The sequence below is a fragment of the Lissotriton vulgaris genome, chromosome 5 (assembly GCF_964263255.1).
Source record: "Lissotriton vulgaris chromosome 5, aLisVul1.2, whole genome shotgun sequence".
Lineage (NCBI taxonomy): Eukaryota > Metazoa > Chordata > Amphibia > Caudata > Salamandridae > Lissotriton > Lissotriton vulgaris.
Window position 1 is genome coordinate 57,579,662 of NC_141693.1, and position 288,358 is coordinate 57,868,019.

A 288,358-nucleotide genomic window follows, 5' to 3' on the forward strand; every position below is an offset into this window, starting at 1 on the left:
TGGAGTGCCTGGGACCCACGTCTGAGCATCCCCAGCGCACTTATGGCGGAATTTGCAAACAAAACAGGTGATGGACAGAATGTGGATCAATGTCACACATTCACCCCAGTCAAAAGACCTGGCCCAAATCCATCGTTTTTTTGCACTCCACACCACCCTGGGTTAGACAATGGCGATATGCAAATCAGCTCTGACCCTGTGCCCCATGGGAACAGTCCAGTCCGAACTACAAAAGCCATGTCCTTCCCAGAACGGAATCAAGCATCCGAGGACCGGACCGGTTTCGAGGTAACACCTCTCATCAGCCCGGCTAGCTTGACTCCAGTGGTGTGGAGTGCCTGGGACCCACGTCTGAGCATCCCCAGCGCACTTATGGCGGAATTTGCAAACAAAACAGGTGATGGACAGAATGTGGATCAATGTCACACATTCACCCCAGTCAAAAGATCTGGGCCCAAATCCATCATTTTTTTGCACTCCACACCACCCTGGGTTAGACAATGGCGATATGCAAATCAGCTCTGACCCTGTGCCCCATGGGAACAGTCCAGTCCGAACTACAAAAGCCATGTCCTTCCCAGAACGGAATCAAGCATCCGAGGACCGGACCGGTTTCGAGGTAACACCTCTCATCAGCCTGGCTAGCTTGACTCCAGTGGTGTGGAGTGCCTGGGACCCACGTCTGAGCATCCCCAGCGCACTTATGGCGGAATTTGCAAACAAAACAGGTGATGGACAGAATGTGGATCAATGTCACACATTCACTCCAGTCAAAAGATCTGGGCCCAAATCCATCGTTTTTTTGCACTCCACACCACCCTGGGTTAGACAATGGCGATATGCAAATCAGCTCTGACCCTGTGCCCCATGGGAACAGTCCAGTCCGAACTACAAAAGCCATGTCCTTCCCAGAACGGAATCAAGCATCCGAGGACCGGACCGGTTTCGAGGTAACACCTCTCATCAGCCCGGCTAGCTTGACTCCAGTGGTGTGGAGTGCCTGGGACCCACGTCTGAGCATCCCCAGCGCACTTATGGCGGAATTTGCAAACAAAACAGGTGATGGACAGAATGTGGATCAATGTCACACATTCACCCCAGTCAAAAGATCTGGGCCCAAATCCATCGTTTTTTTGCACTCCACACCACCCTGGGTTAGACAATGGCGATATGCAAATCAGCTCTGACCCTGTGCCCCATGGGAACAGTCCAGTCCGAACTACAAAAGCCATGTCCTTCCCAGAACGGAATCAAGCATCCGAGGACCGGACCGGTTTCGAGGTAACACCTCTCATCAGCCCGGCTAGCTTGACTCCAGTGGTGTGGAGTGCCTGGGACCCACGTCTGAGCATCCCCAGCGCACTTATGGCGGAATTTGCAAACAAAACAGGTGATGGACAGAATGTGGATCAATGTCACACATTCACCCCAGTCAAAAGATCTGGGCCCAAATCCATCGTTTTTTTGCACTCCACACCACCCTGGGTTAGACAATGGCGATATGCAAATCAGCTCTGACCCTGTGCCCCATGGGAACAGTCCAGTCCGAACTACAAAAGCCATGTCCTTCCCAGAACGGAATCAAGCATCCGAGGACCGGACCGGTTTCGAGGTAACACCTCTCATCAGCCCGGCTAGCTTGACTCCAGTGGTGTGGAGTGCCTGGGACCCACGTCTGAGCATCCCCAGCGCACTTATGCCCATGGGGCAACAGGGTCAGAGCTGATTTGCATATCGCCATTGTCTAACCCAGGGTGGTGTGGAGTGCAAAAAAACGATGGATTTGGGCCCAGATCTTTTGACTGGGGGAGTGTGTGACATTGATCCACATTCAGTCCATCACTTGTTGTTTTTGCAATTGCCGCCCTAAGTGCGCTGGGGATGCCCAGACGTGGGTCCCAGGCACTCCACACCACTTGGAGTCAAGCTAGCCGGGCTGATGAGAGGTGTTACCTCGAAACCGGTCCGGTCCTCGGATGCTTGATTCCGTTCTGAGAAGGACATGGCTTTTGTAGTTCGGACTGGACTGTTCCCATGGGGCAACAGGGTCAGAGCTGATTTGCATATCGCCATTGTCTAACCCAGGGTGGTGTGGAGTGCAAAAAAACGATGGATTTGGGCCCAGATCTTTTGACTGGGGGAGTGTGTGACATTGATCCACATTCAGTCCATCACTTGTTGTTTTTGCAATTGCCGCCCTAAGTGCGCTGGGGATGCCCAGACGTGGGTCCCAGGCACTCCACACCACTTGGAGTCAAGCTAGCCGGGCTGATGAGAGGTGTTACCTCGAAACCGGTCCGGTCCTCGGATGCTTGATTCCGTTCTGAGAAGGACATGGCTTTTGTAGTTCGGACTGGACTGTTCCCATGGGGCAACAGGGTCAGAGCTGATTTGCATATCGCCATTGTCTAACCCAGGGTGGTGTGGAGTGCAAAAAAACGATGGATTTGGGCCCAGATCTTTTGACTGGGGGAGTGTGTGACATTGATCCACATTCAGTCCATCACTTGTTCTTTTTGAATAAGAAGGTGTGTCACAGTGCAGTAGAAATCAGGGCTGTGAGCACTCCGGACGGAGACATGACTATTATATGCACCGCAAACTGCCTTTTAGCTCGTGAAATAAACTCCCCGAGCGCACTCTGGCAGCAGGATGTGACGTCTCCTCCTAATGGCGTCATGCTGGTAGTGAGAGCCGCACAGATTGGAAGCACACAATACATTTTAGCAGTTCAGTAAGCCTGTCAGCAAACATAGCTCTACTGCAAGCCCTTGCCTGCTGCAGCAAGGGGAAGCCACGGGCGGCACGCTGCCACAGACACAGTTTTATCTGCGATTTTAGTGACAGCTGACACAATTTTAGTGACAGCTGACACACAGAGATATGCGTGACAATGCATTTCAGTGCGGTAATGCGGATTACCACACTGAAATGCACTAGTGTCCACCCAGACATAACTCTTGGACACTGACAACAGTGTACTGAGTGGCGCCACACACACCTATTATTTGCCAGGTCCGTTCACGGCAGTCAGCACATTCTGGGAAACAAGCAGAAAGACATATGTCGAAAGGTAATAGGATATCGTGCTAAGCGGAGTTGACTGCTCTAGAGGGCGGTACCCTGCCTATGGCACAAATACCAGCTGCTACATACAGATCATTCTCAACATCCTAAACATGCACATATTAGAGAAATTACAAGTGACGCAGCTTACCAATAAAGCAAGCATTTTGCTAGTGATACATGCAATGGCGTGTGATAGTGCATAGGCCCTAATTCAAGAAAGGTGAATGAGTTTAGTGCACCCCTGCTGGTAAACAAGAGAGCTATGTTCGACACCCCATTGGGCACTGAGGCCACTGCACATTTCTTACTACCTTTCAGGCACAAACACGTATTTATAAAAAATGCGCACTCTCTTCCAGTCTGGTGATCTCACTATGTGCTGCTTGGTGTCAACAATGAGACAGCATACATTCTCTCTCTCGCCAATAATGTACTGTAATTGCTCTTGTTCACTATAACAATCCCATCCAGGCCCTTACATGACCATGATAACATTAAACTTTAACCAAACAAATATACAATATTTACATATTTATTTACAAACAACAAAATAGGCACTTGCAAATCATCCTCATGCGCCAATACAGAGTGTGTAAAAAAATTAATGCAACACATTGTCATATACAATGCCAATAACTCAAACTTGAATGCTGCGAGACCTATTGCATTGCAAATGCTTGTTTTTCTTTCTTCATGACACATGTCTGTCACAGCAGGCAAGACTTTGAAGTTGATTGTCCCACAACACCACTCATGGGAGTGACCAGAGTTCACACCTGGATGTCACCCACAGTGATATGTGCATCGAAAGGTTCATCCCAAACCCCCAGCCCTCCTCTTTATGACTCCCTTTTCAGCCCCAACTCTCTTCCTGGGATGTGTCCGGGTCCCTTCCATCTCATCTCTCACTGGATCAAAGCGCATCTTTTGAAGTGTAAAGGGAGTCGCTTCCTTTTCCCTTCCAGTGTGTGTCTCACCCACCTCACAGGAATGCAGCAATACACACATCTGTCTGGGGGGATTCCTCTCCTTGTGTCTTCTCCAGGCAGGCCTGCGCTTCCAAAATGGAACCCAAGGTCCTCCATATAATGTACCACTTCAGGCACACTTACGTAGTGTACATTCACAGCACACTTGCTGCCCAGCATTAGTACCTCCATGCATTGTACCACTACACATACACATGCATTCAGTACACACATTCAGTCTACGAGCACCTGTTCAATACTGCAGCTTTTCTATCTTTAACAAGGGTGTGCTATTTACAAACACACACACACCAGCAGCACACATACTTATCGCAAGGAGGGGGAGTGGAAAGGAAGCTCTCTAAGGGTTTAACACTGACCCAAAAAAATATTTACAGGACAACTCCCTCCAGACGTGTATAAGCAATAAACTGAGCACAGACTGTATTTGAGGTCAAACTAATTGCTCAATACTAACCTTAATAATCAAGAAATCTTGAGAAGTGAAAGCAAAGTTTTTGTTTTTTAATTTCTGAGAAATGTATTTCATACGCCAAGATGTGTTTCACGACACCTGTCGCTTCTTCAGGGCCAAAATATTAACATTACAAAATGCAATATATAATTCTCTGGTTGTGGAAAAGATATTTTAGGTGCACTGATGATCAGAATGAAGATTCCCCTGAGTATTGAACAGTATATTCATGTATATCGAAAACTCATATACGGAGCGCAGAGGAATTTCACTTCACTCACGGTACGACGGCCGTATGTAATGGTAAGGGGGGTCTGTGAACCAGCCCCTCGTTACCATTGCATATGGCCATCGTACCGTGAGTGAAGTGAAATTCCTCTGTGCTCCTTATGTGAGTTTTTGTGAAACACGTGTTGGCCTATGAAAAACAATTCTCAAAAATTAAAAAACGAAACTTTTATTTTTTCTTTCTCTTCTCAAGATTTCTTGAATATTAAGATTTGTATTGAACAATTAGATTGACCTCAAATCCAGTCTGTGTTCAGTTTGCTGCCAGCACACACACTTACCACATGTGCAAGCTGCACAGCACTTCATGTATTGCACTTCCTGCACGCACCCATACAACTAGTACAAGCTTTCACACCGCGCACACTGCGCAGCGTTACATCTTTCTTGTCATGTCATGTATTCCTCACAGGCATGCATACACTCGAGACATGCACTAATCTCACATGTCCTACACAGTACTGCTCTATGCCTGTAAAGTACCCATACCAGGCACACATACAACAAATGCAGTCACACTCCGGCACCATGCAGAACTCCATATCTACCTGATTTAGGAAAAGGATGAGTTAAGAACACAGCAGCAGTACTTTTAAACAGGTGATTGAGCCTGCAGGCCTCACTCCAGACACACAGGGTAAAAGGTCCTGTTCACTACTACTGATCACTACACTGTATGCTTCAACCACTGCGCTTGTGCTGCTTCACTCCTGGTGAAGGCGGTAACCTTCCACCACTATGCAGGTAGCACTTGGCTGCCGCGGGCACAGGGCATTTCCCTGGTGGGCAGCCGGGACCGGGGCCGTTTTGGGCCCCTGGGGGGCCGTTTTTGCCACATAGCTGCAATATCGGCTGCTGTAACGAAATCGGCCGAAACCATACATGGCAAACTGCTCAGCCGCACCCAAAACCCCCCCAGGGGCCGGCCAAGCACTTTGCCAGGGCCAGTTTTGGTTCCCAGTCCGGCCCTGCCATCCCGGGTTGATGCGATGTGTTTTATGGCACCCAGTCGGCGCTGTAGCAGTAGCCCCACCTCCCAGCAGACAGGAGTCCAAAGCGGGCATCTAAAATGTGAAGGCAACACAATCTCCTACCTTGTCCTTTTGACCAGTTCAATGATATTTCATCAAGGGATAATGCTGGAAAATCCACCTACATGTTTCTTCCTCATCGCAGGACTTCAGCAGGTGCTTTCATCCAATAACACATTTAAATCAGATTCCTAAATCTTCATTAGAAGTCTTCCCGGCGGTCCCTGTTGTCTTTAAGACCACCACTGCTGCGAACCAGCAGGGCTTGTTTTAACATGGCCACTGGCCACAAAGGCTCACAATTTGATCAAACAGTGTGGATGATGTTCGGACTTTCAGTAGCAATCATTTTTTCTTTATTTTCGTATTTTAACACATATTAGTATGATATCAGCAAAGATTTTACCGTTTTAGTAATTGCTTAACTCTGTAAAACAGCAAGCAGTGACTGAAAAGTGCACAACCAAGTGACCTGTGCAAAGGATCTACCACTACCGGGCACCACTTTTGAAGAGTTTAAAAAAAGTAAAATGAAAATAAAAAGATGGAAAATGTGTTAAAAACTGCAAATTATAATGCAGCAGATGCAAATGTATCTGACAAATGCCGTTTGTTAATTAGGTGAAAACCGGCGCAGCAGCAGGGTCACATATTTACAGGGTCCCCCACACTCAAGTCCGATTTCTGACATGGGGCTTTTATTTGCATCATCTGAAAGGCACGAAGGGCCTCATTTAAGAAGTCCACACAGGGGCGGCCCTTGCTCGAATCGCCCCCTTGGCGGGGGAAAACATGCTGCCCTTGCTGATGAAAATGCGGCAGCACGTCCTAATCACCGGTCAGCTGCGGCAGAGGGTGAGGGGTTACTGGGAATAGTGCCAACATCTGCCCATACCCTAGCCCGCTCACAACAATTTCCCCAATAACCGACACCACACAATGTTTTGTTGGAGAAAGTTGTTGCAGCTTTATTTGCATAAATATTTTGCCAACATATTGGGTTATCTTACGGGTGATCCAGGGTCAGGCCGCCCCTCGCAACCTGCCCACCTGATGAGCCATAAACCCCCTGTGGTGTTAACCGCGGGGATGTTGTCAATATTGGGGGAAGGGCTATCCTCTCCCCCTGGCGGACCTCCAGTCCACCCCTTACTCACGCCCCTCCCCACTACGGGGGGGGGGCGGAGCATTGCAGGCAAACCCCGGTTGCTCGGGCCCACAACCGCCCGAAGGACTAACGGGGCGCCGTCGCTGCTCCAGGATCCCACCGAGGATCTCCATGGGGATAATTGGCTTTCGCACCCTTACTGTGCTCCTGTAGAGGGTACCCTTCTGTACCTTCCATCGTTGGATCGCCCTGTAACTCCGCCATGGCTCTGGATGTGGCCCCCGCAGCCCCAGAGCCCCCCCCACCTTCTATAGTTCTTTTATTTACCCCCTGCTGCTACCAACACTTCCTCTAAATCCAGAAGGAAGAGGTCCAACCCCACTTAGGATAGGTGTATGCCATCTTCTTCAAAGCACCCTGTGCATTTTGCATGTAGCAACCCATGCCTGACAAAACCAAATCCTCTTTGCCCCGTGAATCTGCGCATTGCGCTGTTCACACGCCTGCACGAGGTCACCATAGCATCCCCTGAACGTGTGCCCCGCCAAAACAGCCTTGGCGTAATTTCAGACCAACATATCTCACAGGCCCCCAGCATGCTGGTCAATTCGCACAATTTGGGAATCATCATGTGCAACAGGTCCCTGCGCCCTAGGTGCACCAAATCTTCACCACCTAAGTGTATTACTAAAGAATCGGAAGGTGAAACCCCCCCGCCCAGTCTCTGAAGGATCTTTTTCCTCAAGCTATTCCAATGCATGTCAGTTGTTCACAACCAAATTATCCTGTTGCTGTGAACCCGTGCTTCCATTTTCCGCATCAGCCCACTGAGATACCCTCAGGATTCCCGAATCTCCCGTCACCCAGACCGTTTTACCTGGTAAATACAGAAGCAGAAACCAAAATTCCTCTATCAGTTCTGCCGCTCCACAGGACTGTGAACTGTATCAGTAATGTCCCTGAACCTCTCATCATTACTGCAAACTATGCTTAGGAGATGTCCCTATTAGTGCTCCATCCCCTCAATTTCAGCACTGTCAAGGCCAATCGCACCCTCCTGGGAATGGCTCACTCGCGCCCCCCTGCACCCAGAAAGGCCTAATTTATGCGTAACCCATAGCCTTGCATTTATTCCCGAGAGTGTATCAGGGTTCTGTTGAAACATAGTTTGCTTGACTGCCGAGTGCACATTGCTCCGTCCCGGATATGATTATTCTCTACTCCGTTTCCGGTTGCCAAGCTGCTGACCTAGCCCGCCCCAACCCTGGGGGAACTAAAAGAGGCTATACTGCCATATATATAAGCAGCTGCTGTTGCTAATGATGATCCCATACAGAACTGGTAAACTAGATGCTGTACTATATCATTTCCACCTGGTGCAGCACCCCTTGGCCCAACACATCAACTTTACACACCCAGGAGCAAGCCTGAGCGGGCTACCCCGGGTCCATGCTGCACACGCCTTAATCGTAGGAGCTCTACCCAATGCAGCATACGTCCCAACAGAAATGACACATTTGTATCCCACAGCAGTGTTTCAAACAAAGCGAACCAGGCCTCCTTACGGCTAAAAGGATGCCCTGGACCGAAGGCAATTGTCCCTCATGATCCTGGCGGGCCCTAGCTGCGCTTTCGAAAGTCCAGACTTGACAATACCGTTGCCCCATACCATTTGGACAGGCCCTCTCCCCTGCTGTGTGCAAACCCTATGGTGTGACACAAGTACTGACCTTCAGAAAAGTTCTGGAGAAGACCCCTGGGCACCCCCCTAATGAAAACCATACTAGTCTTCTGCCCATCTACCCTTGTGGTTACCCCTCCTGTCACCTATGAGCTGTAGCCAGTAGTTGCATAAGGTACTTGAGCACAACTGGGGCTGATGTGTAAGGATGTCATGGTAATTGCACAACCACTACACTTAACACTGCTTCTACTCTCCCCTACAAGAAGTCAGAACCGGGTGGTCACCTTGCCCCCCAAGAGCACTTAATCAGGAACAGCATTCAGACTCCGAGCCCGGAGCACCCCTGGCCATTCCTGCTTCCGTACCCACCAGTCCTTCTCAGCGTGGTGCCTGTGTACTTGATCCGATTGTCCTGCTCCGAGCCCAGGCAAGCCAGCCTGCTAGGAGTGGTTTGACCATTATAGAACGAAGCCCGTGCGTTTCTGGAAAAAATAACAAATCCATGAAAACAGCCCCTAACCCGCATTGACAGGTAAGCCTATTGCTCCCTCGATTGCCAGGATCAGAGCCCCTTACTTGCGCATCAGTTGCTGAACAAAAGAACACATTCCGTTATTGCACACGGGATGCATGATATGCCCAGAAACACCAGTTGTTTAAAAGGAAACCCATTTCTTTTTGTCACTGGGAATGCATGATTTGCCCACACTCTGCCACTGCTTACAGAGAGAACACCCCAATTATTGCCCAGTAAAACAACAAATTGCCCAGACTCAACAGTTGTTTTACAAGAGAGAACATCCAATTATTGCACAGGGGCTGCCAACTATGCACAAACTCACCAGTTAACTGCCAATGTATTACTTCCATGGGGTGTAACCTGCGCGCCCCACAACAGGGACAGTAATGACATCTGGGGAGAACCTGGATATCCCAGACCCTAGCACACTGCCACCAGTGTGCTATGACCCTTCTACCTGTTGATAGTTCAGGTGGCCCCCCTTGTGAGTAGGGCGGTTCTCCAGCGCCGTTCCTGCATTTGAGACATAAAACATCAAGCCAGCTGGCCAGGGAGGGGCTGAATGGTTGCGAAAAATACATCGATGGCAGCACGTTAAGAACGATTGAAAGCACTTTAAACAAAACCGCTCAAGACAACGGTTGAAAGCACTTTAAACAAAACCATTCAAGCTAAGGAGGGGCAGAGTGGGTGCTAAAAATACATCGATGGCAGCACGTTAAGAACGGTTGAAAGCACTTTAAACAAGACCGCTCAAGACAACGGTTGAAAGCACTTTAAACAAAACCATTTGAGCTAAGGAGGGGCTGAGTGGGTGCTAAAAATACATCGATGGCAGCATGTTAAGAACAAATGAAAACCCTTTAAACAAAGCCGCTCGAGCCAAGGGAGGGGCTGAATGGGTGCTAAAAATACATCGACTGTAGTACGTTAAGAGTGGTCGAAAGCACTTTAAACAAAACCGCTCAAGCCACGGTAAAGGGCGGCATCAGCACTTCCACCAGGAAAGACTCCAAGCCCAGAGAACGCTATGGCCCAGAGGGCTTGTCGCAGCGCCACAAAAATAACAATTGGGCCAGCTGGGAACCGAGACATAAGAGATTTTATGTGCCTCACTGCACCCACACCAATTGACCTTAGTGGGGCTTCGGGTCCTCTACCCACTCCATGCTCGGGAAAACCCCCTAGATCCACCGACACGTTAATAGAGGTTGGAAAAAAATTAAGCTCCACACTACCTTGGCGGTAAGTCATTCCACTTTCACCTAAAATAATCACCCTCCAAGGGGGCAGACCATCTGAAACACTGACATCAAACATGGATTCAATAAGGCCTACTCACATAAGTTCAACCAGCACGGCCCCTCAACAGCTGGAGGATTCTAAACTACGCCTTCCAACAAATGGAACGATTGGGGCCTACGAAGCCAACTGAGCCAATGGAGCTAAAACACCTATAATCAGTGATACATCACAAACCCAGCCCATGAATCCGTCACAATCCTGCTACCCGGAACAAGACAAAGACGCACAGCTTTTATGACCCGGGAGTAGAGGAGTGGACAAGGACGAGAAGCCACCATTAATTGCAAACCATTTAACATTGATTAACGAGGCCCTCATCTCAATGGCAAATGTGGCAATAATGCATGCAGACAAGCTTGATGCTCAAATTACCATTCTACAAGCAGTTGCGGGGCTGATCTCTGGGATAGATTCCAAACTGGACCACCTGAACTCACTAATACACAGAGCACAGGATAACACAACCTTAATGGCAAAACCAGAGACCTGTGGTTGCAGCCCCATACTGCTTAATTTAGAAAAATTACCAGATATATGGAACACGCTAATTGAAGACCTTAAGAACGAATTCAGTAGGCATCAGAACAACTCACCTGCACAGCAAAACACCAACGTGCCCTGTAACATAAAAGACCCACAAATCAGTGACACAGATTCTCCCCAAGATGAGAAGAGCTCGGGCACTGAGGCTCCAGCGATGGTCGGTGAGACCGGAAGAAAACCGAGCTCCATCCGTGACAATAATCTCGAACACCATCACTCTCCAAAGCCCGTAAGCCCAGAAACTCATCATCTTTCTAGAAAAAACAAGAAAAAACTAAAAAAAGTTTAACAAGCAGAAAAAACCCAAATCTCTTACCAACGGATCGATCCGGCAATGGGGGCTGCCCGAAAACCAGATGACCACCGCTCATATCGACATCCAACACGTGACCTGTCATCTAAGCACCACTAAAACAACAGGAAAAAATCCGGCATACCCAGAAGTCTCACATGCAACCAACCCTGACATTAACCTGAGCATAGCGGACCACCTGGCACCCCGCCAGCTAGCCTCGCCGACCACGAATGAACAAAAACATGCACTGGATCCACATGGCAACAAGTTGGGGAGGAACCCAGGTCCCACTAAAAGACCACGAAGTACATCTAAAAAGCCCTCAACTTTGCGAACAATTGAACATAAGAACGAGAGGAATGACCCAAGACATCCAAAAAACAATCATTCCGCTAACAATGTCAGCACAAGCCCATAGGGTACCTCAAGGCAACTTCGAGCCTAACCTGGAGCCTACTGGGAATCGGGAGTCGAACATCAGGCCATCCAGACCACCTCCGGAGACGACAGCACAGCAGACAACAGCCTTATTAAATCAGGGACGAGTTTGCCCGGTCACCACTTCACAGGCAACTTCGATCCTCTCCCAGGCCAATGACCCGAAGGATGTACATTCCGTTCACAATCCGACCCTTATAAACCATCAGGATCAAAAAATACTGCTGTATCCTGAATACGTCTCACAGGGCAAGTGGGACATTCTTAACCGCAGCAATCTTTTAAAACTCTGTGTAAATATCACTGGGCTAGAAAGGATAAAAACAACGGACATCGAGAGCGTTTCCTTTCTCACTCCAGACTTCAATGAGCTAAATGAGACCACAGAGCTAACCTTTACCAGCCCATCCATGGCAGAGGCCCTGATGAGAAACTATACGCTACTGGAAAGCAGGGGCATAAAAATAAAGATTCAGCCTGTACCAAAATATCCATCGTTTTAAAAAATCCACTACCCGAAGAATTGCCCAGACATCCAGGAACAGACCACTGGGAGGAACTCAGGCTGGAACGCTCCGCTCGACCGAGCACTACATGTGGTGTCCATCTTCCAGGGGACCAAAGGCGGCACGAGCATAGGTCTCACTAATGAAACCCCTATTAAAATAACAACAAACTTGGGTCAGGGCAAACGCTTCTGCTCAATCAGGGGAAGCGCCAGCAAAGACTGGTCCTGGCTGCCGCAAGCTTTAAATCCCAGCTCCTAACATCCATCTTCCCAAAACCAAGGACCGCAACCAGCATCGGTCGACAAATGGCTCAGGAAATCACACAAATCGAACAACGACCACCAGCAGATTGAACATCATGACTTGGAACGTTGCAGGCATTATAAAGCTCCTTCAAAATCAAGCCGCAGTGGCATTCTTGGAAGAGGCGGATATAAATTTGTACCCAAGAAACTTGGGCAACAAAATCTATATCAATAAGAGGGTACGCAGAATACAGCAAACCAGCCATCAAGAATAACATATTTGGAAGACTCTCAGGTGGGATATCCATCTACATTAAGCACTCGCTGAACCTCAAATTCATGGAAATAAAAAGCCTATCAAACATGTTCTTGGCGGGCATTTTGAAAGGACCCCACTCGACCAATGGGCCATTTTCAATATTGCTAATTAACGTTTACCACAATCTTCACGGGCCGGGGTTAAGGATAATTTGATCCTGTTAACAAGTCAGCTAGAAGCTCTGCTACTACAACATCCTTTATTGGACTGTATTATCCTTGGCGACCTCAATATACACAACATAGGGGTCATGACCACACAAAGCCACCACCCTGGGGCCAGCAACGCATTGGACGCTTTAATAAAAACCTACAATCTGGCAACAGCCCACTCTGTCCTTTTAAAGAACAACCCTGGGGCCTTTGTTGCCCCCACTTACAACAATCAAACAACGATTGATTACATCATATTAAGCGAAAAATTACAACTTTCGATGTCAAATTACACAGTGCATCCAAGAAATGAAAGCGACCACGCTGCCCTAACACTTTCACTGAACCTCACAGTAGAAACTCGACACAGGATAAACTGCATCGGGGCTCCAAATGGTGAAGAACTGTACAAACTACCTAGAAGAATCAAATGGGCGCCGGTACCGATCATTAAGTTCAACAAATTGATAAATACATGGGCAGACTGGCCATCGAGCGCCCATAACACGGGCGCAATAAAAGAATGGGACAGACTCGCCTGGAACTTAGCGTCCTTGCTTCGAGGAGACACAGCAAGCACAATCCGATGGCATCCACCATCCACCATATAAACTTGGATTTATTCCGGCAATCAAAGAAAGCGCCAGACAATTAAATGCTAAACGCAAAGCATATTGGAAAAACGGCACAGCATCGGACAAAACGCTACTAAAAGAAGCAGCAAAAAGCCATTCAAAGAAGTTGTGGGCCGCGAAACGTGAATATTCCGGGGGACAATGGCTGAAAATCTTTGACTTGCTGAGACCCTGTAAATCCTAAGAGTTTTGGAGCTATTTAAACACCTTAACCCAAGGAAAAAATCACAGAGAGAACTTCCTCGATGCACATACCTGCGTCGCTCATGTTTAAACCTTATACAAAGACGATCGAAGCAGACCTTACTTAAACAAAGCCCTCGTAGGGAGTGAAGAAATAGACATTACTGCCCACACAACGGCCGCTCCAGAAAAACCTTTAGTCTCTAAGATTCTAAAAAAATCAGACAAAACTGGGCACCGGGCCCCAACGGCCTTCCTGGCTCCCTGTTTAAGGCGAACATAGAATTCTGGTCTGAGAATCTGACCCAACTGTACACAGAATGTTGGTTCCTGGGGGAAGTTCCAGACTCCTGGAGAGGGTCACTTCTGCACCCAATATACAAGAAAGGGCCTAAATCTGACCCGACCAACTATCACATGATCGCCCTGTTGGATATCGAGGGCAAGGCCTACGCGAGTACCATTCTGGCGGAATTAGCAAGCTGGGCGAGCACAGAAGGACTCCTGCCCCTCTTCCAAACAGGGTTCAGACCCGGGGCATCAACCGTGGATAACATAACAGCCCTCTCATACCTAGTCCATCAAGTACTGTCGCGGAAAAGCCTCCCTCTCTTCGCTTGCTTCATTGACTACTCTGCAGCGTTTGACGGGGTAGACCGCGCAATTCTTTGGAAGAAGCTGGCACTTTGGAACATCAACCCAGCCCGGTTGAAAGCAATTCAATCTCTGTACCAAAGAACGTGGGTCAGAATTAAACTTTCAAGTGACTCTCCTTCAGAGTAAATTGAAACGGACCGCGGCCTAAAGCAAGGGTGCATCCTAGCACCGCTGCTGTTTAATCTATACACAGCAGATATGGACCTAGCCCTGATCGGAGCCGCTCTAGCTACACCAAGGATTGGGGGCACAAAAATACACTTCATGCAATACGCCGACGACTTGGTACTTTTGGATCACACCAAAATAGGCCTACAAAAGGCACTGTCGGCCCTGGCAATCTATAATGATAAAAACAGGTTGGTGGCCAATCCGTCTAAATCTAAAATTGTAATCTTTGGGCATTATCATTAAAAAAAACTAGCAAAATGGCGTCTCGGCCGGTTGACTCTGGTATGGACGCAGCAATATAACTACTTGGGCGTCTGGTTCCACGAATCGGGGCGCCCTGTAGTTTATTTAAGGAAAATTCAAAGGGAAAACCATCATCTACGCCCTCTGCAAACTACAAGCCACCTTACACAGCCCCACAACGATGGCCATCCAAAGAGTTTTAAGGGCAAAACTAATGCCAGCCCGTAACTGCGCCCAACAAGCGTTTCCTGGAAAACTAATCAAGGACCTGGAAAAAATCCATTGTAGCGCATATAAGAGATTATTCCACCTACCCGCGTGCACCAGACATACTCTTGTGCGAACAGAATTTTCTTTGAATCAACAAAAGCTGGAAGAGATGGCTGCCCTTAGTAAATACTTTTACCTCACCACAGCGGCACAAGAGAAAACAATGAAGGCAGTTCTAAAAAACATCTTTCTGGAACCAGGGAACCCTTGGTCAGCGACCCTTGCCGCGGCCACTGATCTCCTTAATTTAGCCATAGAGAACTGGGACCCTGAGTTAATTAACTATTCTGGCATCAAAAGCACAATCAAAAAACAAGTCCGTATTTGCTCTCGTGCTCGGACTTTGAATCGCTGGCAAAAAGAGGCCTCCACGAGTCCCAAAGTCTCCCACATACAGTGTATAACTCCAAACACCATCTTACGCAGGCTGTGGGCCGCACAGCTTTACATAGGATCTTAGCATACAGATTACATCCCCTGCCACTCAACGAATTATATACCACCGAGCCGACAGGAACAGCGATCAAGGAATGTCGGCTCTGCTAATACAAACGCGAGTCTTTGGCTCACCTCCTATTTTGCTGCCCGGCCCTGCGCGCAGCTCGCAGCCTCTATCTCAGGCCCATCATTCTACAACTGGGGACGCGCACTGCAAAGGAGGCAGTCCATCTACTCTACACACTGAACACAGTAAAACAGATGGCCAAGTTTGGTAAATTCATCCAACAGACTCGCATGAAGCTGATGGCCACCTTGGGCTAAAAGACCAGAGACTTAGACAACGCACGTTGGGCTGTAAGGCTGCGGACATTACTCCTCTCAGCCCCCAAGCATTCTGATCTTAATCATACAGACTTTCTTTTAATATGACGATCTTTTTAACTTTTGTATTTTGTTTTTAATGTAATGGTTTTGAGTAACCAAGCAATAAAATTCATTCATTCGGTAAAGGGCGTTGCTGGACTTTATGCAAATAGTTCTGTTTGCCCCTCTAAAGATGGGCGCCTCGGCCCAGCTCGCCCATGCCATGCCAAGAGCCAGCCCTGGGTCCAAATGGGAAGAATTGTACAGAGATTATTTCTGTGCCCATCTTTTCACTTTGTGCATCATTGTCCTAAGAGGTAAAAAAACGTGCTTCTCTTAAAAAGATAAAGCAAGGCCTTTTGTGCTTTAGGAAAGTTCAGAAACTTGGTCTCATGCCAGTGGGTGATTGCCATCACCGAGAAGGCCCAGCCACCTAGCACGGCTAACCTCACCTTTGAGATATGAAGGATACAGGGATTTTATGACTTGAGAGCTTGAGGGTGTTGGTACCTGGTTACCCGCAATCTGAGGGAAGCATGAAAATAAACATTTAAGGTTTTATGTACCAAGAATAAGGGGTTTGAGAATCACTCATTGCTTAACAGGGAGCTAGTGGAGTGAAGATAAGGCAGGAGTCGCATATTCCTGTCTGGCCGAACCTAACTCCATTCTGGCCCCAGAGTTTTGGACCAGCTGCACAGAATGAAGGCAACAATCTTTAAGACCGAGATACCGAGCCCCTGCAGTGGCCCAGCTGCGAAGAGATAAAAGGGTTCATGATCTGAACTTAATGAAAGGAGAAGAGCAAAGAATTAAAAAAAGAGCTGGCTACTACTTTCATTTGTGTTCGGGCTGTTAAAGCGTTGCCCGTCTCAAGTGCCAATGTTCAGAGGGCCTTTTCACACATAAAGGTTTACATGGGAAGGAAAGAGCGAGCACGCATGACCAAAGACTCACTGAAGAAGTATTGTATGGTGCACTACATTAAGTGTGATTTGTAAAACTGCATTTTGACCTCATATACACAGTACATTCATTGTCTATGTACCATGCACTATCAGTGCAGAAATCCAGGAATAATAAAAACAAAACATTCCATAAACACTGGAAAAACACTGTTTCGGTTCTTTTTAATGGTGCGACAATTGGTAACCACAGATAACCACTGTTTTTTATGGTATTAAAATCACTGGAAACACTGAAAAAACCCCACCAGAATTTACCAAAAATAGAAACTGAAAACAGGAAATCCTAGATATATAAGGCAATCTGAAAATGTAATGCAATAACACTCACCCCCCCTCTGGGAAAAATGGGAGACTGAGCTTCAGAGGCCACTCCATGACAAGGAATGGGAACAGGTTTTAGAGCATCCCAAAAGAGTATCCCGAAATTACAGATTCAAAAATAAATATACAATACTTTATTTTACATCGGGCGTATCTGACGCCAGAAAATCTCCAGCTATATTGTCCAAACACACTATACTTATGCCCGAGATGCCAAGAACCTAGCGCAACCTTTCTCCACAAAGTAGAAACGCGATTTGCGGCTCTGGCTATCCTGCTAGCCCTAACAGAGCGTCGCCATGCACTGGAGAACTGGAGCGGGACCTTCTCTGGCTGCCAGGAGTGGAGCAGTTATAAAGGTGGGAGCATCGAAGGAAGATGCGTTACGATGTGAGGAAGTCCGAGGCATTCGGAAACGCCACATCTCCATGCAGTGGACAACACTGTTACACACCTTCAAGCATACCGCACCACACTCTGAGTCCCCTCAGTTAACACCAAACTCCCCGCAAACCCCTTGGGAGGAATCTCATGCAGGGTGCGAGCAGGATGGCCATCACATCACGCATAGCACGCAGGGCGCGATACAGGGCATATATGAGCATCAGGGCTAAAACCTTACCAATGCACACACTATTGAGGCCTGTTTCATAGTAACATTAAACTAAAACTCTAAGCAATGCTCGTCTACATCTAGAACCACACATTTCTTCATACACAGTGTAACCCCAGTTTTGTTCCACTCCCCAGTTTTGTTATACACCCCATTGCAGAATTGAGTCTTACCCTCATCAATGTCAAATACTGCTGTAATATTTACGGTGAAGCGACATCCTTTATCATAGACCAAAACAAGATCAACTTTTTGGAGCAATATGGAAGACTAGAACAATGTCCACGGCTGACATGATGTATCCAAATGCATGTACAAGCTTCTATGTAAATTTCAATTGGTAACGATGTTGTCCTATCACATGTATGCAATAAAAACCAAATTTAAAGAATATATTAAAAAAAGAGCGTCAGTTTGTGTCACCATTCCTGTGACACTTTATGATGGGCCCTCAGCATGGATCTTAGGAATTGTCTGGTCTGTCCGCTCCTTGTCTGGTGTGTTGTGCAGCTCCTCTGGTGACATATGATCATCAATTTCTGGTACCTTCATCTCAGGCATTGTTGGTGCAGCTCTGCATGTTGTTTCATTGATACATTCAGGGCATCCGGTCACTGTCTGTGGTCCAGTCCACTTAGAAGTAAGAGAAACATCTTTTATTTTTTCTCACCATGACCATGATTCCAGAGTTTCTTTTGCAGTTCTTCCTCTCCCCCAGGCCTGAACCTTGGGGGTGGTATGGGGCATGCAGTTTCCACTCTGTTCCCAAACAGTCACACATCTTTTGCATAACTGCAGCCAGAAAGTCTCCCCTCTATTGCTATTTATGCCCTAGTGTACCCCAAACCTTAGAGTGATGGCTATCATGAAGTGTACCACGATCGTGGCTGGTTCTCTTCCTTGTGGGAACTCCCCCACGTATTTCGGAAACACATCCACACACAACAGCAAAACTCAAAGTCATTCAATGGGAAGCAAAATGTATCTGCACCTTCACCCCACTCCCCCGTGTGCAATAATCAGTGTGTCTATGCTCAAGTCTTGTAAAGGAAGGGTACATAATGCCTGGGGCTAAAGGCCTCTCATCACGGTATACCCACAATCCCTCATCATTCTGCTCACATCCAGCATCCATCCACGCTCTCTGCTCTTCTGCTGTAGCAGACCATTGTGCTTCCTTCACATCAGCTAGCAACAATTGTCTCTCAATGAGCTGAATTTTTGGAATGTTTTTATTCATTGAAGGAACCATCTGTACTGTTTGTAACATGCCCTCTCTTGCTGCAGTGTCAGCAATGGCGCCACCTCTGGCTATCATGGTATTAACTCCTGTGTGGGCTTCACATTTTCATTACTGCTATCCTGTTGGGTAGTAGTATCGCTTATAACAAGTGCTTTATTAAAGGGCCATTTTTAATTAAATGCCCGGCTGCTGTTATGAAACCCCGATACTGCTACAGCTGGCCAAATTCATCGACAATTCCAAAGGCGTAGCGTGGGTCAGTGTACATGTTAACAGTTTCCCCTCAGCTAGTATGCATGCTCTTGTTACCGCATACAGCTCAGCTTACTGGGCAGATGTACTAGATGGCAGAGCTGCACTTTCAACTATGGTGTCAACTGTTGTAATAAACACTAATTACGGAGCAGGGGTTGCTATCAGTCTGCTGGAGAAACCATCAGTGTGCGTCTCATCGTCTGCCTTTTCTAATGCTGTCTGCTGTAAATCTGGTCTTGGTGTGATGCAGTTTTCTACAATCTCAACACAGACATGATTAGGGGTCTCATCAGAATAACCTATTGCAGGTAGCACTGTTGCCAAATTAACAGATGTGTAACTTTTAAAGATGATCTTAGCTTTAACAAATTAAGTTGACCTCATAACCTGTGTGCCTGCCAGCAGAAAAATGCTGTGTTGCTCCAGATGACAACCACGGTACCTAATATGGCACCTACACAATACAAGTATAGGCCGAAACAATAGTAGCCGTCTTCGCCCCCATCACAGCTGCCGACGCCCAGTCACTGCTGAAGGCAAAAGTCACATAGTAGTATCGAGCAGGTTTTTAAGAGCTGTGCCAGCAGACCTCTTGCAATGCCATTTTACTCTGACACAGAGATGGAAGGATAGTTTGTAGTCAGGCAGCCCCTATGCTGGTACAGTACACAATGTCTCTTTCAGTTTCTTGAACAGTTTGCAAGTTCATTAGTCCATACAATGTTGTTGGATGCATCTTTTAGCATACTCTGTCTCAAGATGGCATCATAGCATCTGCATTCAGGATCCACTGGCGGCAGTAGTTCACGATCCCCATTGAAGGAAGTGACCTGCTTAGGGCCACCGTGGTCACCACAGACCACCTCTCAGCCTTCCATACCAAATGAAGAGTCGGCGAAACAGTGGAGAATATCCACCAATAACCATTTATTTGTATACGCTCAGAGCGGGGCTCCGTCTGCACTGTCTCGTACGAATACTACAGAGTGAACTGAAGAACAGTAATCATAAAGATACATTATGTACACTGCATGGTTAGTTAAGAACACGCCCACCATGGAATTTTCCAAGCAGATGTGGCTGGACAGCGAAAAACGAAAAAAAAGGTTTCTTCTCTCGTATCTTGCACAACACAGAACATATCAAGGCCGTTTCACCTCGGGCTGAGATCAAACTGCTAGACAGGTGGGAGAGGCCTTTATCTAGTGAGAAAGCTATGCACTGACACTAACATTTCTTTGTTGCAGAAATGAAACTGAGCAAAGGGTATTTCTCTGAACTGGAAAAGATTAGTTTCATTATACATGGCATTACGTGAGCATCAACAAGCCTCATCTAACACCATGAAGGACATCAATCCTTTCTTGGTGGACGATGAGAGATGGGAGTGAGAGGGACGATGAGAGATGGGAGGGAGAGAGACGGTGAGAGATGGGAGGGAGAGGGACGATGAGAGGGAGAGGGACAATGAAAGATGAGAGGGAGAGGGATGATGAGAGGGACAAAGTGAGATGGAAGGGAGAGGGACGAAGAGAGATGGAGGGAGAGGGACGGTGAGAGATGGGAGGGAGAGAGACGATGAGAGATGGGAGGGAGAGGGACTGTGAGGGTGGGAGAGGGAGAGGGACGGTGAGAGATGGGAGGCAGAGGGACGATGAGGGACGGGAGGGAGAGGGACTGTTGGAGATGGGCGGGAGAGGGACAGTATGAGAGATGGGAGGGAGAGGCAAGTTGTAAGAAAAAGTCGTTATTCCATTCAAAATAGCTGTGGTACAGGGTATAGTGAAGTAATTCTAGAAGATTTGTAGCTCTTGCTTAATGTTATGGTTGATTAAAAATGATTCTATTGCTTTTATACCTCTGTTGTGTGGAATTGATGTGTAAAGGGCACATACACGTCGATGGTACAATGCCGTACACAATGCCGAACTATACATGAAAATACCTCAGGACCCAACAGGAGAGTTTGCTAAATCGTGTCAACAAAGGGATCCATTCATGAACCAACGGGAAAGTATATAGACGCTGTTGCTCTCTTTGTTTTGCGCGCTGTCTCTCTTTGTGTTCCTCTCGCTCTCTCTTTGTGTCGCTCCCTCTTTGTGTCGCTCTTGCTCTAGCACTCTCGCTCTCTCGTTGTGTCACTCTCGCTCTCTCTTTGTGTTGCTCTTGCTCTCTCTGTGTTGCTCTCGCTCTCTCTCTGTGTATCTCTCCTTGCCGCTCCAGCTCTTTGTGTTGCTTTCGCTCTCTCTTTGTGTTGCTCTCATTCTCTCTTTGTGTTGCTCTCTCTGTGTTGCTCTCCCTATCTGTGTCGCTCTTGTTCTTTGTGTTGCTCTCGCTCTCTCTTTGTGTCGCTCTCGCTCTGTTGCTCTCGCTCTCTCTGTGTTGCTCTCGCTCTCTTTATTTGGCTCTCGCTCTCTTTCTGTTGCTCTCTCTCTCTCTTTGTATTGTTCTCTCTTTGTTTTTCTCCCTCTCTCTCTTTGTGTTGCTCTCGCTCTCTCTTCCTTTCCTCCTCCACATTTCCCTTTTGATAGACAGCCGCGTCTGCACAGTTGCCCCCCCCTACCCCCCCCCACCTCCGGGTGAGCGCCTGCACTTCTTTATCCCCATTTAAAGTGCTGAAACCTTTATTTGACAGATATAGTGACCCTCTTTACAGTAAAAGTAAACGTGCTCATGCAGGATGATTCCTTGTGTGTGCACCTGACACATGTCACAAAGATGCATTTTCATACTTCCCCTCAGTGTGAGGCGAGGGTACAAATCCTGTGAGTTTACATTTCCTCCTGAGGGCTGGGACCGTAGACAGACGGTTGAGGGGCTCTGTCTGGAGGTTTGGCATCAGCTGTGCAGATGTTTACGGCTGCATTTATTTTACTTTCATCCTGGGAATCTGTACACAGTTTATGGATATCACTGACATCATGGGATGTGGATAATGGTGGCAAGACACATTTTTGCCCCTCCTCCTTCAGTTGTGACTGATATGTTCATATGACCCATGCCTTAAAAAACAGATAGCCCTACTCCCTCGTATGTACCTCTCACAATGCCTGGACCGGCATCTCTCAACCCTCTTTATGTCCTCAGTCTGAAGTCCTAACCTCGTATGTACCTCTCACGACACCTGGACCGTCGTCTCTCAATCCTCTTTATGTGCTCAGTCTGAAGTCCTAACCTCGTATGTACCTCTCACGACGCCTGGACCGTCGTCTCTCAATCCTCTTTATGTGCTCAGTCTGATTTCCTAACCTCGTATGTACCTCTCACGACGCCTGGATCGTCATCTCTCAACCCTCTTTATGTCCTCAGTCTGAAGTCCTAACCTCGTATGTACCTCTCACGACGCCTGGACCGTCGTCTCTCAATCCTCTTTAGGTGCTCAGTCTGAAGTCCTAACCTCGTATGTACCTCTCAATACGCCTGGACCGTCATCTCTTAACCCTCTTTATGTCCTCAGTCCGAAGTCCTAACCTCGTATTTACCTCTCACGACGCCTGGATCGTCGTCTCTCAACCCTCTTTATGTCCTCAGTCTGAAGTCCTAACCTCGTATGTACCTCTCACGACGCCTGGACCGTCGTCTCTCAATCCTCTTTATGTCCTCTGTCTGAAGTCCTAACCTCGTATGTACGTCTCACGACGCCTGGACCGTCATCACTCAACCCTCTTTATGTCCTCAGTCGGAAGTCCTAACCTCGTATGTACCTCTCATGACGCCTGGACCATCATCTCTCAACCCTCTTTATGTCCTCAGTCTGAAGTCCTAACCTCGTATGTACCTCTCACGACGCCTGGACCGTCATCTCTCAATCCTCTTTATGTGCTCAGTCTGATGTTCTAACCTCGTATGTACCTCTCATGACGCCTGGACCATCGTCTCTCAATCCTCTTTATGTCCTCAGTCTGAAGACCTTGCTGCCTCAGATGCAGCATCAGAAGGGTAAACAGCCCACTCCAAAGTCCTTCGCGTTCAATCCCAAGTAAACCAATGATTTTCTCAATATTCCCAAAAGATTGGCCGCAGTCACTCTCTCACTGTCAGTAGGGTAAACAACCTCATCTCCTAAACACACCTGGGAACTGTAAAGTTTGTCAAAAGTCCACCTGCCTCTGTCACAAGCCCAGTCTTCAACACACCCCATCTCCTGAGCCCTCTCTAATCTGTTTTGCAACGCCTCAGCCATATTTTCAGAAACATATCTTCCACCCCCACCTCTTGTCTTTTTACACCTGGGCTATTCCTTGAGCCCACAATTCAGACACCATAAAAATATCCATAACAGGTAAAGGCTAAAAGATTTCAACTTCAAAATTGTTATAACAGCAAAACCCCAACACCCAGAGTAACCTCGTCAACAAGTGAAATGGAATCGATTCCATGGAATGGATTTCCTTTCATTCACTTTTGACTAACCCGCTAGTACTCATCTCACCAGTTCCCCAGCCGCCGGGTCATATCCCTAAAATAACTTCACATATAATGACAAACCTCCCTGGTTCCCAGCAATGGTAACAGCTGATACGCTCCTGTCAATCAAAGATAATCAAAAATGCATGATGTCCTCGTTACTCAGTTCCAACCCGTCTTTATCACCCCCTTTTTTTCCTACCTCAACCATATTTAAACTCCCACCAAGCCTGTCATTAGGTTCATTAAGTAGTTACTGATGCAGAATGTTCAGCAAGTACCAGCATGCTCATTGCCCCAGTGACCAGATGTCCTGTGACAACTTGGTTGTCCTCTCTTCCGTTTCTAGGGCAAAACCTCGAAAACTCTTCCACCGCGAACAAGATGAAGTATCAGCAATGTCATTGCTTGTTCCAGGAATATGATTTGCTCTAAAAGCAATATCGAAATGCAGACAACCCTACAACCCTTCCACAAGAGCCGCGAAACGCTCAAGTCCTTGCCTTCTGTTAAACAACTCAACCCCTGATATGTTATCCACGTTGAACGTTCCTCTTCTGTTCATCAGTTTCACACAACACACCACCAAAGCAACCGCCAGTGAAAAAAAGTCATTGTTCTGAAACCACCATCCATCCCAGAACAAGCCACAACCAGGGGCCTCTTGCTCAGACAAAATCTGCACATGTCAATGTGTCTGGTCCTCTGCAAAAACATGCTTACTCTGTTTAAATTCTCAATGACATGCTAGCATACATGTAGATATGACTGAGGAGCAACTGCCATTCACCCTCTATGGTGCAGTAAATCCACCCCTGACATGGCAAAGCCCAACCTTGTGTAAAACATTCTGCCAGCCCTGACCAATCTGCATGGAAAATTGAGAGGCACCGACAAACATTTAACCTAATGGAGCGCAAACTTCCACTCTTTGCACGCCTCTTCTACCAATAAAACAACCTCTTGCACTTTGTCTCCAGGCAACCTCGCCTGCATCTTCTTTGTGACAATTCTGGGAAAAATCAATACAGTACTCAGTCTCTCTGTCTTTTCCGGTGCTAGGGGCACCCCAAAATCCTCTGCCAAGTCCAGAAAAATGCCCAACACTTCTCGGTAATTAAATGAACCTCCTTCTCAACAAACAAGAAATCATCCATGAAAATTAGCCGATGACCTGTTCTTGTTGACAAACCACATTATAAGAAGGTGCTGAAAAATTCAAAAAGAGGACAAGAATTTGCACAAGCCCTGGACAAAACTCAGTCTACATATATTGTCCCTTCAAATGACATTCCCAGCGAAGAAATCTCCACTATAGGAACTGGCATTATGTAAAATGCCGACTTAAGGTAACATTTTACCTGTTTTTCCCAAAACTAATAGTATCAACTGATGCATCACACTGCTCTGTTGCATCTTCCTGAGTCTTGCATCCATTCACTTACGCCCCCTCCGGCCACGATAAATGGTGAATTAAACAATATTCCCCTGGGGTTTTCTTAGGAACGACCCCCAAAAGAGGAGGCATCAAATCTGGCAATGACCACTCAAACCTGGACCTGCAATCCTTTCTTCCTCCACTTCTTTCTTTGGTTTCTCCTTCATCACTGACTGAAGCTGACCAGCACTGTTGTCCTAAACATTGTGTAAGCGGCGTCTCCACACCCAGCCACAACATTCATACCAACAGCAGCAAAACTGGTGGAAACACATTCCACAGTTAAATGCGTAACATGGCACTTTTGGGACCCCGGCTGTCCTATTCCATTGCTTCCCACCACCCACAGATGGGACGAGCCAGCAAGGGCTGGTATTGAATCGGCATACCACTTGATGTAAGTGCAGCTGGCACCGGTCGTGGTAAAGACGTGTAACACCCCATTGGCAGCTTTTGTGATGGAGTGATCACGTGTTTAGGCGTGTTACTCCATGTCAGGATTCTAATACACTGGTAGAGCGGCCAGGGCTGGTTTTACAGAGGTCTCTGCAAGGTGGAATTGAGGGGATTGGCAGAGTTATGTGCAGACCCCTAGTTCCGAAGGGCAAAAGTGTTGCGGGTCAGTTGTGAAGGAAGTTGCGTGATGTGTGTACCTAATAATTTTAAAATGACAAGATGCTACGACAGGAATGCCCCCCGATAGTCACTGATGGTTTTTTGACTCACTGTCAGCCTTTCGTGCATTGACATGACACACAGATCGTTAAGGTCCAGGGGGGGGAGGGGGCATCCAAAGTGCAACCCTCCTGGATAAAACTATCACCATCCTCTCACTCTGCTGCGAGAGACTGGCCCTGGTGGCAGCATCTCTGCTTGTGCCCCTTGTTAACTTTTCATTACTGCAGTAGGGTGGGGTAGAGTTCCTACACCAGCCTCGGCTTTGCTGCTGTGTCCTTGGGCTGTGTGTGGTATGGGGGTGGGGGGTGTGGAGGGGACAGCTACTCTCATCTGGTGCATTTTAACTGGGCTGCCATGATCCTGAGGCCGGGGCACCTTGGCGCTAGATGACACACCTGTTCTTCCATAGGGTCCAGCTGGGCAGGTCAGAAGCATGGTGTCCTCTTAATGCAGATCCCAAGGGCCCGGGTCACTTCAGTCCATCACAGGTGGTGGGAGCCGGACAACCCTCAGACGTGCAGCTCCTTCATCTGAGCAGACACTCGTCCTGTAGACTGACTGCGGGCAGTCTCTCTCTGTTTCCCACCACCCACCCTCTTTCTCTATCTCATTCTTTCTCCACTCTCTACCTCCTCCTCCTCCTGACTCTCTTACACTCCTCGATCTCTCGCTTTCTCACTCCTCTTCCTTCCTATCTCCCCCTTTCTTTCTCTCCACATCAGTGTATCTCACTCCCTTCTCTCTCTCTCTCTCCCTCTCCTTTCACTTCTACCACTTTCTCTCTTCTCTCCTATTCCCCTCCAATGTCACCACTCTCTCGCTCCCTCTCTACCCATCACTTCCACCACTCTCTCTCTCTCTCTCTCACCCTCACCTGGACTGGAGACATGCCCCTGGGCACCAACGGGAATAAGTGCTCAAGGTAGGGCCAAGGTAGAGTCAGCCTGGCTGCCCCAGGAGCTCTGTGTGAGCGCGTGCACTATTGGAGTGGCGCCCCCTGACGAGCAAAGTGAGAACGCCCTCTAGTCAACTAGAATTAAGGTACAGTGTGAACTGAGACCTTGTAAGAAGGAACCACCACAGACATTGGCACCATTACAGTCCATAACTGGCACAGCCCATTCCAGAAGGAAAGGGGGGGTTAACTACAGACCCAGAGAGAGCGGTGAGAGCCTGAGGACCAAGTCCTAGTCAACCTTCTGTCCTATTGTATAACTGTCCTACTGCATAACTGTCCTCATTCACAACTGTCCTACAGCACCTTCAATGCGCAAGCACAATACTGTTATATGCCTGGATGAGGCCTATGTAGCAAAGCTGCTCGTTTCTTACATTGTCCTTTTTTTCACAAACATTTCTGCCTGATCTTCTGCACATATCTGCGTGCACGGCAATGTTGGACTAGTTTCTCTGAAACTGCTTTTTTTACACATCTAGCTTCACACAACATTAACACAATGCCTCGAACTTCATGTACAAGGCCCTTCTACGCACTAAGTACAAATGTTGTTCTATCTTCATACACTGGGGGACAGGACTGTCTACATGAGCGTCCCTATGGACCACCCCCAACCTCCAGAGTATCACTAGATGCATCTGTCTGACCCCTCTATTTTTTGTGTACAGTCCTGAGTTGTGTGTTGGTGATTAAAGCACCCTTCATTTTTCGAGTAAAAGCGCTGGCTGGACAATCATTGAACTGTATTCTGCTTTAGAGAGTTCTTGGTTTCTAACCCGCACCTTCTCCTTGAGTAAGCCTTGGACTGCTCGACTTCACTACTCTGAGAGTCAAGGGGTGAGGGGTTCACTTGGTGCTCAGTCTTGGACCCCACAGTAAGGTGAAGCCCCAGGACACCAGTGGAAACAGGTTCTCTTTGTTATAGTTTGAGTCCAGTTACCCCAGATTGACACAGAGCTCCTGAAGAAAAGTTCGATAATCGCAAGTATCGGAAATTGATCTGTTTAGCATGTTTTTGTAAATGTTTTGCTGGTAATATTAATTTATCACCAGTAAAAAATATTTTTAATCTGATAATGTTAATATTTGTACTGAAGTAAACCAAAACTACAACCCCAGAATTCATAAGGATCTTAAATGAATGTCTAGGGCTTGGAGGTCCATTTCTCAGTGACGTCAGCTGCAGCCATTGGTAACAGCAGGAAGGTTTATATAAATGATACAATGCAGTGCAATCATTGAAAAGTCAGAGAAGCCCCTGCCAGGAGTCTAACCTGTGACGTCTAGATCATGGGTCCGCAGATGTGCCTCAACCTACTGAGCTACCTCACAAAAGGACGTCATGACACTAACGCTGAAATAGAACATACTCAGCCCATGTCTTACTCAAGAGACAAGAATTACATCCAATCTCCATGAAGCAAAGACGAGGATATTAAGAAGCAGAAACCCCTAAAAGGATGAAGAGGTGACGGGTATTACACATCATTCCTGCCGTCCAGGAAGCATTTAAAACTCAGCAAAATAATTTTGCTTTGCTTGACCAGGTGTCAAAATCTCACTCTAAGTGACCCCTCCAACCTCTGACATTTTGTATCAACAGCACTTTGCATTTTGGGACTTGTAGTTTGATGCTTTCTATTAAGTACCTTGTTATCTCAGTCCCAGCATTCACTGGCGTCGGCTTGAAAGGCAGATTTACTTCTCAGTGTCACACATCTAGCTGATATTCTTTAAGTTTCATGACAAAAATAGATTCTACTTTTAATACAGGATGGGCTGTAAATACACAATAACATCTGGAAAAAATGTTGCAGACAAGTTAATTCTACAGAATATGTTTGCAGGACCTAGAAAATTTTGTGGAGTCATGAAAGCCCTGCAGGAGGCTATTGTGTTGTATTTGTGCTGCTGGAATATAACATTATTGCACATTGTTCACAGAATCTGCATAACTTTGCACAATACACATTTCATAAATTATAATAGTGGCTCGTGTAGCAGGGCAGATGTTTCACAAGAAAACAACTTATACATGATGGTCTGTAAATGTGATGGAATCTTTGCAGTTTAGGAACTGCAATATTTTAAAATAGTTCTGTATTGTGATATATCTTCACTGGCCTCGTCATGCTCACGTTACAAAAACACTGTCATCGGAAAGAAGTTTTAAACCCTTGCAAAGAAATATCAGCTTAATTCACAGGTGATGGATCATAAAAGCATTAACATTTAAGGTAAAAAGGAGAGACAAATGGATACCCATTTAGTAGGTAATTTGTCCGAAGGGAAACTAGAACACCTGGATTAATTGCGGCTTCACAGCGTAACCAAATTTTGTGATCCTAGAAAAATATTTGATTTCACTGATGGTCCATTTTCTTTCTTATCCCATATGAAAGCACCTTCAAAACCGTGAGTTTAGAATACCAGCGCTACAAAAACGATTGCGTTTGAATTAATGGATCTAAAATAATCTGGGCAGAGCCGGCTTTAGAATTAGAGGCGTCAGGTGCAACAATATTTATTTGCGCCCCTCCGCCCATGACACCATTATTAAATATTCCTACACTCCCACCTTCCAACAGTGGCACCCATCTCAGTACAGTCCCTCTCTCATACGCATGTCTTCTGTTTTATAGCGCTACTCATGCCAACTCGTAGGTGTCAGAGCACTTTACAACAAACACACATTAACAGAGGCAATGAATCTTATATGTGTAAATCAGTCTATAGGAAATGTTGCACAAACCAATGAGGATTAACGTTCTGTGTTCTGCATGTACATGTTCTTTGCAGCCGGCATATTAACCCTCTGCGCTACTTAAGGATGAGTTGAAACTGTGACAAGACCAAACTTCGATCTCTCTCCAGCAGAAACATTATTCACCTGTGTCATCTTGACATTTTTATTGTTGCCTGAAACCTGCTAGACACACAAGGAAGCAGCAGGTGCTTTTAAAACCCAAAGTTATTTCTGCACACAGAGCCTCTCCCAGGTCAGCCCAGGTGCATCTGCACCGGTCGCACTGTCCTAAAGCCGCCCTGAATCTGAGTTACATACAGGGTTCACGTGACAACTGTCTTGCGTCTGAGGTCATTAATAATATCCCTGTTGTTGGGCGGGGCAGGACTGGTTTCTAGGGTCATGTTTAAAAACAATCACTTTCAATAAGTACTTCTCAGCGCAGCGCTATAATGTGCATATTAATGTCAAAGCTCCACGTGTGAAAGAAATACACATTTTTGAAGTTTAAAGAGACTTTATCATATGTTACATGATGTCTGGTGCATGATTCACACAGCAAACATTTCCTGCCCTTGTTTTAAAAAATGTACAAGGAAAGAGATATGTAGCAGTCAGTTTCAGGTGAGGCTTCTGGGTGACATGGCAACACGTGGGAGGGTCGTTGTGAAGAAGATTCTTTGGAATGTTGGTGTTTGAAGATTCTTTGAACTGTAGATGACAGTTGGGGGGTCGGAGGGGGGGGGGGGTCACTCTCACACCAGCCTCATCTCCGCTCCGTCCCAGAGCAGGAAGTACGGGAAGAGCCTCTGTGTGAAGGGGGTCTGCGGGAAGGAGTAGAGAAGCTCCATGGAGACAGCATTGTACAGGGACAGCCGCCCCCCCTCGTAGTCCAGATACACCCCCAGCTTCAGGGGCTCGTCACGAGGGGACAGAGGGGTCTGAGGGGAGGTGAGAGCCGTGTACCAACACCCACACCCATGCATAGCCCAGACTCCCCCCTCAGGGCACCATGGGAAGAAGCCCTTCCTGTTCACAGACTCCGCTGCGACCCCCACATGCCACCACCCCCCCTCCTGCAGCAGCTGCACCTCCCAGTAATGTCTGCCAGAGGTGAACCCCTCGCTCCCCAGCACACAGGGCCAGGAGGTGGTGAATCTCTTGGGGGTGTCCGGCAGGGGCTGCCATGTGTCTGTCTGTCTCACTCGTCTCCCCCCCTCAGACAGGAGGATCCCAGGATGAGCCGTGTCAAGATCCAGAGTCACCATCACTGCAGAGAAGAGATTCAGAATTAGAGATTTAAAGACACCAAGAAAGGCTGTAATTACTGCTTCTGTTGTACATATGATTGATTTACACCACATCCGGAAGGAGCACACAGCGCTAGAGAGAAAAAATGAAACCCACGCAAGCAGAGGCTACAACAAAACAAGAAGGGGGGTACCTTTTATAGTTTACTTTTGTGAAACAGAATAAAGTTTATTTGATTGATTGATTGATTGATTGATTGAACAAGAAGGGGATTTCCTTCAATTATAGCAGAGGTTCAAACTACCAGCAAAATAGTAAAGGGGGAAATCGAGACGAAATTTGTTTTTTTTAAAGAATCCAGTGACTGCTTTACTTACATATCACAACGAGGCAAGTGGATTACAAGCCTGCTACGTGCATTTTAACCTGGTTTTTCCGAAATAACACCCAAAACTCTTTAAATATCTTTAAAATCTGTTACCTACGCAGAAATTAAAACTAAAAAACCTGCCTTCCCGTGGGAGGACTGGGCGAAAAGGAGCTTCCGAGCCATGGAGGGAAGGTAAACTCAGGTGTTCAGCTCATTGAAGTCAGAATGACTCAGGGATTTTGCAGTCTGAGCTGGATAAAGTTCCTGAGGGACTGTATCTTAATTACAATGGGCCACTGGTGGCTAAATGTGTAATAGAGCCAAACACTGTCCTGACAAAGGTCAAGGTTAGGCAAGTGATAGTTGAGGTGCACCAACCATTTAATTCCAACGATAACAGCTTTAAACCTCAACTTTCAGGCTTGGACGGCAAGGATCCTGTCCAAGGAACAAAACAGTCAATTACTAATGGCATTTCTCTAATAGGGCTCTCGAATTCCATTCGAGTTCTGGAGGAAGACTCAATTGGATGAGACCTTTCCACTCACAGGTGGAGCCACAGGCAAAGCCTGTGTTGATACAGGGAGAAGGAATACCTCTGGCCTGCCCCCCCCCCCTTATCACCGTCTCCAGACATCTCCCGGCAAGCTGAAGTACTGGACCGCCACTTCCCTTGACGGGGAGGAAACGACAACAATACGTGGGATATTTTGCTTAGTTCCTTTCAAACTGTCATCGAAGCCTTACCGTACCAGTCTAGTAAGTCAGACATCTAGGTGGACTTATTCAATACAAAAGCTCTCTATATTCCAGAGGGCACAAGTTGACACACAATATGTTCCTGCTTGTGTCTGCAGTCCAGTTTTAGATAAACTGGCATCCAGCAGCGGTGCGTCCATTGGGGATTAGGGGCTTAGCCCCACCAGCCACCATGGACCCGCATCGCGGCCGCTGGCCGCAATCCTAGTAACTATCTTCTAAATAAAATACAGCCGCCGGCGGGAATTGCGCAGGCGGGGTGGCCTGCTGCAGCTTGAGTGACAGTCCACACTCATGCTGCAGCAGACCGTAGTGCGCAGTGACAGTCCCGCGGCGCTGGGGAACTTACAGCGCATGCTTGAGAAAGCTGGCAACTTTCTCAAGCATGCGCACTGTAAGTTCCCCAGCGGGACCCAGGGGTGCTTGTTTGCTGCCACAGCCCGGGTTTCCAAAGGGCGACAGGGTGAGCAGCAAATGTACCCCCCAGCCAATCCTGGCACTGCATGCAGCGCCAGGATTGGCTGGTCCACTGTGCAGCATCCATCATTGGATGCCGCGCGTGGTGGGGGTGGGACATTCTGTCAAGGAAGAGGCTCAGAGCTCTGCCTCTCGCGAAAGATCCATGCCAAATCGAATGTATGGCCTGCGACGGACTCACAGTGCTATTATCACAACAGTAAGGGCAATGGCACACGCACACGTCCATCTCTGCACACACAAGGACAGACCCACACATCCACCAACGGACAGACAGCGCCTACCCGACAAAGTAGGCGATGATGAGGAGCTGCACAGCCCGGTTGATGACGCCAATGGTCCAGCTCTTCACCACCACAGACTTGGTGGTCTCGTAGGTGAAGAAATCCGCGATGCAGGTCATGGTGAGGAGGGGTGTCCGGGGGGGCTGGCAGCCTGGGGGTCTCTGTACCTCACCGGGGAGGGGTCCGGGGGGAGGAGGCAGCCTGGGGTCTTTGTACCTCACCGAGTGGGTGTCCCGGGGAACAGGCACAGGGGGGTCTCTGTACCTCTCCGATGGGGTGTCCGGGGGGGGAGAACAGGCGCACGAGGGTCTCTGTACCTCTCCGATGAAGTGTCCGGGGGCGCAGGCAGACTGGGATCTTTATACCTCACTGAGATGTGTCGGGAGATAGGAGGCACCTGGGGGTCTTTGTACCTCCCTGGGGTCCACCCTTGGCGAGGAGGCAGCCTGGGGTCTTTGTACCTCACCGAGGCGGGTATACGGGGGGGGGCAGGCAGCCTGGGGTCTCTGTACCTCACTGAGGTCCACTCGTGGTCAGGAGGCAGTCTGAAACTTCTGTTCTTCACCCAGGGGTGTCAGGGAGAGCAGACAACCCGGGGTCTTTCTACCTCTCTCAGATGCGTTCGGGTTGAAAGTGCAGCCTGAGTTTTCTACCTGACGGAGGTGCTGTCAGGGCCAAGGGGTTAAGAGTTTTTAATGGGACAGCGAGGAGCTATCTGTGGCGAGGCAGGAGGGGTCCGAGGTGAGGAGGCAGGAGGGGTCCGAAGAGAGAGGCAGGAGAGGTCCGGGAGAGGAGGCAGGTGAACCTCTCTACCTCACCGAAGAGGAGTCCGGGCTTGTGATGCAAGAGATGTCCCCGGCGAGGAGGGAGGAGGTATCCTGGGAGAGGAGGCAGGTGGTGTCCGAGATGAGGAGGCAGATGGAGCTCTCTACCTCAGAGTGAGTGAGTTGGCAGGAGGTATCCCGGGTGAGGAGGCAGGAGTTATCCCGGGTGAGGAGGCAGGAGGTATCCTGGGAGAGGAGGAAGTACCTCCGCGAGGTGTTCGGGGTGAGAGCGCTCCTCTCTCACGCGCTGTCTTTATTCTGCCCAAGCCCTCTGTCTGCCCCTCCGCTCTCAGTACCTCCCCCTGTCTCTTCTTCTGCCCCATCTTTGTCATTCTCCCCTTCTTGGTCTTTGCCCAGTTATGTCCTCCGCTCTCTCTTCATCTATATTGAAGGATGTCTCTGCGCCTGCCCGAGGCCACGCAGTGGCCATTAGGAGGGCGGGCTCCTAGTCATGGAGGGCTGTCCCGCCCCCACATGACATAGCAGTTCCTCACCCATGGCAGTCTCCCCTGGTTGGTGGAGACTGTGTAGGTGATGCACGTCCGGGGCGGCTGGGAGGAGCCGGCGAGAGTATTTCTGACCTCTACCCCGCTGGGGAGGCCTCTTTGCCGCTCCGGACGTTGTAGTTCCTTGTTGGGACACTCTTTTGTCCTCGTCTTTCTGCTTGGGTCGCGTCGAGGAGTTGCCGGGATTTTAAGACGTCGGGTCTGTCTCGTACACGTGGTGAGTGGCGGGGCATCTCGGCCTCCTTCCGTCGTCCCCCGTCTTGGTGGGGGGGCGGGCCGGGCCGGTGTTGGACGGTCTTTGGTTAAATTTGGGCCTTTCTTGTGCTTTTTGGCATTTGGGTGCCCGTCCGGTTCCTCGCAGGTTCTTGGGCAATAGAGAGGGTTTTCCAGAAGGAACGGAGCGGTTTGGTAGGTGCATTGTGCCCTCGGCGGTGGCGGGGAGAAGTGTAGCTCACGGGTTAGAGCGGCTGACTCGGAAACAGTGAATGGGCCTGGGACCAAGGTTCGAGTCTCGGCGCGGCAGGGATGATACTCGCCTCGGCGATTGATCCGCAAGACTGGCTGATTAATTGTTTAAATGGCATATAAGACGAACATTTTAGGTGTTCGCTAGTTGGAATTTATATCAATAGCATTTATGGGTGAATGTTTTAGAGGCACTAGGCAGTTATATGCATTGCTGGATGTTTACTGCGGATCAGTGAGCGTTGTTTTCTTTCAGTATTGCCCGCCTTGCACACAGCTCACAGAAAAGTGACCTCCGGGTGTATCCCCACGTGTCTAATCCTTACGTGCATGATTTTATAGGGGGATCTTGGAGAACCTGGGAGGCCTGCCGGGTGCGGAACTTTGTGGTTTCCAGCCTGCATCTGGTCGGGCTTGGAAAGCTATCCCCTGGTGTTTCTTCTATTGTTGGCGCGAGGAGGTGGCTGCACTTGTAAGCTGGCGTCTTTAGTGCAGGGAAACAGGGTTCTAGCCATCCTGGAAGACTGCAATAATTTTCGTCTTTGAGGGATTTCTTTTCATTCTTTGATAGGTATCATGTACTGTTCACGCGTTTAGTATTTTGCATCACTGGTACAGCTGCCTTCATCACATGGCCTGGGCGATGCTTCGGTTTTCCCCTCTTGCAAGCTTGACTTATAGGACATGTTTTCAATTTTAGCTATATGACCGGTGTCACCGTTACATTAACATCTTGTATGTATGATCTCATGTGTATGGGCCGTAGTTTATTTCGGGTGGGTCCACACTTCGAGGGGGAGACGCCAGAGTTCGACTTCCCCCGAGCCTTATCTGCATTTTGTAGGCATTTCTGTAGATAACTCAGCGTGTTTTATTTTCGCCTTATCTCAGTCTGGAAACCGAAAGTCACATTTCTTTATCGGGTCCAGGTAGTGGCATTTGGTGAGCTTCGGTTTGGCACGAACACTCACAGCTATTTTAATTGACTATGAGTTCTCTTCACGCATCGGTGTAGTAGCTGCCCGCTACATGTTTCAATTTGTTTTTGGGGGTCGCAGGGTGTCCTCCGCTGACGCGATGTTTAACGGACGGCTCTAATTCCTGGTGCCCGGGGATCTGGGTAGTTTATCCCCTCTCGTGCCCGCGCCCCCCGTCGGGGGGGGCTAGAGTAGGCGGGGTCGAGTATCGAGTAATGTTTATGCATGTCTGCTGTGCATCACTGTCGGGCTGGGGACAGGCTTTGCAAAAGGGGTTTTTCCGGGCAGTAATCAGTGAGCGCCCGTCGGCATTCACTGGCTTCTCACTTCCGTTCTCTGCATTTCTTTGTGTTGTGTTGTTACAAATGCGAGTTTAGTATCGTGGGGCCATGTTACTTCGAGGCCCATTCGTGTGACATATTTATTTACGCGTTGCATGGTAATTTCTGTGCGAGGGTAGGCCTATCCCATGCACAGTTTAGTTGATGGTGGTCGGTATTACAAGGGAGCATTGGGGCCATCGCACCTCGAGGCCCAATCGCGGAACGGATTTAATTTGCGCGCGGCATCTCTTAAATTGTGTTATTCCCTCCCGCTGCAGGTCCGGCCGGCACGCCGAGCACCCCCCCCCCCCCCTCTTCCTCGCACTCCTCGGGCTGCGCGGTGGTCCCCTGTTTCAGCCTTTGTTGCGAGGTATGTATCAACTATGCATCGGGGGTTGGCTCAAGATGGAGTCGAGTGTGTGCGAGGGATTTGGCGTAATGCACGAGGCCTTTCGTAGGCCGGGCTGGGGGTCTGGGTTGCATGCGACGGTACTCCTATTCCTGGCAGTATTTTGGCCCTCTGAATACCAGTGGCAGCTCAAACGGGTGTTATGACGATGGGGACGCTTCGGCCTGCTAGTCCGCAGCGAATCAATGTAGCTATGCATTCCTTCTGTGCCAAATTGTACGCGGTATGTTATCCAAAGTGGAACTGGGTATTGCGCCGCGTTGTCTTACCCGCGTCTCGCCCGGGCCATAAAATACCGGATAATAATTTCGATTCTGGCTACTTGGATAAGCTCAGTGGTTTCCGCTTTTGCAACGGACACTTTTGTTCTTCTTTGATAAGTTACAATCCTAATACAGTACTGCGAGCCTTTAACTGTCATCAAAGAGTTGCCTGCGAACTGCAAGTACAGGATTGGAGCCTTATGTTTCCACCAGTCTCATGACCCTAATGTGCCAAAAAAGGTTTGTTTGGTTAGGAATGCACTACTATTAGTAACGCCAATCCCAACCATGGTACAGAGTCTGGAGTTTGTGCTTTCCATAAACACTCGTATAATATACTGTTTACTGTTATTGGATGCATGGCATTATTACCACACCTCCTTCCTGTTTGTCTTCTGTGCTACGACGGAGCTATCCTGCCAATGCAATAAGTATGACACTGCTTACATAGGACCGGTCTTTGCTGAGAAGTTTCTGAGGTTTATGCACTTCGATGGTCCTTGATTGGACTCCTGCAGAATAACGCAGGGGTCTCCTTCTCTGCAGCCTGGCAATCTAACCACGGGAATTCTAGGGACTAAATGAATAGGATTTCGTAAAGGGGTTAACTGATAGGATAATAACTTCTTACTGTTGTGCGCTGACGAGTCAAGATGCATCTAGAAACGGGTGCCCCCCCCCCCCCAGATTGGGAAGTCTATGCTGTGTATTCCTCTTATGTGCGAGGGGATACTCTGAAGTATCATACAGTGGTTTGTTCTTGTATTAGCAAGATTGGGGGGAACCCGGTTCTTGAGTAACTCCTTTCCAAAGTAGGGCATTGTATCAAGACTCTATCGCTGGTGGGTCAAGATTTTGAGGATGCATCGTCGGTTTTCAGAAGCCCTAAATTAGTCATTGGTTTGTAGCAGTAACTGCGGGGTCCACGTGTTGGGTAATACATTTAATGCAGATTGCCTGGCTTTGTCGTCTGCCCGGTAGCTATATCTGTGTTCACGTTGTGTCTTCCTTGTAGGTCTTTATCCTAGGTAAAGGTGCATTACCAAGGTAATGGTTAGGCATAAACCTGCTTTCGTGCGATTAAGTAAGTGTCGCGCAGGCATGGAGCAGGGTAACTTCCCCCTTACACGAAGGCTCCGTGCCGTCCGCTGCAATGAGGAGCACGGTACTTTATGTGGTTAGCTGGTGTCCTGCCTCATCCAACATTTCTTCCTTGTGATTGCATCCATCTTCGTCCGGTAGCTCTCTTCGCCACTCCAGTATAGACGCTCCTATATGTGCAGTATTCTAGTCTCGTCTTCTCTGGGGAATAGCCCAGCCCTCCCTGCCAATCCTGGCCCTCCCTGGTTTGGATACAAGCATCCTGGTTCCCGGTGTTGGGGCTTTCGCCCTCACCATCCAGACCCCCTGGTCAGGCTTATTGAGCGACACGTATTTTATGCGCTGGCTTGGCTGGCCTGACAATAGCCACCCCCCCCCCCCCCCCCCCCCTTCAACAGAGGTACCCCCCCTCTTGAGACCAGCTACTTTTCTTCCTATACATTCCGTTGCGAAATTGAGTACATTCAATCTTCAGATGATCAGATGTCGGTCGCATGCTTTATACCTGTTGGGTTTAGGACTTGATGCATGTTGTTTTAGCCCAGGCGCGGCCTGGTTAGGTTTCGAGTGGCAGGCACGATTAGGACATGATGCCCCGCCCGTTTGCTACCCATCCGCTTTATCTGTTTTTTCGTCCAGGGTTTTAGCATGAGTTGCCATTGAGATCCTAGTATGACCGGCTCATTCGGGCTAAGAAATAGAGGCTCTATGACTGATTTGCCCCTTGTAAAGTCTGGAAGTGGTAGGGACACTGGTCATCAGGTCTGATATGTTCGGTTTACTCTATAGCTTAATACTATAGCTTATAACTTTACCCTTATGTAGCCCTGGTACTCCCTCATCTATCTATAGGCCGGCTTTACAAGTTCTGCAATGGTGTGGGTGGGAGGATGTCAGCAGCTTAGCATGTGATAGAACTGGCATGATAATATTTTAGCTGTATGCAGGACAAGAAGTGATGTATAAGACCCTACACCTGTTCTTATATGACCAGACCTGTTTGGCAAGACCAGTTTCCCTGAGTTACGTTACGTGTTAGCTTGTGGGGCGTTACAAGTGGAAAAGGGTCCGGTAGGCATGCTGCAAGAGTATATTATATGCAGATGGTGGGGTGTTTAAAGGGTCTAGTGCGCACTTTTAGTGGTGGCCCAAGCCAGTGAGCAGGCAACTGGCTGTGTATATGGGGTGGGGGCGGTCTTTTACCCCATCTGTACTCCTTGGAAGGAACCCCGGAGCCGGGGGAAATTTACCCTACAATGTGGCTCATTCTGTTCCACGGTAGGGGCTTGTATTTCAGGGTAAAGTGACATTACTCTAGTGATCATGGCTGCAATTTCGTCACCCTTTCTCCTTCCTGGGGCCCATTTTCTTCCTCTTAACAGTGCCAATGTCACACTCATTGCCCTATTAGACAGGCACCGCGCACCCAAACCTTGCGATTCATGCTTAAAGTAAACAAGGCAAAACACAGCTATAGATAGCGCTGCACTTCGGCCCTGTTAAGTAAGTAACCTGTTGTCCGGGCAACGCACGACTACTTTAATTTGATAGTTCTGCCATGTATCTGACGCGCAGGTATTCTCCAAAGAAAATCCAGTATCTTTTATGTATTGTTATTTTCAAAGCGCTGACGTTACCTTGCCCCCAGTTACCACAAAGAGGTCTTCATCCTATTAGTTAGGCACAACGGCCGATCTCTTTTAGTCCTTTTCTAACATGCGGTGAAGTGCTGGACATAGACATTCTTATGTCACGTCATAAACAAAATGACTGGATGGGCCACCTACATATTCCCAGACGTTGTCAGCTATGTATGGGTCCTCGTAATTACTCCAGTAGGTTAAACAGGTGGCTTGCTATTATTTGAAATACTGGGGGTGTAATTGCTTGACAGCCCAGGCTAAGTATTTAGTTACACCTGGGAAGTCTGTATGAATCTACATGTGCTGGATTACTAACTAGGGTAATCATATATATGCTTAGAACTCTAGGAGTTGTTAGTACCCCCCTATTATTTAGGGCAGGCGAAGGGGGTGCAGCACAAGTGATTGGGCCAGGCCGTCGGCAAACTTGCCACCCGGTGTGGGGTGCAATGGGTTTAGCACGCAGTGCACACCAGACACCCAAGTACAAGATCAAACGTTACGTAGGCTATGTTTGCACCGGTACAAGTGTTAAGATAAGCACGTGAAAAATAGCAAACAGTGCGGCAAGAGAAGTGGTGTGGTGTGCAACAAAGAGTATCAACACAGGTACATAGAGCACTGCAATAATGGCAACCACTTTAAACTGAGAAATTCTACCTGTGCACCCTTGATAACGGCACATGTGTTGCTCTCCCATGTTGGTAGGGTCTTACGTCATAGTCATTCCCCCCCCTTCCTTGGTTCTCCTGCCCTATTTAGGAATTAATGCATTACCTGGGGGGGCAAGTGTTTTTCAGCTGCCCCCGTGGTTTTCAGTTTATCTCTTGCAAGACCACTTCGCTAGTCACTCCAATATATGCATGTGAGTGCTGCAATAGATTTCTGTATCCTGGGGGATTAGTTGCTGACGCGGAATCGGGCAGTTGATTGGTTTTGTGACAGCGCTTGTTCATTCGGGAGGGATTCTCTGCTGGGGGGGCCCTTCCCATCACCTGGTCTCTTGCCTGGGGTAGTCTTCCCTACTGGGGTAGTGGGATTGTTCCCGGGTGGATGGCTATTGGTGTCGGAGTGGCTGGCATTTATCCATGCATGCCCTTGCGCAGGTCAGCCGAGGGGCCTCTCGGTTGCAGGCGCTGCGGTCCCCGGGAAGTGGTCGTAGTCGGCCTTCAGTCTAGCTACTTTACTGTACTATGTCTGTAGCCGCTTCCAGCCAAAAAACCTAAGAGGACAGGGGATGCCGGCTGTGCGGCCTGTGGACCCGGATTATCGCTTAACTGGGACTCGTCCTAGTTCTATAGTATGTCTGGTGCCCTCCTATTCCCTAGTGTCAGTGAGCACAATTATTCTCCCTGCTGGATTTGTAGACAGTAATTCAGATGTATCAGTGACTCCATGGCGCAGTTTCCTGACGCTCTGTGGGAAGGGATATGGGGGTGGCCCAGCGGCTCGCGCTGGACAGCCTATTTCATGTTACTGAGGGCCTCTGTAGTAGGGGCCCCTTCCTACCCCCTTTAGTTTCCCTGAGGGGTTGTAGGACAGGTTTATTGGTGCCTGATGGTAGCACCCCATGCCTATGGGCGTTGCCCTGTTCCTCCTCTGCCTGGAGGTAGCAATTCTAGGTGTAGGTTGCAGGTAAAGAGCAGTAATAATGGTGGGGGGCCCGTGCGGCAGCGGGAACCACCGCACTGGGCTGTGGCGGAGTTACTGGGCGATCCGGAAGAAGAGAGGTGCAAACGCTGGACGTCAGCGGGCACATAGGGGTGCCAGAGCATAACCTCAGAGCCTAACCTGTAACCTCATGGGAGGTGCAGGAATCCGTGTCGGCACCCCAGTAGTCCTTCGGGCGGTTGTTGGCCTGTGCAACCGGGGGTTTGCCTAGTCACGCCCAGCAAATGGGCGTGTCAGTATAATTATGGTATTTGTACAACAGTTGGGTGGTTCGCCACTGTGTTGTTTGGCTCAACAGGCGGGCAGGTGGCGAGAATGCGGCCTGCCCTAGGATCGCCCGTAAGTTAACCCACCGTCATTACATATGTTGTATGTAATAAACCTGCAGCAATTTTTCCCAAACCTAATACTTGTGTCTTTGTGTTATTTGCGGGTTTGGGCATGTGGGGCGGGTGTTCATGTGGCCCTGATGTGACTATGCGCCTGCCCGAGGCCACGCAGTGGCCATTAGGAGGGCGGGCTCCTAGTCATGGAGGGCTGTCCCGCCCCCACATGACATAGCAGTTCCTCACCCATGGCAGTCTCCCCTGGTTGGTGGAGACTGTGTAGGTGATGCACGTCCGGGGCGGCTGGGAGGAGCCGGCGAGAGTATTTCTGACCTCTACCCCGCTGGGGAGGCCTCTTTGCCGCTCCGGACGTTGTAGTTCCTTGTTGGGACACTCTTTTCCCGCCCTTCCTCTAACCCAGAGTGTCTGCTTGAGGGGGCGCAGGGGGGAGCATTTAATGTGTTCCTTTTTTCGTTGCAGGCGGAGTTACTGGGCGATCCGGAAGAAGAGAGGTGCAAACGCTGGACGTCAGCGGGCACATAGGGGTGCCAGAGCATAACCTCAGAGCCTAACCTGTAACCTCATGGGAGGTGCAGGAATCCGTGTCGGCACCCCAGTAGTCCTTCGGGCGGTTGTTGGCCTGTGCAACCGGGGGTTTGCCTAGTCACGCCCAGCAAATGGGCGTGTCAGTATAATTATGGTATTTGTACAACAGTTGGGTGGTTCGCCACTGTGTTGTTTGGCTCAACAGGCGGGCAGGTGGCGAGAATGCGGCCTGCCCTAGGATCGCCCGTAAGTTAACCCACCGTCATTACATATGTTGTATGTAATAAACCTGCAGCAATTTTTCCCAAACCTAATACTTGTGTCTTTGTGTTATTTGCGGGTTTGGGCATGTGGGGCGGGTGTTCATGTGGCCCTGATGTGACTATGTGCACGTGCGCCCTGCTCCTCCTTGTGCCTCGTGCTCTCTGTGTCTCCTTGGTGCCAGCTGCCCTCTCTCTCTCTCTCTCTGTCTCTGCTCTGCACTCTCTCTGTCTCTGACTCTAGTCAGCCCCTCGTCCTTTGCTTCTGGCGGGGTCCGCGCTCAGCCCCCCTCCTCTTCACTCCCTCTCTCCGGGACACGCTCACTCGGCTCTCCTCCCCTCTTCTCACACTCACCAGGGCTCCCCTGACTCCTCTCCCCCTCCCTTTTTCTCCTCCCTCCCCAGGATGTCCTACCGACCTTGGAGCTGGGGAATCAGGTTTGGGTCTCGGCTTCGGCTCAACAACCTGTGATTTTGGGCAAATTACTTAATCTCCCCATGTTTATCGAAAATGATGTGTATTGTGATTGGTGTTCATGTAAAGCGCTGCAATACCTTGTGGTCGAGTTCGCGCTATATAAAAACTGCAACAACAAAAAAAAGCGGATGAAGTATGGGGTTACAAGTACAAACCGAGTGGTATGCGCATGGGGGAGTGTGACGCAGTGGTAGACGGTGCACAGGGCATGGGTGCCATAGAGTGCAGGAGGGCAGAGAGTCCATCATAGCTCAGTGAAAGTGGGAAACGTCGCAGAGTGGGCGTTTTGTTTTGTTCTGCTTTAGAATATGCTGTGGAACCTTGCATGGTCATTGTGTGATTATACTGAATAAGCAGCTACCTATGTTATGCCATCTATTAATGTAATAACTGCACTTTCACAATTGCTTTATTAACCTTCCTGCTTTCTCAAATTTGCTTGAAAATGCACGATTTTTCTTCTTTTTAAAAAATATTTGGGGTTCGGGCTCGCTCGCTCGCTACGGTGCTGTATGCAAATCACTTTGCGCCCCACCACTTTGCAATGTCACCCACCGCCCCTGCTGGCATCCCTTCCAAGATTTGTAGACTCTGTTTTGGACGACATTAAGCTGCAGTTAAAGACAACTTCAAAAACAGTGGACATTACCACACCAACAAATTCTGACAATTGTGCTTCAAATAATAAAGTTCCTTGCCAAAAAAACAACACAATTAGGAAAGGTTACAGTGGAGTCGAGTGAAGTAATTTCGGAACAGCGGCGTTGTGGAGCCCAAAGGTCGTTAACTAGCAGGTGCCACAGGAGAAATGAAAGCTGTGGTGTCTCTCTGCTTTGTCCACCTCGCAAAACTAGTATAGATCTGGGAGAACCAGTAACCCATATTACCCATACTTTGTTAAGGTGCGACCCACTTGAAGACATCACACAGCCGACTAAAAGACAGCGTCAGAGGCTTAGGAAAGAACATTACAAAAAGTCACATTTTGGGAAAGAGTGGATCGCATGCTAGTCAGTCTGGTCAAGTCTACCCAATTTTAAAAACAAGCATTGGAATAGTCAATAGGTCTCACCTTTGGGACCTTATAAGTGTTTAGCGATCGCTATTGCCATTTCTGTTACCTTATATATAATTAGTATTATGTATAATTGAACACCTGTATTAAAAAAAGAAATGACATAAAAAATGCTGCAACACATATCTACCATGAAGACGAACCTTGTGGGATGTTTCCGGGTTATGTGTACTTTTGTCAGTGCTGGGGCACCTTGAAATCAATCAGAGTACTTGTAGAGCGCGCTACTTACCCGTGAGGGTCTCAAGGCGCTGAGGGGGAGGGGGGCTCCTCCTGCTCGAAGAGCCAGGTCTTGAGGAGTCTTCTGAAGGCGAGTAGGTCTTGGGTCTGCCGTATGTGGGTAGGGAGGGTGTCCCAGGTCTTGGCGGCGAGGTAGGAGAAGAATCTGCCGCCGGAGGTCATTCGTTGGATGTGGGGGATAGCGGCGAGGGCGAGGCTGGCGGAACTGAGCTGGCGGGTGGGGGTGTAGAAGTTGAGTCTGCTGTTAAGGTAGGCTGGTCCGGCGTTGTGGAGTGCTTTGTGTGCGTGAAAGCAAATGGCAGTGATGATATACTCAAGCTTTAAGTCCCTTACATGTGAATAACAAAGAAGCTCCCATTAGGAGAATATACCATGCGCTATCGAGAAACAGAAAAGGGCCTTGTGTGACATCGTGTCACTGCTGTTATATTATTTATATGAAATACTGATAGAGATATCAAAATAAAAAAGATTACTGTTTGAGCCTTTAAATTCACGATGGGTAAACCCGCATTACAAGCCGAGCTGTCACTGAATTAGTAAATGTCTTTAGGGATCCATCCCAAACTGAATTTGTTTTAGCATCGACCGCAAAGGGGTTCATTTTTGCACAAATATTATGAGCATTAATGATCTAAAAAAAACAAAGCTGCTCTTGTTATGTAGCTGTACATTCATTCATTCATCTTACAGCGAAAATCAAATACAAGCATTGGAAATGCAATAGGTCTCACATTTGTTTGGGTTAGAGCTAGTGGCATTGTAAATGGCAATGTGCTTTACCTGTGTAAAACACATTTTGTGTGTGTATGAATGTGCTGTGTAGTGGAATAATGTGGGTTGGATTGTAATTTTTAGTTGCGGAATTGTGTCGAGTGGATTTGTGTAGTGGAATTATGTGGCATGGTGTGAAGTGGAATTATACAGATAGTAATTATGTGGTATTGAGTGTACTGGAACTATGTGGAGTGAGATTGTGTGTTATGTGTGTAATTATGTGGAATGATATTTTGTGTTGAATGATGGGATATTTACTTTTATTTTAATATCTTTTCTTTCAAACACAAATACAGTGATGAACAGTAAAAACTGTACCTCAACAGAAAATGTTCCTTTCAGAGTTGTTAAACATGGGGCAGTAGTGTGAAAACACGATCGGTAGCAAGTCTTAGGCTGACTAGAAAATGCCCTGTTTATTCCCTTATTCAAGATCAGTGTTTAAGGCAGCTTGGGAAACAATCAAAACAATGTATTGCTGCAGTCAACAATAAAGCCTGAGCAAAAAAGTCTGTTTTGCACTCGTCAATTAAAGTCACTCATAACCAATATCTTGACTGATTAAAGATAATGCTTGATGTCTTTGAAACTCCACCAATACACATAATCAGACATTAAAATGAGCGAGAAGGTTGCACTACCACAACATGTAGATGTCCCTGCAATGGTCACTCAATTAAACAGCAATATTCCCACTGTCAGCAAACATGATTTTAGTGATATTATCAAGAATGTTAATAGTGATGTAATATCACCATTAAGATCATCTGTGACCATGCGCGAGGCCTTGAGCAGGGCTCTGGGCCCAGGGTCACCGCTCAGTAGATCTCTCTTCCAAGTGACCGACTCCACGCGTTTTCTTGTGCAAGAGATCCGGGTAACAAGTCTCCTGATGGGTGCTGTAAATGATTCGGAAGGTGGCTCACTGATAGAGGACTAGACTTTGATGTGTGGTAGGAACACAGCCCCATGAATCGGCCAAGACAGCGACTAGTAGCAGCTGATCAAACCATGTAGAGAACGATTACCAGCTTTTCCTGTGTAAATCTATGTGGTTTATCATGGCTAGCCTAACTAGTACCAAATGTATGTGTGAGTAGATCTTAATTAAATGATGGGAGGGGCACACCCACGTTGGGAGGAGTCCTGTATTTATTTAGACCCTACAGTTATCAGCAGGGTTTACTAGTAGTCAGAACTGATATCCGTCCTTTTCCTACCTGTTTCCTCTACTGCTCTCCTATCTCTCATCCTCCCTCCCTCCAGAAACCAATGGAACGCCAAGCGTATGCATCTTGTGTGAAATCACCTATACTTCCATGGAGCAGGAAATCTGGAGTACAACTTCGTTTGACTAAGCCACTTTCTGAAGAATGAAGAATTGTGGACATTGGCATGATCAGAGTTGCACACCCACACATAGAGATGGGCTGCATGTCAATTTCCTGCATTATGTACTGCATGAACAAAGGAACCAAGTTCCTTGAAAGAGTACTCTGTGTTTTTTTTGTCCTTTCACCATTTTCGTGTTCTCAATTATCACAGCTGGAGACTGCCACATCACTGTTTCCCTGGACATGATGCTGAATTAGCATGGAGGACCATGCCTTGGAGTCAGTAGTAGTCATATGCGTCCCCATACATGATGTCATTAAGGTCAAAGGATGTGTGATGTCACTTCCGGTACACCTGCCATTTTGGTGTATTGATGTCTATGATTCTGCCCATAGCCGAATCTGTGCACAGCAACAGGTCAGTAAGAGCTTGCATAACTTGCAAAAGGTGCCAATGCCTGGTAGTCAAATCGTTGCAATCAGAGCTATTGATCAACAGAAAGGACTGCAGGGATTCGAACCTTTACCCCTTCTGAACAAGTCTTTCATTATGATCCCTAAACCAACTTTCGCAGGCACTCAGGGGTCACTTGTGTGTGGTAAAATGAATCAGTCTATCTTGGCAACTAATAAAGCTGTGGAAATTGCTGCAAAGTGACTTCCGCACTTAAGGGAGTACCACGTCATCTGTCCATTCAGAACAACCATCTTGTCAAGAAGCTCCCGACTTTGATGCTAAAGTGTCCCAGAAACGGAGACAATAAACAAGCAGCTGTGCATCACCTACAGTGACTCTCTGTCTTGACCTCGGTCTGGTACATGGACATAATAAACGTTTAATACCTTGCGCCGTGACACAAGCAAAAAGAAAATCACATATATAAATATTGCCTGAAGTCCACAGCACTACCACTGCATATGCCAATCAGTCACAATTAGAGAATCCTAATCAAGTTAATGGACATCTCGTGTCTTGGTCGGTGCGTCTGCGGGGTATGAGGAACGTGTATATTGTATTCAACTTGAAAATGCCTCCCTGACCGGGCCCACACAGGGAACAGGGGCGGCAATAATGGAGCCAGCAATGGGAGGGGTGTTGTAGGGGAAAGAAGCTGCAGTCACCAAGAGATTATAAAAGAAGTAATATATATTTATTGTTGTAAGCTACAGAGATCATCTGGTGTCCCTCTCCAGGCTAGCAGACAACTGCCCCACCAAGCCAATAGAAAAAACACTTCATCAAAGAAGAATCTAAAAGGAACACACAAGTTAAAGAGACAGTGCAAAGGATAAATACAAATGTAAAACAAGATACAACATGGGGCTGCTTAGCAGATCCGCTACGGCCACAGGAGAGGGCAAGGTATGCTAATGGCAGAAGGGATGAACAACATAAGAGGAGCTACGGGCAGTCTCATGGCGGAGCAAAAAGCGGGGGCGGTAATTAGACGAAGGGACACGTAGCACAAGAGAAGGGAGGAAAGGTGCAGAGCGGCATGAACAAAAAGTGGGCGGGCGCACAGTAGTGGTTGTGAAAAGTGACTTTGCGATAAACAGTTGCGCTTGTGAAAAGCGCTCGTAAATAAATTCCAAAATAGTCCCAAACTCTGCCAAAGTAGTACAACGCCATTGTATACTTGGTCAAGGTGCTGTGGGACAGCACTGCTACTCTTCGGATGCTCACACACAACACAAGCAAGGGTGCAAATGTTTCACCTGGGAGTGTAGGCGGTGTACTCGGTTGCCCAGCAACACGCCGTTAGAGGCTGGAGGTGATCGGGTATGCTGCCTCATGTTTCCAAGCCGCTCTCCACTTGCTCACGCTGCCTTGTGGCAAATCTATATACACACTTCTCTCTGCTTATAGAGAGAGCAACTAACAGAACAAGCCTGGGAATAGTGCGTGCTCGCGCAGTCTTCACTTTTCAGGCACTGCACTTGTACTTGTGGCACGCCGCTGCTCGATCTCGCAAGTTGGATGCCGCCACAAGCACGAGTGCAGCGCTTGAAAAGTGAAGACGGATGACTAAAGGCCCTCCTAGAGCAGGGCATGCTCGCTGCATAGGCGAGACCTAAAAAATAACCGCTCACAGAACAGAATCAGTTAACACACTGGGAGAGGAGCTGGACCGAATTTAGGCGGCAGATACTCACAGTGATTGTTAGACGGAGACCCGGAGGGTCGGCCGAGTACAGGGGGAGAGGCCTCCGATGAGGGCCGTCTCCGGTGATCGTACAGACAAGCAACTTCCCCCCCACAGATGGACACCACACAAGGATGAGATCAACACACTTTATATAAGATTCTTGAGGCAAGATGGTACGATACAATGGGGTCAGGACACGAGGATCCTCCCAATTCTAGTCTCCGTAGGGGAAAGGGTAGCGGGACAGTCTTGGTACCGGTCCGGTACAGGTGCGGCAAGAGGGAAGCTCCCAATCCTCGAGCTCGGGGATCTGCAAGAATGAGCCGCGGCAGCGCCAGCAGGCTAGGACGAATGCTTACAACGAGGAGGGCCGCGGCAGCGCCAGCAGGCTAGAATGATAGTTCTCCGCAAGGTGGGCCGCGGCAGCGCCAGCAGGCTAGGACGAATGCTTACAACGAGGAGGGCCGCGGCAGCGCCAGCAGGCTAGGTTGATGTTTCACAGCAAGGAGGGCTGCGGCAGCGCCAGCAGGCTAGGATGGTAGTTCACGACAAGAAAGGCCGCTGCAGCGCCAGCAGGCCAAGACGATGGTTCACGTTGAAGAGGGCCACGGCAGCGCCTGCAGGCTTCGGAGATGGATCACAAGGAAGGGCCGCGGCAGCGCCAGTAGGCCGTCAAGGATGAGTTCTTCACGGTGTCTCTCGACTCCAAGATACAACTGCCTTCCTGCTCTGGGGCTGCCCCAGTTATAGGTCTGGTCTCCTTTGATGTCCGGACCCTCGCACTTGGAGGTCGGGAGGTCCGGGATGAGGGAGTCCAGCCACCCAGCAGGGGGGTGGAGCCAGCGCCTGGGGAGGCCGGGGGCGATCGACACCTGGCGGAGGGGAGCCATTGACACTCCTTCTCCCATTGACCTGCCAAGTGGTCTCTTCACCTCCTGGGTGGATGGTGGTGCCTCGATGTCGGGGCCTGGCCAGGCCCAGGGTTGGGGTCGAGCCGAGGCCACGCGGCCTTGTTACGTAGTGTCCAAATATGGCGGCGGGGCCGGGGCAGTGGTGCTGACGGGGGCCCGGCCCAGCCGTTGCTGGGGTGTTCGGGGGCTGGAGTTCCGTTGGGGACGGGTCGTAGGTTGATCCAGTGGGTTGCCGGGATGGTTCTGGTCGGGGATACAGGACGAGCAAGGGTCCGGTACCCGTCATGCGGGGAGGGAGCGGGCCTTCCACGAGGCCTGTCCAACAGTGATCAACAAGCATTTACAATGCAATGGTTTCGCCTTTGGAAAAGTTAGAGCTATTGGCATTGTAAATGACAAAATGTGTATTTATGTGTTGGTTTTGAAAACAGATAAATAAATGGCATTGTCATTTACATTGCCATTAGCTTAATCTCTCGCAAATGTAAGACCTATTGTACCCTACGGACGAGCTCAGCAGACAGCAATTACTACCACACACACACACCCAGAGCCACACACACACACCCAGAGCCACACACACACACACACCCAGAGCCACACACACACACAAACACCCAGAGCCACACACAGACACACACACACACAGAGCCACACACACACACACACAGCCACACACACACACACCCAGAGCCCCACACACACACACACCTACCCAGAGCCACACACACCCACCCAGAGCCACACACACCCACCCAGAGCCACACACACACTCAGGGGGCAGGGAAGCAAGCACAGCGAGGGGGCAGGGAAGCAAGCAATTGAGTAGAGAAAGTGGTGCAGATGTACTTCCATAAGGAAATGGGTGCAGTTATGAAAATGTGGGACAGCAATTGGTACAATATTCAAAGTGAGGTTGACGCTGCTCCTAATGGACAGGGAACAGAGGCACAAGCAGGGAACAGAGGCACGAAAACCGGATCACAAGCAGGGAACAGAGGCATGAAAACCGGGTCGCAAGCAGGGAACAGAGGCACAAGCAGGGAACAGAGGCACGAACACCGGATCACAAGCAGGGAACAGAGGCACGAAAACCGGGTCACAAGCAGGGAACAGAGGCACGAAAACCGGATCACAAGCAGGGAACAGAGGCACAAGCAGGGAACAGAGGCACGAAAACCGGGTCACAAGCTGTTAAAAGCTCCTAGTGTTTAGAACCAAGACGGCGAGGAGATATGCAAACAGCCGGAAAAATCTATATAATTAAAATCAAAGAGTCAGAATTGAGGGAGCGCTGGAAAACCGGCGGACAAGATGGGAACACCTTAGAGAGGCTCTGTGCAGCAGCAGCCTGCACTTACTGCTGTCAGAGGTGTGACACGGCGAGTGTAGGCTGCACTTACTCCTGTCTGCGGGCATGGCGAGGCTGCATTTACACCTGTCTGAGGAGTGAGACGGGCGCGCAGCAGCAGGGTGCACTTACTTCTGTGTGGGGAGTGAGACGGGCATGCACTTGCTCCTCTTTGAGGGGGTGAGACAGACGTGCACTTACTCCTATCTGAGGGGATGAGACGTAGCAGGCGCACACTTACTCCTCTCTGAGGGGATGAGGCGGGCGTAAAGTTACTCCTTCTCTGTGGGGATGACACGGGCGTGCACTTTATTTACTCCTGCCTCCGAGGATGAGCAGGGCACGCGCAGGCTAGGGGCGTCTCCTGAGTAACTTCGCCCCATTTGAATGAATGATTAAAAACCAGAGGGACGTTGTACTGACTGCCGACGCTGTATCTGGTAAGGTCGCCTACATATTGTGATATTTTAAAAAACTATTTTTCCGTATGGGATGACCTAGAACATGATAATCCTCATCCCTGGCGCATCCAGTGGCAATGCTGGGTGCCTGCAAGATCGGTCCACTATACAAACATACTTCACAAACGCTGCATGCCACGGACGTGAAGTCATCCACACTGCTGGGGTAGGCATAGTTGGCACGACGTGCCATCCCTCCATTTGGGAATGGGAACATTCCAACGTTATGATGGATTTCCACTGCGGCACACTGCTGCATTTAATTCCAGTTCAAATGCATATTCTGTGCTTAATTTGTGTCCGTGGTTGTAGGAGGTGAGCACCGGTTCTTATTGTTGTGAACTGGAGCTGACTTGTCATCAGACATTGATCCAGAGCAACAAAGAAAGGCAGAAAAGAAAGAAAGAAAGACAGCAGAAAGGTCTCAAAGGAAAAAGCAAGGATGGCAAAGAATCCAGAAGAGTAAGATTGAGAGACAGGAAGTGCAGGGTGGTGAAAGAAAGAGGCATGAGGTGGGATGAAGGCTAGGAAGCCAAAGTCTGGCATCCTCAGCAATGGGTAGAGCCAGCAGCAGGCTCCAAAAAACGGTGCCCGGCCAGCGATTAATTTCTTAAAAATGAAGCACTGCACGTGCTGGCCAATGTGGGGAGAGCTCTAAGCATTGAACGACTGTGTCTACCACTTATAGGAGCGGCAGAGCCTTTGAGGCGCAAGGTCAATGTGACAGTCTTGAACGACCTTCACTCATTCTAAAGGTTCTGTGCTGCCCATCACCTCCCTTCTCCTGGGATTTTCCCAAACGGAAACTTTTCTTTTCCTTAATAAAAACACGAGGAAGGGTCTTCTGTGCCTTGCAGGCCACCATCCCAGTGGTAGTAGCCAATCACAGGGTGCTGCAAACAGCGACCTGCCTAATTAATGTTCGTTAGGCAGGTTGTCTTGCGACCTCCGGACACTGGACACTTTTCGACGCAATTATTTGTATATAGGTTCGCAGAATTGTGAAGAAGTAGCACAAACTCAGCGTGCAGTTGGTGATCCCTTTTTCGCAACCTGTCTCTTAGTACATCAGGCCCCCGTCCCCAGTGACTGCATTCTCTTCAGCATCCCTTTTCTATGCCTCTAAATCCGACATCATCAACCTGCAGTGGTGTCTGTCCACGCGCTGCACGTGGGAAGATAAGCCAGTGGAAGAAAGCGGCAAACCCTCTTCACGCTAAAATAAGATGTTAGCCATAAAGTAATGTGTGTCCTGCCGCGCGCAGCTCTCCTTTAGAGCACATTAATTAATGCATAACACGGACAGTTAGAGTTCTGGTATCCATGTTGGACTGGTGACTATGTGCGTTTGTATGGCCTTTGCATTTAAGCTTGTGCTGTTACTGTAGCTTTCAACCTTAGATGGGGACGTATCTTGGAGGCACCTGATCTGAAGTGTCCCATCCTAGTTAAAGTGACCGTGGCACAGCACAGGGTCGCCGCGTCTCTGGAGAGAAAACGCGGGGGGTGGTTGCACGCTGCTGCTGCCCGGAAGTTAATGCCAGAGTTCAACAAACCCCGCTAGGAATGTCCCAATCCAGATTCCTGCGTCCATCTTTGCTGTCACGGCTGCATGATATGTGTGCGCGACGTGTAATCCTCCAAAGAGGGATGACATGCAACAACTGGCTGTTGTAAAATCCATTATCAGCTCTCGGAGCCAATAGAATGCCGGATGGAAAATAACAGGCGAGGGTGACCTTGCCACCCCCCTCGCGTGCAGTGAACTTTCCTAGTTAATGGCCCTAGATAGGTAGATGGTATCACGGGATCCGCTCCTGAGGTCCTCGGCAGGAGGCATTGAAATCGGAAAGGCTGGTAGTGGAGGAGATTGGGAATAGTCAGACGCAGCCTCTTACACTGAAAACAAGCCGAGGTGCCGTGACAGCGGGAGGGGGGGCGGGAACGGGCACACGGAGAGCGGGAGGGGGGGCGGGAACGGGCACCCGGACAGCGGAAGGGGGGGGGGGGACGGGGCGAAAACGGGATAAAAAAATATTTAAAAATGCCGCTTACCTGCAAGGAAAGAAATCGCGCAGCCCACCGCATCCTGGCAACTTCAATCTCGCAGCCCACTCCTGCGAAGGACACTTTGAAACTGACCAAAACAGGACGAGAAAAAAAAAAAGATCCGCCCACCGCCGCATGACGTGAGCAGAAAGCCTAAAATTCTCGGGAACGCCCCCGAATCTGCTCCGCAAATGACGGACAGATCTCTGTTCCAATGGCTAGCTTCCATTTATGGAGCTAGCCAATAGAACAGAGGGCGGATTCCCAAGCCACATACTGTAAACATTAGATTTCGCCTGCGCCGGAAAGCTGCGCGGCAGCTTTCGGCGAGGCGAAACCTAAAAAGGACACCAGTCGAATAAATAGTGACATGATAAGCAAACCCTTATTACAATTAGATCCAACCTTACTACTGGAAGTTTCCCCACTACTGGAAAATAAGAGTCTTAAAGCAGCAAAGTTAGAGCAGAAGCAAGAACTAGGAGGAAAGAAAAGGCGGTGAAGCGGCTTCTCAAAAATAAACTAGGCTTCGACAGCTGTCCTTCAGGTAGAAAAGGATGAGAAATCTTGGGGTAAATGTTCTGCAACTGGGGTGCATCTCAGAGGTGCTAGAAGGTGATCTGTACTAGTCAGTACACTCTATTAGAAGTCACAGAGTGACAAAGCTACTTCAAATACTTCAAAGGTATACAGTAGTAATCAGTACACCGCAATGGATGCTGCAGGGAAGGAAAGCTACTAGAGCATGGGTACTCACAAACGTTCTCTCAGGGGCCAAATTTACAGTGGGGTTTGTGTTTGAGGGCCACACCGGTGGGGGCGGGGTCAGTGGGGAAGGGGGCGGGGCTAGACCAAAAATAACTGTGACCATGAGGTTGATCACAGGTCCCTGCAGTGGACGTCTTCGTCCACTGAGCCACCAGACCCGGCATACGCACATCTATCTATCTCTCACTCTCTCTCTCTCTCTCTCTCTCCCCCTCTCCCTCCCTCCCTCTGTCTCACTCACTCTGGCTCTCTCACTCCCTCTCTCCATCTGTCTCATTCATTCAGACTGTCACTCTCCCTCTCTTCCTCTGTCTCACTCACACTGTCTCACTCTCTCTGTCTCCCTCTCTCTCGGTTTCATTCTCCCTCACTCTATTTCCCTCTCCCTGACTCTATTCCCCTCTCCCTCACTCTATTTCCCTCTCTCTCCTTCCCTCTCTTTCCTCCCCTCTGTCTCCCTCTCTCTCCATCCCTCTCCCTCATTCCCTCTGTCTCCCTCTCTCTCTGTTTCCTTCTCCCTCACTCTATTTCCCTCTCCCTCTCCCTCCTTCCCTCTGTCTCCCTCTCTCTCCTTCCCTCTCTCTCATTCCCTCTGCCTCCCTCTCTCTACTTCCCTCTCCCTCACTTTGAGGTCTCCCTCACTCTGAGGTCTCTCTCTCTCCTTCCCTCTCCCTGACTCTGAGTTCTCCCTCTCTCTCCTTCCCTCCCCCTCACTCTGAGCTCTCCCTCTTGAGGTCTCCCTCTCTCTCCTTCCCTCTCTCTCACTCTGAGGTCTCCCTCACTTTGAGGTCTCCCTCACTCTGAGGTCTCCCTCTCTCTCCTTCCCTCTCCCTCACTCTGAGTTCTCCCTCTCCTTCCCTCCCCCTCACTCTGAGCTCTCCCTCTTGAGGTCTCCCTCTCTCTCATTCCCTCCCCCTCACTCTGAGGTCTCCCTCCCTCTGAGGTCTCCCTCTCTCTCCTTCTGTCTCCCTCCCTCTGTCTCCCTTGCTCTCCCTCCCTCGCTCTCCTTCGCTCTCCCTCCCTCGCTCTCCCTCCTTCCCTCTCTCTCGCTCTCCCTCGCTTGCTCTTCCTCCCTCGATACCCCTCGCTCTCCCTCCCTCCCTCGCTCTCCCACCCTCCCTCTCCCTCCCTCGCTCTCCCTCCCTCGCTCTCCCTCCCTCGTGCTCCCTCCCTCGCGCTCCCTCTCCCTCCCTCCGTCGCTTCGCTCCCTCTCTCTCTCTCACTCTCCCTTGCTCCCTCACTTGCTCTCCCTCCCTCGCTCCCCCTCCCTCCCTCGCTCTCCCTCCCTCGCTCTCTCTCCCTCGCTCTCCCTCCCTTGCTCCCTCTCTCTCGCTCTCCCTCGCTCCCTCGCTTGCTATCCCTCCCTCCCTCGCTCTCCCTCCCTCGCTCTCCCTCCCTCGCTCTTCCTCCCTCACGCTCCCTCTCCCTCGCTCTCCCTCCCTCGCTTGCTCTCCCTCCCTCCCTCGCTCTCCCTCCCTCTCCCTCGCTTGCTCTGCCTCCCTCGCTTGCTCTCCCTCGCTTGCTCTCCCTCCCTTGCTCCCTCACTTGCTCTCCCTCCCTTGCTCTCACTCGCTCTCCCTCCCTCGCTCCCTCACTTGCTCTCCCTCCCTCGCTCTCCCTCGCTCTCCCTCCCTCACTCTCCCTCCCTCACTCTCCCTCCGTCACTCTCCCTCCCTCCCTCACTCTCCCTCCCTCGCTCTCCCTCACTTGCTCTCCCTCACTTGCTCTCCCTCCCTCCCTCGCTCTCCCTCCTCACCCTGTCTGTGTGTGCCTGGGCTGTGACAGCTTCCAGGCACACACACACAGCCACACACAGCCGCACCCAAGCACTTCACAGGTCTTTAAAAGACCATTGGCATGTTAATGAGGCTTTGTTCACCTCTCAGCGCCCCTGCAGCCCCACTCTGACTATGGTGAGAATCGCCCGGCCCCCACAGAGCTGCAGAGTCTGAGTCGCACCCTGGTTGCAGACACTCTTAAAAAAAAAGAAAAAATCTCGGGTACGATGGCTGGAAGGACCGCGGGCCGCCAGGGAAGGCTTGCCGGGCCACCAGGGAAGGCTTGCCGGGCCGCCACTGGCCCACGGGCCGTACTAGGAGTACCCCTGTACTAGAGGTATATAGTACTAGTCAGTACACTGCGTTAGATGGTACAGAGTAAGAGAGTTATTAGAAGGTATACAGTACTAGTCAGTACACTGTGTTACATGGTACAGAGTTATTAGAAGGTATACAGTACTAGTCAGTACACTGCATTGGATGGCACAGAGTAAGATAACTACTAATAGGTATACTGTACTAGTCACAACACTGCATTAGATGGTGAAGAGTCACAGAGCTACTCCAAAGGCATACAGTAGAAGGAGTAGTTTCTGTCCTGTAACTCCAGTTCTGTAGTAGGGGTATCTCTGTTGTAGTCATAATCTAGTGAATAGTCCCGCCCATGTGCGTGGACCCCGGCAATCAAAAATAATCTCTTAAGTTGTCAAAAAATGCAGAAACTGCAAAGACACTTAAGAGAGAATTTAAAGACAAATAATGCAGCCTATATCCACAGGCTACACTGTCCAGTACTTCAACTCGAAATTCCACCAAAAACACCACACATACAACACATCCAGCCCAGTTTCTTCACAGAGAAACTTGCCTCTACCAGTAAAAAGCCTCTGGAATGATAGAGAGGAGGGCATGGACAGACAAGCCCCATAGGCTGCCATTATGTGGCTTAAATAGGATACTGTGCCTTTAAGAGAACTTTCCAGAACTTTCTCCCAGTATCCCAGAATGCGTAGCAGGTCCCTCTTACTTTCAGTTCTTTTTGAAGGCGAAGCGCGCCAGACCTGTAGCATTCCCATTGAATACTTATCTCCACCGGGGAGGAGGGCGAGCGCTTATGACTATAACAGAGATACCCCTACTACAGAACTGGAGTTACAGGACAGAAACTTCTCCTTCTGTAGTAGGGGATCTCTGTGTATAGTCATAATCTAGTGAATAGAATGGCAAGCCCATCCCCACACCTAAGCGGCGGTGGAGAAAAAAGATTAACGCCACTATTGTGCGAACAAATTCCGCAGTGAAGCCTGCCCAACCTGAGCATCTGCCCTGGCATCAGTGTCCAGACAGTAATGCTTAGCAAAGGTATGAACCGACTTCCAAGTGGCTGCCTTGCAGATTTCAGCAATCGGCACATTACGAAGCAAAGCCGTCGTGGCAGCCTTGCCCCTGGTGGAATGAGCCTTAGGCTTACCTCCTAAGGTCTTGTTAGCTTTCTGGTAACATAATTGTATGCAGGACACAATCCACCTAGAAATGGACTGCTTAGAGGTAGCAAGACCTGTCCTGACGGAGCAATAATTGATAAACAATTGGTCAGACCTACGAATATCTTTAGTTTTATCCAGATAAAATTTCAACACCCTCCGAACATCCAGTGAATGGAGAGACCGTTCCGCTGGAGATGAAGCATTCTGAAAAAACGTAGGCAAAGTTATGGTCTGGTTGACATGAAAATCAGAAATAACATTGGGAAGAAATTTAGGGTGAGTACGCAGAACAACCTTAGCAGCATGAAATACAGTTTAAGGTTCTTGGCAACACAACGCCTGAATTTCACTCACCCTGCGGGCCGATGTAATGGCTCCGAGGAACGCCGCCTTCCAGGACAGGTGCTGCAACGAAGCCTTATGAATAGGTTCAAAAGGCTCCTTCATCAACCTGGACAGCACCACATTCAGTTCCCATGAAGGCGAAGGAAGCCTGACAGGAGGGAATACTTTCTTCAAGCCTTCCAGAAAATCTTTGATCACAGGGATCTGGAAGAAGGAAGTCTGTGAAGGGCATTTCCTGTATGCAGTCAATGCAGCGAGATGAACCTTAATGGAATGAACATTAAGTCCAGACTGCGCCAAATGTAGAAGGTAAGGAAAGATGACATCTTCCTTGCATGTCGTCGGGTCATGGTTCTTAGACTGGCACCAGATACAGAACCTCTTCCACTTGTAGGCATAGGAAGTCCGAGTGGAAGGTCTCTTAGACTCCTTCAGTATGTCCATACAATCCTCGGGCAGATTCAGATGGCCATATTGCACTATCTCAGGAGCCATGCCGCCAAACTCAAAGACGAGAGGTTGGGGTGCAACATCTGTCCCCCGAACTTCGTGAGAAGGTCCGGCCTGCACGGCAGCCAAATGTGAGGAAGGAGAGACCGGTGAAGCAGGTCCGTGAACCACCACTGTCTGGGCCACTCCGGGGCAATGAGTATCATCCGAGCCCTGGACCGGGCCAGCTTGATGAGCACCGCCGGAATCAGGGGAATGGGTGGAAAAGCGTACAGAATGCTGTTCGACCAGTTGATCCATAACGCATTCCCCAGCGTCCCCTGCTGGTAGTACCTGGAGGCGAAGTCTCGGCATTTGCTGTTTTCGGTGGTGGTGAACAGATCTACGTCTGGAGTTCCCCACCGTGCGAAGACTTCTCCTAGTACTTCGTTGTTTATGACCCATTTGTGGTTTTCCTGAATCAGTCTGCTCAGTGTGTCTGCCTGAACATTCTGCACACCTGGCAGATGAGTAGCTGTTATCGTCATTCCTCTGGCCAGAAGCCAGTGCCAGATCGCCTGCGCCTCCTGAGACAGAGTGCGCGATCTCGAGCCCCCCTGCTTGTTGAGGTAATACATCGTAGTGGTATTGTCCGTCTGTACAAGCAGAGAGTTGGTCTGAAAGGACGGAAGAAAGGCCTTCGGTGCCAAATGAACAGCTCTGAGTTCCAGGAAATTGATGTGATACATGGCCTCCATCGGGGACCACGTTCCTTGAATCTGTAGATGTCCGGAGTGCGCTCCCCACCCCTGGAGAGAAGCATACGTCACAACAGTCTGCGTGGGAATGTCCTTGTGGAAGGGAACTCCTCTGAGGAGATTCTCCGCTGAACACCACCACTTTAGAGACTGAAGAGCATGCAGAGACAGTCGTATCTTGTCGTCCCAAGATCCTTTCCTCTGATCCCACTGGTCCTCCAAGCACTCCTGCAGCGGTCTCATGTGCAGCTGTGCGTGTGGCATCAGGAAGATACAAGAGGCCATTGATCCCAGTAGAGAAGACACCGTCCTCACTGTTGGAGATGGATTGGTCATAAGAGCCTGAGCCTTCCCAAGGAGATAATCGTCGCTCTTCCGAAGGAGACACGCTTGCTGACAGCGTATTGATGGAGGCTCCCAAGTACTGTATGCATTGGACCAGAGTCTGGAAGACTTGGACATGTTGATGTGCAACCCCAGCTTGTTCAAGAGAACGCACGTCTTCTGGAAGTGTGCTCGCGCTTCCGAGAAAGAGGATGCCTTGATCAACCAATCGTCCAGGTACGGGTAGACAAACACCTTGTTTTTCCTTAGGTGTGCTGCTACCACTGCCATGCACTTCGAGAACGTTCTCGGCGCAGACTTTAGTCCGAATGGGAGTACTGTGTATTGATAATGATTGGCGCCGACTTGGAACCACAGGAACTTCCTGTGTTTGTGTGCAATGGGCACATGGAAGTACGCATCCTGTAGGTCTATAGCACATAGCCAGTCCCCCTGTTGCAACTGAGGATAAATCTGATGCAACGACAGCATGCGAAACTTTTCCCTGCGAATCCATCTGTTTGCCTGTCGCAAGTCCAGAATGGGCCTGAACTCGTTCTTGTCCTTCTTGCGAACCAGGAAGAACCGGGAGTACAGACCTCTTCCTCTCTGAGACAGAGGTACGTCTTCTATCGCCCTTTTCCTTAACAGGATATCCGCTTCCGCCTGAAGTTCGCGCAGCTGAAACTGCGAGCCGATTGGCGGAATCGCTGGAGGAGGGCTGATGAACCGAAGACTGTATCCATTGCAAACAATATTCAGCACCCACTTGTCCTGAGTAATTTTTCTCCACTCTGCCAGAAAAAATGGAATGCTACCCCCTACCGGAGTGGGTAACAGATCCGGGGGAAGTAAGTGCTCAGGGCCTGGACCCGGCCGGGCCTTTGGTCGCTGGAGCCGACTGTTGGCCTCCTCTGCCCTTCGGGCGTTTCTGGAACGGCTTACGGAACTGTTGATGTTGCTGCGACTGTCCCGCAGTCTGGCCACGTCCTCTGCCTTGCCCACCGAACCGCCGTTGGAACGGGCGGTCCGATTTCTTCGTTTCTTTGGGCTTTTCCAGGCCCACAGCCGTGAGCGTCTCGGCCTCCGCCTTCATGCGGGCCATTTCGTCATCCGCATTCTTCCCAAAAAGGGTCTCGCCAGAGAATGGAAGGTTGGCTACCCTGTGCTGTGCGTCCGGTTTAAGTGACGTAAGGCGGAGCCAGGCGTGGCGTCGCTGGTTAACCCCATGGCAAAAACCATGTGCCGCTAATAGGGATGAGTCCGCTGCAGCGCTGATAATCTGATTCGCTTCCAGCATCCCTTCGTTGAGCACCTCCTGGAAGTCTTCCCGCTTATCACGAGGCTAGTGTTCCGCAAACTGTTGGAGGGAGTCCCAGAGGGCGCGGTCGTAGCGGCCCAACAAAGCTGTGGCACTCGCAGTCTTCATAGAGGTCGCCGATGTTCCACATACTTTCCTCCCAGCCGAATCCATCCACCTAGACTCTTTATCAGGAGGAACCGTGGATGACGGGGTGGTGGCATGTTGTTTGCGGGCCGCCGTCACAATCACAGAGTTCGGAGGAGGTTCCGTCCTCAGAAAAGCCAGGTCCGAATCGGGAGCCCGGTATTTCTTCAGCAATCTCGATGGAGCCGCCCTAGTCACTGCAGGGGGGAGGAAAAGGTCCATGGCCGGTTCCTCCAGGCCCGGCACCAGAGGTTGCACCAGAAACACCTGTCTCGTCCACTGCTGTGTCTCGAAAATAACTGATGTCTTAGGCGTGGGCACCGTCAGAGATATGCCCAATTTGGCAGCGCCTCTCAAAAGGACATCATGGAAGGCCACCAGGTCATCAATTGGCGACACCCTCGTGTCCGGTGAACCCGACAGGGTCGGAGAGAAGTCCCTGGTTCCTGAGGACCTCGTGCGTGAGCAAGATCTGTGCCTCCTATGGCGGTGTCTCGACCGCGTGGACGACCTGTGGCGCGAACGCTCCCTCCTCCTAGAGCGAGAGCGGGATCTCCCGGTCCGTGGACGCTCCGCAGGTTTACTTGGAGGCGTCTTCCTCGGTTCCTCCTGGGGCCTCGGTCGAGGGGTCCTCTTGGGAGGCGTCGGCAGGAGAGGCTGTGACGTGTACCTCGGCGGGGGGACCGGGGGTATCACCGACTGAGGGGCAGGCCCATGCGGTGGAATCGGTGGCAGTGGTCGTCCTGGTGGAAGTGGAGGGTTGGTGGGAGGGTCCTCCTTAGGTACCGGAGGAGGGGGCGACTTAGGCCGCATAGGCGTGTACACCACCGAGTACACCGAGCCCGGTGACTCCTTCGGCGAAGGGGACCGTGACCGAGCCCCTTCAGCCGGCGATCGCTTCCTCTTGCGTCCTCCACTAGATCCAACCTGATTTTGGGCGCCAGAACTCCTCTTGCGCCGTTTAGGAGAGATGGAGCGACTCCTAGACGCTGATCTCATTCTTCTCGGCGTCGAACGTCGCCTCCGCCACTCCGGCGTCGAACGCCGCCTCCGCGACGTCGACCTCTTCATCCTCGACGCTGAACGCCGCCTCCGCGACGTCGACCTCTTCTGTCTCGACGCCGAACGCCACCTCCGCGACGTCGACCACTTCTGTCTCGACGCACAATGTCGCCTCCGCGACGTCGACCGTTCCCGTCTCGACGACGAGCGTCGGCTCCTCTTTCTCGAGGTCCTCGACGCCGACCGGCGGTGTCGCCTCGACGCCAAGCGCCGACGCCTGTCGTCCCTTCTTCGACGTCGGTAGGTCGACGATGACGATGAAGATGCAGTAGACGGTGGTCTCGACGGCGGCCGAACCAGGCCCCTCGACGTCGAATCCTCACGCCGTCTCGACCCGGAGCCCCGGGGAGATGGGGAACACACCGTCGTCATCCCTCTCGACGCCGTCGTCGAAGCAATCGACGCCGACGGAGACCGGGACCGTTTGCTGGGCTTCCTGCCTCTGGGGAGCCCCCCAGAGGCCTCAGCAGAGGCAGAGGGAACCTTCCCAGCCTGCCCAGACCCACCTGCAGCCTGCAGTCATCTCTCCTCAAGGCCTTGAAGCCTAATCTTCAGCCTGTCCCTCAGGGTCCTTGCTGAAAGTTGCTGGCAGATGGCACAGTCTTCAGGGACATGTGTTTCAGGGAGACAGACGATGCAGACGTCGTGTGGATCACTCTTGGCCTTCTTCCTTATACATGCTGGGCATTTGTCGAATAGACCAGGCCTTTTAGAGCCCTAAAAAGCCTGAACAAACACACAGGGAGAACAAAAGCACCAAGAACAAGATAAACGCAAACACTTTTATCCAAAAAGTGACAAAAATCCAATAAACCCTTGAAAAAGGGGAGAGCTCAATGCCAGGGTCCTGTTAGCAGGAGCCGGAAAAAAGAACTGAAAGTAAGAGGGACCTGCTATGCATTCTGGGAGAAAGTTCTGGAAAGTTCTCTTAAAGGCACAGTATCCTATTTAAGCCACATAATGGCAGCCTATGGGCTTGTCTGTCCATGCCCTCCTCTCTATCATTCCAGAGGCTTTTTACTGGTAGAGGCAAGTTTCTCAGTGAAGAAACTGGGCTGGATGTGTTGTATGTGTGGTGTTTTTGGTGGAATTTCTAGTTGAAGTACTGGACAGTGTAGCCTGTGGATATAGGCTGCATTATTTGTCTTTAAATTCTCTCTTAAGTGTCTTTGCAGTTCCTGCATTTTTTGACAACTTAAGAGATTATTTTTGATTGCCGGGGTCCACGCACATGGGCGGGACTATTCACTAGATTATGATTATACACAGCGATCCCCTACTACAGAAGCCAGTAATCCGCATTAGATGGCAAACTACTCCAAGGTATACAGTACAACTCAGTATACTGCATTAGACGTTACAGAGTGAGAGAGCCACTCCAAGGAGTACAGTACTAGTCAGTACACTTCATTAGATGGTACAGAGCTACAGAGCTACTCCAAGCTATAATGTAATAGCCAGTACAGTGCATTAGATTGTACAGAAAACAGAATTGATCCAAGATATACTGTATTACTAAGTAATCTATATTAGACTAGCAGCCCGTCCTGACGTTGTCCGGGTATGAATTGCTGCCGGCCAGTAGTATATTGTTTTGTAGGATTTCGTTTTGATAGCATTTCTTATCTGTGACAGACCTGTGAAACGCTTCAGTAGAGTGCGCGTTCAGTAGTGTGTGAACTCGAGTTTCCCTACTTTATTTTTCCTTGCAATATTATATAGCGCGAACTCGACAACATGGCATGAGCACAATTTACATTACAGAAGAACACATTAATTTGTGGTAGGCACGGGGAGACAAAGCGATTTGCCTGGAATCACAGGATGTTGAGCTGATGCCAAGATTCGAACGTAGCTCCCCAGCTCTAAAGTTTGCAATTCTAGAACTTGTGGTGGGAGGTGTGTCTAAAAGTGTATGTCGGTGCTGGCCATCAATGAAAGAGACCTGTGCATTTTTCAAATCGGTGGTGAAAAAGTATGAGTATGTTGCTGGAGATGTGGGCCGCCGTGCCACCAATGTACTTACTGGGGGAGGGTAAACACCCATTATTAAGCAACTTTCTTTCCGCATACCATACTTTGACTCCGCAATGCCATTATAAGGCATGGCATTATATTTTATATGCTTTTACCACGCATACATTTACAACGAAATTCGTTGTAAATGCATGAATGGTAAAAGCATGTTTTTTTTTAATGTTTGGATAAGGTAAGTATGGGTATATGTTTTGAGGTACTGAGGTATATGTTTTGGGGTGTTTGGGTATTTTAAGGTTCAGATATACTTTTGGGTTATGGGTTACAGGGGTAGTTTTAGGGTTTAGGGATAGGTATGGGTTTTGGGGTACAGGGGTGTTTTTAGGGTTCAGGGCTAGGTTTGGGTTTTGGGGTAAAGGGGTATTTTTAGGGTTCAGGGGTAGGTTTGGGTTTTGGGGTACAGGGGTATTTTAAGGGTTCAGGGCTAGGTTTGGGTTTTGGGGCACAGGGGTATTTTTAGGGTTCAGGGCTAGGTTTGGGTTTTTGGGTACGGGGTATTTTAGGGTTCAGGGGTAGGTTTGGGTTTTGGGGTACAGGGTTATTTTTATGGTTCAGGGGTAGGTTTGGGTTTTGGGGCACAGGGGTATTTTTAGGGTTCAGGGCTAGGTTTGGGTTTTGGGGTACAGGGGTATTTTAACGGTTCAGGGCTAGGTTTGGGTTTTGGGGTACAGGGGTATTTTTAGGGTTCAGGGGTAGGTTTGGGTTTTGAGGTACAGGGGTATTTATAGGGTTCAGGGCTAGGTTTGGGTTTTGGGGTACAGGAGTATTTTTAGGGTTTAGGGATAGGTTTGGGTTTTGGGGTACAGGGTATATTTATAGGGTTAAAATGGGTTAGTGTTTTAGGGGGTTGGGGTATTTTAAGGAGTAAGGGTGGGTTATGATTATAGGGTGCAGGGGTATTTAAAGGGAGCAAGGTGGACACCCGGAGCTGGAATGTACAGAACCTGGGAAGAAAAAACAAGGAAATATTGGGCACAACGCTCGCTTTTTTTTCCCGTAATCCCGCACACGCCCACGCCCCCAGCACACGCCCACAGCACACGATATGAGACATGGCATGAAGGGCGGAACGTACCAAACGCCCCCAGCGTTTGTCACGCCCCCAGCACACGCCAACAGCACTACGCAGACACGCCCACAAGGGACTACTTTGCTGGCACGGTTCTTTTACCTTTTAAATGTATATGGTGGGCGTCTGCATAGCCTATGTTCTTCTGCTGCAACTGCCCTTTCCAACGCTGTATTGGATGTTGTGATTGGTGCTGTGGTTCCTGAGATTACCAGCCTCAAAGGTTTGGGCTCTCTCTTTATTATATTACTAGCAGCCCGCCCCAGCGTTGCCTGGGGCAGAAGGGGGGTGGGGGCTGGGGGCAGCATTTCAGGCTTACGTGCACTCATGGCTCCTGCCCGTCCCTCCGCCCGTCCCTCTGTGCGCGCCCGCGGCTCTTGGCTGCTTCACTTACCTCACCCGCCGGCGTTGCCCGGGGCAGAAGGGGGCTGGTGGCAGCATTTTGGGCTTGTGTGCACACATGGCTCCCGCCCGTCCCTCGATGTGCACCCGCGGCTCTTGGCTGCTTCACTTACCTCACCCGCAGCTCCTCCCCGCGCTGCTGATTTTACCGCTCAACTGCTCCTCCGCTTCTCGCTGCTCCTCACCGCTTGACCGCCGCTCGCCGCTCCTCCCCGCGCTCATGTCCTCCGCTCTTCCTGTTGCTCCTGAACGCCGCTCCTCCCCGCGCTTCCAATGTCATCACGCAGACGTCGCGGCCGGCGCTACTTGCAAGGCACTACTTTCTTTTTATTTCAAAATTTTTTAAACAACGTATACTTTTTATTTTTATATAGCCTATGTCCTTCTGCTTGCCCAGAGGTTTTCAAATATGTCTTGGGTGTTTGGATTGGTGGTGTACTTTTCGAGTTTACCTGGCTCAAAGAACACAGTTCTCTCTTTATAATAATAGTATAGATAGCGATATTTATCGCTAAGTATGGTTAGAGACAATTTTTTTATCGCTAAGCATCGCCTATTTTTATCGCTTAGGAACCTTGCTATTATCAAGGTTTATCTCCTAAGCGATAAAAATCGGCCGAAATGCATGAATATCGCTGAAAAGTCAGCGATATTCATGCATTATCGAGCTAATGCTCTTAGCCATGTTATCCACCTCCCATTGGATAACATGGCTTAGAACTGCTCCTGGGCAGGTGTTAGCTTTTGGAGATATTCGCGCTTAGCGCGAAAATCTCCAAAAGTTGATAATAGGAGATAGCGATGTTAGCGACTGTTTCCAGTCTCTAACATCTTGGCACGCCCACTTTGCATGCCATTAGTGATAAATATCACTGACATGCAAAGCGGGGCCCAAGATGGTCGCTATCTCCTATTAGCTGTCGCTAACTGGTGTTAGCGACAGCTTGGTAATAGGGAGATAATTTTATCTCCGCTTTCTTGGTTTTTAAAGCCAAAAAGCGGAGATAATCCCCCTTGTACATATAACCCACAGTTCTCTCTTTATAATAGTAGTATAGATAGATCTACGCATGCACGAATATGTATGCATGTATGTATGTATGTAAAAACACATTTGCAAGGCTGCGCATAAACCGGGACAGGCCAGGCCAGACCAGACATAGAAGTAAGACTAAAAAACTTTAGTTCTACTTTTATTTCTAGCCTGTCCCGGTTTTTTATTTTTATATAGCCTATGTCCTTCTGCTTGCCCTGAGGTTTTCAAAGATGTCTTGGGGGTTTGGGTTGGTGGTGTACTTTTCGAGTTTACCTAGCTCAAAGGACACAGTTCTCTCTTTATAATAGTAGTATAGATATGGATGATCCAGAGCAAGAGAGCTACTAGAGGGTATACAGTACTAGTCATATACTAACCTGCATTGTAGATGGATGCACTACATCAGTGTAGATATATGCTCTAGGTTAGTGTAGGTGCATGTGCTAGGTCAGTGTAGGTTCATACACTACGTCACTTTAGGTGCACTGCATACGTTAGGTCAAAGTAGAAGTATGCGCTGGGTCAGTGTAGGTGCATGGGGTAGCTCAGGGTAGATGCACGAACTACGACAGAGTAGGTACATGAGCTAGGTCAGTATGTGCTGGGTCATTGTAGAATTATTCCATACCATACCGCCTTAAGATACCATTCCATAAAACTCCAATCCACACCATCCAATTGCATCTAATCCCTTCCTACCCCATACCATACCACCATAACATTCCATGCCATACCGTTCCATAGCACACCACACCATCCCATCATACCATATCACACCATGATACCAACCCATAGCACACCACACCATCCCATCCAATCATAACGTTCCAAACCATACAATACCATACCATACACAATCTCATCCCTTCCTATCCCATACCATACGCCCTGTTGGCCCCATCCTTATGGAATTCTCTTCCTCAATCTCTGCGCACAGAATCGTGCTTTCTGAAATTCCGTAAGGGAATAAAAACCTGGCTCTTCAACAACTAATGTCCTTTCCTCCTTTTCACCGTTCAGTTTGCCCTAGTGCCGGGAAACCTCCGGGTAGCTGCGCGCTCAATAAATGTAATAATAAATAAATAAATAAATAAACATAACATAACATTCCATACCATACCACACAAAACCATACCATACCACATCATTTTCATGAACCATAACATACAGAGCTAATCGTCACAATGATATTTACCTTTATAACTCTTCACCACCATCTCTGGGCTCTGAATCTTCACATTATTACACCTGTAATGAATAACACACACATCATCTTTGTATTAAAGAGCAATGACGGCAACAGGAACAAAGGACGAACATCACATAAGACCTGTATTTGAAATAAGATTCAGTATAAAGAGCAGCGCCTGCGGACTAGAGCTCAGTGTGAGTTACTGTTCATACACAACAGTCAAAGCTCTAATGATATCCAAAAGTACCTTTAACATCTTATGACAGGATGTGGGTGTTCTAAGGCAGATAGCTCAGTGAGACCAGTGTGCTTCATGTGAGTCCACGGAGTGCTTTAGATTGGGTCGTCTATGAGCGGTGGTCAGTTCAGTGAGAGGGGGGCTGACTAACAGGTTACATCTGCTTCTGGTGGAGTCTTGTGTATATAAAGTACGCACAGCCGGAGATTGGCCCCAATAATGCACGCATGGCTGGAGGGGTTACGTGTGCTCCTAAAACACTACAAATTCAGATGCCACATTAGTTAGGAACATATAGCCAATCAGGTAATGAACAAGTGGTCCGTGACTGCTTTAGAGAAGAGTAATTTATAGCTTATCATGTGTGTGTTGCTTAATTAAGTCTAACACTGGTCAGACATACCAACAATGAACACAACAACATACCCTGCTATCTAAGATAGATTTATTCAAAACGTACAGTCAATGTAAAACACAAAAGCGTCAAAGAATTGTTTAAGTCCAGTATATTTAATTTTATATACTTGAAACAGATCAAAAGTTAATTTAGACAAAAGGAAGGTACAAAGATTGCTCAAGGGATGGGAGAAGAAGGGTGTGCTCGTGATGGGTAGGAAAAGGTGAATAGTCACTAATATTCAGAGTTTATACATTTCTAATACTAGGCAATGGACTGGTAAAGAGACCAGTACAGAAAGGCCTGTCCCAAACAGATTATTTATAAAAATGTTTACAGTTTTTTGTAAATGCATAAATGCAACATCAAGCGAAGGGGATGGGATGAGATTCAGGCCGTCGATGGGTGGGGTGCGTTGACGTTTCGACTCGGCTTGTGCATAGAGGGTGACTTATACCTCCTGATGGAGGGTCCCGTTCTACCATCTAACATCACCAGAAAGGAGAGTTCTGACAGCCTTGGTAACATGAAGGTCTGATATGGGCCCTGCGTGATAAAAATCTGAAAACATGCTAAAATAACTAGCTTTCTCCATTAGTAAACAAAGGCCCCAGGGTCCACTATGCATGCAGGCTTACAAACACACGTTTCTGTGCACAAAAATAAACAAGGTGAAAATAGGCCTTCAAAAGAGTGTTTAGCTTCACTGTCAGCTCCCAGACCAACACCCACACACACACACACTTACCCTGGTACACGTGGTACAGCTTCCTGAAACCTCTGCTAACGTTATATTTTGAAACATAGCTTGCACAAGTATAAGCAGCAATTTCTAGCAATAAACAGCATCTATCATGGGAATTCACACTTTCAAATATGTAGAAATGTGCGTGACAGAAAAATGTCCTTTTTTAGTAATGTACAACATGTAACCATTGTGTTTAGAAAGAAGTGATGAAAATGTTCTCTTTCAAAAGTACAAAATGTTCTCTTTCAAAAGTACAAAATGTTCTCTTTCAAAAGTACAAAATGTTCTCTTTCAAAAGTACAAAATGTTCTCTTTCAAAAGTACAAAATGTTCTCTTTCAAAGGTACAAGACGTTCTGTCCTAAAAATGTACGGAACATAATGTACTGAAAACATTTCCTTCCGGTGTCCAAAACACTTGTGGTTAAACCACCTGCACCGAAAGGCCAGGGGCCAGCGTCATCATAGAACCCTAGTTCCTCAATTTTGGGTATATCAGGCCCAACTGTCAAATCTGAAATGGGACCTTTCCTGCGGATGCCCTGCTGCATGAGCGTGGAAGGATCTCTCGGCTAGCCGAAGACTATCTGACTTGGGACGTCGACGCCTCACTCAGGTTGTGGATCTCCCAGGGCAGATAGCCCATCTCTATCTCTCTCTAGATCTCTGACCCTTCAACTATCTCTCTTCATGGATATATTCCTGTATGGTAGGCTCTTTTAACATAGGTGACTGGGCTCACTCTCAGCCGTTTCCAGACACTGAATTAGTAGCAAAATGTTGTATCTTAGCTAAATCTACTTGCGCCTTCTTTGCCCTGCCCTCATAATTCAGGGCTCTGATAGAGATGTGCAATCTATGACAATGGACCTGTCTCAGATGGTTGGCCCATAGACAGCTGGGTTCTATATTCTTGTACTCAGTAGTGTAGAATCTTTGATCATCTGTGTTAGTGTTCTCTTTAAATACATTTCATTCCAGCATTTCCTTGAGATATTTTGAGCATTAGTCATCCAGCATTCTTACCAGACAGAGCGAAGTCTGGGTCATATTTAGAAAATTACATTGTTGCTTGAACTGATATGCATTTAGCTCTTTGTTTGTTAATTGAAAAATAAAGTGCCACTCCAATTTGAACGTCTGGTATTTTACATTTGTATTCCTTCTCTTACTCAGTGGAGTGCTGTGTTGGTGATGTGCGAATCTTAGCCACACCTAAAAGTGGTGACCACTGACCGAAGGGGTCAAGACCTTCCCCTTCACACGTGGCGCCCAACTTCATCGTACCTGCCTGATCCATTCTGAGGAGGAATTCGGTGGTCTTCCACGAGCCGCATTGGGTGTCCCCGCCGCAGCCTCTTGCCTACCATTGGTGAGTCAAGGAACGTTTTATTTTTTTCCCCTTGAGTCCCGGTGTTGGCTACTTGGCTGTGTGCGGGCCCCGTGTGCCTGGTTCTGGGCTAGACTCCTGACCCCCCCCACAGAATTGCACATGGTCACGATCCAAGAACCCTCTGTGCCCCTCAGTGGTCACATTTTCTAACTTGTCATTACGATTTTCATGTCAATGGTTCTGCGCCTCATTTTTGCACATATCTGTTCTTAACAATTGCTGTTGTGGTTTGTGGTTTGTCGGTGTCAGACAAGTCTCTCTCTGTCGGTTCCAGGCCGAGGAGAGCGCCTCTGTGGTTACTTCTTTCCTGTCAACTACCCCCAGGTTTCTGATCCCTCTCGACAGTTTGAGTCTGTGAGCTGGGTGTGGTCCGGACATTACAGGTCCTGACTCGGGTTTGAGACCCACCCTGCCCCTTTTCTGTGGGCAGGTTCCTGATCCCTCTTCCAAGTCGAGTCTTGGGAGCTGGGTGTCCCCTGGGATTATCCAGGGTCGGAGGTTCTAGGTTCTCCACTGGGGGTCGTTTGACTCTGACTTTCACACTCTGGCATCCTTGCCACCTACCTTTACCACTGGCTGCTTCCCTTCAATCCTTTACTAAAATACTACACTGTCTTCTTTCTTTTTTCATCGTCATGCCATAAATACATTTCTCTTTTCTCCTATTCAATTCACTACATACCGTGCCCATTCTACTTCTGCTTTTTTTTCACCGCCTTCTACTCCCCCACCCACCCCTCCCTTCACTCCACTTCTCAGCTTTACTGTCCACCCCTCTTCAATGAGGGCTCTGCCTTCGCTTTACTTTCCTCCAGACCTATTTTTACACGGTCTGGCTGTATTATTGTACATTTCCCTGCCGCTCCTACGGCCACCCAGCCAGCGCCCCAGCCAACGCCCACGGACTTCCTGCCTTTCACACCAGCGGCAAGAGGAACTGCTCTGTGCCATCTGTGGTTCATTCCGCTCATCGCGGACTCACTTCCTCCCCTGGCGCAGCAGCGCCACTCTGCCTCACAGCTCCCCCGAGCCCCCACCCGTCTATAACATTTAAACTCTACACACGTTCTACACACGTTCTCTCGCTCATCTTTTCTCCTCTTCCATGCTCTTCCTTCATTCTTTTTCTCACTACCACTGCTACACTCCTCTCTCTCCCTATCCATACCTACCTCTTTCATTCACTCCACCCTGTTTTTCCCTCCCTCCTCGTCACATTTATCACACCCTTGCACCTGCCTGTGCTTACATTGCTGCTGACATTATTTTACACTGTCTCTCTCTCCTCCTGCTATTACATCTCTACATTGGTAACGTTCATTATTTCGCTCACTAAATACTCCACTTCTTCCTTTGCCACCTTTGCTACTTCTGACATCTCTGTTCTCTGTTCTTCCATTACTGGAATTTCATACCCAGCCCGTGGATATCTTCAGGTCATTGATCACATTGGCAAAAAGTGACATTTCATATCTTGATAATTGTTCTGGTCCTCAAGTACTGAAATGTATTTTCTACATCGTTCTTTTATTTCATATATTGGTCATTGATCTGATCTTCAAGTAGTGAGATTTAATATCTAGATCGTTCTTTTATATCTTGGTGATTCATCTGCTCTTCTACATCGTTTTACTTCAGGATGCATCCTCTGTATGTCATCAGTATTTATTGTTCTGTCATCATGTTGTTGATTATGTACTATGTTGATTATTGACCTTCTCAATTTCATGTTTTGTTCATTTGCCCTGCTCTATGTCACATGTGCTCTTGCATTCATGTGCTTTGTGTAAGTAGCAGCTGTGCTTTGTGACTACGACACCAATTCCCTTCCCTGTGACCCATTGTTCCCTTACTCATCTCTCTGCCTTGCCCCTCACCTAGGTACAGTGTACCACACGCCTTATAAATACCCCATTCCTCGCACGCCTCATTGGTCGCATTGCCTTTCCCACATTACCCTTCCTTTCTCCACACATAGCACGCCCATTTTGTGCCAATCATTTGCTTCACAATTGATTGCCAAGAGGAGGGAAGAAGTCATTCATCCTCTCCTGCCTCCCTACATCCCTTGCCTATACGTGTTATGCCTTACACCCGCCTATTTCCGTAATGTCCACTAGCCCCCCACACATTCACCAGTGTACCATTCAGTTCCTTCACGGCATACCTGACCTACTTCACAATTCCGCAACCAACGAATTCACATCCCTTACCGACAAACACCGCACCATACTCACAGACGCCTGGACACTTTTAGGAGCTAACCTTACACCAGGCACCCAACTTAACATCTCCACCCAAGCTCTTGATAATCTTCCAGACATATCTCTTACCCCACCATCCCCAGACACCGCTGCCCCTCAGCAGTTATATACAGAGGACACCTCTAGTTCTGGCTCTTCCACCCTATCTGTTCCCCACTCACTCCCCCCTGAATGCCCAGAGTACCCATATCACCCTGCTACCTCACCCATTCTCATCACTGACGACGAGTCTTCACGAGATTCAATTCTCACCATTAACGACGATTTTTCACTGGAATCAATACTGTCAAGTACCACATTTGAAATAGTATACATCCCACCGCCAGAGGGAAGAGGACCAAACTCTCCTCAACCATCCAGCCCCAACGAAGATACATTACCCCTTTTGAGAGCACTTCTGTCTGATCCCTCATAAAATCCTGGCCCCAGCATTCTGCCACACCTGCAGAGTCCATCACACTGCTCCAACTTTCACATAAGGGAATGTGCGATCATACCACTGATCATATCACCATATTCCTGATAAACAATAACGTTGTAGGCATTTCTGACGGCCACCCCTCTTGTTTTGTCCACGTCACACCCCTCAGTAGCACTGTTCTTCTCTCAATATTTCGGGCACTCAATATCGATTACGCCTACCCTCGTCAAGTCACTCTATCTCTCGCACCAGCATTTTCACGCCCCGCCGAGCCTGTAGTAAAGGCTCTCCCACACAAACAGTTCCACGCACCACCGCCCCCATAGTAAAGGATCACAGCAGCACTCACTACACCTCTGCATCACCTGCCTATCAAATCACAGGAAACAAACCCCATGCAGGCTCTTCAGGCAGTTTACGATAAACGAATATTTGGCACGTCAGTGCATAGAACTCCAGAGTGGATCTATATAAGGATCCGCCTATTATCCCCAGGCCTAGAACTTCCCACTGTATTCGAGTCCTCCTGGCCACGGAACCCACTGCAAAGCAAAATTCGCGACGCCTTTGCCCGTCACAATCTCGAATTCCCTGACTTCTCCCCAGAGGGAAAATACAGGGGACCTGACGAAATAGATTTAAGATTCATACTCTACCACATTGTCTGTACTGAAGTAGGAGAAGAGCTCATCAGAGACCTGCCTCCTCACGACTATAGCCCTGCACAAACTTCACAGCCCACAGACCCCAGCCCTCACAACAACTAGGCGAAAACACAACCAGGCAGGGTTGCTCAGTCTCTCATACATACATCAGACAGTATCCTACACAGGTTTGCAGCGACCATATAGGCACTAAGTAACCTCATGAATAGGATACAGAATCCCACCGTGTATAAAACACCGTACGGCTATCATATATATTTTATTGTGCATCTTGCAAATTTGGGAGGACCAGCAATCCTGTCAGGATTCTTCCCCAGACACCCACTCCAGTCTCAGATAGCAGACGCCTGCTTTGGCGGCCAACTCCAGTTCCCTGGGTGCACCCCCACACAAAATAGGCAGTTGCAAAAGGAGGTTTATGACCACGCCCTAGCAGGAGTAGCAGAAGAACTCGTGCCCAATCTCTAGAGAAGCGTGGCCAATACCCCGCATTAAAACCCCTGCCTTGCCGGCCCACAAATATCTTGTCATGGCAACACCACTCCAACATGTCCTGAAAACTTTCAGTGCCCAAGAAAAACGCATACTCAAACACTGTAGGGAGCTTCACAAATTAACAAAGAATATGGATTATCCGTGGCCCTCTGAAGGTTCTTTTGACGTAAATACTCTCGAGCACGCCACCACGTTCCTAAACACCAAATATTCTGGAGCCAGATTACAAAAAAGGAAAGAACCCTTAGCTCTCTGGCGTATTTTTAAAGAAAACACGCAAGAGCATCCTGCCACCCTGCCCACTGCACCTTCTGCGCCCCCACCATATCAGGCCAATGGCATGTACCCTGCCCTAGGATCAGCAAAGAACAAAGAACTAGATTTGCAGAGCACAACTAACTCCTTACCCACTGTCGGATAGGATCAACTCCCAAGTGACCTCTTTTCCACACCCGAACACCCTCCACCAGGTGGTGACGGTAGTACTGCCTCATCGCCGCCACCCGGCATCAGCAGTGGCCCACTGCTCCCCGCCACAGGTCCAACCACCACACCCGTCACAATGCAAGCCCCAGTCAGTCCCCTCCACGTAACACCTGCCGCCGGTGGCAGTCCAACACTGCACGCCACAGTCCCAGGGTTGCCAGGACAAATAAGTGCGCAGTTTTCACTGCAACTGAACCCCACCTCCGTTCCAGCCCTACCGGGTGAGGAGGAGGACGAAAATGCGGACTGTAGGTCCATCGCCTCATCAAATAATTCACACGCATCATCACACCACTCCTCTCGCCATGCACCCCCGCACTACCATGATCTCAACAACGTCCGCGAGACCATTGCTCCATCACCCCAGGAACAAGGGCCCACCTCACGAGACAGCATACCATTCGGCGGTACAAGCACAGGCGAATCACTAATGACATTTTCCTCAATTCACCAACAGAATAAGGAAAGGGAGACACAGGGCCCGCCGGCACCTGAGTTGGTCCATTATGACAACTGGAGACCGGCCATAGAACTCAATAAAAGCCTAGAGTGCAGTCCCAACGGGGATACCCGAGCAGACATGATCAGCAGTGAAGCACCACACGACCCTGACCATGACGACCTAATGCGGGTAATCCGACGTGCGTCATGTAAGTTAGAACACATAAGTGACAGGATGTCTGAGATTGTCAGAATCACTCACCCCGACACGTCACCCACCCAGCAAACATCACAGGCAGATCCCTTTGGAGGTGCTGAAGGGACTAGGGACCTAGGCAACGGTCAACCACAGACATCACTTTTCCCGTCCACATCTATGCAAAAAGCGGGCCCCTCTCGGGACATGGGAAACTATGGAAGACTACCCGGAGTACAGTACCATGGGTCCCCCTCCCAGAGCCACCAGACTACTGCACCTGACCATACACGCACTCCCACTGGGCCGGCACTGGTCCATTTCACATTCCCTGACAGACCATCTCGGCATCTCACGCCCGTGGCGGATCCGTTTGCTCCACTATCCGCCACAGCCATGAGAGACTCCCTCAGCCCGTCACGCGCCCCAAGCTTGACAGAAAAACCAACAAACTCATTCTTTGACAATCAGACAGAACGCCCAATAAACACATTCTTTGATAACCAGGAATTATCGAACACAGGGGACCCAGTGAAGAAAAAGAAGAAAAGGACAACAGAGGTAGAAAGACTAGCTGTGTTAGGAACACACGGACGCCCAGAGGACATCGCATACGATGCCCCCGGCAATGACGCTCCCATCAAATACCAAGTCACTGGCACTGCCTCCATGCGAAACACTCGAGCTAGAACAGGCAATGGCATGTTCCTTAGCAGGCCTTGTGCCCTGCGGGACAAGGACCTTACCCCCAACCAAATAGTGGAGATAGGCGAGAATTCAGATTTCGCTGTCATCCCCTTCACAGACAATCTGGCCGGATGGACAGAGTCCCTAGCCCCACAGATGATCCCATGGCCAAGGGAAGGGTCTTTCGAACCGCAGCATATGGCCACAGCTGTAGAATGTATCCTAGAGGGTGTAGGGGATGAAGACTGGGACTACGACTATATGCGAGCCAGTCTTGAAATTTGGCAGAAATATGCAATAAGATATGACACCACAAGACCAAAGTATCCAGGTGTAGGGATTAGTCGCCAGATGCCGCTAATATACAAAACACCAGGGGCCCCCGCGATATACAACTGCTGGTCCTATGCAGAGAAGGAAGCCATTAAAAAGAACCTCCCACCCCTCACAGAGGGTGCCAGCAAATGGATAGTGGCCCTAGAGAAGAATACCACAGGCACCAAACCAGGGATTGGAGACATGAAAAGTTTGCTTATATCCATCATGGGAGGGGAAGCAGAAGAAATTTTCACAAGTATTAGTAGAGGATTAATAACAATGAACGAGACAAAATATGATGGGGAACCATTTGATAAAATAAGGGCGGCAGTCTGGACTAAGTTGAAATTAAAATACCCCGATGTTCCCGATATCGGGTCTCTCATGTCTCTGACCATGCAAACAAATGAGGACCCTATTAATTTCATTTCTAGAATGAAAGAAAAATGGCATCAAGAGCTAGGTGACTCCTGGAATACAACAGGAGGGAACAGCAGGCTCTTTTACCACATGGTGAAGAGGGGACTGCCAGACGACGTGCAGGAGAAATTAGATGGGGTGGTAGCCATGGAAGCAAAACCATGGCCCGAGATACAGGACCACATCATACATTTCTGCAAAAAGAAAATAGAACAGGAAAAAAGTAGACAACTAGCCATTGAAAATGCAGCTGCAAAGCTAGTACAGCAGAAGCTTAATAGGAAAAAGGATACAGTGGACAATCTCATGCTGGCGGCACCAGTCAGCCAAATGACAGCTGTCACCACCTTTCCACAGGACGCTCGAAATGTCCTCGCCAACAATCCCCAGCCCACTCCGCAGCAAGTGCAGCAGCCTGCCGTGCAATATGCGCAAGCACAGCCGCCACAAACACAACCAGCCATACAGTATGTACAGACTTCACCACAGCCAGCCATACAGTATGTGCAGACTCCGCCACAACAGACAGTACAGTATGTGCAAGCCCAGCAGCAGCCCACAGTGCAGTACATCCAACAACAGCCCCCAGTGCAGTATCTGGCACCACAACCGGCCTACAGTAATGACCAACATCAGTATTACAACAACAATAGAAATACCGGGATGCAGGGAAGGGGCAACGGACAGCAAAGGGCCCAACTACAGCCAGGCCAACGTACATGCTTCTATTGTCACAAAGTGGGGCACCTGCAAAGAGAGTGTCGTTCTAGGATTCGAGACCAAGGCCAACAAGTTATGGGTCCCGCCCAGCAAACACCCCTGCAGTTCCAACCACAACAACAAATGTATGCTCAGGCACCCCAGATGGTGTATGCTTATGCCCAACAAACACCACAGCAGAATATGCAGCTAGCACCGCTCCAGACACCTGTAATGACCCAAGCTCAACAGCAATCCACAATGATGCAAGTTCCCGTGCAACTGCAGCAACAGTCACCCTCATACCAAGTGATGCCCCAAGCCCAAGCTGCCCCACCACCAGGTGGTGTGGTAGTCACGTCCAATAACCCATTTGCACAAGGCACCATCCAGCAATACTCACGCTAGGACAGCCCACAGACAACTCTTGTGTGCCCAGTTTTATCATGCATCATGAGCGGTGAAGATGACCCCACCGTCCTGGTCACGATAAACAATAAAACATATAGCTTCCTCATTGACACAGGCGCCACATACTCCTGCATTACAGGCGGACACCTGCCTATTTCTGATCAAGTAGCGGACACACAGGGATTCTCTGGGGCAATAGCAAGGGTCCCCTTTACAAAGCCAGTACCTCTGCAAATAGGAGACCGGGTGCTGGAGCAACAACTGCTTTATTCACCACACTCTCCAGTCAACCTTTTAGGGAGAGACCTAATGGCTAAACTGAACATGACTATTCACTTCCATGAGAACGGAACAATGGTTTGCTCTATACCTGGCACACCCTTAGCTAGAATGATGGCACTCACTGCTCAATCTTCCCTGACAGATCAAATGAGGGCTCGCCCTGTGGATGAACAAGCATTCTCCACTGCGGTACACATCATTGTAGCCAACACACCTGAACTGCACCAGCGCACTGTCCAGCTCCCGAAGGAATTCCTCTTTCGTCCGGAGTCCCAGCACTTTCAGATATGGGACAACAGCATAATCCTAGGCATACGTGCTCTTCACATTACACCTACATACGGGGCATTCATAGCAGGAGACGACAATATGCGCTCATGGGCCTGTGTGATTTTCATTGAACCCGGACACCAAGTGAGGGACATTACAGATGAACAGCTCTTTGGGGATCCTGATAACTATCCAATAACAGAGATTGTCTACGAGTATGAGGTACCCCTGTCAGCGACAGTGGAAAAAAGAACACCCACTGCCCCGCAGAAATATGACTCAGTGCGTGAAGCTGACTTAGCCCAAGTCCCGCCACACCTGTGGACCACTGGTCCTAATGATGTGGGCCTCATCCGCTCTGCTACTCCCTTTAAGATAACACTGAAAGAAGGCGCGATCCTACCCAGAATAAAACAGTACCCACTTTCCAAGGAAGCAGAGGAAGGCATTGCCCCAACAATACAAGCCCTGCTAGATCAAGGAGTCATATACCCATGTGTATCTCCAGTTAACACCTGCCTTTTTCCTGTGCGCAAAGGCAAGACCAATCAGTGGCGCTTAGTTCATGATTTGCGCTCAATAAACAACATAGTGGTACCAGAATTTCCCATTGTCCCAGACCCTTCCGTCATCCTCACCAATGTTCCCCCGAATGCACAATACTTTTCGGTGATCGACCTGAAAAATGCGTTTTTCAGCGTCCCCCTTCACCCAGACAGTCAGTACCTATTGGCTTTCGTATTCGGCGGGGTGCAAATGACTTACCGGCGTTTGCCTCAGGGGTACTGTGAGTCCCCGAGCGTATTCAACAGAGTCGTCAAAGAGGACTTATCGAACTTCCAATGTCACAGTACCTTACTGCAGTATGTCGATGACATTTTGCTCTGCAGCACTACAGAATCCCAGTGCAGAACTGATACAGTCTCTCTGCTCACCACACTAGCTCATAGAGGCTACAAGGTGGACAAAAACAAACTTCAGTACTGCCAAACAGAAGTACAATACCTCGGTCAGTTAATATCAGCATCAGGGAGACGGGTCACGCCAGACAGAGTTGAAGCCATCAAAGGGACATCAGAGCCCCAAACTGTCAAAGACATGCAAAAGTTCCTAGGATTAGTGAACTATGTCCGCCAGTGGGTCTTTGATTTTTCCACAATAACTGCCCCTTTGTTGAAAGCAGTTAAAGCAGCCAAAGACAGACGCAACAAAATAGACTGGACACCCGAAATGACAGCATCCTTTAAACAGCTCAAAGATGAAATAACAAACGCACCAGTGTTAGGCACACCTGACTACACAAAAGAATTCTACCTGTTTACCCACTGCAATGGCCAGGTCATGACTGCCGTCCTCACTCAGAAATACCCAATGGGCCACAAGCCCCTTGCTTACTTCAGCGGAATGCTGGATTCAGTCATGAAAGGTCATTACCCCTGCGAGCAAGCTCTTGCTGCGGCAGCCTTTGCAGTGGATAAAAGCACACCCATTGTCATGGGATCCCCTTTGACACTATACACTGAGCACGCTGTCTTTGCCATAATTCAGAAAGCTAAAACAACATTGACAACACAAAGAGTGTCAGGTTATGAAGTCATACTGTCATTACCCACCCTGAAGGTTGTTAAATGTCACACAGTCAACCCAGCCACATTCTTTGCCCATCCCATTGCCGCATCCGATGATGACACCCATGACTGTGCCACATATTGTCCTGATGAATCAGGAGCAGCAAAAGAGGACCCCCTGCCAAACAGCACTGTATATTTTGTAGATGGGTCCTCCACAATAGACCAAGAAACAGGGATCAGATACACAGGAGCCGCAGTGGTTAGGGCTCAGCAGCATGAGTCCTCTGACTCCCTAGACATTGTACAACAAATTACATTGCCATCGCACTACTCCGCCCAAGCCGCTGAACTAGTGGCACTAATTGGCGCTTTAAACAACGGGGCTGGTGACCGCATCACTGTATACTCAGACTCTGCATATGTCACAACAACGACACACTCGAGCATCTTGCGCTGGAAAAGGCGCGGATTCCTCAAATCAGATGGAACACCGGTATGTCACAAACAATTGTTGGAAGAACTAATAGAAGCCCTGACACTTCCAACAGAGGTAGCCGTTGTCAAATGTGCTGCTCACACGAGTGGACAAGACTTTGTGTCCAGAGGCAACGCTCTGGCAGACTGGGCAGCCAAAGCCGCAGCCAGACCCCCCTTACCTTTCACTGAGCATGACCCACACAACACCCCAATTTTACTTGCCCAAGCTGTAACACCAACAGAACTGACAAAGACAAATGAAGACAGTGTACCCTTAACACCACACACAGACAACAACAACGACACAAACACCATCCCTATTGACCCAAATGCTTCCTGCCCACTCGATGACACACAACAATACGATTTCATTGCCCAATTGCATCTCAGAGAGATACAAGAAAGTGCACCACCACAAGAGAAAGAGTTATGGAAAAAGAGGGGAGTACAGCAGGACCCTGCTGATTTTATTTACAGACAGACCATGTCCGGAAAACCTGTCATGCCACAAGCCTTACTGCAGGTAGCGTTAGATCAACTTCACCTTCCCGCACATGTCTCCCGAGATAACATGTCCACCACATTACAAGCAGACTGGTTCATTCCCAATGCTTATGAACTAATACAGCTATTTGTTAACAAATGCATCATTTGCCAACAGTATTCCCCAAACCCAACTCTCAAAACTGTTGCCTCCACTATTCCTAAACCTTCTGGCCCATTCAAAGAACTCCACCTTGACTATGTCGACATGATTGATCGGTGCCAAAATTACCGATATCTCATTGTGGTAGTATGCCCCTTCTCACGGTGGATCGAAGCTGGACCATGCGTCCACTGCGATGCCAAAGCAGCAGCCACATTCCTGCTCCGTGACGTCATCTCCCGCTTTGGAATTCCTTCCGCCATCAGGACTGACAACGGAAGCCATTTTTCAAACGCCATCTTCTCCTCTCTCACCACAATGCTAGGCATCAGACACAAGCTGACATCCGCTTACCACCCCCAAAGTAATGGCATTTGTGAACGCCTCAATGGTTTACTCAAAACCAAAATAAGCAAAATTAGCGCCACCATTGGCAAAAAGTGGCTCTACTGTCTCCCACTGGCCCTCTTCTCATTAAGAAATTCCCCGAGCTCGGATCACCACCTCACCCCCCACCAACTTGTCACAGGACGATCCATAAATGTAGCAGTCCCTCCCAGCAGGCCCAAAACTGATAGCGAGTCATCCTCTGAGATTGTTAAGGCTGAGCTTTATGACTTCCTGTGCACACTAACCCGCGCTGCGCAGTTCCTCTCTGTCCAGGTATCCAAAAGGAAGGAGAAGGGCCCCATCGATCCTGAGCTCCCACCTATCCGTCCTGGAACTCTCGTATTCATCCGGAGGCACGTCAGGCGTTGGAAAGATCCTAAGTTCGACGGACCCTTTGAGGTGATTGACTCTTCTCCAACTGCCATCCGGATAGCCGAAAGGAAAGCATGGATCCACAGGAGAGACGTCCGCTTCGATCCTACACCTGCGCAGCAACAGCCAATGGACTAAAAGAGGGAAGCGATATGCCCATGGTCTCCCGAAATGAAGACGACGACTTCCCATCCACCGTTCCATCCATCATTGAAGAAGAAGAAGAAGACGTCCACGAAGATAGCGCCCATGATGCGAAGTTATGTATACTCACTGTTCTTATGTTTTGTATTATTGTTGGAGTGGCACTAGCAACATTCAACTGGTATATCTTTTTTCTTGCTGTAAAAAGTTATAGTGATAGAAACAGCCAAGTTGCCTCACTGCCTATTGTTCCATCCACTGTACCAGCGGTCACACTCAAACAGCAAAAAGCACCACACAGCACACTAGGTCCTGAACTCCCAGAAAACAGCACTGCTAGCAACACGTCCATTAGTGTGCACCTTGAACTCTCACCCAGTACCCCAGAGGGAAGGACTAGTTCCTGGAAGATAGCTACCAACGCCACAAAACTAGCGTCCTACCGCCACCCTTCCCGCCACCATAGAAAACGCAGATTCGCTATTGCCCCGTACAGAACAAAACATCTCGTCCCCCGTAAGAATCAGAAGATAGGCCATAAAACATTCCAACATCTCGTGCAAATACAAGAAGGCCTAGGGCCCATGCTCAGCCTGCCCCAAATAGTAAGGGACCATTCAGTCCACTCCTCTCTAGTAGACAACTCCTGGTACAGGGACATGACAGCAGTAGGGAAAAGAGTGACAAATGAGTCTTGCTATGTATGCTCCTACATTCCCCATGCAGTAGGTGCTGACAGACTGATTTTTCCCAAGGAAGTCCCACCGCACATAGCCATGTGCCTTCTGCACTTGTACCTCTGCCGGATACTAGGGCAGATTAGGGTCCTTTCAGCCCAAAAGGTAGTGCTGCTTGTAAACGCCACCAAATGGGATTACCTTTACACGGTACACCAGGTTGTCACCGACGCAGCGGAACTTAGGGAGGAGTTCAAGGAATTGCGAAGGTTAGGGTTACAGGACATAGCGTGGCATGAACGTCGTATTAAGTCACGAGGGTACATAACGAACCTCAAACCCCGGGCAGGGTGTGAATTAGCATTTAAACACCCCCCAGGCCCACACAACTGCCCATGTAATAATAGAACAATGCTACGCCTCCTAGCACAGGTCTACCTTAACTACAAATGGCAGACCCCCGGAGGGTTTTTGTGTAAGGCGGCAGCCTTGGGACCCCCTTGGGCGGACTGGAATGAAGGGGATAAGTGTGGTCAAATATGGGCTGAGGAGAGCGGGAGGTACACATGGAGTGGGGAAGGAATGCCAGAACATAAAAAAGGATTCAAACTAAAAAACCCTTCTCTTTGTTTCATAGGAAATGGCTCGGTGGCTGTTGGGCGCAACACAGATTGTAATTCCACGATTTTCAGCTTCGATATGCAGTTCGGCACCACTACTTTAATGGATTATTACTGGGCTTGCGGAGAGCACCTCTATATCCAACTACCTCCTCAATGGCTCGGACTATGTACCTTGGTAACTTTGCATGAAATCCATCTGGTCATACCAGCATCAAATGCTTCCCACATACTGTCACATCCAATGACAGGTGATGTGACATTCCTCCACCGACACCGACGAGCAGCCGAGTATTTCGCAACTGAAGCCCGTGGTAAGGTCCCAGAAGAATTCCGCCTCTTCAATGAGGCCCAGCTTTTCTTCGGAGGGGTAGTCCCATCGTTTCAAACTCAGGCTAATGCCCGCTGGCTGGAAGTAACTCGCTATGAAGTCATGAAAGCAATCAACAGCACCAGGGATGGCCTAAATGCAATTCGGGAAGAACTGCGCCCACTACGACTAATGGTTCTGGAACATCGCTACTTCCTCGACATGCTAACGGCCAAAGATGGTGGTCTGTGTCATCAAATCGGAAAATCCTGCTGCACTTTCATACCTGGGAACGACGAGGACAACGGATCAATATCAAGGGCCATTGAGGAATTGACTAACTTGGGAAAAGAAATGATTGAGGAAGGAGGTGCCCCTGCAGACATTATTCCAACGAACTGGTTCGACTTTGACTGGATGCCCTCCTGGCTAACTGCTATTCTAAAACTGATGATACCTATAGTCGGAATTATGGTCTTTCTGTGTTGCGCCTTTCAGTTAGGGAGTCACTGTGTCAAGAAATTGAGTACAAAAGCTGTAGGGATGAATTACGCTAGGACAGGGATTTACCAGATACCAAGATATGAAGGCATAGATCGGGCTCCTGGGGATGGGAATGGAGAACAGGTACAAATGATCGAGCTAGTACAAAGTAGCACACATCCAGCACCACCTGCCACACACTTTGGAGTACCACCAGCCCCACCTCTCCCTCCAGGTAGAAACACCGTAAGTAACAACACTGCAGCTGCCCGGTATGAATGCCTGCTCAACAAATCAGGTCAACAGTATAACCAGCTACTAAGGTCAGACGAAGACATTGCACGACCAACCAGTTTTCAGTGCTATGTCAATGACATGCCATGGATTCCACCCCTGGCAGAAAATTCAACAAAATACTCACTTAAGAGTGTGTTCATAAATGAACAAGAGGGGGCAGATGATGGAGGGTCCCGTTCTACCATCTAACATCACCAGAAAGGAGAGTTCTGACAGCCTTGGTAACATGAAGGTCTGATATGGGCCCTGCGTGATAAAAATCTGAAAACATGCTAAAATAACTAGCTTTCTCCATTAGTAAACAAAGGCCCCAGGGTCCACTATGCATGCAGGCTTACAAACACACGTTTCTGTGCACCAAAATAAACAAGGTGAAAATAGGCCTTCAAAAGAGTGTTTAGCTTCACTGTCAGCTCCCAGACCAACACCCACACACACACACACTTACCCTGGTACACGTGGTACAGCTTCCTGAAACCTCTGCTAACGTTATATTTTGAAACATAGCTTGCACAAGTATAAGCAGCAATTTCTAGCAATAAACAGCATCTATCATGGGAATTCACACTTTCAAATATGTAGAAATGTGCGTGACAGAAAAATGTCCTTTTTTAGTAATGTACAACATGTAACCATTGTGTTTAGAAAGAAGTGATGAAAATGTTCTCTTTCAAAAGTACAAAATGTTCTCTTTCAAAAGTACAAAATGTTCTCTTTCAAAAGTACAAAATGTTCTCTTTCAAAGGTACAAGACGTTCTGTCCTAAAAATGTACGGAACATAATGTACTGAAAACATTTCCTTCCGGTGTCCAAAACACTTGTGGTTAAACCACCTGCACGGAAAGGCCAGGGGCCAGCGTCATCATAGAACCCTAGTTCCTCAATTTTGGGTATATCAGGCCCAACTGTCAAATCTGAAATGGGACCTTTCCTGCGGATGCCCTGCTGCATGAGCGTGGAAGGATCTCTCGGCTAGCCGAAGACTATCTGACTTGGGACGTCGACGCCTCACTCAGGTTGTGGATCTCCCAGGGCAGATAGCCCATCTCTATCTCTCTCTAGATCTCTGACCCTTCAACTATCTCTCTTCATGGATATATTCCTGTATGGTAGGCTCTTTTAACATACCGTATTTTCCGGCGTATAAGACGACTGGGCGTATAAGACGACCCCCTACTTTACTTGATAAAATGTAGGTTTCATGCTATACTCGCCGTATAAGACTACCCCTCTTCCAACATCATGTCATCAAACATGTACGGTAAACATAAGTAGTTGTTAAAAGGCCCAAACAATTATTATACTGCTACATGTTGTAACGCATCATACTGCATAACTTGGCATTTCTTGCAGCATAACTCTGCTCAGCCTTGCACATACGTTGGCCTTCCCCTGCCGCATACCTAGAGCAGCATAACTCTAGTGATAGCGTGTCAGTCGTGAATAGCACACATGTCTGCCCTGGGTTCCTTTCCAGCACTACCGCAACCATGGAGATCAGAATACTATGAGTGTGATGCAGTATGACTCATGCTTCGTGCAACTCAGTGATTTGAGAGATGGATTCGATAATAGGATCCTCTAGACTCATTTTGGAATCTAGTAAAGCGGATTATAATAAAGATGCACCATTCCCTGTCCACACATGAATCTGGGTGATGGAAAGGCTTCGACGTGCAAACACAACCATTGCACGTTTACTGAAGCAATAGCACCCTCTACTGACAAAAAGATATATATTTTACACCATGCCTTCCCATTAATACAAAGGCTCAAGACAGTTTGGTCGTTGTTTCCACTCCTAAAATTTTTGTTCCTGGCGTATAAGACGACCCCCGACTTTTGAGACCATTTTAAAGGGTTAAAAGGTCGTTTTATACGCCGGAAAATACGGTAGGTGACTGGGCTCACTCTCAGCCGTTTCCAGACACTGAATTAGTAGCAAAATGTTGTATCTTAGCTAAATCTACTTGCGCCTTCTTTGCCCTGCCCTCATAATTCAGGGCTCTGATAGAGATGTGCAATCTATGACAATGGACCTGTCTCAGATGGTTGGCCCATAGACAGCTGGGTTCTATATTCTTGTACTCAGTAGTGTAGAATCTTTGATCATCTGTGTTAGTGTTCTCTTTAAATACATTTCATTCCAGCATTTCCTTGAGATATTTTGAGCATTAGTCATCCAGCATTCTTACCAGACAGAGCGAAGTCTGGGTCATATTTAGAAAATTACATTGTTGCTTGAACTGATATGCATTTAGCTCTTTGTTTGTTAATTGAAAAATAAAGTGCCACTCCAATTTGAACGTCTGGTATTTTACATTTGTATTCCTTCTCTTACTCAGTGGAGTGCTGTGTTGGTGATGTGCGAATCTTAGCCACACCTAAAAGTGGTGACCACTGACCGAAGGGGTCAAGACCTTCCCCTTCACACTCCACTGCGAGACTTGTTCAGGACAAAGGGGGGGGCAACCTAGGGGTGAAAGATCAACTGTGCGTTAATTGGCGCCTATTACCCAATCCGGGAGAGAACTGAGTGACGGTATAGTACTGACCTAATCCTACTAAAATTAGTATTGGTTGACTGATCGTGGCTATCCCGTCAGGCTCCTCAAGAAGGCGCGTAAGAGGGCCTGGTTTAGCCACAGGGAGTATCTTCTGGAACCTTAAAGCAATAATTCCCTGACACAGGATCGATTAACTTGTGTCACGACCTATTACACCAAGAGCAAAGACATCGGAAAACTGTGAACAAACATTGCCACCTGGTTGCTGACGATCTGGGTATACCAAACCCCACCATGCATGCCTTTAGAAAAGGGAAAGTATCAGGGACTTTTTGGTGAAATCTTTACTTCCACCCAAACCCAACAGTGTCCAGTTACCACTATGGAACATCACCCCCATCAAGGGCCGTTTTAAGTGTCTACACGTACACAAAGAGGGATCACACCAATCGTAAGTCCTCAGGGGTCATATATGCCATCTCATGCCCCTGTAACTTTTTATATATCGGGCAAACAACACAAAGTCAAAACCCGTGTCTTACAACACTGTAGTTGAATACGGTGTGGGGTACAAGGTGCCCCACTAGTAGAACACTTTATCACCTTTGGGCACTCGGCCGAGAGCCTAAAAGGGTGGGTGATCGAAAAAGTCCAAAGGAACCCAAGGGGTGGGAATTTCTCCAACACCCTGAACTATTGTGAGTGTAAATGGTTTCACACATTTGACACAGCACTTAGGGGGATGAACGAATACGAGGAGATAGCCAGACAGGTGGCAACTTTGAGTATTGGCTAAACACCCCCATCCAGAACCTTGGTCCTTAGACCTGCACATTCTGACACGGCATATACAGCTCGTAGGATGTATATAGGAAGGCTATATGGCTACCCAGCACTGACTTTATAGTTTGTAAATAGACAGAATGCATTAGATTCCTTATCACTCTATGTATATCCACCGCTTGTAAATATGATTAGTAATATGTATGCGCTCCATGTATATACACCGCTTGTGAATATGAATTGTAATATATGTATGCACCTCCCATCCATGGCATCATGTATATACACCTAATTGTTGTTGCTCCGTACCTTCACATGTGACCTTTATACATGCATAAATATGTATCCCCATGGTTTGTTGAACTACTATGTTTTCTTCTCTTGCATATAAACCCCTTAAGCTCCTCCTATGTTATATGTACAACTCCCTACGCAAATCGGTATCCTCACATGAATAATTACCACGATTGCCAATACCACATTAGTTTTCTCCCACACTGCGTACTCCCATTATTATTAGTACACTGCATATAATGGCACCCTATCGCTCTCACTGCACTGTAGGGAGTTAGCACACATACGTGTATGTAATTCCTACACATATCTCCGATTAGGCATGCTTGGATGCACATGTTATTCTCCAATTGAGATTGGAACCCAGTTTCTTGTCGGTACCTTCTCATTTGAGAGTTATCACTGTATATAATTGCACCTTTTAAAATTGCCGGCATGGCTTTAAGGATATTACAGTATTGCACTCTCTGGCATCCAACCTGGTGGGCCTTTGAACTTAACCTCTGGGCTCCGTGGATTACGAACTCTGAGCTCCTTGAATGACACGCGTGGGCTGAACGTGCGACATGCATGTTTCCCCGGCTCACACTGCTTTCGGCATATAAACGGAAGCCTCTGCCAGTTCGTTCCTGCTTATGAACTTGGCAGAAGGGATTCTACGAGGCGTGCGACGCCCAGCTTTTCATTTAAGGTAAATTTCTGAAACCACTGCCAAAACGACAAGCTTTACTTTGGCAGCTTTTAACCCTTATTTAACTTCGTTCCATCTCCTTAACCTGCAGGTCTTGACAGATTAATTCAAATGTCTGATGACCATGTTCTAATTAATTGACGGTTTTAAATACCGGTGAGGACTTCACAAGGTGGGCCCCCATGAGTGGATTTCAGATCACTGCTAATGGGGGAGGGCAGAATCAGAGTAACCTCATACCCTGTGCCACATGCAGAATTGTATGCATACTAAGTTTAGTATTGGTTTTCCACAGAAAGCCTGACAGAGCCATTAACTACTCAACCTCCAGTGGTTTACCTGAGATGCCTGTGTGGCACCAGGATTCGGTCAGAACTGTACCGTCACTCAATTCTCTCGCGGATTGGGTAATAGGCGCCAATTAACCGACAGTTGATCTTTCACCCCTAGGTTGCCCCCTGCCCCTCTGTCGTCCTGAAGAAGACTCTCAGCGGAGGTATAAGTCACCCTCTATGCACAAGCCGAGTCGAAACGTCAACGCACCCGACCCATTAACGGCCTGTATCTCATCCCATCCCCTCTGCTTGATGTTGCATTTATGCATTTGAAAAAAAACTGTAAAAAATGTTATAAATAATCAGTTTGGGACAGACCTTTCTGTACTGGTCTCTTTACCAGTCCATTGCCTAGCATTAAAAATGTATAAACTCTGAATATTAGTGACTATTCACTTTTCCCGACCCATCACTAGCACACCCATTCTTCTCCTGTCCCTTGAGCAACCTTTGTACCTTCCTTTTGTATAAATTTCCTTTTGTTCTGTTTCAAGTATATGAAATTAAATATACTGGACTTAAGCAATTCTTTGACGCTTTTGTGTTTTACATTGACTGTACGTTTTGAAAAATGCTATCTTAGATAGCAGGGTATGTTGTTGTGTTCATTGTTGGTATGTCTTACCGGTGTTTGGCTTAATTAAGCAACACACACATGATAAGCTATAAATGACTCTTCTCTAAAGCAGTCAAGGACCACTTGTTCATTACCTCATTGTACCCAGATCTTCGGGCAATTATTGGGTTACCCCATTATTTTGTAATGGGCATATAGCCAATCAGAACACAGCAATCAGGAGCTCCCCATGCCAGACATCGGGACACGTTACCCACTGGCCGCATTGTGCCCATGCAAGGTCGAGGCCCACCTGGATTATCCATTTAAAATCATTTATGACTCCAGAGGCAGCAACTTATATTCCTCACCATACAAGGATCGCCAGAATAATTTTCCTGCTAATAATGAACTTTATATAAGACTGCTACGGAGTGATTGAAATTTGACCCTGTGCCTGTAACTCTTCTCCCGGCTGCTATGTTTAATCGAACTAACTGTTCCTGTTTTGCCAAATGCCTCTTGTCTCTTGTTTGACAAAGATCTTTCGTGTTCAAGCAACACCATTATAGAGATGCTCTCCTTTAAAGGTGGGAAAATCTGCCCCTCGGTATCTGTGGGAGGGTGAACATCATTAAGATGCTGGTTCTTCCTAAGGTGATCGTCTTGTTTAACACTAAACCACTTCCTTTCCCCAAAACGCTTTTGCAGAAATTGCAAGGGAGGGTCGGAAGCTGTATCCCGGGGAGCCAGGATTTCATGAAAACAGCTCTGGATGAGACGGTTATGCTTTCCAGTTCAAGAATTCCCGGCTCTTGGCTGGAGAGCTAGATAATTCTTAAATGAGTCAATTGTATGAAGTTATATTGAAGCATTTAGGCCTCAATATGTTTTTTGTTTAAGTTTGGCGTTCCAAAGTTTTTAGGCAAGTTACGTTGAAGGTGCTCTTAACAGCACAGAGGGTGTGGGTCTTCTTTAGGAAAATTCTCTGTATAGCTTACAAAGCAGAACCAGCACAATTTAGGGCTCTCCTGGAACCCCCGAGTAGCTTAAAGATAAACTTAGTTATCTTCCCCAGCATGGCAACCTTTCCACCTGGGGAGACTTCAGGGAGGGTGATGCCCTCATCACATAACAACATATATCTGGCATGTTTGGGGGGAAGGCTTTCCAAATTTAATTACCTGCAGCTAGGTTTTTGTCGGTCATCCAAAAAAGTTGTCAAAGGTGAGCTGTTCAGTGCAGGATTTTCTCGAGTGGGTGAGAGCTAAGCAACAACCTAAGAAACAGCTTTTCCAGTGGTATTGGATATTTAGTTCTACAGCAGATGAGAAAAAGGGAGTTCTATCCCTGCACTGGGAAAAGGATCTTCCAGAGCTGGCTACAGAGCAATTATGGTGAGTATCTTTAAATCTGTTCTACACTCTGGTCAAACAATCACCACTTAAAAAGATTCATTTGTTGACTCTCCAGAGAGCTTATGGTCACCATCGAAGTTAGTTAAGAAAGACCATGTTGGAACCATCAAAATCTAAGAAGTACAGTGACACAGAAGCGGACAATATACGAATGGCATTTTTGTGGATTGCCGTTATTGGCATTCTGCCGGGGGAATGTACCTCAGATGTTTCAAGAACTTATTGGCTGATAAACTTAAGGTAAGCCCCTGCCTTATCCTTTTTTAAATGGACTTGTGCCCTTACTGGCACGAGTTAAACTTGGATATTTATATACATACACATGTATATTTTTTCTGATATTTTTAGCAAGAAAGGAAATCTGTAAGAAATGGATTACTCCCGACCCGCCAAAGGTATCAGAAAGGCTAAGATCTGTAAGAGATGTCAGTAGACTGGACTTGGACCACACGTCGGACTCAGAAGAGAAAAGATGGCGTCCCTTTGTGATCTGGCAAAGAAAATCCTAACGTCCTATGATTACAACTCTATCTTGCTGAGAAATGGGAAGTTCTCCATCAAGAAATATTCAGTAAACACATACGCTGGACACTCCGGATGGAGGCATCTTGGCTCACATCTCACTTAGCTGGATGGTGATTTAAGGACAAGAATATGTAAACTATTCCTCTACTACCGTGGCAGGATTAGCACACACCCTCTGTTACTGCAAACTCCATCATCGCTGATCTGGAACTTTAGAGCACAAACCCCTCTAAAAATATATCCTCAAGTTTACTGGATGGCTCAGTGAGGTAAGTGCTCACTGCCAACATCTGTCTGACCTGTAAGATTATAAAATTAAACTAAGAGGAGAGCACACATGACGCTAAATTTTATATATCTTTTATTGTTTAATATTAGAAAGAACTTGGAATCGAAAAAGAAGGAACTTGGTAGCAACTCATCCTGAATATTGCGCCAGTCACCCAATGTTGAATGGTGAGTGATCCGGTAAATCTTTTAAGAAACATTAGGATCTAGTTATATCAAAATAGAATGAGACTAATGCGTGTTAAAAAAATCCCCCAGGGTCATTGATGAAACCCACAATTAGGAAGACAGTGGCTCCCCCTGGCAGTCCAAGACCAAGCCAATTTACCTCAAATACCAGGTACTGAATAAACACACTTTTTGCTGATCCTTAAGCTAAAACAAGGTTATAATAAAAGTGGTGTGTTGTATTGAAAACATCATCATTATCTATTTATCTCAACCAGTGACATCAAACACTGAGAATCATTATTCCGGAGATATAAATAATCCGAAGACTACAAGGTGCAGAATTGAATTAAACTGTGTCCAGTGGGCGTCTTGCCCTATCTAATTTAAAGGTATGCGTAAGAACAATAAACCTATATAAATAATTTGTTTTGATACTGAGGTCCTAAAATTGGCCTCGTGAGCATTGGACTTTTGGGTCCAAGGGAAAGGTAAACACCATTAGTTTTGTCCAAGCATAGGAATGTATACCAATAGAGATAAATGTGTTTTAGGGTTGAGGGCAGGAGTTGTAGCCAAAAGGGAAAACGACTTGAATAGATGTAAAATATAAAAATATGTATGAGAAAAGAGCATACTACAGTGACCATGAATTGTGACCACATAGGGAATTGATTGAGTAGATATCCACACCAATGCAAAAAATGTAACCCTGTTTTTTTAAATCTTTTTAAATCTGTCTAGAATCAGTCCTGAAGAAGGTTCAAATACAGAATACCGAAACGCCGCGTCGACTTGTGATTCTTGTTTTTTTAAAAAAAAATTATGAAATGTATAATGATGTTTTTTTTAAAAATTTGTATATTGTATGAAGATTGATTTTGAATATGTAATAAATGTATAACAGAGGTTAACGAAATTCATGATGTGGAAAATATCTTTTTAAATCACTACAAATTGTTCTGTCTGTGTTATTTCATTCTCGTAAAAATTAATGCTTATGTTTGAATTTAAAATGCTTATGTTTAAAAATGTTTTTAAGAAATACTCTCCTATATACGCAATTCACTGAAAACTTGGTCACTGCCGAAATATAAGATTGTTGATCCATAGACTTTGCCTCCCCAGTTGAAGTTTGCTCTTAGAGATTATTATCCTGAATCTTGTAACTTTACCTTTCCCGCCGAAATAACGGCATGCTAGTTCTTGGGTAAAATACTCAACCTGTGTGGTTTCTTTGTTGAGGGGACGCCCAAGTCTGTTTTAGAGTTACTATCCCCCCAGTCCCCAATTAACTTGTGTGGGGTCCTCCTTTCATTTCTCAACTGACCTGTAAGACATACCTGTGAAATCCAGCAAGGCAAACTCACCCTTTCATCCTTCTCAGGTTGTTACGCTGCACACAGTGGGTAATGGAAATATTGTTATCAGCAATGATGAATGCTTAAAAGCTCCAGTACTTTGGGAGATCTCTGCCCACAGATCTCTGCCCACATACCCTTACTACAGAGGGAGACAGGCACATAATCCCTGCAAGTGTAACCACCATCATCACTGCTCTAGAACCTTGGTGGGGTTAGCACGCAATACCTACAACTTTAAACCCCTTCATCGCTGCTCTAGGACCTTGGATCAATAAACACACAATCCCGGCCACTGTAAACCCCGTCTTCCCTGATCTAGAACTTTTAATGGGAAGCGCAGTATACTACCTCTGGAGAGAGGAGAGTTCATGTCACTATACGCTGCAACCTCGAGGCACTGTTACTTCTTAGGATTCTTCCTTCATCTTTGGCTGAACGTGTCTGTGGCATCCATAGGATCTATCTGTGATTTATCCTATGGGGGATCCATAGGGTCGACATGTGCATTCATTTTATTATTGGTAAATAATATTACCATCTTGACTCCTTCTTTGTGTGTACAGATGTGTAGAACAAGATGTGTTAAATAAGAACCCACTGTGCACTGGAAGCCCCCACGTGCACAAGGATGTGCATCTAAATCCCTTTATTCAATCCCAGTCTGGGGTTATTTACACTTACAATGCATCCATCAGATTACCTTTAATGGCTCAAATGTGGGATGCAATGAATTCTGCAGTCAAAGCCTCCCAGCTCCGACTGATTCTCCCTTAAAAACATATTGGCGTTGGTGTACACCCTTCCAGACACTGAGCAAAGGATGTAAGGGGGAAGGGCCTTCCTGATAGGATGGCTGGGGAGAAGCTGGACCCCACCCTAATTACACTTCTAAAGATTCACACAAGGAAACTGACTTCAGGCCTGGCCTGCCTTCGTCACTCTGGACAGTTTAGAGACAAGACAAGGGGATGGGGAAGAACTGAACAGAACCAGTTTTGGGGTTGGTTGGGGAATTTCCCCACAAAAAGCTGACACCAGTATGAAATGGGGACCTTCAGAACATTCCATCAGAACACTCCTGGCTGTGTGGAAGATTCAGAAGAAGGACTGCCCTGCTGCTGAAAGGACTGCCCTGCTGCTGGGAGGACTGCCCTGCTGCGGGAATGGACTGAGCCGCTCCTGCAAGGACTGCCCTGCTGCTGGGAGGACTGCCCTCCTGCTGAAAGGACTGCCCTGCTGCTGGAAGGACTGCCCTGCTGCTGGAAGGACTGCCCTGCTGCTAGAAGGACCCTCTGCTGCTGGAAGGACAGCCCCGCTGCTGGATGGACTGCCCTACTGCTGGAAGGACTGCCCTGCTGCTGGAAGGACTGCCCTGCTGCTGGAAGGACTGCCCTGCTGCTAGAAGGACTGCATTGCTGTCTGAAGAGGAAGGGTTGGACCTGCTTGCCTATGTCACAGGCTACCCAGAGTGACTCCAAGGGTTAATCGACTGATCTCCTGTGTGAGCGACACTGACATCACAAGCTTCTAGAGACCTCCGTGCAATTGCCCTGCTGACCAGTACCAACTTGACCTGCCTGGACCGCCCGAGCCTGTTGTTGGCCTGTAGGCATTATAGACTGTGCACTCTTGAGATACAACGCAGGGATCCGGATATGGTAAAGCCTTACAGAGCGTTGACTCTTGTAATATGACGCCTAGCTGATGACATGATGTATCCTTACAAAGTATAGTGTCCTGTAATATGACGCCAGGCTGATGACATGATGTATCCTTAGAAAGTATAGTGTCCTGTAATATGACACCTGGCTCCTGACATGGTGTAACCTTACAGAGTGTACACCCCTGTAATACGATGCATAGATGCTTACATGGTAAAGGCGTACACAGTATAGACCCTTGTAATAGGATGCCTTGTTTCTGACAAGTTACAGGCTTACAGATTGTAGACTCCTGTACTACAACGTCTGGACCACGACATGGTATAGGCATACGGAGTGTAGGCCCCTGTAATACGATGCCGATTCCTGACATGGCACAGGCTGTAGACTCTTGTAATATGTCGCTTGGCTCCTGACATGGGAAAGGTGTACAAAGTGCAGACCAGTAATACAATGCCTGGATCCTGACATTTTTGAGGCTTACAGAGTGTAGATTCCTGTAATAAGATGCCTGGCTCCTGACATGGTATAGCGTTACAATGGAGACTCTTGTAATACGAAGCCTGGCTCCTGACATGGAGTAGGTGTACAGAGTGTAGACCCCCTGTAGCACGAGGCCTGGATCCGGACATGGTTCAGGGCTACAGAGTGTAGACTTTTTTTATCATATCTTTTTATTGAATATAAGACGACAGGAAAATCCAATCAATATCATCAGGCTTTGTAGATTACATAATAGAGACAGGATCCCCCACTTCACACAAGTCTACATCACTACACACATTTGTGACTACATTCCCACCCATGGCCATTAAAGAGGACCTCATTCCTGAAGCAGAGCAGAAGTTCATTCCAGTGACCCCAGATCTTTTCCCACTAACGGGGGCAACAGCGACCCCCATAGATCACCTTCTCCGCCACCATCGCCAGTCCATATCACGCCTCCAATCCTTGAGCTGTGGTGGTGATTCTGCTCCCCACAATCTTGCTATCTTCCTTTTGGGGACCATGAGGCCTAGGGTGACCCATATTTGCTCCATGCGGCCCAGGTCTGTGGCCCCCCACACATTCAGGAGGCAGCACTTCGCCGAGGGAGACGAGCCCCCGCCTCTGACACTGTTAATACAGGCCACCACTGAGGTCCAATAAGTCTGCATTGCTGAACAGTGCAAGAGTATATGGTAAGAGGTGCCTTCTCCCCCACACCCCGCACGCAAGCTGAATCGGTGTCCTTCCCATTTTTACCAATGTATTGCAAAAGACATAGGCCCTGTGTAGTATATTGAGTTGCACCAGACGAAATCGTGATATGATCGCCATCTCTTTGGGAGAGGCTAGGGCTACCAGCCAGTCCTCATCCTCCAGGTCTCCTATGTCAGTACCCAACGTTGCCGGAGGTGAAGCAATGTGTCAGATGCACTGTTAATAAGTTTTTTATATGTTAAGGAGATCGCTTTGCATACCATGTAGTCATCTAATATTCTGTTTTCTAAAAGGGATGCATCAGGGAGGACCTCCCCTTTAGGGACCGCTGCCATTAAAGTTTAGGGTAAAAAAAGAACAGTCCAGAGATCCTGAATCTGGATATGACTCCCTAGAGTTATGGAGGAATTTTGCTCAAAGCCCTGGACCTTTTCAGCCTCAAGACGACAAGTAGAGAAAGGGTTGTGAGCTTCAGCCCTCACCAGCCAGGCTAGCTTGAATTCAGTGGCAAAGTGAGCAAGGGTATGCCCAGACGTGGGTCCCTTGCTCACTTTGCCACTGAATTCAACCTAGCATGGCTGATGAAGGGTGTTACCCAGAAACCGGTCCCAGGATGCTTGATTCCGGTTCAGGGAAGACCTGGCTTGGCAATTCGGGCTGGATAGTTCCCATGAAACACAGAGTCAAGACTGATTTGCATATAGCTGGGTCTGAACTGAGGTTGCGAAGAGAGCTAAAAAATGATGATGGATTCAACCCAGATCTGTGACTGTGGGTGAGTGTCTGAAACGTTTTGGCGCTCCATCCATCATCTCCTTGTGTTTGCTGTGTTCGCCCTAAGTTGACAGGGTATGCCCAGACGTGGGTCCCTTGCTTACTTTGACACCAAATTCAAGCTAGCATGGCTGATGAAGGGTGTTACCCAAAAACGGTTTAAGGATGCTTTTTTCCGGTTCTGGGAAGACCTGGCTTGGCAATTTGGGCTGGACTGTTCCCAGGAGGCACAGGGTCAAGACTGATTTGCACATAGCTGGGTCTGAACTGAGGTGGCGAAGTGAGCTAAAGAATGATGATGGAATCAACTCAGATATGTGACTGGGGGTGAGTGTCTGAAAAGTTGCAGTGCTCCGTCCATCATCTCCTTGTGTTTTCTTTGTTCGCCCTAAGTTGGCAGGGTATGCCAAGACGTGGGTCCTTTGCTCACTTTACCACTGAATTCAAGCTAGCCTGGCTGATGAAAGTGTTATCCAGAAACCGGTCCCAGGATGCTTGTTTCCGGTTCAGGGAAGACCTGGCTTGGCAATTCGGGCTGGACTGTTCCCATGAGGCACAGGATGAAGACTGATTTGGATATAGCTGGGTCTGAACCGAGGTGGCGAAGTGAGCTAAAGAATGATGATGGATTCAGCCCAGATCTGTGACTGGGGGTGAGTGTCTGAAATGTTTCAGCGATCCGTCCATCATCTCCTTGTGTTTGCTCCATTTAGCAATGCCATATATATAGCCCAAATGGGGGAGCGGTCAGATATCCCCCTAACCAAATGGTGCATCTCTCAGAATCACGAGACGTGGTGGGCCAAAGTGAGTAGGAGGGAAATACAGGAGAGACGCCCATGAGCCCCCGAGGGAAATGTACAATTCTGAGTGATGGGATTGTATGTTTTCCATACATCTACCAACCCCATTGCTGTGAAGAAGTCCATCAAATGTGTGTGGGAAGTGCTCACGTGGCGTGGGGGTCGACAGTCAAGTGAATCACGCATGGTCATATTAAAGTCACCCCCTAATAGGAGTTCACCCAAGTCAAGAAGAGTGCTGCTGTGTGAGGCCAGATGGTTATACACTGATAGGATATTTATTGGTTCCCCCACCCATATCCCAGAGAGGGCTGTGCATCTATGTAGGGGATTGATTCATTGTCAACTGCAATTATTTTTTAATAGAATGCCTACTGCTCTAGAGCTTGTTGTCAAACCTGCATGTATCACCAACTTGTGTTCCCTGCCGCTTAGGGCTTTGCAAGTGTTACCATCAGATGCATCTCCTCTAGTAGGACCACCATCAGGTGAATGCCGTTTAACATATTGTAGCACTACCTACGCTTGATTCTGTCCCCCAATCCTTTCACATTCCAGGATAGGATGCAGATATCAGAGACTGCTCGCATCATCATTCCAGGGGCCTAGTGTTGATAAAGTGTAGTCTCTACGTTACAATATGTGTGGAGCACATCATCAAGAGAAATAACATTAAATTCAACACAATCCATTCCCTTCCCTCCCTCCCCCCAAATGTTGAAACCCGCCATCCGCCTCCCTGCACAGCAAACTTAAAATTGCCCGCCACCAAACCCTGCAGAGTGCCCATCACCCCACCACAACATGAAACAAGTACAGGAACCGTGGACCACCCAACGAACTGCACCCCTGGCCTCTCCTATAACTGGTACCAAAGAGCACAACTAAACCCCACAGTAGTGCAACACGTTTAAATAGAATTTTCGTCTTTCATCCCATTGCATCTATATATTTCAGCCATCTTCATAGGCTCCCTGCCACCCATATCTCAGTAGTCTGTGGTCTGTGCTTCAATCCTGGCCTGTGCCATACACAGTTCCATGTCGCCATGTGAGATGTCTGAAAATAGCCAAAAACAGCTCTTTGCGTTCTTTTCATGGATCGTGTTCAGGAGGTTCCCTTGTTTCCTCCTGATGTGTTTACCCGGGTCTGTTATCCTGATGAATCTCCTGAACGGCATCGTTGTCATCCATGCCGGTTCGTAGCCCCCTGCTTGCTGACAGTTCTCCAACCATCCAACCACTCCCAGGCCTCTCCAGGGGATGTGAAAAACCACGGTTTTCCCTCTGCTTCCACTCGTAATTTAGCAGGGAAGAGCAGTGCACACTTAATTGCATTGTACCTCACCGCTTTTCGGACTTCAAGAAAGCTGCGGTGTTGTCTCTGAACTTTGAGCGTAAAGTCCTGAAAACATTTTATCTGTACATTATCACAAGTCTCTGGGGGTGCCCTGCAGGCAGTTTTTAATATCACGTTCCGGTCTCTGAAGTAAAAAATTCAGGCTATGATAGGTCATGGGGCTGCCCCCTGGAATCGGTGGAACCGTTGCACCATAAAGTATTTAGACAGGCCTCGAAGCTGTAGCTCCTTGGTCACCAGATCTTAAACAAAGAGGTCTACTGCAGGCCCCCCTGCGTGCGCCGGAACCCGCAGTATGCGTATGTTGTTGTGTGGCAATCTACGTTCAAAGTCCTCCAGTCAGGCTTCCATTGGGGCATTAGCCTTTCATAGATCGTGAACTTGGCTTTTGAGGGTCTTAGTGTCTAGGCCGAGAGAGGTGGAGGGGTCTTCTATTTCCTTCACTCGTGAGATCATGTTCCACAGATCCGCCCTCATTACGGATACCTAATTCGTGACCAAGTCCATAAGTGTTTCCAGTGAGGACTTTATCCCCTGGATCAAACTTACTGTACCGCGAACAAGGGCCCGGACGGGTCTCGACCCTGAGCGGTTACTTCCCCTTCATCCGTTACCCGCTCCGGTGGGGGGAAGCGTTCAGTTTTTTCTGGCAAAGTGGAGAAAAATTACTCAGGACAAGTGGGTGCTGAATATTGTTTGCAATGGATACAGTCTTCGGTTCATCAGCCCTCCTCCAGCGATCCCTCCGGTCAGCTCGCAGTATCAACTGCGCGAGCTCCAGGCGGAGGCCGATATCCTGTTAAGGAAAAGGGCGATAGAAGACGGACCTCTGTCTCAAAGAGGAAGAGGTCTGTACTCCCGGTTCTTCCTGGTTCGCAAGAAGGACAAGAACGAGTTCAGGCCCATTCTGGACTTGCGGCAGGCAAACAAGTGGATTCATAGAGAGAAGTTTCGCATGCTGTCGTTGCATCAGATTTATCCTCAGTTGCAACAGGGGGACTGGCTTTGTGCAATAGACCTACAGGATGCGTACTTCCATGTGCCCATTGCACACAAACACAGGAAGTTCCTGCGATTCCAAGTCGGCGCCAATCACTATCAGTACACAGTACTGCCATTCGGACTGAAGTCTGCGCCCAGAACATTCTCGAAGTGCATGGCAGTGGTAGCAGCACACCTAAGGAAGAACAAGGTGTTTGTCTACCCGTACCTGGACGATTGGTTGATCAAGGCCTCCTCCTTCTCGGAAGCTCAAGCACACTTCCAGAAGACGTGCGTTCTCTTGAACAAGCTGGGGTTGCACATCAACATGTCCAAGTCTGTCCCGAATCCGGTCCAGTGCATTCAGTACCTGGGAGCCACCATCAATACGCTGTTAGCAAGCGTGTCTCCTTCGGAGGAGCGACGACGATCGATCCTTCGGAAGGCTCAGGCTCTTATGACCGCTCCATCTACAACAGTGAGGACGGTGTCTTCTCTCCTGGGGTCGATGGCCTCTTGTATCTTCCTCACGCCTCACGCACGGCTGCACATGAGACCTCTGCAGGAGTGCTTGGAGGACCAGTGGGACCAGAGGAGAGGGTCTTGGGACGACAAGATATGACTGTCTCTGCATGCTCTTCAGTCGCTGAAGTGGTGGTGTTCAGCGGAGAATCTCCTCAAGGGGGTTCCCTTTCACAAGGACATTCCTACTCAGACTATCGTGACGGATGCTTCTCTCCACGGCTGGGGAGCGCATTCCGGAGACCTACAGATTCAAGGAACATGGTCCCAGGCGGAGTCCACGTACCACATCAACTTCCTGGAACTCAGAGCTGTTCACTTGGCACTGAAGGCTTTTCATCCATCCTTCCAGACCAACTCTCTGCTTGTACAGACGGACAATACGACCACAATGTATTACCTCAACAAGCAGGGGGGCTCGAGATCACGCACTCTGTCTCAGGAGGCGCAGGCGATCTGGCACTGGCTTCTGGCCAGAGGATTGACGATAACGGCTACCCATCTGCCAGGTGTGCAGAATGTTCAGGCAGACGCACTGAGCAGACTGATTCAGGAAAACCACGAATGGGTCATAAACGACGACGTACTAGGAGAAGTCTTCGCAAGGTGGGGGACTCCAGACATAGATCTGTTCGCCACCGCCGAAAACAACAAATGCCGAGACTTCGCCTCCAGGTACTACCAGCAAGGGAGGAGGGGGACTGCGCTATGGATCGACTGGTCGAACAGCTTTCTGTACGCTTTTCCACCCATTCCCCTGATTCCGGCGGTGCTCATCAAGCTGTCCCGGTCCAGGGCTCGGATGATATTGATCGCCCCGGAATGGCCCAGGCAGTGGTGGTTCACGGACCTGCTTCACCGGTCTCTCCTTCCTCACATGCGGTTGCCGTGCAGGCCGGACCTTCTCACAAAGTTCGGAGGGCAGCTGGTGCACCCGAACCTCTCGTCTTTGAGTTTGGCGGCATGGCTCCTGAAATAGTGCAATATGGCCATTTGAATCTGCCCGAAGATTGTATGGACATACTGAAGGAGTCTAAGCGACCTTCCACTAGGACTTCCTATGCTTACAAGTGGAAGAGATTCTGCATCTGGTGCAAGTCAAAGAACTACTACCCTACGACATGCAAGGAAGATGTCATCCTTCCTTACCTTCTACATTTGGCGTGGTCTGGCCTTAATGTTCATTCCATTAAGGTTCATCTCGCTGCATTGACTGCCTACAGGAAATGCCCTTCACAGACTTCCTTCTTCCAGATCCCTGTGATCAAAGACTTTTTGGAAGGCTTGAAGAAAGTGTTTCCTCCTGTCAGGCTTCCTTCGCCTTCATGGGAATTGAATGTGGTGCTGTCCAGACTGATGAAGGAACCTTTTGAACCCATTCATAAGGCTTCGTTGCAGCACCTGTCCTGGAAGGTGGCGTTCCTCGTGGCCATTACATCGGCCCGCAGGGTGAGTGAAATTCAGGCGTTGTGTTGCCAAGAACCTTATACTGTATTTCATGCTGCTAAGGTTGTTATGCGTACTCACCCTAAATTTCTTCCCAAGGTTATTTCTGATTTTCATGTCAACCAGACTATAACTTTGCTTACGTTTTTTCAGAATCCTTCATCTCCAGCGGAAAGGTCTTTACATTCCCTGGATGTTAGGAGGGTGTTGAAATTTTATCTGGATAAGACCAAAGATATTCGTAGGTCAGACCAATTGTTCATCAATTATGGATCAGTCAGGACGGGTCTTGCTACCTCTAAGCAGTCCATTTCTAGGTGGATTGTGTCCTGCATACAACTGTGTTACCAAAAGGCTAATAAGACCTTAGGGGGTAAACCTAAGGCTCATTCCACCAGGGGCAAAGCTGCCACGACGCTTTGCTCCGTAATGTTCCGATTGCAGAAATCTGCAAGGCCGCCACTTGGAAGTCGGTTCATACCTTTGCCAAGCATTACTGCCTGGACAATGATGCCAGGGCAGACGCTCAGGTTGGGCAGGCTTCGCTGCGAAATCTGTTCGCACAATAGTGGTGTTATTTCTCGTTTCTCCACCGCCGCTTTGGTGTGGGGATGGGCTTGCCATTCTATTCACTAGATTATGACTATACACAGAGATCCCTTACTACAGAAGGAGTAGTTTCTGTCCTGTAACTCCAGTTCTGTAGTAGAGGTATCTCTGTTATAGTCATAAGCGCCCGCCCTCCTCCCCGGTGGAGAGAGATATTCATGTACGGAATGCTACAGGTCTGGCGTGTTACGCCTTCAAAAAGAACTGAAAGTAAAAGGGACCTGCAGGGCATTCTGGGATACTGTGAAGTTCTGGAAAGTTCTCTTAAAGGCACAGTATCCTGTTTTGAGCCACATAATGGCAGCCTATGGGGCTTGTCTGTCCAGGTCTTCCTCTCTATCATTCCAGAGGGGTTTTGCTGCTGAAGCAAGGGAAATCTGGACAGGCTTTGCTGTTTGTGGATTTTTGGTGGAATTTCTAGTTGAAGTACTGGACAGTGTAGCCTGTGGTATAGGCTGCATTATCTGTCTTTAAATTCTCTCTTAAGTGTCTGTGCAGTTCTGCATTTCTTCGACACCTTAAGAGATTATTTTTGATTGCTCCGGGGTCCACGCATATGGGCGGGACTATTCACTAGATTATGACTATAACAGAGATACCCCTACTACAGAACTGGAGTTACAGGACAGAAACTACTCCTTCTGCTAGTGCCTCCTCTGCAATGTGTCCAATGGTCGTAGCTAGTCTGGCTGTTGGATCTTCAGTCAAGCGTTGATAAGATCGTATGTCTCCCAGCTGACGTAAACATTCTTCCCTGAATGCTGTTGTGTCCATGAGTACCGTCACACCGCCTTTATCGGCTGGTTTGATTGTGATCGATTGGTCTTTCATCAGTTCCTTCAACGCCTCTTGTTCTGATTTAGGAATGTTCATGAAGGGTTTATGAGTTTGTTTGAACAATTCTTGAATGTCCTGCTGCACTGCTTCCTCAAACGTTATTACTTTTGCTGGCACAGTAGCAGCCAGAGGGCTGAATGTCGATGGTCTTTTGAGTCCGGTGTTCTGGACAACCGTCTCTTCAATGTCGTCTTTTGAAAAGAAAAAATGGAGTCTCACCTTCCTGAAGAATTTAGAGATTTCAATCTGGGTCTGGAATGGAAGGGGTCTCCGATGTTCGTCTTGACAAATCCAAGGCCTCGGTTGAGTACTTTTCTTCCAGCGGTATAAGGGTCCGCGAGCTCAAGTTAATTACGAGGCTGCCCCCGTGCTCGTTCCTGCTTGGTCTTGAGGAATCCGTTTGCCGCTCCGGAGGTCCATCGATTGTGGGGGGACATTCCACTGTACCTGGCCCTGTGGAGCCCGGCGCCTCCCGCGCGACCTCCCTCGGCCAAACCCTAAAAAAGGAGGCATGTCCCCCACACCATTCAAAGAGGAGGTTCTACTTACGGGACATCTTCATCGGAAGATAATTCTAGCGACTCAGACTCTTCCAATTCAACCCATGGTGGCCTCCAAACCCGTGGATGCAAGGACAATTTCAGTTCCCCCAACATATGGGTCCCTATGGACAAGGACCTTTCCCACCGGGCCAAAACATGCCTCCTTTTTTTAGGGTTTGGCCGAGGGAGGTCGCGCGGGAGGCGCCGGGCTCCACAGGGCCAGGTACAGTGGAATGTCCCCCCACAATCGGAGCGGCAAACGGATTCCTCAAGACCAAGCAGGAACGAGCACGGGGGCAGCCTCGTAATCAACTTGAGCTCACAGACCCTTACACCGCTGGAAGAAAAGGTTCTCAACCGAGGCCTTAGATTTGTCAAGACGAACATCGGAGACCCCTTCCAGACCCAGATTAAAATCTCTAAATTCTTCAGGAAGGTGAGACTCCATTTTTTCTTTTCAAAAGACGACATTGAAGAGATGGTTGTCCAGAACACTGGACTCAAAAGACCATCGACATTCAGCCCCCTGGCTGCTACTGTGACAGCAAAAGTAATAACGTTTGAGGAAGCGGTGCAGCATGACATTCAAGAATTGTTCAAACAAACTCATAAACCCTTCATGAACATTCCTAAATCAGAACAAGAGGCGTTGGAGGAACTGATGAAAGACCAGTCGATCACAATCAAACCAGCCGATAAAGGCGGTGCGACGGTACTCATGGACACAACAGCATACAGGGAAGAATGTTTACGTCAGCTGGGAGACATACGATCTTATCAACCCTTGACTGAAGATCCAACAGCCAGACTAGCTACGACCATTGGACACATTGCAGAGGAGGCACTAGCAGAAGGATGGATTACTGCTAATGAGGCTGCTTTTTTTACAAACTCCACACCCTATAAAACCGTACTTCTATGTCCTGCCTAAAATTCATAACGTGCAGAGACCCCCTCCTGGCCGGCCCATTATTTCCGGCATTGGATCTTTATTGGAACCACTATCCACTTTTGTGGACACCTTTCTAAGACCATTGGTGAAACTCATGCCTACCTATCTTCAAGATACGAAAGATCTGCTCAGGTTGCTGCCTGAAATAGAATTTGACTTTACAACAGACCTTCTAGTATCTTTCGACGTGGAGTCACTGTATACCTCCCTCCCCCAGAACGAAACATTAGAAGTTATAGAAACCTTACTAAGAAAACAAGATATGGATTTGTAACACCCATCTCCGTGATCATGAATCTGGCCACAATAGCCATGAAAGAAAACTTTTTCGAATTTGAAGGCCAATGTTACCTACAAACATCTGGGACTAGCATAGGCAGCGTTTTTGCGCCGAGCCTGGCTAATTTGTATATGCACAAATTCGAACAAGATCACGTACTACAGACTGGGAACCCGTATCTAACATCAGTACGGGTCTGGAAGAGATATATTGATGATATCTTGGTGGTGTGGCGTGGCACTGTACCGTCTCTTCTGGCTTTCCATGAATGGCTAAACAACTGCAATGGTTTTTTGCGCTTTACAGTTGAATACAACCAACATTCACTGGCCTTTCTGGATCTGTTAATTACAGTAACATCACAAGGTCTTACATCTGAGCTATACAGGAAGCCTATGGCCCGCAATTCCCTGTTACAATATAACAGCTGTCACTCTAAGTCACTAAGTGACAATCTGCCATATGGGCAGTTTCTACGAATACAGCGGAATTGCTCAAACAAAGATGATTTCAATAAGCATTCCAAGGATTTGGAAGAACAACTCGGGGAAAGGAATTATCCCAAAAAACTCATCAAACGCTCCAAAAAAAGAGCAGCCAATAATAACCGGGAAGCCCTGCTAGAGCCTGCTGCTCCAAAGGAGATAAACAAAAGAATGACATGCGTCAATACCTTCAGTACAAGATCTAATGCAATCCAGTGTATCATCCGAAAACATTGGAAGATCCTAAACACCGGAACTGATTCTCTTGAACAACCCCTCTTTGCTTTCAAACGAGGTACCAGCTTGAGAGATCAATTGATACACACCAGACCACCAACGAGAGAGGTCCACCAAGTAGGCACATTATGGAATATGCCTCCGGTAACAGGGCATCATCCCTGCGGGAATTGTGCTGCCTGCCCTCAGACCAAACGCTCCACAACCATTGATTTAGGGACTGGTCGGCCCTGGGAACAAAGACGCTTTCACCAATTGTAATAGTAGTCAACTGATCTATCTTATAACTTGTCCCTGCTCACTCAGGTACGTCGGGATGACTACTCGGAAAATAAGAACAAGAATTTCCGAACATAAAAGCACAATCAGGTGCAAAAAGCAGGCGACCCGATTAACAAATCACTTCATTGAAGTAGGGCACAAACCAACTGACTTTGAATGGACCGTTCTGAAACAACCAAACATCCCGGCACATATAACGGACGTGTCCAAACACCGATAGATAGATAGATAGATAGATAGATAGATAGATAGATAGATAGATAGATAGATAGATAGATAGATAGATAGATAGATAGATAGATAGATAGATAGATAGATAGATAGATAGATAGAGCAAAATTGGGTGTACAAGTTAAATTGTGACAAGGCTGGTCTAAATGAGGATATCCCTTGGATGTCACTATGAAACAATTGATCCCAAGAAGCTGTCCTTGTAGTGGAACATAATAGAACACAAGCATCTATGTAAGCCTCTGGCCATACCACCGTGATAATATGACTGACCCCAATGCGTATCAGCTAAGTTGCCATCTCCCCAAACTGGGGTACTCGTCCTCAGCAACATACCATGCAGGTAATCGCTAAGGTGCTGTATACCATCCTTCTGACCCTTGCCTCGCAAACCCATATAAAAGCAGCTTTCTAATTTAAAAATCTTTTCAAATTTTTTTCATTTTGTTGAAATGCTATAAGGGCACCAATATAATCGCCAGTCCTGGTCATCTCCTGATGTTGGAAAGGTGTTCAATTAACTATATACATGGTCTGAACTATTTAACTCGAGAAGGGCAAAATTGTGGACTACATTTCCCATAACTCGTAGCTGTGGGAGCATGTGGTCCGCTTCCTCCAATGAGAATCGAGTCAAAACTAATAAGGAAGTATCCAGCCCCTGCCGCGGTACCTCCCCAAACAGCCCAGAAGGCTGCCAGGAGTACCGACGGAGAGGTAAGGGCGAGACTTTGCAAAGAAGGGAGACGATGTACGATTGTTTGTAATATGCGCACAAGCAATTTAGTTACGGCTTTTGAAAACTGAGACTAGCCTGGCCTCGAACTTTCATTGTGGACCGCCACCACAGCTTGGTACACAGATCCCAGCCTTAACAGAAGCGCTAATCGTGTTTCAATGCATTAGTCAATAAACAATGGCAAAAACGATATACGTTGTCTGAAAGATGCGCGTAAGCAATTGAGTTATGGCTTTGAAGACTGAGACGTGACTGGCCTCGTATTTCCATTGTGGATCGCCGCCAGGGCTTAGTACACAAATTTCAGCTTCTAATAAACGCGCTAAACTTGTCACACCGCGCTAGTCTATAAATAATGGCAAGAGCGAGAAAAGGAAACTGCTTCGCGCATTTATCATGCGGGCTGCCTTCACGGCTTTGAACACAGAGCACTGTTCAAATTAACGCGCAAATCTTAGTACACAGGTCCTAGCCTCAACAGACGCGCTAAACGTGTTACAACGCGTTAGTTAACAAATAATGGCAAAAGCGAGAAAAGAAACTGCATCGCGCATTCCCTGTTGTAATGCAAGCCGTGCGCAGCAACATCTGTGTGAGTTTGCCGTACTTGACAAATGAACAATAATAAATTTGTTATTGATCCAGAAAAATTCTTTATAACACAAGCATATCTCTGACAACTAGTTCACTCATCAATAGGGTGTTCACCATTCTAAATCTGGTTTCAAGAGATAACAGGCCCACGTTTTAATTAAAACTAAGCCGATTGAACAACAGGCCGGTTTTTTAACTCTGTCGAACTGTTTTGACCCTGTGAGTATCTAACTGCTGAGTGGTCACATAGTTTATCACAGCTTTTTAAATCTTCTGTACTACAGAGCGGTGCTCCATTGTCCTGAGCTGCTTGCCAGGTGAGGAGAGACACGTTCCCCTTGAATCAAAGGTGAGCCTATGACACTTTCATAATAAAGATTACAAATGCAGGTCACTTGACCTTAAATGATAAGAACAATAATCCAGCAACTACGGTGGTAACCCATACTAATGATGGCATGTTATCCTATTTTTGTTCTTGTGTCTGTCTATCTGTGTGTGTTATGGCGACTCGACATCTGGAACTCTTCCATTTAACCAGGAGGAAACCCAGAGGTGAACAGGTGACATTTACCATTGTTGTTCACTATTGTTTTTATGGGTCCTGAAGAAGCGGCAGGTACCAATGTGGACCTTTAAATGTCCGCAGAAACATGTCGACCAGATAACCCAGTCAGTAGTTATTTGTTTAAACCATCTGACTTTTTTGCACTCTATTTGTTTTTATCGTTGGAAGTGCACGACTCCAGAATAAAGTTATATTGCGTTCACTATCCAATGTTATCACAAGTACATTTCTTTATCACTATTCACTAATCACACATGCACTGCTTTCAGTTACAGACAAACAACATCCACCAATCATCCTGTATATTTACATCATCGAAACCGACCATTTCCTAGTAACATCTTTGGAGATGGTAAATTTGGACTACCTACTGTGAAGTAGACCACATGATGAATTGAGCGGTACAGGAAGAGTAACTGATGGACGCTTACTCACAAACGGTAATTGTCCAGTAGTCTGCTTACATTTGGAAGCATACACATGGCCATATCCACACACATAGCTTTCCTCTAGTCTTAGACCCACAGTTATTCTTTGTGTTTTCCAATGATGTGATGCCCCAGGACCACACCCCATGTTTTCAATGATATACGACATGACACTGAGCCGCTGATGTTTATTGTTTGAATCTGTTTTGCTACAAAAATGATAAATAAAGACCTTAAAAGAAAAGGATGATTGAAATGAGGCTTTGGAAGACACACACAAGAGGTCTCTGAGGACTTGAAGAAGGATGTGGTGCCTGGAAGGAGTGGTCAGTGACCTGGGCAGAGGTTTGAGGGTTGAAATGAGGCTTCTGAAGACTCAAGAGGATGCTACGGACTGGAGGGAGGTCACTGCAGACTGGAGAGAGATGTTTTAGGACTAGGAGCAGATCTGAGGATTACAGTGAAGTTTCTGAGAAATGGACGAGACCTCTTCTAATTGGAGGGAATTTACTAAAGAATGAGGCCTGAACATGGCTTTAACTACATTTCAATGACGTTTGGAAACACAGAAGGGAATGTTTTGAAGACTGGCATCGTAGTTAGGAAACTTTTTTTTATTTATTTTTTTGTTATATTTATTGAGAGTTTTCTGGTACAAAAAAATATATATAACTACAATTCATTGTAAACAATCACACCATCATTATTAATCAACTTCACAGATGTTCATGGATTATAAAAGTCTAAATGCCATTGTAAAAGGATAACACAGGTGTTACATCATTTCTTTAGTTTAAATCTGATTAATACATGGTAAATATCAATAGAATACCCACAAACATTAATTAAAAGGGAATAAAAAACCATATTGAATAGACAACAATATCACTTTCCTACGATTTTTGGATTCTTAAATCTCTCCACCTTTTAATTGGTGCCCAAATATTCCTCCCCAATTCTTGTATTTTTTTTGCCCTTATATTCATACAAGCATGCTTCTATATTATGTATTCCCAACAATCGGGCCAGCCACATTTGAAAAGATGGAGCTGCAGTATCCTTCCATCCAGCCGAGATAAGAATCCTAAGTACCGTAATTGAAATAAAAAACCAGAGCTTCTGCATCTTTTGCCAGTCCCAACTTGTTATCCGTACCTAATAACATCAGGGTTAGGGTTAAATTGATTTTTACGGCTAATACTCCCTCCCAAAATTTCATGATTTCCCTACGTATTGGGACTAGCTTATCGCACAGATGGACCATATGCCCCAAATACGCCGGGCCCTGATTGCATCTGGGGCACTCCTTACCCCCCAAGCAAACAGCTTTGCTGGGGTATAATATAGACTAAACAAAGGCTTGTAATGCTGTGCCCTCAGGTTTGATGAGCGGAATAGCTTTTTGTTTAAAAGCATGGCTTTATCAAGATCGGCATCTGGGTCACCTAATTTTACCGCTAAGGAAGTCTCGGTTTTTCCATATCCTCCTGTATCCCAGATACCAGAAAGCTATATACTTTTTTTATCCTTTCCCCCCCCCCCTTTGACAGGTACTCAATCAGTGTATTACTCTTTCCTAAAGAAATCCGAGGTCTTACTGTCGCCAACGTTCTAACTATCTGGGCATACAAAAACCATTGGTTAGAGGGGATACCGTACTTCTGCTGAATACTTTCAAACCCCAAAAGAGATTCCCCTGTCATAATGTCGCCTAAGGTTATTACTCCCTTCTCCCTCCAAATCAGGCTATTCCTATCTAAGTGCAGTTGAGGAAGAAGACTAGAGTTCCACAGATGGAGGTAAGAATTTATCTTAAGAATATTCAACATCTTTTGATCCGCATTCCAGACCTGCCAGGCCCCTTCGAACACCTTATACCGTGTTCTTTTATAATAACGGCGATCTACTTCAGACATTAATACGCCTAAAGCTTTTCTCCCCAATAACAGCTCAAAAATAGAGGGTGGAGACATATTGCCTTCTTAAATATGATCAGATATCGCCTCCGGTTGAAAAAGAAGGGTCTTTGGATAAACAGGCATGTCCAATGGTAAAGCCTAAGATTCGGCATAGCTAATCCTCCTTTTTCTGGGGGCAATGACATATATTTAGTGGAGCGCCTGATCTTTCCATACTGCCATATAAACCTAATAAATATTGATTCCAATTTTTTCATCAGTTTATCTTCTACAAAGAGAGGAATAGCTCTGAACAGGTATAATACCTTTGGAAACATGGACATTTTAAAAACATTTATCTACCTATCAGGGATAAATGCAATACATCAATTAATTTCAGGTCGGCCTCTATATTCCTCATAAGAGGCACATAGTTGTCTCCAATAATCTTATCAACAGAGGCATTCACTTTCACCCCCAGGTATACCGCTGAATCAACAAATCTGGCATCTGTCTTGCTCATATCTTTGGTACAAATTATTTGCGTTTTTCCTTCGTTCAATAAGTACCCAGATCGAGTGCCAAATTCCTTTGCTAATTGCACCAATACCGGTAGCGCTTGATTGGGATCAGGGATAATGACTGCCAAATCATCGGCATACGCCTATAATTTATTTTCATAGCCGTTAAGCATTACTGGGCTAATCTGCGCGCAACCAAGAATCTTCTGAATCAGGGGATCAATATATAATGAAAAAAGAATCGGGAGCAGGGACACCCTTGGCGAGTCCCCCTCCTAATTATGATTTTATCCGAGCGCTCCCCCATTACTTGTAAATGTAAATGTGTTTGTATTTATATAGCGCCTTCTACCCAGAGGTCTCGTAGCGCTGTATTCATACCGCTGTGGAACCCTTCCTGGCTTCCCTGTGAGGCGTCCACTCCTGGGCACCCCCAAGGTGAAGCCAGGCATCCAAGCGCTGCTGGGCCGTTGTGGAGATTAAGCAAGCTATTGCCCAGAGTCACAGAGTGTGACCCATGATTAGACTAGGCACCGAGGCGAGAATTATCAGGTCCGGGGAGATTGAGTCCAAGAGCCGCCGAGGCAGGAATTGAAGCCTGGTCCCGGGCCAAACCTCTGCATCAGGGTCTGCCGCTCTAACCATTGAGCCACGCTTCTCCACTGTACTCGAGCTGTCGGGTCTTGATACATTGCCTTAAGGGCTCTCAAAGCCTGTGGGCCAAAACCTCTGCCAGCCAATATGCCCAATAGATGTTTACATACCACGCGGTCAAAGGCTTTTTCAGCATCGAGGAGGATCCCCCCCCAGAGACAGCATGGGCGTCAAACAGCGCTATAGCTCGCCTGGTGTGATCAGTGGTACCTCGCCCAGGAACAAACCCATGCTGCCACGGAGAGACGAGACCCCCAATAATCCTCCACAATCTCCTGGTCCACACCTTTGAATATAACTTTGTATCAGCATTTATGAGCGAGATTGGGCGGTATGACCCCGGGTCTTCCTTTGGTTTCCCCTTCTTGTGAAACACAATTATATTTGTTTCCTTCCATGAATCTGGTGTATTGCCTGAATATAAAATCCCATTAAAAAGATCCATTAACATAGGGGCAATCTACATTTCGATACTCTTATAGCCCTCCAAAGGAATACCATCGGGCCAACAGCTTTTCCTACCACTAGGTCCTGTAGCGCCGCTCTTATCTCGCTCATCGACAGTTCTTTATCCAATTCTATTCTCTCCTGTTCAGCTAGAGCGAGCCCCTATCCCAGGGCTCCTCACAGCTACTGCTAATTTCCCTTTCTTCGTTATACAGCAATTGATAAAAGTTTTTGAACACTCCTAGAATATCCTTCGGATCCGTATAGCCCGTCCCCCCTCCTTTATACTAGAGATCATATTCTTAGTCTTCTCCTGTCTAATTTTTAGTGCCAGTGCACTCCCCGCTTGTTCTCCGGTTTCATAAAGTTTTGCCCTAGAGGTTTGGTAATCGCTAATTGCTTTTTGTGTTACTAATTTCTGAAGCTCTGCTTTTATAATTGCCAATTTCTGTTGGCTCTCAACACAATCCCCTCCACCTGCAATATCTCGCACATGCTGTACTTCTGCTTGTGTTAGTAAACCCATGAGTTTATCACCCTCCCTCCTAAATCTTGCAGAGCAGCTTATGGTCTCCGCTCTCAGGGCGGTTTTAAATGCATCCCACACTTCGTTCCTCGACGTGCTGTAGCGATTAGCATCAAAGAACTCCACAGTCCACTTCTTAAGATGATCTACAAATCTAACATACGTTAATAACCTTCTTTCAAACGTCCAACTAGATTTAACCCTTTATATAGTTTCCACCTCATAGGACAATATCAACGGATTATGATCCGATATTACTTTCGGTAGTTTCTTAATCTTAACCTTCCCTAATTCTGAAGCAGAAATAAAGAAATAGTCCAATTTTGTATCTTTTTTAAAGGGATTTGAAAAATATGTAAAACCAGGATTGGCTGGCTCCTTGTACCCCCAAACATCTTTCAAGCCATGTGAGCGTATAAGAGCAGTGAGTGCCCGAAATACTCTGGGTTTACGTCCTGTGTATGACGCCTGATTAATCCAGTCAGCAGAAATATTAAAATCCCCACAGACTATAATTGGGGTAGGCCAGCCTGCTAAGTCCACTTCTAAAGCATCAAAAATGTCAGGGTCATCCTGATTGGAGCCGTATATCACACATAGTGTGTATCCCGTGCTTAATTCAACTATTGCCCATCTCCCTTGGCAGTCAGCTTTACACCGTTTAGCCCCCCCCCCCAAGAATGATCTAGCCAGAATTGCAACCCCCCTTACTTAAGAGGTTTGTGATGAGCAAGCTACTATATCAAAGCCTCTTATTTTCATCAAATTTCTTTTTGCCCAAGGCAGATGTGTCTCCTGAAGACAGAAGTAGTGTGGCTCACTGGTTAGAGGCGGCAGACCCGAGAGCAGAGGACGGCCCGGGACCAGGGTTCGATTCCCGGCGCGGCAGGTTTCTGGACCAGGGTCAGCGGACTCGATAATTCTCTCGCCTCGGTGCCCACTCTGATCAGCGATCACACTCGGCAACTCTAGGCATTAGCTTGCCTCATCTTCACTAACGGCCCCACCAGACCGCCGGGGATGCCTGGTCTCACCCTGGAGATACCCATTAAGGGACCATCTCTCAGGGAAGCCAGGAAGGGTTTCGCAGCGGTCGAAGCGCCTTGGGACCCTACGGGTAAGTAGTGCGCTATATAAATGCCAATACAATACAATACAATACATCAATTCCATTTAGTTTAACAAAATGAGCAAGCTTTTGACGTTTCCTCCAGTCGTTCAACCCCCCGATGTTAATTGTGCAGATTCTAATATTCATCATTTTGGCGCTTAAATTTTCCGCCTTTGGTCCCTTGTTGCATTTATAACATTTGTATCTGAGTCTCCACTACACCTTTAACAAACCCAAACATATTGTGAGGTTTTCGTCACCGCGCCTGCCTAGACTACAACTTCCATGAGCCTTTGCTGTAGGAAGTATTTGATGGGAAGCGCCCGGACGACGGTGCACGCAATTCTGAGTCCGTCTTTGGTTTTGGCGGCTAGTTCCAGCCTTCGTCGGTTGCAGGAGCGGCTGTTTCTGCCACGGAGTGAAGCGGTTGCGGAGCCAAGGGATTAGAGAGGTACTGATTGAGGTTATATCGCTGGGAGCCGTAGCTCACGTTATTTCCCTGCGCCTTAGATCTTTGTACTTTTGTGTACTCGTATCGGCTGATGCGAGTTGGGATTATTACTGTTGTTTATTCTGCTTAGGAGCGCTGTGGCCGGTGCTGCGCGCTGCCTTGGAAGCTCCTGCATTGGAGTCCAACGGATTCAGTGAGGACTAGCAGCGGAGCGTTGTGGTGTTCCACACGCTGCCGTGTGTTGTTTGTTTTCAGGTCTGGAGCGAGGAGGTGGTCGCAACTTCCCGCTGCCGGATAGTCGTTTGTGGTTTTATAGGCCATATTGTTCAAGCGGAGCATAGGGGTGGTCTCAACTCCATGCTGCCGTTTTCTTGCGTTTCTCATTTGGATAGCTATCTAGAGGAGCATAGGGGTGGACGCAACCTCATGCTGCCTTTACGAATTTTAGGGGAACAATTTTCAATACTGCGTTATAAGTATTGGTGATACCTTTTAGAGTGCCACGAGAGATTTATCTCTAACTCATTAGGTCTTTCTGTACTGGGGAAAATAGACTTACACGGAACTCGCACTGGATTATAAGTTAAAGGGGTCATTTAGAAGTTCATCTCCTCATAATATGGTGTGTAATTACACATAAAGGATTCATATATGTTGTATGGTGCTGCCATGAAATATTATAACGTGTGGATTTCTTTACAGGAGTGTGAACTGGGACTTACTTGTTAGTGCTGGAAGACTAATTACAGCTTAATAAGGTATAGGAGTTCTAGCGAGAATTATTGAGTGTAGTGTTGTATGCTGCCTTGTATTTATCCTTGTCCTGTGTTTTGTCAATTAGTCAAAAAGTGCTTTATTCGAGTATTTCTCATAAAAGCATGGTAAACACAGTATTTTTAAAAACAGATTAAATTTTTCTGTCAAACACAATGACACAGCACTTTAAAATACATACAGAAATACATTGAGTTAAAAAGATTTTTCCATTACAGAAATTGATAAATGGTTAGGAAAGGATTAATACAATACAAAAACTTTTCAAGATATAGAACGCTAGTAAGCTAAAAACAATGATACAAATACAGAAAACACACTTTTTAACAGACAGAGAATAGTTGTCCAACTAGCAATCTCTGTCATTATGCAAGATCATTTATAATAAAAAGCAATAATTACAGATACAGGGGGGCCGATTTTTTCAGACAGAGGATAGTTATTTAACTAGCAGTCTCTGCCTGATTGCCCACGCCCAACCGAGATATTTTGCCGTAGCTATCATAATCCAGGTAACTTGGCTCGTACATATAATTCGCATGGCTACCAAGCTACATGTTGTCCCAAGGTTCCTGCACATCGGTGCTAGCCAGACCCGTCTTGGCACAGCATAGGCCCTACAAGAGAATAATAAATGGCCCAATGAATCCTTCCCCGTCCCACAGACTGGGCAGATGTTATTGCCTCCATGACCCCATTTTGCAGTCAATGTACTTATAGGAAGTGCACCAGCTCTCAATTGAAATAGAAGCTTCCTATCACCTGGCTTCGAGATGGTGTCCCAGTATGTTTCCAAGTTTGGGTACATTTTAGCCTCAAGATAGTACATAGACATGGACCCGTTACTATGAGTACTAAGGGCTTTGTTAGCAGCATTTTCCCCAAAAATGTTTTTTAAGACAAGCTTTGAAGGGAATAATGCGCCAGCAGGGTCCAACCATAAAGAACTCAACCCAAGCTCAAATAATATGGCTTTCAACTAATTAAGCCAACCTATTTTATGGAAGCCATCAGCATTGATGATGTCCAAAAAACCCGTGGCGTAATGTGAGAGCTCGGGAGTAGTCCAGAGTCTACGCCAATATAGGATCGGACGTAGTCTGGCTAAATCCTTAATCTGTTTCCTTCCGAGATCATATCTCAGGGGAAGCAGCGGAGTGCTTTTAGGTGTACCAGTTAATGCACGTAAAAATTTATTTTCTGAGGCTTGTAAAGCATTAAGATTTTCGAAGCCCCACATTTCTACACCGTACAATGCAGACCCAATAGCCTTTGCTTCATAGACCAAAAGGGCTGGTTTAACAGGTTTAGTTAGGGATTTCCTGTGCTCTGAATTAATGGCACCCGATATTTGCTTATGCCGCAATGTAGCGATGTTTAAGTGCTGGCTCCACCTGTTGTTATTAGAGATTTGGATACCCAGATATGTGAATGAGTTGACTACCTCTAATGGCCGGCCGCTCATCATAATTTTAGATTTGAAGCTGCGATGCGGCTTAAAGACCATGAGTTTAGTTTTGGTGGTATTCACCTCAAGTCCATGTTCCTCACAGAATTTTTCAAAAATCAATAGAGCACGCTGCAAACCACTAGGGGTTTTTGATAAAATTAGCGTGTCATCCGCAAACATTAGTATGGGGATTTTTAAGCCTGAGAGGGAAGGAGCGTCAACAGTTGCAGGTACCAATCGGGAGACGACGCCATTTATAAACAATGTAAACAAAGTGGGGGCCATTGAGCACCCTTGTCTAACTCCTCGTTCGACACTGAAATCAGCTGTAACCATCCCATGGCCACCCCATTGGATTTTAGCAAAATTAGATTCGTGGAGACGCAATATCATTGTTAGTAGTTCTCTTGGAACCCCCAAACTATGCAAGACTTGCCACAGTTTGGCCCGCGGGACCAGGTCGAAGGCAGCCCGCAGATCGACGAATGTCGCATACAGGCTGCCCCCCCCTAGCACCACGGTCTTCCTTTTTTTTTTTTTTTTTAATTGAAAAATAAGGTGTAATTCCATTAAAATCCAATACATATTCAATTGAAAAATTATACCTGTATAAAATGCAGAAAAAAAAAAAAAGTTAGTCAGCACAATACAAAAATAGTATAAAAATGTACATTCATAATTCATAGTTCATGGGGGGTTCATATTCCTATTATAAATACATTGATCAGTTTAAAACACTCATAAGTAATGTAATTTATCTTTTTGTTATTTCCTCCATTTCTTCAAGGGCTCCCAAATATTTCTACCAAATTCTCGAGCTGTCCTCCCCTTAAATTCATATAAACATGCTTCTAAGTTATGCATACCTAACAATCTGGATAACCACATTTGAAATGTAGGAGCAACAGTATCCTTCCACCCAGCCGAGATAAGAATTCGTAATACCGCTACTGCAATGAACAATAACGCTTGGGTATCTCTCTCAACATGATGTTTATTGTCTATCCCTGTAATAACCAGGGTAGGGGATAGGTTGATATTAATACCTAGCAGCCCCTCCAAAAATAGTTATTTCACTGCGTATTAAGACCAAATTAGGACAGTCATAAAACATATGCAATAGGTCTGCCGGGCCTGAGTTGCATTTGGGGCATTTATAATTTTCTCTAATTCCCCACCCATACAATTTCGCAGGGGTATAATATAGGTTAAACAACGTCTTATAATGTTGAGACCTAAAGTTTACTGCACGAAAAATGTTCTTACTTAATATTAGGGCTAGGTCTATATCGACATCCGGATCCCCCAATTTTTGTGCCCATGTGGCCTCTGTTTTCTCCAGATCATCTGTGAGGGCGAGCAACGCAAAGTTGTAGGCAGTACCTATCTTCTTTCCCCCTTTTTTAGGTCTCGCCTGTCGATGCGCATGCGCATCGAGCAAGGCGAGAGTATTGCGAGTTATCCACTCTTTATCTGCACTGCAAGGAATCGTGGCGATTCCTTGCAGTGCCCGTGACTTTTAAGGTCAATGCGCATGCGCATTAAGCTTATGCGCATGCGCATTGACCTTAAAAGTCACGGGCGCGTGCATGTCCGTCTTTGTTTACCCGCTCCGCCCCCTTCCCGCCGTCTCGCATTTCCCCCTGCCGCATCAAAGGCTTTCACGGCCGGCCGGCCATGCTTTCAGTTTCACGACCGGCCGGCCGTGTCAATTACATTTCTCTCCCCGCTCCGCCCCCTGCTGCGGCCGTGTCGCACTTCTCCTCCCCCCCCTCCCCACAGCAATGCCCTCCGTCTTGTTTGTTGCAGTCTGTCTTCCTTTTGTCTCTCCCTATCCCTCTTACTTCACCTCATTCTCTCCCCTTCCCTCTGCCTCGCCATCTCTTCTTTCCCTCTCGATTCCCCGTGTTTCCTCCTTTCCCCCGCCTCACTCTCTTCACTATATGTCTCACTCCTGATGTTATTAGGTTGAAGATATTTCAGTGACATATATATTTTTTAAATATAGCACTGTCCCATCCTCTCTCATCAGCCCTTGTTGTGCAGTTTCTCATTGTTGTTTACCTCACAGTCTAACCCATGGCGTCCGCGCCGTCCCGGCTAAACACAGCAGTGTTAGCGCAAATTCTGCGTTTAATCCTATTTTATCCGCCCTGCTCCACCTCATTGTCTTGTTGATGACCATTTAAAGGGCGGCGAAGAGGTCTCAGCTTTGCGACGTCACAATAGTGGAATGAAACCATTCACTACATTGAAAAACTGTTCGCAACTATGCCTATAAAATGTAAGGCCCTTTGTACGCAGGATCCGCTAACCCTGTGTAAAGTCTATTCGCTCCCACTAAGTTTATTTATTTTAGTTTACATTTATTTTATGCATTTTTATATAGCGGGACTTTACCTGAAGGTAAGCGCTTCACAATAGGAGCAGTAGTGATACATGAGGAGAACATTAGATAGATAGTAAGTTAGAACATTGCTTTAAATATTCTTTAATACATACCTCTTCCCTGTGATCTAATTTGAAAATGTTGGCTTGCGTGCTATGTTTTATCATGCACACATTAAGTGTGTTAAATTAAAACTTAGTATGTTAGAGTATGTGCCCCCACCTCCCTCCCACCTCCAGCGAAGCCCGCAGTGCCCCCCACCTCTCTCCCACCTCCAGCAAAGCCCGCAGTGCTGCCACCTCCCTCCCACCTCTAGCGAAGCCCGCAGTGCCCCTTCACCTCCCTCCCATCTCCAGCTAACCCACAGTGCCCCCCCACCTCTCTCCCACCTCCAGCGAAGCCCGCAAGTGCCCTCCCCTCCTCCAGCCATGCCCTTCCACCTCTAGCGATGCTCGCAGTGCCCCCCACCTCCCTCCCACCTCCAGCGAAGCCCGCAGTGCCCTCCCCACCTCCAGCCATGCCCTCCCACCTCTAGAGTTGCCCGCAGTGCCCCCCACCTCTCTCCCACCTCCAGCGAAGCCCGCAGTGCCCCCCACCTCCCTCCCACCTCCAGCCATGCCCTCCCACCTCTAGTGATGCCTGCAGTGCCACCCCACGTTCCTCCCACCCCCAGCGAAGCCCGCAGTGCCCCCCCACCTCCCTCCCACCTCTAGCCATGCCCTCCTACCGCCAGCGAAGCCCGCAGTGGCCCCACCTCCCTCGCACCTCCAGCCATGCCCTCCCACCTCAAGCGATGCCGGCAGAGCACCCCCACCTCGCTTCCACCTCCAGCCATGCCCTCCCACCTCTAGCGATGCCCGTAGTGCCCTCCCACCTCACTCCCGCATGGGCCCTTTGGTACTCCTAATGCCCACTCGCCCACCAAGTGCTCTTTCAGAAATTTGCAGAGGGCAGGGTCGTGTGCACTAGTGACACAGGAATATAGTCACACGAGTGCTCAAAAGCGCACAACTACTACAAAAGTTCCATATATATATAAAAAATAGTGCGTTCGAAAGTAGTTTGCTTAGTGGCTTCAACACTCGTTGCTGACATCTTGTGTGGACGGGTTGAATCGTGTAAGGGCCGACTCTGCCTTTTATCCTTCTACGGTTGATAAATTGACATTGGTAGGCAATTACAGCGCGTTGACATCCCAAGGTCTGCAGTATTCTGGAGTTTGTGAAGACGAAAGGTATGAGATTGTACAGTGGAATGCTGAACAGTTTAATGAATTTTTGAGCACCAAGATCTGTATAGGGGTTATATATATAGCCTCTTTGATCATTCTGTGTTTTATTGGGAAATGCGAAGAATATATTTGAAATGTGGCTCTGATTTAAAACTGCCGAGTCCTTACAACGTGAGAGCAAAGGCTGAGTTTCAAATTATAATATCAATAACTCGTCTTTTATATAACACTTCATACCACATTCCTAACGTGTCTAAGCGCTGTTACTGTTACTTAATTAAATGATACTTGTGCACTAGTGACATGGGAATGAAAAGACACGTGAGTGCTCAAAAGTGCACAACTACAATGAAAGTTATATATATAAAAAATAGTGTGTTTCAAAGTAGTTTGCTTAAGTCCCGGGAGGTGGAAACAGCAGGCAGCTGCCATGATTTGTTTCCTTGTGGGAAACATTCCTTCAGCAATCAGTTTACCAGTCCGGCAGGAAGGACTTTGATTACTATCTGTGTCACCATCTTTTGTTAATCTAGGAGCAGGAGCCCCAACCTAAACATTGATTGCTTTTCACCACATGCTTGCTGACAAACTTAACACTTTCTCCATGCCGTCTGCACTTTCACTTTCATTTGATTTGCAATGATGGCCGCTGCACACACCATTCTCGGAACGTTGCCCTTGAGCAATGGCAGCCGCTTTTCGATTTTATTTTCTGCGTGCCTTCACTTATGTTTCGCAATGCCCTGCTTTCCTGACACAATGTGATCCGGGCTTTAGGCTTATATTCATTCACAAGGGGGGAGTTGTCCCCAGTTTTCCACTTAGTCAAATACATTTTGAGCGTTTCTTAAGATCGCTCAGGGACATGTAACTGACAACTGTCTCGGGGCTCCGTGTGAAGTAATTAGCTTCAGCTCCAGGAACATGGACACAAAGCTAAGGATCTACTTTGAAGGTATTTTATTTTGGGTACATATAAAGTACACGACTTCAAGAACTCCTGTGAAGCCTGGGTTTCCCAGAGAGCAGAACCGGTTCCTCAATTGCATTGCCGAGTTGTGAATCACATTCATATTAAATGATAAGGGTGTAAGCGGAAGTCATACCAGGGTTAATCAATAACAAAAATACACCTAAATATGTTATGACCATTTCCATTAAAATCACTCATACTAAACAAAACGAAATTCACCATGCATACCAAAACAAATATGTTCTATCTATCTATCTATCTATCTATCTATCTATCTATCTATCTATCTATCTATCGCCCTCACTCTATCTATCGCCCTCACTATATGTATCTATTTATCGCCCTCACTCTATCTGTCTGTCTATCTATCGCCCTAACTCTATCGATTGCCCTCACTCTATCTATCTGTCTATCCATCTATCGCCCTCCCTCTATCCATCTATCGCCCTCCCTCTATCTATCGCCCTCACTCTATCGATTGCCCTTACTCTATCTATCTGTCTATCTATCTATCGCCCTCACTCTATGTATCTATCGCCCTCACTCTATGTATCTATCGCCCTCACTCTATCTATCTATCGCTCTATCTATCGCCCTATCGCTCTATCTATCGCTCTATCGCTCTATCTATCGCTCTATCGCTCTATCTATCGCTCTATCTATCTATCTATCTATCTATCTATCGCTCTATCTATCTATCTATCTATCTATCTATCTATCTATCTATCTCTATCTATCGCCCTCACTCTATGTATCTATCTATCGCCCTCACTCTATGTATCTATCTATCGCCCTCACTCTATGTATCTATCTATCGCCCTCACTCTATGTATCTATCTATCGCCCTCACTCTATGTATCTATCTAGCGCCCTCACTCTATGTATCTATCTATCGCCCTCACTCTATGTATCTATCTATCGCCCTCACTCTATGTATCTATCTATCGCCCTCACTCTATGTATCTATCTATCGCCCTCACTCTATGTATCTATCTATCGCCCTCACTCTATCTATCTATCTATCTATCTATCTATCTATCTATCTATCTATCTATCGCCCTCACTCTATGTATCTATCTATCGCCCTCACTCTATGTATCTATCTATCGCCCACACTCTATGTATCTATCTATCGCCCTCACTCTATGTATCTATCTATCGCCCTCACTCTATGTATCTATCTATCGCCCTCACTCTATGTATCTATCTAGCGCCCTCACTCTATGTATCTATCTATCGCACTCACTCTTTGGCCCTCACTCTATCTATCGCCCTCACTATATGTATCTATTTATCGCCCTCACTCTATCGATTGCACCCTCAACCCCTCACCTACCCTCACCCTCAACCCCTCACCCTCACCCTCACTCACCCTCAACACCTCACTCGCCCTCACCCTCACTCACCCTCAACACCTCAACCTCAACCCCTCACCCTCACTCACCTTCACCCACCCTCACTCACCCTCACTCTCACTCACCCTCAACCCCTCACCCTCACCCACCCTCAACCCCTCACCCTAACTCACTCACCCTAACTCACACTCACCCTAAATCACACTCACCCTCACTCACCCTCACTCACCCTCACCCTCACTCACCCTCACTCACCCTCACTCACCCTCACTCTGACTCACCCTCAACCCCTCACTCACCCTCACCCTCACCCTCACTCACCCTCACTCTCACTCACCCTCAAACCCCTCACCCTCACACAGTGCAATAGGTCTCGGAGCATTTGAGTTAGAGCTTTTACAATTGTTTATGGCTTTTTTTATTTGTAATTCTTTAGCATTGGCTACAGGAAACAAAAATGCTAAAGATTTACAAAAAAACCCATAAACAATTCTAAAAGCACTAACTCTAATGCTGCGAGACCTATTGCATTTCCAATGCTTGTTTAGGTACTCAACCAGTTGACTATCTGGGGGTATCAAAATCTTTGGTCTTTGTGCTAATAGTGTTTGGGAAATTTGTTCATATAAAATCCAGTGGGTACCGGGGATCCCATACATCTTCTGTAGGTCGTCAAAGCTATAGAGAGCACCACCTTTCATGATATCACCCAGAGATCTTATCCCATGCTCTCTCCATACAGTACAGTACACACTTTGGCCCAGATATGGAAATAGATTTGATTTCCAAAGATTTACATTGGTATTTATTTTGGGAATCTTCATGATTTTACTGATAGCTTTCCAAGTTCCCCAGACCCCTTCAATGATCTTATACCTAGCCTTCCTATAGTATCTTCGATCTAACTCGCAGTGCAATAATCCATAAGCCTTCCTCCCCAATAACAGCTCAAAAATATAGGGAGGGACCTGACTCTCAGTTTGGTCTTCAGATGTTAGATGGTCCGGTTGAATTAGTATGTTCATCTGTGTAAGGAGGCAAACCAAATGATATAGTCTGAGGTTCGGCATAGCCAGACCTTCCCTGTCCCATGGTAGTGACATATAATTAATTGAACGTCTAACTTTGCCGTACTGCCAGACAAACTTAACAAATGTGGATTCGATTTTCCTCAACACACTTTCCTCTAACAGTGGGATAGCCCTAAACAAGTATAACATTTTGGGGAACATCGTCATTTTTAAGACATTTACCCTACCAATTAAAGATAGGTGTAAGACGTCAATTCTTTTCAAATCCTTTTCGATTTCATTAATAAGGGGAATATAATTCTCTCCAACCATCTTCTTGACTGCTGAATTGATTCTAACTCCAAGGTATGTGGCTGAATTTACAAATCTATAATCGGTCTTCACTATATTTTTAGTACAAATTATCTGCATTTTCCCCTCATTTAGCCGATAGCCTGAATGAAACCCAAATTCGTTGGCCAATTGAACCAACGCTGGCATTGCTTGATGAGGGTCAGATGTAGTTATCGCCAAGTCGTCAGCGTATGCGAGCAATTTTGTAGTGAAGCCATTAAACACTACAGGGCTGATTTGTCGAGAGCCTAAAATTTTTTGAATGAAAGGATCTATATATAGGGAGAATAGGATCGGGGAGCAAGGACACCCCTGGCGTGTCCCCCTCTTTATCACTATTTTATCAGACCTTTCCCCCATGACCATAACCCGAGCCACGGGATCAAGATACATAGCCTTAATTGCCCTCAGAAAATTATTACCAAAGCCTCTACCGACCAAGATCCCCCAGAGAAAGTCCCAAACCACTCGGTCGAAGGCTTTCTCAGCATCGAGGAGGATCATGGCCATCCCCCCCCCCGCGGCATCATGGGCATCAAATAGCGCAATTGCTCTTCTAGTGTGTTCTGTGGTACCTCTCCCAGGTATAAACCCATGCTGCCACGGGGAAACAAGACGCCCGATGATCCCCCCCAACCTGCCAGCCCAGATCTTAGAATATAGCTTGGTATCAGCATTAATTAATGATATTGGTCGGTAGGACCCCGGCAGTTCTTTAGGTTTCCCCTTCTTGTGGAAGATAACGATGTTAGTTTCCTTCCAGGACTCGGGAATTAAACCTGACCACAAGATACCATTGAATAAATCTAGTAAAATTGGGGCGATCTCCTTTTCTAAACATTTATACACCTCTAGAGGGATTCCATCAGGTCCTGCTGCTTTACCTGAGGCTAGTTCCTGTAAGGCTTTAGTTAATTCTAACATATCTAGATCGCTATCAAGATCTTCTCTAGTTTGAATGTCTAGACAAGGCCCATCATCCACATAGCCTGAATCTGATCCGTGTTCATCCAAAACGCCCTCTTTATTATAAAGGTTCTGATAAAAATTCTGAAAGACTCCCAAAATGTCTTTGGGCTCTGTATACTCCTTATCTTCGTCCTGTATACGGGAGATTACATTCTTAGTCCTCTTTTGCCTTATCTGCAGAGCAAGTGCCTTACCCGCCTGTTCTCCTGTTTCATAGCGACTTGCCTTGGAAACCTGATACTCACTAGTTTCTTTCTGAGTGACTATTTTCTGCAGGTCCGCTTTGATAACTGTTATCCTGTTTAGACTCTCCCGTCCCTCCCGTCCCTGACCTAAATCCTTAATATGCTGTTCTTCCGCTACCACTAGCATATCTAACAACTTCTCGATCTCCCTCTTGTCATCTTTCCTAATCCTGGCGGAACAGCTTATCGTCTCTCCTCGAAGAGCAGCCTTAAAGGCATCCCAGACACTATTACGAGACGCACTATACCTATTGGTATCATAAAACTCTACAGCCCATTTTTTAAGATGTTGAACAAATCTGGTGTCTAATAATAATTTTCTCTCGAAAGACCAACTGGTTCGTTTGTCTTTCTATTTTAGGCATATCATAGTACAACACTAGAGGATTGTGATCTGATATTGATTTTGGGAGTTTCTTAATTCGCACCTTATTCAGCTCCGTGGAGGAAATCAAAAAGTAATCTAATTTAGTATATTTCAGATTAGGACAGGAGAAATAGGTAAAGCAAGGATGCAAGGGTTCCCTGGCCGCCCACACATCTTTAAGACCATGTGACTTCATAAGGGAGTCGAGAGCTCGGAACACTTTGGGTTTCCGCCCAGAGTAATCATCTGCTTTGCTCCAGTCTACTGAAATATTTAAATCTCCACAGACCATTATGGGTGTTGGCCAATTAGCTAACTCCCCCTCCAAACAATCAAAGATTTCAGGATCATCCTGATTTGAGCCATATATCACACATATTGTACAGCCTAAATTAAGTTCAACTATCACCCATCTCCCTGCACTGTCAGCCTTATACCGCTTTGCTCCTCCAACCATAGGTTTAGCTAAAATGGCCACTCCTCTAATAGTTGACGTTTGAGATGAACAAGCTAAAATTTCAAGCCCCCTAAATTTCATCAGATTTCTCTTTGCCCAAGGAAGGTGGGTCTCCTGTATGCAAAAAATATCGACATTGTTAAACTTAGCAAAATGCTCCACCCTTTGACGTTTTCTTGCGTCATTCAAGCCACCTACATTAACTGTACAAATTTTAATGCATGACATAATTTTGTATTAAGCTTTCCTGCTGAATTTTAATGTTAACAACTTTTACCTTAATACACCTTATTTTCTTTTTTTTCAATTTTCCCCCCACCACCCTCCTCACCCTCCTCCCCCCACTCCCCCCCTCCCCACCCTCTCCCTCCACCCCTGCTCCCTAGCTAGTGAGGCGCTCAGACCTGGCCTGTGCGTGTGATGGTCACAGTGAGAGCAGTGAAGCTCTTAATATTATTATACTTTAACTCTTCATTCTGATCCCCCCCTTGAGACACTTTTTTTTTTTTTTTTTTTTAAATAAAGTGGACACCCAAACTACAAATTCACCTGAATCTTCACCAATAGTTTCTATACAACTAGAAACAAACACAAATGCTTCATACATCCAAGACTGTTCTATTTCCCATGAGAATCCAGATATTCTCTAGCTTTAATCTCAGAGGTAAAGTACATAGTTCTCCCCTCGCTTATAACTTTCAATGGGGCTGGATTAATTAGATAGGCCTGCATTTTCTTCTGCTGAAATGGATTGATCAGCTGCCTGAGTCTCCAACGCCTCTCCACTGTACTATGACAAAAATCTGGGCGAACAAAGAACGAAATCCCATCCGCATTCCTGTTAGCATCCGGTCTTGCCTTCTCCGCAATTGCCTGCCTCAGCACGAAATTACCCAAAAAGATTAGGATAGCTCTAGGTTTATCTCCTTCTTTAGTGCCTTTTTTGATCTTAAATGGAGTACGATGAGCTCTCTGTATCTCTGCTGACCAAATCCAGTTGGACAGCTCTGGAAATGCTTGTTCGAATAATTTAATGATGTAAGCTCTGACATCGGACCCTTCCACCCCTTCGGGGACCCCAAGAACCCGAAGGTTATTCCGTCTCATCCTATTTTCAATGTCTTCCAGTGTCCACTGAATATCTGTGATGTGTGCATTTTGGGCTTCGACCTTATTGACTGCGACTGCTGCCTCCGCCTCCGTGGAGACAACTCTATCCTCCAAATTAGTTACCCGGTCTCCCAGATTGATACAGGCCTTAGACAACTTCCTAACAGCTCCCTGGATTTTCTTCACGGCTGCTTGAGATTTTCGACTGTCCTGCCGAGCTTCCTCTCTGTGGGCCAGAATCTCGCTATGGATAGTCTCTAATAGCGACATCTGTGCGGCACCTCCTCCCGGGCTCCCCTGCAAGGGCAGTGCTGAGGAATGGTCCCAACTAAGCTCGCTTTGAGGGAGCTCACGCATCTTTGGTGGTTTAACTGCTGTTGCGGGGAAGCCAGACTCAGGATCACTTTCTATTTCTGGATCTGAGACGGCATTGGAGCCAAGATCCTCATCTTCGTCATCCTCTGACCACTCCCCCCCCTCAGACACTGAGAAGAAGCACTCACTTGGGACCTTTTCATTTTCTTTCCCCTTCTCAGCTTCCCCGCTGGTGACAGGATTCTCCTTAATAGGGGAGTCATCACTCGGTCCCTCTTGATCCTTTGCCATATTCACGACATCAACCAGGTCCTCTGGACTCCTCTGGGTGTTACCGGTGTCAGAGACCCCTGGTTCACTCGATATGATGTTGCTGTCAGTCTCTTTCAAATTCCCCATGGTCTCGCTATCACATTTGCCTGAAATATCAGGCTCATACTTAGGCTCCAGGTCGAGTTCAGGCTTAAGTTCAGGCTCGGGTTCCCTTAAATCATCCCCTTCCATTAAGCATAGTCCTCTAGTATTCTGGGGGGGGAGAGGATCAATTAAAACAGTTACTTCTGAGTCAATCATGATGCCAGTGACAGCAATCCCTGTTTCAGGCTCTCCCCCCTCCTGTGGTGGTATTAGATTTTTTGCCCCCTTCTCTCTGCCAACCCTTGCAAATATGTCGGCTATTGGGGCCATAGCTGTGGCTGTTGCTTGTCTTGTTCTGCCCACCACCTGTTTTCTTACCGGAGGGGTCTGCAATCTGCCATCTGTGTCACTCAGCGCCGTTTCCATTCCAGCCTTTTTCTTTCTTTCAGTGACCGACTTCCCTCCTGTGTTGACCTTAGGAGCCATAGCGGATCGCCTCTTTCCTGCCCGAAATCTCCTTACTACGAGCTGCTCGTCCCGTCCTGCAATCCTCAGTGATCTGGCCTCGTACGCTGTTCTGCTCCGCGGCGTCCGTGAAGCTTCACCCGAGCCCCGCCCTCTTGCTCTCCGACTGGAGCACAGTGAGAGAGCCGCCCGCGTCAGCACCTGGAGCAGCCGTACCGCCGAGCCACGACAGGTAAGCGGTAAAAGCATCCAAAAGTCTTTCCTAAAGGTTCCGCCGAAATTATTACACTTCCTTTAGGTGCCACATCTGAAAATCCATCGGCTCATAGCTTATAAAAGCTAACCATTGCCATAGATCTCGGTGGGAGAGTTCGTACGAGCTTCACTGCTCTGCTGCTTTCGGCTACAACTAAGCAGCCGCCATCTTGCCCCCTCTAGCACCACGGTCTTCCACTGTAGCAACTGGAAGCGGAACACTTGGTCAACCGTACTGGTTGCCCTTCTAAATCCTGCTTGGAAAGGAGATAGAATGTTATTATCTTCTGCCCAATCAAGAAGCCTATTAACCACTACACGACCCACTATTTTTTGAACAGTGTCAATAAGGCTAATAGGCCTATAGTTACAGGGCTGGGAACGGTCCCCCTTTTTATATACAGGGATGATCACTGCGCCTCTCCATGAATCAGGAACATCCACTCCCTGTGCAATAGAATTAATAAGCAAATAAATATATTTGCACCAGCGTTCTCTATCATTTAAAAAGATGTCAGCAGGTACACCATCTGAACCAGGGGCTCGCCCTCGCTTTACTGCGCTAATAGCAGACATTATCTCTTTAAGAGTAAAGGGACAGTCTTCTGAAAACGTTCTAATAAAACAATCCTCTTCTACGCCTAATGTATTAAAGGTATATTGTGAGCTAAAGAATTCTACCCATGCCTCTTGTGAAACATTGTTGTTTGGAGACTCTTCAACTTTCTCAGAACCCCATTTTACAATATTCCAAAATGCTCTGGAGTCCTTCCTATCGCTGGCCTTCTTCAGTTTGCACCAGTGCTGCTCATCCCACTCCCTCTTAGCTATACATGCTTTATATTCCTTTCTGGCAAGACTAATGAGTACACAGTCTCTCCTCTTAATTGCCTGCCCGAGGGCGAGCCTTGCCTTCCTACAGTCAGTATTGTACCATCTTGCATCCTTGTAGGTCTTAGCACCCTTTCTCTTGTCAGGTTTAAGAAAGTGCTCCTTAATCTTGGCGAAAAGTGTATCGTGAATTTTAACCACATCCCCCAAGCCAGAGGAAGAGGCACTAATCAGTTCCATAGCCAGTATGGCTTGATCAGTGTCTTTGTTGATAGTATCTATAGCCTGCTGATTGCTAGCTACAGTATCCCATCTTAACCTACGCATATTATTCTCAGGGATAATCAGCGGTGGAACAAGGTCATTCATGCAGGTAGGATTTGTCTCTGCAGACCACCATTTATGAGTCACACATAGGGGGTTATGGTCACTCTCTGGTCTCATGATAACCTCCATGTCACTGAGGGTAGGCCACAAAGGCAGACTGCAGATTACATAATCAATTCTACTTTTATGCCTCCCATTATCAAAAGTTACAGAGCCATTTTTATCCTTTCTTGTTCTTCCATTCATGGCTCTCAGACCCTTTTTAAGGCACATTGCGTTAATAGCTATTATGTCCTTAGTCCAGCAAGAAACTGGTTTCAGTTGTAGTTCTGGGATGCCCCAAAGAGAGTCTTCTTCAGCTCCAGTATAGGCCTCACCCACGACCAAAGGCTCAAACATCCGATTAAGGTCACCTGCAATGACAATATTGTTCTCATGGGAGTGCTCATCGAGGAAGTTTTCCAAGGCTGTTAGAACTTCGGATCTACCACCTTTGGCACTCCTAACATATAAGTTGTAAATATCAAGTGACCCAACAGTGGCCGTGGTTAGCCTAATCAACTGTATATCGCTGTGACCAATATCTATATTTTTGACTGAGAGGTTTAGTGACTGTCGAACCCAGATAGTAAGCCCCCCCATAGGTCTGCCTTTCGCACCCTTTACAGCTGGCACTGAAAAATTCAAGTGACCTAGTATAAAGACAGGTTCGCATGCCCAAGTCTCCTGAAATATGCAGATATCAAATTGAGTGACAAAACCAAGCCAGTCCCCACAATCTAGCTTAGAACTCAAACCGGCTAAATTCCAGGAGATTAAATTAGCAGACCCGGATGGAAAATTCTTTATACAGTTCTCACCTACTACTGGGACATCTAGGTTGTTCAACAAGTCGCTATTAAGGCAGCTATCAACCTGGGGAGGCAAACTAGATATGATTTGTTCCACACTAGTCGGGGTGCAACATTGTTACCATTGAGGAGTCAATCACAATCATTTAGATTGGAAAGGGCTGAATACCTATTTTCTAGATTTAAACCCCACACTGTCGACTGCACTTCCCTCCGCCCTTTCGATGAGACTACATTCCACTTTGTCTTTAGTATAGTTTTATTAGAAACCCTCCCACTTTGGGGATAGAAGAAATCTAAGGTCAGCGGAATAATTTCGGTGGATCTTCGCTGTGGGGGTAAGAGATTTGGCAAGATGTTTGTCAAAACCTCTGGGTCAGAGAAATGTAAAATAACACAATCGCCCCGAAACCTCTTAACAACACTATTTCCTATCAGTTCAGTTCAAGAAGTCTTTATTCGATTAGTTCATCATAAAAGACATAAAATACAATTTATACATATAAAACAGTTAAAACAGGTATTAAATCATTGACAAGCTAATCAGCTTCTTGTACAAATTTACAAAAATTTACAGAGACGCTCAAATACAACCATAGATCAGCAGGATACAGGTCTGGTTGTAAGACAAACACAACTTTTAAGTCCCCATTTGATTACTTTTAATGAGCCTGCTTCTAAGCAACCAGGCCCACCCCAAAAATTTAGCAACCCCCACAACAATAAGAGGGTCCAGGTTGGTTTTTAACAATCTACTTGCTTCCACAGCCGATCTGGTATCTAGATTTCTGCATACCGGTCTAAGCCATTTGGCTCTGGGGGCAGAGTATAGTGGACACACATACAAAAAGTGATTCAGGCTTTCCCCAATACCTTGACACTTGGGACAGAACCCCGACCTTTCTGTTCCCCACTTTTTGGTGAAGTCCCCAAGGGGAAGTGAACCGCATCTAAATTGAAAAAATAGTTTGCGGTCCAAGGGTTTTGTTATAGTACCCCAGTACCCTTCCAACTTGGGCGTGTCCTTATGTACAATAAACAGGCCAGTGAGGCTACTCGAGCTCATTTTCGAGTACATGTTGTGTGTCACCCATTCCCAATAACATTGTTTAAGTTCCTTTTTTGAGGGGAAGTTGGCTGATTCAGGCGAGGACCACAGGTCGCCATATTCCAGAGCTAATAGGGTAGCCCTAAGGTCTCTGAACCAGCCAATATTTGCGGCACCAAAGCTGTTTCTAACCTCAAAGCAAGCTTCTGCATAATGATGGAGTTCTGGCGTTGTCCATAGACGGCGCCAGAATGTTAGTGGGCGAAGTCTTGCTTGGTCCTCCACCGGATGGCACCGTAAGTCATAAAGAAGGGGAATGAGTGGTCTTGACTGTGGCAGACCTGTGGCCATTCTTAAAAATTTATTTTGGGCGTGTCTTAGCGGATCCAAATTGCTACCACCCCAGAGTTCCGCTCCATATAGGACTGCTGATAGAACCTTACCGCCATAGATCTTAATAAGCGGGGACATTGGCCTCGTAAATGACCCTTTATGTTCCTTGATCAGTGCCCCGCCCAGCTGTTGATGCTTCATGGTCATGAGCTCGATCTGATGGGTCCAACTCAAGGTCTCACTAAAGGTGACTCCCAGGTAGGTAAAATGCTTTGTCTGCTCCAAGGGGATATCCCCCATGGAAACCCTGGCATTTATTTGTTTGTGCCCCCTTAAAACCATGAATTTGGTTTTGGACACGTTCACCTCCAGCTCATGTTCGCTGCAGAAACTCTCGAACCTTGACAGTGCTTTCTGCAAACCCTGTCTGGTTCGTGAAATCAAGAGAGTATCGTCAGCGAACATGAGCAGGGGGATTTTCATTCCAGCCAAACTTGGGGCATCCGTGGAAAAATTGTCATAATACTTGGTAACTGTATTGATATATAGAGAAAACAAGGTGGGTGCCAAAACACAACCTTGCCTGACACCTTTAGCCACTGGAAAATTCTCCGTCACCTCACCCGGTTTACCCCATCGTACAAATGCAAATGTCTGTGCATGAAGGTTCACTATAAGTCGTACCAAAATGGGAGGCATGCCCATATCTAATAGGCATTTCCATAGCCCGGCCCTCGGGACAAGGTCAAACGCTGACCTTAAGTCCACGAAGGCCGCATATAGGTTGCCTTTGCCCAGGGTGACCGTCTTCCAATGCAAAAGCATGAAACGGAATGCCTGATCCAGGGTGCTCACATGAGGTCTAAACCCAGCTTGGAGAGGAGTAAGGATGTCATGCTCCTCTATCCATGCCTGAATCCTTGAAAGAACAAGACGGGATGTGATCTTCTGTACCGCGTCAATTAAACTGATCGGCCGGTAGTTGGATGGCACCGACCGGTCACCCTTCTTAAAGATAGGCAATATTTCGGCGCCAGCCCAAGAATCAGGTACCCTCGCACCCATGACCAGTGCATTTACCAATCGTACTAGATACGGTACCCATAGATCTTGATCCTGTTGGAATATGTCCGCTGGGATGCAGTCCGGACCAGGCGCTTTTCCCCTTGGGATGGCTTTCAGGACTGCTTCAACTTCTTTGGCCGAGAACACAAGTATATCAAATGTGAGGGGCCAACTAATGGAATCTTGCGTGGTGCTGTGGCATCTAAATTGTTCCTCAAAATGGGACACCCATTTCTGTTGCTCAACGGATGCGGGGCTTGGGCGATCGTCCTGTGACTGACCCCACCTAAGAAGGTGCCAGAACTGCTGTAGGTTCCTGGAGCCACAGGCCTCAGCTAATGATGTCCAACGCTCGTCATCCCATGCGGCTTTAGCTTGGCGTTTGGCTTCATTATACGCCTTCCTACTGGTTTTAATTAGGGCTGGGTTCTTTGATTTTAAAGCCTTAAACAGATCTGAATGGGACTCTCGGCAAGCTTTGTTGTACCAGTTTGCGGGTTTCTTGACCTTCCCTCTACCCTTATTGGCAACAAATTTAACAAACAGTGATTTTAATGACAAAAACAGGCTAGCATGGATGTCTGTGATATTTGAGATCATCGTTTCCTGGTTTTCACACTTGTCAATTTCCATTAGTGAGTTGGAAACCAGGGTTCTGATCTTTATGCGTGCTTCCACATCTACAGAAACCTTTGGCCAGCGCACCCTCCTCATGTCGTTTGTAAGTACCACGGCCTCCTGTACAGGGTTAGGCTGTCGTTCAATCGGCCCTGCAAAGCTAAAATCCTTCAGTTCCGCTATGAGTGGTTCGTGATCACTTTCTGGACGTGGCTTAACTGTCATATCCAATACCATAGGCCACATTTTGATGTCAACTAGGATGTAATCAATGCGACTGCTATGTCTGCCATTGAAAAATGTGTGATTACCCATCCTGTCTGAGCTTACAAGTCCGTTTAGGGCACGCAACCCCCAGTTCAGGCAGAGACCTTTGATAAATGTGGCTGCTTGGGACCACTTAATGATCGGGGGTAAATCAAGTTGAGGGATCCCCCAGGTCAGATCCTCTGCTTCGGTTAATAACCCATCCTCTTTACTTAAAGGTTCAAAACAAGTATTAAGGTCACCCATAACAACCACATGACCTGTTATTATAGTAGAACTTAAGAAGTCATCCAAACAAGTAAGGGTGGTTGATACTCTGCCACCCGCAATTCCTCTAGCATATACATTGATCAGCAGTATATCCAACCCACTTTTTGTTTTCATACTAACTATCAATATATCAGGACAGTCAATAAAGATTTCCTTGACAGATACACCTGCAACTTGACGAACCCAAATTGTGAGGCCACCCATGGCCCTACCTCTTCGACCTCTAACTGCTAGTTTATTAAAATTCGAGAAGCCTGGAAAATGCACTGGTAGGGTTGCCCAGGTCTCCTGAAAAGACCAAACATCGCCTTGTCGAATGAAATCAGCCCAATCAGGAATGCATATACAAGATTCAATTCCCGCAACGTTCCAACATCCCATAGTAGTACCCTTTTTACATACTTGATCACACATTTTTGTTATGTCTAAAGGGTGGGGTTCGTTGGACTGGGGAGAGGTTTCTACAGGCACAGGTGCAACTGTGATCAAACCATTCATTGGCAAACATATTGACCCAGCCTGGGTAGTCGGCTCAGGGTTTACGCCCACACTGGTGACATCCATGAATGACAATGAGGTGGGTACCAGGGCTAGTATATCTGGCTCTCCTGAGTAAACCATACACCCCTCCACACAGTAACGAGGTTGGTCTTCAAGACTTTCAACAATACTTAGCAGGATACTCGAGTCATCTCCAACACCCAAACACTCAGAATTAGATTCATCATCCCTTGTCGAAAGCGCTGGTCAATCGTTAGTCGACAGCCCGGATAGTGGGTCATATAGATTTCTCAGCGGAATATTCCAAAACTCTTTAGGCTGAGTGAACCTATTGGGATAAAGGTGTGCTGGGTAGAAACTTGGGGGCTGTTGTATCTGTGGGAAAACAGGTGTGGTAGGAACCATTGGATACAGGGACTTATTGGGGAATGGCAGATCCAATAAGGCTGGCGGACCAATGGGCTGGGGCTTGATCTTAGCCCAACCCGGCGTTTGTATGGGACAATTGTAGCTAGATTGAATGTAGGAGCGATACTGTGCCTCAGGATTAAATTGGGGTCCATGGAAGCTAGGTGTAAAGTTGGACCATTTGAGGAAGCTTTTAGTGTTTTTGTTGTTTTTAGCAGGAGGTTGATCTGTTGGATTGATCAGGGTCTCAGGATAGAAATAGCTAAGGTTCCTCGTGGAGATCCCTCCCTCATTACTTCCCACATACCAATCTGTGAGATGGGACACTACTCTATGGTCCCAAAAATTAATAATCACTATATCCCCCTCTATATCCTTAGGGCAAACCCCCACCCACTGACATCTTCTGACCGAAACAATATCCCCATTAAGATGAACGGACCCCAGATTGGTGGCCTTCAAGCTTGGGACAGGCCCCGCTCCCCAAACAAGTAGTAAAGAACCTGGGGGTTCGTCTAGACCAGGACCTCACCCTTTTCCAGCATGCCAGCACCACTGCAGGGTCCTGCTTCCACATTATCGGCCTCCTTCGGAAGGTGTTCCCCCTTCTACCCGACGAGACCCGGAAGACCCTGGTCCAGGCCCTCGTTTTGAGTCGCCTGGACTATTGTAATGGCTTACTCCTAGCTGCCAATGAGGGAGTGCTCAATAAACTACAGGTGGTGCAGAACACCGCAGCACGGCTGGTGACCAACACCCCCCCCCAGAACACCGTCCCTCCCCCTCCTTAAAGCCCTTCATTGGCTTCCTATCCGGAAACGGGTAGAATTCAAGATCAGCTGTGTGATACACAAAAGTTTACACAATCTGGGACCACACTACTTGGCAGATAAATTTGTTTATCACCGTCCAACCCGCACCCTCAGGTCCTCCAACCAACAGTTGCTTCAGGTTCCTAGACACCACAAGACCAGACAGGGAGGCCGTGCCCTCTCCATCATGGGGCCACGTCTATGGAACAACCTCCCCCTCTCCCTTAGAGAATGCCAAAGTCACTCAGCTTTCAGGAAACGCCTAAAGACTGTACTATTCTAGGAGGAGTTCTTCGACCTGCTCACCTCACAGCACCGCGCGGAGATACACCTTCGGGTGTGATGCCGGCGCGTAACAAGCCTATAAATAAATAAATAAATAAATAAATAAACGGGAAGGGGTCTATTTGTTTTCAGCCAAAAGATGACTTTGTTTTTTAAACTTTTGTTATTTTCCCGATCCCCTTCCGCAACTGGTGGCACACCCGTCATTACAATAACATAGTTCATGGAATCCGGGGGCAGGTCTACATTTTTCCTCCGTGGTAGGGGTTTATTAGATTTACTATTAGAGTTAGCGGGTTTACCCATCCCGTTCTTTGTCTGTGGCACTACTCCCTTAGCAGGTGGTTTGTTGGCTACCACCCTAGGATTTGCTTTGGCAGAGCTAGCTGCTCTAGGAGGTTTAACAGCCAAAGCCGATGCTTTATTTGAGGTAGTGACTGCATTGGTTATACTTTTAGGATGTTGGCTGGTGGAAGTAATTATATTGCCAGCAACATGGGTTGGCCCTTGTCCTTATCAGAGCTAGAGGAATGTGTTGGCTCAATGGTCGCCAGTAGGCGGTCCAGTTTGTCACCCATTGTCCTAACACGCTCCAGCAAGGGTAACATATATGATGTAATAAGCTTCTCTATAATAGCATAGGACACCTCATTAAACCCTTCGATTGCTAACTCAGAAGTTACCAAATCCTGTATGTCTGGTGGCGGTAGCTCTGCATTGGGTGGGATCAATAACTCAGAGTTTGGTTTGAGTAGAGACGGTGGTGGTGTCTGACAGCTTTGGCCTTTCCTTTTTACCCCGCCCTTTCTCCTTTTTTTCCTAGGTGGAGAATGCACAACCCTCTTAGCCTTGTCAGGCTTGGTTCTAGAGTTACATATACTCGTTGGTGGTATACTCTCGCCTGGGTCTATGCAAACCAGTGACAGGTTGGGCAACATAGGACGAGGTTCCGAATCCGTGATTTGGATATCGGGGATATTTGTTTCAACAAAACTAGAATGATCAATAGGGGGACAAACTAAGTAGCCTCCGCTGGTAGCACTGGCACATGGCGGGGAAATAATTGGGAACCTAAATATACTTGGGATTTGATTAATATCAGTAACATCATCCTCAATAGAGCTCAACCCTTGGGCAGCCGTTTCTTGGGTGAGATTTGAAACTGACAGTGTGGGCAGTGGAATTTTCTTTAATTGCTCAATTGAGCGTCGTCGCTCAGCTCTTCTCTCTGCAAGGAGTAGATCCATATCTACCTCCTTGGTGGATTTCTTAAAGAATTTATCTAGTGGGCCAAGTACAGAGATACCCACACCTGGGGGAGCAGAATGACTCATATCCAAAGAGGACAGACTAAGCTTTCATAACCCAAAAATTGTAGACTTGGTACACTACTGTCAGGAAGCAGAGCAGTGGTCAATGAAAGAGAATACAAATACAAAATGACAATAACCTGGCCCAGCCCGGCCTCCTGCGGCCCCGGACGGCCACAGACGGTCCCGCCCTTGTCCCGGGCTTCTCCCGGTGAGCTCCCACGCAGCGGCAGTCGCAAACTCCTTCATAGTTATTGCAAAGGTGGGAGGATTGTTGGGGGCGGGGCGATGAGGGAGAGCGGCCCAGGTGGAGCGGGCGCGGGATGACCTGAGACTCCTCGGAGATGGAGTCCCAGCCCTTGTGCTCGCAGCCCTCAGCCCCTGCAACACCCCAGTCAGCAGCTCCCAGTTGAAGGAAAGTGCCTCACAGCGATGCGGGACCCGCGATGCGGGACCCGCGCAGCGGGTACCGCGAGGCGTGGAGATGAAATCGGCAATTATCCACTGAAATGCAGGAACGGCAAGAACAAGCAGCAATGAGGTCCCTATCCACTTCACTCTCCTGGCCTTTACTAGTTCTTCGGCCAGCTGATGCTTACCCCAGGGAGTGATTAACATATTATTGGTCAGCCAATAAAGGGCTTTAGACAACAAGGATGAGGTAGATTCTTCCTGGCCAGGCACCAGCAGAGTAACGTTAGCTAAAACCAAAACCAAGGGGGAGGCCTCAACTATCAACTCCACCGAGTCGTGAGCAGGTTCTGGAGCAGGGGGTACAGTAGGAGGAACATCATTCGCCTGCACCCATACGATGTGGATACCTGGGGAGCCACTGAATAATCAATAGAAGGGGGAGCCCCACCACCCACCGGAATGGGAGAGGCCCTCTTTTGCTCAACACTGCTGGTAATTGCTTCGGGTAATTTACCAACTTCAGCTAGGGTGTGGTTCAATAAATCCCCTAGACGGTTGACCTCTTTAGTTAGTTTTTACATTCTACCAATCAACGGCTTAACAATTCCCTGTACCTTAATGTCTATCATGTCCAACAATGACATAAGTTGTCCCCTAGATATAGACTTACAATCGTCATCTAGAGATCCATCTTCCATCACCAAGGTTTTATTAGGGGTGGATGTGACCTTTTTCTGACTTGATCTTAGCCCACCACGCTTAGGCTGGGTCCTTTTAGCTCCTCTAGTAGTACGAGGTGCAGGCACTGGAGTAGGTGCTTTGTCCTGAACTAAGTGTTGGTCGACCTCCTCCTCATTTTCGCTGTCTGACTCAACATAGACTGATTGAGTGATTGTGGTATTGTCAACGTGATCAGAACCAGCAACAAAAGCACTACAGGAGCTATGTGGATTTGGGGAATGAACCAGGGTTGTATCGGCGATGTTGGAGTGATTGGGTTAGGTGATGTGCACAGGCCAAGTGAGGATCTCCTATCGTTGTTGATTTTTGCAACTACCTGAAGGAGATAATTGTCCATAGTGTTCTTAGCAGGAGATGATTTTTTCCCCGACATGGCACAACGTAGAGCGAAAAACCAAACCCTCAGAGAAGCGGAGAGTACAGAGCAATATTCTTAAAGCGGCAAAACAAATCGACTACACCAGGTCGAGAGCAATGACACGATGCAGCACTAATTAACCCCAAGCTATAACAGTTGCTCACCTCCTGAGTTGCTAGATCCAGGCAGAGTTCCTGGCCCAGCCCAGTCTCTGCCTGTCTCGGACTGTCTTAGACTGTCCGCCCTTAGTCCGGGCTTCGTCCCGGGCCTCGTCCCGCACGCGTTCTGCTACGCGTAGGACCTTAGGTTGAACTTGTAGACCTTGGTGGTTAAGGGGGCGTGGCCGCTGCGGGAAGAGGCTACAGCTGTTCCCAAGCCTCGCAGTGCCACAGCGGTGGGTCAGCAGTCGGCGTCCTGGTGCATTCTGGGAAGGTGAGTGCAGCGCTAGTAATGCCTCTCAATTAGCCCCGGTCTCAGCGATTCAGGCAAGCTCCTGCTCGCCTACAGCTCACAGACAAACAGCAGGTATCAGCACAGTGTGGACGATCAGTAGCACCCGCGAAGCGGGTGCTGCGAAAGGTTATGGACTCTGAGATTGAGGGGGCGTGGCCCCTGCGGGAAGAGGCTACAGCTGGTCCCAAGCCTCGCAGTCCCGCAGCGGTGGGTCAGCAGTCGGCGTCCTGGTGCACTCTGGGAAGGTGAGTGCAGCACTGGTAATGCCTCTCAATTAGCCCCGGTCTCAGCGATTTAGGCAAGCTCCTGCTCGCCTACAGCTCACAGACAAACAGCAGGTATCAGCACAGCGTGGACGAAGGGTTTTGTCATTTCAGAACCCTTGTCCCTGCTGACCCTTTCCCTTTCCCGGTCCTTCTTGTCATCATTTCTCCCTCACCTGCTGGTTCGGACACCCTATGATTTACATTCGGGGTGTTGGTAACAGCTGGAGGTGGAGCCATATATTCATCAGCCGGATCCTGCGAGGCGGGCCCTGACACATATAGCAAATCCAAACTGTATAGTAACAGAATCTCTCTTATTTAGAATTTTCTCCCTTGCACCCCCTCACCCTCCCCCCTGCCCCCATCCCTCCCGACTTCGTTGATTATTTTCAACTGCGCTGGGTTTATCAAATATGCTTGCAACTTTTTCTCTTGAAAGGGCCTTATCAATTGTCTTCGTCTCCAGCGCCTTTTGACCGTCGAATGGAAAAAGTCTGGGCGTACGAAAAACGTGATCCCTTCGCTTGCCCTCTTCGCCACAGGTCTCGCTTTATCAGCTATGGCTTGCCTCAGAAAAAAATTGCCCAAAAAAATCAAAATCGCCCTTGGTTTATCTCCCTCCTTTACAGTGCATCTTATTTTGAAGGGTGTGCGATGCGCCCTCTGTAACTCCCCAGACCAATTCCAACTTGACAGTTCGGGAAATGTAGACTGAAAAAATTTGATGACATAGCCTCTTACGTCAGCCCCTTCCACCCCCTCAGGAATTCCCAGGATCCTGAGATTGTTCCGTCAGAGCCGGTTCTCCATGTCCTCTAATTTCCACTGTATATCAATAACTTGAGCGCCTTGGGACTCGACTTTACTGCTGGCTGCCGCTACTTCCGTTTCGGTCGAGACTACCCTCTCCTCAAGGTTAGAGACTCTATCCCCCACGTTAGCATAGGCTTTAGAGAGTTTTCTCACCATAGTCTGCATTTTTCTCATTGCCGCTTGGGCTTTACGGCTATCCTGGTGAGCTTCCTCTCTGTGTGCTAAAATTGCCTGGTGAATCACCTACAGGATTGGGGGATGAGTAGCTTCCAAAATAGGGCTACCCTGTAACAGCATTGCGGAGGAATGATCCCAACTCAGATCACGTTGTGGCAGCTCCTGAACTTTTGGCCCTACATTAGATTCAACTGCGGTTGCTGCAAGCTCTTGTTCCAGGTCACTTTCTGACTCTAAATTGCTGTCCTCCAAGTAAGATTCAGAAAAGGGGGTGGTGATGAACAGAGTGTCTTAAGCGCCAGCTATCGAGCGCTCACTTGGTTCTTTGCTCCTGAGGCGGAAGCCGGGAGACGCTTTGTGTTTTACTCTAAAAATTGTGTTTTTAAACTGTACCTTGCTGCTACTTGCTGTTTGCACTTCGAGGGCTCCGTGCAGCGGATCCACCGCTCACGTGACGCCCTCCTGCCGGCTGGCCACGCCCACATCCAGGCCACGCCCCCTTCCCGCCCTTCTTAAGCGCCAGCTATCGAGCGCTCACTTGGTTCTTTGCTCCTGAGGCGGAAGCCGGGAGACGCTTTGTGTTTTACTCTAAAAATTGTGTTTTTAAACTGTACCTTGCTGCTACTTGCTGTTTGCACTTCGAGGGCTCCGTGCAGCGGATCCACCGCTCACGTGACGCCCTCCTGCCGGCTGGCCACGCCCACATCCAGGCCACGCCCCCTTCCCGCCTTTACGGCCGCCTTTATTAATGTGCCAATACAGAACGCGCAGCGGACGAGCGCAGCGGGAGCGCCGACTTCGCGCCGAAGTCGCGCATAAGTCAAGCCCGTCTGCGCCCGTCCGCGGCCGAACGGGGCAAGGGGCACGACGCCATGCTCAAATTATATCATACTCCTCCAAAGACCTTATCGCCCTTCAAGGCACCTGGCCACTTCCGGACTCTGTCCGTAGACTCGTCGATTCATTGGGCCTTGCCCCCACCCTCCCTGCACTGCTGCATTCCCCGCCGCAATCTCCCCTGCCACCCTGCCTCCCCTGCCCTGACCCACCCCCCTCCACCCCAGCTCTGTCCGTCATTCTACTCAACACCAGGTCGGCGGTCAAGCATCACCACGAGCTGTTCGTCCTACTCGATACCGAGAAACCTGACCTACTGCTCTTGACCGAGACCTGGTATTGCGACACCTCCCTTCCCGCTCTCCTGGCCACCCTTCCACCGTCTTACGTGGCCCTACGTGCCGATCGACCGGCCGGCAGGGCGGGCGGCGGGGTCGCGCTAATTACTAGGTCAGATCTGCACTTCCAGCTACTTCCCTCTCCCCCTATGGCCCCTGTCGACTTCCTGGTGGCCCGTTCCCTCCAGACCGCCCCTCCTATCACCTGTCTCCTCATGTACCGCCCCCCTCAGCCCTCGCCTTCATTTCTACCTGCCTTCCAAGACCTGCTGGCAAATCTGGCGGTCAACTTTGCCTCGGTTTTGGTGCTGGGGGATTTTAATTACTGGCCCTCAGACCCACACGAGTGCTCCGCCTCAAAAGAATTTACCGAATCTCTGTCTTCCCTCAACTTTGTCCCACACATTTCTGTCCCCACTCATTCTCACGGGCACACACTTGATCAGGTCTGGGCTCTTAACCTCCCACTGGCTTCGGTGGCGGTCTCCCCTTGCCCTTGGTCCGATCACGCCCTCATCTCCTTCTCCATCCCCCACAACTCATCCCCCAAAACCCCGCTTGCCAAAAACACCTGGGCGCGGAACTGGAACAGGTTGGATCTCCCCTCCCTGACCTCCCTGCTCCACAATTCCATCCCCACCCTCTCTGGCTTATCATCGGCCTCACAGGCCAAGGCCATTAACACCTGGCTGGCTGGAGCCTGTGACTCAGAGGCCCCCTTACGACGCATCTCCATCCGCCGGCTTAAGGACTCTAACCGATGGTTTAACGACCATCTAAAAGAACTTAAACTGAGCGTCCGGAGGGCGGAGAGGCAGTGGAGGAAGGACTACAGCCCGTTACTAAAAACCCACTTTCTGACACTGTTGGCCGATTACAAATCAGCAATTCTAGCTGCAAAGACCGACTACTTCTCCACGAGAATAATGTCGGCCGCCAACAAACCTAGGGCTATCTTTGACATCGTAAACGACCTGGCGTTCTCAGATCGAGCCTCGCCCCATATCCCTCCCTCCCAGCTTCTCTGCGACCAATTAAACAACTACTTCGTGGATAAGATCACTAATATCAAGGCCAATATCCCTTTACCCTCGCCTACCTTCGTCGATCCCTCCCCCCCCCCAGTACAAAATCATTTCACTGTTATCCCTCCCCTCACTCAGGAATCCTTTCTGTCGATTCTCCCCAAAGTAAAATCAGGGTCCCCGGCGGATGTCTGCCCCGCTCGCATCCTACAGCAAATCTATTCTAGCTGCCCTGATCCCCCGATTGCCTTCCTCAACAGCGCCTTGGCACAGGGTGTGGTGACCCCGGTACTAAAAGCAGCCACCATAGTACCCCTGCTGAAGAAACCCGGCTCGGACCCTTCTATCTCGTCCAACTTTCGCCCCATCTCCCTGCTGCCCTTTCTGGGCAAGGTGATGGAACGCCATGTTACCGCGGCTCTGAGCACTCACATTGAGGCGAATGGGGGGCTGGCTTCTCGTCAGGCAGGATTCCGCCCCAGGCACTCAACAGAATCGGTCGTAGTCGCCGTCCTAGACAACCTCAGAAAGGGCATGGATGACAACAACCACCAGGCACTGGTCCTCCTCGATCTTTCCGCCGCCTTTGACACGGTGGACCATACCATCCTACTCACCCGTGTCAAGGCGGCTGGCATCGGGGGATCAGCTCTTGTCTGGCTCTCCTCCTTTCTGAGGGACCGCACCCAGGCGGTCCGTCTAGGCGACTTCACCTCCACTCCCCTCCCTGTCACTTGCGGTGTTCCCCAGGGTTCCTCTCTCTCCCCCCTTCTCTTCAACCTCTATATCTTTCCTCTCATCTTTGCTCTCCAGCAGCTGGAGGTCACCGTCTTCAACTACGCGGATGACCTCCAGCTCATCTTTGATCTGTCCCCCTCTTCTCTCTCGGTCTCCAATTTCCAGTCTACTATGACATTCATCAGGGACTGGATGAACCACAACCATCTTAAACTGAACCCTGATAAAACTGAGCTGGTTCTCACTGGTGGTTCGTCCAGCCCCTGGAACTCTCTCTTCTGGCCCCCCTCCCTCGGCCCTGCACCCTCCCCCTCCACCACTGTCAAAACACTGGGTGTCAAAATGAACAATCAGCTCACTCTTCACTCACACATCAGCTCCGTGGTCTCCTCCTGTTTCCTCACTCTTCGCACCATCCGCTCTGTCTCCCGCTTCTTCACCCCTCAGGCCCTCAAGACCATCATGGCCGCCCTGGTAATCTCGCGTTTGGATTACGCCAACGCTCTTTTCCATGGCATTCCTGCCTATAGTTTGCGTAGACTCCAAGCCATCCAGAACCAGGCGGCCAGACTGATATTTGGCCTCCCACGTCATCACCACTCCACCCCCCTCCTAAAGAAACTCCACTGGCTCCCCGTGAAACAACGTTCCCTCTTTAAAATCGGGTGCATGGTTTTCCAGGCCCGTCAGGGCACTGCCCCGGCTTTCATCACTTCACTCATCAAACCCTACGTCCCCGCAAGAAATCTTCGGTCCTCCTCCAAGTCCCTTCTCCTGATCCCCCGTTTCTCGCGCAAAAAGTGGGGTGGATCCAATTTCTCTACTCTGGCCCCTTCCTTCTGGAACTCTCTCCCTGATAACCTCCGATCCGCAACTCAGTACCTTTCCTTCCGTGGAGACTTGAAAACCTTCCTATTTAGCCAGGCTTTCCCCGCCTAACTTTTCTCCCTGGTCTTCCTTCCCCTCAGCCACTGAACCTTCAGCGCCAAGAAACCGCAAGGTGTATGCTGCGCTTTATAAGCATTTTAAATTAGAAATTAAATTAGTGTCTGAATTAAGCAGACCACTCTTACCCAGTCCAAAGATCAGGGCTTTATCCATCACCGTTATTTAGCTCACTGCACCATCCCAGCTCAGAACTTGGCTATATGCAAATTAGTCTGACCCTGGCCCAGTGCATCATGGGAACAGGGCAGACCAAACTACCAAGCCAATTCTTATACTGGGAAGGAAACAAGCTACCGGGGACCGGTTTCTGGCATTTCAGCCGTCTTCGGCCCGGCTTGCTTGAATCCTGATGGTGCAATGAGTTAGGGACTCACATCTGAGTATACCCTTCCACGCTTATGGTGGACAAAAATGATTCAGAAAAGGGGGTGGTGATGAACAGAGTGTCTGAATTAAGCAGACCACTCTTACCCAGTCCAAAGATCAGGGCTTTATCCATCACCGTTATTTAGCTCACTGCACCATCCCAGCTCAGAACTTGGCTATATGCAAATTAGTCTGACCCTGGCCCAGTGCATCATGGGAACAGGGCAGACCAAACTACCAAGCCAATTCTTATACTGGGAAGGAAACAGGCTACCGGGGACCGGTTTCTGGCATTTCAGCCGTCTTCGGCCCAGCTTGCTTGAATCCTGATGGTGCAATGAGTTAGGGACTCACATCTGAGTATACCCTTCCACGCTTATGGTGGACAAAAATGATTCAGAAAAGGGGGTGGTGATGAACAGAGTGTCTGAATTAAGCAGACCACTCTTACCCAGTCCAAAGATCAGGGCTTTATCCATCACCGTTATTTAGCTCACTGCACCATCCCAGCTCAGAACTTGGCTATATGCAAATTAGTCTGACCCTGGCCCAGTGCATCATGGGAACAGGGCAGACCAAACTACCAAGCCAATTCTTATACTGGGAAGGAAACAAGCTACCGGGGACCGGTTTCTGGCATTTCAGCCGTCTTCGGCCCGGCTTGCTTGAATCCTGATGGTGCAATGAGTTAGGGACTCACATCTGAGTATACCCTTCAACGCTTATGGTGGACTCAGACATGAGTCCCTTTCTCGCTGCACCATCAGGATTCAAGCAAGCCGGGCCGAAGACGGCTGAAATGCCAGAAACCGGTCCCCGGTAGCTTGTCTCCTTTCTGGTGAAGAATTGGCTTGGAAGTTTAGTCTGCCCTGTTCCCATGATGCACTGGGCCAGGGACAGACTGATTCGCATATAGCCAGGTTCTGAGCTGGGATGGAGCAGTGAGATAAATAACGGTGATGGATCAAGCCCTGATCTTTGGACTGGGTAAGAGTGGTCTGCTTAATTCAGACACTCTGTTCATCACCACCCCCTTTTCTGAATCGTTTTTGGCCACTATAGGTGTGGCAGGGTATACTCAGACATGAGTCCCTTTCTCACTGCACCATCAAGATTCAAGCAAGCCGGGCCGAAGACGGCTGAAATGCCGAAAACCGGTCCCCGGTAGCTTGTCTCCTTTCTGGTGAAGAATTGGCTTGGTAGTTTAGTCTGCCCTGTTTCCATGATGCACTGGGCCAGGGACAGACTGATTTGCATATAGCCAGGTTCTGAGCTGGGATGGTGCAGTGAGATAAATAACGGTGATGGATCAAGCCCTGATCTTTGGACTGGGTAAGAGTGGTCTGCTCAATTCAGACACTCTGTTCATCACCACCCCCTTTTCTGAATCGTCCTTCAGGTAAGAGCTATGCTCCTCGTCCTCTTCAGACCACTCCGCGCCTTCAGATACAGAGAAGAAGCACTCACTGGGGTCCTTCTCTTTCTCAGAGTCCTGGATACTCTTAACACTTCCTGTGTCTGGAAGGTCTAAATTATCCATTATTAACAAGTCACTGGCTTCATTACCATTGTTTGTGTCTATCAAAGGCACCCCGGGGAACCGCCGGACCTGTGGGACCTTTATTGTTGCCTGGGGGGTCTGGATACCGGTTTGCGCCGTCTCACCCACAGCAGCCAGGTTCCCTTGTGTAGTCTGATCTAATGGTTTCCGATTTTTCTTGGGAACCTCCAATGTTGGGTGAGATTCATGGCCCCCTTTGATAGTCTTCCTTGCCGGGGGGGTTTGTGGGGCGCCTGCACCAGCAATCTCCGCCTGCAGTCCCACGCGCCGTGTCTGGGCCCCCCACATACGGCTCCAGCGCAGTTTTCGTGCCCTTCTCCTTACCGCATTTTGCGAATAATACTGCAATGGAGGCAGTGTTCTGGCGGGTCCTGGCCGTATTCTGTTTGCTCTTTTTCGCGAGCTCCTCCATGAACATCTGTAACCACCGTGACATCTCCTCCTCGTCGGGTGTCACCTCCTCCATCTCAGGTTTCTTCCGCGCTGCCACTGCAGCTTTTGCTCCCGCTTTTGGAGGCATCTCTCCTGTCTTGTTTCGGAACCTCCACAAATTCCGCAAGCTCCGCAGACTCTGCCGGCTTCTCTTCGGTAGTCTCTCTTCCAGGCCACTCACTGTGCTCCGCCTCCTCAAACGGATCCTCCAGCAAGGGGTGAATGGCGTTCCAACCACTATCGCCGATCTCGATATCTTCACCCAGAGCACCCGCCAGGTACAGGCATTAATCATTTGGCATTTGGCTTTCCCGGTCACCGGTTCATAAAATTACTAATATTTACAGCTATTCCAGTTTTACACGGTTTTACTCATGCCCTCGCCCTCTCACTGCAAATGGCCACCACTACGCGGCCGCCATCTTGCTTCTTACAAGCTGCTTCTGTTGTAGTTAGGAAACTTTGAATGAATTTTTGCACAACTCAGAATTGAGGCAAACCAGAGGGGAAGTTTCCTGAATGTGCCTTCGTTTTCTGTCTGTTCAGGGAACTCTTCTGTGGACTTTAGTTAAGTTTTATAGATACAAATATGTTTTGTGAGGACAGCAGCTCATTCTGTAGCAATTATTTCAAGACTCAAAGGAGTTTTCTGATGACTCAAAGGGATTTAGGAACATTTAAGAGCATTTCCTGATGATACAAGGGAGTTTTCGGAGGACTTAAGTTTTCAGAGGAATCAAAAGGTATTTTCTGAGGACTTAAGGTTCTTTTTGAGGAAACAAAGTGATTTTATGAGGACCTCAAAGCTTCCTAGCACTTTGTGTGAGCTTAGTAGTGCCATTTACACACTGCAGCAGCGAGACCTGCTCCTTACACACTGAGAGGAGGATAACAAACCAACCTTACCTGATTAGGGTGCTTCTGACATCCTGCAAAACAGAGAAACAATCAAAGTGAAATCAGTTTCCAGAGAAGATGTTAAAGTTATGGCAGTATTTTTAGAAGTGAAACACTTCGATCTATCTACAATTAGAAAACAGTGGCTGGGGTCACATGACACGGCACATTCTGTGGCATCGCATGCCGAAGCAGAGAATGTGACATTCTGAACAAAGTCAAATGACACAGCAGAAATTGATATTCTGAATGGTAATGACACAGCACAGAGTCATTCTGAATGGAGTCACAAAACACAGCACATTCTGATATTCTGAATGGAGTCACTTGACACATTGTATCATGTTCTCAACAGGGTCACATGCATGGGCATCATTTAGGGCTTGCCAGGGTTTGCAGCTGCGACTCCTGGATTGCCCCTTGTGACTGCTTGTGCAACCCCTGGCTTCAGAGAGAGTAAAATCAGTGCCAAGGAGACAGAGGCAGCTCACCCCTATGAGAGTTGTGCTCCACCTTCGTTTTCTGCCACTTTTTTATTACATTAACAGTGAATAACCTGCCAGAAGTCCTTGTTGTTTATCCCAGTGTAGGAGGAAGTATGAACAGCAGGGAAACTAGAAGAGTGTTCTTCAGAAGAGTCAGGAACGAACAGAAGCATTACTAGAAGAGTGCCATGAAGGAGTAGTTAAGAGCTGAAGGGCTAGAAGAGTGCCCCGCAGGAGGAGGTACAAGGAAGGGGGGGCTAGAAGAGTGCCCTGCAGGAGGAGGAGGTACGGGCAGAAGGGGTACTAGAGGAGTGCATGTAGGTGGAAGCAATCTAGGAAAGGAGATCACAGCTGCAAAGGAAGAACAAAGAACTGTGACCACCTCTTGTGCTGTTATGGACTTTTGAAGGATCTGCTTGTGTGAAGCTCCCGCCAGTTACTGGATTCATTCATCCCAGAATGGGGTGAGCTGTTGGAGTGAAGAGGCTGAGATGGGAGACCCTCTATAAAATGCTGGAGAAGAACCAGATAAGAGCAAAGGATTTGGAATATTGGACTTTTTATGACACGTTGTCAATGACCCAAATGCGACGTGGCTAAATTCATGTCAGTATAAGGACTCAAACGCACTGTTTAGAGGGTGACGCCAGGTTCACAGCTGGCGAATGTAAAGTGTCCTCATCCGAAATACAAAATAACTCTGAGAGAATATAAACTATTAAAGAAATAATTGTGAAGCACTTTCTGATCAATATTTTACAACTGTGAAACCTGTGTGCGTTGTAGTGGTTCATTGATTCACAGCAAATGACTGCACCTTGATGACCACTCTCAGAGGACCAGCATTTGTGATGAAATACTCTGCAACATCAGAGCTTTTAGGAAGAGCTGAACATAGGACTGCTATAGTAATTCATGACCATCAATAATGTAAATGGTGTTTTACGTTGAATATGATTCAGAATGTGTCAAGGAAAAACATTTTTCTAGTAAACATTGAATTTTTGATATATAAAAAGAATATATTGTTTCTATTTACATGTTTCTCTGAAATTCTACCATCTTTGAAGGCACTGCTCCCCACATCTGTATATTGTTGATTGCTGGGGTCTTCAACCTTTTCTGTAATAAGACCCACTTATGATCAAAGAAAAGCTCCCAAGATACTATTATTTGTGCTGTAAAAGTGACCATGTTAGACAAGATCACAGTAGTGGTCGTCCTGTGCACGATTACCAGCAATTTGGAATGTCTCTCAATGAGTAATACATGACGGCCACAGGTGCAATGCTCCCGGCCTATGGTAATAATATTAATAATACGTCTCTCCAAAGCTGTATGAGTAATACATGACAGCTATAGGTGCAATGCCCCCGGCCTATGGTAATAATATTATTAATACGTCTCTCCAAAGCTGCATGAGTAATACATGTCGGCCACGGGTGCAATACCCCTGGCCCTTGGTAATCATATTAATACGTCTCTCCGAAGCATCATGATTTATCACTCAAATAACAGCTTTAAATATATTTTAGAAATCAATTTTTCCTCAAAAGATCAGTTCATGAGTTCTGAAACTAAATACATATTCATCTCAAATACAGGCTTCAGAATTTTAGTGAACATATATTAATTCAACCAAGCAAAAACGTCTAATTTCGAAGCCTGGGCTACAGACGAGAGCTACTTGCAGGTAGCTGGAGAGATACCAGTATCTCACAAGCTCCTCGTTGGAGAAGCCTGGTCTATTGCAATCAGAAGTCAGTAGAGTGACTGCCTTAGTGGGTGGTAGCAAGCAGAGGGCCACTATAAACCAAACGCATAGGACCCTTTGATGGTCATCAACAGATCGTCCTTGATGACCAAAAAGGTTCATCAACATGTCAGGAGTCACTTTCCTGTAATTACAAGAGAGGTTAAATCAAAAGGCAATGGGAGAGCATCCTATAATGAGTTGCGAGGTCAGATCAACGGGTCAGGGGCCACCATTCTAGCAGGAGGTAAGAGTGGTCCTCTCTTGTAAGAAGGATGAGCCTCCCTTGGACTGTGAGTCTTACTGGTCCCATTATATTTCTCTTCACTGACGCAAAACTATGGGCCAAACTTTATCTACATTGGTGGTGGTGGGCTTGATTCCCAAATTGGTCACCAGGGGAAGCATAGGTTTATTATCTATCATTTTCCTAGAAGCAGAAATGGCATTTGAGCATGTGTTTAGACTAACTGGTGAATTACATGTGTGTACGAACCAGAGAGGGATGCTCTCTTTCACTCTAGGAGGGATGCTCTCTATCACCCTCAGAGGGATGCTCTCTGTCCCCCTCCGACGGATGCTCTCTGTCCTCCTCCGAGGGATGCTCTCTGTCGCCCTCAGAGGGATGCTCTCTGTCCCCCTCCGACGGATGCTCTCTGTCGCCCTCCGAGGGATGCTCTCTGTCGCCCTCCGAGGGATGCTCTCTGTCACCCTGGGAGGGATGCTCTCTGTCACCCTGGGAGGGATGCTCTCTGTCACCCTGGGAGGGATGCTCTCTGTCACCCTGGGAGGGATGCTCTCTGTCCCCCTCCGAGGGATGCTCTCTGTCCTCCTCCGAGGGATGCTCTCTGTCCCCCTCCGAGGGATGCCTTCTGTCCCCCTCCGAGGGATGCTCTCTGTCCCCCTCCGAGAATTGCTCTCTGTCCACCTCCGAGGGATGCTCTCTGTCGCCCTCCGAGGGATGTTCTCTGTCGCCCTCCGAGGGATGCTCTCTGTCGCCCTACGAGGGATGCTCTCTGTCGCCCTCTGAGGGATGCCCCCTCCGAGAAATGCTCTCTGTCCCCCTCCGAGAAATGCTCTCTTTCGCCCTCCGAGGGATGCTCTCTGTCGCCCTCCGAGGGATGCTCTCTGTCGCCCTCCGAGGGATGCTCTCTGTCGCCCTCCGAGGGATGCTCTCTGTCGCCCTCCGAGGGATGCTCTCTGTCGCCCTCCGAGGGATGCTCTCTGTCGCCCTCCGAGGGATGCTCTCTGTTGCCCCCCGAGGGTGCTCTCGGTCAACCTTGGATGGATGTCCTGGATATTCTCTGTCACCATCATCTAGTGCCCTTTACATGTATCTACCACTCGGGAAGCTTCTTGGCTGTAAACTAATCAAACTATTTGAGCAGAGCATCACTGTTAAAGTGACAGCGTATGACCACAATAAGGAGATTTATACCTCTAATCCCATCCTAAGCCATACGGTTGAGGAATTTGGTTGCTGTTCAGGGTGTCAAGATAATACAGTCATAAATCAAATTTCTTTTGCTGGCAGGCAGCAAGTTGCGGACATTCATTTTGCACACTCTGTAATATAACCAAGGGTTACCAGTCATATTAAATTGTCACTATTCTTCAAACTAAAGAGTTTTCTGTGGCAATCTCTATCTTTATCTGGGGTGACAAAAAACTAAGTGAGCTGCCATTACCTATTCCAGATTCCTAGTTATATAGCTGTTCACCCTAACAAGAGGTTTGGTGACCACCTACATCAGGAGAAAAGTAACTGCATTAGAACAGAAATGTTTTCAAATTTCTTAGAAAAGGAGAAATTTGGTTTCTTTCCAATTCTCTCGGGTGTCGTCACTCATTAAGCTTTCCATTTCTATCTTTTAACACATTTTGCTCCTTGGTCTTCATATATTATTTACTGTCACTGGAATTGCTTGGTGTGTTGCATTCTCCCTATATATAAAATATGTAAATACATGGTTTATTAACTTGTATATCACACCGTAAACGGTCACTGTATATTTCACAGTTTGTATATTGAGTTGGGCTCACAGCATCAAGTAGGACAATGTAAATTATCCATGTCTGTAGATTGTGTGCGGCTGTCAGAGTGCGATGGGTCACTGTGCATTGACCCAGCCAGGAGATCATATGTGTTCCACTCATACATTTAATAATGCACACAAAACATGAATATGTCACTTCCTTCTTCTGTTTTATTTCCCAAACAGTATCTCACCTTCAGGAGTTCCCACGCTGGTGCCTCACACTTCTTTTCTATCTCCGTTATCAGGGCCTTGAGAGCGGTGATTTGATTGGACAGTTTTATGATATTTGCATTTTCTATCATGGACATTTTCTTCTCCATCTCCTCCAGTCTTCTGTGCAGTGCTTGCTCATTTTCTTTCAGAATCTGCCGCAGCTTTTCAAACTCAGATTCAATTTTATTCTTCTCAGTTCTTAGCTTTTTCTGTCCGAAGCAAAGAAAAGTTGTTTAGATATTAAAAAGCTTCCTACAAGCCATCCTTAGAGTCGAAGTTCAGGATGAGAATGGTAGGGCGGATAGTTCCTTCAAAAATCAGACCTCTAATGTGCTTTACCTAATTTCGGAAATGCAATCTCTTACTACCTTCCCTTCTATCGTCTTCCATTTTTCTCACATTCCTGCCCTCCCCATTCCCTCATGCATCCATGGAGCGAGTGCAAGGAAGAGAACCCACTGCAGGCAGAGACGCTCGTTCCATGGAGTGAGTGCAAGAAGAGAACCCACTGCAGGCAGGGACGCTCGATCCATGGAGCGAGTGCAAGGAAGAGACCCACTGCAGGCAGAGACGCTCGATCCATGGAGCGAGTGCAAGGAAGAGAACCCACTGCAGGCAGGGACGCTCGATCCATGGATCGAGTGCAAGGAAGAGAACGCCCTTAGGCAGATACAGTCAAACACCCAGAGACAGGCTGAAGTCAAAAGATGATGTAAAAGAAGTGGTGCCATGAAGTTTCAGCCCTTTGGGATGGAAGACACAAGATTTGGGGAGTGCGGACTGCCCCTGTCCTGCCAGCACAATGAATGCGTTTGCCCGTTCAAAATCATAAATAATGTTACAAAATGCAGAATTACCAGATAAATCAATGTTTCTGAAGGTAATTCAGCGGTTTCTGTAGAAGATGAGTGAGGAGATTGGTTAGACATCTTGTCCTATTCTAAGATAAGAGGCTGTGCGTGATCAGGTGAGGTATGTCACACTGCAGCTTAGAGCAGGAGCCTGTGTGTTCAATTCAATTCAATGTTCTTTATTCGGATACAAATATCCATAAAAGCACAGTTCAAACACCATCAACAGTGATACAATTCTTTGTTAAAAAGCACGGTACAAAGAAGCTTTGGTTAAAAGGAACTTTTGATACAAAAAGACTACAATTGTGTACAACATTAAAAAGGGAATAATATAAGACAACAATATCATAATTAAAATTTTCATGTTGATAAGCAGATAACAGCGTTAAAATGTTAGCTCATTAAAAGGGAGATGGACAGACACGTAGCAGCAACATCAGGTTGAAATGAAGTGCAATTGGTTATTAGCAATATTAGCAGCATAGCTTAAGTGCAATTACATTTTTAGGCTTTTAAGATTATCCGGCCTACAAGTAGCGCTTTAATTGGTATTCAACTAAGAAGATAGAAGTAACTGCATACAAAAGAACAATGCTATGTGTTCGAGTGCCCTTAATACATTCAAGATTGCTCATAGAAATACGTGAGCGGAATGCCGCTCTCAAAAACGAGCTGACACCGAAAATCAGATCGTCACTTTCAAGTCTAAGTATGTCAAGGTGCGCAGTTCTGTAATCAATATTAGCAAATGCCTTAAAATACGGAATCAAGTATTGTTTTGTGTACTCTCCGTAAAAGTTACTGAAAAATAAAAAATGTACTACAGTTTGATTGCTGCTGGTGCCACACGGGCAGGGCATTTGCTCAAGATTGATGTTCAATCCCAAAGGGAAGCACAGTGAGAATTTTAAAGTGCCATCCCTAAGGCGAAAAATCAGGCTCCTCCCCCAACGTCCAACACTCTTCAGAAGGTATTTAGATGGCATATGCGTTTGAAGGCTATTTAACTCCAGGAGGGACGTATACCTACCGACTGAAGGTTTCAGGTGCTCTGAGGCGTGTCTTTCGATGTTATAAGATTCATACAATGATCCCAGGAGGACTCTTTTATTCATACCCTCTAGTGCTAATGGGTTTAAGAAGATATGTTCAAGGTTCACGCTGGTTAGGCTTTTTCTAACAGCGAAATGCCAGGCTATGGATCCTCCCTTGTCGCAATTAAGGCGGTCTACAATGATCTCCCTTGTTAAAGTTGCTGCTGGGTTTAGCCAGATTTTTAGCCAAAATATAGCTGGGCGAGACCTGATAAAATCTTCTATTTAATACAATTTGAGTTCCTTATGACCTACATAATTCGGGAAGGAAATTTGCGCCCCTAGAAGTTTCCTGCAAAATCTATATTCCTCTCTTTAGATCCCACTGCAATTTATAAAACTCCAGACTTCAGCGCCATATGTGGCGGTGGGGATACACTGCGATTTGTAGATCTTTAATAAGGGTAAAACTACTTCTGCCTATTTTGGTTGAGGGAGACTTAGAATAGAGTTAGTTGCTTTTAAAAACTTACTTCTACTATGGGCAGCATGGGGTGCCTAAGATCCAGTGTCAAAAAATACTAAACCCAAATAGGGAAAAGTGCGGGTGCGTAGTAGGCGTTCATGACCTGAGGTTATTGAATTGATACAGTGTTTTTTGAGCCACAAGTCATTATAAAGGATTTCTTAAAATTGGTGCAGAGGTCTAGGTCTGCCATAAAGGACACAAAACCCCCAACTAAAGTGCATAACGCATTCGGAGTGCGGCCCCTAAGGACCGCATCATCCGTATATAAGAGCGCAGGAAGTACATTTCCATTGATTCTTGGTACGTCATTAGGGAGTTCTGACAAGGCATTATGTAATTCGTTTATGTAAAGAATGAATAGGAGAGGGGCCAGTGCACATCCCTGTCTGACCCCTCTACCAATAATGATGTCCCCTGAGACCTCCCCATCATTACTGATCCTTACCCGCGCCTTCAAGTCCCTCTGCAAATGTGCCAAAAGGTAAACCAGAGCCTCGTCCAACCCATAGTTTAAAAGGACCGAACACAAGGGTGACCTGTTGACAAAATCGAACGCTGAGGTAAGGTCCATGAAGGCCAAATAAATAGGTGACTTCTGTGCTATCGTATACTTGCCAATAATAAGATTTAAATTAATACACTGTTGGATTGTTCCCAGTTTGCTTCTGAAACCCAGCTGGCACCGATTTCGAATTGGTTCCTTTTCTGCCCATGTCCTAATTTTGTTAAACACGACCCTCCCTAGGATTTTGAAGGTGTTGTCAATCAGAGAGATCGGTCTATAGCAGCTAGGATTAGATCGATCTCCTTTTTAGGTCTCGGCCTAGCATTACACTGCGCAGCAGTGTTCGCGCAGCCGAGATTTAATGTAAACAGTGTATGGGGGCTTGAACCCGCCCCTCTTCTCCATTGGCTGGCTTCCTAAATGGAGGCCAGCCATTGGAATAGAGGGGCGTCACTCCATTTAAGCCCCGTCTTTTTGTGACTGAGGGGTGTGTTTTTGTGTTCTTTCTCTCCCCGACGTCATCGGGAAAGAGCACGCCCCTCATCACGCTGCCTACATGCGCCAGTCAGCCCTCTGATTGGTGTTCCTTATTAACCAATCAGAGGGCCAACTGGCGCGTGCAGGCAGCGTGAGCAGACTCTGCCTCGTTTCTTGTTTTCGTCGTTTCGTCAGGTGGGCAGGTATTCCCTGTTGTCTTTTGGTACTCTTTTCTAACCTGCACACGCCACTTTCTTGTTCTTGATTGTCTGCCATATATTGCAGTATTATACCTCTAATTGTACTTTTTGTTTTTCTCTCGTTACCTGCACACATGTCACTCTTCCTCCTGTATTGCATCATTTGCTACCTCATGTATTCCGCTCGCTCATACTGTCACCCTTATCTGTGCGGCACCCCCCGCCAACATCGCCCTCGTCCATCCCCACATCCTCTACTGCAATCACCTTTCCCGGCAGCGCCCGACCCCCCGCATTGTCACCCCAGCGCCCGCGGCAGTAAACCCCCATCCCAATCGGCCCCAGAAGGATGAAAGGCCCGTGCCTGACGCCCGTCCAACTCACGCACCAGTCCCCTCCCTCAAACTCTGCTCCTGCGCACAGTCGCCTCCGAACCGAGTCGGCCGCTCCATGCTTCAATCAATCAAAGCATTTATATAGCGCACTACTCACCCAGAGGGTCTCAAGGCGCTGGGGCTTAAATCCCCCCCTGCATCCCCCCCCCTCACTGCCCCTAGTTAAGTTCTGCTAGGCACCCTGGCAGCCCTGATCGAATCCCAGTTGTCTTGACACTTGCCACCTTATTTAACTTTCACAGTGGGTGGGAGGAGGGTCCCAACTCCCTGGCGGCACTTCTCCATGCTCACTCCTCCTTTCGCCCCGAAACCCCCCACACCAACCGACCCCTTGTATTTTTATTCGCTCACAATTGTCACCTTTGCCCCATGCAACCCAACCTTTCCTTTTGTAATTTGTTCACTTGTAATTTTTCCATGTATCCTCCTGTTCCCATTGTGACGTGCTCAACACCTTCGGGTAAAGTCTATATAACGGTGCGAGGGAGGGACCACTGGACCATCCTTCAGATAGTCCCAAACAGGGCGCGAGTACTGCGGAACTGGGCAGACCATCATGACGGCACACAAAGCCGAACGGGCACTCCACGGCGCACGCACCCCCCGGATCTCCTCCCGACGACCGCCCCCTACCCCCGCTCCTACACCGTTTGGCTGGTCAACCCTCGCCCGCTCCGATATCTCCTCCTATAGCCTTATCTCTATGCATTCCTTCTCCTAAACGGCCCCCTCCCTCCAAACCCGGTGCCTCCCTCCTTTTCGCTGCCATCCGACCCGACGCTGCCTCTGCCATGGTCCCTAATTAGTGCCCCTAGCGCGCTTTTCGCTATCTTTGCACCTTTGCATCCTTCCACCGCAATGTGCTCCACCACCCCCCCACTCCTTCACTTTCCTTGAACCCCCGCAGTCCGGGGCACCCTCCCTCACCAGCGCCCACCCTGCTCCCATCTCCCTTCAGCCTCCTCCTGTGCCCTCCACGTCCCTCAGATGTCTGAGCCCCAGCTCCAAGTATAGCCCCCCGTCTTGTTACACCACATCTTCTGCTCCTGAGCCACAGCCCCGTATCCGCACCCCTAAACAAGCCTCTAACCATTCGCAAGCGCCCCCCTTTCACCCCGCCGCAGGCTGTGCACCTCTCCACACATCTATCCCTCTGTGTCCTCATGTCCCTCCGTGCCCAGCAGGCCCACCCCGAATTGCAAACTGTGTGGAAGGGCCTCTTGTACAAGTGCTCTGCCCAAAACACAAAGTACAATTCAACGGGACAGTGCCTCTGTTCTTCAAGGCTCTGTACACTCTACCAGGACCTCAATTACAGCCCTTTGGAGCTGCCTCGCTAGGCACTTTCGATGCCCATCACCACCTACGGCAGTCAAGGGTGATGGGGGCAAGTCCATTCCGGCATTTATGTTACGCTGGGGGCATTTAATGACTACCTTACATGAAGTGTAGAGCGGGTGAAGGGCTTTATAAATGCCCCATTTTTACTCAAGACCATGTCCTGCATGCGCAGCCGCCTGGCACCCCGTGGGCTCCGACCCTGGCATAACCAGTGATGCTCCATGTTCAGCCGGCCGCCTCCCAAGAAATCACCTGGACACGCCCCTCTGCCACACCAACCAGGTCAACAAACGGGACACGACTGAGCCCCCCCCAAAATGCAAAATGCCACAGCCATTAGCAGGCCAGGGCCCGCCTTTGCCTGTCCAAACCCACCCACTTGTGGTACTGAAAATTCTGGACCCGTGTTATAAACATAATCGTATCATGACGATTTTGGTATCAGCAGACCGAGCATGATTAGAATACTATGCACAAGCATTTTCGTCATATTCAGGTGACGAAATCACCCTGAAATCAGAGTGTCCGTCCTGAACCCCCGGGTTGCATTTCGTGAACGGCAGCCATTTTGTGATTGCCCTCCCATATGCCAATGACTAAGGCCAAAAACGAGTCTGAAGGACACGTATACCTTTTCTGACTCCTCTGTGACCTGGGCAAGCTGACTCCACTGCCTGAAGCCAAACCCGTTCGGCCAGTTCCTTTCCCAGTGGCCGAAGGAGAATAGTATCAAGGCACAACATATCATAAACCTTTCATCGCACACAAACCATGCCTAATCTTACACGCACCTGTCCCTGTTTCTTTCTTTATGACTTGCTTTACGAGGAGGAGGTGCCCGTTTTTATTGGGGGTCCGTCGATATCTGATGAAAATACTGGGCCTTGCCAGGTGATTGATTGTGGGCTGGACAAACAGAAATATGGGCTTGTCATCAAGACTCTACTTTTTCTTTGTAGTGAAAATATGTGAATGGTCAACTATAAAATAAGGAATGTTTGCCTAAAGCATAATATTTTGTATAAAAGGAGAAGGCTGGCTTTGTAAGATTGAGCAGTCTCCTGAGAATATACACCGTGTTGTACTTCTAGGATACCTGTTACTGGCTGGTGCCAATAAATTCGATCTTTGACTTCACCTAGAAGACTCTGTGTTTCTGTAGTCTGAAACAGGAAGAACTCGAAGTCTTTGGGTGTGTCCCCTGGCACCGCTGGGTTCTTAAAAACTCAGTACTTCAGTTGGTGCCCAACGTGGGGCACTTTCAGGGGTACCGGTCCAAGCCAGAGGTTCGTGAGGAGCTTCGTGTGAAAATTCTGGAGGAAGCCGCCACTTCATCGACCCCTGTATGTCGACGTGGTCCGAAAGTCTTTGCTGCGAGGTTCCACCCTTCCCGACGGCTACGAAGGACTGCTGCCCTGACTATCGCCCTGTTTTGGACCCTTGATGATTGGTAGAGCGAAACGATAGACGAGTCTTCTGGTGACGTCATCGATACCTCAGTTAAGTATGAGTGGAGCGTCTCCCAGTCCTTAGTTTGGTTCTTAGTTTTGGTATCCCCTTGGGATTGCTTTGTTTGGAACTTGCAAGTGCCAAAGCCGAGGGACTCGTGTATTCACGAGACTATCGTATTCGATAATCCTTTGAAGTTTGAAGCTAGACTAGTGAGCGAAGATGCCTGGTCTTAGCAGACTTGGAAATTTGTTTTGTCTTGGTTGTAATAGGGATTCCCGATTGGAGGACTCGTGTCCGGTTCCTCCGATTGGAACTCCGACCTATGAACTATATGTGAAACATGGCGTAGGCCCCATCACATATAATGAAGTATGGATCCGATACACCAGGAAAGATGGGGTTCTAAAATGGCCCTATTATGGTAGCTTTGACGCGGAGATTTTGGATAATCTAGAGGTTAAACTTTTTAAGAAGAAAGCCCGGCCGGCGATGTTTGACTCTTTCCGCCTATGGCGTAAGGAAGCCAAACAGAAGGAAATTAAATTAGCAAAGAGAAATAAGAGAGAAAGGGGTATTTCGATAATGCAAGCTGCTACGCAGTTTAAAGATAACGAAGAAGAACAGGCAAGTGAGCAGTTGCACAGGCAATGTAAAATGGCGATTGATAAATGTTACCCAGTTTTGCCAACTCTTCAGCAAGATGCAGCAAAAGAACTTGAAAAAGATCCTTTAATGTCACACTTATTGAGTTCGCCACCCCCTTATGCGCAAAGTGCTACAGCACCTCCGCAACGTTTAGTGGCGCAACCTCTGGTTGCTTTGCCCCTCGCTATCCAACAGCCGCCAGCTCCTCTTCCGCTGGTTCCTATTCCTCTGGTGCAGCCTTCTCAAGGGCCACTGACTTTGCTACCTGCTCCGCCTTTAACTCCTGCAACTTTTCCACCTGTTCTTGCTACCTCCCCTACTATTATTCCTACGTTGACCTCTTCTCAATCTGCTTTATTTCCCGTCTTGTCAACTTCTCCTTCTGTTCGACAGAGAATGACTAATACTGTTACTAGTCTTCTGTCTCCCTTCTTTGGGTCATTAACTACGACCCCTGTGTCGGAACGTAAACTGTTGTGTAGCCAACTGCCTGATTCACGAGAGAAAGAAATATTGGACCGCCTGGCGTGTAAATGGGTCACTTATCCTTTAAGATATGATGTGGAGTCTGTTATGGATGTCTTCCATCAATGGGAAGCGCCGAAACAGAGGTATGTTTTTGATAAGGTGTGTTCTGTCCTTCGTGAGGAATGGAAAGATGAGGATGTGGGACAGGCTCCTTCCGAGTTGGTCAATCTACAGTCTGAGTTTGCGAAGGGAACTATTGTGGGTTCCGAAGTTGAGAAAGCAGTTGCAACGTTGTTGTCGTTTAGGAATGAGTCTCCTTCTCAGCCGATGTTTGAGCCTGACGCTTCAGTTAGGAGAAATTATTAAACAACAGGGGGTGGTGATGGACAGAGTTTCTGAATTAAGCAGAATACTCTCACCCAGTCAAGAGATCAGGGCTTAATCCAACACCGTTTTTTAGCTCACTGCACCATTCCAGCTAAGAACCTGGCTATATGCAAATTAGTCTGTCCCTGGCCCAGTGTATCATGGGAACAGGGCAAACCAAACTACCAAGCCAATTCTTTCACTGGGAAGGAAACATGCTACCGGGGACCGGTTTCTGGCATTTCAGCCGTCTTCGGCCCGGCTTGCTTGAATCCTGATGGTGCAATGAGCTAGGGACTCACGTCTGAGTATACCCTTCTATGCTTATGGTGGACAAAATAATTAAACAACAGGGGGTGGTGATGGACAGAGTTTCTGAATTAAGCAGAATACTCTCACCCAGTCAAGAGATCAGGGCTTAATCCAACACCGTTTTTTAGCTCACTGCACCATCCCAACTAAGAACCTGGCTATATGCAAATTAGTCTGTCCCTGGCCCAGTGTATCATGGGAACAGGGCAAACCAAACTACCAAGCCAATTCTTTCACTGGGAAGGAAACAAGTTAGGAGAAAGGCACGGCAATATCAAATGAGAGAGGTTCCTCCGGTATGGAAGGACCCAGTTCAGGCTGATGTTGCTCATGGTATTTTAGCTGCACCGGCACACTTTCAGCGTGTTTGGGTACATGTTCCCTGGAAGCGGGCTGAAGTATTGGCCCTTAAGCAGTCCCTATCTGACCCTCGTAAAAACCCTGCAGGGTACTATTAGGAATTATCACAGACTGCAGGCTCATGCATTATGAATTTGGCTGATATAGACATGTTGTTCGGGAATGTTGTTCCACAGCCTTTATGGGGAAAGATTAGTCATGCGGATCATGATCAAGAATTAGGTGATACATGGGCTAATATTGCTGCTGCAGATGACAGACAAGTTGGTGGTGCTAAACCTGAGCCTTTAGTTGCAGAACTCCCTGGTAGAATCATTACGTATATGAAGACTTTAATGCCTGAATTGCGTGTCAATTGGGACAAATTGTCTGCATGTAAGCAGAAAGACGAAACAGTGTCTGACTTTTTCACGAGGTTCAAAGAGACCTTCGTAGACCACAGTGGTCAAGATCTGAGTACAGAAGGTGGTCAACGGTTGTTCGTTGACAAGTTTGTGCACAATTTGCTTCCCGAGTTGTGTAAGAAATTGAAAGATTCAGAAAGTTCTTGGGCTGTTTCCTCTTCAGCACAGATACTGGCTACCTCACAGTACTACGAAAATAGGGAGAAAGATGAAAAGGATAGAGTAGATAAGAAAACTAAAGAATTAAAGACTAAGATTCTTTTGCAACAAGCGTATCCACCACGTGGTGGTCAGAGTAACTATCAGCAACCCCAACAGTTTCAGAGGAACTCGCAAAGGTTCGAGTATCCCCAACAACGTGTTCCTGTAGGTCCAAATCAGTGTTCATATTGTAAAGAAGAGGGTCATTTCAAGTATAGTTGTCCTACTTTGTTACAGCGTGCGAATGGGGCTTCTGGTGCAAGAGGACGAGGTGTTCCACAAGCTCCTAGAGGTAGAGGACGTGGAAATTTTCCCCAGAATGCACGTTCCTTTCCGCCTCAAAATTCAATGAATAGTTTTGATCAGCAGAATAACGCGTCTGGTAGGACGACTCAGTACTATGCTGATGACTACTATGCAGAAGATGAGAATATGGAAGGTAATGATTGCTAGGACAGCCATAGACAAAGAGAGGGAGTTGTTTCAGTTCCAGTAGTTCAGAGTGGACCTTATGTTGAGGTGATTACATCAGGTGTGTCAGAGCCTTTTCTGTTGGATACTGGTGCTACAAAGAGTTCTATTATGCACTCTAAACTCCCTGGCGCACCTTTGTCTGGCGAAGTGAATGTTTCAGTAGGTTTTTCTGGCGCCCCGGTTAGGAACCCGATTTCTAGTCCTATGTCTCTTTCTGTTGGACCTTGTGAATTCGAAGCACCCCTTATTCTAACGACAGGTTGTGGTGAGAACTTGTTAGGATTGGATCTGTTGAAAAGATTGTATGCAACGCTGTATTGTTCTCCTTCCGGAGTACAACTTACACTGGGCAAGAGAGTGGTTTCTCCAATGTATTTGTCGAAGGATAAACTTCCGACAGAATTGTCTTCTCTCCCGGATATTCTTTGGGCTACTGGTCCTAATGATGTAGGTCTTTTGGAAATACCGCCATATGTTGTGACATTGAAAGCCAATGTTAGAATGCCGCGAATTCCCCAATATAAGATCTCTAGCGAAGATGAAAAGGCGTTGTTAGCGATCATTTATGCCCTAATTGAAAAAGATGTAATTGAAGAGACAAGAGGCAACGTTTGTAATAGTCCTGTTCTGCCTGTTTTGAAGCGTACTGACCCTTCCCAACCACCTGTTTACAGGTTTGTGATTGATCTTAGAGAGGTAAATAAAATAGTCGTGCCACAGTTTCCAGTTGTCCCTGATATCACTGCCCTATTGACTATGATTCCAGCTTCAGCCACTTGGTTCTCGGTGATTGACTTAAAGAATGCTTTCTTCAGCATCCCGATAGGCCGAAGAGAGTAGGGATATTTTTGGCTTCAGTTTAGGAGGCCGAAGCTTCCGCTTCAAACGCGCTCCTCAAGGCTACTGTGAAAGCCCATCGATATATAGTCAGACTTTAAAAACACAGCTTGATACGATTGTTTTACCGGATGGCGCTACACTTGTTCAGTATGTCGACGATTTGCTTATCGCTGCAGATACTGAGGAGATTTGTAAGGAAGCAACGTTGTCGTTGTTGCGTCATTTGTCTGATTTACATCACAAAGTGTCTCTTTCAAAACTACAATATTGTCGACAAGAAGTGACCTACTTCGGTCATCTCTTATCGAAGGAGGGAAGGAAACTGACCCCAGAAAGAATTCAGGCAATTGCAAAATTGAGTGTGCCAAGGACACAGAGAGAAGTGCGTGCTTTCTTAGGCATTACATCATATTGCAGACAATGGATACCAAATTTTTCTTTGTTGGCCAAACCTTTGGTGACATTAACGTGTAAAGATACACCAAATCCCATTCCGTGGTCTGAAGAATGTCAGAAAAGTTTTTCCGAATTGCGTGATGCATTGTGTTCGGCTCCTGTGTTGGGTGCTCCCGACTACAGTAAACCTTTTACGTTGTATGTCCACGAGAGAGAGGGATGTGCGTTGTCAGTGTTGACACAGTCTTTTGGGGACAAGCAACGTCCATGCGCGTATATTTCGTCGACTTTGGATCCGGTAGCTAAAGCGTTGCCAAGTTGTTTGAGAGCCACGGCAGCAGCAGCTGTTTCTATTCGGCAGTCTGCTGGTTTAGTGATGAATAATATGCTGATTGTGATGGTTCCACATGCAGTGGACACCTTGTTAAACAGACCCAAGACACAGCACTTAACTAGTGCTCGATTGTCAGATTACGAGTTGACACTGTTAGCGAGTCATGTACACATTAAAAGATGCAACACGTTGAATCCAGCCACGTTGTTGCCGATTTCAGTTGAGAGAGAGAATGTTGAAGAACAACATGATTGTTTCCTTAGAACTGAGGAAGAAACGAAAGGTAGGATAGACCTTAGGGACACTCCTCTTCCAGAATGTGATGGTACTTTGTGGGTTGATGGTTCGTGCTTCAAGCTTCCGAATGGTGATACGACTGCGGCATATGCTGTCACGACTTTGCATACGATTGTTGAAGCTGCACGCATACCACATAATTCAGCTCAAGCAGCAGAATTGATTGCACTTACGAGAGCGTGTGTTTTATCAAAAGGAATGAAAGTGACCATATATACTGACAGTCAATACGCATTTGGCGTGGCTCATAGTTTTGGACGTTTGTGACGTGAACATGGGTTCCTGACTTCGCATGGAGCCAAGATTCAGCATGGTCAGTTGGTGAATGAACTCCTTGAGGCACTTACTTTGCCATTACAAGTAGCAATCATGAAATGTAGTGCTCATAAAAAGGTGACAGATGATGTTGGTCGTGTAAATGCATTTGCTGACTAAATCGCAAAAGAAATAGCAAAAGATGTGACGAGTCGAATGTATGTTGCAGGCCCTGCAAGATGGGTTGGTGACGTTGGAATGTGTGAAGATATGATATAGAGAGTGAAGTCTATTCAAGCTGAAGCTACAGAGAAAGAGTTGAGTGTGTGGAGAGAGAGTACGGGTAAATTGGATACAAATGGTTGTTGGGTTGAATTGTCAGAACATCAACGTTGGTTGTTACCCGATGCGTATGTGCTTGCAGTGGTTACAATTGCTCATGGAATGGCTCATATCAGTGTGAAAGGGATTTGTAAGTTGTTGGCTCCAGTATGGCAAAACGCTAGAATTCCTAAGTGTGCAGAGAATGTGGTCAAGAATTGCATGGTGTGTCTGAAACACAATCCTGGTAGGGGAACCCCAACTCCAGCTGGTCATTTTGCTCCTCCCACGTATTTGTTTGAGGTTTTGCAGCTAGATTTCATCCACATGGAAAGGTGCAACAATTTGAAATACGTACTCGTTGTTGTTTGTGCCTTTTCCAGATGGGTAGAAGCATATCCTTTAAAAGACAACACTGCCTTATCCACAGTTAAAGCCCTTGTCAAAGAATTATTCCCTAGGTTTGGAATGCCGAGAATGGTCTGGAGTGATAATGGGAGTGAATTTGTGGGTCGAGTGATGAAGAAAGTATGTGAAGGGCTAGGTATTCAGCAAAAATTCCACTCTGCAAATCATCCCCAATCAGCTGGACTAGTAGAGTGCTATAATGGCACGCTAAAACCGAAATTGTCCAAGATTCAAGCGAGCTCTGGTCTTAAATGGCCTGACGCTTTGCCTTTAGCACTCCTTTCAACAAGAATGACTGTGCATTCGCGAGTGGGACTTAGTCCATATGAGATCGTGTTCGGCCGCCCGGCCAACATATGGGGAGTGCCAAGGCCAATAAAATTCAGTGAGATCGAACACACTGTACTGCTTGATTATTTGTATGATTTGACGGCTAAATTGCGTGTTTTACACCAACAGGTGCAGGATACCCTGCCTCAGGCTACTGAAGCTCCAGGACATCCTATCGATCCTGGATCAAGGGTGCTGGTCAAGAACTTTCAGCGGACAAAGAATGACGAGCCCCGTTGGACCGGCCCCCACCTAGTCCTTCTCTCAACAAGATCAGCCGTTCGAGTGAAAGGAAAAAAGAACTGGATCCACGGGGTACACTGCAAGAGGGTCCCTTTGCCTCTGCCGTACGACCGGTGGGTCCAGGAGGGTATCGCTGACTCTGAAACTGAGACTGTGCCTCGTTTTCTGCCATTTAGCGACGCACGTGTAAAAGGAACAATTTCTGAACGAGAAAGTGACAATCTTTTGCAAGAAGCTGTGCCACCCTCAATTCGATTGGACACTACAGAGCCTGAACTTTTGTTCCAGAACCAGACAGCACCTGGAAAAAGCTGTTATAATTTGAGGCCAAGAACTATGGACAAATAAAAAAAAATTATTTTCCTTTTTTATTTTTGAAAGTGCAGTTCTCCCATCTGAGAAACTTTCTCATTTTTGTTTTTGAAACCGCCATCCGGGTTCAGCTGTAGGGTCGCGGTTGCCCAAGTCTTTGGGGTGCAGCTGAAGACGTTAGGTCGACAGTTCTGGTTGGTCTAAGGGAGTTGCCCTGTATAGACAGAATAATTAAACAACAGGGGGTGGTGATGGACAGAGTTTCTGAATTAAGCAGAATACTCTCACCCAGTCAAGAGATCAGGGCTTAATCCAACACCGTTTTTTAGCTCACTGCACCATCCCAGCTCAGAACCTGGCTATATGCAAATTAGTCTGTCCCTGGCCCAGTGTATCATGGGAACAGGGCAAACCAAACTACCAAGCCAATTCTTTCACTGGGAAGGAAACAAGCTACCAGGGACCGGTTTCTGGCATTTCAGCCGTCTTCGGCCCGGCTTGCTTGAATCCTGATGGTGCAATGAGCTAGGGACTCACGTCTGAGTATACCCTTCCACGCTTATGGTGGACAAAATAATTAAACAACAGGGGGTGGTGATGGACAGAGTTTCTGAATTAAGCAGAATACTCTCACCCAGTCAAGAGATCAGGGCTTAATCCAACACCCCCTGTTGTTTAATTATTTTGTCCACCATAAGCGTGGAAGGGTATACTCAGACGTGAGTCCCTAGCTCATTGCACCATCAGGATTCAAGCAAGCCGGGCCGAGACGGCTGAAATGCCAGAAACCGGTCCCCGGTAGCTTGTTTCCTTCCCAGTGAAAGAATTGGCTTGGTAGTTTGGTTTGCCCTGTTCCCATGATGCACTGGGCCAGGGACAGACTAATTTGCACATAGCCAGGTTCTGAGCTGGGATGGTGCAGTGAGCTAAAAAACGGTGTTGGATTAAGCCCTGATCTCTTGACTGGGTGAGAGTATTCTGCTTAATTCAGAAACTCTGTCCATCACCACCCCCTGCTGTATAGACAGAAGCATTCCTTAGCATAGAACACCCTACCACCGCGAGTAGCAATTAGAGAGGATGGAGGTTTTTTTTCGAGATGAAGAGACCTGCCAAACAGATGGACTTTAAAGCCAGAATGTGTATAATGATGACAAAGAAACGATTTTTGATATTATGTATTTTCATGTTACTTAGTGTAATGATGTTTTTAATAGGATATGTTTTATTCTCTTTTCAAGTGACATTTGCACCCACTACACAGCCCATACCTCCTTCTACTGTTTCCTCACATTCTTTTCACCCTCTGCCTGAACACGAGTCTGCTAGAAGATTGGAATTTGTCAATAATTCATTTGTCCAGCTTTTGCACCAGTTAGTAGTGAACACAACTAATTGTTGGGTGTGTGGTCTTATGCCACATACGACAGATAAGGGTATCCCATATTTTGTCTTACCATTTAGCTACAATGGTTCTTTGTGGGCGTTTCAGACGATGTTCATATATGCCATCAAACCATATTCCCCACGTTCCACGAGAATTAACTCGAGCAACAAGGCATTGGTAGTGGGAATCACAAATATGAGCAGAGACATTGACTCGTATAGAACGATCCCCAGAGATGAGTTACAGGCTTACGGTAGATGGAACGTAACAGAATATGGAGTTACTCTGAGTGATAACCAGCGAGCAAAGAGATCCTCCCCGATTTGGATTGTACCCCATCAGGGTCACCTATGTCTGCAAGGTAATGGCAAGAATTCCAGAGCTCAGTTAGGGAAAAGTATCTGCACTGAAACATATGTTTTTGCGTCTCAGACTTCCCCTTCGTTCCTAGCAGCTAAGGGTACCTATTTCATCTGCCATGATAGAGCCTATACATGGTTGCCCCTGACTTCTCGGGCACATGTTTTGTTTCGATCCTGTTGCCTCCCACCTACACGGCCGCGGCAGATTACCATAAGACAAGGATAGTTAGAGGTGTCATTAGTAAAGAAGACACTGCAGGAGAAGAATTTGGAGATTTCGTAAAGGGTTTTCTGCCGTTTTGGGGGCCTATGGTGAGCAGCAGGAACATAAGGCAATTGACAAGGGTGGTTGAATCCACTGTAGTTGAAACCGCCGGTGCCCTTAGTAATTTGACTGCTGAGCTCCAGTTGGATCGCCTTATGACTCTTCAGAACAGGGTCGCATTAGGTGCCATACTTGCAGACCGAGGTGGGGTATGTAAAGTTATCCAATCAAGTTGCTGTGTTTTCATTCCAGATAACGCTCCGACAGTCTACCAGGCCATTTCCAAACGGCATAAGATCTCTGAATCTATTGACGTGGATAAAGGAGATTGGTCGTTGATGGGATGGTTCTGGGAGCTGTTATCTGCTTGGGGATGGAAGATTCTAATGATCATTGGATGATCCTAGCCATTCTTTTCCTGTTCTGTCTGTGCGTACAGTGGGCTCCTACTATATGTTGCCTCTGTGCTACATCGTGTGTAAGGAAACCTGTATCGAAAGACGAGCTAAGTAATAGGATGATGTTACAGCGACATCTCAATGACTTTATGAATATAGACCTGGACTCAGATTAGCGCGAGTATAGGTTATTGCCTATGTAAGGGCAAAAGGAGGGTCTGTGGTACTGAAAATTCTGGACCCGTGTTATAAACATCATCGTATCATGACTATTTTGGTATCAGCAGACCGAGAATGATTAGAATACTATGCACAAGCATTTTCGTCATATTCAGGTGACGAAATCACCCTGAAATCAGAGTTTCCGTCCTGAACCCCTGGGTTCCATTTAGTGAACGGCAGCCATTTTGTAATTGCCCTCACATATGCCAATGACTAAGGCAAAAAACGAGTCTGAAGGACACGTACACCTTTTCTGACTCCTCTGTGACCTGGGCAAGCTGACTCCACTGCCTGAAGCCAAACCCGTTCGGCCAGTTCCTTTCCCAGTGGCCGAAGGAGATTAGTATCAAGGCGCAACATATCATAAACCTTTCATCGCACCCAAACCATGCCTAATCTTACACGCACCTGTCCCTGTTTCTTTCTTTATGACTTGCTTTACGAGGAGGAGGTGCCCGTTTTTATTGGGGGTCCGTCGATATCTGATGAAAATACTGGGCCTTGCCAGGTGATTGATTGTGGGCTGGACAAACAGAAATATGGGCTTGTCATCATGACTCTGCTTTTTCTTTGTAGTGAAAATATGTGAATGGTCAACTGTAAAATAAGGAATGTTTGCTTAAAGCATAATATTTTGTATAAAAGGAGAAGGCTGGCTTTGTAAGATTGAGCAGTCTCCTGAGAATATACACAGTGTGATGTACTTCTGGGATACCTGTTACTGGCTGCCGCCAATAAATTCGATCTTTGACTTCACCTAGAAGACTCTGTGTTTCTGTAGTCTGAAACAGGAAGAACTCGAAGTCTTTGGGTGTGTCCCCTGGCACTGCTGAGTTCTTAAAAACCCAGTACTTCACACTCCCCAACGAGGAAGGGTGTGCGCCAAACCCCCTTCTGAGCAATGCGAGTCCTCTATCCGTGCCGCCCAAGCCGCCATCTCCCCGCACTCTCTCATCGCCATGCCCGACCCACACAGACCGCCCCAACGTGCCCTATTCTGTCCGCCCGAGCGGCCGCAAGCACCGCGTCCTTCCCGGCACTGCCATCAACCCCCCCTGCCTCAGTCGGACGAAAGGCCAAGAGCACGCAGACTGGACCTGCACCCTGCACAATTGTCGCCCCCCACCATGTTGCACAACGACTGCACAACCACTTCCAGCACTTCTACCAACAGGTGTAGCACCTTGTACAAAGAGTCCATCCAGCACTTCTAACAAAGGACTCCGTCCACACTTTTTTGTGCACATTGTTGCCTGCCAAGGGTACACTGATCACCTTCACACCACGTGCCCCCCCCAGCACCCTACAACAGGTTCGCACCCATTGCGGTGCACGGAAGCCACAACCACAATTTCCCCGTGAGGCTCCCACACCCGTTATTGTCTGCTGAATGCTGCGCAGGGACGGGGGTCTCCTTAACGGTATTTGGCCTTGTTATGCCATCCTGCGCCGCTTGTGGTGAATACCCACCCCCCACCGTCTATACCATTTGCTGAGTCCCTGCCCCTGCCTTCTCCCCTCTGCCCGCATCTCATCCATCTACTAATTCCATGCAATTATTTCCTCAATCAAGACGACCCCCCCTCCTTGGGCCCCTTTCCGAACTCCCAGCCCCAGCAAACCCCCACCCGCCAGCTGCCCGCGCATCCGCCCACCCGTTCTGTCTTTTATCGTCCGCACTGCAACCCACCCAGAACCCCCCTCCCACCCCACCTCACCTCACACTCTGTAGCAGCAGCACCTCTCTTCTCCTGACACAATTCCACGGCACTGTGCTTGCTTTCCTGCCCCTGGCACTGTGCTTGCTCTCCTGTCCCCGGCGCTGTGCTTGCTCTCCTGCCCCAGGCGCTGTGCTTGCTCTCCTGCCCCCGGCGCTGTGCTTGCTCTCCTGCTCCCGGTGCTGTGCTTGCTCTCCTGCCCCCGGTGCTGTGCTTGCTCTCCTGCCCCCGGCGCTGTGCTTGCTCTCCTGCCCCCTCGCTGTGGCTCTGTGTGTGTGGGTGTGTTTGTGTGTGGGTGTGTGTGTGTGTGTGTGGCTCTGTGTGTGTGTGTGGCTCTGTGTGTGTGGCTGTGTGTGTGTGTGTGGCTGTGTGTGTGTGTGTGGCTGTGTGTGTGAATATGTGTGTGTGGCTCTGTGTGTGTGTGGCTCTGTGTGTGTGTGGCTCTGTGTGTGTGTGTGTGTGTGGCTCTGTGTGTGTGTGTGGCTCTGTGTGGGGGTGCGTGTGTGGGTGTGTGGCTGTATGTGGCTCTGTGTGTGGGTGCGTGTGGCTCTGTGTGTGGGTGCGTGCGGCTCTGTGTATGGATGCGTGCTATTGGCATTGTAAATGACAATGCCATTTATTTCTATGTTTTAAAAACTAAAATAATGTCATGAGCAATGTCAATAGCTCTAACTTTAACAAGGACGAGACCATTGCATTGTAAACGCTTGTTTAAAAATAGGCACAATAATGCTGGTAGACCAGGTGCTTGGAATAAAGGCGTTTGTTAAGTTGTTAAAAACATTACATAAAAGGGTTGCCCAGAAGTCTGGTTCATGTTTAATAAGATCAAAAAAAAGCAGGTCCGGCCCTGGGGCTTTATTGCCTACGCTTTGGTGTGTGGCATCCTCAACGTCTGACACAGATCTAAAAACCCTAGTGACAGAAGGACTAATTGATGTGTTCATAGTCTCGGGCGGGGCTGTGTAAATCCTAGCAAAATGTGCTTCCCTTGCTTCACTGGTTATGTTGCAGCTTAGGGGAATAAGGGTGAGGCCCAAGGATCTCATAGTTTTAACTGCTGCCCAGAAACGGTTTCCGTCATTAAGTGTAGCGGCACAGGCTAGGTTGACCCAACGTTCTTTCAAAAGCTCGTCTTTTCGTAGCCTGGCTGCTTCTTGTAACTATGATTGTAATAATCTAACGAGAGTTACATCCCTGGGTGTAGCCACTGATGCTACACGCAGTTCTCTATTTGCTCGCGAGCAGGTACTATTGAACGACTAGGTTTCTCACTGGTGTTTAACGCTGGTCTAGAGATCATTTGTTTGATACCAGCGCATAGGCTACTAAATGCCTCCATAATCTCTAGGTTAGGATCCCTAATTGTGAAAACAAGTTTCAATGAGCAGTGGGTGTAATTTTATAATATTGGCAAATAGAGCTTTATTATCAATGCCCTTCCAAATTACTCTTATTTTGTCAGTTGAGACCACTAAATTATTTGCCCCGGGCTCTTTAACGAGACTGGGTCTGGGAGAGAATCTGATTGGTGTTAAAATTGGATTATGGTCGCCATGCGAGGTACACAAGACTCTGCCTTTACTTGAATCGTCTGGTTCAGGGGTAGCAACGACGAGAGGGTATGGGGAGAGTCCACTGATAACAGATGCAGCAGGTGGTGAACAAGAAGACAGTCAATCCAGGCTTTCTAAGCTAGACAGAGCAGAGAACCTGTTATGCATGGAGTGAGGGGGGATAACAAAAGTATGTGGGTCCAGGGTTGGTTTATAGAAAAAACCTAAGGGCAACAACCAAATGAGGGTTGGGAAATTGTTATTAATTTCCTGTACTGACAGTTATAATTTTACCAGTGGGGGTCGTCTAAAGTAATTCACAATGCAGTCCCCTCTAATATTCTTTTGGGAGGGTCCTACCCAGCCCACCCTGCGCCCATTAATATCTCACTGACATTTGCCAACCTTAGGCCTTTATGTTTAACTAGCAGCCCGTCCCGACGTTATCCGGGTATGAATTGCTGCCGGCCAGTAGTATATTGTTTTGTAGGATTTCGTTTTGATAGCATTTCTTATCTGTGACAGGCCTGTGAAACGCTCCGATTCACAGTGCACTGCTGATGCACTTAAGAGTGCTCGTTCAGTAGTGTGTGAATTCGAGTTTCCCTACTTTATTTTTCCTTGCAATATTATATAGCGCGAACTCGACAACATGGCATGAGCACAATTTAGATTACAGAAGAACACATTCATTTGTGGTAGGCATGGGGAGAAAAAGCGATTTGCCTAGAATCACAGGATGTTGAGCTGATGCCGAGATTCGAACGTAGCTCCCCAGCTCCCCAGCTCTAAAGTTCGCAATTCTAGAACTTGTGGCGGGAGGAGTGTCTAAAAATGTATATCGGTGCTGGCCATCAATGAGAGAGACCTGTGCATTTTTCAAATCGGTGATGAAAAAATATGAGTATGTTGCTGGAGATGTGGGCCGCCGTGCCACCAATGTACTTACCGGGGGAGGGTAAACACCCATTATTCCGCAACTTTCATTCTGCATACCATCACTCCGCATACTTTCATTACGAAAGTACCATGACTCCGCAATGCCATTATAACGCATGGCATTACATTTTATATGCTTACATTCGTCAATGTACATTGGTGGCACGTCGGCCCACATCTCCTGCACCCCATAATCATAACCCACCCTTACTCCTTAAAATACCCTAACACCCTTAAACACTAACTAATCTTAACCCTATAAATATACCCTTTACCCCAAAACCAAAACCTATCCCTAAACCAGAAAAATAACCCTGTACCCCAAAACCCAAACCTACCCCTGAACCCTAAAATACCCCTGTACCCCAAAACCCAAACCTAGCCCTGAACCCTAAAAATACCCCGTACCCCAAAACCCAAACCTAGCCCTGAACCCTAAAAATACCCCTGTACCCCAAAGCCCAAACCTACCCCTGAACCCTAAAAATACCCCTATACCCCAAAACCCAAACCTGGCCCTGAACCCTAAAAATACCCCTGTACCCCAAAACCCATACCTATCCCTAAACCTACCCCTGTACCCCATAACTCAAAACTATATCTTTGCCATTAAAATACCAAAACACCCCAAAACATATACCTCAGTACTCATACTTACCTCATCCAAACATTAAAAAAAACATGCTTTTACCATTCATGCATTTACAACGAATTTCGTTGTAAATTTATGCATGGTAAAGCATATATAATGTAATGCCATGCGTTATAATGGCATTGCGGAGTCATGGTACTTTCGTAAGGAAAGTATGCGGAGTGATGGTATGCGGAAAGAAAGTTGCGGAATAATGGATGTTTACCCTCCCCCGGTAAGTACATTGGTGGCACGTCAGCCCACATCTCCAGCAACATACTCATATTTTTTCACCACTGATTTGAAAAATGCACAGATCTCTCTCTCATTGATGGCCAGCACCGACATACACTTTTAGACACACCTCCCGCCACAAGTTCTAGAAATGCAAACTTTAGAGCTGGGGACCTACGTTCGAATCTCGGCATCAGCTCAACATCCTGTGATTCCAGGCAAATCGCTTTGTCTCCCCGTGCCTACCACAAATGAATGTGTTCTTCTGTAATGTAAATTGTGCTCATGCCATGTTGTCGAGTTAGCGCTACATAATATTACAAAGAAAAATAAGGTAGGTAAACTCGAGTTCACACACTACTGAACGCGCACTCTTAAGTGCATCAGCAGTGCACTGTGAATCGGAGCGTTTCACAGGCCTGTCACAGATAACAAATGCTATCAAAACGAAATCCTACAAAACAATATACTACTGGCCGGCAGCAATTCATACCCGGACAATATCGGTCGGGACGGGCTGCTAGTATATTATATACAACAAAGTCATCGTTGTTTCTTATTTATCTTATGCAACTAACGATCGGGGTCTCTATTTTCGCCCTCAGGGTGAAGAAAAAAATATCTTCTCTCAGTAGCATCATTGCACAGAGATTTTGATGTAATTTCAAATATACTGGTTTTAGTTCTTTCACTGTCTCATCTTTTCAGAGCTGAAGCATTTTCAATATTATAATTTATATACAACAAAGCCATAGTTGTTGCTTATTTATCTTATGCAACCCGCTTAATCACTTAGATGGACTCTGTAGGATGTTCAGTGGTTCGACGATGTATATACAATACTGTAGCATGATTACATTGCTAAAACCTTTGTTTGGGAAGGGGCTTACACTAGGCTTGCCCGTCTGATGGATGTATAGATAACTCCAGTTCCATAAATACACACTCATACAGATGCACACATTGATTTGCAGACCCACACACAAACCTTGTACAAACTCAGATGGATATCTTCAGTCCATGAATGACATACTCAGAGACATACATCCATACATATATACTCACACACAGATGCATATAAAATCTCACGGATTTATAACTGCAGACTGAGGAAAAGTGTTCTTCGGATCGGCATCATTTGTACCGGGACTCCATTGTTTTTTCATTGCCATCTCGTGTCAAACACTTCCATATGACCCACCTGGGAGTTTCTGCTGATGCCTGAGGAAAATCTAACTGACACGACAAAAACCATCTAGCAGCCTGCATTTCTGCCCAGGAACTAACGCACACCCAACCCCCCTGTTCTTTGCAGTTGAACAGAAAGCCATGAGACACTCACGCCCTGTGTAAATGATTTGTTTTCCATCTCCTGCTCCCAGCCTGGTAAACATCCTTGACACCGTGAACAGGTTATCTGGACAATAGTCTGACTGCTGGGCCTTGATCTGGGTGATTGAACAAGGACCTGAAAGACCGGGCTTTGATCAAGCTGAGTGGACAATGACCTGAAAGACCAAGCTTTGATCAAACTGAGTGAACAATGATTTGTGTACCAAGCCTTGACCAGGTCACCATCTACAAACATCGTCTGGATCTGGTTATTAACTGCAAACACTGCCCTGATTGAACAATGGACTAACAGCCAAAAGACTGGAGTAAAAATGTAAAAAAGGCTTGTAAGCTGCAGAGTGAAGCAGCATCCTCCTCTGTCTTGTTTCTAAAGAGCTTGGGACTCTGTTCTATAGCCCGGGCTATTTGAATAAATCTGGGTTCCTCCTGCAGACTAAAGGCTCCTGTGTCTCCTTTTACTACGTATGAAGGGTATGGAAGACTTGGGCGGTTCTCCCGCCGCCGAGACCCAGTGAGTGGGTTATTCCGGTTCTTCAAATGGCGCCCGAATAGGAACTCTACGAGTACGGAGGTCAGGCCCGGTGGATGGGAGGAGGTGCACGGAGAGACTCCGACGGAGGCGCCCTTCCCGAGGGATTCTTGCAATCCGGTAAGCCGAACAACTCGTCCGCTGTTCCTCCTCACTCTGTCTGGGTCACATGACCGCGTTCTCGCTGGAGTTCCCTAGCAAAAAATTCCTGGAGCAGGACACAGCCCTACGTCTGCAGAAGAGAACTACCCCTGTAAGGTAAGGGTGGACTGATCACCCACCAAGTCTTTATGATTCTGTTATTGACTTTTGCAAAAGCCAAGCAAGCGAGGTGAGTTTTTTAAAACCCGCTGGTGTCTGTTATCTGTTTTCAAGCATGCCAGTCAGTAGTAAGTTCAAGAGATTATGTTGTATGTGTATACAGGACTCCCAGCTGGAGGCGGCGTGTCCGCTTCCTCCAGAAGGGACCCCTGGCCATACAATGTATGTTAAACATGGCCCTTCTGCCGTAATGTTTTCCTCATTCTGGGTAAAATATACGAAACTCAGTAATGCGGAATTACAGTGGCCACTTTATGGCTCCTTTAATTCACAAGTTCTCGCCAACTTAGAGGAACAATTAATGAAAAGAAAAACGCGCCCGTCTATGTTTGAATCTGTCCGATTTTGGCGGAAAGAGATAGAGCAGAGAGCTAGAAAGCAGAAGGCTCAAGAAAGAAAACAGGAACGTATGTCAATGGCCGACCACGCCAGAGAAAATTTACAAAATCAAATGACAAAATCGGTAGAAATAGCTAATAGGGAGCATGGGGCCCGGTTAAAAATGTTTTATCCAGCTCGGGAGGAGAAAGGAAAGGGCCATATGGAAGGGGGAGAAGAAGGTGATTCCTTGCTTGATACCATGCTAGAAAGCCCTCCTGCATATGACCCAATGTATCCTGCCCTGACGCCTCACACCCCGCATGTCCCCCCGCCACAGCTCATTCTTGCCTCCACCGCCTCTCCTACTGTTCTCCCTGTCACACTGACCCTCCTCATCTTTCCTATAACACCGACCACGCACGCCAACCCTGTCCTTGCTGCAGGAATGACAAGTCTCCATCCGCCCCACCCCTGCAACTTTACCCCTACCCGCCCTTTTCCTACTTCCCCGTGGTCTACAGTTAAGCAGGATTTATATAAATTGTTGAATTCCCCCCGACTGGTCTCCTTGCGCTTTGCAGTCAGCTTTACGTCCATTCGAAAAAATGACCTGCAGAAGCAACAGTGTGAATGTTGGATAAATAACGGGAATATTTATGCCTTTAAAGAAATATGGTCCACCTTTTCCCAGAGGACGGTTTTGGAACAGACCACCTGGGCTGAATACATGTGTACGCTGGTCATGCAAAGATTTGAGAATGCGCTTATACCCACCGGATTAATGGACCTTAGGTCACAAATAAGAAGAGGCGATGTTCAGGGAGAGAGTATGTTTGGCGCTATGTCTGCTTTGATAGCTTACCGTGATATGACCGCTCTCCCCAACACCCCTCTAGAGACAGCTATGCCAATGAGAGAGGCGGCCCCTGTCTTTGTTAACGCACTTACCGATGCCCAAAATAATGGCCGAGGGGCTGTTGAGGCACATTGGTGCAGGCTTTGGGTTCATGTTCCATGGAAAAGGTCAGAAGTAATGCAGTTAAAAGGACAATTACCAGATCCCCGGAAGAATCTGGCTGCCTTTTACAGAGAATTAGGTCAGATTATATCTGCAGGTACTCTCGTTCTTGGGGATATAGATTTACTTTTTGGTACGGTTGTCCCCACTGAAATTTGGGACAAGTTCGACATACTGACCATGAAGTGGCGCTGGGAGGTAAATGGACTGACCTAGAGGCTATGGAAGAAGCAAGGGTAGGAGGGACAAAACCAGACATTGCCATCCTGACTTTGCCCGGTAAAATATTAACGTTTATGAAAACACTTTTGCCGGAAACTGTCATTAACTGGGATAAAATAAATGCTGTAGGCATCGAAAAGATGAGAATGTGGCTGACTTCTTTACCCGTTTTGAGACAGAATACAAGGGACATAGTGGTTTGGATCCTCGGATCGCAGGTTCTGGCCCAGTGTTTGTCAATACTTTTGTCAGCAACTTGCTTCCTGAGATCTCAGCCAGGCTTAAGAAAGTTGAAAGTACATGGTCTGCCCAAACTATGACTGGTATCTTGGCTATGGCACAATATCACGAGAATAGGGAAAATGAAGATAGAGACTGGGAAATTAAGAAGGTTAGGGATCTTAAGACTAAGGCACTTCTGCAGCAGGCGTACCCTCCCAGAGGTCCCGATGCCCGCTGGAATTTTAGACCTCAACTCCAACCCCCTCTGAGGACTCGCCAGTATACCCCCTCCAGCCCTCAACGTACGGGAGCCCTCCAGACAGATCAGTGTGCTTACTGTAAGGGGTACGGCCATTGGATAGATGAGTGTCCCGTGTTTGCTGAAAACATCCGAACAGGGAAGACTCTGCCTCGCGCTCCCAGGGAGGGGAGGCCGACTAGGGATCATGGCCCGCCCCATCCGAAGGATAAAGAACGTAGGCCAGGGATGACACTCCCGTCCGGCAGCGCCCGGCCAATAGGTTTGATGGATACAAAGCAACACGCACTTATTATAATGATGATTATGACGAAGTTGATGAGACAGGGTTCTATCAAGCATAGGACAGCCAGGAGTGCAAATTCCAGTGGATCAAAGGGGCCCGTATGTTCAAATGTCAGTTGTGGGTAAGGATCAGAATTTTCTTTTGGATACTGGGGCCACCAGGTCTTCTATTGCACGCCTGTCAGTCCCGCAGGCACCCCTTTCTGGCAATATGAATGTCTCTGTGGGTTTTGCAGGAACACCGGTGACCAGCCCCATCTCTGAACCCCTCCCTCTCGATAATGGCCCTGCACATGTTGACGCTCCCTTGGTCCTTATTACAGGTTGCCGTGAAAACTTGTTAGGCATGGATTTACTGAAAGCTCTGTATGCGACCATATCATGTAATCCCCAAGGTGTATCCCTAACAATTTCTCCCTCCGCAGCTTCCTATATGTATCTGTCCGGCCCCCTGCCACTAGAGTTGCTGTCTTTACCTTCCTCCCACTGGGCATCATCAGACACTGATGTAGGGCGTCTCAACATATCCCCTCATGTGCTACGCATCCAGCCAGGTGCATTTCTCCCCCGCCTCCAGCAGTATCGACTACCCGCGGAAGGAGAAATGGCCCTTTTAACAATAATATCTGAATTGATGGACAAGGGCGCAGTGGGGGAGACACGTGGCAATATCTGTAACAGTCCCATTATTCCAGTTCTTAAAAAGACCAATGGAGATGCTCTCTCCCCTAAAATATACAGATTCGTGATTGACCTAAGAGCCCTTAACAAAATAACAATCTCCGAATATCCTGTTGTCCCCGACATTAAAGCCCTCTTAACGATGGTCCCTTTTGTGACGCCATGCACTTTTCTGTCATAGACCTGAAGAATGCTTTTTTCAGCATTCCTATACATCCTGACAGCAGACATTTTTTTGGTTTCTCCCTTGGTGGGCGGAGCTTTAGATTCTGCCGTGCCCCTCAAGTTTTCACCGAGAGCCCCAGTATCTATAGTCAAACCCTAAAAAGTCAACTAGATTCCTTGGAACTCCCTGATAGTTCCACACCATTACAATATGTAGATGACCTCCTCATTGCTGCAAATTCTGCCCCATCATGTAAAGAAGCTACTCTCTGTTTGTTACGCCACCTTGCCCTCCATAATCACAAAGTCTCTTTGAAAAAGCTTCAGTTTTGTCAAGAGAAGGTGACCTATTTAGGTCATCTCGTCTCAAAGGAGGTAAGGCAGCTCACCGCTGATCGTGTAGCCATTATCAATGCTATGACGGCCCCACGAATACAAAAGCAGGTGCAAGGATTCATAGGCCTAACTTCATACTGTAGACAGTGGGTTTCCAATTATTCTGCCATGGTCAAACCTCTTCTTGTCCTCACCACGAAGGACATATCAGACAGTTCCTTTCCATGGACTAGAGAGCATGCGCAGGCCTTCCAAGACTTAAAGAGGGCTCTGTGTACTGCTCCAGTCCTCGGTACTCCTGATTATAACAAACAATTTTTTCTTTTTGTACATGAGACAGACGGCTGTGCATGCGCTGTCTTGACCCACATGTTCAGAGGTCACCATTGGCCATGTGCCTATTTTTCAGCCACCTTAGATCCGGTTGCAAGGGCTCTCCCAGGATGCCTACGGACAACCGCTGCGGCGGCCCTCATGGTCCGTCAGAGTGCGGGGATCGTCAGGAACTCCCCCCTGACTCTGATGGTCCCCCATTCCCCCATTCTGTAGATACCCTCCTTAATAACACCAAGACACAGTACCTCACTAGTGCACGACTCACAGGATATGAACTGACACTCTTTGCCAGCCACATTAACATCAAAAGATGCACTGTACTAAACCCCGCCACATTACTCCCACTGGATACTCAGGATGCACGCTTAGACCCACATGACTGCATATTAAGGACAGAAGAGGAGACGAAGGGACAGGCTGACTTGCGGGATACCCAGATAGCTGAACCAGAAGGTACACTGTATGTGGACGGATCATGTCTCAGAGGGTCAGATGGTAACAACTCAGCCGCCTACGCCCTCACGACATTAGGGCGAGTAGTAGAAACAGCTCAGATTCCACAGTGCTCTGCTCAAGCAGCAGAATTAGTGGCAGTCACTAGAGCCTGTGAGTTAAGCAAAGGGATGATGGTAAATATTTATACTGACAGACAATATTCCTTCGGGGTGGCTCACAACTTCGGAAGGTTATGGAAAGAAAGGAATTTCCTTACTTCCCATGGGACCAAGATTCAACATGGCCCCCTAATTCACCGACTGTTAGACTCCTTGACACTCCCCAGAAAGGTGGCCATTATAAAATGTAAAGCCCTTAAAAAAGTGATAGATGATGTTGGGAAAGGCAATGCCCTGGCTGACCAGACAGCCGGACAGACAGCTCTTAAGAAAAGGAAAGGAATGTATGTAGGAAGTCCCGCTAGGTGGGTGGCAGACAAGGGCATGGTTGAAAACACAGTACAAAGTGTGATTGATATTCAGTCCCATGCTACTCCTGAGGAACTAAGGGTGTGGAAGGAGCAATTAGCAAAGGAGGGAATTGATGGTTTCTGGATCCGTACGACTATGGAAAGACAATGGATGTTACCTGACAGTCATGTGCTACCAGTAGTTACGATGGCCCATGGTCCTGCTCACATTAGTGCAAAAGGGATATATAAACTGCAGGGGTGTGGAATTTAAAAAAAAATGTACATGTCCAGTGGACAAACGTGTGCAGAAAACTACTTGTCCTGCAAAGAAATCATCCTTGTCTAATCTATTTCCTAAATCAATTAAACTGACCGCCAAAAGTGTACGTTTGGTCTTAGAGAGTGCATTTTAGACATCCTAGTGCTGAAGCATTGGGAGAACAATGTCAACAAAGAGGGAGCATACAGGAATCAGAAATTACACTTTACCCGGTGTATGCTATACCAGTAAATCAATATTACATATTAACATTACGTATGTATTTGTACAAGATATTTACAATGAATATAAAAGATCGTCACAAATCAGCTAGAACCAACCCTTGCATTTATTTCATATCGTACACTGTGGAATAAGCAGACCTCCAAGGAGAACCTTGAATAATGTGACTGGCAGGACAAAGCTAGCAAAAAAAGAAATTGGGGGCCTGATGACAAAAGCCAGAAGAATTAACTTGTTTGTTTTCAAAACTTTCCCCAACTTTTCAGATGGAGGCTTGAGCGTACTCTAGAAAATTGTGGGGGCATTTTCAAAGGGCGTGGGTGCAGACAGAGAGGATTGTGACCAGAAATAACAACTTATGAATAGGTTTTATTACTTTGTGCTATCGGGATGTGCTCAACCATCATTTTGTCCCGGAAAGCCAACTCACAAGTCTGCAGATAGACAGAAAGGAATGATAGGTTATGGAATAGGGTCAAAAATCAATGGCAAATTAAAGAAAGGGTGACATAGTTGGGTGTTACAAAGACAACATAAAAAGTCAGAGAGATTTGGGAAGATTGGAGATTTAAGGACATTTGCAAAAGAAGGAAGAGGAATGGAAAAATAGGATGAAAAGTATGAACTTACAGTAAATATGACAGTCACCTTGGTCATGCTGTTAATATGGAGGTGGCTGTGCCAGTATTCAGCCTCCAAAAATTGATAATGTTCCCAGTATGTGATTAATACTTCACAAATCCGGAGGTGTCTCCCTCAGGTCAGCAGCCAGAGAACAAGTCAATAGTGACCAGTGAGGCAAGTGTTGCACCTGTGCACTGTACACCAGACATTTAAAATGAAGCACCTGTTAGCCCTCCAGGTGTAATATGTTCTAGGCATGCCTTGACACCAGAACATGGAAAACCCTCCATTGCATGTATGACAGAGGTAACAACATTTACAAACATTCACATCAGCATTACTTGGGCTCGCTCTAGAGATGGAAAATGTGTTACAGTGGATGTCAGTGATGACCAAGAGGTTACATGGAGAGCCAGTGATGTATGGGGGGTGCAGGTGAGTTACAGAGGGATGCAGTGATGTCCTGAGGGAGGAGTTACACAGGGTGGCAGTGATGTTACAGGGTGGGCAGGTGAAAGGAGGAGTTGCAGAGGAAGGCAGTGATGCCCTTAGGCAGGGGATAAAGTGGGAACCACTGATGGACGATAAGTTCACAGCTAAATACGGGAGAGGTCTTAAAAAAGGAACCACTTATGGCTTCAGGGGAGGGAATAGAACAAAGCTAGGGTTATGCCGATTTTTGAAGAAGATGGTTTGGCGTTTAACAGAAAAGGGAGATGAGAAACACAGGGAACTAGATGGTTGGTAGAGGGCGGAAAGAAGGGAGGGCAGCAGGTCAGGGAAATGGAGGAATAGTGGTTTTACCCTGATAGTTTGAGAGCAAAGGAAGGGAGCAAGAAAAGAAAGGGGACTTTTATTGGGTAAGAAATACAGCATGAGGTTGTAAATGTAAATGTAAATGTACAGGAATTTATATAGCGCAAATCACCAAGCGGTTTCTAAGCGCTTGCTTAGGGAACCCGTCCTGGTATTACCCTGTGAGATAACCCCGGAAGGGTATCCGCAAGGTGAAAGCCAGGCATCCTGCCGCGAGGGGCCGTTGTGGAGATTAAGCAAGCTATTGCCCAGAGTCGCAGAGTGTGAACCCGTGAATCGAGTAGGCACCGGAGCGAGAATTGTCGAGTCAATGGACATTTTAGGACTCAAGACCCCACCGAGCCGGGAATTGAACCCTGGTCCCAGGCTGACCTCTGCTTCCAGGTCTGCCTCCTCTAACCAGTGAGCCACACTTCTCCTGGGTCACAGTGGTAAACTGTACCAATGACAGAGACTTTAGATACAGCAACAGAAAGGAGCTGAGTTGAGCATGGAATTAGAAAAAAAACAGAGTTCTGAGACTGCAAACAGGAGCAGGAAAGGGTGGTAGACATAGCTTGAGGTGGTTAGGGTGTTACTTAGCAAGTAGAGGATGTTCTATAGTTGGTACTTTTGTAATTTATGCTGGCTGGCACACAGCATAAGTACTCATTCAATTGCTTCTGCTGCCACTCCTGAGAGGATTTTAAAGTTGGCAGTTTCTGCTTTAAGCAGCTTCTAACTGGAACTTGTCCATGTGGTGTATTTATTTGTTTTGCCTAGGATTACTTTCCAGCAGAAAAAAACGTCCTTCCTGACTGCCTGGGAGAAAAAGTCTTGGATCTGTGGTGGCATTTCATGTTCAGCTTCATTGCAAAGATGTAGTTGTGAAAGAGAATCCGGAGCTCTAGAGGCAGATTTCTTTGGAAACACTTACATTACCTTCTGAACCCAGTTTACTTTCATATTTTTAATAAGCATGTTTCTGTAAACTGCATAAACACACTGTCCTGTCGTACATGCTGCTTTATTTACTCCTCCCAGTACATTTGAAGTACAGTACTGCCTTATGTAGGCACACAATGCACCAGGCTCTTATGGAAATGTGGCTTTATTATCGGCTGCCACACGAGGGTGCATCCCTAAAGTCACGCTTACTGCTGCACAGAAGCGCATGTAAAGTCCCTAACAATTTTAAGTGTAAGGTTTTGGTAACGTTGTTTCATTGAAATTAAGGCTTAAATGGCCAGATAAACCACGAGGGGAGATAAAGGCATAGTGCAGGTACCGTGTGAAACGTGAGGCTCATGGAAAGGGAAGTACTGGCCAGAGCTTTAATGCACACCCTGGTTGTAACATGAGAGGTCCAGGGGCGGGGAGGCCAGTGGGGGGCACACGCACCAGATAAGTGCAGAGGTAAAGAAATGTGCGAAGGGAGGGGACTGTGAATTACTTCACTGCAGGACTCAAAATCGAGTGAGTGGGGAGCGACCTGAGGGCTGAAGGCTGTATCTGAGAGGCCCAAGGGTAGCACATCAAAAGGTTGAACAGAGAGCCCAGATGAGAGCAGGGTCTCTTACCTGAAATGTGGGCTGTTCTCGGACATCAGAAGCTGCATCATGTTTCCCTCTTGCTCTAAAGGATTAAAAGAGCCAGAAGAGTAGCCTGGTAGCCGCATGAAGGCTTCGTGGAGAAAGGCAAAAACCTCTTAGCTGACAGCGTTGTGCAATTTCTGTTTGAACCTGCCAGTTTGAACTTAATCATGCTCATATTCAATGGAGACGATGCTGCCTAACAGCCGCAGCGGCCGACTTTGGAGCTGGGGAATAAGCATGAGCGAATTTTGCGGATCTCGCGTTCGCGAATTTTGCGGATTTGCGGATTCGCAATCCGCAAAATCCGCGAATTCCCGCGAATTTGCGGATTTTTTTTTTTTGTGTTCGCCCGTGTTTCTGCCAGTTCGCGAGGGTTTTGTACACTTTCGCAAATTGCGAACTTACCTGTCGGGTCGCAAGTTTCGCGAACTTGTTGTTTCTACGTGTCCAGCCTGTTTGGGACACTCTTCTTCATCACTGCCACTCTCTGTCACCACTGCCACTCTCTGACTACTCATGCCACCCTCTGGCCCACCCATGCCACCCTCTGTTTCATCACCACACCCTCTGGTTGTCCAGTGTACATTATTTTCGGCAAAGCAAAGCACACCTTCCCCGCCTCAAGTGACCTGAATTAATTTGGGGCTGATTAATGTGTCACAGAATATTTTTTTAGCTGGCACCTGCTTCCTTAGTGCGCCCTGATTAGTGATCTTTTGCACTTGCTAAGTGCTTTCATTGTTGCAAAATTAGTTACAACACCTGCCCTGCCCCAACTGACAATAATGAATTAGGGGCTGATTAATGGATTTTAACTTCCAGCCTGGCTCCTGCTTGTCTCCCTTAGCTGTAATTCAGGACCTTTGTGGCAAATGTGTAACTATTCTGAGGTTCAGAGCAGGGTCACATAATAGTTTCAACTGGCAACTGAACTCTGGAGGGGCCCCTCAGGAAGCACTACAGGAAATGGCTACAAATGATGAGCCTGAACTTTTGAACCTGGTAAGTAGTTACTTTCAGTTTTGCTAAGATCGTATTTCTGCAATTTTGCACTTATTCGCGGGGCGCGAACTCACGCGAACTCACGCGAACAGTGCGAGCAGTGCGAGCAAAATCCGCTGCTCGCGGATTTTGCGGGAGATTCGCAAATCTCGCGGATTGCGGATTTCCCGAAAATCCGCAAAATCCGCGAGCGGAACGGATTTTCCGCCCATGCCTACTGGGGAACCAGGTTCGGTTCTCTGTGTCTGTTCAACATCCTGTGTGTCTGGGCAAATCTTTTAATCTCCCCGTGCCTACAGCAATAAAATATGAATTCTTGTGTAATGTAACTGCCTCTCATATAAAGCACTTTGTTTCCGTCTGGTGTCTCGATTTAGTATAGTGCACAGTCTTCTTGTCCTTCAGACAAAACAGTCATTAAAACTTCTTGCGCTTGCAAGAAATCTAGATGTCTCGGGCGTCGGGCGATACGAATTCCCCTCCCCTGAAACTGTTGGAACCTACATGGTACAACTCGAAGATACCAGCATATGCTGAAAAGCTGGTCAAAACATGCATGGTTTGCCTAATGTATAACCCAGGAAAAGGCACAGTTACTCCTAAGGGAGGATTCTCTCCTCCTACCTTACCTTTTGAAGTCCTCCAAATGGATTACATCCAGATGGACAGATGTAACATTTTGAAATATGTCCTGGTGGTGGTCTGTACCTTCAGCCGATGGGTGGAAGCCTACCACGTCAAAGACTGCACCGCTATCACTACCGCCAAAGTGCTATTAAAAGAGTACCTCCCACGATTCGGTTTGCTCCGCTTGGTCTGGAGTGACAAGGGGACACACTTTACGGCTCAAATTATGGAATATGTTTGTCAGTGGCGTAACAAAACTTGAGGGGGCCCCCCCTGCAAACTACATGGAGGCTCCCCCCCCCCCATTTTCTGTGCCAGTCTAGAGCTCTCAGGTCAGCGACCCGCCATACTGCAGGGGATGCGGGGCTATTGTTACGCCACTGTCACTAATACAGCCATGATAAGTAACACTGGATGGTGGAGTCAAAGGTTGGGATTAGTCTGCCCGCAGGCTATCATAGGTGGTGGTCCATTCATTACAGGGTCCCTGCCATCAGTAGGCTGGGGAAGTTTGCCTAATTTTAGGTGGGTTTCCTGATGCAGACTCCTGTCTTGATATACAATACCGGGCCCACTCATCGTTCAGTTATGACAAAAGTGCATCCACTGCTCCTTCTCCTTTCCGTTTTAAAACATTAGACAATGCGACAATGCAGTATTTCAAAAGCAGATGTAACTACAAAGAGCACAGTTTGATAATACATTTTTATTAGTAGACAATAGCAATCTTTAGAGGCATTGCATAGCTTCATACACACTTTGATCACAATTCCATCACAGTCTCTCTCTCTCTCTCTCTCTCTCTCTCTCTCTCTCTGTCAGTCAGTATCTCTCTTTCAGTCAGTCAGTCTCTCTCTCTCAGTCAGCCTATCTCTCTCTGTTATTCAGTCTCTCACAGTCAGTCAGTCTCTCTCGGTCAGTCAATCTGTCAGTCAGTCTCCCTCTCTCTCTCTCTCTCTCTCTCTCTCTCTCTCTCTCTCTGTCAGTCAGTCGGTCTCTCCCTCTCCGTCAGTCTCTCTATCTCTCTCTTTCTGTCAGTCTGCCAGTCAGTCAGTCTCTCTCTGTCATTCAGTCTCTCTCAGTCAGACAGTCAATCAGTCTCTCTCTCTCTCTCTGTCAGTCTCTCTCAGTCAGTCCCTCTCTCTGTCAGTCTCTCTCCCTGTCAGTCCCTTTGTCTGTCAGTCCCTCTCTCAGTCTCTCTCTCTCTCTCTGCCAGTCTCTCTATCGCTCTCTTTCTGTCAGTCTCTCTCAGTCAGTCAGTCTCTCTCTCTCAGTCAGTCTCTCTCTTTCTGTCAGTCAGTCTCTCTCTGTCAGTCTCTCTCAGTCAGTCTCTCTCAGTCAGTCTCTCTCAGTCAGTCTCTCTCTTTCTGTCAGTCAGTCTCTCCCTTTCTGTCAGTCAGTCTCTCACAGTCTCTCTCTGTCAGTTTCTCTTAGTAAGTCAGTCTCTCTCTCTCAGTCAGCCAGTCTCTCACTCTCAGTCAGCCAGTCTCTCTCTCTCCGTCAACCAGTCTCTCTCTCTCTCAGTCAGCCAGTCTCTCTCTCTCTCGCTCTCGCTCTCTCTCTCTCTCAGTCAGTCTCTGTCAGTTAGTCTCTCTGTCAGTCAGTCTCTCCCTCAGTCAGTCTCTCTCTGTCAGTCTCTCTCTCAATCAGTCAGTCTCTTTCAGTCAGTCTCTCTCTCAATCAGTCAGTCTCTTTCAGTCAGTCTCTCTCTCAATCAGTCAGTCTCTTTCAGTCAGTCTCTCTCTCAATCAGTCAGTCTCTTTCAGTCAGTCTCTCTCTCAATCAGTCAGTCTCTTTCTTAGTCAGTCTCTCTCTTAGTCTCTTTCTTAGTCAGTCTCTTTCTTAGTCAGTCTCTTTCTTAGTCAGCCTCTCTCTGTCAGTCTCTCTCTGTCAGTCTCTCTCTGTCAGTCTCTCTCTCAATCAGTCAGTCTCTTTCAGTCAGTCTCTCTCTCAATCAGTCAGTCTCTTTCTTAGTCAGTCTCTTTCTTAGTCAGTCACTCTCTTAGTCAGTCTCTTTCTTAGTCAGTCTCTTTCTTAGTCAGTCTCTCTCTGTCAGTCTCTCTCTCTGTCAGTCTCTCTCTCTGTCAGTCTCTCTCTCTGTCAGTCTCTCTCTCTGTCAGTCTCTCTCTCTGTCAGTCTCTCTCTCTGTCAGTCTCTCTCTCTCTGTCAGTCCCTCTCTCTCTGTCAGTCCCTCTCTCTCTGTCAGTCCCTCTCTCTCGGTCAGTCCCTCTCTCTCTGTCTCTCTCTCTCTCAGTCAGTCTCTCTCTGTCAGCCTCCCTCTCTCAGCCTCGCTCTCTCTCAGTCAGGCAGTCTTCCAGACAGTCTTTCTCTCCCTCTGCCAGTCTCTCTCAGTCACTCTCTCTCTCGCAGTCAGTCTCTCTCGCAGTCAGTCTCTCTCGCAGTCAGTCTCTCTCTCTCAGTCAGTCTCTCTCTCTGTCAGTCTCTCTCTCTCTGTCAGTCTCTCTCTCTCTGTCAGTCTCTCTCTCTCTGTCAGTCTCTCTCTCTCTGTCAGTCTCTCTCTCTCTGTCAGTCCCTCTCTCTCTCTGTCAGTCCCTCTCTCTCTGTCAGTCCCTTTCTCTCTGTCTCTTTCTCTCTCAGTCAGTCTCTCTCTGTCAGCCTCCCTCTCTCAGCCTCGCTCTCTCTCAGTCAGGCAGTCTTCCAGACAGTCTTTCTCTCCCTCTGCCAGTCTCTCTCAGTCACTCTCTCTCTCTCAGTCAGTCTCTCTCGCAGTCAGTCTCTCTCTCTCAGTCAGTCTCTCAGTCAGTCTCTCTCTCAGTCAGTCTCAGTCAGTCAGTCTCTCTCTCTTAGTCTCTCTCTTAGTCAGTCCATCTCTCTTAGTCAGTCCCTCTCTCTGTCAGTCCCTCTCTCTGTCAGTCCCTCTCTCTGTCAGTCCCTCTCTCTCAGCCTCTCTCTCTCTCAGCCTCTCTCTCTCTCAGCCTCTCTCTCTCTCAGCCTCTCTCTCAGCCTCTCTCTCTCTCAGCCTCTCTCTCTCTCAGCCTCTCTCTCTCTCAGCCTCTCTCTCTCTCAGCCTCTCTCTCTCAGTCTCTCTCTCTCAGTCAGTCAGTCAGTCTTCCAGACAGTCTCTCTCTCCCTCTGCAAGTCTCTCTCAGTCAGTCTCTCTCTATCTCAGTCAGTGACTCTCTCTGTCAGTCTCGCTCTCTTAGTCAGTCTCTCTCTCTGTCGGCCAGTCTCTCTTTCTCTGTCAGTCTCTCTGTCAGTCTCGCTCAGTCTCTCTCAGTCAGTCTCTCTCTCTCTCTCTCTCTCTCTCTCTCTCTCTCCGTCAGTCTCTCTCTCAGCCAGTCAGTCTCTCTCTCTCTCTCTCAGTCTCTCTCTTTCTCTCTCTGTCAGTCTCTCTCTCAGTCAATCTTCCAGACAGTCTCTCTCTCCCTCTGCCAGTCTCTCTCAGTCAGTCTCTCTCTATCTCAGTCAGTGACTCTCTCTGTCAGTCTCGCTCTCTGTCAGTCAGTCAGTCTCTCTGTCAGTCAGTCAGTCTCTCTCTCTCTCTCTCTCTCTGTCAGTCAGTCTCTCTCTGTGAGTCTCTCTCTCTCTTAGTCAGTCTCTCTCTGTCAGTCAGTCTCTCTCTCTCTGTCGGTCAGTCTCTCTTTCTCCGTCAGTCTCTCAGTCTCTCTGTCAGTCTATCTCTCTCTCAGTCAGCCTCTCTCTCCCACAAGAAACAGATGGTCCTATGAACATTGACATTTCTTAAAGTATTTGCCACTCAATGGCAAAAGGAGGGTCTGAGGAAAAGTGTTCTTCGGATCGGCATCATTTGTACCGGGACCCCATTGTTTTTTCATTGCCATCTCGTGTCAAACACTTCCACACGACCCACCTGGTCGTTTCTGCTGATGCCTGAGGAAAATCTAACTGACACGACAAAAACCATCTTGCAGCCTGCATTTCTGCCCAGGAACTAACGCACACCCAACCCCCCTGTTCTTTGCTGTTCAACAGAAAGCCATGAGACACTCACGCCCTGTGTAAATGATTTGTTTTCCATCTCCTGCTCCCAGCCTGGTAAACATTCTTGACACCATGAACAGGTTATCTGGACAATGGTCTGACTTCTGGGCCTTGAACAATGACCTGAAAGACCGGGCTTTGATCAAGCTGAGTGGACAATGACCTGAAAGACCAAGCTTTGATCAAACTGAGTGAACAATGACTTGTGTACCAAGCCTTGACCAGGTCACCATCTACAAGCATTGTCTGGATCTGGTTATTAACTGCAAACACTGCCCTGATTGAACAATGGACTAACAGACAAAAGACTGGAGTAAAAATGTAAACAAGCATTGGAAATGCAATAGGTCTCGCATTAGAAAAGTTGGAGCTATTGGTCCTGTAAATGACAAATATTTTATTTATGTGTTGGTTTTTAAAATAGCTAAATTGATAGCTTTGTTATTTACAATGCCAATAGTTATAACTTTCGCGAATGTGACACCTATAGCATTTGTAATGCAGCATGTTTTGTATGTACGTGACTTAGATGGCAGCTCTGGTCGTTAGGCCACATCTCTAGAGAGATGTACGAAGTACTGAGGAAGACAAGATAAACTGCACTTTAATAAGGATGTCGAAATTAAGTTAGTATCTCTTTGATCGTTTTACTGCAAAATTGTGAAAATTATGAGACTCTAGTTCAGAACAGTTCGAATTTAGCTGTAGGACAAGGCAACCCAAGAAGTGCCAGTTGTTGTGGTGGCGAGTGATGCTGTGGCGTTCAGTGATGCTGTGGTAGCGCATAGTGATGTTGTGGGTGGGGGTACGGGGGTTGGGGGGTGTGGGTGTGTTGGGTGTGTGTGGGGGTGGGGTGGGTATGTGGGGGGTGAGTGGGGTTGTGTGCGTGGGGGGTTGTGTGTGTGTGTGGGGTTGTGTGTGTGTGGGATTGTGTGTGTGTAGGATTGTGTGTGTGTGGGGTTGTGTGTGTGTGGGGTTGTGTGTGTGTGTGGTTGTGTGTGTGAGGGGTTGTGTGTGTGGGGGGTTGTGTGTGTGGGGGGTTGTGTGTGTGGGTGTGTGTGGGTGGGGGGTTGTGTGTGTGTGTGTGGGATGGGGGTGTGGGTGTGTGGGGGGTTGTGTGTGGGGTGCTGTGGGTGTGGGGTTGTGGGGGTTATGTGTGTGGGGTTGTGGGTGGGTGTTTGGGTGTGTGTGTGTGTGTGGGTGTCTGTGTGTGGGGTTGTGTGTGGGGTGGTGTGTGTAGCTCATTGAGACCTAAAAAAACTGTAATCTCAAGAGTTCAAGACATGCAGCACTAAAGTTCCTCTACCCCATGTTATAACAAAGAAGGATAGAGGCAACGTAGACAGGGCTTTAGGGCTGGGTGGTGGGAGTGGGGGGAGAAACAGACATGAGAGCGACTGAGCGATATCAAGCAGCGACGGGTTGGGTAGGGGATTGAGATAATGCCGGGCGCCCGGGTTAAAGTGAAAGCGAGTCCCCGTGGTAAAGTAAAAGTGGGCGCCCGGGTTATTGGTAGGGGAGGTGCTGGCGGCTGGGGAGGGAGAGGAGAAATGCGAAATGCGAGTAAGGCTGGGTGCGGGGAGAGAGAGTGGAGGTGCTGGCGGCTGGGCAGGGGGAACAGATGGCGATGGCTGGAGATTTGATGCTGTGCACCATTTTTCCGAACTTTCAAAGTATATATCTTCTTAGTATGGGGATAGCCATTGTAATGTAGATTTTATGTAGTACAAATACATGCGTAGTGCCGTTATCCTTTCTTGGGCCAATCTCTATGCAATCTTTGGCGTTGGACACCACCAGTCACGACTCAAGACGCGTGATCTAATAGTAAAGTTGCTGCGTCATTGAGAATTTACAGCCACATAGCAAAGCACTCTCGCGAGACAGCGGCACGAGGCCCGCCTGTCCCCTGTGGAGAAGCAGCCCCAGTAGAATTAACTTACAGGCGGTAGCATTCCCCAAAACACATGCATTCTATCTGAAAACTGCAGCATTTCCAAGATTCAAGGCCCCTTATTCAAGGCTTAAAAGGGCGAATCTCTTATCAAATACAAGCCCCTTGCACCCCCGGTGCGTCACTTTTAATATGGGAAAAATTGACGTACCTGCGGCGCAAGGGGCTTGTAAACAAGCCCATTCGTATTACTATACACTCCACCGAAGGTACATAAAAGGTAGTATGCGACCCTGGACTCCAAGCTTGTATAAGCGCATATCCTGTATTACATTCCTGATGCCAGTTTTATGCGCAGATGGGGGCTGCAATATTACCTACAGACATACAGCAATGAGGCACGTGTGGTACTTTGGGGCACTCAAGCACGACACCCTGGTTTCAGAAAAGGATTAAAAGCAACAAAAAGATTTCCTTACAGCATTGCAACATTTTCATTAGCCAACTGCACTGATCGTTTCGTGTTGAGGAAAAGGGGAAATCTTCAACAGCAGGGGACCCATTTTCACTTCCTCGCGAGTCTTAACAACTACAGCTGCAGAGAGGACCCGGGCAGTGCGAGCAGACAGACGGTGACAGCAGACATGAGCAACTGGATTGTGAACGAGGGGATCTCCATCGTTGTGATTGTGAGTACACCAGTGGTTCCCTTTTAATTACTGCCTTTCAGGCCTAGTGCAAAATCCACCATAGCTGGTTTGTTGATGACGTTTAGCTGTAACTGTTGCCAGTGATCAAATGGTGGGAATGACGTGCCAGGGTCACAGTGGTAAACGTTTTTAATTATTTGATTCACGTATGTGTAAAAATGTCTCCGCAGTGACCTCGATGCAATGAATATGTATGTTTCTGTGCCTGCAATATCAGTTAGAGAGAAGAGGTTAAAAAAAAAAACTCTAAGTGCAGGTGAATTGTTGCACTAACGAGTGAATGACCTGTGCCAAAAGGCAACCTAAATAACAAACATCTCAACACGTAATGTTTTTGATACACATGAGAAAGTATAGAAAGGGAAAAGTGTGCGCATTCGACGCAGGGTGAAAACGTGCTTGTACCATTTGCCATGATCTGAACTGAAGCATGTAGCCAGAAAGCATGTTCCATCATGGCGTGTCAGACGACTGTATTGGTGTCAGCAGTGTCGAGTCCGATGTGAGAGATGTAAGCTTCTCGTAGGGCGAGCCGAGCATCTACGAGTTATTCTCAGGTTGTCATTCAATTCTGCCCTCTAAATGAAGCCCCTAGTTTCTATAAGAGTGCTTTGACAGTACTGTGTTATGCTGTGTCAGATTAGCATACCTCTACCGCACCCCGGGCGAGGAAAACATTCTCTGCTTGCTATTTCTACTTCTGGCAAATCAAATGCACAAATTAAGCAACTTGATTGTAGAACTGCAATGAAATAGAATTTTTGGCCTCCCAATCTCCACAAACCTGTAATCTTGTATCTGGACACATTAGGAGTGCTTAGAAACAGACGCGGCTAACATAGCAAGTGCTATAAAACAAGTTTAAACAAACAAACAAAAAATAAAACGAGCCACGGCCTGCCGGCCGTGAAAGTGAAAGTACGGCAGGCCGACCGGCCGTGAATAATTAGGGGAGGTGCAGCCAGGAGAGAGCAGGAGCGGAGGCGCCAAGCTGGGGTACAGATGGCTGGCGATTTGATGATGTGCACGCGCATTTTAGGTCAATGCGCTTGCGCATTGACCTAAAAGCGCACGGGCACAGCATCAAATCGCCAGTTTAGTTAAACCTCTGTTTAAGCCCCTACAGTCTCGCTCCGCTCAATGCGCATGCGCATTGTGAGGCGAGACCTAAAAAGGCTTGTAAGCTGCAGAGTGAAGCAGCATCCTCCTATGTCTTGTTTCTAAAGAGCTTGGGACTCTGTTCCATATGCTATGCTATGCTATGGTGATTTGTATAGCGCGCGGCTGCCCCAGCGAAGGGGCGTCCCGGCGCTGCGGAAGGAGAGAATACAGTTTACAATGAGGTGGAGACGCTAAGGATGAAGCTATTGTTGAAAGAGGTGTGTTTTGACAGCCTTTCTGAAGGCTAGGAGATCTTGTATCCCACGGATAGCTTCGGGAAGACTGTTCCATAACTTGCCCGCTAGGAAGCGAAAAGAGCGGCCGCCCATTCTGGCCAATCTGATGCGGGGAATGATCGCAAGATGCTGCCCCTCTGACCGGAGCGATCTCCTAGGGATGTACTCTGACAGGAGTGGGCGAAGCATTGGGGGGGGAGGAAGTTTTAAGGATTTTGAAAGCGAGGCACAATGCTTTGAACTGGACCCTTTTGCCCACCGGGAGCCAGTGTAGTTTCTTCAGGGTTCCAGATACCGAGGAATGGCGCGGGAGACCCACCAGAGCCCTGGCAGCCGCATTCTGAACTCTTTGCAATCTAGTGATTTCCGCTAGATTAGCCCCCAATAGGAGGGAGCTGGCATAGTCCAGTCTGGAAAGAATGGTTGCCTGGACGATTAGTTGGCGAGTGCGGCAGTCAAAGAACTTCAGAATGGGCCTGATGTTACGCAAGACGCCAAAGCATGTGGCGGCAAACTTTTTTGTGTGGTGCGTGAACTTTAGAGCAGAATCCACCCAAACTCCCAGGTTTTTGACACATTCCTTAGGCGTAGGGGATGGGCCTAGCGCATTCGGCCACCAGTTGTCGCCCCAGGACGAAGTGTTTTTGCCCAGGAGGAGAATCTCCGTTTTCCCGGCGTTTAATTGAAGAAAATTCGCCGTCATCCAGTTGGTGATGTCAGTGAGTGTCTGCTTAAAGTGTTGTGCCTCCAGACCACGGTTGTCCATAAGTGACACCACCAACTGGGTGTCGTCTGCATAAGATACCAGGGCAAGTCCATTTCTTCTAGCCACCTCTGCCAGGGGGCGGACATATACATTGAACAGGGTAGGGCTCAGGGAAGAGCCTTGCGGCACTCCCTGTCCAATGTTATGTTCCTCAGAGATGTGTGGAGGGGTAGAGACTCTAAAAGACCTATTGAAAAGGAAGTCTCTAAACCATCCCAGAGCTGACCCTGTGATACCAATTTCCTCCAATCTCATCAAGAGGACCTCGTGTGACACCGTATCGAAGGCAGCACTAAGGTCCAACAGGACCAGTGCTGCCGTGCCTCCGGTGTCAAGGATAGTACGGAGGTCCTCTGAAACACTGAGCAGGGCGGTCTCGGTGCTATGACCAGCTCTAAACCCGTGTTGAGAGTCGTCCAAGATGTTATTGGTGAGGAGGAAATCTGTCAGAATGTTATTGACGTGTGCCTCGATGATTTTGGCAGGCCAGGGAAGCAGGGAGATAGGTCTGAAGTTCTCAGGGAGCGAGGGGTCTAGAGTGGGTTTTTTTAGAATGGGAGAAACCCAGGCCTGCTTCCACTTGGAGGGAACTTTAGCGGTCGAAAGGGACCGGTTGATGATATCTCGGATGTGCTCAGTGATAGATTCATGGGCTTCGCAGAAGGTGACCGGTTTAAGGGGATCTGCCGGGGAGCCTGATTTAATCTTTTTGCAGATTTCGCCCCCGGAGGCACGATAAGAACACCGGCGGCCTCCTGCAGCATGGGAAGCCCGAGGAATCTAGGCACCGTGAGGGAAACGACTTGAGAGTCCCCAGCTCCGCCATAGCCGATCGTGGCGCCATGAGGGGAACGGCCGAAACAGCGCGAAAGGGGACTGCAAGTCCCAGGCACCCCTGCAACCACTTCCCATGCCCGGAGGCGCGATAAGAACACTAAAGGCCTCCCGCAGCGCAGGAAGCCAGAGGAATCCAGAGGCTGTGAGGGAAACGGCTCGAGAGTCACCAGCACCGCCTTAGCCGTTCGCTGCGCCATTAGGGGAACGGCCGAAACAGGTCGAAAGGAGATTGCAAGTCCCAGGCACCCCTGCGACCACTTCCCGCGCCCGGAGGCGCGATAAGAACACCGGCGGCCTCACGCATCGCGGGATGCGCGCGGGCGTGCCCGGGCAAATCTTGGATCAAGGGCGGGCCGGTCAACACTCGTCAGAGGCCGGGCCGGGCCACCCCCCCGAGTGATGCTGCAGAAGTTGCAGTGTTGCGGGAGTGAGGTGAGTGCTAATCAGATACTATGATAAGGGGAAACGCACCACCACACCAGGCTCCCGTCTCACCACTACCACCACCATAGACAGTATGTTGGAAAGAGCAGTCCGCATTGTCTCAACAGAGATCGAGTTAACAGATAGGCGACTATCTTTGGGACTGTTGACACACCAATCTACCTTGATGGAAGAAGAGGAGCAGGAGGTTCGGACTGGCCCTCCCCTGACACCAAACGTGATTGTTAACACCATCAGACACTCATTTTCTTTACGGTAAGATCTTTCAAAATTTTGAATACAGCTTTCGAGGTGTTAGAACTGTTGTTGATTTCATTGGCATAATATGCCGCCCTTATTCTGCAGATCTTACGATGGTAGGTTTTTTGAAGCATGACATAGTCTAGTTTTAGATTGGCATCATAGTTTTTCCGCCAACTCCTCTCTGCCTTTTTACATTCTTTTTTCAGGCTTGCTAATTCGGAGTTATACCAAAGGCTAGCTGTGTGGATGCGAGCCTTGGTGCATCTGGCCGGGATCAAGGTATCAAGTGCCTGAGTGATCCAAAGGAAGAACTGGTCATAGCTTACGTCTAAATCTTCGGTAGGGGGTGGAGGATTTAATGCCAGAAGATTGTGTAGGTCTTCAAGATGAAGCTTTCTCCATGGTCGTTTCTGGACTGAAGGGGTAGGTACCGCTACAGATCTCAAGGTGCACGGGATAGACAGAGTAACTAAATGATGATCGGTCCAGGTCATAGGGATTGGCGTGCCTGCGGAACAACTAGTGATATTGGAGAAAATGGGGTCAAGGAGGTGACCCGCTCTGTGAGTGGAGCCCCTCACAAACTGAGTAAGTTGGAAAGCCGCAAGATCAGCAAGAAAAGTGGCCATTTTGGGTTCAGAGTTCTTGTCAAGGTGAAGATTAAGATCACCCATGATTGTAAAGTTAGCAGATTTGAGGATATTGGTGTCTAAAAACTGAAGGAGTGAGCTAATGAAGGGAGTATCTGCACCAGGGGGTCTGTAAACTAAGAGCCCCGTCGCGCAGAACTGAGGGTTGGCTTTGATCGAGAAACGCGCACTTTCACAGCCCTTAATATCTGTTTTGCTGAATTGACAATCAAGATGGGTTTTGATTATTAGGGCCAAGCCCCCCCTCTCGTGTTCCTATTCACAGTGTGGATGGTATAGCCTGTGGGAGTCGCCAAGTTGCAGACGGAGTCCATTTCATCAAGAAGCCACGTCTCAGTCATGAACAGGGCATCGAGAGAGTGGTTAGTTAGGAGGTCAGAGATTTCAGAGTAGTGTTTATGCACAGATCTCACATTAAGATGACCTATCCTGAGAGTGTGGGTCTTGGGGAGTTTGGGTGTAGTTTTTATAGAAGAGCAAAGTTGAGAGGGATATAGTAAAGGGTGTCGTATGTGGGCTGGGTTTCGTCTAGCACAGGTGCAGGTAGAGTGCTGAAGATCAAGCAATTCCGCTTTAGAGTAACACATCTTACCGAGTGACGATAGATCGATGGAATGAAAGAGGCCAGGGGGGCTGGCGCCTGGCGCTGCCTTAGCGCGGACGGGCGCAGACGGGCAGCTCTTTGGCGGGCCTTCGGCGGGGCTGCGCGCGATCGCTGCGCGCCCGAGAGCCTGCGAGGGCTAAGTAGCCTGCAGGAAGTAGAGCACTAGAGCGCTAACCGCCCGGGCTATTTGAATAAATCTGGGTTCCTCCTGCAGACAAAGGCTCCTGTGTCTCCTTTTACTACGTATGAAGGGTATGGAAGACTTGGGCGGTTCCCCCGCCGCCGAGACCCAGTGAGTGGGTTATTCTGGTCCTTTAAGACTTATGCATACAAGTCACAAACTCACAGATGCACACATGTATTTGCACACTCACAAATGCCACCAGACCTTGTGATATACAAGCCCACAGGCAGGCACTCACCTATTTAGGTACAAACTCACGGCCAATAAATCCAGACTAAAGCATACACAACCCTCAATACACAACCCTCAAACACACATGCATATAGATAAGGACATATATTTGTATACTCTGTGGCTCAAAATATGTATATAAATATGCAGACACACACAAGCTGTAATCCATGGCCAAAAAACAGAAGGATATAGGGACGAGCAGACATGCATGTACTCCCAAAGACTATCCATACATGAACACATATTTAGACACGTTACACCTAAGCGTGGACATGCACACACAGATATGCACACACAGATATGCACACACACATGCTGGTACGTACTCCCAGCCAGATAATGCCACCCCACTGTACACATACTCTAACACACACCTTGTGAGAATGCAAGAACTACCTATGGTCAGAAGAGTAATACTTGATTTTATGTTTTTTTAGGACGTGCCCTTGGCCGATTTCAGTCCCAATATCCAGGTGCAGTGACTCCAGTCAGTATATTTATTTGGTGGGGACCATGACCCAGTCTGTAGGGTGGCTCATCAGCCTCAGACATATACAGAGACAAAGCACTCACGGCAGCCACTCACCCTTATGGTTTTATATTGTTCCTCTTCCTTGAATTTAGACTCCAGAATATATACCTCCTGTTTCTTCAGGACAAGCAGCCACTCTTGAAGTTTCACCTGTAGGGATGAGAGTGCAAGAAATAAGTGTAGATATGTAGTGTGTGGTCTTAATTACAAAAAAAGAGTCACTACAGTACCTGCCACACGTGCCCAGACTGTACGTACCAGTCATACATTAGTATTGCTAGCACCAGGCGCACATATCAGGATTGTGAGCACCACCCCCAGGTATCACAGACAATGATGTCCCATTTTTGGACCCGTTCTTGCCTAGAAGGATCAGAATCCCTGGTCCATGGAGACAAGCTTCATCGCTGGCACTTACTGCTACTTGACATTGTGCACACTTTATGCCTAAAGCATGGAAACAGATAGACTTGACACTAAAGAAGAAACGTTGTGGGGGGGGGGGGGGGAGGGGGGGGGGTCGAGGCACCGATGAGCACCCGCTGTGGATACAGGACTACAGAGCCAGAGTGCTGCAAGAAAGCTAAGGGGAGGATGGAGGAGAGTCACCTGGAAACACTGGTGTTGGGGGAAAAAACTACAACTGTAAAGTCTGCAGGAGCAATAATGAAGTAAATATGAAAATGTGATTAGGGATTTTCTGTTAAAAATGAAAAATGAATTAAATGCAATAGAGAAGATCCCTATCATTGAGGCTGCCACTGGCGTTATATATTTGTCTACCTAGATGAAATTGTATAGGCCTCCTCTTTGTAGGAGATGATATGTCTTCCATTGGTTCAACCTGTTAAAGGTTAATAATTATGTTTTTATGGTCATATAGCACTTTAACGCACTGTATATGAAATCGAAATTATTTAATTATGTATTTAGATGGCAGTTACTGGTTGAATTTGTATCATGATATTCTGGAAATGATTGACATGTAGCACTTTATCTATTATGCACAATTCTGCTGCTTCTCCAGCTTAATATTGCTGTATGAAACCGAATGTTTTTTTTGTTTATTTTATTTCAATGGAATGTTTAGATGAAACTCACTGGTCAAGTCTGTCTTAAAAAAAAATACCTACACTAGCTGTTCCTTCCAGCTCAGATCATCTTCATGGCCAGCGGCATCGCATAAAGGGCTCGATAACAAGACCCCAGCTCACCTGGCAAACAAACTATACTCGTTCAAGGAACAACATCTGGAGCATGGATATCACCAGACTCAAGACAAAAAATTGTAAGACGAAAAACCCAGGAGGCAAGCCTTCTCCGTTTATGCTCCCAGAATCTGGAACAGCATCCTTCTCAAAGTGGCATCAGCTCACAAACCCCCCAAGCTAGGAAAATGTTGAAGACCCATCTTTCCAATGAGCACTATCCCTGACCTGACCGCCCACCCTTGACCTTCCCCAACATCTGTCTCTTCCCAGGGACCAGCCCCTAGATTCACACTCTGTATCCAGATTGTAAGTACTGCCCATATATATATATATATATATATGTATGTATGTATGTATGTATGTATGTATGTATATATATATATATATATATATATATATATATATTAAGACTGTCAGTACCAGTAACAGATGTCCAGAATGTAAATTCTGGCCACACATATCCACATTGTTCTTAAATATGTCATATCTAGATCCCCTTGGCTGATTAACCACGTCTGGAACTTGTCCAATACAGGTGCCGGCCACACGTACGGTCTGTGAGAGAACAGACAACCAAAGAAGTGATCACAGTATGTGACAGAAAACAGACACAGGAAGAGTGCAGGTCCCAACCCCAGGCAGGGTCTGTGACAGAGAACAGGCACAGGGAGAGTGCAGGCCTCAACCCCAGGCAGGGTCTGTGACAGAAAACAGGCACAGGGAGAGTGCAGGCCTCAACCCCAGGCACTGTCTGTGACAGAGAACAGGCACAGGGAGAGTGCAGGCCTCAACCCCAGGCAGGGTCTGTGACAGAAAACAGGCACAGGGAGAGTGAAGGCCTCAACCCCAGGCAGGGTGTGTGACAGAGAACAGACACAGGAGGAATGCAGGCCCCAACACAAGGCAGGGTCTGTGACAGAGAACAGACACAGGAAGAGTGCAGGACCCATCCCCAGCCAGGGTCTGTGATAGAAAACAGACACAGGAAGAATGCAGGCCCCAACCCCAGGCAGGGTCTGTGAGAGAGAACAGACACAGGAAGAGTGCAGGCCCCAACCCCATACAGGGTCTGCAACAGAGAACACACAACCAAAACTAGAGCGGGCACCAAATGTTGACACAGTCTGTGACAGAGAAGAGTCACAGGAAGGGAGCGGGTACCAGCTTCTCACAGGGTCTGTGATGGAGACAGACATATTGGGAGAGTGGGCACCAGACTCCTACAGGATCTCCAACAGAGAACAGAAAGGCAGATCAAGACAGCAGGTGCCAGCCTGATACAGGGTCTGTAAGAAAAAACAGACAGCATAACATAACATAACAGGTGTATTTGTAAAGCACACGATTACCCGAATGTGTGCTGGCGCTGAATAACAGAGGTTTATTGTTCCCCAACTCAATGGTGTTCATTTTATCGACCTCAGATTGATGAAAGGCTGAGTGGACCCGCCAGGATCTGAACCTGTGACTAGGAGGTCGAACACAGGCCCCTGCAGTGGCTGCTTTAGTCCACTGAGCCACCAGACCCGGCCACAGCAGACACCATACAGAGTAGAAGGCAAGAAAGAGGCAGACAGAGAGAGAGAACAGACATCAAGCCCTTTCAGCGTCCATGATAGGAGTCAGAGCAGGTTCCACCCCTTTACAAGTTCTGAAGCAGGAATCAGACGCCAGCCTCTTACGAGGTCTGCAACAGAAAACAGGCAACACACTCATACAGGGGTCCGTGACAAGCAAGCTGCCAGAACGAGAGAGCAGACACCAGTCCTTTACCGGATCTGCAACAGGGAACAGGCACAAACCTTATACAGGGCTGCAACTGGGAACAAGCAGGATAAGTGAGAGAGCAGGCAGCACGCTGATGCAGAGTCTGCAACAAGGAACAGGCAGCCAGACCGGGAGAGCAGGGACCGACCCCTTGCAGGGTGTATAGCAGGATGTCACCAGTCAGATTCAGAGCCTAAACAGTAGGGTCAAAGGTTTTGGCACAGGATCCCTGTGACAAACTGCTTCCTGGCCCGGAATATCTTCATGTGCAGGAGGCCTGTACCACGAGCCCCCTGACAAGGGCCCTACATCTGGAGTGTTAAATGATTGGCTTTGAGCTCTGGTTTAGGTAAGGAGCCAATTTGGACCGGCCACCAGCTATCTGTCCAAAATGATGGATTGTTCCCCAGCACCAAATCCTCGGTCTTGGATGAGTTTAGCTTCAGACAACTGTCTGTCATCCAATTAGCTATACGGCTCATACAGTCGTGAAAATTAATCGCCGTCTGGCTGGAAGAACTGCTCACCGAGACCACAATATGAGTGTCGACACGAGGGAAAATCCATACATTTTTACTAGCCTGGCAATGGGGGTGACGTCGAGGTTAAAAAGCGTTGGACTCAAAGAAGAACCCTGAGGAGGGTGAGACAAGGTTCCCCGATGCCACTTGTTGAGACCGTTCCGACAGGAAGGAGCACGGTAGGGACAGCGCCTTATCATGTGCGCTACACCCTGCATTGCATCACCTCTTCTGCTGTGTTTGATGTCCATGTGAGCCCGTGCGCCACACCCTGCATTGCTGCACCTCTTCTTTTCTGTCTGTGTCCATTTTTTTTTTTTTTAATATATTTTTATTGCAGAGTTATAAACCACAGGATACAATTAGTCAGCCAGTTCACTCGTGGCATCCCCCAGTTCAGTAGTAAAACACAGATCGTACACAGCCATTCAGCCCGCATCCCGGAGGCCGGGCGGCATAATACTCCACTTCAAGAGGAAGACATCACGGTGCACGTCCCATAGGGACCATGGTTGATATATCGTTTTACGTATCTGCTTTTACCCCCCCACCCTCAACATTGCTCCCGTCAGCCATCCCAGTGGTAATCAGTGGTACCGCCCCTGTCGGGACCTGCCCCAGGTGCTGTATGTCTATCCTGCCTGGCCGCTCCCCCCAGCCATTCCGCAGTCCATGCAGTGCCCCACCAACCTATTAATTCCAAGGTGCCCTGACGGGCCACCAACTATGTGGCTTCCGACCCACCCCAACTCCCATTAACCAACCCCCCCCAAAACCCCCCCTCCCCTGGCAACTGCTAAGGTGCATGCCCCGTCCCGACAAGTTGGATGGATCCACTACAGAGCGAGTTATGATACTGTTCGTGTTCGCCCCGCGGTGTCCACCGGCCTAAGACTCACCGTCCTCATCATCCACCATAGAATCACGCAAAGCCTGCACCACTAACTCCCACGCTCGTGCCGCATCCAATGCTTTCTCATTCCCCATCTTAACGGCCTGCTTCATCCGGAGCACACTCTCGCAGTCAGACCACCGCAGCAATTCATTCTTCCATCTACGCAGTGAGGGTCCCCCCCTGGACTTCCAACGCCACGATATTTCCCTTTGCGCCAATATGAGGCCCAGATCAATGAATTTGCTCGTCACCTTGGTGTGTTTGGTGTGCGGGAACCAGAGCAGCAGGCATGCCGCCATTTCGAAATCCACCTCCCTGTCAGTCACTTCGTTCAGGAGGTCCCCTACCTCCGCCCAATAGGCCGCCAAGTGCGAGCACCCCCAAAACAAATGGTCCATGATGCTCCCAGAGACGAACACCGTGGGCATCGGGCATCCGGTACCTGAAAGTACCGCTGTAATTTCTCAGGGGTTAAGTAGGCCCTATGAAGCACATAGAAATGTACTTGCTGAAAGCGCGCATTTCTCGTGCCCTTCCACGTGCGCCGCAGGATATGGCCCCACGCGGTGTCCGGTATGGGCCGGCCCACACTCTCCTCCCATTTAGACTTGAGCCCCTGGAGCGGTTCCAGTCCCTCATTCAGCATCCTATTATGGAGGCACGTCACAGCTTTGAACGTACCTGCCGCCATTACCACATACTGGCACGCCATAGTCGTCGTCGGTTCCATGAGTCCCCCTTTCCAGTGCTTCTGTATGGCAGTCACCACCGCCACGTGCAGGAGGAACCCCCCGTCGGGCAGCCCAAACTGGTCCCGGAGCGCTTCGAACGGTGCCAAAGCCCCGTCTATGTATAGGTCGCCTATTACCTGTAGTCCCGCCTCTTCCCAATCCAGCAATGGGGACCAATCCCCCCCGTGCGGCAAGGCCGTCAGCATGCCGATCGGGATCTCCGGAGCATAAGGCCGCGGGGCCTTCGCCCTCCGAAGGCTCCTCTGCCAGCACAGCCGGAGTGTCCGTTCCTCCATAGTGAGGCCCCGCAACTCAAGCCTCTGTTGCATGATAATATAGGACAGTACGTGGCGTTGTATTGCCCGATCCCGGTCCTCCTCTGGCCCCCGAAACACCCTAGCCACATTCTGCGTAAGTACCTGCAACTGCGCCGCTAGATAGTACAGCTCGAAATCGGGCACAGCCATGCCCCCTTCTATCTTGGGGCGAAGGAGCGTGCTCAGGGCCACTCTACGGCGGCCTTGCCCCCATAGGAAGCCAATAATCATTGACCTCAGGTCTCTAAAGACCCCCTGAGGGATCCAGACAGGCAGCGTCCGGAAATAGTAGAGGAAGCGGGGAGCGCCACCATTTTTAGGAGGGCGATCCTACCCAGTACCGTCAGCGGGAGGGTCGACCAGAAGGACAAGCTGCCCCTCAGTGCCCGGACACATCGACCAATGTTGCCCTCCAATAGGTCCGCAGTCGCGTGGTAGATGCGGACTCCCAGATAGGTGAAACAAGATGGCTCCCAGACCACGCCCAAATCGCCGCCGGGGTCGGGCGATCCCGCTCTCAGTGGAAACACACAAGTCTTCGCCCGATTGACCTTAAGGCCCGAGAGCCGGCCAAACTCCGACAACAGGTCCATCGCTCCGTCCAGTGCCCGCGCCGTGTCAGCTAGGTACAGGAGCAAGTCATCCGCATATAGCGATATATAATGCCACTGCCCACCGCTGGCTATCCCCGCGTACCTGTCACCCGACCTCGCATGGTCCGCCAAAGGTTCCATCGCCAGAGCAAACAATAGAGGGGACAGGGAGCACCCCTGTCGCGTGCCCCTGCCCACCGGGTACGCCGCAGACACCAGACCGCCCAAACGCACCCTCGCCGTCGCCGAGGTATATAAGACCCTCGTCCACCTGCGGAACCCCTCGCCCATGCCAAACCTCTCCAACACTCCATCCAGGAAAGACCACTCTAAACTATCAAAGGCCTTCTCGATGTCCACGGACAGGGCCGCCGGGGCTCCCTCCCCGTCCAAGATGGCGTCCATTACACCCACTAGGCGGCGAATATTCAGCGCCGTGCTCCTCGTGGGTATAAACCCGGCCTGGTCCCTGTGTACCAAGCCCGTCATGTGTGGGGCCAGCCTGGTGGCTAGAATTCGGCTCAGAATCTTATAATCCACCGTCAACATAGATAGCGGGCGATAGGACCTCACATCCGTTGCATCCCGGCCAGGCTTTAGGAGCGGCACAATCAAGGCCTCTCGCATGGACCCAGGCAATTCCCCGGCCTCAAAAGCTTCCGTATATACCACCAGGAGCCTGGGAGCCAAGCTGTCTATATACTGTTGGTAAAATTCAATCGGCAGTCCATCCACCCCAGGCGTTTTGTTGCGGGCCATATGTTTGACGGCCACCCGTATTTCTGCAAGCGTGATCGGGCCGCCCAATTCCCTCGCGTCTTCCACGTCCAGGACCGGAAGCTGTCTCTCCCCTAGGTATTCCGCAATGTCCTGAGCCCCCACCCCCAGCTGACTCTGGTACAGTTCCTCATAGTACCCCCTAAAACATTCCAATACCGCTGCCTGGGAGTATACCATCTCCCCCTGCGCATTACTAATGCTGAGGACCGGGCAGCCCCTAAGTTCCGGGTTAGCTAGTCTGGCCAAGAGGGTGCCCACCTTGTCCCTCTCCGCATGTGCCCTGATGATATACTGCCTGTAGTCGTAGCATCGTAAACGTTCCGTCTCGGTGGCAACCACCTCCTTCGCTTCCAATAACTGGGTCTGCAAATCCGGCCTAGCTGGCCTGCGGCGCTCCAGGTCCCTCAAAGTCTCTTCCGCTTTCAAGAGTGCATTCAACACAGTCGTTCGAGCATTCGAAAACCGACCCAAACACACCCCTCTCACCTCCACTTTCATTGCATCCCATTCAGTAGACCTACTCGTGGCCGTGCCCTCATTCATTCCGAAATAGCTATCGATGCCTTGCTGGACCGCATCGCTGAACACAGAATCCTCAAGCGTCTCCGGCCGAAGCCGCCATGTTGGTATCGCTGAGCGCTCCCGCTGCCATTGAATGTGTACCAATAGGGGGTTATGATCTGAGATAGTCCTAGCCAGGTACTCCGTATGAGAGATCAATGGGGCTAGGGACCCACCACAGAGCACCGAATCGATCCTGACATGCAGATCATGGAGAGCAGAATAAAAGGAATAATCCCTGGCGTCCCTGTGCCGCTCCCGCCAGACATCTAGCAACCCCCATCTATCCTGCCAGTCCTTCCTGTGCGTGGCCAACCTGCGCACCGGGGAGTCCACCAGGGGGGGATGGGATCTATCCAAAGCCACATCCGTGATCGAGTTGAAGTCCCCCCCTAGCACTATCGGGCCCGCCAGGAAAGAGGCCAAGGACCCCGAGAGGCCATCAAAATATCGAGCTTGATCAGTGTTCGGTGCATACACACAGCAGAGAACCACATCCCTACCATATAACCTCCCCTCCACCGCCACAAACCGACCATCCGGATCCACCACCTGATTCAACACTTGAAAGGGTATCCCCGCCCTCACCCAGATCAACACCCCCCTGGCATACGCCGAGTAAGTGGTACCAAACACCTGGCCACGCCATCTTTTCTGCAAGGCAGTGCACTCTTTTTTAGTGAGATGAGTCTCTTGTAGCATAGCTATCTGAACCCCCCGACGCACCAGGTATGCATGAACTTTGTGGCGCTTTATCATAGTTCGCAGCCCCCGGACATTCCACGTCAGGCATTTCAAATTAGGTAATGTCCCCATTCCAACTCCGAGCAGTTCGATTCAAATAACGAAGGTTCATAGCCCCCCCAATGCAGTTGCCCCCCCCGAACACCCCCAGAACAGAAAAACTCCCCAAACCCCACTCCCCAGGACAGAGCACACGAACCCAATGTCAGCCCCCATCCAAACCTTGATCCAACTTCCCACACTCCTACCCTGTGGTCTCCACCACAGTCGGCCTTAAGGGCCCAAGGGGGGTGAATCACCGCCGACCCCAGCTAGCGGAGCCCGCGCCCCGCGTCTTCATCCCCTACTAAGCACTCAGCCCCCCCACCGGCAACCCGCCCCCCATCAACAGGATACCACCCTACCATGAAGTCACGATCAAGTCCCAAGGCAGCCTCAGCCGCAAAATATGCCATCCGATGTCTGTGGGGTCACTATCGGCCCCTTCGAGCTTTCCGCCTCTGAGAGTTCTTCTCCCGTCCTGCTGCCTTCCCCGCCTGAGTCCGATTCTGCCAGTTCACTGGTCTGTTGCGACCCCGTAATGGCCGCCGTCGCTGCGAGCGCATCCCTCTTCTCCGCCGCCATTTGAGCCTCCCGCTTCTCCCGCTGGCGCCTGTTGCGGGACCTGATGCGCTGCGATTGTCTCACCCGGGGTGGCTTAGGTTGATCTCGCCTGCTTTTATGCGATCTGTCTGTCCCCGCTCTATACAACTCCAGCCATTGCCAAACTTCATCCGGGGTCTGAAAAAAGTGCGTGGTGCCATCCATTATGATCCGCAGCTTGGCCGGGTAGAGCAAGGAGTACTGGATGCCTTCCTCCCGGAGCTCCTTCTTCACCGCTAGGAACGATGCCCTATTCTTCTGGACCGCTTGGGTGTAGTCCGGGAATATCGTGACCTTACTGTTCTCCACCTCGTATGGGCCCGACATCCTGGCCCACTGGATGAGGAGATCCCGGTCCTTGTAGTGGAGGAGCCGTACCACCATCGGTCGTGGGGGGCGGCCAAGCCCTGGCGGGCGAGCAGGTACCCGGTGAGCTCGCTCCAGTGTAAAAAAAGGAGTAAGCCCCTCCGGCGCTACCACAGTGCGTAACCAGTTCTCCATATAGGCCACCGCATCCTCCCCCTCAATTTTCTCCGGCAGGCCTACAACCCGCACGTTGTTCCGTCTATTGCGGCCTTCGGCATCCTCCGCCCGTCGCTCCAGTGAGTCCAACCGGGCCAATATATCCGTGATTCTGTGTTCCGGGGTCACCACTGATGGCTTCAGGTCCAGCAACAGTTGGTCATGGTCCTTGACCCTGTCCGCTAGCTTCGCGTGGTCCGCTCGTAGCAGCCCCAGGCCCGTGGCCACTTGGGCGATGTCCTGGTGCAGCGCCTCCTTAGTCGAGGTGATCGCTTCGAGTATGGCATCCAAACGCTGGTTCAGCCGCTGTTCCTGGCCCAGCTCCGGGGAGGGAGTCTCGCCCATCCGAGTTGATGTCGCCGGGTCCCCCTCAGCACGCTCCTCGGCCGTCGACCCCCCGATCGCCGCCATTCCAGGGTGCTGCGTCACAGGCCCAGGAGCCCGTTGGCGTCCGCTCTCTTAGTGCAGTGCCAGCCCCCTAACACCGGGCAGTGTTCAATGTCGCCACCGATGCCCTCGGAAGCAATGACCAGCTTGACGAACTCCGTTCAGCTGTCCCCCTCGGAAAACTGAGGGGGGAAGGATGGGTCCCGGGACGGCGGCCAGCGAGGGTCCCCCAGGTCCGGGTGAGGCAGGACAACGTCCCCTGGTCTCCGGGCACAGCACCGCTGATCCCAGTGCTTCGAACAGCCGATTGCAGGATCTCTTGCCAGTTGGTGACAACTCGGCTCAAAGCGAAAGTACGGGGCTGCCCGGCCTCCTCGCCGCCATTTTGTTCGCACCCTCGGCAACACCTCGGTCGTCTCTTCGGCTCGATCTCCTCGGGGCCAGCAGTCCCCCAGCGACTCTCCGATCGTGCCCGGCTGTCCCCTTAAACTTCAGAGGGCAGGAGCGTCGTCTCCGGGTCGCCCAGGGTACCGAAAACAGGAGAATTAGCGGGATTCCGCGCGGAGCTGCGAGCTCACGCCGCCATCCCGATCGGCGTCCAAGCCACGCCCCCTTTCTGTCTGTGTCCATGTGAGTCCTTGTGTCACACCCTGAATTGTCACGTCAAGTCTTCTGACACCAATGTAGTAGCGCGCTCTAGTGTACGACGTCACGTGGCCACGTGACGTGCCGCGCCCGCGCAAGGCTACGCAGGCTGCGTAATGTTTGGCGCGCATAACCGTTAAACGCCAGTTGAGGCTCGGCGCTCTTCAGAGGTAGACGTGTTTTAATAAACGAGGTTAAACACTACCAGGTTGCAGCGTCGTTCATTGCTTGGTGATCGATAACTTTAAAATGGCGACGAGGGTGGGATAGCTGATCCCCAACCCTGCAGTGAACCCAAGACAACCACCGAGCAAGCACCCTGAAGAGCGCGGCAGAGCCGAACAATCTGGAGCTTCCCCAGGAGGCCGAAACGGCGGAAGTCGAGGAAGGCACGGCGAGCAGTCAGCCAACAAGGTTAGCGTCCACCGGCCAAGAACGAGCTGGATACCTTGATAAAGAGCGAGGGGGCTGACGCAGGTGGTCCCCAGAACCACACATACAAAGCTGAACGAGACAGCGCGCCAGGAAGCCCCAAAGGCCAAACGAGCCACCAGCCCACGATCAAAAGTGAAAGAATGAGCGTACAAACAGGATACGCAACAGCGCCGGTGCAATTCCTGCCCAGGCCGGGAGAGCCGTTGATGAAGTGGGAGGATTGGAGAGAGTACATTGACAACTTCATTGGCGTTCTAGAGGACGAGAGTGAAGAGACATTCAAACCATCGAGAAAAAAACGCATCTTGCTATTGAACTTAGGCCCTGAAGGGTTGAGAGTATACAAAAGCCTCGTGCCAAAGCAAAGGAACAGCACGGACGATGATGTGTACGCTCATACAATTGATGACCTGAACGAACACTTTAGACCAGCGGTATGTGTGTCGGTGGACAGGTTTAACTTTCAACAAAGAAAGCAGCGCCCTGGGGAGACGGTAGAGGAGTACGTGGCAGCGCTAAAACGGCTGTCAGCCACGTGCAAGTACGACAACTGGGAGGAGGAGTTCATAAAGGAAGCAAGTGGTAATGCACACCACGTGCACCTCCGTGCAAGATAAGCTATGGGCCAGTGGAGAAACCACTCTGAAAGATGTGATGGTCATCGTCAAAAGGGCAGAGCTGGCGAGGAGGTGTGCGGATGCAACAAAGAAAGAGACCACGTCCAGTGTCATGGTGAACAGGGTAGACGAGGACGAGTCCCGTAAGGACCACTCGGCGAAAAGGACAGCAGAAAAGAGTGGCGCCAAGGGGAACGGTAATGGCGGACCTCCAGGAAGACACGCGGGAACCAGCCGGAAGCCATGCTACAGGTGTGGAAACTGGACGCACGAAGCGCATGATAGAAAATGTCCGGGGTTTCGTGCCAAATGCATGTACTGTGGAATTATTGGACACTTCGAGAAGGTGTGCAGGAAGAAAGCCTCCAAGAGCACGGTGAGATTAATCAGCCAGGACAGCGACACACAGGAGGAGACACCGGAGGAGGAGGTAGCCACGGTGCTGGGCATATATGACCAGGTACTGGGAGCGGATGGACAAGTCATGAATGTGGATGGGAAAAGATCTATGAGGCCGGTGTTGGAAATGACCATAGGAGGAATCATGATCAGTGTAATAGCTGACACTGGTTCGCCGTACACCATCGTCCAGAGGGCCGTGTGGGAAGAGAAGTTTGCACCAAGACTAGGCCCGGAACTGGAGAGGTTAGACATCCGCCCCGTCACGTACAACGGGGACCGCATACCAATGGCGGGATTCCGACCACTGAAGTTCGAATTCCGGGGCCGATCGGCCTCCTGCAAGCTCTACGTATCAGAAAAAGGACCCTCCGTGCTGGGGTGGCTGGACCAGGGTGACCTGGGCATCAAGTTGGACCCCGGAGGTGCAGAGCAGATCTTACTAACTGAACACGAATCGTGGCCTGACCAAGACACATGGAGGAAGACATTCCCCAAGGTATTCGGAGGCACGGTGGGGAAGCTAGAGAAATTTGCACATAGGATCATTTATTTATTTATGTATTTATTTATAGGCTTGTTACGCGCCGGCATCACACCCGAAGGTGTATCTCCGCGCGGTGCTGTGAGATGAGCAGGTCGAAGAACTCCTCCTAGAATAGTACAGTCTTTAGGCGTTTCCTGAAAGCTGAGTGATTTTGGCAATCTCTAAGGGAGAGGGGGAGGTTGTTCCATAGACGTGGCCCCATGATGGAGAGGGCACGGCCTCCCTGTCTGGTCTTGTGGTGTCTAGGAACCTGAAGCAACTGTTGGTTGGAGGACCTGAGGGTGCGGGATGGACGGTGATAAACAAATTTATCTGCCAAGTAGTGTGGTCCCAGATTGTGTAAACTTTTGTGTATCACACAGCTGATCTTGAAATCTACCAGTTTCCGGATAGGAAGCCAATGAAGGGCTTTAAGGAGGGGGAGGGACGGTGTTCTGGGGGGGTGTTGGTCACCAGCCGTGCTGCGGTGTTCTGCACCACCTGTAGTTTATTGAGCACTCCCTCATTGGCAGCTAGGAGTAGGCCATTACAATAGTCCAGGCGGCTCAAAACGAGGGCCTGGACCAGGGTCTTCCGGGTCTCGTCGGGTAGAAGGGGGAACACCTTCCGAAGGAGGCCGATAATGTGGAAGCAGGACCCTGCAGTGGTGCTGGCATGCTGAAAAAGGGTGAGGTCCTGGTCTAGACGAACCCCCAGGTTCTTTACTACCTGTTTGGGGAGCGGGGCCTGTCCCAAGCTTGAAGGCCACCAATCTGGGGTCCAAAGGATTCTCGCCTCCCCAAATAACATGACCTCAGACTTTCCCACGTTACACTGTAAAAAGTTCTTGGCCATCCAGCTGGCGATAGCAGTCATGCCGTTGGAGAAAGCTTGTCTAATCTCTGGAGTAAAGGTCTTAAAAGTAAACAGCAGCTGCGTGTCGTCAGCGTAGGAGATAGGCATAAACCCAAAGGACCTTGTCATGTTGGCCAGAGAGGAGACATATACGTTAAACAACGTAGGGCTAAGACATGAGCCCTGCGGGACTCCTCTGATGATGTTAGCCGAGGTGGAACTAAAGGAGCCCATGTTCACCTTCTGAGTCCGCTCTGAGAGAAAGCTGGTAAACCACGCCAGGGCAGATTTGTCGATGCCTATCTCCTTTAATCTGGTAAGGAGGGTGGCGTGGGATATGGTGTCGAATGCTGCGGACAAGTCCAGCAGCACCAACACCACAGACAGCCCTCTGTCCAGGGACATGCGTATGGCATCCGTAACGGAGAGGAGGGCAGTCTCAGTACTATGCCTAGGCCTGAACCCGGACTGAGAATGGTCTAAGCTGCCAGTCTGCTCAATGAAGGTGGAAAGATGGTAATTGACGTGCTTCTCCGTCAGTTTGCCGATGAATGGCAGAAGGGAAATTGGCCTCAGGTTGGTCATGTCTGACCAAGGGATGGCGGTGTTCTTCCTGATAGGCTTGACTATGGCCTCCTTCCACACCCGGGGGACCAGTCCCTCAGACAGGGAGCGATTGATCACCGTCCGAATGTAGGGGCTAAGGACACTCCCAATGAGGTGCATGACACGGGCAGGTACGAGGTCTACTGGGCTGCCTGACTTAATGGTCCCAATCAGAGAATTGACCTGGTCTAAGGTGATCTCAGGGATGAATGATAATGAGGCTGGAGCAGCACTGGCTGTTCCAGGCTGAAAACTGGAAGAAGGGACATTTTCATCCACGGATGTGCTTGATTGGGAAATTTTGTGGTAAATGGCATCAATTTTATCCGAGAAAAAACCGGCCGTGTCATCGCACAGTTTTTGGGTTAGCACTTCTGTACTGTCGCAAGCGACAGGCTTGGTAAATGTGCAGAGCACCTGGTACAACATTTTGGGGTCGTTGCCGGCCCCAGAGAGTTGGGAGATAATATGGGACTTACGGGCAGCTCTGATGTTTTTATGATAGAGTCTCATTGCTGAGCTATACCTATCTCTATCGACAGTGCTGCGCGAGAGTCTCCAAGATTTCTCCAACTTTCTGCAAGTTCTTTTCTCCGCGCGCAGTAGGTCTGAGTACCATAGTTCTTGTTTGCGGTCTGACCGCTGATTACAGCGTCTTAGGGGGGCGATCATGTTGACCGCCGTACTCAAAGCATTATTGAGTTTGGATAAGGCCAGGTTGGGGGAGTCCGAGGGGAGAAAATCAGGAGGAATAAAGGCAGTTCTAAAGGAATCAACGGACACCTTGTGCCACTGCCTGCGCCATAGCGGCAGGGGGACAGGGTTAGGGCGTTCCTCCGAGAGAGTGGGGAGGAAAAAGTTAATTATAAAGTGGTCGGTCCATTCCACCTGTGAAGGGGGATGACAGGTCAGGGAATGAGAATTCGATAGAATTAAGTCGAGGGTATGACCGGCCTGATGAGTCGGACCCCGGTTGCACTGTTTGAAGCCTAGGGCAGATAGGTCAGTCAACAAGTTGCGAGTTTCAGCGTTGTCAGATAGTTCGCTGTGGACATTGAAGTCCCCTAGGAGTACAAAATTAGTTCCTGATCTGATGTGGGGGGCTAGTGTCTCCAGAAGGGTAGTCGAGGCCTCAGTGTAGGGACCAGGAGGTCGGTACACTAATGCTCCCTTCCAGTAAGATAGGGGCGAGGAGCCAATTTTAAAAACCAGTATCTCAATGTCGTCAGTACAACATTGGTCGAGGAGAGTGACAGTAAGAGTGTCCTTACAGATTACCGCGACCCCGCCGCCAGTTTTAACAGGGCGGTCGAGCCTAAGAATCTTATACCCCGAAGGGACCCCCAAGGTGATAGCAGGGACCAGGTGGGGTTTAAGCCAGGTCTCGGTACAGAAGCAGTAGTCGGGGCGGTTTGAGTGTATTAAGTCCCAAACTTCCGAATGGTGCTTAGGGAGAGATCTGACATTACATAGTATGCTATTACCCCTGGGGGGCAAAGGATTGGGGTTCTCAGGGGTTGGAGTGTCTGAAAAAGGGGGACCAAAAAGTGACTGGAAATGACAATGTTTGCAGGAGAACGGGCCCCCGGGACATGGGCCGGAATCCTGTGCGCAGCCTTTAGGCGGCGGGTGCCACAGATTACGTAAGTCATTAGAAGAGTAACTTAATCTATCCGCTACTCTACAGGAGGAAGCAACAGAAGTAGGGGTCATGGCCCCTGGCCCCGGTCGGTCACGGACGGGCACAGACGGGCTCCTCTCTGGCTCGTCTCAGGCGCGACTAAGGCGCCCCCTGCGCGCAACCGCTGCGCGCTTGGGCGACGAGAGGGCTTAAATGCCCTGCCTGAAGAGATCTGCTAGAGCGCTAACAGCGCGAGAGTGTGGGTGGGGTCACTGGCTCTTCCTGTCCCGCCCTCCGCTCAAGCGGCACTGGTTGCCGTGTCGGACCGGGGCGGGGCAGGGGAAGAAACGAGCACAGGCCAAGAAGTCAGCGCAGTATTAGCGGTGAGTGTGCTAAAGTATTTTTAAAAGTATCAGTCACAATTTAAAATCACAATTAAAATAAAGCTGAGAGCAGGAGCCCAAACAAACAGGTACCGGCTAGTGGGGAGCGCCGGAGCGTTGACACAATCACAGCTGATAGTATAAGCGGGTCGGGAGACTCTGCCACCGTCTCTCCTTCCGCAAGCTGCCGCAGCTCCTCGCCGCCTTAAATGCCCTGCCTGAAGAGATCTGCTAGAGCGCTAACAGCGCGAGAGTGTGGGTGGAGGACAAGGCTGTGCCCGTGGCTCACCGGGCCAGGAACATTCCCATCGCAGTACGAGAGGCGGTGCAAGAGGAGCTCCAAGAACTGGAGAAGAAAGGGATCATTCAGCCCATCACATGTGCGGAATGGTTGGCGCCACTGGTGGTAGTTAAGAAGCCCAACGGGAAGGTCCGGCTGTGCGTGGACCTTAGGGAACTTAACAAGAACATTGTAGTAGAAAGGTTCCCCCTGCCAAGAATAGAGGAGATGCTGGCCAGCACCCGGGGCATCAAATGGTACTCCACCATCGATCTGACTTCCGCCTACCACCAGATAGCCCTGCACCCGGAGAGCCGCCATCTTACATCGTTTATCACCCCATTTGGGTGTTACCAGTTTCTCCGCATGCCATTTGGGCTGGCTTCGGCAGCTGCAGTCTTCCAAAAATTGATGCACCAGCTCTTCCAAAATAGCAGGGACGTCCAGTACTTTCAGGACGACATCCTGATAATGGGCCGAGACAAGCTGGACCATGATGCGAAACTGGAAAAGGTGTTACGGATACTGGAAGGGAAAGGCCTCACTGCGGAATGGTCAAAGTGTCGCATTGGAATGTCGTCAGTAACATATCTAGGACATGAAATAGGTGTGGACGGAGTGACCCCCAAGGCAGAAAATGTCAAGGCGATCCGCGAGGCGCCCCCTCCAACCAGTAAAGACGAAGTAAGATCGTTTCTGGGCATGGCCGAGTACTATGGGAAATTTGAACAACATTTCGCCTCCAGAACCCACCAAATGAGGCAACTCACGAAGGAAAGCACCGAGTTTCGATGGTCAGGAGAGGCACAGAAGGAGTTCGATGATGTCAAGAAAGCGATCACGGAAGCCATTCCTCTTCAGGGGTATGACCCCCAAGGCCGAACGGTCTTGACCACGGATGCCAGCGACAAAGGTCTGGGAGCAGTCCTTATGCAGGACAGAGGACAAGGACAGATGGAGACAATAAGTTTTGCCTCACGCACGCTGACAGAGACCGAGAAACGGTACAGTGTGTTTGAGAAGGAGATGCTGGCAGTGGTGTGGGCCACCGCGAGGTTCAGACAATTTCTGTGGGGCACACGGTTCCTATTGAGAACGGACCACAAACCTCTACTAAAGGTGCTGACGTCAATCGGGCACGCCGAGGCCACACCAAGAATATCAAAGATGTCGTTGAAGCTACTAGAGTTCCGGTATGATGTGGAGCATATACCGGGGAACAGGAATCGTGTGGCAGATTACCTAAGCAGAGCTGCTGCAATGGAATCCAGTGCCGAGAACATGGCATGAACAGAGGAGTGGGTGGCCCTCACAGGGGACCAAGGGGCCTCCATCAGTCTCACAGAATGGGAACAGGCATACGATGAGGACGTAGTGTTAAAGGAGGTGAAGAAGTTCGTGATGCAAGGATGGCCTGAAAAGAAAGCACTTGGAGGGGAACTCAGACCCTACTATGAAATCAGAGAGGAACTATCGGTAGGTGACAAGGGAGTGCTTGTACACAGAGGCGAAAGGGTAATACCACCCGCTAACCTCATCACCCGGCTATTAGACGCACTCCATGAGGGACACCTCGGGATCTGTAAATTGAGGCTGAGAGCCAGGCAAGACTACTGGTGGCCTGGAATGGACTTGAAGGCAGAAAGACATGTCAGGAACTGCACCAGGTGTCAAGGAGCGGATAAAACCCTCAAACTCCTCCGCCCTGAGCTGGGCAAGTTTGATCTACCCAGGAACCCTTGGGAAGAACTGAGTGTGGACATCCTGGGCCCCATTCTGGACATGCAAGGAGTGCAGAAATATGTGTGTGTCATGGTGGACAGGTACTCAAAATGGCCGGAGATAATGATAGGAGAAACCATGGACACAGATGCGATTATCAAATTCCTGGCAGACACGTTCGTGAGGGAAGGCATCCCCAAGACAGTGCTTAGTGACAATGGGCCCCAGTTTAAATCAGAGAAGTGGAACAGATTCATGAATAGAAATGGCATAGGAGCCAAACACACAGCCATTTATCACCCAGCTGGAAACGGTTTAGTAGAACGGTTCAACAGGGTGGTAATGGGGTCGATTCAAGCTGCCATAGCTGATGACAAGGACTGGGAGGCGGAAATTTGGCATATGATCTGGGCTTACAGGATAACGCCTACCAGCACAGGATACAGCCCGTTTCAAATACTAAGAGGACGAGAACCTTTCACATAGGACAACCGAGTGTGGAAGGAGAAAACAGTCACCAGTGAATGGTCGCCCGCTGTAGTGAGAGCCAACCTCGAGAGAGCCCAAGCAACCTACACCAAACATTATGATCGCAGACGGAATGTACGGAACACTGGACTAGAGGAAGGAGAGTGGGTGCGAGTAAGGTTGGCCAATGTGCAGAGAAAAGGAGAGAGCAAATACAGCAAGCCCTTGCAGGTGAAGGAAGTACGGGGCAGGGCGGCCCTACTGAGTGATGGCAACGTGTGGTCGCAAGATCGCATGGCGAGGTGTAACAAAATCTTGAACTGGGATCAGAGGACCACAGACTTGGACGAGGAAGAAACAGAGTTGGAGGAGCAGGAGGCTCTGGGGGGAGCGATTGAGGAGAATGGAGAAGGTGCACAAGAACTAGAGACAATGGTACGCGAGCAAGAGTGGATGGCACGAGGAAGTCGGAGAGAAGAAGTAGGCGCGGCTGCGCAGGAGTCAGAAGGAAGCAACGAATGTGAGAATCTCAACACCCCGGTAAGACTGACCCGTAGTGGCAGGGTGGTGTTTAAACCAGCAAAATTCAGAGACTATGAACTGAACTGTGAACGAATGAGTAACTGATTCCTCGTTGGAAAAAGGGGAGATATGTAGTAGCGCGCTCTAGTGTACGACGTCACGTGGCCACGTGACGTGCCGCGCCCGCGCAAGGCTACGCAGGCTGCATAATGTTTGGCGCGCATAACCGTTAAACGCCAGTTGAGGCTCGGTGCTCTTCAGAGGTAGACGTGTTTTAATAAACGAGGTTAAACACTACCAGGTTGCAGCGTCGTTCATTGCTGGGTGATCGATAACTTTACAACCAACAACTCACACCTCACTGCTACACTGAGTTCCTTGAGTCTCGTGCAACGTCCCACAACACCCACACACATCCCTTCTGATCCCCTGCAGCCGCCTCTGTGGCTCACAGTATACAGCCTATGATCCCAGCGCTCTGACAGACACACTGTGTGCTCTTTACGGGTTCTTATAAAGCCCTTATGGAGTGGATTCACTTACAATCCCTAAACACAAACAAACATACCTTGTATTTTCAGCAGCCGTCTCTAAGGACACCAAACATCCCTAAATATACATTGTATCCTCTTAAAGACTTAACAAATGTATTCATTTGTGAATCGTGATCGTCCACAGACATGCCTTGTGCTCCTCTTCAGCTTCTTCCTCTGTGGAACTTACACTGTCTTCACTTGTGAATCGTGAACACCCACATACACTCCTTGCACAGACTTCCCTTTGGGGCCCACGGGTGCCTTATGATCCATAAACATCCACACACAGACCCTGTTCTCTTCTGCAGCCTCCTCTATGGTATACACAGGTAGGGGGAGCAGATGACTCCATGCCACCGGGACACAACTTTTTCCATTTCTGGGCTTTTGATTTAAGAGATCAGTGCATTCTGGGAGTTGTAGTCTTGGTTCATTTTACTGGACCCTATTGCTTCAACACACCAGATGATAATGATATGTAAAAAGCTAAATCCAGAAATGGAAATGTGTTGTCCCAGTGACCTGGAGCCATCTGGCACCCTATAAAAATGGTGACTTGTGATCTCTGAACACTCACACACACTAGCTTGTGCTCTCCGGCTGCCCCTTGGTGTGTCTCCAAGCGACTTTGTGACCCCCGAACACCCGCAGACGTACCTTGTGCTCCTCTGCAGCCTCCTCTATAGGACTTGCTGAGTGAGTTTTATGCTCCTTGGACTCCCGGCAGACCCAGCACATCACCTTCTGATCCTCTGCACAGAACAGCATCTGTGCCTGGTTATGTTTCTCACACAGATTCTCCTCCGGGGGCTTCACGGGGGGCAGGTGAAGCTGTTTTAACATTTCCACCATGTTCCCCAGTTGCCTGTTGGGTCGGAGGTTTTTCCCAGAAGATATTTCCCTGCACTGTGGACAGGGGAAGTTTCCATCTCTTCCCTCCCAGCTCTGGGTGATGCAGGAGCGGCAGAAGTTGTGTCCACACTCTATGGACACCGGATCCTTAAAATATTCCAGACAGATGGAACAAGTGGCCTCTTCCTTGAGGTTCCCGAGCTGAGCTGCTGCCGCCATAATGCAGAAATGCAGGAAGTGAAGGTAAGTTTCATTTCTCTCTGTTTATGAAGTGGGTGTGTCTGTGCGTCTGCCCCTCTCTGTGTGCAGTGGGTGTGTCTGTGCGTCTGCCCCTCCCTGTGTGCAGTGGGTGTGTCTGTGCGTCTGTCCCTCTCTGTGTGCAGTGGGTGTGTCTGTGTGTCTGCCCCTCCCTGTGTGCAGTGGGTGTGTCTGTGCGTCTGTCCCTCTCTGTGTGCAGTGGGTGTGTCTGTGCGTCTGCCCCTCCCTGTGTGAAGTGGGTGTGTCTGTGCGTCTGCCCCTCTCTGGCTGCGCCGGGACTTCCGGGCGAGGTTTCCTTCCTTTTTCAGCTAAAATACCAGCAATTTGGTTTTGTTCTCAGATTCTGTTAGTGCCGGGAGCGGGCTCCTAAATATGGATTTCTATGAAATCCTCTGTGTGGTTCTGAACGTGGCAATAATTTCTGCGCCGGTTTATAATATTTGTTTTAGAACTGTACTGACATCTGGAAAATAATTATGAAACCATTTCTTCCTGCATTTGCTGTTTCACTTAATGTTCCAAAGGCTGAATTATAACTGCTTTCTCAATCCTTCACCTGTAATAATTCATAATCAGGTCACTGGCATCACGCGCTATCAGAGGAGCGATTTCTGCCGCAGGGTTGAGTAAATTATACAGCGAGATGAGGCAAATTATGCGGCGGAACAAAAATCTTTGACCGCATTATTTCAATATCGTGCACTTTTATCTAACACAATCATTGTCTGAGCAGAGGTTTGATATCATTAGTGCAGTTAAACACTTCACTACAACCTTCATCAGACAAGCATTTGCAATGCAATAGGTCTCGCATTTACACGATTTTAAACTATTGGCATGGTAATTGAGAACACTTTTTATTTATGTTATAAAAAACAAAAATAATAGAATTTGTCATTTACAATGCCAATAGCTTAACCCCTTGCATGCAGGTTTATTTCTCGCGCTGTGCGGGAAAAATAAACAGCCAGCGGGATTCGGACGGCTCCCGGGCATCGTGCGCACACGCCTACCGTGATGCATGATGGCGAGGAGCCGTCATGAACATAAAAGGGGTTAAACTTGTGTAAATGCAAGACCTATTGCATTGCAAATGCTTGTTTTTCTTTTTCTCTGGTCAGTGGTTGTTGGTACTTTTCAATTTCAAATGTTTGTCACTTATCATCACATCATCACTTGTTGCCGTCTCTTGTTGTTGTTCCTCATGGCTTGTTGTTGCTTGTTGTCGCTTTATGCTTCTTGTTGTTGCGTGTCCTTGCTTGTATTCATTGTTGGTTCTTGGTGGCACTTCCTGGTGCTTATTGTATTGTAATTTCATTTATATACCGCTTACTACCTCTGACAAGGCGTTGAATCGCTTTTTCAGCAGGTAACACGCTACTGCAGAACCCATAAAGGACTAGTGTTGAATTAGTATAGTGAAATATTAAAGTCATTTGAGTGGTGGATAGGTTAGCCTCTTATTTGGATTCAGAAGGATAGCGGAGGGATAGAAGAGGGAAAACGTTTGCATTTATGTAGCGCTTGTTAGACACCATTGGCGTGGGCCTCCCTTCCATTTTTTGCTGTTCCCTCATGTGTTTTTGCAGGTGATAGATGCTTTGGGCACTGTGCCACTGCTATTCAGTTCCACACTGCAAGTGCTCCCTATGGTAAATTGATGCATGGATTAGTGACTCCATGATTGGCTGCTTTGGTTTACTTGTCAGACCCTAGTACAGTGCACTGCATGTGCCCAGGGTTGGTAAATCAAATGCTGCTGGTTGGCTTGCAGGACTGATTGTGCCACCCACAGAAGCAGCCTGTAAAGTGTGTCTCAGGCCTGCCCTTGCAGAGCCTGTGTCCAGTCTGGTACTGCCATGTTGACCGGGCAAGTGCACCCACTTGCCAGTCCCTAAACCTTCCCTTTTCTGCATATTAGTCACCCCTATGGTAGGCCCAAGGGCAGGGTGCTTTATATGGAGAAGTGTGGCTCAATGGTTAGAGCGGCAGACCCTGATGCAGAGGTCTAGCCCGGGACCAGGGTTCAATTCCCCACCTCGGCGGGTCTTGGGCTCAAAATTCCACGGACCTGATAATTCTCGCCTCGGTGCCTATTCCAATCATGGAGTCCCACTCTGCAACTCTGGGCAATAGCTTGCTTAATCTCCACAACGGCCCCCACAACGCTAAGGATGCCTGGTCTCCACCTTGGGGGTGCCCAGGAGTGGACGCCTCACAGGGAAAGCCAGGATGGGTTTCACAGCGGTATTCGTACAAGCACCTTGAGACCCTTGTGGGTGAGTATTGCGCTATACAAGTATCAATTTACATTTACAATTTACATTTAAAAGGTAGGACATGCCCTGATGTGTGTGGCATGTCCTGATAGTGAATTACAGCCATCTTCGTTTTTCACTATTGCAAGGCTACCTGTTCCCCATAGGCCAGAATGGGCAGTTTGATTATAACATCTTAAAATCCTATCTGACTCAGAGGACTAGGTAGAAATTCGAGTTTAGTATGCCTGAACTCAGAATGATAAAATACATCTTTTAGTTAAGTTGGTTTTAACATTCTGTGTTTGAAAATACCACTTTTAGAAAGTAGGTATTTTCTTGCCTAACTATGCAAGCCTGCCTCTGCTAGGTTGTGTATTCCTAGTCTGGTTTTTGAGTGACAGGGGCTGGGGGATTCCAGTAGACCGGGTGAGTCAGCAGAGGGCTGAATCGAGCTATCTGCATGGAGAGTGAGGGGAGGGGTGGCACCTGGATCTGAATAGGTCTGTGCCTGCCTTATTTGGCGGTTGAATCAATACCCAGCACCCCATTGTGGGCGTCTTCAAACATCACCGGGGATCTCCTTTTTATCCTCCGGTAAGTTCAGCGCTTTCTGGCTAGCTCCCCTCGCAGTGCGAGCAATCTCTGATCGCCTCACCCCCTCTCTTCCCAGACCCACCGAGAGGCGAGGCACCTCCGTTTCCAGAAGGAGACCCCCAGAAATACTGCTCGGCTATTCCCCCGTGTACCTCTACCATAGGACCTGGGTAAGTCCACGGACGTGGTCTACCGGCCCGATCCACCCAGGCGAACCCTCATTGACCAGAACTCTTTCCCTCCCTAGCCCAGACCGAACATATGATTGGCGCCATCCCTGCACCAAGACGTCAGGGCTTTCTCGCTTGCGCCACACAGGTATACTTCAGCCCCCTATGTTCCTTGGAGTAACTGCGCATAATTCACCCCCGGGCACTACACAGGCACTCGTTTTGCCATCCTTGTATGTGATCACGTCGGTCATCAGGTTTTTCACTTAAGGAGCTGTCACTCGCGTGTAGACACTCGATGACTTTTTAAAAAAGTATTCACCCTCAAAATCACGCGTGCTGTATTCTGCTCCCTTATGGACCATGTAGCCACTTAGACTCACCAAAAGTCACCAGATACGTTCTGTTCTGTGTTCCTTTTGACTAAATTTTCCTAATTTCTTTTTCCCTAGGCTATTGTGTAGAACAGGTTTTAGGCATAATACTTTGTGTCCTGATGATGATTCCTTGTATTTTGGCTATGGAATCGAAACGTCGTCGACCTCTTGTCACACCATATATGAATGTGTATATTTATTGAGATATGCTATGTATGGTGTTGTTGAATTTCTGTCATCGCTATAATTAACAGAAATCGCTCACTTTCTGCCTAAGTATCTTTCTCTCCCTTTCCTTTCACCTTGCCAATCTGTAAGCGTGAAGGCACAGGCTTGTGTCTCACTCTTTGTTGAATGTAAGAGAATTTTCGTTGTTCATTATATATAGTAAAAATTTCTGCGATCACTGTCTGGCTGGACAAATCATTCTAAACCAATATAGTTCCATTGTGTCTATATTATTACTTTTTTAATCCTAACCTTGCATGGGACCACTGTTGTTAGATATAACGTATGTTACCCGAGGTCCTTTGCTGACTTACTGGGTGCCCTTGTTGCTTGTCAGCTATGCCTTCCACAATGGTCCTTCTAGCGAGTTTAGGGAAGATGTATTGAATAGAGTCATGCTACACTCAAGCAGTGCAGCGAACTTTACCATCTTAGGCGACCTAAATCTTCATCTCGAGAATAGTGGGAAAGTAGAGATTGCCAGTTTTTTGGCTGACCTAAAGGCTTATCCGTTGGCTCAGCATGTCTTTGAGTGTACGCATGTGGCAGGGCACCCTACTGGACCCCATATTCTCTAATTTAAGTTCGCTAAAATTCGGCCGCCAGTTCCGCAGGCCTGGAGAGACCACTTTTTGGTCTCTTTCTCGCTGCGGTGGCGGGGAAAGTTGGCCATGAACCGTCCCGCCCCAGTTTTAAAACATCCCAGGCATAAGCTGGACATCAGTCTTTTTTCAGCTTGTTTGTCCAGCCACAGGCCTCCGTTGCCACTGCCAAATTCGCTTTTTCACGACTGGTTGACTCTAGGCCTGGATAGTTGCATCCCTGCTAAACTGGGTAGGAATAATCGAGGGCTGTCCAACCCTTGGTTTAATGATTCATTAACTAAAGCCAAAAAATATTATAAACAGCATGAGCGCGCCTGGAGGCGCTCTTACGACGTGCCAGCAAAAAGTAAATACCGAGTGGCTATTAAGGCATTATCACAAATTAATTTGGAGACCACAAGCAGAGTTTGTTGCTGAGAAAATTTTGGTTAGCACCAACCCCTCTAAGACTATCTTTTCTCTGCTTAAGGGCACGAAGAGCGCTGGCGTAACTGGGGTTTCCCCCATTTCTTCAAACCTTCAGTGTAATGATCTGGCCAGGTATTTTGTGAACAAGGTAGAGAAGATATATCTTGGCCTGCGTACCATGGCCTCGTCTGCTGTGGTGGTTGTGCCAGGGGATATCAGACCCATGGTGGGCAACAACTTGTCATATTTTCCTCCTATGTCTTCCACTGAGTTTGAGTCCCTCTGTTTGAAAATCAAATCGGGCTCGCCAGCCGACCCTCTGACACCTGCCCACTTGCGTCAGTTTCATGCTCTGATTTCACCTGTGAGTATTGATCTGGTCAACCTTTCTCTGTCCTCAGCATCTGTACCAGTGGTGTGGAAACACGCCAAAGTCATTCCGCTGCTAAAGAAACCGTCTCTGGATCCTTCTGAGTTGGGCAATTATCGCCCCATTTCCCAGCTGCCTTTTTTGGCTACGTTGGTTGAATCTCATGTGAACTCCACTCTCTCTGAGTTTATTGAGCATAACAGTTTCAGAGCGTGCCACAGCACAGAGTCTGCCCTGCTGGCGGTGACGGAAGCAATCCGGGGGAGTCTGGATGTCGGTGATTCGGTGGCCTTAGTCCTTTTGGACTTAAGTGCTGCGTTCAACACTGTCTCTCACACGATACTTTTAAAGCGCCTACAGGAAATTGGTATCAGGGGTGTGGCTTTGGACTGGTTTCGGTCCTTTTTGGAGAGCAGATCTTTCCAGGTCTCTGTGCCACCTTTTCATTCGCAGGAGTTTGCCTTGCAACAGGGGTACCGCAGGGCTCAATACTGAGCCCCTTACTGTTCAACATTTATGTCCGACCCCTGGCGTTGGTAGCCAAAGGTAGGGGGCTGTCACTGGTGTCGTATGCCGACGACACCCAACTGGTGATCGCCTTCTCTAAGAAATGTGGCGTTAATCTGGACAAGTTTAAAGAGGACCTGCTAGTGGTTGCAGACTGGATGGCGGCAAACTGCTTGCAGTTGAGCGCCAGTAAGTCAGAGGTTTTATTGTTCGGGAAGGATCGGGAGTTGTGGTCCAAGCAGTGCTGGCCGGATCGTCTTAAACCAGCTTCATCGTCCAAGGAGGCTGTGAAGAACCTGGGCGTGTGGTTCGACAGTGGTCTTACTTTTGACATTCAATCGAAAGCTGTTGCAGGGGTTTGTTTTGGGCTTCTGCGAAGTTTGAAACCTCTGCTGGGCTTTTTTCCTCCTAAAAGTACGTCAAATCATTGTCCAGGCGACAATCTTATCTAGACTGGACTATGGTAATTCTCTCTATCTTGGCGCTAATAAGTCCAGTATGAGGCGTCTGCAGAGAATACAGAACGCAGCGGCACGCATTCTGGTGGCACTTCCGAAATCTTGCTCTGCTTCCCACGTATTTCCTAAATTACACTGGCTGCCTGTTGAAAAGCGCATCCATTTTAAAACATTTTGTATGTCGCACAGGATTTTGACCCAACAGGCACCTTTAGGGCTGGCCAATTTGTTAGAGTTCTATGTGCCGCGGCGCACCTTAAGATCTGCTGACGAAGCGTTGGTCAGTATTGCTCGAGTCTTGCTGCGAAACTTTGGAATTCGCTCCCTGTTTCTATCAGAGCGATCCAGAACCATTTCGAATTTTGCAAAGCCATAAAGACCTGGCTTTTCCTAACCTAGCTCCTTAATCTTCTTCCCTCTAGGCTCACGCTCATGGTCTTTGGTGGCGCTGGGACGCCCCGTCCCTGGGGCATCCATGCGCAATACAAATCAGACTATTATTAATGCTTGCTCCACCTCCTGTGGTGCGTCTGATGTCCCTGGCCCACACTGTCAAAGGAATGAAGTAGCCCTGTAAACAAAGTGCTCCAGGACTGACCAGAACTGGTTTGGACTAGGTACAGACACTCTCTGCCTTCAGAAAACAAAGAGAATAGGTGTATGAAAGCGGTGACCTAGACCCCAGAACTTTAGATCACTTCTGGGAAACAACAAGAACCTTTGCTGAGCAGAGGAACCAGAGATAAACTGAAGGAGGAGACGATCCCTAAGCGGAGTTCTGTTTGGGGGATTGGCCTGAACTTTGTGCTACTTTCATCATCTTGTAAAGGATCTCCATGGGCTTGAAGATTGAGCTTGCCTCCTGCTGAAGTCTAAGGAATAACAGATTTCACGAACCAGCTCCCCTGAATTCACTTGCTAGGAATTTGAAGTGCCTGTTGTTGTGCTGGGCCTTCTGAGAGACTGCGTGTCGCTGGGAGCTGGAAGCGTGACTCACGGAGAAGAAGCAGGACGTCGCCACAGCCGCTGTTGTCGCATCACTGAGTAAGGGTGCTGCCGCTGTTGTCATCGCATCACCGAAGCGCCTCGCATCACCGGAGAAGTGTCGTTGTCGCAGCAGACGCTGTCGCAGCACCTGAGAAGCGTGTTGCTGAAGCAGCCGCTGTCGTCATATCGCTGAGTAAGGGTGCCGCCGCTGTTGCATCGCATCACGGAAGTGCCTCTCATCACTGGAGAAGAGTGTCGCGGTCGCAGCAGACGCCATCTTATCACCAGAGAAGCGTGGCGCAGAGCCTGTCGCGGCTCAGAAGATTCACCGAGTCGCCACACAGCTGTCGGACATGCAGGCATCGCCTCTTCGTTGTCGCATCAAGAAGGAGATGCCATTTTGTTTCATTCCACCGCTCGTCATCACATCGCGGCAGTGATGGTCACATCGCCACAGAAGCGCTGTAAAAAATAGACACATCACCTCCCAACGCGGAGAGAACCGACGCATCAACGTCCTGTACGCAGCAGTAGGGAACCGACGCATCACCGTTCTTGCGTGTAAGGAACCGATGCATCACCTTCCCGGCAACTCTTACGTTTGTATAGCTTTACGCATCCAAAGGTACATTTAACGTAAAGTGTTGCATTTATCATCTAAAGAGAACTAAGCTATTTGTGCCCTTCTAAAGTACAGTATTGTGGATTTTTGTCGTTTGCGGTCTTGTGTTAAGTCTATATAAAAAAACGTATTTTTGATATGCAACATGTGTGGTGTCCATCTCTAGTGTTGTCACTGTATTACGGTATGTGTTCACAAAGGCTTTACACACGGCCTCTAAGATAAGCCTGTCTGCTCGTGCCGAGCTACCAAGGGGGTGAGCAGAGTGTAGCCCCTTACCCTGACTAGACGCAAGGGTCCCTATTTGGTCAAAGGTACCTACCTCTGCCAACTAGAGACCCCCAAATCTAACAGCGCTTGTTACTCCTGATGGGGTGTTGAAGCACTTTTTTGGGCGAGTAGCATGCTACTCCGGATTCCGGAACCCATAAAGGATTGGTGGTGAATTAGTATAGTGAAATATGAAAGTAATTTGAGTGGTGGATAGTAGTCATTTATTTGTACTCAGAAGGATAGCACAGGGATAGAGGAGGGAAAAAGGTTTGCATTTAGATAGTGCTTGTTACCCTCGACGGGGTGTTGAAGCGCTTTTTTGGCGAGTAGCACACTACGGCAGAACCCATAAGGATTAGTGGTGAATTAGTATAATGGAATATGAAAGTAATTTGAGTGGTGGATATGTTAGTCAGTTGTTTGGATAGAGCAGGGTAGCGGAGGGATAGAAGAGGGAATAACATTTTTCACACAAAATGGATTCAACGCACAAATCTGACACACATTATAGATGATGGGGACAAAAGTAAAAACAGAATCCAACATGAGCTGGGACAGACACAAATGTGGAAAAACTCAAGATATAGCAGTTTATATATTAAAAAGGAATTCTAGATTCTTCCCAGCCAAGAATGTCAGATTCTCACATAAACCTGCCAGCTTTGATGTCGATTACCACCTTCTTTCGTAGAGTTTTAGCAGCATTGTATTGCACTCCCTCCTCCTGCTCATTTTCACCCCATAGCAATTATTTTTGTTTCATGCGGACAGATCCCTTTATCGGTAAATAGTGCTCTGACCCACGCCCTTATACCCCTTAAATGCCAACCTACATTTTTTAACGGGTGAACTATATTTGCTCAGTGAAGGTAACAAAAATGCACTGCAAACATTTTTGATGTGGAAGAATATGATGCAAAAATACAAGCACTCTCTTGTCGTTCTTGGGTCTGGCTAATGAGAGCTCTGTCTCTCGACTGCTCCATACATATTGTTCATATACGATTCAGACCAATGCAACATATTTTCATCTCCAAGATGGATGTATGGCGGCACCGTACGCTGTCTGAATTCATCAGAACAGATCGCAAGGGGGCCCGCATTATAAATTGTTACTTTATAGCTTAGGGAAAAGTTACCAAGATCCCATTTTAAGAAAGCAGTGATGGCGAATGCAAAACATGACTTCAGAGAGATAAAGCCCAACAGAGAGACAGCGATCTGTTTAAATAATTAATACAACACGCCATGCATTTCTGGGACAGTAAATAAAATGAACAAGAACACGCGGTTGTGGCATGCTTCCGTGTGCACTCACCTCCACGGCGAAGGCTCGCTCTCAGGTGCGTGCCTGAGACTCATGTTCTGCCACTTACCTGCACTTTTGACACTCACTCCTGTCACCTCTGCACGTCAGTGACTTACCCCGGGCTGTAATTGGGCTGGGTCTCACTGAGCACCGGCAGTTTTTAGGTCTCACGATCTGCGTTGCAGCAGTGCACGCGCAGGTAGCAAGACCTCTAGTAGGTGAAAAACGGGGTTTTCAAGCTGACCTGGAATCGCACGTTTCCTTTTCAGCTACCCCATTGGCCTTAGCATGCGTCATTTAATGAAAGACTGCACGCTATTGGCCAAAGGCGGGTGCATTGCTCCGCCACGGCCTATTGGTGTCTGTTACGCGATTGGTGCGCGTAATAGACACCAATAGGCCGTCATGTGGTTTCAATTATCGTGCTCACACATGGGCGCGATAATTGAAAGCACCTCTCCTGTGGCGCGCGCGCACCACTCAGCGGGATTGTTCATTTTCATTTTTGGATCCATTTCTTAACGAAGCAACAGTGCATTTCTTGGGGAAGCAGAATCGAGCTACCAGTGTGTGCCTTGCAATGCTGGCAGATTATCAGTGGCTCCTCTCCACATGATTTGTTCATACCTACAACAAGATTACCGTCTGAAACTGCTCAGTCAGACATCTGCATAGAAACTCCATGGCAGTGCAGTACCCCCAGGTCCCTTATGTCCTCGTCCCATTCATAACTATAAGGAGATAACCAGCTCCCGACAGAAAAAACAATCAAAAGAATGCTGGGACACTAACCCCGGCCCTCCCACCAGGAGTACTTAAGGGGTACTTACCCAGCAGTCTCCCTGTTCTTTTTTTCTGTCTGTAAACAGTATGGTCTGGATGCTGGTGCTGCTCCTGCTCCTGCTGGGCTGGGGTGGCGTGCGCTTCTTCTCATCTCCCCCCCGCCTGGCTGCCTGGCTTCGCGGGCGGGGGGGTTTCCTTGGTCTGCCACCTGGCCTGCCGGGCTTGCTCGGTGTCAGGACTTTTCCTGGCTGGGAAATCCTGTTGGCCGGCCCTTTGCGGCTGGTGCGCCGCCTCCCGAGGGTTCCTTCCGGGTCGCTGAGCGCGTCTTCCTGTGGCCTGGCGGGTGGAAGACGCGCTGCGCTTTCTCTGGGATTTCCGATGCCGGATGATTGGAGTGGGGGCCTCGTTCATGAGGGTGTTCCGTCCCCGCTCTGGGTGAGTCCCGCATAGCGGTGGTTTTATACCCTACCTGCCTGTCTTTGTCCTGTTGCCTGCCTTGTTTTGTCCCCTTGCAGCTCGGACGTGTGTTGCACTTCCTCCAGCGATGCCCTTGTTAGGTGTCTGGGGTCCCTGCGTGAGGCCGACGCTCGCTGGTTCACTGGCGTTTATTGCTCCACATGGATGTGTTCGCCTCTCGGGCTGCTGTGACTGGATGTGGCTTACAGGATGGTGTGGCCGTCTTTGCTAGATATACGGCGTGTCCTCCTGTGCGGCTTGGTTGTCGCTGTGCTCTGGCCGCTCCGTTGGGGTCGTGCTTCTTGTTGCTGTCTGTTTTGGAGCCTGGAGTCCCTTGTTGTTCTCCCCACCTTTGCTTTGGGCATCTCTCATGTTTCTGCCTTGCTGTAGGGTGTGCTGTGTCTTCATGTGCTCCCTGACTATGGTGGCTCCCACTTTTGCTCCTTTACGCACTTCAGTGCTTCTTGGGTGCTGTTTGTGCTGGGCTGGAGGATTACGCTTTTGGTGCGGACTCTCTTGGTTCCCTGGTCGTGTTTTGCGACTCTGGTCCTGGTTTCTGCCTTCATTGTGCCTTTTTTGTCTGGGGTACTGTTGCTTGGTGGATTTGCACTGCGGTCTTCTCCTTGTGCTTCGGGGTGGTGTTTTTTCTTCTCGGCTCTGGCGTTGCCTTCTTGGCTGCCTGGGGCTCTCTGTCAGGTGGGGGCCTTGTTCTTGGTGGTGGCCCATCCTGCCCTCCGGGTTTTGGAGGTTGTGGCCTTCTTGCTCCCGTAGGTGCTCTGTGTTCCCACGTTTCTGTGGGTGTGGGGGGTCTTCGTGGCTCCCTTCCTCCTTTTTTTGCTGCGGTCCCTCTCTGGGTTTCTCGCTCCTGGCCTGGCCTTGGCCTTGCCTGTGTCTTTGGGTTGCTGCTCTGGGCCCCCGTGCCTCGGTGGGTTTCTGCCTGTGGCTTTGCTGGATTGTGGGGCCTGAGGAGGCGGTGCCTGGTTGTTTCGGTCTTCCTGCTGCTGTTCTGCCTCTACTTTTCCGTGTTGCCTTGCCTGCGCTTCTGCGTGGTGCTTGCAGTCACGCTTATTTGTGCTGCTTTTCGCCCTGTTTGCCCTCTGGCCCTGCCATTGGGGCTTGGTGCGGGTGCTCCTTGGCCTTGCCCTGGGCCTGGTGTTGCGGTCCTGGCTTCCGTGGGTTGTTGCCTTTGGCCTTTCCTACCTGCGGTTGGCTTCTCTCCCCGATGGGGTCTCCCGCTTGGGCTTCCGGTTGGGCTTGTTCCCTCCCCGGGCTCCTCTGGCCCTGTGTTGCTGGTCTGTCCTCCTTTTGGGGGCGGTCTCCTTTAAGCCGGTGTGCTTGGGTTGCGCTGGTCGCTCCTCTCTGGTCCTCGCTGCTGCGTGGTGTTCTGGGAGGCTCGTCTGCTCTGGTGCCTTGGTGGGTCTTGTGTTGGCTTCTTGGCTTTTGGCTGGGCTTCAGCCTGTGTCCTTTGTAAATGTAATGTAAATGTAAATGTAAATGTAACTGTGACTGTGTCCTTTCCTCCCTGCTTTTTCGGGTCTCGTCTGGGGTCCGTGTTGCTGCTGGGTGGGCCTGTTTTGCTGCCTCGATGGATTCCCCTAGTGCGGTTGGCGTCTGCTGGGTCTCTTTGGCCTGCAGTGGTTTTTCTATGGCTTGGCTCACTGTGGTGAGGGAGGGTGTTGTCCCTTCCCTTTCTGGTGGTACTTTTGCTGGAGTTGTGCCTCCGCTTTCCCTGTACTCCTGTACCGGGGGCCGTGTTTCGGTCTTCCTGGTCTGCAGGCTTGCGGTTGCTTCTGCTCCCTGTTGGCTCCTGCTCTTGGCTGGTCGGCGGGGCACCCTGCTTGGGTTTGCCTGGTTGCACTTTTCTGCTGTCCTGGCCTACATGTTTGGGCTTGGCGCTTCTTGGCGGGTGCCTTCCCTGCCTGTGGGGGGGCTCGTCCTTCTGCTTTCAGGTTTCGGTCCCTTGTGCGTGGGGTGTGTTCCTGCTGTTCTGGCGTCTTGGTTCTGTTTCGGGCTTTGGCTCCTGTTTCCCTGCTTTCCTCCTCGTAGGTTTTGTTTGGGCGCTGCCGGGGCTGTTTGCTCTGGGGCCTGTGCTCTGCTGGGGCCTTCCTTTCTTTTGAGCCTTCCCACGTTTTGGGTTTGGCCTTCGGGTCCTTCGGGTCCTGCGGGTTGCTTGGCCTTGGCTTCCGGGGTATGTCTTGGGTTGCTGTTTTTTTCCCTATGGGGTTCGTCCCTTGCGCGTGCCATGCCTTGGGTCGTGCCGGGCTTCCTCGCTGGTTTCAGTTTTCTTCTGTGTTCCCTCTCCCCTGTTGGGTTGGGGTTCCGAGCTGTGCTGTTTAGCCCTGTCCCGCTCCTGTGGGTGCTCTGGGGGTTGTTGGCACTCGGTCCCGCTGCCCTCTGTGTTTTTGCCCCGGCCCTCTGCTTTGGCTGTTTGGGGTCTTCTTTGCCTGCCCTGTCTTTTGTTGGGCTTGGCTGTGGTTGGTGTTGGCCCCTTTGGGTTCCCTTGCTTGGTCTTGGGTTCGCTGGGTCTTTTGTCTGTCTGGTTTCTCCCCTCCTCTGTTGTTCGGGGTGTGCCTTCTTCGGGCTGTTGCTTCCTGCTCCGGTTTCCTCCGGTTGGCTGGGGCTATGTTCTGGGGTTCCTGTGGTTCCTCCTATTCCCTTTCCTCCTTGGTGTTCCGGGTCTCTTAGTCCTGGTTGGTTGCCCTTGTTGTTTTTTGCTGCTCGGGTTTCCTGGGGCTGCTGGGTCCCTTGTGGCCTTGGGGTTTGCATCTTTTCCTGTCCGTGGGCTCTGTCTCGCCTTCCGGGTTGGTTGCTGGTGGTCTGGCTGCTGTTGCTGGCCCTTTTCTGTTCGGTCTGCTGCTCTTTGGGTGTTTCCGGGGGTGTTTTCCTCTGGTCCTTCCCTTGGTGGGCTTCTCGGCCCCTCTTTCCCGGGGCCGCCTATGTTGTTCTTGGCTGAGTCTTGGCGTTCCTCTGGCCCGCTGGTCCCCTGGGTGTTTCTTTTTCTTTCCGGGGCCGGGTTTTGGCTGGCTTGGGCTCTCTGTGCCTGGGTTTGGCTTCGGTTGCCCGGTTCTGGCTTCCTGGCCTGGTGGTTCTTGGCCTGTTTCTTCTTTGGGTGGCCTCCTCGCGGTTTTTTCTTCTTGCCTCGGTTGGCTGGTGTGTCCGTCCTCTCCCCTTCTCTGGTTGGCGGTGAGGTGTTGCTGCTTGGCCTGGTTGCCCCCTGTGGTGGTAGTTCTGGTCCTCTGGTTGCTCCTCCGTTGCTTTGGTTGGGTGCATCCTGGTTTGGTGGGGCTCCTCCTTGCCGGGGGCCCTGCTCGGGTTTTCACCGGTTCTGCCTCTTGCTTCCTGCGGTTGCTGCCTTGGGGTGTTTCCTGGGTTGGCTTCTGTTTGGTTTGGGTAGGCCGGCTTTTCTGCTTTGGTATTCTCCATATAGTTATGAATGGGACGAGGACATAAGGGACCTGGGGGTAATGCTCTATTACTTACCAGTAATCTTCATTTCTCCGGGTCCCCTTGTCCTCGTCCCATTCATACGCCCGCCCTCCCTCCCGGACGGCCGGCCTTCCTGTTTTGGGCTTGGTTATTCAGGGAGACTGCTGGGTAAGTACCCCTTATGTACTCCCGGTGGGAGGGGCGGGGTTAGTGTCCCAGCATTCTTTTGATTGTTTTTTCTGTCCGGAGCTGGTCATCTCCATATAGTTATGAATGGGTCGAGGACAACGGGACCCGGAGTAATGATGATTACCGGTAAGTAATAGAGCATTACTGCATGCATCAACTATTCGAGACTTGCTGAATCCGAAGTAATCCACGGTGTTGTCTTCAAACGCGCCTGTCTGCTTGTCCTATTTGACTCTCCCCAAGCAGTTGCTGCCTGCTGGCAATAGTGCGCATGTACGGCTGTGAATTGTGGTAGCGCTGCGTGCTCTGGAGGTATATAAAAAGCCATGGTATATGTCGCTCTTGAACAGGCGCGGTGCGTCCATTGGGGCGTTGGGGCGTAGCCCCACTAAGCCACATGGACGCACGCACGCTAAGCAGGTAAAATGCAATTGTATTTGCCAATGCTCCTTACCTTGACCTTCCGTCCTCGACTCCTTCCTCACCTCACGCGCCACGCTGATGAAGCCTGGGGGTGGGGCGACAACGGCTGGGCTGCAGGCAGCTTGTTTGAGTGGCACAGGGCTATAACCAGCCCGAGCATGCGCAGAGCACAGGTACCACCTTTACAAGGGACCCAAGGGTTCTGCTTCATGCCGCCAGGGCCGCGGCAGCCCCCGGGTCTAAATGGGCGATCAGGGCGACTACTAACTGTGCCCCCCAAGGCGCAGTGCAGCCACGTCACCGGCGCACACAGTCACGCTAGACCTTGTGCTGGTGTGTGTAGTGAGTTCAGTGACTGTCTGCTGAGTCTGACTGCTGGCTGGCTTCGTCACGTCGTCACTGTGACCACCTCAACTTTTCTATCTTGCAATAAACTTCACACTTGAAGTTATTCTATTTATGTTGTCCTTCATTGCAACACTCGCGCAGACTCATTGCCGGCTCGCACCTCTTAAGATAAAACTCGTGTTAGCGCGAAACGGAACATTAGGAGGAGGCCTGGAAAACTGACCATGAGGCCTGCGAGACGAGTGCCAGGGCCCCTTCTGGAAACGAGAAGAACGGAAGGGAAGAGAAGGAGAGGAGAACTGAGGAGGGGAGGGGACAGGATGGGAGAGAGAGAGGGAGGGAGGAAAAGGAGAGAAGAGCGAGAAGAGTAGAGAGAGGAGAATTGAGGGGAGGGGAGGAGGGGAGGAGAGGAGGGTAGTGGGAAGGGTAGAGAAGGGTGGAGAGTATATGAAGGAAGTGGAGCTAAGGAGAGGAGGGGCGGGCTGGGCTGGGGAGGGTGACCGGCAGAGGAGGAGATGAGGGGTAGGGGGTGGGAGAGGAGAGGAGAGGAAAGGGGGAAGGAAGAGAGAAGGTAGGATGGAAAAGCCAAGTACAGAAAGAAGGGCAGGTTGAGCAGAGAATGAAAGGAGAGATGGAGGAATTAAGACACCCCTTTCTACAGTCTTTAAATATTACCATTCTACATACTGTGGTAATTACTGTGCAGTAACACCCGTGTACCTGTCATTACAGATTTATGGCCAATCACTGTGTGACTTCATTGAAGCCATGCAGTAGCGATTGGCCATGGCTGTGTGTGTGGTGATGTCCCAGGCGCAGCACAGCCCACGTCACCGGCGCACACAGTCACACTAGACCTAGTGCTGTTGCGTGTAGGGAGTTAGTGACTGTCTGCTGACTGCTGGCAATTGCTTTATTAACCTTCCTGCTTTCTCAAATTTGCTTGAAAGTGCACCATTTTTCTTCTCTTTTTTCAAAATTTTCTCTTATGGTGGTTCGGGCTCACGGCGCAGTATGCCAATCATTTTACGCCCTACCACTTTCAAATGTCACCAGCCGCCCCTGCTCTTGAACTAGTTTTAGTCCCCGTCTCCATGGTTACTGCTCCGTGTGGGAAAGGGCAGTGTTACAGCGCGCGCACTCCGCAGCCGGCATCATTGCTGTGCGTCTCGTGACATGGTCAGCGCCCTTTGTTCTACAGCGTGAAAGCATCGCTTGACCCATTGTTGTGCTGTAATTCAAGGGTGTTTACAGTGTGTGCTACGCCTGTCCTTTTGTGGTCCTGCCTCATGGTGGCATCACAGAAGCCCTCATTAGCAATCTGTTTGCCGTTTCGCTTTCCCTTCCTTTTCCATTTACCTCACCGTACATTGGTGTACATAAATATGGCGAGTTCTAAGCTTGTGTGGTCTAATGCAGCGATACAAGCTTCTCTTCACGGTCTACTTTACAAGTCAGTGTTGTGTGAATAAAACATTATTCATTATTATTTTCTATTTATACAGTCCACCAGGCGTGTTTAAAATTGTTATTAAATGACCTGTGTACAGGTTGCCCCCAAAGCTGTTTTTTAAAATCTGAAATAATCTGCCTTAAGCCCTCACTAAAGCTGTATCCTTCGGTCTGGGTAACGTGGCACAGTTCAAAAATATATCGCGCAGTTTTACATTCAGTTATGGTGGCCGCGTGTCGTCTTGTGCGCAGCAGCGGGTTTCTTGATAGAGGGCCACATAAGCTAGAAAGCATGGATGTGGCTGTTCGTCCGTCAGAGCAGCTGTCTGCCCAGGGCTGAAAAGCCATGTACAGGAAGGCGCCCTATCGAAAATGCATTGGCATCAAGACAATCGGAGTGAAATTGAACGCAGGTTGAAATGCACGGAAAAGGCTTCGGTTAATGACATGGGGGGTTTGGGGGGGGCAGCCGACCGAAGGGAGGTCCCCCCCCGGGCTGTTTGGGAGGGCAGGTGGGGGGGGGGGGGTTTCTGCAGCTTCCTGCAGAATTTTCTAGAATTGGGCTTTTTGGCCCTACCAAATGGAGCCCAAGCATTAATGCGGCTCCTCCCCCCGGCCACCATTTTAGGTTTGGTGAACTGGTGGCCGGGAGGTAGTTCTCTGAATTTTTAAATTTGGCTTTATTCTTAGCTTTTCTAAGTTTAGTTGTCCTTGATAATGGCGGCGGAAGATTATAGAGTTTTAGAAGCTATTAGGCTTCTTAGTGAGGCAGGGCGGCTTGACTTGGTTATCGGTAATGTGTAGGACCGTCATGGCCTCACCGTCAGGCCTCGGACGGGGTAGCGGCTGTTGTGGTGGCCTGCGTTACTCCCAAGCGTTCTCGCTCTGGAGCGTTGAGCGAACGCGGTCGTTCCCGCGTTCGGAAAGTGGTGCAGGGTGCTAAATCACGGAGGCCTGATGAGGCGGTGAGCGTCGACGTTGCGCGGCCTTCTGAGGTGGTAAGTTCTGCTTTAGGGGTTTTGGCTGTGGTAGGGTCGCGGGAGCCGTCTCAGGCTCCGGCGCTTTCTGGGCGGGCGGGCTCTGTTCCTGCGCAGCGGGGGAAGAAGGGTTTCCAGTGCGGCGGTCAGAAGCGTTCTGCTTCTGCCTCCGCGTCAGATGCATCGACGCTGGTGCGGAGGGAGAGGGGCCGCGTGTGGCCTGCTCTCCGTCTGGCTCTTCGTTTGTGGTTGTGCCGGCTGCTGGCGGAGGTCGGGGTTTTCCTGCTGTTTCGGCAGGGGGGCCTACGCAGCATGTGAGTGTGCAGGGGAGGGGGGCAAGGTTGTCTCCAGGTCGCCTTTTACTTGGAGAGTCGGAAGGTGTTGTGAGACAGGCAAATGTTCAGGTGCAGCCTGCGTCAGAAGTGTGTCTTCAGGTGGCATTGGGGCATTTTAGCCCTCTCTTGTTTTCTCCCCCGGCATCCATTAGGGGTGAAGTTTTATCGGTCCAGAGTGGGTCAGTTGGAGAGGGTGAGTGGGCACAGATGGGACGTTGGGAAGATGTGTCTTTTGGGGCTCGTGTTCAGGATGCCGGCGTTTTAATTTCTCCTGTCCTTACACTGGGGCCGAGCACAGGGGTTGGTGGTAATTTGTCACAGGTAGCTTCTTTTTCATCTAGGGAAGGTGTGAGTAGAGGGTCTGGGCTGGGTGCTAGGTCTTGGGAGGGCCTTGATGTTTTTCCCTCCTGGTCGCAGGGTGTTTCGGAAGCTGGTATGGGCAGGAGTGGTGCAGTTTTTGGTGGTCTTCAGGAATCTAGTCAGTTAAGGGAGCCTTGTGAGGTAGTAGTTCCGGGACAGGTGGGGCAAGCTGGTCATGAGTTAGGTCCCTCTTCAGCTGTGATACAGGCTATGCTAGATTACAGTAGTGGGGATGAGGTGGTGGAGCCTTCCCCTCCTTCTCGCAGGGTAAGTTTTTCATCAACTAATGTGGGGTTGAAGGATACTGGGAATTTGCAGAGTACTTATTTTAGGGGGTCATCTGTTTTTGGTGCAGCTGGTAGTCAGGGGCCCGGCACATTAGTCCAGCCTTTTTCTTTTCAGGTTAGGGACCGGCGTGGGTCTGCAGACTCAGTAGGGCGACGGGCGGCCCATTTTCACCGAGGAGAAGGGAGGGTGGAGCCTGACGCGGCACATTCCGTACCGTCGGGGGATCCCGGCGCGGTCAGCAGATGCAGGTCCGGCGCGACCTCGCTGGCCCCTACATACCATGATACAAGGAGGATGGATTGGTCTGCTGAAGATACTCTTGGGATCAGTCAAAGGTTCCGGGAGTACCGGCGGGTACAGTCGGCTCCCCCTTTAGGTGGTCAAACACAGGTTGGTAAGGCCCTATCTGTGGTGAAAGAGCCGGGAAAGGCTCACAGGAGTATGTTGGTGTCAACCCCTCCTCAGCTAGAGGAATCATTGAATTTGGATTATGATGAAGACAGCCCCGAGGAAGGGGAGCTGCGTGATACTGTGTCCGGGGGGGGGGGGGGGGGGCGTTTTCATGCTTCTTGTAGTGTTTTACAGGCACCAGTGGCGGTGCACCCAAAGAAAGACGTGGTGTCCGGACCAGTTCGAGAGCGCGGCCCCACAGGAAGGGTTCCTCGGGTGGTGGACAACGATGAACGACCGGCATGGAGATCGGGGCCAGGGCAAGCCCCCGTTTTAAACCCAGGTGAGCTTGGTGAACCACGGGCCAAACCAAAAATGGTGTCTGTGGGGATCGGGGGTGAGTCTTTAGAAGAGACTGGAGGTAAATTGTATAAGGGTCGCTACGTTAAGGATCAAGGAGTGGGCACAGGTGATGGTAAGGGTGCGGCAACCAAGGCTGAGTGCGCCACGAACACTGAGTCTTTAGGAGGCACAGAGCCTTTACATAGCAAAGAATTGAAAATTAAAAAAATACCCTACATGGGTGTGACTAAGCCTTTGGGGGCACATTTGATGGTGTCTACCAAGGAGAGAATTTGGAAAGTTGAGTATGTGGAGCTTTTGAAGTTGCTACATAGAGAAGTGCCTTCTAAGGAGGGCTCGAAAGAGGAGGAATATGAGTTGGCTAAGCGCCCTAAAGTACCGCTAACTATTGAGAACTGGACTTCAGCATTTTTGATATACGCTAGTGTTTATTGGGAAAAGTTTCCTGAGCGCTGCGTGGCATTATTTAAATACATGGCTGTTATTAGGAAAGCGCAGATCACTGGTAGTGGTTTTGCTTGGGCACAATATGATGAGGAGTTTAGGGCGCGCATGGCTTGGGATCCTGATGCCAAGTGGGGCGAATTGGACACAGATCTTTGGCAACACACCATGGGTGTTTCTGTTGGTGGTACAACCATTTTTACTGCTAGTGGTCTTCCTCTAGTTTATCGGCCCTTTCAGGGTAAGCCCACCAGGGGAGGGGTGGGAAGTTCAGCGGTCACACAGTCAGGAGGGGGAGCTTGTTGGGATTTTAACAAGGGCCTGTGTTCAAGGGAATACTGCAGGTTTCGGCATGAATGCTCCCAGTGTGGTAGGAGACACCCATCGGTCAAGTGCTGGGGGCCTCAACCGGGGCAACAGTGGCCTCAGCAAAGTGCTAGCATGTCCGGTCCTCCTCAGCAGTCCCAGGCAAACAGAGGAGGGAAGACTGCATCGGGGGCTGGGCCCAAAGGCTCGTACTCCGGTTAATTTTGATCATTTGGCAGACAGTTTAAGGTGGTATGGGGATGTCCGGGCTCAACAACTTTTGCTGACAGGTTTTCAAGAAGGTTTCCGTCTGGGCTATTCTGGGCCTCGTGTGCGGCGATGGTCCAAGAATCTGAAATCGGCTCATTAGCTCAAATCAGTGGTGCAGGGAAAACTAGATAAAGAAGGTAGGATGGCGGGTCCTTTTGATGATTGGCCTTTGGAGAATTTGAATATTTCACCCATAGGAGTCGTTCCCAAAAAAGAGTCAGGGCAGTATCGTTTAATCCAACATTTATCATGGCCAGAAGGGGCATCTGTTAATGATTTAATTGATGAAGAGTCAGCTTCAGTGTCCTATTCATCAGTTGATGTAGCAATGTCTTTAGTGGTGACAGCAGGCCCTTCAGCGGAAATGGCAAAATGTGATATCAAATCAGCATTTAGACTGCTTCCAGTCCATCCTGAATATTGGAGTCTTCTGGGCATCCATTTTCATGGAAAATGGTACGTGGCCAAGGCACTGCCAATGGGCTGTTCGATATCCTGTGCTCTTTTTGAAACTTTTAGCACTTTTTTGCAGTGGTTTTTTGTACACCAATCTGGGCACGAGCTGGTGACACACTATCTACACGATTTCTTTTTTGTAGGACCCCAAGGATCTTCTAAGTGTCAGGCAGCTTTGGACAAGTTTCAAGACCTTATGGAATATTTGGAAGTCCCACTTGCGCCGGAAAAGACCATGGGTCCTTGCGCGCTCATGTCTTTTTTGGGCATTGAACTGGATTCAAGAGCAATGCAGGCTCGTTTGCCACAGGATAAGAAAGTGAAAATGCTGGACCTTGTGCAGTCTATGTTGTCAAAACCTAAGGTTACAGTGAAGGAGGTTCAAGTTCTTTTGGGGCATTTGAATTTTGCTTGCAGGGTAGTATGAACAGGTAGAACTTTTTGCAGGCGACTGGGCAGGGCTCTGTCAGGTCATCATTTGCCTCATCATAGGGTGAGACTTTCTGCTGGGGTGAAGGAGGATTTACGGATGTGGTCCACCTTTCTGCATTCTTTCAATGGAATTCCTTTGGCTCAGGAGCAAGATTGGTTGTGGGAGGTTCAGATATTCTCAGATGCGGCTGGCAGTGATGGTTTTGGCTTGTATTGGCAAGGCAGGTGGTGCGCAGAAAAATGGCCTGACCAATGGAAGGATGGAGGCAGAAGTATCACCTTTTTGGAATTGTTTCCGGTGGTGGTTGCTTTGTCTTTGTGGGGCCAGGATTTGGCGCACAAAAAGGTTCTGTTTCGAATTGACAATCAAGCTGTGGTAGACATTATCAACAAGCAGTCTGCTAGGGATGCTCAGATTTTGAAACTGCTGCGTGTCTTTGTGTTGGGATGCCTTAAGTATGACATCAGCTTCAGGGCCTTACACATTCCTGGTGTGGACAATGACATTGCGGATGCTTTGTCTCGTTCACAGTGGGAGAGATTCCATGGGCTTGCCTCGGAGGCGGACAGGACCCCGACACCCATGCCGGAGCACTTATGGGAGGTCGGCAACACAGGGTCGTACAATTGGTGGTAGGTTCGTTGTCTTTATCTACGCAATCTGCTTATGAGTTGGCTTGGAAGGAGTTCTTAGCGTCAGGGGCTCGAAGACGTTTGGAAGATGAAGTACAATTTATTCTGTGCTTCATGGACAGAGGGTTATCCAGGGTCACCATTGCTGGGAAGTTAGCGGGCATTTCCTTTATGAGTAAACTCCTTTAGGTTTACTCTCCTTCGGCTGGTGAAGTTGGGAAGAGACTGTTGGAGGGGTAATCCCGTGAGCAAGGATCTCGGCAGGCAGTTAGGAACCCTTTGTCCTGGCAAAATTTGGCCAGGGTTGTTGAGTCTCTCCCCCTCGTTTGCAGAGATGGTTATGAGGTTTGTCTGTTTTCCACCCTCATGGTGTGGATGTTTTTTGGTGCTTTTAGGGTTTCAGAGCTGTTGGGGTCTAGAACTGTTAAGGGAATTAGTTGGGGGGATGTCCATTTGTCTGATAAAGGTGTTCATTTATGGCTGCATCGTTCTAAAACTGATCGCAAGGGCAAGGGCAAGGGGATCTGGTTGGAAGCTTCCTCTACGTCAGGGACATGCCCTCTATTTTGGGTTAGGAGTTGGTGTTCTGTTTCTGGTGGGGCCCTTTCATCTGGCGTTTTTGTTCATGCGGATGGAGTTAGAGTTTCTGAATACCAATTGCGCATGGTTTTGCGCAAAGCTTTGAGAAAGATTGGTTTGGATGACAAGAAGTATGGCACACATTCCTTTAGAATTGGAGCAGCGACTGAGGCACATAACCGGGGTTGGTCTGTGCACGATATTATGCCCTTAGGGCGTTGGTCCTCCAGGTGTTTTCAAGTCAAGTCAAGTCAAGTCATAAAATTTGTATAGCGCACTACATACCCAGAGGGTTTCAAGGCGCTTAGGAAGGGGAGGAGGATTATTTGTCAAATATCCACGTTTTAAGCTGCTTTCTGAACGCTAGGTGATTCTGGGTGAGGCGAAGGTAAGCGGGAGTGAGTTCCATGTTTTGGCAGCTAGGTATGAAAAGGATCTGCCTCCCATGGTGGTCTTGTTGATGCGAGGTACAGTGGCGAAGGCTTGGCTGGAAGAGCGAAGTTGGCGGGAGGGGGTGTAGAAGGACAGTCGAGAGTTGAGGCAATCTGGTCCGATGTCGTAGAGTGATTTGTGTGCGTGGGTAAGCAGTCGGAAAGTGATCCTCTTATTGACGGGTAGCCAGTGGAGGTCTTTAAGGTGACCAGAGATGTGTTCGTTGCGTGGGATGTCTAATATGAGCCTGGCTGAGGCGTTTTGGATTCGTTGTAGTTTCTTCTGGAGTTTAGCGGTGGTACCTGCGTAGAGGGTGTTTCCGTAGTCCAGTCGGCTAGTGACTAGAGCGTGGGTGACTGTTTTCCTTGTTTCGGAGGGGATCCAGCTAAATGTTTTTCTGAGCATGCGAAGAATGTTAAAGCAGGAAGAGGATACGGCGCTGACTTGTCTGTTCATTGAGAGTGAAGAATCCAGGATGACGCCAAGGTTCCGTGCGTGGTCTGTCGGGATGGGTGCTTTTCCGAGGGCTTCCGGCCACCAGGAGTCGTCCCATGCAGAGGGGGATTTACCTAAGATGAGGACTTCTGTTTTGTCTGAGTTCAGTTTCAGACGGCTTTGTTTCATCCATTCGGCGACTTCTTTCATTCCTTCGTGTAGGTTAGTTTTGGCTGTGCTGGGGTCCTTGGTGAGAGAAAGGATCAGTTGAGTGTCATCCGCGTAAGAGATGATGTTGAGGTTGTGTTGGCGTGCGATGGCCGCGAGGGGGCTCATGTATACGTTGAAGAGGGTGGGGCTGAGTGAGGATCCTTGTGGTACGCCGCAGATGATTTCAGAGGCCTCGGACTTGAATGGTGGGAGGCGGACTCTCTGGGTTCTTCCGGTGAGGAACGAGGTGATCCATTCCAGTGCTTTTCCTTGTATTCCGATGTTTCTGAGGCGTTGTAAAAGGGTGCTGTGGCAGACTGTGTCGAAGGCTGCAGAGAGGTCGAGGAGGATGAGGGCGACTGTGTCTCCATTGTCCAGTAGAGTTCGAATGTCGTCTGTTGCTGCGATGAGGGCGGTCTCAGTGCTGTGTTTGGCTCGGAAGCCAGATTGTGAGGGGTCGAGTGATTTGTTGGCTTCGAGGAAGGCGGCGAGCTGGTTGTTGACAGCTTTCTCGATGACTTTGGCCGGGAATGGAAGAAGCGAGATGGGGCGGTAGTTTTTGAGTTCGGTGGGGTCTGCTGTTGGTTTTTTCAGAAGGGCGGTGAGTTCAGCGTGTTTCCAGTCTTCTGGGAAGGTAGTGGAGTTGAAGGAGCAGTTGATGACGTCTCGGAGGTGCGGGGCTATGACGGAGTCTGCTTTGTTGAAGATGTGGTGAGGGCAAGGGTCTGTGGGGGATCCAGAGTGGATGGAATTCATCAGGCGGATGGTGTCCTCAGTGGAGATTGGGTTCCAGGCGTTAAGGGTGTTAACGGGGGGAAGATGGTCAGCAGATGGTAGGGTGGGTTGGCTTCCGGGTTGGTTGTCAAAGCTGTTGTGGATGTCAGCAATCTTGTTGTGGAAAAAAGAGGCTAGGGAGTCGCAGAGGGTTTGAGAGGGGGTGATGTCGTTGGAGTTGGCCGAGGGGTTGGAAAATTCCTTGACGATGTTGAAAAGTTCCTTGCTGTTGTGGGCGTTGTTGTCAAGTCGATCCTTGAATGCTGTTTTCTTGGCTTTTCGGATCAGTTGGTGGTGAGTACGGATGGCGCTTTTGAAGGCGTCCTTGTTGCTGGTGGATGGGTCTTTTTTCCAGGCCTTTTCAAGGGAGCGGCACAGTTTCTTGGACTTCTTGAGGTCATCGTTGAACCATGAGGCCTTCTTGTTGCCAAGTTTGTGTTGACGTTTTTTCAGTGGTGCTAAGGTGTCGGCGGTGTTGGTTAACCAAAGGGTGAGGTTGGAGGCGGCTTCGTTGGCGTTAGAAGAGAAGGGTGGGGAGGTTCGAAGGAGCGATGTGGAGATCTGCTCCGTGGTGATTTTGTTCCAGTTTCTTTGTAGAGTTGGTTGGAGGTGGATGATGGGTTTCGGCTTGTTGTAGGTGAAGTGAACGCAGCTGTGGTCAGTCCAGAGGAGATCCGTAGTGTGGCTGAAGGAGATATGGTTGCTGGAGGTGAAGATGGGGTCGAGTGTGTGACCTGCGATGTGGGTGGGGGAAGTGACCAGTTGTTTAAGTCCGAGGTTGGCGAGGTTGTCTAAGAGGGTGGCGGTGTTGCGGTCGTTGATCTTTTCAAGGTGGAAGTTGAGGTCTCCCAGAAGGATGTAGTCTTTGGAGGGGAGCGCGTGTGGGGTGATGAAGTCCGTGATGTCTTCACTGAATTTTGCGCGGGGACCTGGTGGTCTGTAGAGGAGGGTGCCTCTAAGAGTTGTCTTGGGGTCGATGTGGATCTGGAAGTGAAGGTGTTCGGAGTTAGCGAGGTTGGCGTCGGAGCTGGTAGAAATGCGGATGGATTTCTTATGGACGATAGCGATTCCACCTCCTGTATGGTCGGTGCGGTCCTTGCGTGTGATCTTATAGTCATCAGGGATAGCGATGGCGATGTCAGGGGCGGAGGAAGCGATCATTCATGTTTCCGTTAGGAAGGCGACGTCAGGAGAGATGGTGTCTAGTAGGTTCCAAAGGTCAATGGCGTGCCTGTGGACCGAGCGGGTGTTGAGAAGGATGCATTCTAGGTGGTTGGGGTCGGGAATCTGTGTTGTGGTCGTAGCAGAGATGTTGTCGGTGCCGCTAAATTTGCAGGAGAGGCAGGAGAACGGTCCATGGGTGCGTCCAGGAGCGGCTTGGACGCAGGTGGGGGCGCGACCGGGGTTGAGGGCTAGGAGGGTGGCGGCATCGTAGGTGATGCGGGAGGGCAGCGCAGCGCGAGGGGCAGGGGGTCTGGCGCTGGGCGCGGTCCAGGCGCGGACGGGCGTAGACGGGCTTACCTTTGGCGCACCTTCGGCGCGGGTTGGGCGCGGACGCTGCGCGCGGGAACTACTGTCATATATGGATAGTGGAGGGGGAGGGGCGAGGGCGTCTCAGCTGGGAGGCGGGGCGGGTGCACGAGGACGACGAGGACAAAAAACAAAATGGAGGCGGAGGGGGGAGGCACAGCGGAGCGCTACAGGTAAATGCGCTGAGAGCGTTGGGGAAGCAGTTCTAATGTTACAGAGCGCAAATGAGGCACAAAGCAAGCAAAATGACAATAAAGCGGCACAATTTCAACAAAAGACACAGAGTGCCAATGCAGATTACACTTCTAGCAAATAAACAGCGCAGATGAAGCAAAGCGCTACTTTACTATGCAGCAGGCGAAATGAACCAAGTGGATATTGCAGGCAAACGAGTCAAAGCAGCGCGGAGAAACCAGCTGTCTGCAGGGACAGTGGGAGCGACTCCTCAGCTCGTGAGAAAGGAGCGAGTCACGGCGCTTGCAGGGGCAGAGATCTATTTGTGGACAGTGGGAGGGCGTCTCAGCTGGGAGGCGGGGCGGGTGCACGAGGACGACGAGGACAACAAACAAAATGGAGGCGGAGGGGGGAGGCACAGCGGAGCGCTACAGGTAAATGCGCTGAGAGCGTTGGGGAAGCAGTTCTAATGTTACAGAGCGCAAATGAGGCACAAAGCAAGCAAAATGACAATAAAGCGGCACAATTTCAACAAAAGACACAGAGCGCCAATGCAGATTACACTTCTAGCAAATAAACAGCGCAGATGAAGCAAAGCGCTACTTTACTATGCAGCAGGCGAAATGAACCAAGTGGAAATTGCAGGCAAACGAGTCAAAGCAGCGCGGAGAAACCAGCTGTCTGCAGGGACAGTGGGAGCGACTCCTCAGCTCGTGAGAAAGGAGCGTTATGTAAGCCATGAAACAGACACGGCGCATGCGTCATCCTCTGTGTCTTAAAATCTGTGCTGCTTTTCTCATTTCAGGTTCGGTGGCTGGTCCCAGGTCATCATCTATGTCCATCTGGATTGTGGGTCATTCATTCGTGAAGCGGGCACAGTGTCAAGCACGGGATAGATATTTTGGTTCAATGCTTGGTTTTAATGAGCGTTTTTTCAATGTGTCATGGAAGGGTAGAGGGGGTATGTGTTGGAAAGATTTGATTCCTGCCGTTAATTCTTGGTTGGGTGGGGGACATTGTCCTGAGGTATTGTTACTTCATCTTGGGGAAAACGATCTGTGCAGGGTGAAGGGAGTGGTTCTTATACGAGCAATGAAGAAGGACCTTTCACTATTGAAGCAGCAATGGGCTGGTTGCCATGTTCTTTGGACGGAGTTGGTTCCTAGGAGATCTTGGAGAGGGGCTATCAAGCCTAAGGCTATTGACAATGCGCGGAAAAAGCTTAATTTAGAGGTTTCCAGGTTTTGTAGAGATTTGGGCTTTGGTCGTGTGACACATAGTGACATTCGTTACGAAGCAGTTGAGTTTTTCGTGATGATGGTGTTCACCTTTCTCGTTTGGGCATGGACTTATATCTTTTGGAGTTGCGGGAAGTTTTGTCCCGATGTTTGAAGATTCAGGAATTTTCTGGCTGATTCTGCCCTGTGTTGGGCTTGGTGCCTCTATTTTTTCCCTGTTTTTCTTTGGGGGGCAGAAAGGGGGGGGGTTGTAGTTTTCTCACCCCCCGCTTACTGGGTGGCGGGATTTAGTTGTGTTTTGTCAGGCTTGGCAATTTTGTGGTTGGTTTTAATTGGTTGGTGCATTCGGCAGGGGGAATTGGGCATGAAGATGTGTGGGGATGTATACATAGGTTGGGGGACCAAGAGGGGTTTGAGAACAAACGGTGGAGTTTGTTTTATGGTTGGAGGGTTGATAAGTTGAAATGTTTATGCGGGGGGTTTTTGCATTGTTGGATTTGTAATGATGTAATGTTCGGGTGGGGGCGGGGTCAATGAAGTTTTAGGGGTGGGGGTGGGGTGTGGAATTTAAGGAAGTTATTATTTAGTGAGGTTTAGTTTTGTAAGGCATGGCCAAGGTTTTAAATTTGTTAATGTGCACCTGTTTCAATGAAAGCGGCCTTTTTCACACACAAAATCTTGTCTGGTGGTCTGCTCACCCCCTCACCCCTCCCTCCCAATGAGTGAAAGATCAAAGAGACTTGTATGAATCAACCCTATGGGTGTGTGGGAGAGCTTCTGGCTGTCCGAATCAGGGTGTGCTTTGCTACTGACCTGCTGTCCACCCCTCACAAACCTCCTGTCCGCGGACAGAAGGCAGCATAGCGTGCCATAAGGCACAGCCCTGCCGGGGGGACGAGAGTTGTGTTGAAGTTAGTTTTATGTTGAGGTTATGAATTGCACTTATTTTTTTCCATTTGGTTTTTCTACTTTACGATAGGATAGCCTGCAGCTTTACTGTCACTTTACTTACTGTGAAGTAAATATTTTGTCTGGTTTTTTTTCCATGGATGAAACTTTTATATCTCAGTATGACAGCAAAGCATGTCGAGATGGCACGCAGTTACAAGTATTTACCTCATTTCGTGTGTGTCATGTAGTTCAGAAAGGCTTGGTGGAAGCGTGCTGTCTGTTCCTTTCTGGATCTCGGGGCTCCTTTCGAAGCCGCAACAATGTGCTCGGTTTGTATTTAGTCATATTTACACCTCTGAACGTACATTTTCTTTTGTTACTATTCACCAAAAGGCCGCACAGCGACGTCAGGACTTTCTTGATGGTTGGTACCGCTGCCAAAATGTGAATACAACAAATAGCTTTAGAGTTGATTGTGTGTTTTAAAAAGAGTTGGACATTTTGTGGGATTGAAGGGCATAAGTGTTTCTGGGCTTCTGCTTCACAAAGGCAGACAATGGTTCAAGTACCAAAGTCGATCATGGTGTCTCTTCTCTGTGTGTTTTACATCATGGATGTCCGAGGGTCATGGATGGACATGCTACACGTGCACTGACTTCTCCTGGTCTGGTCCTTTGGAACAGCAACATGACACTATTTTGGTGCCCAGGTAAAAGGGGCGCCGGGGTGTGTCCTTGGGGTGCTGATAGTCTACATTATGTCATTCTGGTGGTTGCGGTTGCCAGGATACTGTGCAGGTCTAGTTGTGATGAGTCTATGCTGACCGTGGATTACTTTGAGTCTCCATTAAAGTGCTCATATCTTGTAATCACTAGAATTTTTATTTTAAATTAGCTAGATATTGGTTCAATGTCTGCTGCCAGATTAGCAGCTCAAGTAAACAACACATACGTTTCTGGAGAGGGAAACATACTTCAATACAAGCAGCTTCTACCGTCCTCTACCGCTCACGACAGCGCCTGTGGTGGGTTTAATCATAGAACCCTCACAGTGGTCTTGTTCTTTAAATGTATTTTCTTTTTTGTCAGCTGTTGGTTGCACTGTTACCCTGAGTATCAGAACTACAGTCCCAAATTCTATTATAAACGCGCTCCATTTCAAAATATTATTTTGCAAATACATCAAAATTGTTAGTATCTGTTGAAGTATATATTTAGTTCAGACGATTTGTTTAAAATGTACTTTTCTTTCGAATGTTTTTTCTCACATTTCCCTTGCTTGCTCCCTGAACGCTATCACTAACCCATACCCTAATTTTAACTGTGTCCTGCAGTTTAACTTAACTCAAACACTCTCCCTAGCCCTAAATCAGTCGATACCATAGAGTGCCTAACCCTGCTTCTGTCCCTCAAATAACCCCACTGTCCCTCCTGAGCCCAGACCTAACACTCAACTTTCACCCTTAATCCAGATCCTATTTCTCTCCATAACTATGGCTTTCACCCTTGAGCCAGACCTTAAGCATAACCTTGCTTTTATCCCTCACAGTAACCCCAGCTTTCACTCTTAAATCAAATGTATCACTCACCCTAACCTTAGCGTTCACCTTCAAAAAATACCTGCTCCAATGCCTCCCCTAATTCTAGATTTCACCTTTAACCCAAACCTTAAACCCAATCCTAATCCTGCCACTAACTCTAACCCACAATTCTAACACCACACAATTCCACAACTAACAATTCCAATGCAACCCATATAATTCCACTCCACACCAAATACATTCACTACACTCCAAAGCAAAACACATAGGTAAAAGACATTATAATTTACAACCCTAATAACGCTGACTCTCCCAAATGCGAGACCTATTGTATTGCAAATGCTTGTTTAAAGGGGGCCTCAAAACAGGTCTCTACCGGGCTCTGTTGTGTGTCCTGGCACAGGCAGGCTGCAGTGACAGCAGACACATGGATGTGCACAAGCTCACACTGCTCACTTCTCACTAGTGGAGAAGTTACGGCATGACGTCATGCCAGGTGAGCCTTGTAGGGGAAGGTAAATCCTCCAAAGAGACTCATTTTCTCTCTGGATTTCTCTTCTCTTTTTGAAACTCAGGAGCAGCAACATTGTCATGGTGTCACCAGGGCTTTAAGTGGAAGCTTTTTCAATATGATATACAGGCCATAGTTGCTGTTCGTTTATCTTATGCAACTAACAACCATTGACAAAGCCAATAGTCCTGACTTGTAGGTATGATGTTACTTGTTGTATCATATATCTGGATGCAATGACAGAAACAGCAAAATACAAGTCGGGCGGCATGCTGTGCTAAGCACAGACTTTTAGCTTACATGTGTTTAAGCCACGCCCCTAATTACATTGGCCACGCCCCTTTGAGAGACCCCCCCCCCCCCGTTTTTTCACCCCACTTATGTGAGTGGTTTTATTTCTCCCCTTGAAAGGAGATATTGAAGTAAAGTTAGACTTACTCACTGTGCTTTAACGCTGTAACACAGCGATATTATGTTTGGGGAAACATGTTTTATTGTAGATAGCAATTTACTTGTGTATGAAGATAGTGTATAGAATTAATATTTAAATTGGAAACATCTTAGAGGTCAGTGTACTTCCTTGTGATGCTTTGCATTATTTAAAAGCATCAATGAAGAGGTGCCTAGGGTAAGAGTGGGTTTAAGTATCCTGAGTACCTGTTGCCTGCCATATTTATTATATTTTTTGTGAATGCCAATATGATGCTGTTACTTTCATCGATTGAGTAAATTAACCTTAGTGGACTTGACTTGCCTGGCTAGTGGCAGCACTCCAGAAAGTGCTTCCCTTTGATATATCGTCAATCTTTATACTTTATACTCTCTACCACTCCTATGTGACCCTTAGAGTATTTCCAGTCATATCCCTCCTGTGTAGATTGAAGATAACCCTAATGACTAGTATCCTATGTGATTTTTAGATTGTATCCAAGTGTATCCCCTCCCTGTGTTTAGAGATATAGCTTTAACGACTAGTCGCCTGTGTGACTGTTGGAGTATAGCCAGGTGTATACCTTCCCTCGTGTGAAGAGATACCCTATTCACTAGAACAAAAAGAAATGTGTTCCTTATGTAATCGTAACTGATTCTATGTAAAGTGCTTTGATAACATGTAACGGAACTGGTGCTATGTAAAGCGCTCTGATAACCTAATCGGTTCAAGTTCGCGCTATATAAAACTCTAAAAATAAATAAATAAACTTAAAGCCCTGGACTTACCCAGAATAACCCCGCAGGCCAGGAGCGCGTAGGCGGACGTGGTCTGCTTGACGAGCAGGTAGGACAGGCGGACGTTGAAGACGGTGCTGAGGCAGCGGCCCACGGTGTAGTAGGCGACCCCCAGGTGCATGAGGCAGAGGTTGTTAAAGGGGATCACGTCGATGAAGACCAGCGAAAGGGACGGGATGCTGGGCAGCACCTTGGGGTGCACCCGAGATCACAGTGGGTGTCACTGTTCATCATTTTGCCATGCTTGTCACGTCATCACTTGACCTCATTAGCCTCTCATCGCTGCTCCACGTTGCTTGTTCACTTCTTGCTGTTGCTTGTTTTCCCTTGTCAGTGCTTAATGCTTGTCATCGTTTCCCAGTGCTTGTCACAAGTCCCTACTTGCTCTCTCTTGTAGTCGCTCTTTACTGCGTGTTGCTGCTAGTTGTGCCTTGCCGGTGAAGGACTGGGCTAAATTAAGGCCCAGCGGTGCCAAGGAGCAACACCTAAAACCTTCGTGAGTTTACCTGTTTGGCGCACATATTACAGAGACACGGGACACTTCCTTCGGCGTCAAAGATCAAGGTTTATTTACTGCAGGGAATACAGAAGTCACAAGAAGTACAACACGTGTAAGTTCTGGGAGACTGCTTCAACTTCCACTAAGTGGGTCGCTCCTTTTATACACGATTTCATCATTGCACAACATGTGAACAAAAGATTATGACTCAGTTCCTACAGTAAACGACAAAAGGGTCGCTTTCATGTTTTAGAAGCCCGGAACATAATTACAGTAACATTGCCGGTTCCCAACTGTAAAAGCACATCATTTCATTGGTCAGTACATTCCATTAGGCTGTAAACGAGCAAAGAGAAAAGACAGAAACAGGTGCAAGGAAGGCAGTCCGACAGATTGAAAGAGGGTGTGGGGACAGTATCGGAAACAAGATTGCAGGATCAAAGGATTCGTGCCATATGCATGCACGACTGAAACAATAGACCAGCCGACAAGATGCGTTTCGAGCGGAATCATCTGCCTTGCTGTGTCATCCCCCTCATCATAAAAGTCACCCTCAAAGGAATGCATATCTTCCGCAGGAGCTTGGGAATCCCAGGGTCGCGAAGCGGACAGTGTCCGTTCGCTGGCTACTTGAGGGCAAGAAACAAAACGGATGCCATATCTAAAATGGAACCCGTGGGTTCAGATGAAGAAACCCACGAATAAGGCGAACGATACATGGTAGTGTAGCGAAAACGCGTACACCTATTAAACTCTCCATTTGCGGTCCATTGATACCACACTCGTCCATATTCGAACGAGTCGAGAACATCATTTTGATTCTTACGGAACCTCAGACGCTCCTTTTGCCCTCATGTAGGCAAGCACTAGTCGATATCAGAATCGATCTTGCTATTCATCAGATCATTCAGTTGTTGCTGGAACATTATCCTATCCATCAATGTCTCCTTGGTAACAGATGGCCGCCTCATACACGTTGTAGCACAGAGGCCACATAAGGCAGGACCACACTGCACGCAAAGACAACACGTAAATAGGAACGTCACAACAACTCCGATGATCATCAGAATCTTCCAACCCCACGTCGACATTAGGCCCCAAAACCATCCTAGAAGCGTCCAACCACCTTCGTCCACGTGTATGGACTCGGAGATTTTATGCAACTTCGAGATGGCTTGATAGACAGTTGGAGCGTTATCAGGTATGAAAATACAGCAGCTCGAATGGATCACCTTGCACACACCACCTCTATCTGCTAGAACAACGTCTAGAACCATACGGTTCTGTAACATCATAAGTCTATCTGCCTGAAGCTCAGCTGTCAGGTTACCAAGGGCGCTTGCAGTTATGTTTGCAGTCGCTTCTACTACTCGGGTTAACTGTCTCAGGTTCCTACTATTGACCATAGGTCCCCAAAACGGTAGAAAACCCTTAAAGAAGTCTCCTGCTTCTTGACCGGCAGTGTCCTCTTCACTAATAACACCTCTCACAACTCTAATCTTGTGATAGTCTGAGGCAACTGTAAAGGTCGGTGGCAGGAGATTCGCAATGTAACAGGTGCCCGAGAAGTCAAAGGGCAACCATGTATATGCGCGATCATAGCACACAAAATATGTACCCTTGGCAGCCAAAAGGACAGGGGAAGAGAGTGTCGGCAAAACATACGTTTCAGCACAAGCACTCTCCCCGAGATGAGCTCGCGGACTTCGACCTTGCCCTTTCAAACAGAATTTTCCGAGATGGGGTACGATCCAGATCGGAGACGAGCTTTTAAGCTGTCGATCACCCACTGATTGACTGTACTCAGCCTCGCTCAGATCCTTGTATGCTCGCACCTCTTCCTCTGGGATAAGCGATGCGTCAAAAATATCCCTATCTAGATCGGCAATCGCTCTCGCCAAAGGCTTGTGATGCGGGCCGGGACCATGACCTGGAACGCGTGGCTCTCGATGGGGGTAGGAATCTAGTGCGCTACGAAACATAGTTTGGAATGCTCGAGCTGAACCCTGGGAACTGTAAGGAAGAACCAGATACGGAATACCCTTATCCATGGTATGTGACATTAACCCGCACACCCAACAGTTAGTCGTATTCACAATCAACTGATGTTGATGGAGGAGTTGTACAAAGGAATTATTCATGAATTCCGCACGTCTGATTTGCTCATGTTGGGGTAGAGGATGAAAAGAATGTGGGGAAACGGTAGAAATAGGTTTGGGTTCAGGAGAAGAAGTAGGTGAAACAGAGGGAAACAATACTTGAATTCCAAAATATACTGCACCCACTAGTAACATAGAAACAGTCAGGAATAATAGGAACAATTGAAACAGAAAACGTTTGGTTTGAATGATCTGACGACACCTGGATCTTGACGCTAACATTCTTTCTACCTCCGACAGCTTAGAGAACTCCATCCCCTAACAACCGTCCGTGACGTTCTTGACGCACTTCGTTCGGTGTAGTAATTGTCAATCCCCAGGAGTTCCTAGGAATCAACGGCCTCCAACCTAGTGTCAGGACCTACTAAACAGAAGGAAGTACCCGCACGGCCCTACGGCTAACCTGGATGAAATTTTTTTATTTTTTATTAAACATTTGATCTTTAATAACAATCTCCTAGCTGTGGAAAAGAAAACATGTGTGGAAAAAAAACTCAGAATGTAAACAGAAACCACAATTAAAAAAGTTCAAAAAATGGTAATGGGGGTAACGTGAATTTCAAAAAGAAAAAGCAAGAATATTTATTTGTCTCTAGTATTGGACCGAAGAAAATATCTGCTTCTTCCAGGACGAGTCTGCTCTTCAAATAATTGATCGGAATGTGGTACAGAGTCCTGTCGGTCCGACGATAGTTCAAATCTTGATTTCTCCAACGGCTGATGCTCAACTAAATTGTCTGATTGCACTGAAGTGTCTCCCACAGGCTGAGCGTCACTAAATGGCACAAATTTTGGCAAAACTTCGGTTTCTGTTGCAGCAATGCCAGTCCTCACCCACGAGTCCGCTGGTAAAGGTATTGGTACCTTTTTGGTGTGGGTGGCATGCACCCAATGCTTGCGGCCCTCCAAACGAACAGCGGTTCTCGTAGCGAGCAACACCTGGAAGGGTCCGATGAACCTTGGCTCAAGGTTTCGTTTCGGGCCGAAATTTCTAGTTACCACCCAGTCTCCGGGTTGGAGCTGGTGGCCAGTGTGAGAAGGTGGCCTGATATGCAGTGCTCACTATTCTAGTGAACACTATGTATCAGTCCAGCAACCCTTATTGATGATTGGTTGTAAGTCAACCTTATAGACCAGCTATCCTAGTAGCGTGGATACGAGCAGTCTAAGGCTAAAGACTCGAGAGGGCGTGTTAAGCCAGCTGTTTACCACACATATACCCCTTGAATACCAAGTGAAAGGACACCACACAAGTGTTATGAAAATAAACAGTTATTTATTTAAAGATCACAACAGCCCTGTACTCTTTATGAGGACAGGGTACTAAGCACAAACCAAAACTCTTACAAAAATACTTAAGTTAGCACAGTATACACAAATGCCCGAGGGGCACGGAAAACCATATACTCTGAAAGTGGAATGCGAAATTCCTAGCAGGTAAGTACAGTACTAATAGCTTTTGGAATCGCTAGGACTTGACTAGGGAATCGTTAGATTACTTCTAGGAGGCCTAGGGGACTCGGGTGCAGTGTGTGCACTCTCACGCGAGATGCGGGACAAAAGTCTATGGTAGCTAGGAAATAGAAAGTTAGTGTTCTCGGGCGAACCCGACCTGGTAGGGAGAAAACGAAAGTAGATTCTGACCCTTGGATAGTGAGGCTATGCTGGGGCACCGAAATGCCGAAGTTACCTAGCCCAGGGGCTGCAGCTGCATAGGTCTGAAAAGACGTCGGGAATCCTCGTAGACGGACCAGGAGCCGGAAGAAAAGATGCTGGCCGGTGACCAGTGAAGAAAGTTCAGTTGGATCCAAGCCTGGATCTCGAAGATAGATGACACCTGAAAGCAGAGGGGACCAAGTTCGAGACTACTAGCCAGTAGTCAGTGGGCACCAGGAGGGCACCGGATGGTAGCCACCTCGACAAGGTGAGTGGGTGACGCTTGACTCGAAGATCTCACGGACCAGGAGGCGTTGTCGGCGACCAGGATGGAGGATCGAGCTGTCCCACGAAGATAGGAGCTGTCGGCGTCGCTGGACCCAGGATTGGGCAACAAAGCCTTGGCAAATTCAAGCCCACGCGGTGGACCTAAAATGGCGTCTGGAGTGGACCAGGAGGGTCCGGGGTGCCTCTCTTGAACAAGGAAGCAAGGGCCAGCCTGGAGCAACCAGACCAGCAGAAGAGTTGTCGTCGGGCGTCGTTCAGAAGGCCACAAGCCAGCCGGCTAGTAGCCAAACAACGCGGTGCACAGCAAACAGCAGAAGGGCCCCACGCCGATCGTGGAGATGCAGGGAGGCTGATCTTGGGTGCTGGAGCTGCGCAGGGTTGGGGCTTCTCGGACCCCAAAGCACTCACCAGTGGAAGACTCGGTGGGCTTGCAATAAAGATGTCGTGCAGTCTTGGCGATCGTCGGTCCCTCGAGGTCTCGTCGCACTCACGGTTCTCAGCTTTGCTGTAGAGGTGAGTAGAGGTCAGAGGTGCCAGGGAAGCCGGGTCTCGTCGTGCTGGGTCGTCGGATTCGTGGTGAAGGACTTGCAGCAGACCGCAGTGTTCTTTAGGATGGTGCCTGCGGATGCAGGGTGACTACTCCTTAGCCACAAGGGAGAATCTTGAAGAAGAAATCGTGAAGTCCTTTCGAAGAAAGTGGTATCTTGATTCCAAAGATGATCTAATTTTAACAGGGGGCCCGCTCCCATCTTTATACTAAAAAAGGGGGCTGACCCGGTGACTAGGTCCTGCCTATGGGTGGGACTAGGTGGGGGGTGGTTACACCCCTCAGCCATGCCGGACTTCCCCAGGCCAGGGGCTGGAGTGCCCCTGGAACTGGTTCAGACCGGCCTATGCGTAGTGAGCACCGGGGTGCCACTCAGCAGTCACCTTCCTGTAAAGCCCTGCCTACCCAGGATACACAAAACCATGTCTGGGACGGTGCTAGCACCGCCCCTGACAGGAAACCCTTTGTCCAGGCTCCCCTCGCTGGAAGGACTCCCAGCTGCAGGGGGTCAGACTCGTGTCTGTGGTGGCAGCATCCATTTTGTGGAGCTGAGGCTTCAGTTAACTTTAACCGGGGTTCACAGTTACATACATGTCGTGTCCCTCTAGAAGGGTGGAATGCTAACCCCGTCGCCAGAATTGGCGAGGGGTTAGTATTCCAATTCGTATGACACCTTACTCGACATGTTTTGATAAAGCAATACCAAAGATAGCATTTAACCGCGAGGATTATAATGCACTTAAGAGTATATGGTATGCGATATCATGGAACAGCTATTAGGACTTGGTTCCGCAAGCTGCAGACAGGCTCAGCTCATGCCAGAGCACCATCTCACACGATTCCAAGCACTCTGCCTTCAGGATTGTCAAGGCCTGCCATAGGAGTGACTGATAGGAATCTGTGTGTCCATTTTAGGGTTAGGTATAGGTATACTACACCTACAGCAAAGGGTGATTACACGACTTTGCCCCAGCTGTCATGCAGCCAGTTGTGTCAAATTTAGGAGGCCAGCCAGGGGTGGCATAATACATGCTGCAGCCCCTGGCAGCCCTGGGTACACCTATGCCCTGAGTTACAGGGTCTGATAAGGTGGCCCAGTACCAATTGGAAATGTACCTAGGGTACATGGAATCCATTTTAAAGAGAGAGCAGTAGGCCTGGGGTCCTGATTGGCAGGGTCCCAGGTCGACTATGTCCAAAACCAGCTAAAACACAGGGCAAAAAGTTGGGGGCAACCATAGTCAGGAGGTACCTTCCTACACAACCCCCCCCCCAAACGAAAGGAGATAAGGCTATCCTTGTCCAGGTAAGCCTCTATTACCTAAGTGGCCATATAAGGAAGGACCAGCTCTGGCTTGGTTTCCCCCTGTGTCATGGTCCACTAGGCAACCCCTCACCCTAAGGGTATCTGAGGGTCTCCACCATAGGGAATCTCTGTCTCTGGTGTGTCTTGGGAAAGAAGAAGGCTGATGCTGGGATGGAGTACTGAAGTGAGGCTCCTCTACCTTTGGGCTCAACTTCCTCCAATCACCATTCATCATGTGTGCCTTTCTTTCTTTAGCTGAGATGCACTGAGCTCTCAGGGTCAGCCTCTGGCTACCTAAAGCTGGAGGCTGAGTCCCTCTGTTTGGCTTACTGGAGGGACAGGTCAGGTCTGGGGTTTTTAGGCCCCATGTTTGGCTGTGCCCAACAGTGTCCAGCTGTGGGAGGTCCCTAACTACTTTTAAGGGGGATCCCTCAGGAGTCTGACTTATTTTCACTTGGCTAGGTTTACCAGCTTCAGTGACCCTAATCTGCTGATTAAGTGGTTCTTTTGGACAGGGGGCCCTTTTGGGTCCACCACTGGCCTCCCTGACCTCTTCAGCCCTGGGCTGACTGAGGCAGGGTAGAGAGGTGCAGGTTACCTGCTCCAGACTGGGTCCCACCTGGGAAGGGTCCACTGCCATCAGGGACTCTGCCAGGCTAGGCCTGACTACCTCTGGGGCAGTTCCTTCAACAGGGGTAGAGTCAGTTCCCTGAGGAGGCTGGCTCTCACCTAGTGTCTGGGAGGGGGAAGACTCTTCTTCCTCCTCAATGCTCTCTGTTTGAGTGGAGTGATCCATTGTTTCAGGCTTCACAACCTCACTATCTGTCTGAGTAGAGGCTGAGACCATTTCAACCTTGCCAACCTTTTCAGGAGGGCACTCAGTCTGTGTTTGGGCTGTGACTGTCACAGCCCTCCTATCCTGTTCTGAAAAGTCTGTCTGAGCCTGGGCAGTGGCTACCACTGCCCTTCCAACCTTTTCAGGGAGGAATGGTGCTTGGACTGGGGCTGTAGCTATTACTGCCCCACTAACCTGTCTGGATAGGCCTATCATTCTGGAATGAGTTTCTTGTTCCACCTCAGCCCATGCTGAGAGTTCCAGGTCATTCCCCAATAAGCAATCTACAGGTAGGTTATCTGTCACTGCCACTCTCATGGGCCCTGTGACATTACCCCAGCTGAGCTTGACTACCGCCATGGGATGCCTTCTCTTCATTCCATGAATGTCTGTCACCTGATAAGTAAAACCAGGGGTCAGTTGAGCAGAGGGGACCAGATGGTCACTCACCATGGTGAGGCTGGCCCCTGTGTCTCTGAATGCCTCAACTTTCTGACCATTCACTAAAACTTCTTGTCTATACTTTCCCAAAATGTGGGGTCCAGTAGTGAAGTTGGCAAACCCCATGCCAGTCTCACAGACAAGAGTGTGGTCAGGGAACCTGGCTAGGCCATAGTCCTCCTGCTGACCCAAAGTAATGCCCACCACATTCTTGGGGGCACTCCCACCACCTGGGGGATTACCACTAGTGGTAACAGGAGGTCTGGGAGTGTTACTTGGGGGTATGTTTTCCTTATTGCTATTTTTAGGGCACTTGGCATCACTTTTGTAATGGCCCACCTGTTTACAGGTATGGCAATAAGGTTTCTTTTGTTCTGAAGGAGTGTTCTGGGACCCACCACCCTTGTTGGAGTTTTGGGGCCCTTGGGAAGTCTTCTCTGTGGATTTATCCCCACCCTTCTCTTGAGGCTTGGTTGATTCCTTTTTCTGGTCACCACCCTGGTTTTTAGGCCTAACCCTGGTTCTGACCCATTTGTCTGCCCTCTTACCCAACTCCTGTGGAGAGGTCAACTCAGAGTCTACCAGGTGCTGATGTAATAGCTGGTTCTGACAATTATTTAAGATTTGCTCCCTCATAATTAGATTATACAATCCTTTAAAATCAGTAACCTTACTACCCAGTAGCCAGCCTTCAAAAGCCTTAGTGGCACAATCAACAAAGTCAGTCCAATCTTGAGACTGAGTTTTCTGGGTGTCTCTGAACAGCATCCTGTATTGTTCAGTGGTTAAACCAAACCCATCAACCAGTGTATTCTTCAAGATTTGGTAATTGTTAGCATCCTCCACCCTTGTGGTGAGGAGCTTATCTCTACCTGTACCATCAAAGGAGAGCCAAAAGATAGCTGCCCACTTACTTTGGGGAACACCCTGCACAGTGCAGGCTCTCTCCAAAGCAGTAATCCATTTGTGGATGTCATCCCCTTCTTTAAAGGGGGGCACTATCTTATTCAGGTGCTTTGTATCAAAACTCCTTTCCCTATTGCTAGGTTTATTGCTGCCACCAGTGGGAACTAGCCCACATAATTCTTGCTCTCTAGCAAGGGCAAGTCTCTCTTTGGCCAGGGCAAGTTCTTCCCTTTCAATCCTCAGTTTGACTGCCCTTTCTTCAGCTTCATACACTCTCCTCTTAGGGGAAGACATTCCTCTGTGAGAAGAGTTGAGAGAGCCATTGGTTCGAAAGGATCTGTTAGAGCCTCTTGATAGAGACCTAACTCGTCCATTCCCAATGTTAAGCTGACCTGAGAGTGGGCCCAGGGGTCCCCCAGTACCAAGCTCATGTCTGCTTAAGTTGGACCTGCTTAGTCTACTGACTTCTAGCTGTCCCTTATCTGCCTCATCCCCAGACAACTCATCCTCCTCCTCAGCATCATCTGCCTCATGGAGGGGATGGATATCAAAGGGACCCTGTAAGGAGGGCATACTTCCTTCTGGATTAGAAGGGTCTGGGTTACCAGCCCTACTGGCATCATAAGCCTCTAGGAGACCAATCAGAAAGGAAGTGGTGGGGTTAGACCCCTGTTTTAGTTTCCTGAGAGTACACACTTGTCTCATCTCATGGAAGCTAAGAGCAGTATATTTTGAAGGGATGACCTGTAGAGGGTCAACTGACACAAGGGGAAACTCAGTGTTTCCTCCTTTGTCCGACATACTGTTTCTAGTGTGGTGTAAGTGATGCACCTACCTACACTATGTGTTTACCTACTGATCCCTTGCTAAGAGTTGCAGCCAAGGTGTGCTAAGCCTTGAGGAGCTACAACAGCTGGTTCAGTAGAACTCAGAGTATTCTAAGCTTTAGTTATATGTACCTAACAGTACTTATGTGATCTTTCAACAAGATATTCTTAGGATACGTGTGGTAAAACAACAGCAAGCTCAAATCCCAACCGCTGCTCACCAATGTGAGAAGGTGGCCTGATATGCAGTGCTCACTATTCTAGTGAACACTATGTATCAGTCCAGCAACCCTTATTGATGATTGGTTGTAAGTCAACCTTATAGACCAGCTATCCTAGTAGCGTGGATACGAGCAGTCTAAGGCTAAAGACTCGAGAGGGCGTGTTAAGCCAGCTGTTTACCACACATATACCCCTTGAATACCAAGTGAAAGGACACCACACAAGTGTTATGAAAATAAACAGTTATTTATTTAAAGATCACAACAGCCCTGTACTCTTTATGAGGACAGGGTACTAAGCACAAACCAAAACTCTTACAAAAATACTTAAGTTAGCACAGTATACACAAATGCCCGAGGGGCACGGAAAACCATATACTCTGAAAGTGGAATGCGAAATTCCTAGCAGGTAAGTACAGTACTAATAGCTTTTGGAATCGCTAGGACTTGACTAGGGAATCGTTAGATTACTTCTAGGAGGCCTAGGGGACTCGGGTGCAGTGTGTGCACTCTCACGCGAGATGCGGGACAAAAGTCTATGGTAGCTAGGAAATAGAAAGTTAGTGTTCTCGGGCGAACCCGACCTGGTAGGGAGAAAACGAAAGTAGATTCTGACCCTTGGATAGTGAGGCTATGCTGGGGCACCGAAATGCCGAAGTTACCTAGCCCAGGGGCTGCAGCTGCATAGGTCTGAAAAGACGTCGGGAATCCTCGTAGACGGACCAGGAGCCGGAAGAAAAGATGCTGGCCGGTGACCAGTGAAGAAAGTTCAGTTGGATCCAAGCCTGGATCTCGAAGATAGATGACACCTGAAAGCAGAGGGGACCAAGTTCGAGACTACTAGCCAGTAGTCAGTGGGCACCAGGAGGGCACCGGATGGTAGCCACCTCGACAAGGTGAGTGGGTGACGCTTGACTCGAAGATCTCACGGACCAGGAGGCGTTGTCGGCGACCAGGATGGAGGATCGAGCTGTCCCACGAAGATAGGAGCTGTCGGCGTCGCTGGACCCAGGATTGGGCAACAAAGCCTTGGCAAATTCAAGCCCACGCGGTGGACCTAAAATGGCGTCTGGAGTGGACCAGGAGGGTCCGGGGTGCCTCTCTTGAACAAGGAAGCAAGGGCCAGCCTGGAGCAACCAGACCAGCAGAAGAGTTGTCGTCGGGCGTCGTTCAGAAGGCCACAAGCCAGCCGGCTAGTAGCCAAACAACGCGGTGCACAGCAAACAGCAGAAGGGCCCCACGCCGATCGTGGAGATGCAGGGAGGCTGATCTTGGGTGCTGGAGCTGCGCAGGGTTGGGGCTTCTCGGACCCCAAAGCACTCACCAGTGGAAGACTCGGTGGGCTTGCAATAAAGATGTCGTGCAGTCTTGGCGATCGTCGGTCCCTCGAGGTCTCGTCGCACTCACGGTTCTCAGCTTTGCTGTAGAGGTGAGTAGAGGTCAGAGGTGCCAGGGAAGCCGGGTCTCGTCGTGCTGGGTCGTCGGATTCGTGGTGAAGGACTTGCAGCAGACCGCAGTGTTCTTTAGGATGGTGCCTGCGGATGCAGGGTGACTACTCCTTAGCCACAAGGGAGAATCTTGAAGAAGAAATCGTGAAGTCCTTTCGAAGAAAGTGGTATCTTGATTCCAAAGATGATCTAATTTTAACAGGGGGCCCGCTCCCATCTTTATACTAAAAAAGGGGGCTGACCCGGTGACTAGGTCCTGCCTATGGGTGGGACTAGGTGGGGGGTGGTTACACCCCTCAGCCATGCCGGACTTCCCCAGGCCAGGGGCTGGAGTGCCCCTGGAACTGGTTCAGACCGGCCTATGCGTAGTGAGCACCGGGGTGCCACTCAGCAGTCACCTTCCTGTAAAGCCCTGCCTACCCAGGATACACAAAACCATGTCTGGGACGGTGCTAGCACCGCCCCTGACAGGAAACCCTTTGTCCAGGCTCCCCTCGCTGGAAGGACTCCCAGCTGCAGGGGGTCAGACTCGTGTCTGTGGTGGCAGCATCCATTTTGTGGAGCTGAGGCTTCAGTTAACTTTAACCGGGGTTCACAGTTACATACATGTCGTGTCCCTCTAGAAGGGTGGAATGCTAACCCCGTCGCCAGAATTGGCGAGGGGTTAGTATTCCAATTCGTATGACACCTTACTCGACATGTTTTGATAAAGCAATACCAAAGATAGCATTTAACCGCGAGGATTATAATGCACTTAAGAGTATATGGTATGCGATATCATGGAACAGCTATTAGGACTTGGTTCCGCAAGCTGCAGACAGGCTCAGCTCATGCCAGAGCACCATCTCACACGATTCCAAGCACTCTGCCTTCAGGATTGTCAAGGCCTGCCATAGGAGTGACTGATAGGAATCTGTGTGTCCATTTTAGGGTTAGGTATAGGTATACTACACCTACAGCAAAGGGTGATTACACGACTTTGCCCCAGCTGTCATGCAGCCAGTTGTGTCAAATTTAGGAGGCCAGCCAGGGGTGGCATAATACATGCTGCAGCCCCTGGCAGCCCTGGGTACACCTATGCCCTGAGTTACAGGGTCTGATAAGGTGGCCCAGTACCAATTGGAAATGTACCTAGGGTACATGGAATCCATTTTAAAGAGAGAGCAGTAGGCCTGGGGTCCTGATTGGCAGGGTCCCAGGTCGACTATGTCCAAAACCAGCTAAAACACAGGGCAAAAAGTTGGGGGCAACCATAGTCAGGAGGTACCTTCCTACAGCCAGGACCCTCCGTCTGTGCCGGCAGTGCTTCAAAAACCTGTTGATGAATTAACCTCAGTTTAGCAGTCAGATCATAAAGGTAATCAATCAGCATTGGATATTCAAGATTCGTAAATGAACTGGGTCTAGGAACCCCCCAAATATTTGCAGGACGGCCAAACACAATCTCATATGGGCTAAGCCCTACTTGAGAGTGCACAGTCGCCCTGGTCGACAAAAGAGCTAAAGGCAAAGCGTCAGGCCACGACAGACCAGTCGTGGCTTGAATCTTCGCAAGCTTCAATTTAAGAGTACCATTGTACCCTTCAAACAGACCTGCTGACTGGGGATGATTGGCGCTATGGAATTTTTGTCGGATTCCAAGGCCCTTGCATACACTCTTCATCACACTTCCCACAAACTCACTTCCGTTGTCTGACCATACAATCCGTGGCATTCCATACCGAGGAAAGTATTCCTTCAGTAGGACCTTCGCTGTGGACAAGGCAGTATTATCTTTAAGGGGGTAGGCCTCGATCCATCTAGAGAATGCGCAAACCACAACTAAAACGTATTTCTGGTTATTGCATCTCTCCATATGGATGAAGTCCAATTGGATAACTTCAAAGGGACATGTAGGAGGAGCAAAATGGCCAGGTGGAGTGGGAGTGCCCTTACCAGGATTATACATCAAACACACCATACAGTTCTTAACCACTCTCTCCGCACATTTAGTAATCCCATCATTCTTCCATACAGGTGATAGCAGTTTACATATGCCTTTCGTGCTAATATGTGACAAGCCGTGAGCCATAGTCACAACGGCAAGCACATACGCATTCGGTAACATCCACCTCTGACATTCTGACAAGTCAACCCAACATCCGTTTCCATCTAACTTTCCTGTGCTCTCTTTCCATTTAGTCTTCTCAGCGTCAGTGGCCTCATTCTGAATCACCTTCACGCTCTCAAAAGTGTCCTCACACATGCTAGTCTCCGCAGGCCACCTTACTGAACTCGTAACATACATTCGGGTTGCAAGCTTTCTAGCTGTATCTTTAGCAATCTCATCCGCAAATGCATTACCGCGACCAGTATCATCCGTAATTTTCCTATGCGCACTGCATTTAATGATTGCCACCTGCTTGGGCAACGTAAGCGCATCTAAGAGATCGTTCATAAGCTGTCCGTGTTGGATCTTTGTACCATGCGATGTCATAAAGCCTCTCTCTCGCCACAATCGACCAAAACTATGTGCAACGCCAAATGCATACTGACTATCCGTAAACACATTCACTCGTTTTCCTTTAGACAAAACACACGCTCTCGTCAATGCAATCAACTCCGCTGCCTGTGCAGAACTCTGACTCAATCTCGCAGTCTCCACAACCGTACTCAATGTCACCACAGCATAGGCGGTCGTCACATCACCATTCGGCAATTTAAAACATGAACCATCAACATACAAAGTGCCATCAGGATCTGTCAATGGAGTGTTTTTCAGGTCTACACGACCTTTCGTTTCCTCTTCTGTTCTTAAGTAACAATCATGTGCAGGTACATCGTCTGATTCCATATTAGTCGGCAACAATGTTGCAGGGTTAAGCACATTACAGCGCTTAATCTGTATATGACTTGCCAAAAGCGTCAACTCGTAACCAGACAATCTCGCACTCGTCAGATGCTGAGTTTTTGTCCGATTCAAAAGAGTGTCAACTGCATGCGGAACCATTACCGTAAGCATATTATCCATGACCAATCCTGCAGATTGTCGGATGGACACCGCAGCTGCCGCTGTCGCTCTTAGACAACTCGGCAATGCTCTAGCTACTGGGTCCAAGGTCGAGGAAAAATATGCGCATGGACTCTGCTTACCGCCAAATTGTTGCGTCAAAACACTCAACGCACAACCTTCTCTCTCGTGAACGTATAGTGTAAACGGCTTACTTTAGTCAGGAGTACCTAACACAGGAGCCGAACACAACGCATCACGTAATTCAGAAAAACTTTTCTGACACTCTTCAGTCCATGGCAAAGGAGTTGGAACATCCTTGCACGTGAGAGCTATCAATGGCTTCGCTAGTAATGAAAAATTTGGAATCCATTGCCTGCAATATGACGTAATACCTAGAAAGGCACGTACATCTCTCTGAGTTGTTGGCACAGTCATTCGAGCAATCGCTGCAATTCTTTCTGGGGTCAACCTTCTTCCCTCCTTTGACAATAAGTGACCTAGATAGGTTACTTCTTGGCAACAATATTGCAGCTTAGAAGGTGACACCTTGTGGTGTAAGTCACACAGATGCTGTAACAGTAATACTGTAGCATTTTTGCAGATGTCTTTAGTGTCAGCAGCCACTAACAGATCATCTACGTATTGGATCAAAGCCGCACCAGCTGGTAATATAAACGCATCAAGTTGACCCTTAAGAGCTTGACTGTAGATCGATGGACTCTCACAGTAGCCCTGAGGAGCACGTTTAAAGCGAAAGCTGCGACCACCTAATGAGAAACCGAATAGATCTCTGCTTTCCTCAGCAATCAGAATACTAAAGAAAGCATTCTTTAGATCGATTACCGAGAACCAACAAGCAGAGGCTGGAATCAGAGTCAGTAAAGCCGTAATGTCAGGTACCACAGGAAATTGTGGAACCACAATTTTATTCACTTCTCTCAAGTCGATGACAAAACGCTACACAGGAGGCTTAGAGGGATCAGTTTGTTTCAAAATGGGTAACACCGGACTATTACACACATTTCCTCTAGTTTCTTCAATAACATCTTTCTCAATCAAATCGTAAATGATCGCTAACAGTGCACGTTCACCATCAAGGGAGATACGGTACTGTGGAATACGTGGTAAGCGCACATTCGATTTCAATTGAACAACATAGGGTGATATATCCAACAGGCCCACATCATTTGGACCCGTTGCCCACAAAGATTCAGGAAGAGAACTCAATTCCGGTGGGAGCTTATCTGTTGACAAGTACATGGGAGAGATCACTCTCTGACCTAGTGTAAGCTCAACACCCGCAGGAGAACAATACAAAGTCGCATATAACCGTTTCAGCAAATCCAGACCCAAAAGATTTTCACCACAACCAGTAGTTAAAATCAATGAAGCCTCTAACTCACGAGGTCCAATTGTGAGGGGCAAAGGGCTAGAGACTGGATTGCTAACGGGGGCGCCAGAGAATCCAACGGAAACATTTGTTAAGCCAGACAAAGGTGCGCCAGGGAGTTTCAAATGCATGATGGAACTTTTTGTCGCACCAGTGTCCAACAGAAAAGGCTCAACTACGCCTGATGTAGCAACTGCGACGTAAGGCCCACTCTGATCAACCGGAACTGATACTACTCCCTCTCTTTGTCTATGGCTGTCCTAGTAATTATCATCTGTATCAATGTCATGATCGACGTAATGGTCGTCCACATGATACTGTGCAGATCTACCAGATGAAAAATCGCGTCGATCAAAACAATTGTTCAAGTCCGATGAGGACGTAGAACGCTCGTTCTGATTTTGAGAAGTACCCCGACCTCTACCTCATGATGCCTGTTGAGAACCACCACGACCACCTCGTACCGGAGCACCATTATTCCGGTCTCGTAGAGCAGGACAATTAAATTTCAGATGGCCATCAAGTCTACAATACGCACATTGATTATAACCGAGCATAGATCTAGGTGTAGAGTTGTCAGTACGCGACTGCGTCCTAGAGGACTGTGGCTGTGATCGATTTTGCTGTTGCGAATCATTTTGATTTGAGCGTGGAGGATACGCTTGCTGTAACAAAACCTTAGACTTAAGCTCTTTCGTTTTCTTGTCTACACGATCACTTTCTTCTTTCTCTCTATTTTCGTAATATTGAGCCGTAGCCAATATTTGAGCAGTAGTGGAAACAGCCCAGGAGCTTTCAGAATTCTTTAACTTGTGACTGAGGTCAGGCAACAAGTTTGACACAAACTTATCAACGAACAGTCGCTGACCTCCCTCAGTGCTCATGTCTTGACCGCTGTGGTCAACAAATGCCTCTTCAAATCTGGTGAAGAAATCAGAGACACTCTCGTCTTTCTTTTGCTTACACGCAGATAATTTGTCCCAATTAACTCTCATCGCTGGCATAAGCGTTTTCATGAGCGTAATAATTCTTTGGGGCAGATCCGTAATCAACTGATCAGGTTTAGCTCCACCTACTTGTAATGCATAAGCTGCTACAAGAGCAGCCCAATTACCACCTAACTCGGCTGCATGATTTTCTTGACGAATTTTCGCCCAAATCGGTTGCAGAACTACATTGCCGAATAACATGTCAATATCAGCAAGATTCATGATGGTAGCATCCACAAGTTGGGATAACTCCTTATAATAACCCGCCGGATTCTTCCGCGGATCAGGCAAAGATTGCTTCACCTGTAAAACCTCTGATCGCTTCCATGGGAGGTGTATCCAGACTCTCTGGAAGTGCGGCAAAACGGGAGGAGCTGCAGCAGGATTACCCGGCATCCACACTGGTGGAACTTCTCGCATGGGATACTGACCAGGCGTTGCCATCCATTCTGCAGTTTCTTTGCTAAACAATGTCCTAGGTTGAACTGTAGGCCGGAAAGATAACAACCGCTCTAAGGCACGTCTAATATTACTGTCAACGATCATACCGCTCGAAAACTGATTCCGAAGTTCAGTCATTTCGGACGGTAGAGTATCTAATTCGTCCTCGTCGCATTCCTCCTTCAATGATTTGCACATTTCTTCAAACACAAATCTCTGTGTGGGCTCATTAAACTGAGAAAACGTCTCATAAACCACACGCGGAGTATATTTAATAGGATGTCTAATCCATTTGCGTGCCATAGTTGCTAACGTGTCACTCTCCCTACCACCAGGAATTTGACTTCGTCTCTGAGGGACGTCAGAAACATCGGACCCAAGAATTGGTCCAAAAAGTCGAGAATAAAGATTAGCGACAGCATTAGGTATACGATTACGAACAGAAGGAGAAGAGGAAAAAAGTACAGGAGCAACAACATGGGGGCTAAACGTATGAGCAGTAGGAATGGTCGAAATAGTAGAAGTAACAGGAACAATAGGCTGAGCTGGTACAAGTAAAGGAGCAGTAGGAATAGGAGCAGGTACGGGAGCAGGGACAATTTGAGGAACAAGGGGGTTCGGAAGAACAGGACCTACGGCAGGCTGACCAGCAGCTGCCGGAACAACAGGTTGAGGGACAGGAGGAACCACAGGGACTGTAGTATCCTGCGCATACGGAGGTGGTGATTTCATTAAGTAGGACAACAAAGGATCCTCCGTCGAGTCCTCTCCCTTTTTATCAGAGCTAGACGGTAAAACCGGATAACATTTATCCACCGCCATGTGTTGTAATCTAGCAAAGACTTCTTTTTCTGTCTCCTCTTTGTCTCGCTGAAACTGCTCTGCATTTCTCATTACCGTAATAATACCTTCCCTCTTATTTTTCTTAATCTGTTTGATTTCTTTCTGCTTGGCCTCTTTCCGCCATAACCGAAAAGAATCAAACATGGCCGGCCTAGCTTTCTTTTTAAACAATTTAACTTCCAGATTATCTAATATTGCAGTTTCGAAACTTCCATGAGGTGGCCAACTAAGGACACCGTCTTTATTAGTATAGCGGATCCAAAGATCATTATATATAATAGGACCTACTCCGTGGCGGCTATAGAGCTCATAAATTGGAGTTTCAACCGGAGGTATCGGGCATGAATCCTCTAGTCGGGAATCCGAACCGCGGCATATAAAGAAACCAAACAAAGAACTACGGCCAGGCATCGTGCACACTAACCGTCTTACAAACTTCAAGGGTTTGTCGAATTACGACGTCCTCGCAAAAATGCAAGACCCTCGGTTTTGGCGATTGCAACCGTCAAAGAAAACCCAACAACTAAGAACCAACAACTAAGAACCACAAATGCAAACAACCAAGTTTCAACAACAAAGCAAAAAGTCCCGTAAAGGAACTCACAACTAAGGACTGGGAGCGACCCACAAATACTTAACTGAAAGAACAATGGCGTCACCAGGAAGGCCCGTCTATCGTCTCGCTGTACAAAGGTCTACGCCAGGCACCGAACCAGGTCGACAGTCAGGGCATCAGTCCGTCGCAGCCGTCAGGAGGCAAGAATCTTCGCGGGAAAAGTCTTCGGACCACTTATTTCGACAACAGGATCGATGAAGCGGGGTGCACCTTCCCTCGGAGATTTCACACGAAGTTCCTCACGATCGTCAGGCTTCGGACCGGTACCGCTGATGTCGCCCCACGTGTTGGGCGCCAACTGAAGGACTGGGCTAAATTAAGGCCCAGCGGTGCCAGGGAGCAACACCTAAAACCTTCGTGAGTTTACCTGTTCGGCGCACATATTACAGAGACACGGGACACTTCCTTCGGCGTCAAAGATCAAGGTTTATTTACTGCAGGGAATACAGAAGTCACAAGAAGTACAACACGTGTAAGTTCTGGGAGACTGCTTCAACTTCCACTAAGTGGGTCGCTCCTTTTATACACGATTTCATCATTGCACAACATGTGAACAAAAGATTATGACTCAGTTCCTACAGTAAACGACAAAAGGGTCGCTTTCATGTTTTAGAAGCCCGGAACATAATTACAGTAACATTGCCGGTTCCCAACTGTAAAAGCACATCATTTCATTGGTCAGTACATTCCATTAGGCTGTAAACGAGCAAAGAGAAAAGACAGAAACAGGTGCAAGGAAGGCAGTCCGACAGATTGAAAGAGGGTGTGGGGACAGTATCGGAAACAAGATTGCAGGATCAAAGGATACGTGCCATATGCATGCACGACTGAAACAATAGACCAGCCGACAAGATGCGTTTCGAGCGGATTCATCTGCCTTGCTGTGTCATCCCCCTCATAATAAAAGTCACCCTCAAAGGAATGCATATCTTCCGCAGGAGCTTGGGAATCCCAGGGTCGTGAAGCGGACAGTGTCCGTTCGCTGGCTACTTGAGGGCAAGAAACAAAATGGATGCCATATCTAAAATGGAACCCATGGGTTCAGATGAAGAAACCCACGAATAAGGCGAACGATACATGGTAGTGTAGCGAAAACGCGTACACCTATTAAACTCTCCATTTGCGGTCCATTGATACCACACTCGTCCATATTCGAACGAGTCGAGAACATCGTTTTGATTCTTACGGAACCTCACCGGTGGTTGTCACCATTTGCTTGTGCGTGGCATCACTTGCCTTTGGTTGGCACTTGTCATTGCATGTCGAGGTATGCCAGATCTTTTCCCTTGCATTCCTCGGCCATGCTCTGAGAGTGTACCAAGCCGTGCCTGTGAGGAATGAAAATTAATCTGATGGTAAACTACTGGCAAATCCAATGTCGTAAACACACTTCCTTCTCCAATGGTGGATAACATTTCCCAGATGTTCAGTTGCTGTACCACCCAAATTGCTGTATTAATAGATTCCTTAGGTCAATGCACTCTGGGATCGTCCATCCGGTTTCTTGACCAGGACAATGGGACTCGCCCATTGGGCAGACTCAACCTGTTCTATTATGCTTAGTTTTTCTGACAATTAGTTATTCATGCATTGATCATATTGAGATTATGCATCACCTGTGTTACTTCATCTTTCACAGTAATATTGTGGAAAAAGCCCTTCAGTAAAATGTAACCTCTCTGCAAAAAGCATCAGAAAATTAATGTTCGTAGCATATGTTAGATACGTGTGCTGTGCATACTCCTGCCATCTAGAGTTGGGCTCAGACGTTTGCTACTTTTTTTTTTAAGTCTTTCAAGTTACGTGTTATGGTGACTTCGTTTGCAATGTGCATGTGCATGAGTTCCTATTGTTAGATTGTTTTCTTCTAGCTGGTGAGCATACTGATGGAGCAGTGTGTAGGACATTTTGATGACCATGGCGAAAATGTATAAAGAAGGCTAAATCTGTACAGCCACTGGCTCCTGGGGAGGAGGGTGGGCATATTTGAATATGCAGCACTACATGCTATGAGCAGATGCTTACAGGGTAAGTTACATGTTCGAGGCATGTGAGCTGTAGATCACATGCTTTGCATACTCCTGCCATCTAGTGTTGGGTCCGGATGTTTGCAAGTTGTTTGTCTTCGAAGAAGTCTTTCCGGTCACGAGGTAGGTGACTTCTCCTTTCGGTGATAGTGCGCGTGGGCATCGATTCCATTATAAGATTGTTTTTTTTCGCCATTGGGTTCGGACGTGAATTGCTGCGCTCCAGTCTGAGCCGTTTCTCAGGTTACCTTCGGTGTGCAATCCACTTACTCTTGATCGTATTGTTTTCAATCTCATATCCCATTTCGCATATTGTGTCGGATACATTAAAAACCTTTATTTCAATCGGGAAATTTATGAAAGGCCGTTGGGCCTACCCGTTTCGGTCCACCTCACAGTCGATGGAACGGACTCCATTTAAATTTTGCCCTCAGTGCCACACGGAGTTTCCGTGCACAGACTCACACAAAGTGTGCAACTTGTGCTTCTCTCTGGAGCACAACGAACAAGACTGCGACGCATGTAAATCTTTCAGCTCGAAGAAAACACTCTCCGACAGTCGGGCTCGAAGTCGCGACATGCAGAGCCAAAACATCGGATCCATTCCCGACCTCTTCGGAGAAGATTCAGAGCAAGAGACCGGTGATGCATTAGGGGCCAAGGAAGATCCTATATCCTTCTCAGATTCCGGCTCCAATTTGGACAAAGAGATTCCGCAAGGTCAGCATATCGTGAGTACCAATCTTCTCTTTCCTCAAAGTCCTAGTCCTATTCAGCCCAAGAAAAAGGCTCCGGTCCCACCTCTGCCTTCGGGCCATGGTCGGCACCCAGAAAATGCTTCCAACGCCCCACCTTCCGACTTGGCACTTCGAACACACAATAAAGCCTACTGGCTCGGGATCGGCCACACTCTGGCACCGTGCCAAAACCTTCGGGTTCGAAACCGAAACCAGTCTCAGATCCAACTCCGTCAATACCGAAACAGTCTTTAGATCCGAAATCTCCGGCACCAAAGATACCAGCACCGAAAAACTCGGCACCAAAACAAAGATCCTCCGCTACCACCACAGGAGCCCCGTTTCGACGTCTCACGTTCAAAACCAGACCCAAAACGACACTATATTAACCCTAAAACTAGACATATCTCAACCAAATTTCCACGTAAATGGAAATCTGAGTCAGAGGACACTTATTTTATTCCTTTGAAAAGGAAGCATGTTGGAACTAACCCTTCTCCCCCTCCTCCATCACCTACTTCCCCACAACCTCAGCCTTTACTAATTTCACCTGCTAATTTGCCACAAACACCTGATGATCAGGATGATGGGGGTGGGGACAATGATTCGTTACCTACAGACCCTTGGGAGGATTATGAAGCTGACTCCCCCACAGATAATGATTCTGACCTTTACCCTACTAAGCCTTCACCACCAGCTGACAATGTAGGTTATATAGAGCTGTTAACTAGAGCTGCTGAATACCATGGGGTACAATTGCATAAGGAATCCAGAGGAGGATTTTCTCTTTGCAACCCTTAGTACTTCACAAAGATCAACTCACACACTTCCAATGCTCAAAGGCACGTTAAGACATGTGGACGACATATGTAGAGACCCTGTTCGTGCATGCATTCTCACCCCCAGAATAGATAAAAAATATAAAACTGCACCATCAGATCCAGTGTACATTAAAGGCCAGTTACCCTTAGACTCTCTAGGGGTTTCTAATGCCCGTAAACGGGCCAATTCACAAACGCCAGGGGATGCCCCCACCCAGAGAAGGAGTCAAAACTCGTAGACGCTTCCGGCAAAAGACTAGCCTCCCAAGATGCAAACTTCTGGTGTATTGCTAACACCCAGGCCCTTTTAGTCAGGTACAATAGAGCGCATTGGGACTAAATGGAGCAGTTGCTCCAATTTCTGCCAAATGAGCATAAATCCAAAGCTCAAGACGCGATACAAGAGGGGCAGCTCATCTCTAATTCTTCAATTTGGTGTGCTTTAGATGCCGCTGACACTGCAGCTAGCGAAAACTAGCAACAATGTCTCAACTGGTATCAATAAGAAAGGCAAATATACATGTATGTACACAACATTACACAAAGGAAAAAGGGAGACTCGTGTTATTTTGTTTAAAAGTGCTCATGGCTTCATATATTTGGTATACCAGTTCATACAATACAGGTATATCAGCACTGTGAGCATGAATTGCGAAGGCAACCCAAAGGAACTTGGTGCACGTTGTGCTTGTGACATAAAAAGTGACGGCGCAAGTGACAAGTGGAAAAGAACAGCGTGAGGCGCAAGGTGACAATGTGAAGAGAAATATATACAGAGTTATATGGTTCAACAAAAAAGTTATTTGTATTAATTGGTCTTGTTCAAAAAGTTTCTGTGAACCATAAAGGAATATACGCCCTGCGAATTGCGCTGAAAGTTCGGTCGACGGCGTTTCGATCCTATTGAGTCAGGATCATCTTCAGGACCGGGTTGCCAAATAGGGGTGCTGTGCAAGGAAGGAAAGGGAGAAATCAGGGTGGGAATGGGTAGGGAGACGCAGGGCGCGAGGCTGGTGAAGAGAAAAAGGGAGGTGGAGAAAGGCATACCTGAGGGTGCAGGAAGCACGTGAATTACGGCATACAGGTGTGCTCGGAGACACGACAAGAAACCGGTGGGTAAGAGTGCCACGGGTCAGGAGCTGCGAGGAGCGTCAGCGGGATGAGGAAGAAGGACGCGACTGGACAATCCTGAGCATGATGTCCCACTCATGCCTATAAAGGAGTATTCTAAAATGAGAACAAAGTGACTTTTGTCTGTTTCGAAGTCGCCTTCTCCTGTGTGAGCTAGGGGTGATCTCTGGTCCTCTCCTGCCTGTGCTTGTAATTGGTCCTTCTACAAATAATATCATTGCATCTCTTGTTTTGCTCAAGTTTTGTTTGTGCGTTTGTCCTGCATGTGGGAGAGGGAGCTGCTCTTCTCTGTTTGCCAGTATAAAAGGGGGACCTAAAATGAACACCTTCATTTTATTTGGGGGGGGGCAGGTGGCAAGTCATTCTGTACATACGGACTGTGGCTGACAAGAGGCTTGTTGTGCCCCCTTTTCAGAACCATTCTCCCAACAGTGGATGTGGACAGCACCGCAGTGGAGCTCAAGGAGGAGAACTACCCTGGCCCCGGACAGCTCTGGGTGTGGAAGAAGATGCTGAAAATTCTTGATGTTGGTGAGAAGTTGGAAAAGAGCAAAACCCAATCCCAGAGGAGCAGAACTTCTCTGGAATGAGCAGGGCCAGCAGGTGGACGCCATCTTGTAGTCGGGATGCGACTAGTAAAGTGGGATGCATTGGGCAGGGAGGATTATGGAAGTATCAGGAGACCTTTCCTTTTACAGACGTGCTTTCAGAAGCAATAGTCTCCACGCCCAAATCGCTTTGCAGGTGGAGATTCACGGGGCATTGGCTGCTTCCAGGGATGTTCCGTCTGTTTTCCTTAAGATGTCTTTGCTCGTGTTTTACTTGCCAGCTCCAGAAGTCATGAAGCTGGACAGAACACGGCCAGCCCATTCCTGGGGATCACGGACAGTGTGAAGGTGGCTGTGGAGACAAAACACGGCCATTGCCGGACGGGCCATAGCGCTTCGACCCTGCCACGTGCGTGCTGGGCGCTACTGGATTCGACCAAGGCCGACACTATTGGGAGGTAATGGTCGGCCAGAAGTCAGAGTGGGGGCTGGGTGTGGCGAAGGAGTCAGTGACCCGCAAGGGAGAGGTGATGTTGTGTCCGGACAATGGCTTCTGGGTGGTGGCGCGCAATGGTAAGGATGACCGGGCTTTCACACGCCACCAACACCACTCATGTTGGACCGGAAGCCGCAGCGAGTGGGCATCTGCCTTGGCTACAAGAAGGGGCAGGGGTCCTTCTACGACACAGACATGAAGGCGCACTTCACACCTTCAGCGGATCTTTCTCTGAGAAGTTGTTTCCCTTCTTTTTCACTGGTGTGAAGGAAGGTAAGGCGGACCCGCTCCGGATTCTGCAGTTCCGATTGCAGAGTCCTCCACCTGATGCTCCAGGGGAAAGATTTTATTTTGTCTTCTGTTTCTACACCAGAAATACAAAGTTTACACTTTACTTTCCTTTTGTTTTTTTTCTGGCGTCCCTCAACCATTTCTGCCCATTTTCCATGATGAGGGGGTGGGACCATTAGGGCACAGGTCAAGGCTGGTTTGTATTTGGCTGGGTCCAAGCTGGAATGGCATGGTGAGCAAAAAAACGATGGATTTAGGCCCAGATCTCTGTACAGGTGCGAATGTATGACATTGTTCTGCATTCTGTCCATCAACTGTTGTTTTGGCCATTACCCAATGGCGCATCGTCAAATCAGTCGGCCTCCTGTGGCGCTACGACAGAGCCTAGTGGGAGGGGAAGGAGGAATTTCAACAGCACCTCCCTAACCGAATTCAGAAAAGGGGGGGGAGGGGGTAGTCTCAAAGTGCATAAACATCTCTCATGCCACCATAGAGTTTGCCCTTGACCCAGCTCACACCTCAGCCAGGGGAGTAAATGCTTCCATTACACTCCGATGGCACTTCTGGCTCTGTATGCTCAGCTTCAAGACAGAAGTCCACAGCCAGTCATCAACCTGCTGCTCAACAGAGAGCATATCATCAGTCTGCGGTTTGGAGATGCTTGATAAAATTAAAAAGGACACACAGACGACCAAGGCTATGGGTGCTCTCCGGACCGCGTCTGCTAGGGGCTCCTTTCGGAAGCCACAGTAGAGGGCGGATTCAAGGCCATCTCTGCTGATCAGACCCACTTGTACCTAAGGCAGCAGCAAGCCTACTACCAGCAAGAGGATAAAGGGCACATGCAGGGCATCTTTTAGGGTGGCAGTTCAATAAAGGCAAAGGCATGCCCGGTAAGAGCACTTCTACTTCCAGGCCCAGACCTTTCCTACATTATCTCAATCACAACTGACAGCAGAGAGGCTTCAGGATTTCCTCCCTCATTGCGAGGCCTTCACCTCGGTTCATTTAGCTCTGGTATTGCTTGGCACTCCTTTTAACCCACTAAGCATCCCACCCTACCCCCACACTTTTCAGCCCAGAACCTGTCCACTGCAGGAGTAGGTTCAAGTGTTCCTTCTCAAGGGAGCAATAGAGCCAGGCCCCTAGAACACTAGAGCAGAAGTGTCTACTCCTTGTACTTCCTCATCTCCAAGAAGGACAGCTCCCTCAGGCCAATGCTTGACCATTGCCCTCTCAACAGATGCATCCTCCCAGAACATTTCCATATGACCACCTGTAGGATGTCATTCCCCTGCTGCAGCAATGCAACATCATGACCACGTTTCACCTGAAGGATGACTATTTTCACATCCCCGTTCATCTGACTCACCGGCACTACCTCTGCTTCATGGTAAGTGGGCGGCACTACCAATTCAAATTGCTGCCCTTCAGAGTCACCACACTCCAAGGACCTTCACCAAATGCCTGGCAGCAGCTGCCACCCATCTCTAATGGAGGTACTCACGCGTTCTCTAGTCTGACGCCCGTCTCTGATGGAGGTACTCACACGTTCCCTAGTCTGCCGCCCGTCACTGATGGAGGTACTTGCACGTTCTCTAGTCTGCCGCCCGTCTCTGATGGAGGTACTCACACGTTCCCTAGTCTGCCGCCCGTCACTGATGGAGGTACTTGCACGTTCTCTAGTCTGCCGCCCGTCTCCGATGGAGGTACTCACGCGTTCTCTAGTCTGATGCCCGTCTCTGGAGGTACTCACACGTTCCCTAGTCTGCTGCCCGTCACCGATGGAGGTACTCACTCAGTCCCTAGTCCGCTGCCAGTCTCTGATGGAGGTACTCGCACGTTCCCTAGTCTACCGCCTGTCTCTGATGGAGGTACTCACGTGTTCCCTTGTCTAGAGGATTGATCAGGAGTATGAGCGGGCAGGAGTGCCTATCTTATACCCAGTCTATCCTATCCCTCCTCCACAACCTGGTGTTTACAGTCAATGCCACCAAGTTCCTCCTCTAACCCTTTTAGGTTCAACCTTCAGGTTCTTTGGGGTCTGTCCTAAATGCAGTCACCATCGAGGCATATCCAAGCGACCAAAGGGTGACTCATTTCAGCAGCTATTGCCTCTTTTTCAGCCACATCGCGCTCCCATAGTCAGAACAGTAATGTGCCTCCTTGTGATTATATCCCCTTCTTAGCCATATTCTGCCATATTTTGCAGGGGACGGCTGTTCAGCTCCTAAGTTCACCACACCATCGTTCGCTAGTTAGCAGCGATAGCAGTACCATTGTTCGCTAGTTAGCAGCGATAGCAGTAGCGGTAGCAGCTATGGTATCATCAGCATGACAGCTTCTTCAGCAGCAGCGAGATAGCTGGCAGCATCAGCTTCAGCGATGGCATTAGCGTGAACAGCAGCAACATCAGCCTTTGCTTAAGGCAACGTTGGTAATATTTATACCTGAAAGGTGCCTTGTTTGACGCAAGTTTTTGGACATAAGACGTCAATAAAGATGTCACTAGGAAGTGATCGTCTATCAGTGCTCATTAGAGTTCTATTACTAATCAAAACACAGCAAGCGGGGATTTCCAGGTTTGCTGAGTTTTTATCTTGTTGAAGAACTCGGAGTGTTAATCTAGGAATCTCAGATAGTAACTTCTGCTATGTCATTGCACTAATTGGTGCAAAGGAAGTGGCAGAGAAAGCTATTCTGAAATGTGGCTCTGTTCGTGTGAGGCCAGAGACGAGTTTCTGAATATTGCACTTGAACGGTTATGCCAATATAGGGAATAAATGGATGTATAGCCGAATAGGGGCATAAGGTCACAGTATCGATCAGGGTCCTAGATTAGAACGCTACAATTTAGCCATCCAGCTAGACCTCAAACTGTTTCTCCAAGACATTCTTGGCAAAGTTGCCCGGGTACAAACACAACATCACTGCCATGTACTGGCCCTACAAACAGGGTGGCGCACATTCACCGCAGCTGTCCGCTCTGGCGCAGTTGCCACTGGATACACATCCGAGCTGAATACCTCCCAGGAGCAGAAAATACATTTGCAGATCTGCGCAGTGGGTCCCACCTCCAAGTACCTCAGTAGGAACTTCATCCACAAGTCCTTCTCCTGTACTTCTACTGCTAGGGTGTCCCAGAGATGGATTTCTTCGCCACTTGTGAAAACGCTGATGGCCAAATTTTACCTTCAAATGTACACACCCTCAGTCCTTGGGCAATTCTCTGTGGATTAACTGCTCAAGGATCTTTGCCTATGTTTTTTCTCCTGTACATAGTGAGGAAACTAAGGCAAACATACCTCATTGCCTGGCTCCCACTTGGGCCAGGCAAACATTGGTTCTGACCCTTTCTAGAAATGTCCATCGCTTCCTAAGCGAAGCGCCAAAATATGCCGGGCCTTCTCATGGAGAACCAAGGCAGACTCCCTCACCCAGACCGCAGGCAGCTCAACCTAGAAATCTTAATCCTCAGGTCCTAGAATTCTGTTACCTTAATCTACCTCAAGAATGTATGGACATCTTAACGAAGCCCATTGACCCAACACACAGCCGTGGCTGCGAAGGGCAACAGGATTGTTCCCTACTCCATTTGCAACTACACAGAGCTCTTAAACCAGCAGTCCAAGACACTGCTGACTACCTTCTAGGATACAAAACGCAGGGCTAGCCTATAGCGCGATACGGCTACATCTAGAGGCCATCGCTGCATATATGCAGAACAGCGAACACTGCTTGAAGTTTAAAATCCCTCTCATCAAAGCTTTCCTGGCAACAAGTTATCCCACCGCATTTGCCACCAGTCCCAGCGTTGAACCCTTATCAAGGTCATGAGCCCTCCTTTTAAACCACTGCATTCTTGCCCTCTTCAGTTCCTCTTGGAAGGTTGCCTTTCCACAGCTGTTCCATCTCTCAGGCATAAAAGAGGTGTGCAGGCTCTTACATTGCAGAGGCCTCTCGTCCACGTCCTTAGAGCTAACCCTAAGTTCTTACCCAAGGTTGCTCCCTTTTCCTCTCAACCAAACACTAGAGCTCGTGGTCTTCCTCCGGCCTTGCTCAGTAGCTGAGTGGACACTACACACTCTTGATCCCAAGCATGCACTAATGTACTACATCAACAGGACTAAGCCCTTGTGGAAAACACAAATGTTTGTGCCTTTACTGGTTCTTGTAAAGGTCGCCCTTTATCGAAGGCAGGTCTGGCCAGGTGGATCGTCCAGTGCATCCAAACCTGCTACCTCAAAGCCCTGAGAGCCCTTCCTGCCTCCTCCCGAGTCACACTCATACACAGAGCATCAGTGTGGCTTTCCTTGCCAACGTTACCATAGCTGACATTTGTAAAGCTGCCACATGGTCAACTCCCCACACTTTCACAAAACATTGTGTGGGCATCCTTGCTAAGCAACAAACTGGAGTTGGACAAACTGTCCTAAGGACTTTGTTTCAGACATCTGCACCATCCACTGGCTTACCACCGCTCAGGGGAGCACTGCTTACAGGCAATACAGAGCATGTGTATGTGCACCCACACGTGCTACAAACTGAATATGTTACCCTGTAAGTATCCGCTTGTTGCAATAGTACTCTAGATTCACATTCGCCCGCCCGCCCGCCCACCTTCCATGGGACCAGTGCTTGCTGCAGATACCATCACCCTTAAAATTGTTTCTCATATACAGCACACACATGGTCACCGTCATGTTCTACTCAGTACTCCATGCTAACTTTCACCCGCTGTACTAAAAGCATTCGAATGGAGTCCGTATCCATGTGAGTTACTAGTTATGGCTGGAGTCACATGGTACCTCATGATCAAAAAGAATTGCCATAGAAAAACACACGTTGCAACAGAGCATGTGAATCTACAGCACTGCATGCAGCCAACAGATGCTTACACATTAACATGTTTCTTCCAGATTATGACACCATCAGCTCTCTTCTTCACTTGAAGATGTACATGATGAAGGGTGTGCTGGGCCTGCCTACGAGGATGGAGGCACCATAGATGTATGCGCTCATACATGTTTATGCCTCCATTGTAAGTGTTAAACACTTGGACCAGGAAATGAGCTGATTCTAAACAGGTTAAATCCAGATATGTAGGGTGCGACCCGATTGGTGGATTAGGGCAACCCTTGTTTAAGGTTTTGGGGGTTATCCTTTCTGGAGACAGGCAAAGAACTGACAAGGCATAAGTCAAAGTCACCTTTCAAATCTGTGGGGTGTGAATCAATGCTAGTGTGAATAACCAAAGTTGTTAGGGAAATACTTTAGCATCCTCCCAGAAGCAATGAAAGAAACACACAATACAGCAGTTTGTGCAGGAACTAAATGAAATGTATTTGTTGGTACCCATGCATGGTTGCTGGTCAGCAAGGAAGAAGTCATTGCACACAATGGTGCTCTGTCTGCTTCTTCTCTGTGTGTCTGGTTTCTTGGCCATGTGTGCAATTAGAAATGCAACTTCAGCAGAACTGTAAAAAGACAAGGTGCCCAATATGGGCAACAGAGAAATGCAAGATTGGCACTGTGCCAATTCTAATACAGACATATAGTGTAAGCAGAAGTGAACAGCCTGATGAGCAAACGGACATGGACGTCAGGACAAGGAAAGTGACCTCTGAGGTGGTTCTGAGAAGCTGTTGGAGCTTGTCCAGGCAAGGTCAGATTTGAAGCCTGAGCAGCTCGAACAGGGAGAAGTGAGCTATTTTAAGGATATGGATACCTATTTTTTTGTATCAATAAAAAGAAATGGAAGGGAATAGTATCCAGATACCATATATCAGTCTTAATTCTACCAATCGCCCCCTCAACAGCCTGTATTTGAGTAGTCGCAATTCTCAGAGTAGTAGCCCACATCCCAGAGAGCATGAATGTTGGGTTCTGTCTCTGCAAAAAAAGTTATTTTGTGGATTAAAGGTTTTCACAGAAGTGGGTGAATTAAAAAGATGCAATGATCTATCCTGAGCTGTGATGGTTCAAGCTCAAGCAATTCTTGAACACCGGGGTTTGGACATATTGGACATTTGTGAATGGATTCATCCTGACACATGACTGTACTGTCACTTAGGAACAGGAGATTGACATGGAGAGGAATCACTTGTGTAACTGCCTTGCAGGATCGAAGTCACATATGAACAATTTCACCTTTGTTCCCTAGGTTGATTAATTTATTTATTTGTATAATTGTGTATAGTGTATTGTACTGTATAAAACAAGCAGCTACAACTTACTGTTTAAGGGTGTACTCCTTTTAATGGACATATACATTTCCCCTCCAAAGGAATACATATTTGTCACTATGAAGCTGAGTGACTCCAGTAAATAAAAGCAACACTGGCTTGAAAGCAGCCTTTATATTTGGTGATGAACTGTTGCACACATTTACATTTCTTTCAGGCAGCAGCACCTTGGTGAGAAGACTTGTTTCTTCTTTAGCTCTCTACCATCTGTTTCACATCACAGGAGCCCCCACACTCTGCGAGGGGGCACTGAACCCCAGTTATGGCAGTCTTCCTATGAAAAAAGAACATGGGGTGTATTTTCCTTGCTTGCATTAGGGCCCAGGTCACCATTGTTGGGCAGGTAACCGGGCCCAAGCAACGGGGGAGGGTCGGGCCTAAAGTAACGCCCATGTCGAGCTTCGCAGAGCTGTAGGTTTCATCAGTGCTACAGATGCATTAAAGACCCAGGTCATACTTGCTGTGCCAGTGTTTCTTTGAGCCTTGGAGCAATGGCCGAAGGGAGGGGAAAGAATAAAGCAGATTGATTTGGGCATCATTGAGATGAGAGGGAGAGGGACGCTCAGATGTGAGAGGGAGAGGGACAGAGAAAAATGAGAGGGAGAGGGACGCGGAAAGATGAGAGGGAGAGGGACGGTGAAAGATGAAAGAGAGAGCGATGCTGAGAGATGGGAGGGAGAGGGACGCTCGGAGATGAGAGGGAGAGGGACAGTCAGAGATGAGGGAGAGGGACGGCAGGGCGAGGGACAGGATGGAGAGGGACAGGAGGGAGAGGGACGTGAGAAACGGGAGGGAGAGGGACGATGAGAGACGGGAGGGAGAGGGACGCTGAGAGACAGCAGGGAGAGGGACGATGAGAGATGGGAGGGCGAGGGACGATGAGAGATGGGAGGGCGAGGGACGGGAGGTAGAGGGACGATACGAGATAGAAGAGAGAGAGTTGGTGAAAGATAACAGGGAGACGGACAATGAGAGACGGGAGGGAGAGGGACGGGAGGGAGAGGGACGGTGAGAGATGGGAGGGAGAGGGACGATGAGAAATGGGAGGGAGAGGGAGGGTGAGAGCTGGGAGGGAGAGGGACGATGAGAGCCGGGAGGGAGAGGGACGGTGAGCGATGGGAAGAAGAGGGACACTCAGAGATGGGAGGGAGAGGGACAGTGTGAGATGGGAGCTGAAGCTGTTTACAAACGTCAGAGGCAACAGTAAGGCAGTTCTTATCATTAGTAAAACAGGTGCATGGACACTTTTGCCCAGAGTCCTCTGCATTGCAATTATGAAGGTTTTACAATAAAAAGTAAACACAAGGCTCATTTTCATTGCTGTATTAGGGCAGATTTAGTTCTTGGCCTAAAAAAGGCAGCCGCAGGCAGTAGCTCATTTTCTTTCAGGAGACCGGACTTGTTTTGAGATTGAAGTGATGGTCAGACATGGTGGGGAAGGAGTGAAAGAAGAGGAGATCGCCTATTTTCCAGGGTTACAGCCATCATTAAAGCAGCACCAGGAATGAAGTCGGAGTCATCCAAGGAAGTCCAGCAGTTGTCTTTATTTATTTCAATATTTTAAAATGGCCTTCAGCAAACGCGTTTCGTTCCTATGGAGGAACTTCATCAGGGCTGAAACAATCACACAAGACATAACATAAGTCATCACAGGAAACATCCACAGAAATAACAAAAATATTGCTCAAGGCCAATTTGAAAACATCAGAAATACAATGAATGACGCACGTAGAGTAATCACAAGAACATACAATCACACTATAAAAGGGCCCACCTAATGTAAACAAACTAAACATATACTGTACATATATACATATAACCACTGTTATATCATTTTAATATTCCAAAAAGTATTCATTCCTATATTGTATAAAATAAGTCAACTGGTCATAGAGTAATTAGCAGAAAGAAATAATGGAAGAAGGAGAGAAACAGAGAGGAAGGTCATAAATGAAGGCAAAACAACAAAAAAACACAGGCCAGAAAGTACAATGTCCTAATGTTATGAGTAATGCTCGGTGATTGAAGGACTCTCACCTTGAAATTATAACATGAAGAAAATCGTCTTTGTGTTCATATTAATCTGCTCAGGCAAAACCTCTCATTAACACCATCAGTGCTGCAGCAATTCCCCCTCTGTGCTACTTCTGATTTATTCCCATTGTTCATGACGAGCTCAGCTCGTCATGAGCACAGGAGCAGTGTACTGCATGACGAGCTGAGCTTGTCATGAGCATCGAAGGGGTTAAGGCCAAAACGCAACTCCTCCAGTGTCCTATTATGAGAGATATGTACACTGTACTATCAAATCAGATATATATGGCGAATTCAAGCAACCGCAATACAAGACAGTATCCAAAATATAAACAGAGAGACTGCCACAGGCCTATGTGACCCCACCCAGCAAAGGATAGTATATTGACGATCCATTAAGCAAATGGCATTTGCACGTAGTAACCAACGCAATGTAAAACAATTCTCACCTGAGATGTTAGATGGGAAGGTATGTCTCCTTATATAAATCCTGCAATAAATACATGGCCCAACAGTATCCTAACGTGAAGACGTATCATCGCATTAGTAATATATGCATAAAAAGGTAAAAAACAACATCGAAGAGGTAGCCCACATATATCTCCACAGCAAGCTACAAGTCTCATCCAAACGTTTAAGCAAAAAACACACACCATTAATAGGTAGATGTTAAAACTGCTATACACCAACCCTTAGGTATCTGAGTGATGGCACTCACTCACCCTATCTGAGTTGATCACATGGCGCTCACACTATCTGAGTTGATCACATGGCACTCACACTATCTGAGTTGATCACATGGCACTCTCTTACACTATCTGAGTTGATCACATGGCGCTCACACTATCTGAGTTGATCACATGGCACTCACACTATCTGAGTTGATCACTTGGCACTCACTCACACTATCAATGAGTTGATCACATGGCACTCACTCACACTATCAATGAGTTGATCACATGGCACTCGCTCACACTATCAATAAGTAGATCATATGGCACTCACTCACACTATCAATATGTTGATCACATGGCACTTACACTATCTGAGTTGATCACATGGCACTCACTCACCCTATCTGAGTTGATCACATGGCACTCACTCACCCTGAGCTGATCATATGGCACTCACTCACACTATCTGAGTTGATCACATGGCACTCACTCACACTATCTGAGTTGATCACATGACACTCCCCCTATAAGAGTTGAACACATGGCACTCACTCACACTATCTGAGTTGATCACATGGCACTCATTCACCCTATCTGAGTTGATCACATGGCACTCACTCACCCTGAGTTGATCACAATGCACTCACTCACACTATCTGAGTTGGTCACATGGCACTCATTGTAGCTGAGTTGATCACATGGCACTCACTCACACTGAGTTGATCACATGGCACTCACTCACACTATCTGAGATGATCACATGGCACTCACTCACACTATCAATGAGTTGATCACATGGCACTCACTCACACTATCTGAGTTCATCACATGGCACTCACTCACCCTATCCGAGTTGATCACATGGCACTCACTCACACTATCAATGAGTTGATCACATGGCACTCACTCACCCTATCTGAGTTGATCACATGGAGCTTACTCACCCTATCTGAGTTGATCACTGTAGGAAGGCGGAGTCTCTAGTTGGCGCAGTGCAACACTAGCGACAAGCAGGGACTCTCTCTTCCTCGTCAGGGCTGAGGGTTACCTTCCAGACAACCTCTGCTTACCCTCTAGGTAGTGTGGCTTAAGCAGTCTTAGGCTAATCTTTGGGGCACATAGGGTTAAACATTTGCAATATTACACCGACACCACCAACCCACCACACAATGACACCAAACTGTATTTGTAAAAATATATATCTTTATATAAATTTCAAGCAGGCTTGTAAATACAGTTGTCAAACTTTCAATAGCGGTTCCAGTTTACTTAGTTTCAAGTTGCCACAGTTCTTTCTTAGCAATAAGCAATCTTTTGGGCCTTCTGCCCAGGTTCAACAAGGTTCAGTGTCTTGTAGCGCCTCAATACGCTTTCCGCTGACTCCGCTCGTTTCAGAGAGGAGATCGGGCCCGGCCGGCCAGAGTTCACGCTTCCCGCGTGGGCTCCGAGGACCAGGAGCTGTACGAGCCTCGGTTTCAGAGGCGGCTCGCGTTGGGAGCAGATAGCGCGGTGCGAGCTCGAGTTGCAGGACGCTCGCACCGTGAGGATACAACACAGTACCTTTCAAATTCTTGTGGAGCGGCCGGCTTCCAGGGGAGCTGTCCCACGTCGCGTTGCTTTTCCGGGGTCGCTGTTCGCTGCGGCTCTCAGCCGGGCAGGTCACGGGTCATCCGGGGTGGCGGTGTTCAGTGGCGGCAGGATCCTTCCTTCGTCGTTCGCTCCGACCTTGGAGTCGGCGGCTGTGTGGTGGTGGCAAGTGGCAGTACGGTCCCCAAGTGCAGGACGTACCCAGCCAAAGTGCCGGATGCAGCTGTGCGCTCACAGCTGAGCTGTCGGGCAGGATACCGACCAGAGGGGGGTTATCACAGACAGCTGTCCGTCTTCGCAGGTGGCTTGACGGCTCGCAGCGCAGTCAATCCGGGAGCTTGGACCGAACGGGTCCTCCTTCACGTTGCTCTCGGGCTCCCGGTGCAGATGCGGTCACGGTGTTCGGGCCAGCGGCGGCTGGACCTCACGTTGCTCTCGCTGTTGCTTTGGGCCCCGGTCACTGTGCTTGGGGGGATGTCGATGCCTTGGATACGGGGAGCGTGGCAGGATTGCCCAGTGCTCCCAGACTCCTCCGTCAGTACTGCAGCGATAAGCAGCACACACAGTCGCTTTCTTCAGGGTGTAGCGCCCACTGGTCCTGGGGCGCTGGTCAGGGGGCAAGTTCAGCAGCAAGCCCTTGGAGATCTCTTCAGCAGAGTTTGGCACAAAGTTCCACAACGCAAAAGTCTTCTTGTAGTCTTTTCTTTTCCTCTCCTTCTGCAGCAAGGCACCAGACACAGGCAAGAGACAGCACTCTTCCTTGTCCTTCCAGGTCCTTCTCGTCGGGCAGAGTTCCTTCTGTAGCACAAACAGGATCTAATTTACAAGGAGCAGGGCTCCTACTTTTATACTGCATTTCTTTTGTTCTCGCAGGCCAGGGGGGCCTTTGCATAGCCACTTTCAGTCCTTGAGTACTCTGGTGGGTGCAATCCGGCTTCTGCTTTCAGTGTGAGGGGCAGGCGCATCAGACGCCCCACGGGAGGTGGAGCCACCATTGTGTGGACAGGGGCAGCCAGAAGTACCTTGTTGATGGGGCTTCGCCCTTCCTGGGCCAGGTGTCGGCTGAGTCATCAGTCGCTCCCCAGGAGGGTGGAGCCAGCATTGTGGTGGCAGAGCACAGCAAGATTCAGAGTCAAGAGCCACTCCTACCTCCCACTAAGGTGCAATCTACGCATTCACCACCTGTCATCCCCCAGCCCTGTCACTCACACATCCCAGACAGTCAGATACACATACCAGCAGAGGCGGGCTGAAATGGTTAGGCAAGCAAATGCTAACTTTCTAAAAGTAGCATTTGCAAACCCAGGATATTAAAATAAACTTTACTAAAAGAAATATTTTATTATTCTGAGTTCAGGCATACTAAACACGACTCTCTACCATGCTCCCTGAGCCTGCTGGGATTATAGTGTGTAATAATTCCAGTAGCCCGTTCTGGCCTAAAGGAAGCAGGTAGCCTTACAATAGTGAAATACGAATTTAGTTGTTATTCACTACTAGGACATGCCACGCACATCAGGGCTTGTCCTACCTTACACTTACAATGCACCCTGCCCTCGGGCCTACCATAGGGGTGACTAATATGAAGTGAAGGGAAGGTTTGGAGGCTGGCAAGTGGTTGCACTTGCCCAGCCAGCGTGACAGTACGCGACTGCACGCAGGTTCTGAAATGGCAGTTCCTAGACACATCCTACGGCTGCTTCTGTGGGTGGCGCAACCAGCGCTGCAAGCCCACAAGCAGTATTGGCATTCACACGCCCTGGCACTCCTAGTGCACTTTACTAGGGACTAACAGTAAATCCAATGCACCAATCATGGACATCAATCACATGTACAATTTACAGTAGGGAGCACTTGCACTGCGGCACGGGTCAGCCGTGCCGCAGTGCCCTGAGTATCGGAAAACCAGCAAAACATCGGAGGCACACCAGCAAAAAGTGGAAGGGAGACTCACGCCAAGGTGCCAGGTCTAACAATCACATGGCACTCAAGCTATCTGACTTGATCACATGGTACTCACACTATCTGAGTTGATCACATGCCACTCACTCACACTATTTGAGTTGTTCACATGGCACTCACTCACACTATCAATGAGTTGATCACATGGCACTCACTCACACTATCAATGTGTTGATCACATGGCACTCGCTCACACTATCATTGAGTTGATCACATGGCACTCACTAACACTATCTGAGTTGACCACATGGCACTCACTCACCCTATCTGAGTTGATCACATGGCACTCACTCACACTATCTGAGTTGATCACTTGGCACTCACTCACACTATCTGAGTTGATCACATGGCACTCACTCACCCTATCTGAGTTGATCACATGGCACTCACTCACCCTATCTGAGTTGATCACATGGCACTCACTCACCCTGAGTTGATCACAATACACTCACTCACACTATCTGAGTTGGTCACATGGCACTCACAGTAGCTGAGTTGATCACACGGCACTCACTCACACTGAGTTGATCACATGGCACTCACTCACAATATCTGAGATGATCACATGGCACTCACTCACACTATCAATGAGTTGATCACATGGCACTCATTCACACTATCTGAGTTGATCACATGGCACTCATTCCCCCAATCTGAGTTTGATCACATGGTACTCATACTATTTGAGCTGATCACATGGCACTCCCTCACACTATCAATGAGTTGATCACATGGCACTCACTCACCCTATCTGAGTTGATCACATGGCACTCACTCACCCTATCTGAGTTGATCACATGGCACTGACACTATCAATTAGTTGATCACATGGCACTCACTAACACTATCTGAGTTGACCACATGGCACTCACTCACCCTATCTGAGTTGATCACATGGCAATCACTCACACTATCTGAGTTGATCACTTGACACTCACTCACACTATCTGAGTTGATCAAATGGCACTCACTCACCATATCTGAGTTGATCACATGGCACTCACTCACGCTGAGCTGATCACATGGCACTCACTCACACTATCTGAGTTGATCACATGGCACTCACACTATCTGAGTTGATCACATGGCACTCACTCACACTATCTGAGTTGATCACGTTGCACTCACACTATCTGAGTTGATCACATGGCACTCACTCACACTATCAATGAGTTGATCTCATGGCACCCACTATCTGACTTGATCACATAGTACTCACTCACACTATCTGAGTTGATCACATGCCACTCACTCACACTATTTGAGTTGATCACATGGCACTCACTCACACTATCAATAAGTTGATCACATGGCACTCACTCACCATATCTGAGTTGATCACATGGCACTCACTCACCCTGAGCTGATCACATGGCACTCACTCACACTATCTGAGTTGATCACATGGCACTCACACTATCTGAGTTGATCACATTGCACTCACACTATCTGAGTTGATCACATGGCACTGACTCACACTATATGAGTTGATCACATGACACTCACTCACCCTATCTGAGTTGATCACATGGCACTCACACTATCTGAGTTGGTCACATGGCACTCACTCACACTATCAGAGTTGATCTCATGGCACCCACTATCTGACTTGATCACATAGTACTCACTCACACTATCTGAGTTGATCACATGCCACTCACTCACACTATTTGAGTTGATCACATGGCACTCACTCACACTATCAATGAGTTGATCACATGGCACTCACTCACCATATCTGAATTGATCACATGGCACTCACTCACCCTGAGCTGATCACATGGCACTCACTCACACTATCTGAGTTGATCACATGGCACTCACACTATCTGAGTTGATCACATGGCACTCACACTATCTGAGTTGATCACATGGCACTCACTCACACTATCTTAGTTGATCACATGGCACTCACACTATCTGAGTTGATCACATGGCACTCACACTATCTGAGTTGATCACATGGCACTCACTAACACTATCTGAGTTGACCACATGGCACTCACTCACACTATCTGAGTTGACCACATGACACTCACTCACACTATCTGAGTTGATCACTTGGCACTCACTCACAGTATCTGAGTTGACCACATGGCACTCACTCACCCTATCTGAGTTGATCACATGGCACTCACTCACACTATTTGAGTTGATCACTTGGCACTCACTCACCCTATCTGAGTTGATCACATGGCACTCACACTATCTGAGTTGCTCACATGGCACTCACTCACACTATCAAT

General features: G+C 48.4%; 2 protein-coding genes across 2 annotated transcripts; one reads left to right on the top strand and one right to left on the bottom strand.

Moving 5' to 3' along the window:
- Positions 1–30,040: 30,040 nt before the first annotated feature.
- On the bottom strand, positions 30,041–218,178 carry LOC147710144 (E3 ubiquitin-protein ligase TRIM11-like). Its single transcript, XM_086920838.1, has 6 exons — positions 217,662–218,178; positions 197,773–197,868; positions 151,674–151,904; positions 147,215–147,237; positions 66,955–67,007; positions 30,041–30,809 (listed from the first exon to the last, which is right to left on the bottom strand). Exons 1-6 carry the CDS (start codon positions 218,073–218,075, stop codon positions 30,295–30,297), a joined length of 1,332 nt encoding a protein of 443 aa, XP_086776964.1. The 5' UTR covers positions 218,076–218,178; the 3' UTR covers positions 30,041–30,294.
- On the top strand, positions 81,312–84,034 carry LOC147710145 (uncharacterized). Its single transcript, XM_086921977.1, has one exon. The coding sequence runs from the start codon at positions 81,312–81,314 to the stop codon at positions 83,955–83,957; it is 2,646 nt and encodes an 881-aa protein (XP_086778103.1). The 3' UTR covers positions 83,958–84,034.
- Positions 218,179–288,358: the final 70,180 nt, after the last annotated feature.

Bases quoted from the DNA above. Each gene is read 5' to 3' on its own strand.
- LOC147710145 (XM_086921977.1), top strand. From the start codon at position 81,312: ATGGATCCACAGGAGAGACGTCCGCTTCGATCCTACACCTGCGCAGCA.
- LOC147710144 (XM_086920838.1), bottom strand. From the start codon at position 218,075: ATGGCGGCAGCAGCTCAGCTCGGGAACCTCAAGGAAGAGGCCACTTGT. The intron at 197,869-217,661 runs GTACGTCTGCGG...TCATCCCTACAG, and splicing joins AGGCTGCAGAGGAGCACAAG to GTGAAACTTCAAGAGTGGCT. The intron at 30,810-66,954 runs GTAAATATCATT...TCTTCTCTGCAG, and splicing joins GGTGGTGAAGAGTTATAAAG to TGATGGTGACTCTGGATCTT.